At 37.5% G+C, this 288358-nt stretch overlaps 2 protein-coding genes across 2 annotated transcripts; both read right to left on the bottom strand.

Moving 5' to 3' along the window:
- Positions 1-104916: 104916 nt before the first annotated feature.
- LOC147829724 (heparan sulfate glucosamine 3-O-sulfotransferase 3A1) lies at positions 104917-207791 on the bottom strand. Its single transcript, XM_087204395.1, has 2 exons — positions 206928-207791; positions 104917-107644 (listed from the first exon to the last, which is right to left on the bottom strand). The coding sequence occupies exons 1-2, from the start codon at positions 207524-207526 to the stop codon at positions 107023-107025; spliced, it is 1221 nt and encodes a 406-aa protein (XP_087060521.1). The 5' UTR covers positions 207527-207791; the 3' UTR covers positions 104917-107022.
- Positions 207792-224221: 16430 nt separating this feature from the next.
- On the bottom strand, positions 224222-224642 carry LOC101724902 (protein phosphatase inhibitor 2-like). The gene is given in 2 exon segments (XM_087204356.1): positions 224222-224554; positions 224556-224642. Coding segments are annotated over 2 exon segments (420 nt in total).
- Between the last annotated feature and the right edge of the window lie 63716 nt (positions 224643-288358).

Raw genomic sequence — 288358 nt, 5'->3', positions numbered from 1 at the left:
GCCAGGTCAATTCAGTATTCCTACCACTTAGGTATTTTTAAAACAGTCGTCCCTTTCAAGGATTTCATATAGTAGGCAAAAAAGTTAACAAAGTGGGCAATAAGAGTGAGAAGGGTAAAGTTTGAAAACTTCACCAGAAATAGAAGAATCACGAAAAGAAAGTATGAGTGACTGGGAGAAGCAGCCTTCACCAACAGAGAACAGGACACAGACTCAAAGTGCTGCAAGGTGAGAACAGTGGCAGCGCTGTAGGTAGCAGGGCAGGTTTGCAGCAGTTTGCAGTCATCAGAAGTCTTGAGGGATGTGGAGAGAGCAAGAGGAGAGCTCGGCTGGAGGAGAGAGCAGAGTGTTCTGCAGGTCCAGGCCACAAAGGGCAGTGGTCTGCAAATGATGGTCCTAGGGGAAAACCCACTGTGCTGCCTGCTTTGACACACCCTTCCAACTAAGAATGACTTTTACATTTCTTGGATAAAATGAAAAAAAAAAAAAGGACCATTTGCCCTTTTGAAAAGACAGACACTCATTTTGCTTTTTGGTTTACAAAGCCTAAAATATTTATTGTGGACTCCTCTCCAGAGAAAATCTGCCAAACCCTGGTGAGCAGTGTTTTGTTCAATGCTTAGAGACTATTAAATTCTATCATCGTGTGGGTGACCAGAGCCATTTAGCAGAGGATAAAAATGTTCTGTTTTACATCTTAAGTAAATCCTGGGGAGGGCAGAATAGAGGTAAACTTAAAGGGCGAAACAGGCTAGGAAAAATAATTCAAAATTTGTTTTTATGGTCCAGAAAAGGTACAAGAGTCAAAAGAGGGTTATCATTTTCATTTCATGTTTTAAAACACAGGTACTATTTCTCCAGTAAACAGCAAATGAAAAATTTTAGATTTGGAGAAAAACTCCCCCATTGTCAAAGTAGCACTTCTGTAGGAAGGGATTCTTAATTCTGACTCCTCAGTCTAAATACCACTACTCTTAAAACTGCACACTGCAGTGGCCAGACAGGATTCTAGACAATGAAGATGTCTCAAAGTCAAAGCTTCAAATTGTGTAAATGTCTACAAGTAGCTGACCAAAAATCCCTCGAAGGATATTGTCTGTGCACAGGAAAAATAATTTTGACTTTCTAATTGAGCAATGAATGGACTCTGCCTCCCCCTCAGTAGATTCCTTCCAGGGCCCCTCAAATTGCAGCATATAGAAAACAACCCACACTTCCTGTGTGCAGATTTGATCCTATCCCTACTTTCCTGGTTAATTCAGATGAAAAAGGAAGAGAATGGCCTTCTAACAAACCAAATGATAGGGCTGTGGAAATTGGGGTTAAACTGCAAGGAAAACAGCTGTTTTCTCTTTCTGGAAAGAAAGAGAAGAATGTGGTCTGCATCCTTTTGGAATGACAGAGTCTAGACTCTTTCCTTGTGCTAACTGCATTACTATGAAATAGAATGACTTTAACCCAATGGGTGCTAATTTATGGATCCTTCCTCTGGCTGCCTTTGAGTCTTTCTGATCAGCAAAACTGATTACAAGTTGAGTATCACTTGTGCAAAATGCCCGAGTCCAGAAGTATTTCTGATTTTAGATTTTTGGGTAGGGGTAGTTTGGAATATTTGCACATACAAAGGTGATACCTTGGTAATAGGATCCATATGTAAGCATAAAATTCACTTATGTCTCATATACACCTTATACATACTATCTGAAGGTAATTTTATATACTATTTATGTAGCATCTGTGTTTTGACTCCTATCTGTCCCACGAGGTTAGGTGTGGATTTTTCTACTTGTGTTATGTTTGTGCTCCAAAGTTTTTGGATTTTAGGACATTTCAGATTTCATATTTTCAGATTAGGGATGCTTTAATTTGTATTTAATCTCCAAAGCAGCAAAATACCAGTGCTGGTGCAGATGCCCTAGCTTTGCACCAATTCATGAGGAGTCTAAATCCAGGTTAGAGTTCAGTGTGACCACCAGCACCAGCTGGTTCAATTCAGGTTTTATGGGGCTTGTGGAATTTCAGCAAGTGTCTCCTCCCATCAACAGGAGCTGGAAAGCTGGCTTTCCTTTTAGGAAGGCTCATAGAAGAGGAAGACTGCAACCTCCCTTACACAGCATCACATCCACTGAGGCTTTGTTCTGGTCTGGTCCTCATTTCTGTATCAGTGGCTGCTGGCAGGTGTTAGGCAGCTGTCCAGTAGCCAATCCATCTAACAGCCATCTTCCTGCATCCTGTTGGGGTGTGGGCACTCTCATCATTCCCTTGCCTTATCTTGACTTTGTTGAGGAATTTCCTGAGCCTTTAATGGCAACATCTCTCACATCTCTCTTCACTGAGCTAAATCCTGGGCACTGCTTGATTTTTTTTTAATGATACTCATTGTTACTGGGGTAAGATGGAATCAGAGTATTGTTTTAATTTGCATTTCTTTAATGGCCAGTTGTGTTTATTTCTTCATATACTTACTGGCCATTTGTACTTCACAGAAGTTTTTTTTTTCCATTAAGTTTACTGGTACATTTTAGGTATACAATATGATGACATTCATCATTGGGCATTTGTACCTTTACATGATATATCTTGGTTCTTATTTTTTCCCCATTCCTAGCCCTCCTTTCAACCCCTCCACCCCTCCCTATTTACAAAGACGTTGTTTCCATTTTTTCCTTATCTCATATTTTTTCCTTTCCCTTCTTTCCTTTCCCCTACCCCTCTTATTTCCCCTTCCCCTTTGTACCTTTTCTTCCTATTTCACATTATCTATTGGGTATTTTATTTTGGAAGGTCTACTTTTTTAGTTCTTTATATACTCCAGATATTATTAGTCCCTGATTTCCCTTTCTTTACAATATTTACTTTTAAAAACTTGCAAGTAAAAGTCTTCTTTGTTTCTTTGATATATTTTCCCCTACCCAGAAATATCTTTCTTAACAATCTGGGAAGGATCCATTTGAAATGTGATCATTCAGAAGGTAGGAGCTAAACTGTGGTAACCACTAGTTAGCAGACATAGTTGCCATCCTCTCATGGCAACTCTACTCACTCCCTCTACTCACATTTTGTAACTTCCCACTTTTGTGACTCTGCCTTAGCACCCATTTTCTCCTTCTCCCTCATTCTGCATTTAAAATGCTCAGTAATTTCTGCAAAGATCAGAATTGGACTCATTCTCTCTCCCTTACTGCAGTGGCCTGAGCAAAATATGTGCTATGGGTTTCAACAAGTGTCCAGTCAATAAATTTTCTTTGATAGTATTCTTGGTGAAAGACAATTTCTTTGTGAAAAAAAATTTTTTTTTACCTGGATTAGAGTAATAATGAGGCTGTAAAGAGGTAAACAGAGCTGAGATGTATTCAGAAAGTGGATCAAAAGTTGTTCAAGGTGAAAGGAAATAGAAAAAATCAGGAGTCAAAGATGAACTTTAAGATCTAGGCCCGGGCACCTGCAGGGATGGTGGTAATGGTCACTGAGTCTAGGCAAACAAGGAAAAAGTAAGTTTGAGTTTAGTTCATACATCACAATTTGAAACTCTTCCATGGAGCTATCTTATGGTTCTTTGGAAATATGGAATTCAAGCTCTGAAACGAAATGAGATAGAGAGGTCCATCTGAAAACCCTAAACATTTCAGGAGCTAATTAAAGCAATGGAAGTAGTCAAGAAAAACAAGAGGAAGAGTTTAGAATGAAAATAAAAGAAGTCATCAGACTTGTGAGAATGAGAAAGTAAAATATTGACCTTAAACAAAACTGCAAAGGAACAGCCAAAGACAAGGCAGGATGGAAGGGTTCCAGGGGATGGGTAGAAAGAGTGTTGCCATCTATGTCATTGCACGTGACAGCACTGATGAAGGCTAGAGCAAGGTTGACTTTCCCATAGCTTCCAATGTCTCTTTGAAATAAGAAATTTAGACTAATGACAATAAGAACAGGAGAGATGAAGTAGAGGAAAATGGTAAAGGACTGACATATCCATTACAGAAAATGAGAGCAAACACTGAACAGTTTCAAGGTTATATTAGGAGACCTCATCATATGCTGTAGTAGCAATGGATATAGCATTGGCTACACAGTACTCAGGATGTGCAGTATTTGAAAGAAAAAGAATTAACCACAGCACCAAAAAATGAAGTCTTCCAGCACATTTTACCAATGTTATGTTGCTATTTTGAATGTTTGTCCTCCAAAACTCAAATGTTGGAAACTCAATCCCCAAATTCATGTTAATGGCTGTGGAGTCTTTGGGACATGCTTTGGTCTTGGCAGTTCTGCCCTTATGAATGGATTAATCCTGTAATGGGTCATTGGATTATCAAGGTAGTGGGTTAGTTATAACAAGAGTGAGTCTGAGCTGGGCATGGTGGCCTATGCCTAAATTTCCAGCACTCTGGAAGGCCGAGGGAGGAGGATTACATATTTCAGCTTAGGCTGTGCTAAGTTTGTAGCTCAAAGCAAAGGCCCTGTGTTCAATTCTAGTACTGAAACAAACAAACAAAAAGGAGTAGCTGTCTTATGAGTCAGTTTGGTTGTGTGTGTGTGTGTGTGTGTGTGTGGTGTCTGCCTCTCTCTCTCATCATATGACATCCAGAGCTTCATGGGGACTCTCCAAAGGATCCCATCAATAAGAAGTCCCTCACCAGACACAAACTCTCAATCTTGTACCTCTCATCCTCCAGAACGGTGAGCTGAACAAATGTTTATTCTTTACAAATGACCTAGTCTCTGGTATTCAGCTATAGTAACAGAACACATACTAAAAGATATATGAATGAAGTTTTTATTCTTAGAGGGAAATTATCTGTCTAGAGGTTGGAACAAAGTTTGAGAATTGACAAATCCTGAAAATTTTTTTCTGTTGCTGTATTAAAAATTTTCAAATCATGTACTTTTCTCTGCCATGATAAGTCTTAAGTGAAACAGTGAGTGGGAAGTCTGTCCATTTTCTGATATTCATCTGTATGATGCTAATACAATCAATTCTATGTAAAAACTGTCCTGTGCTCTCCCAGCTGCTGGTAGTGTTTGTGTATGTGGCGAATGCTCTTGAGTTCAACTTCTATAACTTGCTCTTGCAGAGTGTAGTATAGATGCCTTAAATCAAAAGCAAAGATTGCTACATACCTGCTACATGCCAACACTCTACCTCCTTGCCTGGTTGTCTAGGATCCTCAAATTGAGGGTACTGGAAAATAAATGTGAAGAACTGTTTAGGTGGGATTTACTTTAGCTGCCAATTAATTCCAGACATAAGACAAGACAAATTCTAGTTTGAAGTTCACATCTGATCAACTTGAATTTATGTGTTCTTAGAAGATAGATAGAAACTGAAAGAGTGAGATATTTCTAGAAATGTGAAAACTTCAAGAAAGGCTAACTTCACCACAAGCTATGAAGAGTGAGGGGGATGTTCTGTGTGGAAAGTTTTTCCCTTGTTCCTTTGTGACACTCTCTTTCTTCAAACCTGACTGGCAATAAATATACACAAATGGACATTGTTTTAGTTTTTGATGACTAGAATTACAGTTACACATCTCTTAACAATAAGAATGTTCTGAAAAATGCATCCTTAAGTGATTTTGTTGTTGTGTGAAGATCATAGCATCTACTTACGCAAACCAGGATGGTACAACCTGTTGCATACCCAAGCCACCTAGTGTCAACACGTGGTACAAAGATTTCAGCTTCATTAAAATGTCATGGGACCACTGTCATAGATGTGGTCAGTTATTAAGATAAACATCATTATGTGATGCAAGACTATATGTACCCTCTACAACAAAGGTGGCCTTTGTTGTAAGTTGTTCTTCAATATCTCTTACTGATTTTTTCTATATTTTTCTACAGCTCATGAAATGTCTCATCTCCATATCAGGCAACTGGATTCAGATAAAGCTTGTTAAATAATTCAGTTTTTAAAAGAAAAAGTGACATGGGTCAGATATATTCAAAACATTGCCTTTTCTTTTGTTTTTCAGCTTAACATCATGCAGTCTTTTTGAGACTACATAGAGCATAAAAATAATTTTAGATGATGTCAATTGGTAGACAAATTCATTTTCCTTCATTCACTATTATTTTTACATATCAAGACTTAGATAAATGTAACTTTGTCCATGAGATATAAAAACAAGCACTGTGACTTTTAATTCAGCTTTTCATAGAATGTGTAGCATGATTCTGTGCTCTTGAAGAGTTTCATTGGATAAGTTAGGATTATAATCTTCCATCCTTATAAAAAGACATTTTGTTTTATTAGGACAACTTACAGGTGTCACCAGCTCTATGGATTGGGTAACTTTCTGACCAAAAAATAGTAAGTTCTCTTTTCTTAGTATAAAGCTTGTGAAATAGTTTTAATTATATTTCTTTCTTTCTGACTTTGTTTTGTCCTGGAATAGTGGGCAAAAAAGATAATGTTGTATTTTTTTTTTAAATAACACTTCTTCCGTGACGATTATGTGGCAGACATTGCTATAAATTACTTGTATTCATGAATTTACTTACTCCTTCCAACACTGGTGTCAGATAGGTACATAATAGTGTCTCTGTCTTTCATTTAAAGGAAGAGGGATACAGAGGAGGTTACAGTTATCACCAAGGAGCTGACTTGTGTAGCTAACTATGCTGCCTGTACAGTAGGGTCATGATTCCCTAAACAGTGTAGTATAACTACTACTTACATAGCAGTTACATTGTGTGAGTTATTACAAATAGTCTAGAGATATGGTTTAAAATATACAGAAGGAAGTGGGCAGGTTATAAGTGGCTATTACACCATTTTATATGAGAGACTTGAACATTTGCAGTTTTGGTGTCCACAGTGGGTCCTGGGACCAATCAACCCCCTACAGATACCAAGGGATGACTACTAAGGAGTATGACACAGTTACTTCCTTGAAGAGAGTATTCTGGTGGGCAAGGTAGCTCCCTATCCAAATATTTACAGAAAAATCTGGACATATGACAGTAAAGATATATGCCCAATATTATGGGAACACAGAGAAGAAAATACGGAACCAGACGTGGGGGAGACCGCAATATTGATTATGCCTAAAGCAGGCTGTAAGCAGTGCAGGCTATAAAGAGTTAACCTCACAATTAGCTTGTTTTAGAAAACGAGTCTGTCCAAAACCTAAGTGCCAAAGTCAAAATAACTCACACCCAAATTCCATTCCCACAACTAAAATCTTCTTAACTAAAAAGACAATATTCTAATTACAGCCATATATTTTGTTTATTCTCCTACTAGTTCAAGAATGCTTTGTCTTGTGTTTTACAAGCCTTGCTTACATTAATTTCCATAAAAAACACACAACTGCACACCTTCTCACATAGTCCTGCTCTTACATATAACTTACCTTTACTCTAATTGATTACCAATGAAAATCAGTGGTTTAGACTGGCCAGTGCCTTTGTCAGTTGCACTGGCATTACTTGTCCTGGTGCCCTGCTTTCTGTCTCTCTTAATTCTGTCTTTCAGTTTTTTAGTTTCTTAGGCCTGGGTCATACACTGAGTAAAAGACTGGTGCCTACTACATAGGCTTCCAATAATGTTTCAAGAGTCCTCAATAAGATGGGAGAGAGTACAATCTAGAGATCTTGGTGGATAGGAAAATTCCTGTGTTGAAACTTACAAGACCAAAGAAGCCTTTCCAGACAAGATGTCATGCAACACACAAAGGTAAGGAACAGTGTACTCTGACAGGCACATGTGAACAAAAGCGGCATGGTGGGAACATACACACAGTACATGCATGGGGCCATCACATTTCATCAGATTTAAGATGCTTCAATTGTATGATTTCCTTCTCACTTCAAAACATTGGCACAGAAAAATTGTACATATTTATGGGGGACAGTGTGGTAATTTGTTACATGTATACAATGTATAAATCAAATCAAGATAATTAGCATTTCCATCTCTTCAAATATTTATTATTTATGTTGGTAACCTTAAATTCCTCTCTTCACATTTTTATAAGATATTATTGTAGGTTATTTTCACCATACTGTGCTAGAAGTTATTCCTATATTTTCATATGTACGATAAGAAGGTTAAACACTGTTAAATTACTGTCAGATTTATCATTAACTAGCATATGCATCCTGACTTCAGAGATAATTAAATGTGAAAAAATGTGTACTGTTCAAATGAAATAAGGTACAAGTAGTTTGGTGTAGTGGGTGAGTTAAGTGAAAGGAAACCATTGCAAAATGTACCCCTTTGACAGTGGGGGATGGAATGAAGTTTAAGTTGCTTTTCAGTGTAAACCAAGATTCAGTGACCACCTGGACCTTGGGCATCCAAACAATCACTACTTATGGTAAGTAATATTGGGTTTTCTATTTATGATAAGTAATATTGGGTTTCCACTTCTAAAAAAGATGTTAAGGAGTCAACTTCAAGGAAAATATTAAGTGAAATATAATGCATATGGTATATAGCCATGATAAATTTTGTGAAGATAACTCTGATAAAATAAGTGAAGTATAGCAGAGTTTAAGCCTAGAAGTATATATATTAGAGTCTTCATCATGGAAGTGGTTGATAGAAATAAAGGAAATGATGCTCATGCTCAGAAAAAGTATGCACAACTCAGCTACCAAACAAGTCTGGCAATAAGAATCTTCAAAATACAAAGTGAAACATTTATATTTATCCCAATGTGGGAAAAATACCATTAGCACCAAGCCTAAGAAGAAGATGTCTTAGATGAATGCATCTTTCGTTTCCTCTATTGACATTATGAGCTCACGGCACAAGTTCTGCCAAATGGAGTGTGTCTGGCAGTAGAACACTCAGGCTCTTCATGAATGGTGGGCATTACAGGAGGTGGTGGAAACAGGGAGCCAGATTTTTAGTCACCAAGACAATAAAAGACCTATTTTTAGAATGAATGATGAATTCTGAAATTCATCTGATTGCCAAGGTCTTATACTGAGCACCTGTTCAGTATAAGGTGTACTCTGAGTTATCAAGGGAAGACCCTTGAGATTCCTGCACCACCAATCCAAGCAGTCCTAACCCAGAGTTCTCATCACATCTCATTCCATTTGACACCAGTAATAATGATATCACTTCTGGCTTCTTGCAGAAGTCTTTCAAAGTGCTTACACAGGATCTAACAGTTGTACTGCTTTCCAAACACGTGGGTGGCACGCCAGGGTCACTTACTCAGATCACACTCAGAAAGTTCAGAAATCCAAGCTGTCACTGACATTCAACTAATGAATGTTTCAATTCCACACTGGGCTTGTGTTCTTACTATGACGTCTCTTTCCATGCATGAGCAGTCCTCTGCTCAGGAAGCCAGTGTGACACCGTCTCCTGCAGAAAAGACATGCTAATGCATATTCAAGCCCTGAGTACTCCTGATGGAAGGATACCATGCTACCTTACAGCTGAAATACCTAAAACACTAAGTAGTAAATTAATTGTTTTACTTCTTTTAGTTTAGTCTCTGAAGTAGAATGAACATCACTGATACTACGTAAAATTATACTTCTGTGCATGTCCGAGAAACAGCCTCTCTACTTCTTTTCCATTCCTCATTTCCTCATCTGTTAAGTGGGGATGAGAAGTAGCCCTTGCAGAGTTAGTAATAGCATCATGATTATTAATGATTACTAACATTCAACTGAGTATTATCAATGGGTAAGAATTTTATGTAGAGTACCTTATTTGGTTCCTAAGACAATACTATTTTGCTATTACCCCTTTAAAACAAAAAACAGAGAGGTTTCCCAAGTGGTCTGGAGTCTCATAGCCAGCTAGTGGAGAAGCTATGTCTGAACTCTATTCTTTTTAGGAGAGCCATATGTATTTTATCACTGTGCCTCAGACACTGGACATGAAATCATTTGGGAAATTGCCATGAGAAATACATAGCATATACTACTGAATTCATATAAAATGTACAAGTGTGTAAAATGCCACTGAAAATCAACTAATAAGAATATCTTCCTCATGACTTGACTTAAATCCCTGGCACATAGTTCTACATAAATAGTTAGGGTGGGGTCCCAGGAGGTGTTAGGAAAAGTGTGAGGTCTGGATGGTAGCTTATTCAGAGGAGTGACAGACATTCTTATTTTCAACCCTGCTACCCCAGGCATTAGGGCAGGACTCCACAAAAGCAAATGTCTGCATGGAATAGAGAAGTAAGTGGTGTGGGGGCATTAGCATTTCTGTATTTGGTACTCAAATGGCACTGTAAAACCCCTGGTCATAGCATGGAGAGCCTCAACACACCAAAATAGCATTACTACCTCCAAACAGGAATATTTGGGAAGGAAAAAGGGACAGCTCACTGCAAATTACAGAGCTGCCAGAACCAGGAGAGAGTGGTGAACAGAGAAGAAGAGCTCACTTTCCATATTCTCAGCCATACATGTCCTCAATTCCCCCTTTTTACTGATGGGTTGGAAGAAGAAACTGAAGGGACACACATACATATTTCGATAGCTCAGCTACCTGCACACTAGCCTGATAGCCAGGCAATTCAAATGTGCACAAATGAGTCACCTGGAGCTGTCTGCCTATACCACCCTCTTACCGGTCTCCCAGCCAGAGGTGTAGGTGAGGAGCGAAGCTGTGCAGGAGCCTGCAGCACCACCCCAGCACCCACCAGCCCTGCCTCTGGCCTCCTGGTTGTACCTGTACCTGGATCCACACCCCAGAGGTACAGGGGGTCATAAAGGCCATTTTCCTGAGCTCCAGAAGATAGAGCAGAAGTGAACAACACCCTCTCTCAGGCTACTTGATGAAAATTGAAGCCCACTGGAAAAGTGAAGAGAATCTCTGCATCAAAGGCACACCAGACCACCATAGTTGGTAAGTTGGAGGGATCATCACCTCCCATTGGAACCTGGACTATCTTCAAGGGAAGGGCGGCTGGAATCTGCAGTAGAACCTTGCAGAGTTCAACCTGGCAGGAGGTCAGGGAGCTCAACTTGGGCCTTGCAGTCAGAAATCAGCCTGAATCTCAGGGGTCTGCTGCTGGCTTGCTGAGACTGAATGACTTAGATCTGCATACTGCTGCCGATGTTGTCTATTGTGACAGCAGAGGCATGCCCTAAAGGAGACCCTTCATTTTTATTTTCAAAATTATTTTTTCTCTTATTTTTAATTTTTAGGGTTTTTTTTCTATTTTAAATTTTTTTCTTTCTTCTTTCTTCTTTTCCTTTTCTTTCTCTCTTTCACTCTCTCGCTCTCCTACATTGTTCTTTATCTCCCTTTTTGTTCCTGTTCCTGCCCTAATTCAGATTTCTTCTTTCTTTTTTCTTTTTTTCTCTCTTTTTCCTTCTCCCAATTGTCATTAGTTTCAAAGGAAAGTGAATACAGTTTCTAGCTTCACTATTGCCGATAGGTTGTTCTGTTCTTGTCTTTGTTCTTTCATTGTCTTTTCCTCTTGTCTTCAACAGTTTCCTAGAGTTTACATGATCTTCCTGGGTCCCCTGGCCTCTCCTCACTTCTAACCTTTCCCTATCCTTCTACTTATCTATCTCTCCCTCCCCAACTTCTTCTAAGTCGCCATCCTGAAGGGCAAAGTTGCTATATTGAAGAGTTTATTCACTATAAACATATTTTAGGCTGGTCCTTGATTTTGATTTAATTCACATGGTTAAAGGTGATAGATTAATAACTACCACAAATTGGCATTTTCTAAGCTGTACTTTGTACTATTGCTATTGCTGATTGTATCACTTGGGCTAAGGTGTTTGATCTAATCAGATATCCTTCTGGTATAATGAAAATGAGATTGCCCCAGAATCATTAGAGACCCAAAAGCTTAAGGCCAGCTATATCTGGAAGACATCTCTGAGAAGCAATCATTCCATAAGGGTTCTAAAAACAAGCAGCAAAGATACTTACAATAAGCAATATCAAAGTAGCAACCCAGGAACTAAACCAAAGACAGTACCAACAACAAAAATAGAAATGAGAAGACATTTAAATAAGGCAAGGCACAATCCCAGACTTCCAGCTCACCAAAGGTAAACTCCGGGTGAAACAAACTGGAAAATTGTGATAATCAACTGAACACCCTGGACACCTTAAACTGATAGCACAGGGAGTAACAAAACAGGTAAATGAGGCTCTAGAAAAATTTAAAACAGAAACACTTTCCCAGATTACTACAGAGATAGTAAGCAGAATGAAAGACATGCTTACAGACTCTAGAACAGAAACAGATGAAAAAATAGATGAGTTCAGGACCATGATGGAAGCCATGAATGCACAGAATAGGAAAAAAATGGAAATCATGAACATACAACATAGGAAAGAAATGGAATTCACGAAACAGATTCAAACAGATATCCAGGAGATTAAAAACTCTATTGAAAGTATGCACAGCAGACTAAGCCAATCTGAAGACAGAATAACAGATATAGAAGACAGGATGGCGGTCAGTGACCATGAAAAGAGAGATCTCTTGATCACCATACCCAGTGAAGAACAAGGGGCTTCTGGGCCACCATACCACTGTTCCCAGCACAGAAGACTGGGCTTCCAGGCCTCCATACACTGCTCCCAGCCCATAGGAGGTGAGCTGTATGGGCACCAAGAGCACACACCCCACCTGCACCCCCTACCCCCATTGAAATGAGAAGACACATAAACAAGTCTCAAAACCAGACTTCAAGATAACCTACAGCAACCCCAAAGGGAAATGAGATGGAACAATTTGATACTCAACCACCAGGACTCGTGGAAATAGCAACAAAAGAGGATCTGGAAAAAAAGAAATCAGAAAAAATTTCTCAGATAACAGCAGAGATTGTGCTCATAGTGCAAGACATGATTAATAATTCCAGAAAGGAGCTGAGGAATATGATGGAATCCCAACATAGGAAACAAATAGAATCCATAAAACAGATGCAAACAGATTTCCAGGAGATTAAAAATGCCATTGAAAGTCTATGCAGCAATGTGAGGACAGAATTTCAAATATAGAAGATAAGATTGCAATTAGTGACCAGAAAAAGAAAAATTGCTTTAAAATTGTAAGAGACCATGAGAAATCAATCCAGCAGGTGCTAGACAGTGCAAAAAAAGAATACCATAAGATAGGTGAGTGTCAAGAAACAGGACAAACTGCAGATGACATAAAAAAACTGTTCACAGAAGTAATGGCAGAAAACTTCCCAAGCAGAGGAAAAGAACTTGACATACAGACAAGTGAGGCATATAGAACTCCAACTAGCCTTGAGCAAAAAAAAATCTACACAAAGACATATAATTGTTAAGACTCCAGAAACCGAACAGAAGAACAAAATTCTACAAGCAGTTAGAGAAAAGAAAAAAATCACAAACAAAGGAAAGCCCATCAGAATCACAGCAGACTTCTCAAAGCAACCCTCAAGGCAAGAAGAGCTTGGAGTGACATATTTCAAGCCCTAAAAGAAAACAGCCTCCAACCCAGAGTGATGTACCCTGCAAAACTATCTTTCAAAATTGATAGAGAAATAAGATACTTTCATGACAAAGAGCACCTTAGGAACTTTGTGAATACCAAACCAGCACTACAAAAAATTTTATACAATAGGAAAAGACAACAAGGATCACAACCCCAGGAAGCCCAGCAGAATGAACCCATCTGGCATGACAAAAAATTAAATGTAAAGGGGGAGAACCCAACAAAAAGAAAAAAGTCATGCCAATGACAAGTCAATAAGTTTCAGTTATAACCATCACTGTTAATGGTCTCAATTCACCAATCAAAAGAAATAGACTGGCAGAATGGGTCAAGAAGCAAAATCCAACAATATGCTGCATACAAGAAACACACTTAATTCAAAAGGAAACTCATAGACTGAAAGTTAAGGGTGGAAAACAATACTCCATGTGACGGGAATCTGAAAAAAAGCAGGAGTGGCTATCCTCTGCAGATCAAGTAGTTTTCAAACCAACACTGATTAAGAGAGATGAAGAAGGACACTACATACTTGTAAAGGAAAGAATCCAAGAGGAAGAGATGACAATCATAAATATCTATGCACCAAACACTAGTGTGCCCAACTATATAAAACAAATACTAAAGGACATGAAAAGTCATATATGCACTAATACAATTGTAGTGGGGGACCTCAACACCCCACTGTCACAAATAGATAGATCAACTAGACAAAAAATAAGTAACGAAATACTAGAACTCAATCGAACTCTTGAACAAATGAACTTAACAGATGTTTACAGAGTCTTCCACCCCACAAAATCAGAATACACATTCTTCTCAGCTGCACATGGGCCATTCTCAAAAATAGAACACATACTCACATATAGAACATGTTTAAGTAAGTGTAAAGGAATTGAAGTTATCCCCTGTATATTATCAGACCATAGTGTGATGAAATTGGAGATCCATAGCAAAAGAAACTCAAAAAGTTTCATAAATAAGTGGAAATTGAACAACACACTTCTGAATAACCAATGGGTCACAGAGGAAATTAAAGAAGAAATCATAAAGTTCCTTCAATTAAATGACAATGACAATACAACATATGGGAATCTATGGGACACAGTGAAAGCAGTCTTACGAGGGAAATTCATAGCAGTGAATATGCATATTAGGAAAACAGAACGAGCCCAATTAAACAAACTGATGCTGCACCTCAAGCTTCTAGAAAAAGAAGAGCAGGGCAACCCTGGAGCTCATTCAAGGGAGGAAATTATAAAGATCAGAGGACAAATCAATGCAATGGAGACTAAGAGAATGATACAAAAAAATCAATGAAACCATGAGTTGGTTCTTCAAAAGAATCAACAAAATTGATAATCCCTTAGCCAACCTTATGAGAAAAAGGAAAGAAAAAGCCCAAATCCATGCAATTAGGAATGAAAAGGATGAAATTACAACAGATCCAACAGAAATCCAGAGGATCATCAATACCTACTTCCAGAACCTATATGCCAATAAGATGGACAACACAGAAGAAATGGACAGATTCCTAGATATGTATGAATTATCAAAGTTGAACGAAGAAGACCTAAAAATTCTGAACAACCCCATATCAACCAATAAAATTGAAAACATAATTAAAAAACTTATCAACTAAGAAAAGTCTGGGCCCTGATAGGTTCACTGCTGAATTCTACAAGACATTTAGAGAAGAACTGCTGCCACTACTCTTTAAACCCTTCAAAGAAATTGAAAGGGAAGCAATATTCCCAAATTCATTCCTGGAACCAAGCATCACCTTGATCTCCAAAGCAGAGAAAGACCCAACTGAAAAAGAGAACTATAGGCCAATCTCACTAATGAACATAGATGCAAAAATCCTTAATAAGATAATGGCAAACAGAATGCAGAAGATCATCAAGAAGATCATACACCCTGATCAAGTGGGATTCATCCCAGGGATTGCAGGGATGGTTCAAGATATGCAAATCAATCAATGTAATACACTATATCAATAGAGCCAAGGACAAAAACCATATGATTATCTCCATAGATGCAGAAAAAGCATTTGACAAAATCCAACATGCGTTTAAGATAAAAACCCTACAAAAATTGGGATAGTCTCTACCTCAAACTTATAGAAGCCATCTATGAAAAACCAACAGCCAATATCATAGTAAAGGGTCAAAAACTGATATCCTTCACACTCAAATCAGGAACAAGACAAGGATGTCCACTATCACCACTCTTGTTCAATATAGTTCTGGAAACATTAGCTATGGCAATTAGACAAGAGAAAGAAATAAAAGGAATATAGCTAGGAAATGAAGAAGTCAAATTGTCATTATTTGCAGATGACATGATACTCTATATAGAAGACCCCATGAACTCCACCAAAAGTCTTCTAGACTTAATAACCAAATTCAGTCAAGTAGCTGGTTACAAGGTCAACACACAAAAATCAATAGCTTTCCTCTACACCAATGACAGACTCACTGAGAGAGAAATAGGGCAAATAATTCCTTTCACAATAGCATCCAAAAAACTGAAATACCTAGGAATCATCCTAACGAAAGAAATCAAAGATCTCTTCTCTGAAAACTATGGCTCTCTGAAAACTATGGCCCTCTGAAAAGAGAGATTGAATATGATATCAGAAAATGGACAGACATCCCATGCTTCTGGATAGGAAGGATTAATATAGTGAAAATGACCATACTTCCAAAACTGCTATATAGATTTAATGCAATTCCAATTGAGATCCCAGCAGCATACTTCATGGACCTTGAGAAAGCAATCCAAAACTTCATTTGGAACAAGAAGAGACCCAGAATAGCAAAAGCAATTCTAGGTAACAGAGACATGGCAGGGGGTATCACAATCCCCAACCTGCAACTATACAACAAAGCTACTGTGATAAAGCATCATGGTACCAGCAAAGAAACAGGCTTCAGGACCAGTGGAACAGATTAGAAGATGCAGAAACAATGCCAGACACACTCAGCCATCTCATCTTCGATAAAGGAGCCAAACACCCTCACTGGAGGAAAGATAGCCTCTTTCATAAATGGTGCTGGAAAAATTGGGCTTCAACTTGCCAACGATTCAAAGTAGACCTATATCTCTCACCATGGAGTAAACTAAAATCAAAATGGATTAAAGATGTAAATATTAAAATAGAAACTCTGAACCAGTTGGAACAGAGGTTAAGTAGAACTCTTGAAGACATCTGTGTAGGAAAAGATTTTATGAACAAATCCTCAGTTGCTCATGAACTAACACAAACAATCAACAAGTGGGATCTCTTCTTATTAAAAGGCTTCTGCACAGCAAGAGAAACCATCAGCAGTGTGAAGAGACAACCCACAATGTGGGAAAAAATCTTCACCTGCTCTTCCTCAGACAAAGGTCTACTATCTCGAATCTATAAAGAACTTAAAAAGATCAGATCTCCCAAATTTAAAGACCCAATCCAAAAATGGGCATCTGAAATGAACAGACATTTCTCAGACAAAGAAGTAGAAATAGCAAATAAATACATGAAAAAATATTCAACATCACTGGACATTCGAGAGATGCAAATGAAAACAATGCTGATATTCCACCTCACTCCAGAAAGAATGGCTACTATCATGAAATCAACCAATAACAAATGCTGGTGGGGCTGTGTGGAAAGAGGAACTGCTGGTGGGAGTGCAGACTGGTGCAAGCACTGTGGAAATCAGTATGGAGATACCTCAAAGAACTAGGACTGGAAGTCCCATTTGATCCCGCTATTCCACTGCTGGTGATCTTCCCCAAAGAATTAAAAGAATCATACCACAGTGATATATGTGTGCCCATATTCATAGCAGCACAGCTTGTGATAGCTACAACTTGGAAACAGCCCAAATGCCCATCAACTGGAGACTGGATAAAGAAAATGTGGTTTTTTTCTAAAATGGAGTACTACTCAGCCATAAAAAATGAGAAATTAGAGACATTTATAGCTAAATGGATCCATATTGAGGTGATACTCTTAAGTGAAATAAATAGGACACACATGTATAAATACTGAATAGCTTCTCTGGTGTGAGAAGCTGAAAGTGTAAATAAGGACTAAAAGGTATAATAGGTAATGTGAAACAGGAAGAAAAGGGGCAAAGGGGAAGGGAGTGGGAGGGCTAGGGGAAAGGATAGAAGGGAATGGGATTAATATGAGAAAATGGAAAACTAGGAACCAAATCTTTGTAAATAGGGAGGACTGGAGGGGTTGAAGGGAGGGCTGGGCAAGGGTGAATAATAAGAACCAAGAGAGAGTATGTAAAGGTGCAAATTTCCAATGATGTATGTCATTATATTGTATACCTAAAATGTACCAATTATTAGAATGAACAATCAATAATGCAAAATAGGAAGAAAAGGTCCAAAGGGGTAGGAGTAGTTGGAGGGTCAGAGGAAAGGAAAGAAGGGAAAGGAAAAATGCTGAGAAATGGAAAAAATGGAAATAAAGTCTTTGTAAATAGGGAAGGGTGGAGGGTGTGAAGGGAGGTCTAGGAATGGAGAAAAAATAAGAACCAAGATGCATTATGTAAAGGTACAATTCCCAATGAGAAATGTAATTGTGTTGTATACCTAAAATGTACCAATAAAAGAATTTAACAACAACAACAAAGAAATAGACTGGCAGAATGGATTAAGAAGGAAAATGGAACAATATGCTGTATACAAGAAATACACCTAGTTCCAAAAGGAACTCATAGATTGAAATTAAAACGATCGGAAACAGTTCCCACTGCAACAGTAACCCAGAAAAAACAAGTGGTAGCCATCTTATTTATAGGCAAAATAAATTTCAAACCAAAACCATTTAAGAGAGCCAAAAAGGTCACTATATCCTTGTAAAGGGAACAATCCAAGAGGGAGAGATGGCAGTCATAAATATATATGCACCAAATACTAATACCCCCAGCTATGCAAAAAAAATATTAATGGACATGAAAAACCAAATAAGCACTAATACGTTTGTAGTGGAGGACCTCAATACACCACTGTTACAAATAGACAGATCATCTACACAAAAAATCAACAATGAAATACTAGAGCTGAACCAAGCTTTTGAACAAATGGACTTAATAAATGTCTACAGAGTGTTCCACCCCACAACATCAGAATATACATTCTTTTCAGCTGCACGTGGGTCATTCTCTAAAATAGACCACATAGTAATTCATAGAACATGTTTAAGTAAGTGCAAAGGAATTGAAGTTAGCCCCAGTATATTATCAGATCATAATGCAATTAAACCGGAGATCAATAGCATAAGAAACCATAAGAACTTCACAAATACAAGGAAATTGAATGATACTCTCCTGACCAACCAATGAGTCACAGAGGAAATTAAAGAAGAAATCAGACAGTTTTTGCAATTAAATGATAATGCCAGTACAACATACTGGCATATTGGGATACAATGAAAGCAGCTCTATCAGGGAAATTCATAGCAGTGAATGCCCACAATAGGAAAATAGAGCAAGTTCAAATAAACAACCTAATGCTGAATCTTAAGCTCCTAGAAAAAGAAAAGCAAGACAAACCTAAAGCTCATACAAGGGAGGAAATTATAAAGATCAGAGGAGAAATCAATACAACGGAGACTAAGAGAATGGTACAAAAAATCAATGAATTGAAGAGTTGGTTCTTCAAAAGAATCAACAAAATTGACAAACTCTTAGCCAACCTTATCAGAAAACGGAAAGAAAAGTCCCAAATCCATGCAATTAGGATTGAAAAGGATGAAATTACAACAGACCCAGCAGGAATCCAGAGGATCTTCAATACCTACTTCCAGAACCTATATGCCAATAAGATGGACAACACAGAAGAAATGGACAGATTCCTAGATACCTATGAATTATCAAAGTTGAACGAAGAAGACCTAAAAATTCTGAACAACCCAATATCAATCAATGAAATTGAAAATGTAATTAAAAACTTATCAACTAAGAAACACCTGGGCCCTGATAGGTTCACTGCTGAATTCTACAAGACATTTAGAGAGGAAATGCTGCCACTACTCTTTAAACTCTTCAAAGAAATTGAAAGAGAAGCAATACTTACAAATTCATTCCTGGAAGGAAGTGTTACTTTGATTCTAAAACCAGGGAAAGACCCAACCAAAAAAGATAACTGTAGGCCTATCTCCCTAATAAACATAGACGCAAAAATCCTCAATAAGATACTGGCAAACAGAATACGGACGGTCATCAAGAAGATCATACACCTTGACCAAGTCGGATTTATCCCAGGGATACAAGGATGGTTCAATATACATAAATCAATAAATGTAATATACTATATTAACAGAGTTAAGGACAAAAACCATCTGGTCATCTCAATGCATAAAAAGCATTAAATAAAATTCAACACCCATTCATGATAAAAACCCTGCAGAAAATTGGAATAGAGGGTCTTTATCTCAACTTGATAAAGTCTATCTATGAAAAATCAACAACCAACATCATACTAAATGGTCAATAACTGAAAGCCTTCACACTAAAATCAGGAACAAGACAAGGATGTCCACTATAGCCACTCCTGTTCAATATAGTTTTGGAAACATTAGCCACAGCAATTATACAAGAGAAAAAAATGAAAAGAATAAAGCTAGGAAAGGAAGAAATTAAACTGTTGTTATTTGCTGATGATATAATACTCTACAGTGAAGACCCAAAAAACTCCACCAAAAGACCTCTACACTTAATTGACAGATACAGTAGAGTAGCTGGATACAAGGTAAACACTCAAAAATCAATAGCCTTCTTCTACACAAATAGCAGTCTTACTGTGAGAGAAATTAGAGAAACAGTCCTTTTCACAATACCATCCAAAAAAATGAAATATCTAGGAATCAATCTAATGAAGGAAGTAAAAGATCTCTACATTGAGAACTATAACACTCTGAAAAAAGATATTGAAAAGGATACAAGAAAATGGAAAGACATCCCTTGTTCCTGGGTAGGAAGAACCAATATAGTGAAAATGACCATACCTCCAAAACTGGTATATAGATTTAATGCAGTGCCAATTGAAATCCCAACAATGTATTTCACAGAGCTAGAGAAAACAATCCAAAAGTTCATTTGGAAGCAGAAGAGACCTAGAATAGCAATAGCAATTCTAGGTTACATAGACATGCCAGGGGGTATCACAATCCCCAACTTGAAACTATACTAGAAAGCCACTGTGATAAAAGAAGCAAGGTACTGGCAAAGAAACAGACCTGAGGATGAGTGGAATAGACTAGAAGATACAGAAACTACTCCAGACATACTCAGCTACCTCATCTTTGACAAAGGAGCCAACCATCCTCACTGGAAGAAAGATAGCCTCTTTAATAAATGGTGTTGGAAAAACTGGATTTCAACTTGCCAAAGATTAAAACTAGACCCCTGTCTTTCACCATGCACTAAACTAAAATTGAAGTGGATTATAGATCTACATACGAAAACAGAAACACTAGACTTTCTGGAAGATAAGTTAGGTAGAACTCTTGCAGACATTGGCATAGGAAAAATTAATGAACAAATCCTTAGTAGCATGGGAACTAGCACAAAGAATCAGCAATTGGTGTCTCATCTTATTAAAAAGCTTTTGTACTGCAAGAGAAACCACAAACAGAGCTCAGAGACAGCCTACAATGTGGGAAAAAAATTTTACCAGCTGTTCCTCAGACAAAGGTCTACTATCTAGAATATATAAAGAACTAAAAAAAGAAAAACAGACCTCCCACATATAACGACGCAATTCAAAACTGGGAAGCTGAAATGAACAGACATTTCTCAGACAAAGAAGTAAAAGCATCAAATAAACATATGATAAAATGTTCAACATCACTGGTCATTCAAGAGATGCAGATGAAAACAACACTGAGATTTCCCCTCACTCCAGTAAGAATGGCTGCTATGAAGAAATCAACAAACAACAAATTCCGGTGGGGTTTTGGGGAGAAAGGAGTCTTTCTTCATTGTTGGTGGGAGTGGAAACTGGTGCAACCACTGTGGAAATCAATATGGAGATACCTGAAACAACTAGGATTAGAAGTCCCATTTGAACCAGCGATTCCCCTGCTGGGTATCTTCCCCAAAGAATTAAAAGAATCATACCACAGTGATATATGTGCACCCATGTTCATAGCAACACAATTTGTAATAGCTAAAACTTAGAAACAGCCCAAATGCCCATCATCTGGAGATTGAATAAAGAAGATGTGGTTTTTCTATAAAATGGAGTACTACTCAGCCATAAAGAATGAACAACTAGAGAACATTTATAGCTAAATGGATGCATATTGAGGCCATACTCTTAAGTGAAGGAAATAGGACACACATGTGTAAATACCAAATAGTTTCTCTGGTGCAAAAACCAAAAAGTGTAAATATGGATCAAAATGTATAATTGATATTTTGAAATAGGAAGAAGCAGTTTAAAGGAGTAGGGGAAGTGGGAAGGGTAGGGGAAAGGAAAGAAGGGAAAAGTAAAAATATGAGAAAAGAAAAAAATGGAAACAAATTTTTTGTAAATAGGGAAGGGAGGAGGGGGTGAAGGGAGGGCAGAGGAATGAGGAAAAAATAAGAACCAAGATACATCATGTAAAGGTACAAGATCCCAATGATGAATGTAACTTTATTGTATACCTAAAATGTACCAATAAACTTAATGAAAAAGAATGTGCACAAATGTGCGCTAGGAACACAGCTCCTTTATTACTCCTCACCACATTATGTAGTATATACATAATGTTACTATTTTCATTGGACTTTATTACATGTTATAGGCCTTTGTTATCACACATGAATAACAAATACATAGCAAATTATATACATGGTTGTGACATATATAATATTACAAAATACATATACCTTCACATAAGTATGTAATATTACATAGATTTAACATTCATGTAACACATTTATGGTCATACATTTCTTAATGACAAGGATACATTCTGAGGAATGTCATTAAGTGAGTATGTTGTGTGAACATGTTGTATGTTCAGTCTGTTGTTGATTGAAACACTATTATGCTGCACATGAACATTTACACACATTCACATACCACTGCATAAGGTACCTGATCATTTGAATGCATTCAAATTAGAGTTGGAAAGGACAGTGGAGCCAGGAGTGCTGGTGGACGCCTGTCACCCCAGCACTCTGGGAGCCTGCGGCAGGAGATTGAAAGACTAAGCCCAGCCTGGAGCAATTTAGGGATTTAGTGAGACCACGTCTCAAAATGAAAAATAAACAAAGCGCTGATGTAGCTCAGTTAGAAGGCCTGGGGTCCAATTTCTACTACTGAAACAACCAAAAAATATACTGGGAAACTCTAGTTTACACAGTTAAGCCAGCACACAGCCTCTTGGAGAGACTTAGGTCCCTGCTCCCAGTTCTCCAGAGCATATCTGCCCCATGTCTACCTCTGTTCTAAGTTATCCATAGAAATGGAGGCTTCTAAGTTGACCATTGCTCTGCTGCTTATCACGCCCACACTGTTCTCCTCTTTCTCTGACACTTCTCACCTGCATTTCATTCACTCAGGGTCTCCCATTCCAGAGAGACGCTTCACATTGGACTCACCCCAGAACTTCTGCTCCTTCTCTGTGCTTGGTGAAATGAGCCCTTCCCTCACCTTCTCTGAGTGGCCCATGGTTTATTCACATCCTGAGCATCTCAGGGTGGGAGGTGGACTTGCCTTTCTTCCTCCTCAGAGCTGCTTCCAGAGTTGAATAAATTCTCCTACTTCAAGTAAAACCCTCTATTGCCTTTGGACTCATCAAAAACTATGTTTTCTTCTGCTTGTCCTCATTCCTATCGGTTAATAATATAGTGTAATTTTATGTTGAACATACAACTCACAAACGTTTAAAACAACTTTACAACACATTGTCCTTGTGTGTTTTATTTGGCCTGGAAGTTCTTTGTCATCCTCTAAAAGTAAACCCACATTATCCTAATACCATGAGTTTTCTGATCATTCCAAAGCAATGAGAGATATTCATCACATTAAACTATCAAGCATGGCCTCAATTCAGAAACCAGAATATTCCATGTGGTACAATGTATGGAGTTTCCATTTATACTCAGAGTCACAATGCCATCCCTATCCTCATTGCCTAACAAGCCTGTCTGCAGTGGGGTTCCTCTTAACCCACTGCTGTGCATACGTGACTGTGGCCTGCTCCTTCTGCAGCCTCTAGGGATCTGGCTTTCCTTCCAGCTTTGACTGTCCAGGCACCATGTCCCACCTGTCATTCCAATTGGACAGGACATAGCATAACCACTCAGCAGCTCTTTGGTGTGACCACATGTGGTCCTTGGGAAATTACATCCCACCTCTTGTTCTGACCCACTCCAGCAGTACAGAGTAAACCTCATACTGTTCAGACATTTCTCCTTTGGCCAACTGGTCAGCAAGACAGCCTTCTGGATTCTCAGTGGGAAGCGAAGCCCTACCACATTCTCTCATCTCATTTGCACCTGTAGGCAGTTTCTCAAATCCCTCAGTAGAAGTCACCTCATCTCTCTCCTTTATAAATAGCGGTCAAGGGAGGACTTTGGGCATCATTTTCTCTAGGGAAAAATCCTTTTAAAAATACTTCTTAACAACAACTGATACTTTGATTTTATTCTCTCCATGTGGCTATGAGGTGTACTAGCCACAAACCAATTATTATTTTTGCATTTGGATTCTATCTTATTTCTAATACTTTCTCTGCTAATTTGCCCTAATTTGGGTTTTTCACTTTGGAATCTGATATCGACTGTCTTAAAGTCAATCTCGAGAACCAGTAGTTTAAAGTTTGTGCCTTTATTCTCACGTAAGTGTCCCATAATTTTAGGATTCAGGTACATTATGATTATTTCCCAGTCACACAGGAAGATAATATAGTTTATAGAGGAATAAGGTTAATTGTCCAAGGTCATGAAGAAAGTGACAGACTTGGATGTAAAACCATGTTTCTCAAACTTTGGTTCCCAGGCTATCACTATCCTGCTCTCTATTGCTTCTTGAATGTATTGACTGACCCAGGTCTCTCTTCCTCAATTACTGAAATCTTTAGCACTAGATTCACTGACTTCCCCCACCCCCAGATCTGCAGTAATCCCAAACAGCTTCAGCTTCTCTGATGATAGCTATCCATGGCCATATGATTGCTCCAGTTACAGTGACCCCTTCTCCTCTTTGTCACTTATGCTAAGGCCACCACCTCTTTCTTTTCCCCTTTGACTCTCTCCTTCAGTTGTCACAACACTTTCTTGGATAACAGCCATATCACCATTTCCTTGAGGCCTCTAATTATTTTGCTCCCTCCTATGCTTGACCGGCCCCCACCCCAGCCCTAATTCTTCCTAATCATGGGTGGTCACATTTCTTTTCTTTTTTTTTTATCCTTTTATTGGTACATTTTAGGTGTACAATATAATGACATTCATCACTGGAGATATGCACCTTTACATACTCTCTTGGTTCTTATTTTTTCCCCCTTCCCCTGCCCTCCCTTCAACCCCTCCATCCCTCCCTATTTACAAAGACTTTGTTTCCATTTTTTCATTTTCTTATATTAATTCCATTCCCTTCTTTCCTTTCCCCTACCTGGTCACATTTCTTAAGACAGTTAGCCCTGTACTTTTCCTACTTTCTTATCATGCCATGAACTGAAAAATGCTTCCAATAGCTACTATGGTGGGATAATATTTATAATCATTTTTTCCTTTTATCTAAGCTAATATATCATACTCTTAAGGAAGTCTTCTCAAAGCCAATATAAAAAGGGTGCGCTTATTCAGTTAAATACATCCACGGTACCTGTGATTCACTCACCTCCATCAGAGTATTAATTTCTACCAAAGAGTAAACTACTTTAGCAAAGAATTTGACACCCAATAGAGGCTCATCAAATGTTTGTTTAGATAAAGAAATAGGCAGTGGGGGAATCCAACAAGACTGGTGGCAGAAAAGTCTGTCAAGAGCCAGGTAGGGTAAAGTTTCTGAGTGTGCAGCTTTGTGGAATGTTCTAAATGGGGTGAAGTATGTGCATCTTGGCCCTGAGTCCTAATCAGGAGTCCTGCAGGAGGGAATTGGGGGTGAAGCACCAGTAAGCAGTCGTCAGGACAATTTTTACTTTCCAGAGGGAGAAGGAAAACTCAAAGAAATGCCTCATGTTATTATTCATGAACAGAGACTAATGGCCAAGTGGGAACATTTGTTAGGGGAAACATTGAAAGGAAGAGTTTAAAAGCTAAGACAGCCTGGTGACTATTTTAGAATAGCTTGCAAAAAGTCCAGGATAAATGCATGCCAAGCTACTAAAAGACCTGGGACTTTAAGAAAAACAACAAAAGCACACATACAACTCTTCATGGTCAACTGGAAAAATAAAATAGGTTTTTCTCCTGCCATTTTTCAAAAATGGAAAGACAGGCTAAGTGAGGAAAACAGGAAGGCATACACTAGAAATTAGACATGCCCAAATAAAGAATTTAAGAGAGCATTGGTAAGGGATTCCAAGGCTAAAAATAATAGACTCTTTATATCCACAGAAAGGGCGAGGTCAGCTAGAGGCTTGGGGAGCTGGTTAAATGGGTGTCATCCAATCACAGGACTCAGATAAGCTGCAAACAACAGCAGTGACATAACTGAATGCTTGTAGTGAATACTGGCCCTTCACCAGGCAGTGTGTTAAGTATTTTATATACATCGCCTCATTTAATCCCCACAACTTCCTGCTATTGATCTTATTTAACAGATGAGGAGATTGAGGCCCAGAGAGGTGTGGGACAAAATCACACACTTGGCAAGTGACAGATTTGAAATATGAATGCAAATCTGAATCCAGAGTCCGCATACTCTGTGTCTTAGACTTTGTTAGCAATCACCAAACAGATCAGGGTTACTGGACCAACTAATGAGAAATATACAGCTGAAATTATCCAGGCAGATAGAGGTACAGCAGGTTAATATCAGATGGCATCTGCTTGAGCGTTCATTGAAATTGACACACAGCTTCTGAACTAAAGAGATGAATAGTGTGACCCACCTTGACCCTATTCCTCATCCCCAAAATGAGCCCAGATGGAACTGCAGAGCACTGAGTTTTGATTTCATACCAGATAAGTTAACCTTACCTGTAACAAAAGTTAGAATTGTTGAGTATTTAAAAAAGTGTCACCTAGGAAAAGCTGCATAATGTGTAAAAAAGAATGCATGCCTCTCTTGTCTATTAAAACAAACACCATGCTTTCATCCACCTCTTCAAAGGGTTAAGGAAAACTAATGATCTTGATAGATTTTGACATTATTTATTTTGATATTATTTGAGACTCTGCCTTATTTCAAAAGAAGCTTAAATAAAAGACAAGGTAAATTAAAATAGAAAGCTAGAAAAGAAAGGCAAGATGAGGGACAAAAAAAAATGGCAGAAAATTATACTAAACACTTGTTTCATTTGTCCACAAATTTAGTTTGTTTTCCAGCTCATAACATGCACATAGGCAAAAAGAAATATTGTTAATGCTACAATTTACAGTTTAAAAAGATGAAAGCATATCAATTGTTCAGGAGAATCTATTTCTTGTTGATAGTAACATCTGACAAGAATTTATTCCAGGGGTTATCATGGATAGAATCCTGCATGATGTAGGAAACACATATTCTTAAATTAAAAACAAGGATGAGGTTCAAAAAGATATTTCTCATTTACTCTCAATAAAGACAGAAAACATAAAAATAAACCAAAAAATAAAAATAAAAATAAATAAACCATTGTAAAATAAAAGAAGGCACAAACTTTGATCCCTTTGGAACTTTTTTGTGCCAAAAACTTTTATTTATTTATTTATTTGGGTTCCTACAGGATTTACTTTATAAAATTATACAATTTGTTTATTATGTGACAGGCAAGATTATACGTAGATTGTTGGTTCCTTGGATAAACAAGTATTATTATCTTTATCAGGAGAGAACAATGTTATAAATAATCTGGAGGGAAAAGTTTGGGAGTGAAATCTTAGGAACTAGGATAGGTGATAAGTTATCTCAGGTAGTGTACAGGCAGCTTTCCATATGTGTGGGTTCTACATCTGTAGATTCAATCAACTACAGATTAAAATTATTTGAAAAAAAAAGAAGAGCACAAGGAGATTGATCTCTTACAACAGGGAAATGGTCCTGGGGGAAAATTGTGAGAGGTGAGGAGGAGGGGAAGGGGAAACAAGTAGAATAAAGATATGCCAAGTACAGGAACATAATAACCTCAATCAATGTAAACATTATATGCCATAACATGAGCTAACACAAATAATATCAACAAGTATGAAAAATGGGATGGGGGAATTAGAGGAGGAGAGAGGTAGGAGGGAAGAGGAAGGGGATTAAAAATTAAACAAGGTGCAATATGTATATGTAACCACTCCTCAAGATGACTATAAGCTGCATGAACTGCAAACGTGCACTAATAAAATAAAATATTTGAAAGGCAAAAAAAAAATGTATTTGAAAAAAATTGTATCTCTCTCTTTTTTTTTAATTGTTTTATTGGTACATTGTAGGTATACAACACACTTACATTTCTCATTGGGAATTGTACCTTTACATAATGCATCTTGGTTCTTATTTTTTCCCTATTCCTAGCCCTCCCTTCAAGCCCTCCACCCTTCCTTATTTACAAAGACTTTACTTCCATTTTTCCCATTTCTCATCATTTTTCCTTTCCCTTCTTTCCTTTCCCCTGCCCCTCCCACTATCCCTAACTATTTGGACCTTTTCTTCCTATTTTACATTTTCGATTATTCATTCTAATCATTGGTACATTTTAGGTATACAATATAATGACATTCATCATTGGAAATTTGTGCCTTTACATAGTCTCTCTTGGTTCTTATTTTTCACCCTTGCCCAGCCTCCCTTCAACCCCTCCATTCCTCCCTATTTACAAAGATTTGGTTCCTAGTTTTCCATTTTCTCATATTAATCCCATTCCCTTCTATCCTTTCCTCTAGCCCTCCTACTTTCTTCCCCTTTGCCCCTTTTCTTCCTATTACACATTACCTATTATACATTTAGTCCTTCTTTACACTTTCAGTTTCTCATACCAGAGAAACTATTCAGTATTTACACATGTGTGTCCTATTTATTTCACTTAAGAGTATGGCCTCAATGTGCATGCACTTAGCTATAAACGTCTCTAATTTCTCATTTTTTATGGCTGAGTAGTACTCCATTCCAGAAAAAACCCCACATTTTCTTTATCCAGTCTCCAGTTGATGGGAATTTGGGCTGTTTCCAAGTTGTAGCTATCACAAACTGTGCTGCTATGAACATGGGCACACATATATCACTGTGGTATGATTCTTTTAATTCTTTGGGGAAGATCCCCAGCAGTGGAATAGCAGGGTCAAATGGGACTTCCAGTCCTAGTTCTTTGAGGTATCTCCATACTGATTTCCACAGTGCTTGCACCAGTCTACACTCCCACCAACAGTGGAGAAGGGTTCCTCTTTCCCCACAGCCCCACCAGCATTTGTTATTGGTTGATTTCATGATAGCAGCCATTCTTTCTTGAGTGAAGTGGAATCTCAGAGTTGTTTTCATTTGCATCTCTCGAATGACCAGTGATGTTGAACATTTTTTCATGTATTTATTTGCTATTTCTACTTCTTTGTGTGAGAAATGTCTGTTCATTTCAGATGCCCATTTTCGGATTGGGTCTTTAAATTCGGGAGGTCTGATCTTTTTAAGTTCTTTATAGATTTGAGATAGTAGACCTTTGTCTGAGGAAGAGCAGGTGAAGATTTTTTCCCACCTGTGGGATTGTGGGTTATCTCTTCACACTGCTGGTGGTTTCTCTTGCTGTGCAGAAGCCTTTTAATAAGAAGAGATCCCACCTGTTGATTGTTTCTGCTAGTTCACGGGTAACTGAGGTTTTGTTCATAAAATCTTTTCCTGCACTGATGACATCAAGGGTTCTACCTAACCTCTGTTCCAACTGGTTCAGAGTTTCTATTTTAATATTTACATCTCTAATCCATTTTGATTTTAGTTTACTCCATGGTGAGAGATATAGGTCTACTTTTAATCTTTGGCAAGTTGAAGCCCAATTTTTCCAGCACCTTTTATTAAAGAGGCTATCTTTCCTCCAGTGAGGGTGTTTGGCTCCTTTGTCCAAGATGAGGTGGCTGAGTGTGTCTGGCGTTGTTTCTGCATCTTCTAATCTGTTCCACTGGTCCTCAGGTCTGTTTCTTTGCCAGTACCATGCTGTTTTTATCACAGTAGCTTTGTAGTATAGTTGCAGGTTGGGGATTGTGATACCCCCTGCCATGTCTCTGTTACCTAGAATTGCTTTTGCTATTCTGGGTCTCTTCTTGTTCCAAATGAATTTTTGGATTGTTTTCTCAAGGTCTATGAAGTATGCTGCTGGGATCTCAATTGGGATTGCATTAAATCTATATAGTGGTTTTGGAAGTATGGCCATTTTCACTATATTATCCCTTCCTACCCAGGAGCAGGGGATGTCTGTCCATTTTCTGATATCATCTTCAATCTCTCTTTTCAGAGTGCCATAGTTTTCAGAGAAGAGGTCTTCGATTTCTTTCATTAGGTTAATTCCTAGGTATTTCAGTTTTTTGGATGCTATTGTGAAAGGAATTATTTGCCCTATTTCTCTCTCAGTGAGTCTGTCATTGGTGTAGAGGAAAGCTATTGATTTTTGTGTGTTGACCTTGTAACCAGCTACTTGACTGAATTTGGTCATTAAGTCTAGAAAACTTTTGGTGGAGTTCTTGGGGTCTTCTATATAGAGTATCATGTCATCTGCAAATAATGACAATTTGACTTCTTCATTACCTATCTTTATTCCTTTTATTTCTTTCCCTTGTTTAATTGTCGTGGCTAATGTTTCCAGAACTCTATTGAAAAAGAGTGGTGATAGTGGACATCCTTGTCTTGTTCCTGAGTTTAGTGTGAAGGATTTCAGTTTTTGACCATTTAGTATGATATTGGCTGTTGGTTTTTCATAGATGGCTTCTATCAGTTTGAGGTAGAGACCATCTATTCCCCCCAAAATTGTATCTCTACTAAACATTACAAACTTTTTTCTTCTTCACCATTTCTTAAATATATCATAACTATTTATGTACATACATATAGATTATATTAGGTATTATAAGTAATCTAGAAATAATTCAAAGTATAGGAAAAATATGTCTAGATCATAGGCAAATACTATATTAATTTAAATGAAGGACATGAGCATCCTGATTTTGGTATCCATGGAGGGTCGTGGAGCCCATTCCCTGTGGATATCAAGGAAAGACTAAATGTATTCATTGAATATTTACTAGATACTTATATGCTCCAGGTAAGAACAGCATGAAGTTCTAAGATTAGGTGAGTCTTTATCCTCATGGAAATTCCATTTTAGTTGTTAAACCACAGGACTCTTAAACAACTGGGCAAGAAGACAAATACTTAGTACTTAAGTCAGATACTTAATGGAAAAATGCAGGGTGGTTGCTTTCTGGGCAAGACATGCTTTCCAGAAAGTCTGGCATAATTCAAAACTAACTGTCCCTCAGTAACAAATTGAAAAGTACAGTGAAAGAGCATATCAAATTTGAGGAGCATAGACTCTTATAACTTCTGTTACATACTTTTGCTTTAAGACTGCTTTTCAGTTTCTCAGCAATGTCCTCATGTTTCCCTTAGTGTGCTCTGCAAAATTACCAGCAGAGGACTTTTTTTGGTAGTTTGACCCACTTTTGAGTATTTAATCACAACTTGCATGTTTCTAAAAGTCAGTGAATTCCAGGTAACATTATCAGCAGTAGACATAGAGAAGATTCACATTACCTTATTAAAGTAGATATATTTTCAGCATTATCATAATAATAACAATATTTATTAAATAATTACATATGCATGTATACATATGTTAAGACCTCAACATAATGATTACTAAAATTTCTCAGGAATACTGATGAATATTAGTTGCAACATGCTTTTTGGGATTTGACAAAATGATATATAAAATATATATATATATATATATATACATAAATATATGTGTGTGTGTTTTATATGTGTGTGTGCTAATGGCATAAAAACTTGTTACAAATTAGCCTGCCAGTCAGTTTTGAAAATTTGCGATTCTTAACATTTTATTTTTTAAAAATATGAGATCTGTACACTTTTTTTTGGCATAAAGTAAGATCTAAATATTTTGTACTGTACTCTTTTAAATTTGCCTGATTCAAATTCACAAAAATATATGATTGCCTTGGAAGAGATCATCGTTTTATATAATCAATGCAGAGTGAAGAGCTGGAATTTACATCCAGGCAGGTTTGGATTTGAGTCCTAGTTTTACCACTTACAACTTTGGTCAAGGCTCATACTTTAGAGTCAGGAGCCAAGGGTTAGAAAATTGGAAAATAAATGATCTACTGAAGAGCTATGCTTCAGCCCAATAGAAGTCTTTTTGTGTTCTTGGCTTTGAGTATACTGCTGAAGTGCTACAGAATGTCTTTATTGGAATCTCCTTGACTTTTGCCTCAATCATCATTACTTCCAGCCTAGTAAGATTCCAATGAAGTTTTCTTACTCCTACAAAGGCATATTTCTTATTTATTACTGAGTAATATTCACTACCAATATTCCCATCTGTTCTACATGTGCAAAGAAAAAAGCCACCTAACTAAATAATATGTGAACATGTCTTGGGGTGTAGGGATAGGAAAACTAATCTAGGACTATCACTAGATGCTTAAAGCTATACTTAAACAGACATTTCATTTGGAAAGGGATTTGATATCTCTAGCCATAAATTTCAAAGATTTCTCCACATTTAAGTACAAACTGGTCCATATTCTTCTTCTAACTGCTGCTGTCTAGGCCTACCTTCCAGGTAAATGTCTGGATATGGCACTCACCCTGTGGGAGGACCTGGCCAGAAGGGAATACTGCCCTGGCTGCTTGTCTTGTGGGCAGACCGCCTGTCCTGTTACTGTGGTTCCAGCTTGTAGAGCTATGTGGCAGCTGTCCAGAAAGAAATGTCACATTATAACCTCCATCCTTTTTCTTGGTCAAGTCTGTAACACAGCCATTCAGGTTTCATATTTAAAGCCAGAAGATTTGTATCCATTTGTTCTTCCCTATAAAGGAACTGAAATATACATGGAACCTCCTTGAACTCTAATCAAATTTGGATTATATTGAAACATAAATGTGCAAATAGTGAAATTGCTAATTTCCCAATATGATATGTTAAACCATGGCTATATGATTACTGTTACAGAGAATTTTACAAATTCAAATTAAATATTGCTTATGTAAAATGATTGAAACCAGAAGTCTTTTGGATTTCTGATTTTTTTTCAAATTTTGAAATATTTGCATACACATAATGAGATATCTTGGGGATGGAACCCAGGTATAAATATGAAATTTATTTACATTTCATATATACTTTACACCAGTAGCCTGTGGTTTTATGTAATATACTTAATGTATCTGGGTTTTAACTGGAACCTGTCACTTGAGGTCAGGGCTGGAATTTTCCATTTGTACTGTCATGTTGGAACTTAAAAGATTTCAGATTTTGAGTGTTTCAGACCTTCAATTTAGGGATGCTCAACTTACAATTGTGATTAAATTTATTTTTTTTAATTTAAACAAAAGGAACATAACAATTGAGACCAGAGACTGTAATGATGTGTTGTCAATGCTAGAAGTTAGAGAATTGCCTTTTGTTCTCTCATAGGATATAATAATGGCATACCTAAATAACTTTATTTTATTATTTTTAGGATAATCAGGCAGGTAATCTTTCCCTTAGAATTTAACTTGCCTCAATTTATGAGATTACTATAAAGACAAATTAGATTTCAAATACACTTACAACATTAGTAAATTGAAGTGTGACTAGAAATAATTTTAAGATATAAACTACTTCTGATTTTTTATTCACCCTAAAACTCCTTAATTTTATTTGCTAATATAAATAGAGATGGTCAATAAATTCCCAAGAGTAGTGTATCACTGGAAGAAATATAGACTTCATGAAGAGTTTATTCTAAACTTTTATAGGCTAAACACCTATAAAATCCATATTTGCTGTTTTGTCATAACCACTTTTTCCTACCCAAATGGACAAGACATTCTTGGTTTCTTTCTTATTGGCGTCTAAAATTGAAGTACAAATGCCCAACCCTAAAAGTAAAATTGTTAGATATAGCAACAACAAAAAATGTAGTGTACTCAATTAAATTTTAATTGGAAATATTGAAAAAATGTTTTTGGTAAATATATCCCATACAATATTTAATAAATCCTTATTCTAGAAAATTATTCATTGTTTTCCTGAAATTTAAATTTGCTTGGACATCCTATAATTTAGTTAGGAAACCTCCTTGTTTGCCAAAGATTTAAAGTAGAAGAAATTCCCTAATGGTCCTGAACATAGTGAATTTAAATTAAGACAGGATCTGGCTCAAATCTTCTTCCACGTGGAGTCACACGAAACAAGCCATGACCATAAGCCTCCATCTGCACTTCCTAAGATGTTATCACTCCCTTCACCTTGTGTGAAAAATGGACAAGAAGAGAGGAGATCACATCCAGCAAAGCATGAATGAGTTCAGTGCAGGAATTATTTTAACAGACTTACTCAGCATATATAAAGCAGATGGGAAAAGGTTGTTTCCTGAGCATTAACTAAAATCCAGAATATTCCAAGCTATGGGAGCACTTTATTTTCTTCACATTCTTTCTCACTCCTATACTATAAATATGCATACAAATATCTTAAGCACATCAAAGCTTTGTTTTTGTATTTTCAATTAAGGTTAGAAAATTTCTGTGCATCACATATTTCTCTAGGAACTATGAGATTTTTGTCTTCTATATACCTCCTATTATCTTGATTCACTTACCACCTTCAAAAGATAAATTGTACCATGTTTGATTTATATTGTCCCAAGATCAAGGGACCTATTAATGACACAAAGACTTTCAAATAAAATCAGTGCAATACAGTTAAAAGAGCATTCCAAATTTCCAGTTCAAATTGGTAAGTGAACTGCCACCCTCATTTCTCAACTTCTTAAAGACTCATGAAGACAGAAAAAAAGAATAATTTCAAAAGCAGTTAGGACTACCAGAAACCTAAGGGCAGGAACTAAGGGGGAGATGGTCAGTAAATAAGAAACAAAAGATTTGATTTTTAAAAATATTTTCTGGTTTTATATCAATGCATCTCTTAAAACCCAAGAAGTTTGTGTTTTTCTCAGTCAGCCACATTGGTCAGGTTGAGCCAGGGACTATAGAATTAAGTGGCCAATTTTTATTTTTCATGCTGTGCCATGAAGAATGCAGAACACTGTGTACTTTTTAATATGTCAGGGTCCTACAAGCATCTTTATATATATAGACAATCCCATGAGGCAACAGGACACAGGTGTGTTAGGTGAGTGTATACCAGCAGTGCATTCTGGGGTTTGCTCTTGAATGGCCTTTGCTGGGCATGTTCTCCAGAATGTTGTAGACAGAATGTTGTTGTAACTAATATTTGCAAATGGAACTTGGAAAAAAAATTTAAATAGCCTACAAAAATATGCAATGTGTAAAAGTCCATGAAACTATCAAAATCTATATTATTGATAAAACTGACTCCAAATGCCCTGTATTTAGCTTGATTGTTTCCTCTTCCAGTTTACATCTATAGCCCATATCTAGAACTCTTTCTAGATACAAACAAGACACTTCAAACTTAGAGCTGATGATTTCATTTTGCTTATTTGGCCTGTAAGTAACTTCAATGTTATCTGACGTTTTTTCCTATTGATGAAACTTTCCATTGTCAAAGCTCAGTTAAACTCTTGACCTCAGAATCAGAGCATGAGGGCTGATGGTAACCAGCTCAGTCCCCAGTAGCTTATGAAAACCAGCTTCTTAGGAGAATTTTTGGGAGGTAGGGCATCAAAGAGGAAGTTAACTGGACTCCCGTACAAATGAGTGCACTATGAAGGGGACCTCAAGAGGCATTTGGTGTTCATTAGTGAGCATTCGGTAGCTGCTTTATCATTTTTCTTGTTTGTCATAAAAAATAAATAGAGTTTAATAGATGATCTAACCTAGCAGGCTTTGGCAACAAAGTAGACTGTGTCCCATTATGATCTTGATGTGTATAATTTAAAGTAAGATGGAATATGAAACCGTTTCCAGCACACATAGGGAAGTGAGTGACATAGATGTAGTCCCTGATTGTGCAGAAATGAAAACCAGTGCTGTCTTGGTTGGTACATTAAATCATGTATTCTGTTTTATGGAGTTTGGGCTGTAAACAGCATATTTCAGAATAATTAGCCCTGTCATTTTTGACTTAAAAGTTTGTTTTTAAAAATAGGAGTGTTTTATGTAGAATGCAGAAGTTTAAGTGCCTTAATAGATTGCATGAAGGCCAAAAGAAATTTGAAGGGCAGTTCCTGTTAGCTCACAGGTCAAAATTACCATCAGTTAGCAAGAATTAAGACATGCTCAGGAAACCCAGGGGAAATTCTCTTTTTGATGGGAAAGATCTGGGATTCTGACCAGGGCCTCTTGCCTGCCTGGCTAGGGCTATGAGGTGACCAGTGAGGCTTATACAAGTTATGCCTTCAGCGTGACATATTGGATAATCATCTCCTTTTCTACAGAGCAGCATCAGGAATGGATTAACCTCTGCAGCAATTTGGGGACTCTTATCAGGGGACTGCTCAGATTTTCTGCCTGGTGGGTGATGCATCTTGATCTTCATCACTCCTGGGAGATTTTCTTTAAGATAGGTTTCTTGATTTGTTCTTAGATTTGTAGCTTACACTTGGTTTTCTTTTTTCTGCAAATATGGGAATTTCTTCCTGTGCAAGTGTGAGAAGACAGTTCCATTTCTAAAGTCCCTACATTTTCAAAGAAATTCTCATCAAAGTCAGGACCCAGGAAAGCTTTCTGTTCTGACTCTTCCCCTTCTCTTATGTTCATGCATCTTCTTTCTCATGTGTCTTTGAAAAAATCCAGAGCAGTAAGTACCTGGTGAATAAGACAGCTTGATAATATTTCTAAATGTACTGTATTTCCTAATATCTCCAATATCTTGCAAAAAGAGTTGTGTTTGGTTAGTTCCAGTTTATCTGTCAAATCAAAAGACTAGGCAACATACTGAAAGGTCACTAGGTGGAAGACATGAAAATGGGCCACCAATATCTCTTGCTTGGGGACTTGTTGTCAAACTTCTGAAGCGACTTTTCCCCCCATGATTCTATCTTGATTACTTTTCCACATCATAGTTGTTATGGTTTGTGCATAGATGTCCCCCCAAAGCCTTATGCAGTCATAGGCTTTTTAAAAGAGGTTGCATCTAGAGTGAGTGATGCTGGGTTTAAGTGTGTGACACCACGATTAAGTGTGTGATGCTGGGATCAAGGGCATATGATTACCAAATTAGTTTATGATTGTTTTGGCATAATGCTGGGCATGAAGAATGGAAAGACCAACCCTGAGTGAGTGCTACTTTCCTTAAGGGTGTATTTCCTTGATAGAACATAAGGGACAGAAAGAGGACTGCTCTCATTGCTTGATGCTTTGCTATTTCATTCCTTGCTCCCTTCTGCCTGGCATGATCTGTTTCTCCTCTGCCATGCTATCCTGCCTTGGACCCAGACGATTGTGAATTGAAACCTATACAAACTGCGAGCTACAATAAAACTTTCCTCCTTTAACTATGGGTGTCAAGTATTTTGTTTCAGCAATGAGAAAAATAACCAAGACAACAGCATTAGTTATTTCATCCCTCAGGATCAAGCATGCATAAAATGTATTTGATCTGGTATTTATGAATATGACTAATATTTACCGTCTTACAAGAGGTCTCATATGAATTGGATGGCTTTTTTTCCTTGGGAGTTCAGTGGTGCAGCAAGAAAAATAAATATTAACTCAGAAAAAGGCAAACATACAAACACTGACCAAACAGGTATGTACTGTTTACCAAAAGACAACTTGAATGTAAATACCGAATAGTTTCTCTAGTGTGAGAAACTGAAAGTGTAAATAAGGATTAAAATGATTAAAATGAATAATTGATAATTTGAAATAGGAAAAGGTCCAAAGGTGTAGGGGTGGTGGGAGGGGAAGGTGAAAGGAAAGAAGGGAAAGGAAAAATTTTGAGAAAAGAAAAAAAAATGGAAACAAAACCTATGTAAATAGGGAAGGGTGGAGAGGGTGAAGGGCGCACAGGTAATGGGGGAAAAATAAGAACTAAGATTCATCATGTACAGGTACAAGCACCCAATGATAAATGTAAACTTATTGTATACCTAAAATGTACCAATAAAAGAATTTTTATAAAAAGACAACTTGAAGAGAAAAATATAGAAAAGTTCATCCATGGCCATTATCCTAATTCACCCACACAACCAGAAACTTCTCTCATCAGACGTACTGATTGAAGATAATTTGGTTGAAAGTCTCAATACTCCTCCTTTGATCCAGCAGTGAGAATCCTGTCAGTGAAGGGGGGCTTCAGTTCAGTTAGCCAACACTTACAAAATCTCAACTAAAATTTCTTTGGCAAAAAAAAAAAATGAATTGGTCCTACATTTCATATACTAGGTAGGTTTTGTCATCCCTATAAAATCTTGTGGCATAAAGATGATAGTTTCCTTGTTATAGGTAAGGAAACTGTAATTTAAGAGGTAATAATTTGCCCAAGGTCTCATGGACTCCAAGGAGAAGGGATGATACTTCTGTCCCGGCCAACAGCTATGCACCATTTTTCCAATATGTTGGGGGAAGGAGCTAGAGTCAAACATGCATAAGGATGGCATCCTAAGGTTAGGACCTCAAAATAATGACCCCCACATCAACCAAGCTCAGGAACCATTTCACATATTATCAGATATTTTAATTTTATAACTATCAAGAATGACAGGTTTCAACTCCACTACATGAAGTTGGTAATGAATTGCCTCATGTTACAGTATTCAGCTTCATTAGTTTTTCATAGTAGTAATGGAAACAGGTTTTTAAGAAAGTTTTAAAAATTTGAAAACATACATAGGATTATGAAGCTTATCATTCTCCAGAGTTAACTACTTTCCTGAAGATTTTTATGCATAAAGCCATATGGGTTGTGGATGTGTGTGTGAATATGTGAAAATATGTGAAAAATTTTTAAGTTTTCACAAATTGAATCAATTATACATAAAATAGTGATTTAGACATAAATAGTAAACTTCTCTACCTTTTCTATGATAACATGTGTGCATCAATATTTTTCTTTTGCAACTTGTGTGGTACTAATTAATATGCAGAACATTCCACCTGCTGATTAACATACAGACTTTTCATTTGACTATTTGATTTTTCTTGTAATAAACATTTTTATACTTTGCATGTATTTTTCATTACACACTATATATATAACCAATTTCTACAGATAATTGAGCTTATGATTTATGCATTCTTAATTTTAATAGATACAACCTTAATCATAGTTCAGATACTGTTTTGATCACCAACTCAAATAGTGCACAAGAGGATGTTTTACCTTAAGCTTGACCCAACCTGGGTAAAATACATGTGTGGTGTTTTATCTGCTGTCTAATTTGTATCTAAGTATAAGTAAGAATAGGTATTTTTTCACTGACTCTTAAAATTTTGTTTGAGAACTATTTTCTTCTGACAATCTTTAAGCTTCTTGGAGATATTACTAATATGATTTCTAAGATCTTTGAAAATCATACAATACAGTGTATAGTTTACCACATATGTTGTTAAAATTTTCCTTGTTTTGTCTTTTGTGTTTGGATTTATTTTCAGTGTATTGAATAATACTGATTGACATGTGGTAGACAGCACATGTAGTTTGCTAGCTTTTCATGTATGCACCCACTGAAACATCACCACGCTCAAGACAGTGAACATCTATCCATCATGTTTTTTATGCTCCTGTGTAATCCTCCCTCCTACCCTCTCCCCCGCCTATTCATGTGTTTTCTGTTACTGTACGTGAACGTGCATTTTCCAAAATTTATATTTATCGGATTATTTAAAATGCAGTTTATCAACTAGCTTCCTCATTCAGCATACTTATGGATATATGTTTATCTATTCAACTGTTGAGGAACAGTTAGATGGCTTCCTTTTTATTTGGTGAAAGTTGTTGGCTACCTGCTTTCTTTTCATTAGATAAGAGGATCAAGAGCAGAATGATTGGTTTATGGTAGGAGTATCTTTAACTTTCTAAGAGGCCTCAAACAGATTTCCAAGGTTGTTGTATGATCTTACCTTACCCACAGCAGTGTATGAGAGCTGTGGCTCCTGAACATCCTTGCTAACACTTGGAGTCAGTCTTGTTAATTTTACCCGTCTTTGAAGATGTTCATCTCACTGTGCTTCATTGTTGCATCTTACTAATGGCCAATGATTCTGAGCACCATTCACATCATTGTTGTTACTCATTCATCTCTATTTGCTGTTTGTTCAGCTATTTTGCCTATTTTCTTATCGTCGAGTTTTGAGCATTATCTATATATTCTGGGTACTCATCCTTTATTAGATGGTGTATGCTTTTAAAATATTTTCTTCAAGTCTGTAACATGTCTCTTCATTCCCTGAGCAATGCTCACAAGAAAAGATTTTGGTTTTTGTAATGCTCAATTTTTTTGTAAGTCATTACTTTCTTTTATAAGTAAGAAATCTTTGCACATACCAAGGTCACAAATTTTTTGTTCGGTTTTATTTTGTAAATTTTATAATTTCAGATTTTACATTTAGGTATATGTCCCATTTGTAGCTAATTTTTCTATATGACAGATAGTATGGATTAGAGTTCATGTGCACTCATTTTCTGTATGTCTGTCTAACTGAGGTAGTGCCACTGTTTTGAAAAGACAACAATTTCTCTAGTGAAATGCCTTGTACCATGATCAAAATTCAGTTGCTCATATGTGTATGGAACAAGTTTTGTATTCTCTGTCTGTTAGTTAATTGACCTATTTGTCTATCTTGATAACAATACTATAGTGCATTGATCACTTAATTTTATACTAAATCTTGAAATCAAGTACTGTTAGTTCTCCAATTTGTTCTTTTTGCAAAAAGTCTCATCTATTATCTTACTCACTTTTCTAGTTGCTCAGACAAAATACCTGACACCCCAAATTAAACAGTAAAGGTTTATTTTGCCTCACAGTTTGTAGAAGTTTCCATCTGTAGGTGGCTGGCTCCAAGGTAGAGTGGCATCACAGAAGAGAAACAGTCCTTGGTAGACAGAAGGCAGCAAAACAGCAAAGCCCTAAAGAAGCAGCAGAAGTCTTCTTTCTGTTCCTTTATAGTTCATCCAGGCTGTAAGTCTATTGATTGATGCCACCCGCACCCAGGGTGGGGGCATCCTTAATCCCAGTATTCCACACCTAATCACAGCATTACATAGCCTAAATCCAGTCACCTCCTAAAAGCCCCACTTATGACTGCATGAGGCTTTGCGGGGACATCTAGATAAAAATAATATTTACTGTAGGTCTTCTGTTTTTCCATAAAAATTTTAGAAGAAGTTTGTTAATATCTAGGAAAAAATTCTATGGGGACTTTCCTTTGAATTGCATTGAACTTATCTCTCAATGCATGAAAAATCAACATCTTAAAATAGTGTCTTTTGAAGCCTAAACAAATTATAACTTTTCATTTATTTGGGTGTATTTTATTTTTGTCACATTTCTTTTGCAGTTTTTCCATATACAAGTCTTTTACACCTTTTCTCAGATTTATTAATAAGTATTGCAAATTTTTATGTTATTGTAAATGGAATTTTAAAAATGTTAATGTTCTATTGGTGATTATTAGATTTTAAAAATGCAATTGATTTTGTATATAATTTCATATTATCCTGAAACCAGTCTAGCCTACTAGATCTATTAGACTTTTTGTAAATTTCATTGAATTTTCTTCATAGATGATCATGTTCCCTACAAATATAGATTTTATCTACATGCCTTTTCTTTTTCTTGCTTTACTGCATTGGCTAGAACATTCATTACATTAAATAGTAATAATAAAAATAGATATCCTTGTCTTCTTTTTGACTCTAAGGGAAAACATTCAATTTTCACTATTATGATATTAGCTGTAGGCTTTCCATAGATGCTGTGCAATTCCTAGGTTTTTTTTACAGTTATTGCTAAAAATCAATGTTAGATTTTCTCATATGTTTTTACTGGGTCTATTAAGGTGATTATACATTTTCTTTTATACAGTATTGATATAATGAATTATATTGATTGATTTTTGAATATTAAACTGACATATTTTGAGGATAAACCCACTACTCGTGATGTACCATACATTTTATCTATTGGTGGATTAGATTTGCTAGAATAATGTTTGTGATTTTTCATGTACACTTATGCACGATATTCATCTGTAGTTTTCTAGTACTGTCTCTAAGAGGATCTGGATCTCTCAGCCACAGGAATGTGTGCGTGTGTGTTGGTGGGGACAGGGAGAGCTTTCTTCCTTGAACAATGAACCTGAGTTACACGGTAGTGGTTTTTCCTTACACCTGCTATGCTTATGTTCTCCACATTTCTCTTTACAGTCATGACTGGCATAATGGGTGACATTGGAGTTAATGACAGACAATATATACAACAATGGTCCCCTAAGATTATATTGCCTTGTGACATTTCTGATCATCTTAGTTTGTGCACTCTGATGCTAGCACAATAATGAAATTACCTAATCATGCACTACTCAGAAATGTGTCCCTGTCATTAAGTGGCATGTGACTATACTTCTTATTGGCCAATCCTTTGTCACTCCATTGCCCAGTCATAGTTAACAATTCTTTAAAGTATTGATTTCCAATTATATTGCACAATGATCAGAGAAAGTATCTTTACTATATCATCTTTAAAAATGTGTTGGTTTTTTGGAGGTTATCTGAAATAATCTTGTGTTCCTTTATAATTGGAAACCATTAGAGTCTTTCCTTGTATTTTGAGCTACAAGACAGATTATTATGTTTGGAATTTGTTTTGTAAAGTGCATGAAAGTAAACATTTTAGACTGTGGGCCTTATAGTCTATTACAACTACACGACTCTGGTATTGTAGCATGAAAACCCAGAAACAAATGACTGGGCCCTTGTTCCCATAAAACCCTATTTACAAAAAACAAGCCAGTGACTTCTGGTTTAACGACAATTGTGAATATTTTAGGACCTAATGGAGACAGAGGAGAAAGGCCAAGTGTCTTCCTTTCTTTTATGTTTGCTTTATTTACTGGATTAAAATAGTTTTCTGTCTCTCTTGAAAGGACAGAGAATCTGATAAGGGACAGATGGATAGAAAAAGAGCAAATAAAACAGTTCCGAGTAGTCAGAAATCATCTCTCACAGATGGAGATGCCCAGTTCCATGACAGGCTCCACTCTGCTCCTGTGTTCCTCTCAGTGGAGTGGGTGTCAAGTGCCACTTGAGGGACTGAAGTGTGAGGCCTTTATATAATATTATTTGATGTTGAGTACATTGGCAAAAGCACAAAACTGGCTTTGAATCTTAGCTCTGGAATTTTACCTTAGCTGTAGAGTGTTAAATAAGTTGTACAATCTTTCTGAACTTAAGTTGCAAATATGTAAGTTGAGCATAAGAATGCCTACTTTGCAGGGTTTTTTAAGGATAAAATAAGTAAATAAGATAGTTCTCACTATATAATAGTAACTTTAACAAACATTGCATTGTTTCACTCATCCTTCATACACATATGTAGTCATTCTTTGTAACTTCAAGGGATTGATTCTAGAACTCCTCATGGACACCAAAATCCAATGATGCCTTTGTGTAAAATAGTGTGTAGTTTTCACATGTAACACACACATATCTTTCTGTATACTTTGAATTGGTCTTGAATTGCTTAGAATATCTAATATAATGTAATTAGTTGTTATACTCTATTGTACAGGGATTAATGGCAAGATGTCCATAAGGTTCAGTACAGACACAGTAGTTTTTAGTATTTTTAATCCAAGGTTGGTTGAATCTGTAGATGCTGAACCCTCTGGTGCGGAGGGCAGACTATACATACATGCATAGAGCTTGGCCTTCATTTTTCTTGCCTGGCTTTCTTGGGAATGATCTGCTTGCCCTGTAACCAAATGGTTCTGACAAATTTCTCTCTCCCATCTCACAGCACAGCAGAAATTCTCCCAAGACTGTTTCCTGAGCTCCTTTGCCTGCAGCAAGTATCCAGAAATCCCATTACAGTTTTATTTTCAAGATGTTTACTGCTGGCCCAAGAGTAGGATGTGATTGAAGACAAAAGGAAGAAAACTGTAAATCTCCGTAAATCTCAAGTGAGAGAATAAATTGTCTTTTGTGTACATTCAAACATAAGTGGGATAAAACCTTACATTCTTCTTTTAGTTTGAACAGTATTGTGTTCACTCACATAAGCCTCCCTTCAATATTTTATGTACATTTTAATCCTCTCAAGGAAGCTTTGGGTTTTCCCGGATTAGTTCTCTCTGTAGTGTGACTGTGTGATTGAATATATAAATATTCAACATTATAATGGTGTGATAGCCACATGCACTGAGTAGAAACCTTACTCTTTTGAATTTTGATCTTTTAGAAATCTAGTAATATTTCATGTCTAGTAGGATATTCTCTTGAAGTGCTGGTGATAGCAGTAAGCTGCAGCTCCCAGTCGGAAATTGATAATCCTGACACCTGCGGAGCCCAGGGATTCATTTTAGTCCAGTGTTTCAAACCTTTGGGCCCAGTGTGTTTTCATCTGGGTGTGATAGTGGTGAGCACCAATACAATCATGCTACTTTTCACTTCCAGGACAATGTTCAATAATTTACATGTGATATTTAGTATCATTTTATTTTGCCCAACTATATGCTAATACTTGAGGGAGGCTAGACTAAGTTATTTGATGACTCATATGAATTAAATGAACTTTTATTTATAATATTTTCTACTTATGGTAGGTTTATTGGGATATAGCTCTAGTGTAAATTGAGCAGAATTTATATAGGATTTATTTCTGACCTTCTATGAGTAAATTATAAACAGCACTTTTTTCCTAAACACTTTGGCATGTATCTGTCAAAAAAAATTTATATTCCCTAAGATTAAACTATACATAAAATGTTAAAGGAAGGCTCATATAATGAAAATCATACTGTTAAAAGGAAAAAAGAAATAAACACTATAGAAACAATTCTTAATTTAAAAATCCAACATGTTTTAAGCCATGAAGTTAACCAGATTTCCACTATTGTCCCCAAAATATCCTCTACTACATTTCTTTTTTCATTTGGAAAGGGATTCTTTGTACTATTGTATATAGTTCATATTTTTTGAGGCATCCTGGTCACAGAGATGACATATTTTCCTCTTGCTTGGCTCCTGGCTTGAGCCTGAGTGGTTAGACTAATGTAATCCTAGTTCTTTATAACAAAAGGTAACTTAATTTGATAGAGTATATATCTGCTTTTGGCTTCCACTGACTTCCCTCTGCCAAATTTTGTATTTTATTTATTTATTTTTATAGTGACATTTACCTTTTTCCAAGTACTTCAGCACTTCCCTGGGCTTGTATTTTATTAATGAGCCATCAGATTGTTTTTGTAAAAACCTCAAGGTGTGTTTTTAAGGGATAATAGACCCAAGAGAGCACCCTTAGGGACCAGCCTTGGCTCGGTTCATAGAAGTCTTGATTTGTTGCTTTTTTACAAACTCTACAAAAGGACACTGGGAACACACTCTTGTGAGCAAAATGTTGACAAGGATTTCTTTGCATTTCTGTTTTGTGACAAGCAAACAGGAGTAATCACTTAAATTGGTAAGGCTCAAAAAGGCAATTGAGCTGCCCCAGAGTCTGATTTCCTCAGGGAGGCTTCTGGAGAGCAAAGGTCACCTGCAGAAACAATAACTGAAGGCTGCCCAGCTCCACAGCCCCTGGCGATTTTCCATCCTATGTGGGTAATTTGCCAAAGTAAACTCTTCTGGATGAATGAGGGTCTCTCCGCAGTCACTTTCCCTCCAGCCTTAGCTGGAAAAGTAATCGCAGTGCAGAAAATGGAGGTCTTGCAAGAAATACCTACAAATTTAATCCAGGAATTATAAGATATTGTGAAATCTCACAAGTATAGCTCAGAATGTAGAGCTGTCTCTTCAATGTTTTCCAACTGGGACAAGACAGTTCACACAGCTGCCATGGTTCTTGGGAAGCAATTTTAATTTTACTTTAACTTTGCTGAGATTTACAGGGTTGCAAGGAGATCTTACTGTAGGGACCTCTAGTTTTGCTCACTCTGTCTTCTCTGCATCTTTACCCCTGAATTTCTCACTATCTCCCTCCACAAAGATGAAAATCCTAGCATGCCATTATTCAAAACAACTCAGCTTGACTATCTTCTGCATTTTAAATTTGTATATTGTGACAGAGGAGAAACAAGAGACAAATTTTATTTAGGAATGGTTGCAATAGAGAAAAAGAGATTTCAGTGGCTAAGCTCAATTTCAAATACAAAAACTCAAAATAGGGACTGATAACCAAGGAGCAGGTTGTGTGCATGGAAAATAACTAGGAAGAAACATGAAGAGGGATTCTAGTTAAAGAAGCTTCAGAGTCTTGCTGAAGGCAACAAAAGGTAATCAGATTATCACTTGAGGATTCTCTGGAAGAGATTTTGTAGAATTCCTGCTTAAACTGGGAGGTGGAGAAGGATGAACATTGAAGCCCAAAGTCAAAGCCTTGACAAAAAGGCTTAAATTGCAGTGGTGGCAAACCTTCAGCATGAGTGCCACAGTAGTCTATTCATTAACATCAAAAGCTCTGAAAAGTTCATCACTGGCTTAGAGGAACCTTGTTTGGTGAGAGAGTCCCTGTTGAAGTTCACCAATGAAAGACCTAACAAACAAGATCCTTTCATTTGCTCTACTAGCAGGTGTGCCACATGAGGAAACAAGAGCAGGCTTGGCTCTGTCCTCCGGGAGCTTATTTTCCAGCAGGAGAATGTGATTTCCATTGCACAACTGAGAATAATGCAGAAAAGAAAGCAGTGTGTTCTACAGCTTCTGCAGCCTTGTTTCTCTTGCCTGGGTTACAGGCTAGCCCTGAAGGTAGAAGAGTTGTCAATGAGTGGAGAGAAATATGACATGGTTTTTCCAGAAATAAATAGACATAAGACAGCATGTACAGATACTGGGTGGTAAATCAGCAGAAATCTACTCTAGTAAGTAAAAAGGAATCACCATTATTACCCCTTACCCACTGTCACTTTCTATGGTTTGATGATTCTTTCTGAGTAACTGTCAGAAATTCAGTATTAACCTAATGCTATATCACAATCCTACACTACTTGCCTCATTTCATCCCATCAGATGAGCATTGTACCCCCTCACCTCATCACCAGAAGGGCGAATACAGTATAGTCAGATATTTTGAGAAAGAGCACATTTTGAATAAATTTTATTATAGTACCTTATTATAATTGTTTTATTTTATTATGGTTGTTGTTAATTTATTACTGTACCTAATTTATAAATGAAACATTATCATTGCTATATATGTAAAGGAAAATACATAGTATATATAGGATTTGGTACTAAAAATGGTTTTAGGCATCCATCTGGAGTGAATTACTTACCCAGATTCTGATGATACCTGAAAAAGTACATGACTAGAACTTTTGTCATTTGATTTTGTTTCTAAAAATTGATTAAGCTGGGGATGTAGCTCAGCAGCACCGCACCTGCCTGTTAAACACAAGGTCCTGAGTTCAATCTCCGGTACCCCCCCCCAATAAATAAATAAATAAATAAATAAATAAATTGATTAAGTGTTGCATCTTCTGCCTGTGTTGGTATCCTGGTTTCCAAGAAGTTCTTTAGTATTTGATTGTGAGTTCCTTGATTTTTATAATGGCTTTCACCTAAAATATTTTGTGAACAAAACACTGGGTTTTAAATCTAGAGAAAGGGGGTCTTACCAGGCTGGTATCTCCCCAAGCAATCTAATAAAGAATTTTCCTTCTAACTCAGATTTTCTATATGATTGGCTCTATTATTCAAATTTTGTGTGGGTTTTGATGTATAAGGAAGGGATCTCTAAGAAATGTAAAGTTATCATTATTATCATTATTAGTATCACATTTGAAAATCTTTGTTCTAATGCTGGTTATTTTTCATCTATTTCCATAACTGTATTTAAAAGGCATTAACTGTTGTGATTGTGTGATAATTTTTGCTTGGATCTCATAATCAATTTGATACATAATATAATACATTTTAGAGATATATTTTATGGTGTTGCATTTGGGAATAAGAAAGTTGTTGTTTTATAGAAGACTCATTGTAAAAATGATGCTGTATTAATGATAATGGCCATTAGAAATATTCCACATTCAAGAATATTCCCATCTAAAATTATGCTCTTCAAATCATCCTCTTTGCCCATGCCATCACTTCAGGAAAATAATGTATTAACCTCTATGACTATGATTTTCCCTAGTGTCATTTCATCAGGGTTTTTATCAGCACCAACACAGCCCAGAATGTGGAATAGTATGATAGCTCTACCTCCTTCTATGAGCCAGCTTAAAGGGTTTCCATTCTTTGCTATGTTCAAACTCCTGTTAGCTACCAACTCTGCAGTAGAAATGTCTGCTAGGTCAATCCCTAAGACCTGGTGCTGGTGACAGAAGCAAAAATTACAGCTTGAAGACAAGATTTTTCACTGTGGGGCAGAAAATTTTAAGGAAATGAAGAAAAGACCCAGGATATTTGTTTTCACTAAGGAAAAGGAAATGCAAGTACAAAGCCTCTCCCAAACTCAAAAGACCCACAAAAATGGAAACCTGACAACAGAACCCAAGAGACACAGAGATTAAGAGAGCCAGTGGATACTTTATATTGGAAAAAAGGAAGACACATAATAACAAAGATGTGGGAGTTGATGCAAATGAGAGTGCAGGCTTAGAGTGACAGTTGGTTTCATGGAGCGTTGGGAAGGACACTCTCTCCCAGCACAAGAGAGGGAGCTTCTACTGCCACAGCCATGACGGTTGTCAGCAGCCACTGTAGCCAGATATTTTGAGTTTTAAAGAAAAACTCAAATCTTACTTTTCATAAGAAATCTGACTTTAATGTCTGATTTTGTGTACATGCCCTGTATGTATAAATACTAATCAATACAACTGGAGGTCTGTAGTTGTATTAGAAAGAACTGAGGCACAAGTTTGGGAAATTAGTTCTTTGATACAAGTTTTAAGAGAAATAAAGACACCTGTAATGCATGAGACTTATCTCTATGTAAGACAAGTGACTTTATTTTTGGGTATTTAAGAAAAACTGTTCTGGTCTGAATATATGTGTTAAAGTTTTTCATGTGTTGAAATCCTACCCCTTGAGGTGATGGCATTAGGAAGTAGGGCCTTTGGGGTGGTGAGTAGGTCACAAAGGAGAAGCCATCATGATGGGATTGATGCTTCTTGTAGAAGAGACCTGAGGGAGCTCCACAATCCCTTCCCCTATGTGAAGATGCAGTGAAAAAATGGTCCTCTGTGAACACAGATGTGGGGCCCTTGAAAGGCACAGAATCTGCTAGTATCTTGATCTTGAACTTCAAAAATTGTGGGCAATAAATTTCTGTTGTTTATAAGCCACGAAGTTTATGGCATTTTGTTACAGCAGCCCGAATAGACTAAGACATTCACACTTCACATTTTAATTGTATACACATTTTAAGTTTTTATAATTAATATTTTAAGGGTGGCATTTGCTAAACCACTTTATTGATGTATGACTGACATAGAGAATGCCATAGTGTATACAGCTTAATGAGTATGGAGTTAGATTTAAAACTGTGAAGTCATTATTGCAACCTATGCCATAAACACATCCATCACCTGGTTTATATCTTTCTTTTCCCTTGTTTCCAGCTCCCATTTTAGGTTAACTTGAACATTTTTCATATAAGCAGCATATATTGTGCTTTTCTTCTGTCTTGCTTTTATCCACTCTGGACATCTCTGTATTTTGTCAGAAATTTAATCTCCTTACAAAGATTAGTTTTAGCTTTGTTGAAGTATAACCAACATTCAAAAAATTCAAAAGTCTTAACTACACACTTAATTAATTTTCAAAAATTGAACACCAATGTGAAATCATCACCAAAAAGTCAAAACAATATGATATTCGCAAAGTTCTCTTGTAACCCCTTCCCCAGGCATCTCCACTTAGTATTTCTTAGTATTTCTAGTATATTGACTTCTGACATCATAGATTCACTTAGTCTGCATGTTTGAAATTTATATTTGAGGTGTGATTAACAATATAATGAATGTTTAAATTTAAGAAATTATAATAAAGACACATTGACACAAATTCTCCTCAAAATAACCTTGGTTCAAATTCAGTTATCTCATCTTTCTTGCCACTTTTTTATCTTTTGAAAAAATGAAACAAAATTTCATAAGAAAATAACAAAAGACTAACAATAACAGCACAATTTATAATAGCTATATGTTGAAAACAGCATATATGTCTATCAACAGATGAGTGGACAAGGGAGATATGATATTTATACACAATGGAGTACTACTGTGACATAAAGAAATATAAACATGAGGCATTTGTAGACAAATGGATACAACTTGAAAACGTAACATTAGGTTAAATAAGCCAGATGCACAAGCTTAAATATCTCATCACGTTCTGACACAGTTCTCCGAAGTCCTCTTTCATGAGTGTTTTGTTATATAGTTGTGGCTGCCTTGACGTCGTGAATTAACTCAAAATGTTTACCCTTACAGGGCCGTTTTGACTTTGGGAAAGAGCCCATAGATGCATCATTCAAGATCCAGTGAATAAGGTAGCTAAAGGCATCCCACAGTGGCTTACCAGGATACTTTTCTATTGGTTGGTACTCTGCAGCAGCATTCACCATATTTTTTATAACACCTTATAAAGACACTCACAAAATAGGACTTGCAGAATTGCTTCAGAAAGTGGCAAGGACAGAGGAATAAGTGTATTTGAAGCAAGAGAGAATATTTTGAGGGAGATTAACACAATATATCTTTTACTGTCATTATTTTTAAAAATTAAACATGTACCATTTATTTTGATCACCCCTTGCAGTGTTACATTGCATATGCTATTCTTTTTTGTCTGATTTGCTCAATATTATGCTTTTAAACTTAATATGCATGAAAGGATATATTATTCATAATTATTGCTGCATAATGATTCATTGTATAAGTAAATGTCTATATATGTCTATATTCATACATCCTTTAATTTAAAAAATTTTAAATGTACACCTAACAACTATGCACATTAGTAGGGCTATCATGTGATATTTTAATACTTGTATGCATTGTGTAATGTTAAAATCAGGGTAAACATTCTCTCTCCTGAAGCACTAATCATTTTTTATGAAGAAAATTTCTTCATATTGAAAACCTTCTCTATAAGCTTTTTTGAAATACAGTGGTATCTCAGTTTATGAACTTAATTTGTTTAATGATTTGGGGGAAGATGGGTGTGTTTGTGTTTGTGTGGGGAAGATGGCAGTGCTCGTGTTACTCAGTGCAGAGTTTGAGAACAGAGCAAAATTCGCTGAATGCTTTTGTTTGTGAACCAAATTGTTTGAAAACAGAAGTGTCTGTGAAATGAGGTATTACTGTATACAATAAATTATCATTATTTATAGTCACTTTTATGTGCAATAGAATAATGGAATTATTTCTCTTACCTAACTGTAACTTAGTAACTGGTGACCAACCTCTCCCCATATCTTATCCATCTTCTTCCTTAGCTCCTGGTAACCATAATCCACTATCAATTACAGTGAAATGTGATCAACTTTTTTATATTCCATATAAAACTGAAGTCTTGCAGTACTTTCTGTGTCTGGCTTATTACATTTAGCATAATGATTTCCAGTTCCATCCATGCTGCCCCAAAATAAACAGGATTTGATTCTTTTTGTGACTAAATATTGTCCATGATGTATATATATCACATTTTCTTTGTCCATTCATCAGTTGATAGACACTTAGATTTCTTGGCTATTACAAATAGTGATGCAGTAAACATGAGAGTACAGATACCCCTTTAACATACTGATTTCATTTCCTTTGAATACATACTCATTTGTAGGATTACAAAGTCATATAATAGTTCTATTTTTTAATTATTTGAGGAATCTTCATACTGTTTTCTATACTGATTACATCGATTTATATTCAAATTAACAATGTACATAGGTTATTTTTCCCCGTATCTTTGCTAACACTTGTTATCTTAAGTCTTTTTAATAATAGTCATTATTACTCTGTCAAAATAATATCTTATTATTTGTGGTTTTGATTTAGATTTCCCCAGTTATTAGTAACCATTTTTTTCTATCCCTTCTGGAAATGCCTTTTTTTCAGAAATGTTCATTGAGGTTTATTTCCCTTTTGATCTCAATATAAGTTTTTTAGTGTTCCTTATATATTCTGGATATTAACCCTGTGTTAGATGCATAGTTTGCAAATTCTTTCTCCTATCAGGATGCTGTTTCTTTACTCTCTTGTTATTTCCTTTGCTGTACAAAAGCAATTTTGTTTAATGTAATATCCATTGTCTATTATACATTGTTCCTGTGGGTTTTTTGTATTAAATTCTTTTATTGGTACAAGTTATCCCCTGTATATTATCACACAATAGTGTGATGAAATTGGAGATCCACAGCAAAAGAAACTTAAAAATTTTCATAAACACATGGAAAGTGAACAACACACTTCTGAATAACCAATGGTCACAGAGGAAATTAAAGAAGAAATCAGACAGTTCCTTCAACTAAATGACAATGACAATACAACATATCAGAATCTATGGGACACAATGAAAGCAGTCTTACGAGGGATATTCATAGCAGTGAATACGCATATTAGGAAAACAGAAGGAGCCCAATTAAACAACCTGATGCCGAACCTCAAGCTTCTAGAAAAAGAAGAGCAGGACAACCCCAAACCTCATACAAGGGAGGAAATTATAAAGATCAGAGGAGAAATCAATGCAATGGAGACTAAGAGAATGATACAAAAAATCAATGAAGCCAAGAGTTGGTTCTTTGAAAGAATCAACAAAATTGACAAACCTTTAGCCAACCTTGTCAGAAAAAGGAAAGAAAAGGCCCAAATCCATGCAATTAGGATTGAAAAGGATGAAATTACAACAGACCCAGCAGAAATCCAGAGGATCATCAATACCTACTTCCAGAACCTATATGCCAATAAGATGGACAACACAGAAGAAATGGACAGATTCCTAGATACATATGAATTACCAAAGTTGAACAAAGAAGATCGAAAAATTCTGAACAACCCAATATCAACCAATGAAATTAAAAATGTAATTAAAAACTTATCACCTAAGAAAAGCCCGGGCCCTGATGGCTTCACTGCTGAATTCTACAAGACATTTAGAGAGGAACTGCTGCCACTACTGTTTAAACTCTTCAATGAAATTGAAAGGGAAGCAATACTGCCAAATTCATTCCTGGAAGCAAGCATCACCTTGATCCCCAAAGCAGAGAAAGACCCAACTGAAAAAGAGAACTATAGGCCAATCTCACTAATGAACACAGATGCACAAATCCTTAATAAGATACTGGCAAACAGAATGCAGAAGATCATCAAGAAGATCATACACCCTGATCAAGTGGGATTCATTCCAGGGATGAAGGGATGGTTCCATATACAAAAATCAATCAATGTAATACACTATATCAATAGAGCCAAGGACAAAAACCATATGATTATCTCCATAGATGCAGAAAAAGCATTTGACAAAGTCCAACATGCATTTATGATAAAAACCCTACAAAAAATTGGAATAGATGGTCTCTACCTCAAACTGATAGAAGCCATCTATGAAAAACCAACAGCCAATATCATACTAAATGGTCAAAAACTAAAATCCTTCACACTAAAATCAGGAACAAGACAAGGATGTCCACTATCACCACTCTTGTTCAATATAGTTCTGGAAACATTAGCCACAGCAATTAGACAAGAGAAAGAAATAAAAGGAATAAAGATAGGTAACGAAGAAGTCAAATTGTCATTATTTGCAGATGACATTATATAGAAGACCCCAAGAACTCCACCAAAAGTCTTTTAGACTTAATAACCAAATTCAGTCAAGTAGCTGGTTACAAGGTCAGCACACAAAAATCAATAGCTTTCCTCTGCACCAATGACAGACTCACCGAGAGAGAAATAGCGCAAATAATTCCTTTCACAATAGCATCCAAAAAACTGAAATCCCTAGGAATTAACTTAATGAAAGAAATCAAAGACCTCTTCTCTGAAAACTATGGCACTCTGAAAAGAGAGATTGAAGATGATATCAGAAAATGGACAGACATCCTCTGCTCCTGGGTAGGAAGGATTAATATAGTGAAAATGGCCATACTTCCAAAACTGCTATATAGATTTAATGCAATTCCAATTGAGATCCCAACAGCATACTTCATAGACCTTGAGAAAACAATCCAAAAATTCATTTGGAACAAGAAGAGACCCAGAATAGCAAAAGCAATTCTAGGTAACAGAGACATGGCAGGGGGTATCACAATCCCCAACCTGCAACTCTACTACAAAGCTACTGTGATAAAAACAGCATCGTACTGGCAAAGAAACAGACTTGAGGACCAGTGGAACAGATTAGAAGATGCAGAAACAATGCCAGACACACTCAGCCACCTCATCTTGGACAAAGGAGCCAAACACCCTCACTGGAGGAAAGATAGCCTCTTTAATAAAAGGTGCTGCAAAAATTGGGCTTCAACTTGCCAAAGATTAAAACTAGACCTGTATCTCTCACCATGGAGTAAACTAAAATCAAAATGGATTAGAGATGTAAATATTAAAATAGAAACTCTGAACCAGTTGGAACAGAGGTTAGGTAGAACCCTTGAAGACATCGGTTTAGGAAAAGATTTTATGAACAAAACCTCAGTTGCCCTGTGAACTAGCACAAACAATCAACAGGTGGGATCTCTTCTTATTAAAAGGCTTCTGCACAGCAAGAGAAACCACCAGCAGTGTGAAGAGACAACCCACAATGTGGGAAAAAATCTTCACCTGCTCTTCCTCAGACAAAGGTCTACTATCTCGAATCTATAAAGAACTTAAAAAGATCAGACCTCCCAAATTTAATGACCCAATCCAAAACTGGGCATCTGAAATGAACAGACATTTCTTGACAAAGAAATAGAAATAGCAAATAAATACATGAAAAATGTTCAACATCACTGGTCATTCGAGAGATGCAAATGAAAACTCTGAGATTCCACTTCACTCCAGAAAGAAAGGCTGCTATCATGAAATCAACCAATAACAAATGCTGGCGGGGCTGTGGGGAAAGAGGAACCCTGCTCCACTGCTGGTGGGAGTGTAGACTGGTGCAAGCACTGTGGAAATCAGTATGGAGATACCTCAAAGAACTAGGACTGGAAATCCCATTTGACCCTGCTATTCCACTGCTGGGGATCTTCCCCAAAGAATTAAAAGAATCATACCACAGTGATATATGTGGGCCCATGTTCATAGCAGCGCAGTTTGTAATAGCTAAAACTTGGAAACAGCCCAAATGCCCATCAACTGGAGACTGGATAAAGAAAATGTGTTTTTTTTATAAAATGGAGTACTATTCAGCCATAAAAAATGAGAAATTAGAGACATTTATAGCTAAGTGGATGCACATTGAGGCAACACTCTTAAGTGAAATAAATAGGACACACATGTGTAAATACTGAATAGTTTCTCTGGTGTGAGAAACTGAAAGTGTAAATAAGGACTAAATGTATAATAGGTCATGTGAAATAGGAAGAAAAGGGGCAAAGGGGAAGGAAGTGGGAGGGCTAAGGGAAAGGATAGAAGGAATGGGATTAATATGAGAAAATGGAAAACTAGGAACCAAATCTTTGTAAATAGGGAGGGCTGGAGGGGTTGAAGGGAGGGCTGGGCAAAGGTGAAAAACAAGAACCAAGAGAGACGATGTAAAGGCACAAATTTCCAATGATGAATGTCATTATATTGTATACCTAAAATGTACCAATTATTACAATGAATAATCGATTATGTAAAATAGGAAGAAAAGGTCCAAAGGGGTAGTGGTAGTGGGAGGCACAGGGGAAAGGCAAGAAGGGAAAGGAAAAAATGATGAGAAATGGAAAAAATGGAAATAAAGTCTTTGTAAATAGGGAAGGGTGGAGGGCGTGAAGGGAGGGCTAGGAATGGGGAAAAAATAAGAACCAAGATGCATTATATAAGGGTACAATTCCCAATGAGAAATGTAATTGCGTTGTATACCTACAATGTACCAATAAAAGAATTTAATACCAAAAAAAAGTAAAAAATTTGAACTATGTGGTATCTGCTAGCTAATTAGAATTTTTTTCAGACCACCATTTGTTCAATTTTAGTTTTGAAAATCTTTCTAAAACAAATCACATCCTTCGCTGTCTTGTTAATGGTCCAGATTTTTTTTTAAATTATCTCGAAAAATGTTTAAGTATTTTTCAGTTTTGCTTTGGTTGAGTTCTATTATATTTGAATATTATTATAGTTTTTTCCCTTGCATTGGTTTTCTTTGAATAACTTTAAGTTTTGTATATGTGTGTGTTTAGTGAATGATAATAAAGTTATACATTTAAAAAAAAGAAATCCTTTCCCATTCCAAAGTTCTAAAGCATTCCCTAATATTTTCTTCTACCATTTTCATAGTTTCAGACAGGGCATTGAAATTTTTAATCCATTTTTAGTTTTTTTAAAAAAAATTTTATGGTACTGGGATTTGAACCCATGGCCTTCACACTGAGCTACATCCTTAGTCTTTTCTTTACTTTTTTACTTTAAGACATGGTCTCACTAAATTGTCCAGACTGGGCTTAAACTTGCAATCCACCTGCTTCAGCCTCCCAGAATAGTAGGATTACAGACATGCACCTCCACATTCTACCTTTGTTTGTTTGTAGCTGGTAAGACAGAGGGGTCTAGTTTCATTATTCTATAGGTGAATATTCAGCTTCCTCAACACTTTTAATTGAAAAGATTAACTTTTTCTTGAGGATTTTTTTGCATCTATGTTCATTAAGGATATTGGCCTATAGTTTTCTTTTTTGTTGTCTGGTTTTAGTATCAAAACAACATTGGCTTCTTAGAATATGTTTTGAAGAATTTTCCTCTCTTCAATATTTTTAGAATAATTTAACAAGAATTTATAATAAGTATTCCTTAACTTTTTGGTAAATCTCAATAGTGGAGTCATGTCTCTGGTCCTGGAGTTTTCTCTGAGGGGAGACTTTTACTATTGGTTCAATATCATTATTCACGTTTGGTCTGCTTGGCTTTTTTATTTTTCCACAATTAAATCTTGATAAGGAATATGTTTCCAGGAGTCTGTCCATTTCTTTCAGGTCATCAATTTTGTTGCCAACAAGTTGTTCATGTTAATCTCTAATGATCGTTTGCACATCTGTGGAGTCAGTTGTAATGTCTCCCTTTCATTTCTGATTCTATTTATGTGAGTCTTGTCTTTCTTTTAACCTAGATCAGTGTTTGTCTATTTTGTTTTTCAAAAACGTGCTGTCTCATTGGTCTTTTGTATTTTTGTTTAATCTATCACTTATTTCTACACTTTTTTTTATATCTTTCCTTCTACTAATTTTGGGTTTCATTTTTTTCTTGTTTTTCTAACTTTGAGATGCATTGATAAGTTGTTTAAGATCATTCTGTTTTGTTTTTTTTGGGGTACTGGAGATCGAACTTGGGTCCTTGCGCTTGCTCAGCAGGCGGCGAAACCACTGAGCTAAATCCCCAGCCCCATTCTGCTTTTTGATGTAGATATTATTGGTTATAAAATTCCCTCTTAGTAATGCTTTTGCTGTATCCTAAGGTTTTAGTATGTTTTGTTTCCATTTTCATCTGTTTCATGAATTTAAAAATTTTTCTTTATTGTTTCTTGATCTATAGGTTGTTCAAGTATAAGTTGTTTAATTTCCACGTATTTATATAGTCTCCACATGTTTTCCCTTTGATAATTTCTAGTTTTATTGCATTGTGGTCAAATAAGATACTAATATGATTTTAATTCTTTAAAATTTTTTGAGACGAAGGTAGTCTTTGTGATATTGAAACTAATTGTCTTCTGCAATTGTTGGGTAGAATGCTCTGTGAATGTGTTATGTCCATTTGGTCTACAATCTAACTTTGCAATTTCCTTCTCAATTTTCTATTTGAATGACCTCTCTTGGCTGTAAGTGGTATGTTAACATCTCCTTCTATTATTTTATTGGACATTATCTCTCCTTTTAGTTCTACTGATATTAGTTTTATATATTTGTTTGCTCCAGTATTGGGGACATGTATAGAATTGTTATTTCCTCTTATTGAGTTAACTTCATAATCATTATATAATAACCTTCCTTATAACTCTTTATTTCTTGTGACTTGAATTCTATTTTATAAGTATTGCTACCCCTGCTTTCTAAAAATTCCATTTGCATGAAGTAAGTGAACCTGAAAATTTATTTTAAGAGGGAGGGAAGATACCTTATTTTAGGCTCAGGGACCTAACAGACCCAGCCCAGTGACATGTTGGCTACCAATGTTGATGCTGAGCTGGGTCACACCTGAGTCTCACAGCCTCAAGGACCTGCAGAGTCACAGGCTAATGCCACAATGGGCAGTGATGCAGGCTGAATCACAAGTCCATCACATCAGGGGCACAGACCTCTCACTGGTGCCAGGGAAGGTCTAGAGCTCTGTCTGTGAGCACTGGGATGGGGATATATGTGCTGCCCAAGGTTGGGGCAGGAGAGATGGAGACAGTCCCTTGGCTACCAGTGCTGACACTCAAATGGATTACACCTAATTTCACAGCTGTGGAGAGCTCCTCAGCTCTGTGTGTGGTGGGAGGAGTACTCTAGACTCACAATCAAGGCTGATAGTGGTGCACAACAGGACTCCAGTCTGTTCACTGGTACACAAGTCTCTGATGTTGCAGATCTTCAGGCTCCATCTTTGAGCTTTGGCATGGGCTCTGGGCCTTTCTTTTTCATTACTACTAGAATGTACAACAGCAGGCCTTACACTGAATTCTATGCCAAAACTCCATGCTAGGTTTTATTCTGTGTCCCTCAGCAGTTGGATTCCATCCCCACATCTCTATCACAACCCTGCCAGAGATTGAAGGAGTGGTAATGTCAATGATTCTTCCTCCACCTTTCTAATGAAGTTCCAGGGGCATAATATGCAGATATAGGCCAGGGAGGCAGGGGTTGTGGGGGCTCTGCTGCTCCTGCATTTCTCCTAGATGTGCTGACATTGGGTCCCAAGTCTAATGACCTGGCTTGATTCTTGCTCTCTCCCCCAAGCAGGAGGCATCTCTCTTCATGATATTTGGAGCTTGGGGAGAGATGAGGCAAGCAACTCCTTCCTTCTTGTCATTTTCAAAGGATCTTTTCTTATTGTATTAATATCAGACTTTATGGTATCTCTTTTGGCTTCCTTAGCTCAGTGAATGTTGTTTGGTGTATTAGAAGCTGTTTAAATTGGTGAATTTGTGGAAGGGATTTTACTCATCTACCGTCTTCCTCTACTTCTTACTCTTAGAGGGTCACATTGAGCTATTGCTATTGCAATAATGTTAAAGAAAGCCCCAGCTGAGCCAAATTCAAAACTGCATCTTTTGGCACATGCAGATGTTCAAAAGGGCTTTTGTTTTTTTTAAAGGAAAGAGGCTGGTTCTTGGACACTTTGGGAGATCTGGGAGGCACAGAGGGGCCCAATTTTATGCTCAATAAATGGGAGGTGAAGGCCAAAGATATTCTTTTCTGTCTCCTTAAGTGTGAATCACCCTTGGCACTTCGCAACACTTTTTTTGCTTAGTCTTCATAGGATTATAGGATTATATCATAACCTTCACAACACCAGTGATTCTCCAAGGGATTGATTCTCCTCCCCACATAAGTCTTCATGGAACTGGAATCCTGTCAGATGGCTCTTTCCTCCAGCCTATCTTGTTGCTTCCAGAACAAAGACATTTAAGAGATCATTGTACCTCAAGTAGGTGAGACTTTAGATACAGACATTAAGAAATTTTAGTCACCATATTTTGAAAGGAAGAGTAAAAGTCAGTAGGATCTTGAGGGGAGAGAATTCAAGAGACTCAAAACAGCCTTTTGTAGATTGACTCAGGTGCATGGAGACTTAACCCAAGAATAGAAAATCTTTTTTTTTTTTAAGAATAGAAAATCTTAAGATAGGACAAAGTGAAAACTTTCTTCAAGTACTTACAAAGAGATTCAAGGCCAATGTGATTATAGTAAGCATGAGTGGTATGAGAAATGATTCTAATATCCTAAAATATATTCTAAAATATAAATGTGTTCAATTAATGGCTATTCAGGAATATTTAAGAATAATTTTTCAGACTGTTGTCCCTAGAACAGCAGCATCACCATTATTTGAGATCTAAGCAGGAATACAGGTTCTCAGACCCTTCCCCAGATCCATTGAATCAGAAACTTAGGATGGCACCCAGCAATCTGTGTTTTCATGGGCCTTCCTGGTGAACTTGAATTTATAAAACTACAATTTAGTAGAATATTTGCATGTCCTTCTTGCTTCCTTGACATTAATCTCACTTCATCGTGTATCATGCTTGGACCATGATAGCTACAATTTTACTAGATTTTTGATGAGTAACTGAATGACTCATGAGGAAGCACTCACTTAGAGATATATTTTTCAAATGTGGTTCTCATACACATGCATTACATTAACATAGTATATTTGTTAAAACTCACATTTCTGGTCTTACCACCAGTACCACACATACACCTGTAGGACTCAAATGTCCAGAGAATGGTCCAGAAATGTTTATTTTACATAACTACATGTGTTACATCCTTTTCTTCAAAAAATATACATATTCAGAGAATTGATGATAGATTAATTCACAAAGTACAACATTGAAAATGCATGGATAGAGATTCAAGAAAAAATAAGACTTTCTACTGCAATATACCATCCATTCAGATCTACTATGGTGCAATTGCAATAAGCTACATTTATTTGTTTGTTTGTTGCATATCCTTTCAGAGATTTTATCCTTGGATAAGCAGACTTAAACCCACGACCACTCTCCCATACACACAATAAAAAGATCATACTATACTCTTCTTCAATTCCATGCTCTTTTCTCCCAACCATATATCTGGAGACTATATTTTTATTTATTTATTTATTTATTTATTTATTTATTTATTTATTTTGGTACTGGGGATCGAACTTGGGATCTTGCACTTGTGAGGCAGGCGCCAGAACCACTGAGCTAAATCCACATCCCTGGAGACTATATTTTAAACAAATATCTCAAGGATTCATTTGCAAAGACATGCATGAGAATTACTTTTCTTAGGATTCCATGATGGAATTTTGAAAAGCTATTCCTCTAAGTTATATATTACTCAGTTAGTTCTAAGTCAAATTTGAGTTCCTTCCATAGCCAAGACCTTAGAAGCTGAGAATCAATAAGACCCGATTTAATGAGAAAGGTTTTAAATTACCCTTATGGTTAGAGTATTATTTGGGGAATGTCATGTGTGTCCCCTAAGTGTAATAAAACCACTAAGGAGAAGAGATCAGGTCTTTTCTTTCTGTTCATACTCAATACTCAATGGTACATTGTTGGCACTCATGAAATGGCTGACAAGTGAAAGAGCATGCACTGAATCTGGTAACTGGCTGACAATCAAAGAGATTGACTGAGTTGTATGAGCTTATCAGCCAAGCAGTCATAGGTATGAAAGCTATGACCTGCAAGGGTCACAGGGAATTCTTAAACCTCCCTGCCATACATCACGCCATTCTCTATGCATGTAGACTCGATGCAATGTAGCCTCATCAACAACAGAGGCCAGTAAGTAAGCAAATATGGTTATGCAGACTGAACGGGCTTATTAGTACAAAGGCAGGCTACTTGCAATAAAATAGATGCCACACCCAGATAAAACAAAACAAACAAAATCCATAAAATAAATTAACAAACCACTCTCCATCCAGTCACTACCTCTGCAGATGGCAAGTCCAACTCTAATAGGACTTGATGGATTCACAGTTCCTTTTGCCTCAGACTAAAGATTAAAAATAAGGAAGCATCAAATATTTCTTAATGGATATAGGTTATTATTTCTATGAGTTTGACAAAGCAAAGCAAATAGAACTTATGAAAGACACTTTTCCCACAACCTGGCAATTTACTCTCCCTAAAATGCAGAGATTGAACTTAAAAGACCCTTTGGTGAGCTTGAGACTATCAATCACCTCTAGCCTCTTAAAGATACAAAACAAATTGAGATCATTGAAGGATAAAATTTCAAGCTGAAGGCTAAGGAGAAGGTAGTGTTATGAATAGAATTAAATGATCATGGAACTGTTGGAGTCTAGAGGACAAAGGGGTATAAGTAGCTGAATCAAAGGGTACCTATTACAAGTTTGCCTTCTTTGCAAGAAATTCTGGGGTGGATCTGTGCCTGGGACAGCCCTCTAGGCAAGAGAGGACCAAGCAGATGCTACATTTTTTCAAAATAATTTGGTTTGCTTGCCTGCCGGCAAAAGCCCACCCCTGTCAGGGCCTCTAGGAACTTTCTAGAGGTTAAATATAGAAAGAACAGACCAATCTCTGTGGATAGAATGATTAGGAGGCTTAATGGCAATGTAGACATAAAAGGACTCAAAAGGGTAAGACCAACCAAAGCATAATAGAAATCAAATTCATCAGAATAAGATTTGAAATTGTATTGTGTTAAAATGTTTTCTTGTAAAAAAATAAATAAATCTCCAAAAACGTTCCACAGATGATTTTTAGGTCTCCACATTCCCATTGTTATGGAAGACAAAAGCTTCAGCTTTCATTCATGATGAATTCTCAGAGTTTAGTCTGTGGACCTGGAATTACTCTCTAATATTCAATTGAATTCAATTTAATTCCATCCAGTTCAGTTTAAATTCAATTCTATTCAGGAGACAATCATCACTTGATATAGCCAGAGACACTATAGTAACCACCTTGAGTTTGTATAAAGGAACTAGTTGAGAGAAATAAAATATGAAAGAGAGATGTGGGGCTTTCAAAATCAGTAATTAATTCTTTCAAATGAACATTGAGTCTGTACTATGTACAAAGCCTTGTATTCCCCTAAAAACCAAGAGGGGACCTGTGGATGGATTTGCTGAAATCTCTAAATTTTTCAAGACTCAAGACTTAGTGCAATAATTTAGAGAAGATCTAAATGGATTATATAGACCTTTCAAACCCAAGGTGCCATGGGAACAAGAGGTGGCAGTATTGACTCCTGGAGTTATTGAACCAAATGGGTCACTCTCCTTCTGCCCCCAAATGTTAGATGGGAGTTTTTCCTGTGGTAATCTGTTGCTCATTTTCATTATAAGTTTCTCAACCAGTTGGCTGAAAGACCCAAGTTCTTTTTTCTTGGGCCCCCAAAGAAAGCTTTGTACATAGTACTGAGCATATGTATTATCTGCTGCAGCAACTGGAATGTGAACTACAGGAAGGCAGAGGCTGTTTATTCACTCTATTTTCTGTAGTTACAGTAGTATTGAGCATAAAATCATGGCTCAATATCTGGCAATTGACTGAAACAAAAAAATGAGTAAATAGTACAAAAGAAATGGTTATGGCATGCTATGAGAAAAAATGTAGTTAATAATTCGAATTTAAAAGCTAAGGAAATGCTGGATTTCTGCCTCCAAAATTTTTAACTCTTCCCCACAATGAAAATAAAGGGTAAAGATTAAAGCTGAATTGGTTTGGCAAACACAATTAAGTAATGTAAAAAAATGAGGGAATACCCAGGACATTTTAGTACATCAAATATTCTAAGATTTTTACTGTAGTTGTAGAAAATTCAATAATAAAGTACTGAAAACTACATTTGTTTTGATGCAGGAATAACTTGAACAACATTCAGTTGCGATCATCTGTCTAAAAACTTTAGGTATATGTTGATGTGCATCAGGTAGGTCCAGCCAAGAAAAAGAGTCCACACCAGGTATTAGAAGTGTTGAAAGAACCAGTGGGAAGGGGTTGCAAAAGGCAACCTGAGATTAGCAATTGCTGGAAGCTGGCCCTCACAACCACAGAAAGAAGATGGTGTTGCCAAATGTTAGGAGTCAGGTCTGCCAAGTGGGAAATAGAATCATGGATGTGAGAGGCTTTAGGAACTAGAAAACCCAAGGAGTTGGGGCACTGTGGAAGGGGGCTGCCTGACAGCAGCTGGAGCCAGAAATGTAGCACCTGCCAAAGATGCCTCAGGAAGTGGGGAGGACCTGGATTTCCTCCTTTTCCTGCACACCAGTCTTCCACTAGTATTTCCCACTGGGACTGTGAAACATGTGCTATAAAACTCAGGGCATAGTTTGGGAAGGATAAGAAATGAATATGAGAAAAATAGATCAAATAACCTGTAAAACTCTTGTTATACTACCAAATGTAAGCCTTGACTGTGTTAGCATATGAAGTTGTAGTTTTTTATTCCAAAAAGAATACAAAAGATACACACAAAAGTGCATATACATACACATTGATTTTGCTTATCTGTATTTTCAAAACATTCTGTAACTGGTGTATAATAAGAAAACATGCCAGTAATTTAAGCAGAGTACAATTAACTTAGCAACAGGAATAGAAGCAATTTGTTCAGTACAGGAATCCTTCCCCGAAGGACTTAAATAGTCAGAAAACATATTTATGCATATTTTGAAAAAATTTTTTAGTTTTCTGGGATGCATACTGAGTCTTTTAGAATAATTTCAGCTACTAAACAGAGATTTTCTAACTAACGTTTATACATGGTTGTTATGAAACCGTGTTTTAAATATGATTAAGGCATTTGATTTTTAAAATTTAGACAAAACTCAAGTAACACAAAATGAGCCATTTTAAAGTAAACAATTCAGTGGTATCCACGCATTTATAGTGTTATGTAACCATCACTTCTGTCTAGCTCTGAATCATTTTCATCACTCCCAAAAGAGATCACTATATTCCTTAAGTAGTTATGCCACTTACCCCATATTTCATACTGTTGGAATCCACTAATATGCTTTCTGTTTCTGGGGGCTCTCTTATACTAGATATTTCATAGAAATGAAATCATGCAGTGTGTGAGCCTTTGTGTCTTAGTTCTTTCGTGTAGGATAATGTTTTCTGAAGAACCTCCTCATTGTAGTATGTATTTGGGAAGCAGTACTTTTTACAGCTTTTTATAGCCAAATAACATTCCACTGCTTGGGTTTACTGCACTTTTAAAACCCTTCATCTCTTAATGGATATTTGGGTTGTTTCTATTATTTATTTAATGTTGATAGGAGCATTCATGTACAAGAATGTATTTGAATACTTGCTTTTGGCTCTTTGGAGTACATAACTAAGAATAGAATTTCTAGGTCATGTAGTAATTCTTTTTTTTTTTTCCACTGGGGATCAAACTCAAGTCCTTGCACTTGCACAGCAGGAGGTGAAACCACTGAGCTAAATCCCTGGCCCCAATTCCTTTTTTTTTAGGAACTTCTGAGTTTTTCACAGCCGCAGCAGCATTTTACATCCCCAATGACAATGTAAGTAGATTACACATTTCTCCACCTTTTAAAAATCAATATTTATTATATTCATTTAAAAAATTATAGCCATGGTAGTGGATATGGGAAGGTATTTTATTGTGATTTTGTTTTCCATTTCCCTAACAAGTAAAGACATTGAGCTTCTCACATGCTATTGGCCATTTGTATAGCTTCTTTGAAGAAATACCTTTTCAAGTCCTTCACTTCTTTTTAATTTTTTATGTATTTTTGTTAAGTTTATATATTTTATACATTGGAATATAATCTAGTCCAATTTCAAAATATTTTCTCCCATATTGTAGGTTATCTTCTTACTTTCTTCATAGTGTCCTCTAATGTAAAACCTTTTTAATTTTGGTGAAGTACAATTTATCTATTTTTTTCTTTTGTGGCTTGTGCTTTTAGTGTGATCTATAAGAATCTACTACCAAATCCAAAGTAATGAAGATTTCCACCAGTGTTTTCTCCAAAAGTTGTGTAGTTTTAGTTCTTAGATTTAAAGCTTTGATTCATTTTCAATTAATTTTTGTATATGGTGTGGTAGGAGAGTAGCTTCATTCTTTTTTTGCATGTAGCTATCCATCTATACCAATATCACTTATTAAAGAAAACTTTTTTTTCTCTATTGAATGATTTCTTCCCTTCTTGAATACTTCCTGTAGAGATCTTTTGGTTTATTTCTTACTTTCAATTATATTCCATTGACCTATGTGTCTAACCTTGTGCCAATACCACACTTTTGCTTGCTATAAAATTAGAGTATGTAATTTTTTTTTCTTTTGAGACACATTCTTATTTTGTAATCTGGATTGGCCTATGCTACAATATATAGCTCAATTGGGCCTCAAATTCACAATCTTCCTTCCTTAACTGCTATAGTGCTAGAATTAGAGGCATGTACCTTTATGCCTGCCTTATAATAATTTTTTAAGTAAGTAAATGTGAGTCCTTCAACTTTATTCTTTTTAAATAGCATTTTGGATACTCAGGGTACCTTAAATTCCATAACATTAGGGTTTTTTTTCATTTCTGAAAAAAAATGCCAATAGAATTTTTGCAGAAATTTAATTGAATCTACAATCTGATTTGAAATGTATTGGCATCTTAACAATAGTAAGCTTTGCAATCCATGAAAAAGAAAGATTTTCCAACTATTTTCTTTAATTTTTTTCAGCAATATTTTGTCATTTTCAATATACAATTTTTGTACCTCCTTGGTTAAATTTACTCGTAAGTATCTTATTGTTTCTATGTTATTATAAATGAGATTATTTTCTTAATTTTCTCTTTGGATTGTTCATTGATGGAGTATAGAAATACAGCTGGGTCTGTGTATTAATATTCTATCCCAAAGTTTGTGAATTAATTTACTGGCTCTAATAGATTTTTAAAATAGATTTTCCAGGATTTTCTTCATGTAAGACCCTGTCATCTGTGAAGAGATAGTTTTGTTTCTTCTTTCCAATTTGGATGACTTTAATTTCATTTTCATGCCTAATTTCCCTGGCTAGAATTTCCAGTGGATTATTGAATAATAATGATGACATTGGAAATCCATCTGTTGCTCTTGGGCTTAGAGAGCTGTTTCAGTCTTTCACCATTGATTAAAATGCTAAATGTGGATTTTTCATATAAATGTCCTTTAGTAGGAGAAAAAGCTTTTTTCTAATCCCTATTTTAGTGTATTTTTGTCATGAAAAGATACTGAATTTTGTCAAATGTTTTTATGCCTTCAATTGAGATGATAATTTTTCCTGCACCCTATTAATGTGGTATATTATATTGATCAATTTTCCTATGTTGAAGCATTGTCAAATTTCTGGTATAAATTTCACTTGGTCATCCTGTACAATTATTTTTAATATGCCACTTAATTCAAATAAATTTATTCTTAAGTAATTAAATTAATTCAGCATATAACATAGCTACACGTTAGACTCCTTGTGGAAGCGGCACACAACGTAAGGATAAAGTGGTAACTTCTACCTCTCTTACAGAAATGAGAGATATTAAGAAGGGAAATACAGATTTCCTTCTTAAGGAATTTCAACACTTTGTGAAATCTTGAGTTTCCAAAACAGAAAAGATGCTGCTGAAATCTCTGGCATATGGTGAAGCTTCAAAAGTCCAATAGAACCTCATGCTTTGTACATCCAGTGCAATGGAGCCTCATAGTTGACACACCCATGACCTGAAAATCCAGAACAAGAGTTGGGAAGCAGATTACAGTTAAGTTAAAATAAATTAATCAGTGATGTCTATGACCATAATTATCTACACTATTATGATTAATTTGGGTTTCTATCATCTACCGTGGACTAACAAAAACTGCCATTACAAAACTAACAGTTCTGGAATCTGGAGAGGGTTCAGCTAGGCCATCCTAGCTCAGGGTCTCTCATGCACTTTCATTCAATCAGTGGCTGGAGGTGAGCCCTTAATTAGCTTCAGGCTGGTCATTTATCTCTTTCTCTTTAGTCTCAGATCTTCTCTATATACTTTTCACACATTGGCTAACTTGAACTCCCTCACAGCAGGATGTTCTCACAGTGGTAGGAGTTTGTGCATGGTGGCATAGTCACCCTGATATTATAAGGGTTCCAGGCAGAAACTGTACTGCTTTTATGACCTACTCTCCAAAGTCATTCCCTGTCATTCTACCCTACCAATTGCTAACATTAGCCAGCTTCACAAAGAGGGCAAAATTCGCAGAGATGTTTTCAAACTGCCACAGTCTCTAATTATTATTATTTTAGTGACATTATATTTAATTATTTTAGTGACATTATATTTAATTGACTAGCAAATTTAATTCCCTGATACTGAAGCACGAGTTTTGTCATTTAGTTCAGAGAGCTCATAGCAAGGCTAAACAGTTCAGACAGTGGAAAGCAAACTGCCTTAGAGGAAATGAGTAATTTCTTTAGCCCTGAATTTGCATTAAGTAAATAATGAACATTTTTATAAAACATCATTACTCCAAATATAGATCTATAAAGCCTATCTTCTAGGAAACAATATTCCATTTTATGGAATAAATCTTATGCAGGTTTTAAGAAAATATCATAAAATATAAAACCAAGTCCCTCGCCATACCTGTAGCTGGCACTTATTTGCTATTTGCATTTGCATGAACCATTTCTCCTGTTCCCACAGAGCACAGAAAAAACAGTTGGTTAGCCTTTAAATGAACACAATGGTACAAGGATGATGTTCTATGGGTGTACTAAAGGAGTCTCACTGGATAAATAAAAGCTTACTTATTTATTTATGATGCAAAAATCCATTGTGCATTTGGCTGAAAGAATCATAAATTATTTATTCAGAACTCCATGTCTCCAAGTGAAGCTTTTTGTGTGCATGAGGGCATGTCTGCTTTTATTACTTTAAAACATGTAATTTTCTTTTTGATTGTGGTGGATGTTCTGTCTCAAAGCGTGTGGCATCCCAGTAACCTATACATTTGCTTATTATAATATTTTCATCTGAAACCTCTGTTGCCCTGTGGTTAAATGCCCAGGGATCATGACAGATAAATACTGAGGAGCTCATTCATTCACTAGCACACTCATTCCCTTTCCCAGGTACCAAATAGAATGACTAAATTACAAAACCACTGATAATGTTCTGGGAACAAATATCTTCTTAGACAACAGTGACTTATCCTAACCCTAGTGAGGCCACTACAGTCAGAGTGCTATCATTTCTTAAATGCATTTCATAGCCCTGAATCTCTGACTTTCATTCGCATTAACCTTGGCTCTGTCACATCACATTGCCAGATCAGAAATCTGGCTTCCCTGGTTTGTGTGAAAAATGTAAATAGTTTAAATATAGAAGTTCACAGCCTAATTTGTAAATTCTTGAGGGGCTCTTTTATCACCTAATGTAAATATAGCAGCCCCATTGCACTCTGATAGTTACTAAGGAAGGTACATGCATGAGTCAGGAAATATACCCCTTCTAGCCAGGTGCAAAAGGGTTTCTTGACACAGAGTGAAGTATTCCTTCATCTAAGGTTTGGGTGATTGGCTGACAAAGACTCTAACCAACACAGCTCTTGGACACTGGAGCAGTGCAACTAGAAAAGGTGAGCCCTTAGACTCCTTACCCAGTACCTCCAGGTGGTTGGGCCACCCCAGGCCCCACTCCTGGTTTGAGGCAATGCAGATGTGATACCTGTACAAGTATGGCTCAGATTTCCTTTTTAGTGAGCCTCCAGAAGACAGCATGGTTGACCAGCAGCCTCCAGCTGCCTTACCTGGGGATCTTGTGCTATTCATGCTGAAATCGCACACTTCCCAGACAGCTTCCTGCTCATGACTGTGACAGTGGGAGGGATGAGAGGCAGATATTTTTGCTCCAGATGAGCCTCCTGTAATTGGAAGGCTGCTCTCCGGGGACTCCCAGCAGAGAGACTTCCTCCAGGCTGCATGTAGTTTGAAGCTCTTCCCACCAAATCTATCTTCTCTGTTGCCTTTCATAGATATTGTGTTCTGAAGTCTCTTCTCACCTTCTTTTCCACCCTGTTTCCTCTTGTGAAAGATAAGCAGTCCTTTGCCCAAATGACCCTCTCCCACTTCTGATTCAATCTCAGCATGCTTTCTGGAGAACTTGAATTGATATCTTTGTTTATGCTTTCTACTTTTCTCACTCTTTCAGTTGAAAACTTCCAGGAACCTTCCAGGTTCCTACACACATATCTCTTATCCACCCACATGGTAGTCTTCTTTTCTTCTTTTTCTTTTTGGTGACAGAGAGAAAGAGGTAAAGAACCCACCCAATATGAGCCTAATGCATTAGCAGCCCCCAAACTAATCTGTGTGACCAGTCTTTACTCCTGCAGAGAAGGTGTTGCTAACTCATCATAAAGCTGGCTTATTCTTGCCTCTGTCCCCACCCGTAAGATAGATATGTCCTTATAATGAAAACAACAAAAAGCAAGGTTGCAGTTTACATAAAACATGAATATTTTATGTTCAAATGTTGCTGTGTTTCACTTTTACATGATCATCTTTCTTTAATGTGTAATTACTTTTTAATTATTATTTTTCCATTAAGTTTATTGATACATTTTAAGTATACATTATGATCACATGCATCATTGGGAATTTGTACCTGTACGTGATATATTTAGGTTCTTGTTTTTTCTCCATTCCCCATCCCTCCCTTCACTCCTCCACCCCTCCCTATTTACAAACACTTTGTCTCTGTTTTTTCCTTCTCTTCTTATATTTTTTCCTTCCCTTCTTTCCTTTCTTCCACCCACCTCCCTAGTTCCCCTTCCCTTTTGGACCTTTGCTTTCTGTTTTACATTATCTGTTATACATTTTGGTCATCGTTTACTCTTGCTGTTTATTATACCAGAGAAACTATTCAATATTTACACGTGTGTCTTATTTATTTCACTTAAGGGTATGGCCTTAATGTGCATCCATTTAGCTATAAATGTCTCTAGTTTATCATTCTTTATGGCAGAGTAGTACTCCATTTTATGGAAAAAAAACACCCCACATCTTCTTTATTCAGTCACCAGTTGATGAGCATTTGGGCTGTTTCAAAGATTTAGCTAATATAAACTGTGCCGCTATAAACATGAATGTGCATATATTGCTGCAGTGTGATGTTTTTAAATCTTTTGGGAAGGTACTCAGCAGGGGAATGGCTGGATCAAATGAGACCTCTAATCCTAATTCTTTGTAGAACCTCCACAGTGATTTTCATAGTAGTTGCACCAGTGTACACTCCCACCAACAGTGGAAAAGGGTTCCTTTCTCTCAACACCCCTGCCAGAATTTGTTATTGGTTGATTTCTTGATAGCAGTCATTCTTTCTAGAGTGAGATAGAATCTCAGCGTTGTTTTCATCTGTATCTCCTGAGCTCCTCTTTTTTTTTTTTAAAATCTGTGTCTGCTCTAGAGTTATTAATTATGTCTTTCACTCTGGTCACTATCTCTGTTGATAACTGGGAAATTATTCCTGATTTCATTTTTTCTAGACTTTCTTTCATTGCCAGCTCAGGGAGTCCAGGTGGTTGAGTTTCAGGTTGTTACATCTCATTGCCCCCTAGATTTCCCTTTGGTGATCTGGAAATCTGGGTTTGCATCTTGTTTAGGTGTCTTGTCATTTCTATTTTTTTGTTGTTGTTGATGTTTTTGGTTTAATTCCTGGGTTGTTGCCTGTAAAATACTTATTGCAAGTATCTTTCTTGCTACTATTTAGAACCCGTAGGGAATGGCTACTTCCTGAATTGTTCTCCAGGTATAGTAGGCCCTTGGGCCTTGAGTCTGTAATGGCCCTTATACAATCTCAGTCCTGGCACACCAGGAAAAACACTTGACCAGAACATTCCACCTTGACCAAAATAATACAATCAGCATTAACAACAGCATCAAACACAGACCAGAAAATGACAAACTGTTGTAGCCACTATTCTGACACTTTTAACCATATGAACTAGACCTGTGGCCACATATCAAAATTAAGGACCAACCAGAAATACATTTACAGTAAGCAAGCTTTTCAATATTAGTGGTCTCACCCTCTGGGAAGAAGACTTAGAAGGAGTTGGGGGAAGGAGGGATAGAGAGATAAAAGGAGAGGGAGAGGTTAGAAATGGGGCTAGAGGACACAGAAAAATCATGCAAACTTTGGGAAACTGGTGAAGATGGGAGAAAAAGAGAGATGGAAGGAACAAATACAAAGCAGAACACACTAACAGTACCAGGGAAATTAGAAACTGTATTTACTCTCCTATAAGAATGAGAACAATCAAGAGAAAAAGTAGAAAAGAAAAAAGAAGAGAAAAATAGGACAATAACAGGAACAAGAGAGGAGAGAAATGAAGAAGAGAGGAGAAGGCAAGAGGGAAAAAATGGGGGGGTTCCCTTCAAAGCGTGTCTCTGCTGTCACTGGTAGACAACATGGGCACCATCCTGAAGATCCAAGTCAAATAATGTCAGCAAGTCCATTGTAGTCCACTGAGATTTAAGCTGGTTTCTGGCTGCAAGGCTGGAATTGAGCTCCCTGATCTCCTGTGATTTGAACTCTGCACAGTTCTACTCCAAGTTCCAGGCACCCTTCCCATGCAGCAAGTCTGGGTTCCAGTAGGAGGTGCTGATCCCATCAACTCACCAACCACTGTAGTCTGCTGGGTCTTCACTACAGTATTTCTCTTAGTTTTCCCTGCAGGCTTCAACTTTCTGACTTCTGGGGTTAAGATCTGGGGCCTTTCCTCCATCAGCAATCTTCCCTGTATCTCTTGCCCAAGTCTCCCCTCTGTGATCCTGTCCGCACAGCTCTCTCAGCCACTGTGACACCTTTTGTGAGTATCTGCTGTTCCGGTGTGGGAGTGGGGTGGGGGGCATGGGGGAGGCGGGAGGCGGGAGGGTGTTCCCTTCATTTAGCCAGCCAAGTCCCCTTGTCTGACCCCTGAGTCTGATCTTGGGGGAGAGTGGGTGTCTCCAGCCCTTTGTAGTCAAGGCCCTGGGTGGACCTGGGAGCAGAGCTTGGCTGGACCCATTCTCTACTTCACAACACAGATCCCCTCGATCTGTTGACCAGCTGCCAGCAGTCCACTGTGGCTGTTGAACTGTTCCCTCCTTTCTCTCAGGGCAGCAAGCGGCTTCTGCACAAATGGCAGGCACGACCTGTCTGCTGTTCACTTTGGGTGAATTGGGTTTCTAGTTTTCCACTTAAATTTCCCCGGTCTGCTGATAATTTGCCAACAACCCCAGTCTTCCATATCTGGGTAGCTTTTCCCTTCTGTCTCTCTGGGTCTTAGAGCGGTTCTGGAGGTACGCAGTACCTTTGGGCTATGGAAATTCAAGTTTGCCCCTCTGCCCCAAGTGGTGACCACATTCTGGTTGCTGATGGCGGGTGCTTCACTTACCAATTTTCTTTATCTCTGGGGTGGACCTTTGGGGGAATGTTGTCTGGTGTTTTCGCCACTGCCTCCAGTTGTACAGGCCTCTCCCATTTCAGGCCAGAGACTCTGTTTCTCAGTGAATGGCTGAATTGGATATACTGCCAATTCACTAGGTCAAGTGTTTTTGTTCTGCATGATTAATCTAATTCTCCTATGGTAATGGATCCTATTGTCTTCTTTTCCTCTGTCCATTCCTTTGATGTTCTTATGTCCCCTCTGCATCCTTTTTTTTTTTGGCAGGGGGTTGGGGACTTCAGGTTGATGATTTCCAGTTATCAGGCACTTTATCCTGGGAAAACTGTGCTGGTGGCACTCATTATTCTGCCATTTTTTTTCCTCCATGATTATCTTTTAAAAAAAATTTTATATTGTCATCAACAGTGTTGAGGATAGAACTAGGACATTATCAAAATTGTTAAATAAATAACCCACAAAATATCTCTCCATTATCTTCTTACCTATATTCCTCTTTACATATTCAATTGGACACCTCCTGGTCTCCAGTGGTTTTAAGCTGATCTTACCCATCATGTGCAAGTCAGAACTCTCACTACCCAACTTGTTCTTGCTCCTTATCCAAAATTGTTAAATTTCCATTAGTGGCATCATTCTGTTAGCAGAAATATTACTAAATTCATAAGACTTCTATGTAAGTCAGGATGCTGCCACTGCCTTTAACTACCTATAGATTTTGGATGAGTAACTCTTTTTCCTTTGGCTTCAGATTTCTCTGTCATGTCATTTAGTTTATAGTCTCTGAGAGCATTTTCTGCAAAATGAATTCATATAACAAATGTGAATAGTGTACATCATGTTTACATTCTCTCGGTTGTATAGTTTTTTTAAATGATACTTGCTAAAAGAATTCAGTGTACTCAGACTTTCTGCTGATGAAAATGAAGAATGTCAAGCAGTGTGGAAGGCATTCTGGAAGGGTCAGAAAGAGTGATTTTCCTGACGTCAAAATATATGCATCCATACCCACCATGCACTATCATTCTTACATATGCACATATACACACAGATGCATCCCCACATTTCTCAAGAGTCACCACCTTCATCTGCTTGGGAATGAAAGGGTACTAGTCTTTGTTAAATTCTTTTATCAGTACATTTTAGGTATACAATACATTTACATTTATCATTGGGAACTTCTACCTGTACATGATGTACCTTAGTTCTTATTTTTCCCCCATTCCCCTGCCCTCCCTTCAACCCCTTCACCCCTCCCTATTTGCAAAGACTTTGTTTCCATTTTTTTCTTTTCTCACATTTTTACCTTTCCCTTCATTCCTTTCCCCTACCCCTCCCACTTCCTCTACCCCTTTGGACCTTTTCTTCCTATTTCACATTACCCATTATTCATTTTTATCCTTAATTACACTTTCAGTTTCTCATACCAAAGAAACTATTTGGTATTTACATGTGTGTCCTATTTATTTCACTTAAGAGTATGTCCTCAATGGGCATCCATTTAGCTATAAATGTGTCCAATAAAAGGGTACTAGTCTTGAAGACTCCATTAAGCATCTTTGCTAATCCCAAGATTAGACTGTAAGTCATTTAGTTGTTTATCGAGGCACATAATGGATGTCCTGATAAAGAAAGATAACACTGAGAAATTATAGAGTAATGGGTTTGAAATAAAGGACAAAACCTGAGTTTTTATGTTAACCACTCCAAAGTTTTGAGAGTAAAGATATCTGGCATAAATCTCCACATTTTCTTTCTCTGTCAGTTGGAAGAGGCCCTGAAATCCACAAAATAGGGGATAATGAAAGATATCTCTTGTGTCTAACTTCCCTTCCCATCAGTTTTGACTACTGCCTTATACTAAGAAGATAGACATCCTGGAGACTCTTCATGAATGTTCCTGAGTGAAATTTCCTGTGGTGGAATGTTTCTCCCATCTAAGAGATTGGAGGAGAAATGAAAAGCCTATTTTATTCTTGTCCAAAGTTTGAGGCAGGATCTGAAGTTTTCAAGTACTCTTTATTTCAGAATTTGTCTGCTCTATACTGATCCCTTCTCACAAATATTCCTAAGATACCCTTGGAGTCACAGTCTCAGGACAAATAGCAAATGTGGGATGCTTGTTGTATCCATCTGACCAAAAGCAACACCTGAGCAGGATAATATTTTGAAGTGTTAAGCAAAGGTCTTCCTTTACTTTTCTTTTACCCTATGACACTTTTCCTTAACCTAGACAGGAAGAACATTCCACTTTCATCTTAGGAAAGGAAAATATTTTAGCAGCTATGTATGCCAAAAAGAATAATTGAGTCAACTTGGAGTTATAATTGATTTTCACAACTCCTGGCAGGAGTAATGGTTTTCAAGAATAAGATTTTGAAGTCACATGGACCTCGACCTTACAGCTTTAAGTACATACATGGCTCATCAAATGCTTTCATAAATAGCAAAATGAGAAAGTAAATGAAGTCACCCTGCCCACACACTACATTTCATAGGTTAGGAGAAGAGAAGAGATTTGGAGGAAGGAAGACTTGGAAGAAAAAGAAGAAATTAGAGACAAGTATTACCTGTTTTCTTCCCTCCTGGCTCTCTGAGATCCAGACAATATAACTAACCCCGTAGGTTGGAGAACTGAGGCAGTGACAACTAGGTGGAGCTTGGGAAGGTGGAAAGCCTTTTCTAGGTGTCCAGCACAGCCACAGAGCTGCAGGGTAGAAATGGTCACAATGCTTAGCTCAAAGATTCAGAGTCCTTATGGCTTAGGAATAGCACATGACAATGCCTGAATGTTTACATTCCCCTGAAAACTACAGGAAATTTAGAAGGCAAGCTAGATTTGGAGAGGTCTTTTGGGTGGGAAAAGAAGGGTGAACCAATCATCTGGACAGTCAAGTAACTGAAGAAATGATAGCAACAATAGTAGCTCAATTAATGCCAGTACTGGTAGACACACCTGAGACCCCTGCCCAATGGACATATTCACATACACACATATACACACAGGCTGCACACACACCTGCAAAGGCACGTGTTCAGAAAGTTAGACACACTGCTTCAAGAACTGAGAGAACCTTGTCATTCACACATTCAAGACTTGAGTGTTAAGTTCTATACATCATTATTTTAGGCTTCTGGTAACACAGAAGTGTGCTAGAAACCTTCTTCTACTACTTCTACATAGAACATTAACAGAGATAATAAGATCGATCATAAACAATAAAGTCACATTTCCTGCAAAAGTGAGTTTGTGGCCTGAGATTATTATTTGTTCATGGGGATCTAAAAGATGTGGCAAGAATGTGGAGGAGCAGAGAGGAATTTTCACATTTTGGCTCTGTGCTCCCAGGCTGGTGGTCTTCATCTGTCCAGCCTGCTGTACTGTAGGTTTTACTTTTTTTGTTGAGTTATCTGCAGTCAGATTTCTGATACTTTAACCTCAGAGCAAGAAGGAAAACCATAGCAATCTTTATAGATGATTCAACATAGGGACAGAATTAGATTTTTCTTAGTCTTGTATTCCTCTCTTGCCATTTTCCAATCCTCATCCTAGTGTAGTTTATGTTGGCTGTTCCAGAGGGCACATGTTCCATACTTGGGTGCTTTTTTCAAATGACCGTCCATCATCTAGCTACTAAGCTACTGGCTACCTTAATTACTACCCCCTAACACCCGAGGCTAGTAGAATACCTCCAACTCTGTTTTGAGGGAAACCATATGTTTGTGACTTCATTTCAGTGTCAGATGGCAAGAAAGGGAGTAGAAGCTATAACTTTTTGTTCCACGGTAGAGGATTTTTTGCCTTGAGCTCATGACAATCAGTCCTACAGGCTGCCTGGATTGCCTATTCCCAAACTCTGTACAAATGTACCTTTTCTTAAAGCCAGCAGCTGCTCTTGGTTCTTCCAGACAAAGAGTCAGAGTAGTCATCTCCAAACTGAAGCAGCTCATGCATCATGTTGCCCACCCCAGCATTGTGGCCCAAAGGGAAATGGTTCGCCCAGAAGGCACTGAGGATAAATCTGAGCTTTGTTCATTATAGTTGTGGAAAATACTAGTTATGAAACCTCAGAGTCACCCCAGTGGCTGACTATAAATAAAGAGGAGGACCTGAGATGGACAGAATCTAAGCCAGGACCACCATCTCGGGCTTGAGCAGAGGAAGGGCATAAAGACCCCCATTGTTTACAGTGAGTCTCTTTGATGCCCAGTCAGGAAGCCCCCTTTGCAAACAAAGTCACCTCTGCCAGCCCTTAGGGACTTGGGGAATACATTCACCCTGGCCTTTGGTCTGTGTGTTTAGACTCATGCCACACCGAATTTCATCTGGGAGGAAAAGCTGTTTCAGATGACCATGAATAGCAGCTTTCATCAGCTGTCACTTCCCATTAAGGCCAGCATGATATGGAAATGTGCTAGAGGCCACTCGAGCTCTGGAATGGAATCAGCTCTTTCTATTCTCAACATTTATTGACTTCATTTGTCCTTTTTAAGAAGTTCAGCAGGCCATTGCCCACCCCTCATGCTCTTGTGTAGGTTCACTTGGCTCTTGGAGTCAGAGAAATATTATACCTTAGGTCAGCAATGAGTGGAAAGAAGAAGCTTACCTAGGTAATTTCTGCACCTTTATTTCAAATTTTTCTTTCGCAGCAAGCAATGGAATACCTTAGCTTCTTCCTATGGACCTGGCCTCAAAGAAACAGGGTATACTTTTTTGTAGTCAGAAAAATGTTACGATATCTTTGTGGGCAGATATTTGGTATTACAGTCATCATTAGGAGTAGCAATGGGGTCATTTTGGTAGCATTTGCTAAACATACTCTCTAAAAGATACAAAGAAAATCTCCCAAACCAGGCCATTTTAGTAGTGTCAGTCAATTTCAAAGGTGTGAACATGCTTACTGAGGTATATTTTGGGTTACCTGCAAGTCATCACTGAATGTAGAGTCTATGAAGTCAAGAAGAGATGCAAACAATTGGCTGTACTGAGCCAGTAGGATCAGCTCCAATGCACTGCTGACCACAAGCCGTTTGGATGCTTATATAAAGCTGTTTGATGGATGCCATATAGGAACTTCTTATTGAGATGTATTCTTGGAGTTAACATGGTGGTAAAAGGGGACCTGATCCTGGAAGGGGGTCAAGAATAAGAGAGGGGCATGACAGGCTGTGGCCCAATCCAAGTAGAGTAACACACATTAAGCTCCAGGGTAAGACCAAACAAGTAAGAAAAGCTATTCATTGGTTACTGAAGATGTTGAAGCAGCCAATAGGGAACACACCAATCTGTCCTGTCCAGATCTTCAAAGCATTGCTTCAGTACAACCATGAGATGAAGGAAGGCAGAGTTCAAGAGTTATTCATCCAGCTCTGTTAGAAATCATCAAATTCTATTGTGGTGGGAAACCAAGGCAAGTGAAGGAATCCAAATACTTTTGAAGACAAATTATCTTTGCCAGTTACTTTCTATATAAGTTGCTGTGGCTAAAGTCAATTTGTACGAAGTCAACTCTGCTCTCCTGATTGCTACTATGCAAAGTTTGAGGATTTTTTAGGGGTTTGTTTAATAATTGCTGTCAGCGGTCAGGGAATTGTGGAGATGAATGGCCTTTGAAGTGACCTGGGATAAACACTTTCCAATAGGAACACTCATAATATGGTAACAAAATGACACAATTGGGATCATTTTAAGAAAAACAAAAATGCAAGGTAAACAACAACAACAACAAAAACATTGAGTCATTGCCTCCAGTCAGTTCTCAGTGAAGTGTGAGAATGTGAGTGAGCACTGTTACAGCGGGGGCCCACTCTTGTTCCCTGATATCCTTCATCACAGTGCTCTAAGGACTCCATTTCTAACCTAGGTGGAAACCAGTCCTACATTCAAAGAAATTACAATCTAGGAAAGTAAAATTTGTCTGTAAATAATAACAGAATTTGAAGGGTCACAAAAGGTCGCAGATGGAGAGCTATAGGAAGAAGTGGAAACAGCTCAAAATTATGGAGCAAATGGAGAGGGGACAATGACAGAAACAGCACTGCAGTAGGTTTTGAAAAACTCACAGTGTGAGGATGTGTGGAGAAGTGTGGAGGTGGGCATCATGGGAGGACTTCCCAAAACGCACACCCAGTGCACTGGAGTCAGGGAGATGTGGACCCCATGAGAGAGTAGAAGAGGGAGGAAGGCATCACGGAAAGTAACATAAAAAGAGTTCACATCACAGCATAGGAAGATTTCAAATGATAGATGGTGTGGCTGGACTTTAGTATACAAATAATGAGCTAAGAAAAACTTTTGACCAAGACCTTCCAGAATTGTTTGAAGATTATTGTGGTGATAGTGTGAAGCCAGGAACACAAAACTGATAAAATCCTACTTCAATGGTCCATTAGATAAACAATCCAACCCTGGGATGTTTTCTGATCAAGATGCCATTTGTATTAAAAAATGACAATAGATATGACACATGACATTGATGAAGAGGGTACATGAGAGCTATAATGCCAACTCTTGAAGTAAGTTATTCTACCTAGATGTTCTGCCAGGGCTTGGGTAACTGTGAGATGGGAAAGGCTATTTCTACTTGGGCCAGCTGCTTACAACATTATGAATGAGGTATAAATAACCAAAGGAAGTAGAGATAATAAGATTCGTTCATTAAATTTTTCTTTTGGAAAGATAAACGAGTCATTTGTAGAAAAATAGATGCACCCTAAGACCTAATGTTAAGTGACGTAAATCAGACACATAAGCTTAAATGTCACATGGTTTCTCTAATATGAGAAACCCAGTATATAAATACTGCACTGTAAATTGCAGAATAAAGAATAGACATTAGGAAATAGGGAGAAGGATCTTTGGCATAACAGAAGGGAACTGAAAGATGGAGGGGAGAAGAAGGGGAGGGAAAGGACATTAAAAAGAAAGTGGAGGATTATGAAGTGCTGTGTACATTCACAAGGTCTCATGTACTGCAAATATGTATATCTATCTATCTATCTATATATATATATATATATATAGATAGATATATATATCTCCAAGAAATGCAGAGAGGTGAAGGGAGGGGAGGGATTAAAAAAGAATTGAAAAATGTCATTTACATATACCAATTACTCATGATGAATGTAATCATCATATATTACAAATGTGTCAATAAAAATAATTAACTTTTTTCTTTGGGGTTATTCTCTGTAAAATTAGTCTCTATAGAAATGCTATCACTTCTGTTCCAAATTTACTCTCCAAAGAATAAAGCTTGAGTACAGTGGGATAGATTCATCAGAATTATTGCAAAATATAAGTATAAAGCCATCTAGCACCATGGTTAATATGGAATAACTGCTCAGAAACTCTTTGCTAATATGACTCACTTGACTTTGAAACTCTCAAGTACAAAGTCCCCCGTGGTTATGTGTCTTATGCATACCACAGGAGGTAGAGCAGTGGTTAAGAGTGAAGGCTCTGGAGCCAGTCTATCTAGTTTCTACTCATGCTCCATCCCTTGTTTCCTTTGTAAACTTGTACAAGCACATGGCTTCCCTGTTCCTCAGTTTCTTCTTATATAACTGATGCTCATAAGGGACTGACCACAAAATTTTTTAAGGAATGCTAATTAAATCAACACAAAAGCTTAGTGCCTAACACATAAGAAATGCTTAATAAATATTAGCTGGGTATACCTATCAACTTATCTTTACCAAACATTTACCTTCACCTGTACTAGATGAAAGGTTAGTGTCCTTAGTTATCCAGAATGTAGCCAGGACATTTTCTGGCTTCTGAAATCTACCCATAGCAGTGCAGGTCTGAGGCTGCTTGTCACTGATACTGTCTGCATTAAGCTCATTTTAGCCTGTGAACTCTCTATTAGAATCAACCTTGTGTGGCTTTGGGCATTTGAAAGCTTTTCTTAATTCCTGGACACCTCCCCTGTTCTGTCCATTTTTCTTTCATTCCTGACCAAGCCAAACTATCTCCCCCAGGGGATATGAGGATGGAGTGGGAAAGCATTTGGCAGTGCTTATTAATGGGAGCATAAAGAATTCTTTCCTACTGGAACACATTTACTTCATTGTCTTGTTTCATTTTTGCTGCTGTAACAGAACACTGGATAGTTCCTCTCACCTCAATCCTCTGCTCATGCAGTGTCCCAGAACAGTCATCAGCCCAGACAAGAGAGAGCCCAGGACACTGAGGAGGAGGCAGGGAAGCCGCTCACAGGTGGGAAAAGGCATCGGAGTGAAGCATTGCACCAGAGCCAGGAAATTAATTAATGCCACCTTTAATTTCACCAATATTATAAGGGAAGGGTTCATTTTCTTTCTTCACATCTACTATATATGATTGATTTAATTGAAGTAAAATTTCTAGTTTAACGTTGAGCAGGAAAGGGGAAGGAGAGGGAAGAGAAGTTAATGGATCAAAAATGATCAAGAATTATATATCCACCAGTTCCCCAAAGTGAATTTAACTAGTATGTTTTGTAAAAATGCACTAGTAAAAAAGAATGCAAGCTCTTGTTACCAAAACTATTAATAATAAAATTTTTAAAAAATCAAGAATAGGGATAAATCTTTACTCTAAGAGAACAATATGAGTGCAGATCAAGTTGTCCTATGGAGTGCAAATATAATATGTGGAAAAGCAAACGCAGAAATTTTAATACTGTGTGGTTTCTTAAAGACTTGCTGGTTATTGGTACTGAGCAATTCCCTACATTCTAGGTTGGTATTAAATGTTTATAGGAAGCAATTTAGGTGAGATATTCAAGGTGTATTTTCTGGGATTGGAGAACAGCCTCCTGGGGCTCTGCCTGAAATTATAACTGCTGTTGACAAGAGCAATATTCTTCAAGATAAGCAACCTGACGCTGTCACCAGACATGGTCTGAGGAGGCTTCTGAAGCTGACATGAGGAACTTAACCCATCCTAAACACAGAATATTTTGAGATTTACTGACTCCCATGAGTAAGAGGCACAGGAAAAATTTACTAGGCAGAGATCTTAGTATGCACTCAAGAGTTGAGTGTGGGCCTTCAAAAGAAAGGTGTATTATGAGCTGAAGGTGGGTACATTCATGGGATCTGGGGATGTCTTCAGGATGGGTGATCTAGTCTGTATTCCTATTATCTGTCAGGTTACCTACCATGCAGGCTATGTCAGGATACAAGCCATTTACACATGTTTGAAGTTGAGATATGCTGCTCACTAATGTTACAGTTTCCTCAAAGATGGAGGAAGCACAATTCATAGGTGAAAAGGGCAGGTCCAGAGTCCAGTTCATGGTCATATTTTTTTTCAGTTACCTGGAAAGGAAAAAGGCTTGAGTAACTCGTGTGCAGAAGCTGCAGAGTTTTTGTTTCTTTCATTTTATTTCTTTGCCAGTACAATTCTAGAATCCCAATTTCTTTGTCTCCTTTTGTTGTCTATTATTATTATTATTATTATTATTTTACTTTTTTCTATCCTACCTTAATTTGAGCACAAAGGATACAGTAGAGACAGGACATTAACTATGAAAGGCTCACAGGGAAAATCAACACACATCTGCCAGGACCAATATGTAGGATATTAACAATAGAGTTTGGTAGAAACACTATTTTTGTCAAAGTCTGCTATCCACCATGGATTGATTACTACTCTTCACAGTATTTCTATGCATAGAAAAAGGAAAAATGAAATTCTATTATTTATTCTATTATACCCATGGATGAATCTTTGAAAAGTGATGTAAGACATACCACACACTCAGAACTTCCAGAATTGAGTAATATCCTTTGGATCATGAGGACGTCCTTCTGAAATAAAGCAGGAGTTAAGGTGTAGTCTCGCTCATCAAGTCTGCTCACTGGCCATCTTTTGTCAAGCCACTTTGGGGAGCATTCTTTCCAAAATTTCTAATCACCAATTCTTCTTTGCTTTCTCTTACCTGGTCCATCCCATTCCCCTATTAGAATGAGTTTGACACACATTAAATTCCTTTCATTTTAATCATTCTAACTGTTATGACCATGATTTTATTTGTAGTTGGCTCCGTGGACTGGATCAAACATCTCTCCACACCACTTGCAACTTGAAATACTGTAATCCTCCTTTATCCTTTTTTCGTGATCTGTACCCAATCTCACTCAGAAAATATTAATGGAAAATTCCAGAAATAAAAACAATTCTTAAGTTTTAAATTGCCATCCTGAGTAGTGTGATTTGGTGGTTTCCTGCTTTATCTCACCCAGGAAGTAACTCATTCTTTTGTCTAGCATGTCCAAGCTGCATACCCTACTAATCCATGGGGAGTTGAGAGAAAAGAACATATCCACATTTATATAATTCTTATTTAGTTTTATTGTTGTACTTGCTCTATTTTATTATTGGCTGTTAATCTTACTGTCCAATTAGAAATTAAACTTTATTTTATATATACATATATATATGTATATATATATATATGAAAACAACATTATGTGTATAGGGTTTCGAACTATCTGTGGCTTCAGGCACCCACTGGGGACCTTGGAATATATTCCCTGAGAATATGGCAGGACTGCTACAATATTGGAAAGAATGTTTTATACCAACCTTTGAGCTGAGACCAATATTCTATGGAATACAACTGTTTTTATTTCTTATTCCCAATCCTAAAGCCCCAGTAATTGTGCCTGATATCCTGATACCTTTATATTGGATCCATAGATAAGTCAGAAAGAATCAAACATAGAACTGAGCAGACAGCTTGACCATCATGAGGTTGAAGCTTGGAATTTAGTGGGGCATGGGGGTGAAGGCAAGATCAGTCAGACTATCAGACCAAAAGATACTATGTGGGCACACTGTAGGCTTCCAAAAGTAAGTCTGGAATGGTCACATCCCAGTGTCAAAGGCAGGGCTACATGGAATGTGGAATTTATAGTCATGTCCAGAAACATCTTGTGGAAGTACTAGATTCTATCTTCTCCTCTTCTCTGTTATCGGAAGGAAACACTGTCAGTGTGCTACAGAGTTTGCAGCTACAGAATAAATCTAGCACTGTTTGATTTCTTATAGGTAGCCTACCTAGGTTCTCTCTTTATTTCCAAACAGTTGATAGAATAAAAAGTGCTCACTAGCTCTCTTCTCCCATACACTTAGAAGGTCAAGGAAACTACCAGAATAAAGGACTAAGGTTACCGCTTGGGGCTTCTGGGTTTTAAGGAAGCTGGAACAATCAAATCCAAAAATCATTTTGAATTCCCAGATTAAATTAAATTGAAATGTTAACAAAAATTGACAAAGATTTTTCTGCATCGAATTGGACATTCCATTGACAGTTGTGAGCCTTTGTTTATGCCCCTGGCTAGTGCTATTGAATTCTTGAGCATTGGCTCAAGGGATAGGGAGGGATTGAATTGCTTGGCTGTCTTTAAAACTCTAAGTTGTTATAAAACTTAAAAAATTAACGCACCTATTTTTTAAAAAAATGTAGTATAGGTTGTATACATAGTCAGGATTGAAACAAGACATGGTGACAATAAATAGACTCACTGATTTAACTGAGGTATTTTTTCCCATTATTTTAAATATTTTCTTCTTGGAGCATAGGCTAAAAAATACCCAGTGATTTGCCAAACCCCTTAATATCATCCTATTTTCTTTGTACAGTCCTTTGGAGTGTAGCAATCCATGCCTGAAGGCAAAAAAAAGAAGGAAATGGTGTGTCTGCCAGGTCTAAAATGGAAGTTGAAATCTCAGAGCACTTCAGCAGTCTGGGAGGGCTCTGCAGGCCTGTTGGCAACCCCTGGCCTCTGATCCACAGGTCATACTGAATACTACCTTTCCTCTGAGGATCTCAGACAGAAAACATGCCCCATTGTACAACAAGATGGTCCCTGTAGGCCCTCTGGCTCCAACTTTCACTGTTCTGTTGAAGGGAGGTCAGTGTGCCCATCCATTCCTTTTATTTTTAGATTGTAAAATTGAGCTGCAAATAAAAAGGTTGTGATAATGACCATCGTGAGCTTTAGCTTGAAAATGTGATAGAAACCTATGACCCTTTCTTGCTTTGAGGCTACAGCTCAGCTCACTGAAACTGCATTTATTACCAAGAGCATGAGGAGAGAAACCACTTTTCTTAATTGCTTTTAAATGTAATGAAGCAAAAAAAGAAGGCTGGTCCTTCTTTTTCAATTCCTATCCTCATCAAGAATGAGTGAATGAATCAAGTATCTCATTCCTCGATACCATTGGTTTTATCTAGAAATAGGTGCAGAATTTATTGAGGCAGATGGTTGTGACATAGGACACTGGTGAATGAAAGCTTCCCTGGGGCTGGAGAACTTTGTACCCACTGGGGCAGCCCAGTGCTATGTAACAGATGTATTTCCTGCCCTGCTTACTTCACTTGGGTTCTGTAACCAAAGAGGTCCCTAATGGCACATTCCTCCAACACTTTTAAAACCACATTTCCCATGAAGGTCTTTCTGAGGTGAAGTAAAAGTTAACATGAAGTATAGTGAGAGGCCTGGGTCAGGTTGCACCATGAAGTTTATTATGATTCACACAATGCTGCAGACCCTGCAGACAGATCCACTCTGCCGCGACATGGTAAGTATAGAGCTAAGCGAGTTTGCCAGTTCCTTCACAAGATTTGTCCCTGGAGCAGAGGCGGAATGAAGCCCAGGCCCCACAAGAAAGGCTGTGTTGGTGGTTAAAGATGTTTCTCAAACCTCACTGAGGTTAGCTACTTAGAAGTCCTAACAAATATTATCAGTGATGGCTAAGACTTACCAAGTAACCTGTGCTATATTGAGTACTACTTTAAGAAACTGAAGCACAGAATTTTACTGAAGTTTTACAATTCTGTAAATCTGATGCTTTTATTACCTCATGTTACAAATGAAAAAATTAAAAGTGTTATAATTCAAATTTTTAATCTTTAGAGGACTCAGGTTACTTCTGGGTTTCTGTGTGTCTATTATAGTACTGGGAAGCTGAAATGGAATAAAGTTAGCCACACAGTTAAAAGAGAACACTGTTACTTGAGATCCCCATGGTCTTGTTCATATTTCTTCCTAGACTCTTTTCTTGTTTTGTCCTTTTATAAATCTCTGGACTTTACCACAGTGATGGTGAACGTATTTCATGGCCTGTGCCAGCTTCAATCCATTGGCAGTAGCTTCTCGAAGGAGGAAGCTCAGGGGAAATTGGGGCCCAATATGTTGGAGACTTCTGGTTGATAAATGATGTCTTCTGTGGGTGTGGGACAAAGCATAAAAGGCAGGTGAGCCGGGTGATGTCCATCCTTGCAGTGGCAGATGTAGCTCGGTTGGTAGACTTCCTATGATTTACTTGTGTATTATCCCCACTTAAAGCTCCTGCTGAAGCTTGATCCCAGTGTGATGGTACTGGGAATCAATGCTTTTAATCAGTCATTAAGGAGGCTTAATACTTTTACTGCAGGAATGAATTCTTGCTCTCATAATACTGAACTGGTTACTGCAAGGGCAGTTTGTTATAAAGAGAGAGCTTCCTCAGCTCTCTCTCTCTTGTTTCTTCTCTTGTCATGAGATCTTTTCCACACATGCCACTTGCCACTCTGCTAAGTGATGCCATTGTCATGGTGTGATGTAGACAGAAGGCCTTCACCACATGTCAAACAACTGAGGCTGCAGGTCTTGGACTTTCAGCCTCTAAAACTGTGAAGTAAATAATCTTCTTTTTTTGAAAGTAGAAAGTATTCAGCTGCAAGTATTTTGTTATAAGACAGTGCTTCAAAAATGACCCCAAAATAATTCATTAATGTGTTTATTGTACAAACTTTCTCTTCAGTAGGATGGTGCCATCTCCCATCCTTATATCACTGAACACCAATAATCCTGTCTACTTATATTATGAAGCTACTGTCCAGTAATATTGCCTTGGAGTTATTAGGGCTAGAGATTCAAAGAAGAATTTCAACAGGGATGAGCTCCAATCAGAATTGCCTTGCTTGTTCTAGCTCTGTATTATTCTATCCCAGGTTTGAGAATGGTTTTCTTTCACCCATGAGCCAAAAGTGGTGTGGAGTGAGGAACAGTCTATTGTTCCAACTAAGAAGGGGAGAGGAAGATGTTTACTCGCATACTGACATATTATTAAGAACTGCTCTGGAAGTCTAGCCCAGGAGTTAGAGAAACTAATACCATGGGAGGGTGGAAGGATAGGGGGTTGGAGTTCGCACATATCCATGGAGAAGAACCAATGTGGTAACCCAGAAGGAAACTGATGGGGTTATCTAAGTTCTGAGCTCCTCTGTACTGGCATACATCAGCTTTTAATCATAAATGAAATCTGTAGGAAATGGTGAGTTTATGTTTAGAAGCATTAGTATTGGGACAGGATATAAAGGGATGTAACAGGAGGGATGTGAGAAAAGACAAAAATGACAGCAAGATTCTTGAAAATGTGTGTGCATGTGTGTGTGTGTGTGTGTGTGTGTGTGTGTGTGTGTGTATGTGTGTGACTTTGCTTCTGTTTTCATTTAAATGGTTCAAGTATGTCAGGGCTGTGTTTGGTTGTAGCCTGAGCAGGCTGGAGAAAAGAGAAGAAAGGATGAACAAATGAAGGTGGGTGGAATAAGCAAAGGCAATGTGTGCTACATGAGAAAAGGATTATGAAAGAAAGTTTTCCAGGGAAGAATAACATGAAAATTGGATCTCATTAGAGCAGCCCACAGAAAAACAAAATGATGGTGAAGTGATCTTCTTTAGAAATTAGTAAGTTAAATTAAAAAGTCAGAGTTCTGTATAATTCACCTTTTCAAAAGCATAGACTTTAATGATGATTATAGAAATTATTTTCATTTTTTAAGAGAACACATAAGAGAGGATACAAGAGAAACCAGACAAAAAGCATTGCAAATTCAAGCCATTCTACCCAGTAAGAAAAAAGTGAAGGGGCCAGTCCCAGCACTCGGCAGGAAGCTCCCCACCTCCATCCCAGGCTCCTAGGGCAGAGAAGCTCAGCCAGCCCCAGCATCTGGAAGGAAGATCCCCCGCTGCCATCCCAAGCTCCTAGGGCAGAGAAGGTGAGCCACATGGGCACCAGAAGCAACCCCCCACACACCGTGAAAATGAGAAAACACATAAACAAGCCTCAAAAACAGCCTTCCAGATCACCTACAGCAACCCCAAAGGGAAAAGAGATGGAACACTCTGATACTCAACCACCTGGACTCTCTGAACTCGCAACAAAAGAGGATCTAGGAAAAATGAAATCAGAAATAATTACTCAGATAACAGCAAAGATTTTGCTCATGGTGCAAGACATGAGTAATAAATCTAGAGAGGACACAGATAAAAAAATAGAGGATCTGAGGAACATGATGGAATCCCAACATAGGAAACAAATGGAATCCATAAAACAGATACAAACAGATTTCCAAGAGATTAAAAACCCCATCAAAAGTCTGCACAGCAGAATGAACCAATGTGAGGATAGGATTTCACATATAGAAGATAAGATTGCAATTAGTGAGGAGGAAAAGAAAAATTTCTTTAAAATTGTAAGGGAACATGAGAAATCAATCCAGCAGCTGCCAGACGAGGCAAAGAAGAATAACAAAAGATTGATTGGAGTCAATGAAGAAAGAGGAGAGAGTGCAGATGACATAAAAATCTGTTCATAGAAGTGATGGCAGAAACCTTCCCAAGGAGGGGAAAAGAACTTGACATACAGATAGGTGAGGCATATAGGACTCCAGCTAGCCTTAATCAAAAAAAATCTACACATAGGCATATAATAGTTAGGATTCCAGAAATCCAACAGAAGAACAAAATTCTACAAGCAGTGAGAGAAAAGAAACAAATCACATACAAAGGAAAGCCCATCAGAATCACAGCAGACTTCTCAATGCAAACCCTCAAGGCAAGAAGAGCTTGGAGTGATGTATTTCAAGCCCTAAAGGAAAACAGCTTCCAACCCAGATTGATGTACCCTGCAAAACTATTTTTCAAAATTGATGGAGAAATAAGATACTTTCATGATAAAGAGCACTTCAGGAACTACATGAATACCAAACTGGCACTCCAGAAAATTTTAGACAATACCCTAGGAAAAGACAATGAAGATCACAACCCCAGGAAACCCAGCAGAATGAATCCATTGGGCATGACAAATTAAAGGCAAAGGGAGAGAATCCAACAAAAAGAAAAAGTCATGACAAGGCTTTTAAAACTTTTGACTTCATCTCCCTAATGAGTGTATAATTCAATCTTATTATTATACTGATTAGTATTTTTCTGATTCTAGAGTTGTACACCGTTCCTTGTGCTATACTGGCTATTTATCATCTTATATCTACATTTTAATTGGGTTGTCTATTAATGAGCTATAAGAATTCTTTATATATTCTGCTCATAGGTTATATGCATTGTAAATATGGTCTGTTTAAGGACTACTTTTCATTTCAGTGATGTCATTTAAAGTTCTAAATTTTGATGGAATCTCATTTATCAATTTTTTTCTTTTATACATCATGTTTTTTGTATCCTAGGTAGTTCTTGCCTACCCTGAATTCATAAATATTTTCCCTTATAATTTTTTCTTAAAGTTTTATACATTTAGGCTTTCTTATTTAGGTTCATAGATCCCTTCAAGTTATTTTCATGTATGGAAAAAAAGGGTTGAGGTTAATTTTTTATATATGGATACCAGGTGTTCTAGTGCCATTTGCTGAAAACACTATCTCTTCCTCGGCTCTTGAATTGAGTTTATATTTTATAAAATGCTAATGTTAAATAATCTTTCAAAACTCAGTGGGCCATATATGTGTGATTCTGTTTCTAGATTCTCTGTTTTATTCCAATGATCTATATGTCTTTCCTTACACCAACACTGCCTTGATTACTGTAGCTTTAGAAGAAGTCTTAAAATTAGGTACTAAACATCTTCCAACACTGCTTTTGTTTCTGTTTTTGTTTTTAACTTTTCTAGGTCCTTTGTACTCCTACATAACTTTTAAATTTCAATATCCAATTCTTCATTTATAGCAAGTATACACAGACCTGAATTTTTATATATACCTTGTGTTTTCTAATCCTGCTAAATTCAAGTACAAGTTCGAGGGGCTCCTAGAGATTTCTTAGTATTTTCTTTGTAGATGATCATTTCATCTACATATAAAGATTTTGCTTCTGCCATGCCAATCCCATCCTAGTTGTGTCATTTTATTGCCAGACTATTTTGGTGAGGTCCAGGTTTCAAAGTTTAATGGACAGATAAAGAGTAAGCATATCTGCCCTTGTTCCCCACCTTAAGGAGAAAGCATTGTGTCTTCTCCATTCATATAAGCCGTTCTCACTGGAAGTATGGAGGACATGTCTTTAATCTGTTGAGAAGGTTCTATTCTACTTCTAGTCTTCTGATAGCTTTTACCATGAACAACTGTAGAATTTAGTCCAATACTTCTTCTCCAACTAGTGACAGGATCATATGGCTTTTTCCTTTCCTCTGTTAAAATGATGACTTTTAGGGGTGGATCTTCCAATGCTTAACAAACACTGCCATCCCTATAACAAAACCACTTTCTACATCCTGCCAGATCTGACTTTTAATAGTTTGTTTTGTTAAACAAATTTCTATCTATGTTCATACTTTTTTCTTCTATTATCTTTATCCAGTTTTAGGATTAGCACAATGTTGATTTCCTAAAATGAGGGGAGAAGTGTTCCTTCTTTTTTCTGCTTTAAATGTTTGATATAATTTATCAGTTAAAATGTTTATGAGCCTGCTGTTGTCATACAGGTAGGTTTTCAAGCTAGGAATATACTTTCTTTAATAGGTGCTATTCAAATTTTATATTTCCTCCAGAGTTAGTTTCATTAATTTGTCTTCCAAGTTACTTCTTAGAAGTTGTCAAATTTATTTCAAAAAAGATTTTTGTAATATGCTTTCTTTTTTTATTATTGATTTCTTTTATTGGTACATTGTAGGTATACAACACAATTACATTTCTCATTGGGAATTGTACCTTTACATAATGCATCTTGGTTCTTATTTTTTCCCCATTCCTAGCCCTGCCTTCACGCCCTCCACCCTTCCCTATTTACAAAGACTTTATTTCCATTTTTTCCATTTCTCATCATTCTTCCTTTCCCTTCTTTCCTTTCCCCTGCCCCTCCAACTACCCCTACCCTTTTGGACCTTTTCTTCCTATTCTACATTATCGATTATTCATTCTATTCATTGGTACATTTTAGGTATACAGTGTAATGACATTCATCATTGGAAATTTGCACCTTTACATAGTCTCTCTTGGTTCTTGTTTTTCACCCTTTCCCAGCCCTCCCTTCAACCCCTCCATTCCTCCCTATTTACAAAGATTTGGCTCCTATTTTTCCACTTTCTCATATTAATCCCATTCCCTTCTATCCTTTCCTCTAGCCCTCCCACTTCCTTCCCCTTTGTCCCTTTTTCTTCCTATTTCACATGTAATATGCCTTCTATATCCTTTTAAATTATATAAAATCTGTGGTAATGTCTCCTAGATCTTAATATTGTAATTTAAAAAATGTATAACTGATATTGTGTAACAGGAACAAAAGGTCTAAAAGAGCAGGGGAATTGGGAGGGGTAGGGGAAGGGAAAAAATGGAAAGGAAAAAATATGCGATGAGGAAAAAAATGGAAACAAGGTCTTTGCAAATAGGGCAGGGTGCAGGGGGTGAAGGGAGGGCAAGGGAAGGGGAAAAAAGATAAGAACCAAGAGACTCATGTAATGGTACAAGATCCCAATGATGAGTGTAACTGTATTTTATACCTAAAATATACCAATAAAGTTAATGGGGGAAAAAAAAGAAAAAAGTGAACGCCTTGTTCTAGGCAGGAAGTACAAGTCACTTTGCATTGGACAAAGAAACCTTTCTGTGAATGGTTACCAACCTCAGCAAAGGCAGCTGACAATCTGGGTTTTTATGGCAAAAAGATAAATAATGTTACTGAATGGCTCTGTACTTGCATTTTAGAAGTGGGACATGATGGGATGAGGTTGCCAGAAACTTTGGGGAGCGGATTCCCTTAGACATGTAGATACTAGAGCTGAAGGGACCACCTACACTCTAGTGCACCTGAGCTAAGTGGGTGAGAAACATGGCAGACAGACATTAAGGTGGCTCTCACTGACCCCCACCTCTGAGTCTACATGTCTCTGTGTAATCTCCTGCTCTCTCTTGAGTGTGGACAAGACTTTCTTCTAGCCAATAGAATATGACAAAGGTCATATTACATAATGACCGAGAATGTGTTACTAATAGAAGATTTCACTTTGCTGACCCAATGAAGCAAGCAGGTACTTTAAGGAAATCCACATGGTAAAGAACCGTAAGTGGCTTCTAGGAATGCAGGAAGTATCTAGTTGCTAAGAGCAGCTTCTACAAGCTGAGGCAGGCTCCAGCTGACAGGCAGAAAGAACTGGGTTCTCAGTCCTGAAATCTCAAAGAGATGAATTCTGTCATGAATTTGAGTGAACTTTAAAATAGTAATAGTAAATCTTCTCCAGACAAACCTCTTGATAAGAATTCAGCCTGATTAGTTATAGCTTTGTGAGACCTCAATCAGAAGACTCAGCTAAACTGTGTCTGGACTTCTGATCCATAGAAATTGTTAAAAAAATTTGTAGGAATTTGTTCCATAGTAATAGCACAAACATAAAACCCAGGTAAGAAAAATAATCTATGGTTAGTTCAGTATAACTCAATACATACTTATTTCATGTCCTCTGGTACTACTATGGATTGAATGGTACCCTTTGTGAAGACATGTTGAAATCCTATAACTAGGTATGTGTTCATGTGAATTTTTTTTGAAAGTATGATCCTTGCAGATGAAATCAAGTTAAAATAAGGTTATATTAGATTAGTATATGCCCTAAACCAAGGACTGTTTTCTTCAGCCTACTTAGGCCTTAAAGCAATGAAACAGATGAGAGGACAGAGACACACAGAGGGAAGACACCTATATAAGGGCAGAGTCAGAAATTGGAGTGAGGAAGCTGTAAGGCAAGTAAGGCCAAGGATTCTGGTGACCACCGGAAACTACCACAGAGATATTAGACAGAGTCTGTCTCAGAGCTACCAGAGAGAATCATCTCGCTTTCTTTGTTTTTTGTTTTTTGTTTTGGTACCAGGGATCAAACTCAGGACCTTGCGCTTTCGAGGCAGGCAATGAGCTAAACCCTCGTCCCCACATCTTGCTTTCTGATCTCTGGTCTTCAGAACTACCTGACAGTAAATTTCTGTAATAAGTGACGCCATTTATGGCAATTTGTTAGGATAGTCTTAAAAATTAGATACCCAAGTTCTCAAGACTCCTACATTTCATTTCCACCAAGATAATAGGAAATAGGGATATAGATCTCTTGCAAATGGGAAGGGGACCAACAGATGAAGGGAAGGAGAACAGGGAGTAGGGAAGCAAATGAAAGGAGATGTGTTGTGTACATGCACCAACTCCTCCTGAGGATTGTATACATTGTGTACTACGAACATGCAGTGACAAAAAATAAAAATTGAAAAAAATAGAATTACTCCAAGATGTTAAAAAAAGATTCCTAAATCTATGTTATTTAAAGTGAGAAGGAACTACCACAGAGTCAGAGTTGTGCAGAAACAAGTAAGAGGAGTGGAACAATAAAGAAATAAACTCTTTGTGAACACATCAGATCAACCACAATAAGCAGGTAGTAAGTAGGGTTTACTGTTAATTGTTAAGTGGAACACTTATTTTTGTCATGCAACTAGGACCCAGGCACCTCACAATCTTATTTTTCTCAGAATATCTCTCACTACTGCACAAGAACAAAATTTAATAACCTCAAAATACCCTCTTCCATACATTACCAAAGGAGATAAAACTGAATTATAAAACATAGCCAATTAATCCAAAGTAAAGAGAAAATAGAGAAAGAAGGGGAAAATGACAGATGCATCAAATAGGTAACAAAGGTCAAGATAAAAAATTTAATCCTGACTGTATCAATAATCACATTAAATGTAAATGACCTGGATACTTTAATCAAAATGCAGAGATTGTAATAAAAGGGAAAAAACTAGACACAACAATATGATATCTACAAAAAGTATGTTGACTATGACATAAATGGATTAAAAGCAAAAAGACAAAAACTTAACCATGCGAACATCAAAAAAAGACTTAACCATGCTAATCAAAATAAACCCAAATGCCTATATTAATACCTAAATAGATTTTTGAGAAAATATTATTAGGGATAAAGATTACAATGACAAAAAGATTAATTCATCAAAGAAACATAACAATCCTAAATGTACCTAATGTGCTTAACAGAATTTCAAAATATATAAAAGAAAATGATATGACCAGAAGAAAAAATAGGAAACTTTTTGCAGTTAGATATATATTTATTATCTTAATTATAGTGATGGTTTCATGCATATTTACACCTCTTAAAGCTTATTAAACTATGTGTCTTTGGAATGTAACATATATAAGATGTTCAATTATGCATCCAGAAAGCTGTTATAAAAGGAGAGCTGAAATCTGAAAGAATAAGATGAGCAAACTATTTAGTAAAAAACTAATGTCTATTTTTGCTTCATCAGAAAAATTGCTTTCCTTATTTATTTTTGGACCAAAACAAATTTATTTCTTCAGGAAATAAAAAAAATATGCAAATCTAAATTTTGATTATTTTCATTTTAAAGAATAAAAAAATTAACCTTAAAAATAATGTTCACCTCATCAGTAATACTATTATCCTTGGGCATTATATTCTATAAACAAGTATCAGTGAATAAGTATCAGTGAGTAAGTGTCCATGAATTGTATGAAATTAGTGCAATTTATTAAAGAAAATATAAAACCAAGTAAAGTTCATTTTTAAACAGAAATAATACTTCCCCCAAAATGTCCAACATAAAATATTATGAGAAGATAAAAGTTTTATACTCTTTCAATTTTTAGCATTGAAAACATACGCACTGATGTCATATAAAAAAAGATGGAAAACCTGGTGTAGTGATTTAATAAATACATTTTCAATGAGAGTTTCCCACTTTAAGCTTAAAAATGTAATGTATTTTATTGTGTATAATTTTTCTTGTCTTATTAGAGTAAGTCTGCATTTAATACATTTAACAATTCCAACTTAAATTACCAGAGTACAAAAAAGTGCTGCAGAATTGAGAAAATGCTCAGAGAAGTGTTTTGAATGAAAGGCCTTAGCAGCTTCTGTAAGAAATAATCAAGAACTCAGGGTATAAAACTGAAGACAAAATGTTTTCACTGAGAAAGAAACTGATGAATTCTTTCAGGTGAGGAAAACTTAGGATGCTAAAAATGTTTCAAAGACTTGAAGCACATAAATGCTTCCTTTTTGATGACTCAGATATAGAAGAATATTTTTAGAGAATTTGAGAGGATTGTTTTAAATATTAATGATCATCCAATAGGGCCCCAGAACTTGGAGCTTCAAATAGAGTTCCTCTTTAGTATAGCACACATAAAATACAATTTCAACTTGAACAGATATGAGGGCACAGGTATCAGATTAACAGCCACGACCACAAGTTGTCCTCTTTTGGCTTCATTTCTATTAAGAGTGGGAAGAAAATAAATACAAATGCACAATTGGATTAACTGAACCAAATCATCAAGGGAAACTATTAATTTACTTATTTATTATGAATCTTAATATATTTACAAAAAGCTCGAGGAAACCCAGATTTATCCATGAAAAATTAAAGCTTTGAATTTAAGAAAAAAACAGGGAAGCTAAAACTGTTTAAACAGCTTGACTGCTATATAAAATGCTAATAGTCCTAGTCTATAAAGCCAGAGGCTTTGTCAAGTTTTATTTCATGGCATATAATTCCTATTTCATGGTAAAGATCTTTATCTTATGGTATTACTGCTAAAGGCTAACTTCTTCATGTTAAGATTTTACAACTATAAATATAAATTAAATCCATGGCCTCAAAACATTCTGATAAACAAAGCATCTCAGCTTGTTTAACCCAGTTTTCATAGTTGGTAAGGTTAAACAACATTCTATGAATTAGCTGTTCTTAGGCTTTTCCCCTAAAAAAAAAACAACAACAAAAAAAACACCTTATCCATTGAAACGGTATTTGCTATTGCCATTTCATCATCCATCTTCCTCCTTAAACAATAACATAAGATGTGAAGGAAGTCCTGAGTGAGAGCTTTCTGCTGGATGACATGAAACAAAAAAACTAAGTGATCCCCATCCTACCCATGACTTGTTTCTGCAAAATAGGACATAAACTATGTCCCAAACAAAATTGGAGTGGTAAGAATGGGAAGCTTTCATTGTGCATTTGAGTAATCTTCTAATTTCAAAGTACAATAATCTTAAATTGTAATGCAGTTATCCCAAATTACATAATCTGTATGCTAACTGGCCTGAGAAGACATAGGAAAATAGAAATGCACATGTACATTAACACATTTATTTTCTAGCAACAAGAAGAGGAGCTAATGTATATATACATATATATATTAAATAGCTATTATGAAAACTGAACCATATCCTACTTACCCTGGGTCAGATATTGATATAAGCACTTCACATTATAATTTAATGCTGATTACAACTCTTATTATGAGTGCAATTGTCATCCCCTCTTTATACTTCAGAAACTGAGGACTGGGTCACGCATCTAGAAATGGATAAATGCAGAATTCAACCCAAAATTCCCACATGCTTTAATAACAATCTACACTGAATATCAGTAATAAAAATGTATGTTAAATATAGGGTTGGAATGGCTTAAGAGACACGTCAGGTGATTTGTGAGTTTTACTAACGTGTCTGGCTTCCATAGTCACCAGGGGTTTAAGCCTATGTTGATCCATTTTATCTGGCAATACAAGCTAAATTTAAAGTGCATCATTACCATTCCTTCCAAATGAAGCAGGAAGAATGGTGTCCCATTGCAATGGTTCATCATTTACTTCTCACACAGATCCATATATCTTTCTTTGTCCTATTACAGTGACCAGTCAGGTGCAAATGATAAAAATGAGAAAAAGGAAGTGGGGACTACAACTGTGGAGTTACAGGAGGATAGAATTTGGGTTGTACTTATCAAGAAGTGGGTGAAGAGAGAAGAAATTGAATCTCGCTTCTGTGACAAATACAACTTCTCCAAGACACATGGAGCCTGAGGCTCAGACTATCTTTGTAATTCCTTTCATAAAAGAGTTCAAAATACAAATGTCTAGGGAAAAGAGCCCTAGAAGGGACTTGTACCAATGGAGAACTGTTATACTGAGCTCTGTGCTTGCCAGTGAGTAGTGAACCCACTGTACAATACAATGGAAGAAGACAAGAGGACTCCCTGCACATTCATAGAACCCTTATCACTGTGTACTGTTATAATTGTTCTGCTGTATTGCTGTATCCCATATAGAAAGAAGAATTCTTCAGGAGAACCCTAAGAGGCAACAACAGCCACCCAGGACTATCAATTACATTGAGAGGATCTAAAGATGAAAAAGTTACCCTTCTAATTCCTGCAACCAATATGTTTAAATTCAAAGAAAAAATGAATTAGTCAAAAAATATATAAAAGAAAAAAGATGACCCACTCTTTGGAACAATTTCTTTATACTAAGCTTTCCTTGCTTGTAAAAGGGACCAGAGAGAACCCCACAAAAACAAGAAGATCATTAGAGCTACAGGGACAGTTCAGTGTAAGGGTGGATGGAAAAAGAAGCCTACTCTCCCATCTTCTGACCTGTCTTGATATATCAGAGCGAGGGAGAGGTTTGGATGTAGATATCACAGATCTGGTCAAAGAATGGGTTTGGCCATGCCTCCTGATTCTTCAGTAAGGCAGTGGATAGGTCGGAAAAGCTAAAATCTGACCTTATAGAGAACAGACATCACTTAGTTATATTTCACAATTGTACAGGAAAGAAAAATGAGCTGAATGACAATACTCTTATTTCCTTATTTGCAGTTTCGCTTTCTGAGATTTTTATTACCTGTGGCCAGCTATAAACTGATAATATAAATGAGAGGTTTCATAAATAAATGCTTTATAAGTTTTAAATTGTGTGCCATTTTTAGTAGTGAAATCCCCCACTACCTCACTCTAACCTGGCCAGAATGCAAATCATCCAGTGTATCCATGCTGTATACACTACCCACCCATTTAACCACATAGTAGTCCTCTAGGTTATTAGGTAAATTATCATGGTATCCAGGTACATATGTTCACATCACCCTTATTTCAGTTAATATTGACTCCAAAGAGCAAGAGTAATGATCCTGTCAATTTGAATATACCAGAGAGAAACTACAAAATCCTCCCCTAAAGTGAAAATGTGAGAGTACTGTTATAATTATTCTATGGTATTGCTAGCTATTGTTGTTAATGTCTTATTGTGATTTATATATAAATTAAATGTTATTACAATATGTATATAGGAAAAAACTAATATATATGGGGTTTGTTACTATTCACGATTTCAGGTATCCATTGGGGGTCTTGGAACATATCTTCCATGGATAAGGGGAGACCACTGTTTCAGAATTTGTGCAGAATGTCAAGATTCATGCATCCCCAATGTGTGTGGCTGCCTATTGAAGGTTTAAGCTTTCATGTCCCCATTAAAGACCAGGATTGGTTTCTAACCACTGATGTGGTCCTGAGTTTGTTCCTGGTAGCATTTGTCTAACCTTCACAGCAGCAAGAATTCAGGAAGATCTTATTGTTCACTGTGACACTTTTATGAAGTTAAAATGATGACTGGATTCGTGACTGTATTCACAGTGGTCTTCCTAAGTAGACTCAATTCTAATACTACCTATCTCTTTAGGATAAGAGAGAAATCATAGCTGAGTAAAGAGATACTGGGCTGTGATTATGAAGATGGTGAGTTTGGAAAACTATCCTGGAGTTTATGTTGATAGCTATATTGTGTAAAAGGGATGTAGCTTGAAGAATATAGTGTATGTTTTGAAATTTTGTGTGGTTCTGGTTGGTAGTCAATGACCTAGACCATTCATTCAAGGCCTGGAGTAGGTTGGAGGGACATTTGAATAGTCCATGGTCTCAGGAAATATAACAAACATGCCAAACAGAGATCTGGCAATATCTCTAATCAAGAAAAGATTGAATGTGGTCCCTCTGGAAGGCTGGAAAAGAGTGTCCAGGGCTTAGTGAATGTGGGCACTTTGGACCCATGCTTTCTGTGATGAGAAGGAAAATGGTACAAGTTAGTCAGCATCAATAGTCCAGATGGAAAGCTGAGAAAATCAGGATCCATCTAGGTGAAACCACCTTAAGTTTTCAGGGGAAGTGAACTGGAGGATTTCCAAAACATGGGAAGTTTGAAAGAAGGAAGCAATAAAGGTAGAAGGGTAGCTGGTTCCTGGGGAAAGAAAAGGGGAAAACTGAGTTAATCCAAAGGACAGAGAGGAGTGAGGACAGCAAAGGACAGGCAGAATGAGAAGCATGTCCATCAAAAGGGAATTATAGAGGAAAAAGGGAAGACAGAAGCAAAACCTTCAAGTTAAGAACTATGAACAGAGCAAAAGGATTATTTTCCTTCATAATCCACTAGGATAGCTAGTACAAAATCAAAATAAAAAACAGAAAATAAGAAATACTGATAATGATGCATAAAATTGCAACTCTTATGTTGCTGAGGGAAGTGAAAAACAACTTGGCAGTTACTCAAAAAGTTGAAAATATAATTACCATATGATCCAGCAAATTCCTCTCCTAGGTATGGAGCCAGAAGAATTAAAAGCAGAGACTCAGCAGTTAAATGTGTGCGCATGTTCCTAGCAGCATTATTCACCATTATTCTACCAAAAAGTGGAAATGACTGAAGTGTGATGGATGGGTAAAATTGTGTGTGTGTGTGTGTGTGTGTGTGTGTGTGTATTTTAATGTAGATGAACCTTAGGGGAAAATATCATGCTAAATGAAATAAGCCAGTTACAAAAGGACAAATATTACACAAATCTGCTGATGGGAGGTACCTAGAGTAATCAAATTAATAGAAACATGAAATAGGATGGTCGTTTCCAGGGGCTGGTAGAGAAGAGTATGAGGAGTTAGTATTTGCTGGGTACAGGGCTTCTGATTGGATGATAACATTATTCTGGAAATAGACATGATGATATATATATATAGCTTTAAACAGGATCTTTAACAACAACAAAAAAGGAGTACAGAAGAGACACTGCCAGACTCTAAGTAAATTCCACAAATCAAAGTGGACTGGGTTTAACATCAGGGCCACAGAGGCAAGGTCACAAAGTGGCAGATACCAGCTTTTCTGGTACCTCAACGATCACCTTCAGGCAGATTCTAGACTCAGAAGGCATTTTTAATGTCACTGCTCCCATTTCCTAATGGCTCTAAATGGTGAGCTCTTATTAGAAAGGAAACAAGGTAGAGTTCCTCCCTCTTTCTTTTATAAAAGCAGGGAATAGTACAGGAGGCAGAAAAGCCAGACTATAAAAATTCACAGAAAATAGCATATGTCAAAGGAAAAACCTAGTCTGTCTGGACCAGATCAAAGTGAGACAGCAACTAATGGTTAACACAAGAACGAAAGTTTATTTGTAGCTGTATTTTACTATTCAAAATGGGGGCTAGTCTGTAAATTAAAGGGTCAAAAATGAATGGAGTAAGATGGCCCCAATTTACCAACTGTTATTAAGGGCATACTTTTTAAAAACAACTATTTCAGAAACCAGAAAGATATGGCCTTTGAGTTTAGAAAGGGGGGTCATGTCAGGACTTCAGGGAAAGTAGGAAGAAGCAAGAAGTGTAAGGGCAGTAGCCATTCCTCCAACACTGACAAATGGAATTGCCTCATAGAGAAAGGAAAGGTTTGGTGGCCAGCTAGCAATCATCCTTATTGAATAAAGCAAACTTTGGTCACGGTTTCCTGTAGGCTATGAGAAATAGTGATTGACTTAATGATAATCATTTTAAGGAGGCAGAAGAAAAATAATTATTACTGACAGTCCCACTCATAAATGTTTCCAGACTTGTCACAGTTGAAAAGAGCTGACAGCACAGTTGATCTTCATTGTTATTTTATAAAAAATGAAAAAATTGAGGTTCAGTGGTACTGAGCTATTGAGACAAGACTTCACCATTTGTGGCTAAATCAAAACTACTCACCAGCATTATGTACACACCATGGCATTTCATCATCAGGACACAGAAAAAGCTGGTTCATCTACAGAACATCATAAAAAAAGGAGGCAGAGTAGGACATGATATGTTAGATGAGCCATGGTTTCCTCTTTCAAAGTAGATATAAGTGTGAAGTGCCATGTAAGCCTAATAAATACGTAATCCTGTTACTCACTAGTGTATCTATATCACTTGACTCATTGAATCATTCTATATAAAAATCAGGTATTACTATTATAAAATATTTAGTTGGACTTTTATAACAGAACAACTGATTTAAGAGTAAGATTTAAGAGTAAGATCAACCAGTATGAAATAAGAATTAGGTTTGACTATAAAGGTATCAGTTGATGGTGCTTAATCAAGAGCCTTGTTCCTTGTGAGAAATTGCAGTGAAATGACTATAAAGTTTCCTTACTGCCTATTTCTTTCTGGTTGATCAGCTGTTTCGGGCTTGAAATGAAGAAACCTGAGCTTAGATAAGGCTTTCTGGGAAAAACAGGTGGGAGAACAATGCTACCGCCTAGACCAGAGGCAGACAACTTTTCAGAATCATAATGCCAAGATTTTTGCCATTGGCCCCTGGGTCAGTGATACAAAGATAGGTACTGCAAACTGGATGAGTGCCTTTCTGTAGCATCCCCATCTTCTGCCTGAAATTTGTCTCCTAGTTTCACATTCTGATTTATCCATCGTCCCCTTTGGGATCTTTTTTTGTAGTGAAAATACTCTTGGGGAACATACATCCATTTGACCTTTGTCTCTCTAGGTATTGACATCATCCAGACTGCTGTTCCTACAGCTGAAGCTAACAGCAGTTGCCCAAGGTGGACTGCAGAGGTTTTTCCTCAGGAATCTTTAAAGGAAGTGAACATCTTTGGGCATAGGGCATCTGAAGAGAGGGAAGGACATACATCAATAGAGACTGGTATAAGGTGTATCAATGGACATCAGCAGAATGTGATGAAAGAGGACACCAGAAAGTAAGGGTAGCATAAAATAGGAGATAAGAGGCAAAACACATCACTTCATCTGCAATGAAAGTAAGACTCCAGGGATGGCAAACAATCTAAGTTTACTGTAAAGTGCCTTTGAGAGAGACCTAGAGTACATGGACCACAGTTTTCCAATGTGAAGACCTTAGGAGTAACCAAAGTTAGCCCCAGGCTGGAGATCTAGACTCATCATATACCATCCACCAGAGGTTAGGAGCATATGTTAACATATCTGACCCTTCAGATGCACTTAAAATATCATGCCCAGACATTTTGGGGTGAAAAGGACTCACAACAGATTGTGTGCTTTCCATTTATTGTGGCCTTTTATTTTGACAGTGAAACAAGAGAATAAGTTATTGAGAATATAGCTATTAAAAGAATACCATAGACAGTTGGAAACAGAACAGAAAAAATCCAAGTTACAGCCTGAAACATACTAACATTTCCTAATATCCCACAATGGATCCATATATTAGAAGCAATTTCTATTTTCAGTTTTATTTCCTCCTGGCATAACTAAACTCCATTATTTTATTACTTTGTGTATAATGCTGTGCCGCCTCATAATTTCCCAAGTTCATCCTTTTTCAAGCCTTAAAGGGAAGATCTTTCATTCCAGCATTCCATTATGCAACAAACAGGTTTATAATTCTATTTTCAAACTCTTCTTCTATATAATTGGGACTTTGAATGGAAATCTGTTTGCACTTGATGATATTTCAGGAGCCACAAACTACAAATAACATTAATGCTTTTCCAATAGGGCCTGGGGTTTGGGATCTCAAAGTCCCACTCTTCTTCAACAATTACAGGATTCAATTTTACTTCTCCATTTAGGTACATTGGACAGAATTTCAGAAACAATTTCCCTATATTTGGGAGCCGTAATCTCTTATCTTCCCTGATTCTACAGAAATTCTGCACAAAATTGTGGGTTTCTGGGATATGTGACAATAGAAATTTGCTTTCCTTTGTATTACTTCACAATCTAAAGACATCTGGAATCATAGCATATCCATCTGAATTTAGTCATTTAACACAATGGAGATATTTACTTCTCTCTCAGATCTTTGGTTTTGTTGGGTGACAAAAATACTGTCATAGGACTGTCCTAGAAGAAAACAGAAACTGACTTGAACTTGAATGAGCCTGTAATAATGTTTTATTGGAATGTTATTTTTCCACCTGAGGATAATTGGTTCAACTTCTCGGAAATGTAGTCATCCCTTTGTCACAAGCTGCCCCTGTAATCTTCTCTGTAAAAACCCAGTTCAATTTCTTTTAGCACTCCATATGGCAAAGTACAACATTAAATGTTGCTCTCTTTACAATGATTTCCCAGAGAAAAACTAGAATGGCGGCCGAAAAAATTTACTAGTCAAGTATTAATTAGAATCTGGCTTTTAGATCTGGTTCACACACACAAACACACACACACACAAACACACACACACACTCAGCTGTTTGACTGATTTATTTGATGTTAAACTAGGAATCTTAGACTGACATTTCGGTTAACATAATTCTTATTCATAGGTATTTGTGTGCATATTATAGGTTGTCCCCCAGAATCCTAAACTCTCCCCAGGAGATACCAGTAGCACTCTACTTTCAGTCCTTGATACAAAAAGAATGTCCCCAGGCATTTGCTCTGGCATGCAAAACCTTTTTTAAAATCCATAATCTTCAACCTTAGTTTCCACATCAGCAAAGTATCATTAATGAGAGTGGAGAGATGCTGTTGGTTTGTGCAGATGCATTTGAAAGAGTAATCTGCTATGAGAATACAGAGTATTATTTTAATGATACAACTATTTATTCATGTACTGCACTTAAGGTATCTTCATGGGCGACAGGGATTTGGTAGGTCTCTGCTGGCAGAGCATGATGAATGTCTAAAGGATCCCTAAAGGAAAAATGTATCCCATTTCCAACTGCAAAATCAAGAGTTAAGAATTTACAGGCACATCTGTGTTTTAAAACCTGAGTTTTGAATGTCAACTGGAGATTTGATCCAAATTACCATGGAGGTTTATTCTAGATTTGAAGGTCCTGTGAAAATGAGAAAATTAGGGTGGGATTAATCCTTCTAGGATACTAAATACCCTTTATCTAGAAGCTTATTAATATCATCACTAGAATAAAATTAGTTTGCCTTAAAAGTGACTAAGTTCTGTGCGGATTAAATTCTGTGTATGTACTGTAGATGTGGCCCTGGAAGCAAACTGCTCGGCATGAAGCTATAGATCATTTCTAGATATTCTCTTGCAAAGGCAATCTTCTACTCCTAGGAAAAGTGAAGGAGATTGGTAGGCATGGCTTTGGAGAAGAGAGGTGAGAGGAAGGATGGCTCAGATGTTCCATTCAAAGTCAAAGCCTATTATTTGCTGTAGTTAAATGGACAAATAAATGTGAAGTCAACTTCATGAACAGCAGAAGTAAATACCACAGTGTAGGCAGAAACCAAGTATTCATGTTCTGGGAGAAATTTAGAGAATTCTGACTAAAGTTCTTCATACATTTTGTTGGTCTCTAACTTCAAACACTCTTAGAAAATCTTAGAACATTGAAAGTTTTTCTGGAATGTTCTGTGATCATTCAATTTTTAAAATAAGATACACAAAATTATCTATGTGAAATAAAGAGACTCTTTGCACTTAATTTTGTTCTTTTATTATTTCTTCCACACAAAAAAGGAAGGTTATTGAAATTGTTAGATGCAATTGTTTCTTTGTGGAAGTCAATTTTGCATAATGCCAAGCAAACAAATGCTTACAATAGATTCAGAAACACAAACAAAATGAGTTAGGAGAAAAGGTGAGAAGAGTTTAAAATGAATATCATGTTGCTGCTATTAACAATTCAAGTACAACAGAAACAAGCTGTAGTATTGGAAAATTGAGGGCACAAAAGTGGAGATTGACTGGAAAAAGGTGACTTAGTTTTGAGGTCGACTTAACTCCCATAAATGGGATATTAACAAACCCAAACATTTGGAGCTATGACAAAAATATCTAAAAACTTGGAAAATATTTTTTTCTTCACTTTAATCCTGTGCTAGGCTTCTCAGGAAATATTTACATACCTGGTATGGTGACTAAGATAAATAAATGCATAATTACAATGTATATTTTAAAACAATTTTAGTTTCTTTTCATTGACAACATTGCAGAAAAAACAGAATATTACTTTAGTATACTGGAGTGTCTGGTCCTTTAAATTTTGGCAGATAAAGAAAATTTCCATGGAATAAGCGACATTTTGTTCTTGTGTTTAAACCTGTAATAAAATGTTGGAGACAGACTAATTACAAACATTTTATATATTTCGTGCATATGTGCTCCTCTCTAAACCAATTTAATTCCCATTAATGCTAATCTTGTTAATATCCACTCAGAGAGCAAAGGAATACTCATAATAAACTGCTGATTTATTTACTTGATTTAAATGGGGGATGGGCAGGAGCAGACAGGAGAAAAGGAAAAGTAACCATTTTACCCACAACTGCATTTTTAAAAATAGTTCCCAAATATTAATAAGCATTAAGTTATAAATGGTGTGAATAGGAAATTGGAAAAATAAAGTGACAAAGTGACAATCCTCCATCCATGAAAAAATAAGGGTGTTGCAAATGAGTTGTCAATTGGTAGTTTTTTAGTACTAGTTACCAGGTTAGACCTGAACTATTACAAAGAAAAGCAGATTTTCTTTCTTCAAAACAAGACAAAGAAAAATGAATCTCATACTGATAAGATCTAATTGAAGTGGGCTTTTTCTTTAAAAAATATGGAAGTCAAATCAACAAACAAGTCACACTCCTAGCACATCTTATCCTGTTCCTAGTGTGGCTGTCCATCTTGCCCTGGATCATGGATTCAGCAGTGTCTCTCAAACTCAATCAAACACCAATCAATCAAATCTCCATATCTCTGGGCACTTTAATCATCCAAGAGCTTTTGTCCAGATCTTAGTGGTTTCCATAAACACAATTATGTAATGAAACTGGATGCCACAAGGCTAGTTTGGAACTCAGAAGGCAATTAAAAGAAAAAAAAATCTTCTGTCCCAATTCAGATCATCCTGAAACTAGCTAGTGAAGATGAAATTGTTTTACTTCCCATTGTACCTTAGAAAAAGACATGAGATAGAAACAAGGGAAGGATGGGGTCTTGTCAGGATGCACCACCTAGCCTTACAATGAGTCATTTAATCTCCCTGAGTCTATTTTCCTTATCTGTAAAATGGGCATAACAGTCTCTACGTGTAGTATTATACTTTTACACCACATGTAGTATAAGAATCAAAAAATGTATTTGAACGAAGTATGAAAACTATGAAGAGGCGTGCACACATACAGCCTCATTAGTTGGGAAATGATTTATGAAAAAGTGGAATGGGGAAAAAGGAGAAAAAGATAAAGGACAGAATCGATTTTGTCAGGGTCTTTTTTTTTTTAAGAAATGTTTACCCTCAGGATTTTCTTAAAAATGTTAATGGCAACTGATGTTGATACTTTATGCCTGGGCATACAGAACATAAAATAAAACTGAAAATTGAAATTAATTAGATGAGAGAAGTTTTCCTTTTCTGTTTACCCAAGTGCTTGGCATCAGTTATACATCAAGATGAGGTGGAGGCGAGAACATTCATTGAAAAATACTGAAACGAGTATTTTCAGAACAAATATTAAATTGCCTTTTCTCTACCGATTGGTAAAAAAATATATTATATTTTGATATTTTTTCTTTTTAAATTATATTTTGTCATCCATCCCAGCCAAAGTCGTGCCCGGTCATCTGGTAGAACTTGAGGTTGAAGGGCCGGTAGAACTCGCGCAGTCTCTGCACCACCTCGCGGTCAATCTCGGGGTGGGTCCGGCCCTTGGTTTTGCCCAGGCAGTGGGGCTTGCTGCTGCCCTCGGCCTTCTTCAGGCAGGGGAAGCCCTTGGTCTTGTTGAAGTAGAAGTGCTTGTCGGTGATGATGCGCTTGAGGCCCAGGAAGTCCTGCACGCGGCCCAGCTCGCCCGCCGGGTCGCTGATGAGCCGCTCACCGCTCACGAACAGCATCTGGCCCACGGGGAAGTGGCGCAGCCAGTGCTCCAGGTGCTTGGCGTAGATGCCGATCTGGATGGCGCTCCACGACGTGTCGATCAGGCCCGTGCTCCTGTTTTTGAACGTCAAGCTCTCGAAGGTGGGGATGTCGGGCCGCTTGGAGAGCGTCTGCGTGTAGTCCGAGATGGCCCTGGTCACCGGGTCCCGCACCACCACTATCAGCTTGGTGTCTTTGGACATGGCTGAGATGCGGGCAGGCGCCTCCCGCGTGACGAAGTAGCTGGGGGTCTTCTCCATGGTGATCTGCCCCTCCAGGGTCCTCGGCATCAGGTCCCTGAGAAAGAAGAAAGGCACGTTAAAATCCGAAGAGTGAGTGGTTGCCCCTGATGTCTTTAGAGAACTCGCTTCCAGCTCCAAGGAGAGGCAGTGCACTGCGCCCTCTGGAGCCAGACTTCTGGTTGCAGTTCCAGCTTTCCTACTTCCTACAAGACGAATCGCCACTCTGCACTGTGGGTTCCTCCTTACAGAACAGTAACAGGGCCTTTTTCATAGGTGTGGCCGTGGTTAGTCGAAATACCATGCACAGAATAAATGCTATGTAAATTTATTATTATCATTATCAATAATCTATAATGCTATAAGAATATAACGGTCAAATACTTTCATTGACTCAGAATATTATAATAAATACGGTTATATTGGCATGAAATGGTAATAAATATCCAGAGCCTCTCCTGTTCACATCTTGTCCTAAAGAAAAGAATCCAATCAGACCCCCCAAATTCAAAGACCCAATTCAAAAATGGGCATCTGAAATGAACAGACATTTCTCAGACAAGGAAGTAAAAGCAGCAAAAAAAATATGAAAAAATGTTCAACATCACTTGTCATTTGAGAGATGCAGATGAAAACAACACTGAGATTCCACCTCACCCCAGAAAGAATGGCTGCTATCATGAAATCAACCAATAACAAATGCTGGCGGGGCTGTGGGGAAAGAGGAACCCTGCTCCACTGCTGGTGGGAGTGTAGACTGGTGCAACCACTATGGAAATCAGTATGGAGATACCTCAAAGAACTAGGCTTAGAGGTCCCATTTGACCCAGCTATTCCCCTGCTGAGTATCTTCCCCAAAGAATTAAAAGAGTCATACCACAGTGATATATATGCACCCATGTTCATAGCGGCACAGCTTGTAATTGCTAAAGATTGGAAGCAGCTCAAGTGCCCATCAACTGGAAACTGGATAAAGAAAATGTGTTTTTATAAAATGGAGTACTACTCAGCCATAAAGAACAAAAAACTAGAGTCATTTATAGCTAAATGGATGCATATCGAGGCCATACTCTTAAGTGAAATAAATAGGACACACATGTGTAAATACTGAATAGTTTCTCTAGTGTGAGAAACTGATAGTGTAGACAAGGGTTAAAATGATTAAAATGAATAACTGATAATTTGAAATAGGAAAAAAAGTCCAAAGACGAAGGAGTGAAGGGAGGGGAAGGGGAAAGGAAAAGAGGGAAAGGAAAAACTATGAGAAAAGAAAAGAAAATGGAAATGAAATCTATGTAAATAGGGAAGGGTGGAGGGGGGAAGGGTGCACAGGTAATGGGGAAAAATATAAGAACCAAGATATATTATGTACAGGTACAAACACCCAATGATAAATGTAAATGAATTGTATACCTAAAATGTACCAATAAAAGAACTAAAAAAAAAAGAATCCAATAACTTCTCTCAAAAATGGTTTCTTAAACATAAAGCAATTACATTTAGCATAAAATCATAAGTACAGTTGTCCTTCTTATCCACGATTTCACTTTCCCCAGTTTCAGTTGCTTGCTTTCAACTATGATCCAAAAATACTACATAGAAAATTTCAGAAAAGGTTTAAAAGTTTTAAGTCTTGTACCAGTTTGAGTAGTGTGATGAAATTTTGTGCCATCCTACTCTATCCTGCCTAGGATATGAATTATCCTTTGTCCAGTGTATTCACCCTGTATCTACAACTCATCTATTGATTTTTCATTTAGTAACTAATGTAGTTATTAGACCTGCTGTCACAGCATCACAGTGCTTATGTTCAAGTAGCTCCTATTTTATTTAAAATGGCCTCTAAATGCAAAAGCAGTGGGGCAAAGAAGACAACAAGGTATAAAATGTGGAAGGACCTATGAACTGTGCATAGGTGGCAAAGCTACAGGGCATATGAGAAACACACACACACACATAATGTATAGAATTCAGTATTATCTTTAGATTCAGGCATCTACTGGAGGTATTGTTGTATATTCCCTCTGGATAACAAGGTGGAGGTGGGGACTACTACATTATCTGCATAACCCTAGAGGAGTATTGTTTGTGACTAACAAGACATTAAATAACTCATCTTTTATCTAATGATTTGAAATGTTATCATTACCACATATAAAACATCTTGCCCCCTTTCCACATAGGCTCAATTGTAAGTCATTATCATGTTGTAAAATGCATGCCAAAGTAAACTCCAGTTCTCTATTGCTAAACATGTTCTTGATTGTTCTTGTCTGTTTATGCCTACTAATGAATGATAGAATCACTTTGTCTTGTTAAAAAACTAAAATCCCACTGAAGTCTTGATAAAGCAGATATTGCTGACTGGTTCAAAGACACTTTCCAGCTGAGAACTGATAGACTTCTGAACCATCAAAAGTATGAGCAAGGGAGATAAAATCAATCTGAGTATGATACCATTAAAACCACTATTTATTTGAAATATGAACACACACATATATACATTTCCATATTAAAGCATTGCCTTTCTAATTCCAAGTTTTATAAGAATTAGATTGTTGATCCAATCAGTGCCAGCTTAAATAAATATTTGTAATTTATTGCAGTGACTAAATATTTTGTCCCCAAATTTTGTCCTTTGATATATTGATAAGAAGAATCAAACTTATAAACATCCTTATATAGGATTTACTTTTATCCCTGGAATAAATTCCATTTCAGGATGGTATACTGTTCTTTTGATATAATTCTACATTGATTTATCATTATTTTGTCTTAGAGTTTTAATCCATTCATTAATGAGATTTCCCTGTACTTTTCTTCTGTTCAATATCTTAATTATTTGTTTAGTATGTTTATTTCACAAATAAAATGTGTTGAGACATCTCATATTTTACTGTATCCTACATAATTTTAAGTGACAAAAATTTTCTTTTCTTTGATGGAAATTACCTATAAAGCCATTTAGTCCTGATATTTTTGAATGAGGGTAGGGAGGAAAGTATGATTGTAAATATCTTTTCTCTTTCTTATGTAGGTATTGATCTATTGCTACCCCCTGCTTTGGCTGTGTCAACTCTGGCAATTAATATTTTTCTTAAAATTATCCCATGATTAAGCAGAATTATATCCTTAATCACAATTTTGTGTTTTGTGGCTTCTTGGTTGGCTTAAATTTCTAACCCACTGATTTGCAGTTTAGCATTTTTAATACCTCCCTTTATTTATTGTTTTAAGTTGTGCTTGATTTTCTCCCTCAGATTTATTTAATTCAATGCTTACTTCATTTATTTACATCTTTCTTTGTAAGTAAAGAAATCTTGAAGTTATTATTTTCCCTGTAAAGACAGATTTGTTCAAATTTCATTAAGTTTAAACCTGGACTCTTGTCATTATCATAACTTTGTCAATATTTAGTAATTGCATTTTAATGTTTTATCTTTTGACTCAGGCATTATTGAGGGATATGCTTATTTTTAAACTCTGATTGTTAATTAGTTGTTTTGATAACTTTATAATTAATTTTTCTTACATTTATAATAAAAGTATACATTTTAGTTGTCTGAGTTTGCTTCTTTAGATGCCTTACAATTTTGTCCCACTTACACTACTTTCTAACTATACACTGTAGAAACATAAAAGTACAGAAAATTGTAAAATTAATATTATATATTTTATATTCAACTTCAAAAATTTCAAACTGATGGTCAATTTTATTTATAGATACCCTCATTTATATTCCTCATCTTATTAACTGGTTTATTTTAATGGCAATCACAGACATCATGTCAATGGATTATAAATATTCTCATTCCCATTTGTATTATAGCTGGATAAATTCCTCAAATTTTGTGGCAGTCTTTTACTAACATTCCCTTAGTTTTAGTGATCTAGATTTTCTTTTATCTTCACTTTCTTTGATAGTCATTGCAATCAAGTTATCTATCATTTTTTGTTGAAGGTGGAGTAATAATTAGATATTTGACATGTTACTTTTTAAAAAAATAAAGAGAAATTTACAATTTCTTTTTCAAAATAACTGTTAATATCCTTTATTACCCACTCATTGACCACACATTGATTCACACTGGGTATGAATAAGCAATGCTTAGAGTTCAGGTGGAGACACATATTATCCTTTATAGCCTATGCAAGGCCAATTCCTCCCTGTAACTACCTTTGTAGAACTGAGAATTTGGCCAGAACAAACTTTCTGGAAGCTTAGGTTATCCTTCCTTATATAAAATAAACCATGAGATGCTTGGAATTTCCCAGTGAAATAAATTTGACCAAATATGTGGAAAAGTTTCAGGCTTTAAAAAGCAAACATCAAATACACTTATGTGATAAGATAAGAAAGATTATTTGTTGATTAAAAAACAACAGCATTCCTGTCTCCTTTCTTATAATCTTTGACTTTTAACTATTTTACTTTGAATTTTGGCCAAAATCTAAACTAGAGATAAAAGACTTCATCCAGGAGCTCCTGATTGTTGTTTCTGGTAGGGGAGGAAAGACCTACAAAAGCTTTTCACAGAGATTGAAGTTATAGGTTGTGATGGCCCAGAGGAACACTAATAAGACCTCTGGTGGAGGGCATATTCCAAATTATCCCAATAGAGTGGAGAGAAGAGCTTTATAAAATAGGATTTTGAAGATGAAACAGCAAAAAATAGGATTTTAATAGGAAAGTATATTAATTATGTACTGTCATAGGCAGGACAGGGAAAAGTGACTGGTTAGCATGGGGTGTAAGCTGTCTGCATGCTACTTTTTTGCACATAGGAAGAAAAAATAGTCTAAATAAATGTTACATAAAGCTTAAATGTAAAGAATAGTTACTTCATAAAAGGAATAATACCATAATTCTTTAAATTGCAGCACCCTTTCAATTTTTTATTTCATTTTCTTACTGCAGTTTTAATTTTTAAAGTTCAAAAACAAGCTCTTATCTTTCACAAAAAATAAAATGCACATGTAAATTGGCACACATTTCAAGTATCCAGGAGGACTTGCAAATTGCCTTTATGTAGCTGGATAATGTGAACATGCTGTTATTCTATTCTGTATAAGGATGTGGGCCTGGGAAGGGCAGGAAAAGATCTATTCCATTAATAAGAAAGGCTGAAGAAGTACCGGTGAGGCTATGTGAGCACAAAGGTGTACTCGATGAGAAGACACATGAGGTTTCCCGAAAGACAAAGCATTAGGACTCTGGCTATTCACTTGGATAGTGGGAGACATAGGTTCTTGGAGAGTGCAATTTCCAGGATAGATAATACAAACCACTCCAACTTGACCTCTAAACTATGAACATATTTTGGACAGTGTATAGTAGGTATGGCTGTGGAGGGTGGTGCAGACACCCAAATTATGAGGAGAAATGAGAATAGTTTAGTTAGTTGTCCTGAGGAAAACAATGATTAGAAGCAATTTTCATGAAAAATAAGGATTACTACCAAGTGGGTTATGCACATTTCTTCTTCTTTCTCCAAAGAACTCAACAAAAATTCACAATACAGTAGTCAAAAGATAGAAGTAACCCAAGTGCCTATCAATGGATGAACAAATGAATTGCCAATGAAATATTATTCAGTTATCACAAAGAAAGGAATTTTGTAATATGCCCCAGTATGGATAAACCTTGGGGACATTACATAAAGAGAAATAAGCCAATCACAAAAGAACCAAAGCTTCCTAGCTTCACTTGTATGAAGTACTCAGAGCAGCCAAATTCATAGAGACAGAAAGTACAATGGTGGTGGCTAGTATTGTAGACAGCTGAGTTAATTAGGCAAGTTGTAGGCAGTTATACAGGGCAGAGCCCTGGAGGGAGCCAATACAGAAGACAATTGAGGCCTATCTACTCAAGGCCAAGACTCAAAAAGAAAAAGTACTCCAGATGAATTTCTGGATTGTTTTCACAAGTTCTGTGAAGTATGCTGTAAGAATTTCAATTGGGATTGCATGAATCTAGGCAGCAGATTTGGAAGTATGGCCATTTTCACTATACTCCTACCCAGGAGCAAGGGATGTCTTTTCATTTTTCTGATATCCTCTTTGATATCTTTTTCAGAGTGCTGTAGTTTTCAGAGTAGAGGTCTTTGATTTCTTTCATTAGGTTGATTCCTAGTTATTTCATTTTTTTAGGATGCTACTGTGAAAAGAGTTGTTTCTCCAGTTCCTCTCTTAGTGAGTCTGTTGTTCATGTACAGGAAGGCTACTGATTTTTGTGTGTTGACCTTGTATGTAGCTACCCTACTGAATTTGATTATTAAGTCTAGAAGACTTTTGGTGGAGTTCTTGGGGTCTTCTATATAGAGTATCATGCCATCTGAAAATAATGACAATTTAACTTCATTGTTTCCTGTCTTTATTCCTTTATTTCTTTCTCTTGTCTAATTGTTGCGGCTAATGTTTCCAAGACTATATTGAACAGGAGTGGTGATAGTGAACATCCTTGTCTTGTTCCTAATTTTAGCATGAAGGATTTCAGTTTTCGACCATTTACTATGGTGTTGGCTGTTGGTTTTCATAGAAGGCTTTTATCAGGTTGAGATAAAGGCTGACTATTCCAATTTTCTATAGGGTTTTTATCATGAATAGGTGTTGGATTTTGTCAAATGCTTTTTCTGCATCTATTGAGATGATCATATGGTTTTTGTCCTTGACTCTTTTAATATAGTGTATTACATTTATTGAATTGCATATGTTGAACCATCCTTGCATCACTGGGATGAATCCCACTTGGTCAGGGTGTATGATCTTCATGATGATCTTCTGCATTCTATTGCCAGTATAGAATAATGGGATCTCAGCTTATTAAAAAGCTTCTGCACAGCAAGAGAAACCACCAACTGTGAAGAGACAGCCCAAAACATGGGAAAATATTTTTACCAGCCATTCCTCAGACACAGGTCTACTACCTAGAATATATAAAGAATTTAAAAATAATAAGATCTCCCAAATTTAAAGACCCAATCCAAAAATGGGCATCTGAAATGAACAGACATTTCTCAAAGAAGTAGAAGCAGAAAATAAACATGAAAAAATGTTCAACATCACTGGTCATTCAAGAGATTCAAATAAAAACAAGGCTGAAATTCCACCTCATCCCAGAAAGAATAGCTGCTATCAAGAAATCAACCAATAGCAAACGCTGGCAGGGTTGTGGGAAACAAAGAACTTTTTTCTTGTTGGGGAGTGTAAACTGGAGCAACCACTGTGGAAATCAGTATGGAGATACCTCAAAAGACTAGGATTAAAAATCCCATTTGACCCAGCTATTCTCCTGCTGAGTATCTTCCCAAAAGAATTAAAAGAATCATACTACAGCAATATATGTACATCCGTGTTTATAGTGGCACAGTTTGTAGCAGCTAAAACTTGGAAACAGCCCAATTGCCCATCAACTGGAGACTGGATAAAGAAGATTTTTTTTATATATACTACTCATCCATAAAGAATGAGAAGGAAATAGCCCAAGTGCCCATCAACTGGAAACAGGATAAAGAAGATGTGTTTTTTTTTTATGAAATAGAGTACTACTCAGCAGTAAAGAATGAGAAACTAGAGACATTTATAGCGAAATGGATGTACATTGAGGCCATACCCAAGTGAAATAAATAGGATACACATGTGTAAATACTGAATAGTTTCTCTGGTGTGAGAAATTTAAAGTGTAAATAAGGATCAAAGTGATTAAAATGAATAATTGATAATTTGAAATATTATAAGTTCCAGAGGTGTAAGGGTGGTGGGAGGGGAAGGGGAAAGGAAAGAAGGGAAAGGAAAAATTATGAGAAAAGAAAAAAATGGAAATGAAATCTATGTAAATAGGGAAGAGTGGAGGGGGTGAAGGGTGCACAGGTAATGGGGAGAAAAATAAGAAACAAGATTCATCATGTACAGGTCCAAGCACCCAATGATAAATGTAAACGTATAGCATACCTAAAATGTACCAATAAAAGAATTTTAAAAGAAAAAAAAAAGAATGAGAAACTAGAGACATTTATAGCTAAATGGATGTATATTGAGGTGATACTCTTAAGTGAAATAAATAACACACACGTATAAATACTGAATAGTTTCTCTGGTGTGAGAAATTTAAAGTGTAAATAAGGATCAAAATGTATAATAGATAATGTGAAATAGGAAGAAAAGGTCAAAGGGAAAGGGGGTGGGGAAGGGGTAGCGGAAACAAAAGAAGGGAAAGGAACAAATATGAGAGAAAGAAAAAATGGAAACAAAGTCTTTGTAAATATAGAGGGGTGGAGGGGTAGAAGGGAGGGCAAGGGAATGGGGAAAAAAAATAAGAACCAAGATACATCATGTAAAGGTACAAGATCCCAATGATGAATGTCATCACATTGTATACCTAAAATGTGCCAATAAACTTAATGAATTTAAAAAAAGAAAAAGTACTACACTCACATACTTCCCCTAGAGATATGAATAGCAGTGACCGATATTCTAAATAGTTAAATGGAGACCAAAATTTCCCTGGCCCATTTCCTTTCCAGAAACTCCTTGTTAATTCTATGTACACTTGCTATGTAACTTGTTTCCCCATTTAATCAATATTACCTGGGAAACTACTTGTAATCTTATCAGTTGATCATGGTTTTGTCCCACCTCATGCCCACCTCATGATTTTCTGTTGGATTTCATTATTTGACTGCAATATTGTCCCACTTCTGTACCTCACTTTGTGGCTCTGCTCCATAAAAATCCCTTAAGAAATGGGGTCCCTCACAACCCACTTTCCAGGTGTCCCTTCTTCTCCCTCTCAGACAGGAGCTGTCTTTCCCTCAATAAATTCTTCCTACTCTTAACCTCCATTGTTCCTACAATTCATGCTTTGATTTTAGAGAACATAAACTTGGTGTTTTGGATATTTAGCATGTTAGGGGTTATAATATTTCCCTCATTTGGATTATTTTTGTTATTTGGATTGGGGTGGGGTGGAATGTTGCTGTTCAATGGGTATAGAATTTGAGTTTTCCAAGCTTAAGAGTTATGGAAGTTGATTGCACAGCCATGTATATGTACTTAAACTACTAAACCAAATTTTATGTTATGTATACTTCATTACAATTCTATTTAAAAAGACAAACTCAAGAAAAGACAAAAGTTTCAAGAGAACCCAAATAATTCAATTAAATCAAAGTATCTTCTGGTTTTACTGCTAATTAAACATTAGAACAAGATACTGAAGAAGTATTTTGATTTTGATTTCCTTTTGGTAGACCAAATGAGAATAAAATAATTTATGGTATTTCATGGAGGTGATCTGAAATCAGAAAATTAGCATTGTGGCCTAATTCTTCCCATTGGTGGTCAGATAACCATGAGCTAGTAATTTTATACCTTTAGCCTCGGTTTATTCGTCTCACCAAAAATTCAAGTCAAACATCTCCAAACATCAGAAAATCTGGATTACAATAGTGTGCAAGATTTACCATTACAACAGAGAATATCCCACATAATTCTTAAGGGAATGAGACTCATTGTTTATGATTTCCCCACTGCTAAGAAAACACCATTCAGTTCAAATAAGAAGGATCTAGAAGAGGCCAGAAACAGACCTCTCTGTTATAATCCCAGGGGATCCCAACATCTCTCTACTTGATGTTCAGACAGTGAAGATGTCTGGTTTGCAAGCCATGAGCTGATCACTTTTTCTTTTCAAGAGTGGAGACTGACTTGTTATGGTCTTAAAGAGATGAACTCATTTTCTAAGGGGATTCTGTTTCCTTCCGTGCACTTCCATCTGATTCAGACATTGTGACCCCTCCCTGCTGTGATGGAGATTTCAGTTTTGATTTGATCAGTCACACTGGGTAATCTCCATGGCCTAGAGTTGTTTGTGTAGCTGTCCATCAGTGAAGTGGGAAATGTTATGTCCAAACAGGAACTGTGATAGACAAGCTAAATAGGTTCTTCTTTTCTAATAAAGCCTTAGCCCAAGTCAACAGTTTATGCTTGGAGTAGTAAAGTGACCCCAGGGGCTTTCCACTGCTGATAGGACAGACCTGCCTCCACAGTTATGCCTTGCTGACTGTTTGAGAGGCAAAACCCCACTGCGGATAAAACAGCCAGTATTCTAGCACTGTCTGCACCGCAACCACCCGCTAGGAGAGCCTTCTGTATCACTGAACAATTGGACTGTATTACAAATAAAGACTTTTTTTAACCAAGTGATATCATTGAGTTAAAAAACAAACCTCAGAAGGGAAAAAATATTTAAAATGCTTATATTTGACAAGAGTCATATTCATGATATATGTAAAGAGCCCCTATAAGTCAATAAATTAAAGAAAAGCTAAACAATATAAAAGAAATATGAACAACTTGAATAACCATTTCATACAAAAGACAGTATTCAAATGTTAAATAAATTTGTTAAGAGATGGTGAATTCATTAGTGATCAGGGAAATGCACATTAAAACTAGATATAGATATAGCCATTTGAATGACTAGGATAAAATCTACTGAGAATTCTGAATGTTGGAAAAGATGTGAAGTAACTGGCACTTTGTTGGCTGGATAGTAAATGTGCCCAATGACTATAGAGAACTACTTGACAGTATGATCCAAAGAAGAGCATGTGCCTACATTATGGCCCAGGAATTTCACTCCCAGGACTGTAATCAGTAGATATTGTACATCTGTTCACCAAAGAACACATTCACCAGCTTTCACAGATAAACATAATGCAAAATTCAAGGTACCCAAATGCACAGCAAAAACAGGGTATGGAATACACACAGAGAAATACCATATAGCAATTGGAATGAATGACTTCGAACCTGTCATTCACACCTGTTTGGATGGATAAGCCTGAACAAAATTTTAACAAATATAGTCAATCACAAAAATATATGCACTGTATGATATCCTGTATAAAAAGTTCACTAACAGGTAAAACTTGTTTCCCAATAAATGTTGAATTAGTAGTTACCTTCTGGGGGTTAGTGCCTGGGCAAGTACATGAGAGTTGGAGTGATGGAAACATACAAATGTTGGGTGCTGGTTATATAAGTGCATCCAGTTTGTGAAAATTCATTAGCAATATCTTATTAGTTACGTCTTTTGATTCTTTAAAATTTAAGTTATACTTGAACAACGATATTACTATAATTATAAAAAATGGTCAATTTCTCATAAGATGCCAAGAAAATATGCATTTTGTAAAAGTGCAACAAACCAAAAAGGTATATGGTAAACCAAATATATTTTCAACTTGTGGAAGTCCAGATCACACAGGACAAGGAATGGAGCTCACATCTTTAGAATCAGGGCTCCTTTTTATGACCTCTCTACTCTCACCCCACACAAATTATAAGAATGATAGCTGCCTGACCTTCACACCTGGGCCACTAATTCCCATGACTATGTGCATAGTTGTGTGATACTAGTGTATACCACAAAGGACATGTCTCAAGAGTGTGGTAAGTAGAGAGATAACTGAACAGTGATCAAAGCAAACATATAAAACATTCCATCAATGACTTTCTCACTTAACTCTTATACAGCTATAACACTGATAAATGTCATGATTCCCCCAATTTTTGTGACCAGAAAAGTTTTTCTGAACAGAAATTTTTCTGACCAAGAAGCTGAGATTCAGAGGCTAAGTAGCATGCTAAAATTTTTAGTCAGAACATGATGGGTGATTCCTTTCATCTCCATACTTAGTGCAGGGTTATTTCTATTGTATCTGGTAAGAGGAAATCAATAGTTAAAGGAGCTTAGAAAAAGAATATACAATGTCTTGGATGGAGTAAATTCAACAGATAGAGAACATGAGAACCTGAGAGAATTACTCAAAAAGTATCTGGCAAGATTCTGAAAGACCTAAAGTCTGAACTGAATAATAGACATTATTGCCTAAAATATTGCTCAGCTATATCATATATTCCTGTGAAGCCAATCTGGTTTTATAGGAAACTCAAAGCTGAGAAAAGGAATGTGGATCTCAGTGTTTTTCTGCTACAAGTGAGCGGTGTGATCTTGAGCGAGTCACTTCAGTTTTCTAGGTCTCAGTTTCTTCATAAGCAAAACAAATCTATTGTACTTAGAGACTCCATGTATGGCTTGAGACTGTAATTCATTATTAATTTTAAAATGTAAAGCTCTGCACAGGTTCCTACCGCTCTGTTCTGAAATGTGGCTCTGCCTATCAAACCAACTATTCGTATAAATAATTAGACAGGGCAATTATACATCAACCGAATTGATTTTGAAATCAATAAATTTTGAAAGAATGAATTTGAAATAATTGATGTCAAGAGAAAGTGATGAAGTTAGTCCAAAGAAGAGGCTAAATTGGCATTCCCCTAGTGCTTCAGGGCAGCCTAAAGACCAGGAAGTCTGTAAGCCAGTGGTCTCTTTGCAGTTGAAAAGGTGAGTTTGTAACAAAGTCTGTCCTGTGTTTCCTCCATTCCTGTAACATGAAAATAAGACAACAGAGCTAGAAGATGAAGTTCATAGATTGGGCAACATCAAAAATAAAAGATCCAGGGCAGTCAGGAGTTCAAGGTCAGAGGACTTAGGAAGAAGGCATCAATGATAGAATCAAATTCACACTTATGATCATTTACCATAGACCAAGACCTAATGAATTATTTCTGGAGTCTTATGACAACAGTGAAAAGCTGGAATTAACATCCTACTTTTATAGATAAAGACCTAGGCTCAGAGAGATAACAGTGCATGTCCAGAGACAGGTGGGATAAAGTGAAAATCTAGGTCTTCCTAGTTTTAAAGTACATGTTCTTTCACCCTTACCAAACAGCCAGGCACATCAACAAGACTCCTTCCTTTGATGTTACCCACCATCTTTGACATTTTGACAAGATATGTGAGCACTAAATGCATTCCTTTCCTACTCATATCAGAGTGTAAATCACACTTCCTTGAATCCTGCAAACATGTAATAGACATCTATGTTTTTCAAAAGCTGTCTTCTGTAAGAGAAGAAAATCCTGCAAGAGGAAGCCCCTGTTGTAATGCAAAGGTAATTTACCTTGAGGAATAAATAAATCTGGCCTATCCACGCATACTTTTTTTTTCTGTCTGAAACTCAAACAGGACCTTATGTCTACTTTTTTCTCCAGCAGCTGAAAATGCCAGGAAGAACATGCTCTTTTCATGGCCACAGCACAAAGGTAGTTCCTGTGTGTCCCTTATGGCCTTGTCTGGGAGTGGAGGAAACTGCTGTAAACTTGGGGCTGTCAGGCTGCTGTCCCTTGGGCTGAGCCCCAAGCACATTAATATTTCTTTTCATGTTGCTGTTATGTGAGAACCCACTCAAAACGTGACTTGTAGGTTTGGAAAGAACACTGTTTAGATGATATTTGAGTTGAATTCTGGGAAAAAGGAAGATGTATGTTTCCAAAGTGGCTCCCACACTGACTGAATCTGGGTGTGCAATCCTAAGAATCAAAGTATCAAGTTCAACATCAGATTTAGAGGCTGGGATATTTTTGCTGTGTTCTGCATTGTAGGCTGCTTCTAAAACTCTGAATGATAGCAAAAAAGAAAAAGAAGTTCTGACTCCAACTAAGATTTATGATACAGAATGTACCAAAGCTCTTTCAGCAAAATAATACAACTTTCCTTGGACTCAGGGAGGAGAGAAAAATCTAGAATTCTTGATTGCTAATTTTGGAAGATTTCACAAAAGGACAGAAAAGATATCTGTTTTCAGGTCAGAGAGAAGAATTTTCCTGACCAGGAAGGGGCAGGAGTTATCGTAGATCACAAATTCAAGAAATTATCATTGATGTCCATGTCGGTCCTTGGAGTTTTCCAAGTGATTCCCACACCTTATCTCATTCATGGACTCTGAGAGGTGCTAAAAATAGACCAGTATGTTTCAAGACTCATTGCTTCACTCCTAATCCCATCTAAATTTATGTATTCATAAGATTTAAAATATGATTTCTAATTCTGAATACATTACCCCAAACTCTTTCTCATGGGAATAAGTGTGCCTCCCTTGGGCAAAGAAGATATCTGGAAAAGATAAGGACATGTCGCACCTCTCTATAGAGGGCCTGTCTCTGGATTGAGGACATTCTTTGTGAACCAACAAAAAGTGGCAGTTATTTTTCCACCCACTTACACTATTCTGACACTAAGCAACTTCTTCCTTTTTCATTTTTGTGGTAGTGCTAAGGATCAAACCCAGGGCAAGTGCTCTGCCTCTAGCCCACCCTCCTTTTTAATCTTAGGTGCTGCTGTTGCCTGACCCTAGTTCTGCCCGGATAGAAGACCTATTTTGAAAAATAGTAGCAAATTTTTAGAGTTTGAGAATAAAGATTTTATAGGCAGTCATACAATAAGGAAACAATTCAACACAGTGAGGCTACTGACAAATGAAGGAAGTGATTGGAAGTTGGCTTTAGACTTAAGTGTTAAATGCCAAAGATAGCAAAAGTTTAAAGGAAAAAGACTTTTATTCTCAGCTAAGTTTTATTTCATTTGAAATAGTATCAAAATGATGTTTTCAGATATGTAAAGCTCCAGAATGAAGAAGTATGTGTATTATTTTAAAAAAACAATAAGGGGATATCCAAAAATCCATTTAAAGAGAAGTAATTATTTTAATCAGTATATGTTCATGATACAGAAATTATACTCATTTGAGGGAATATATATGAGAGACAACTTTCATTTGGATTCCCTCCTTTCCTTCCCTCTCCTCCCTCCCCTGATCCCCTTCTTTATCTCCAAAAAGTCTACTTCCCCATTTCCTATATATCTTCTTTATTTTACTGTTTAGTTTACCCCAAATAAATTAGAAAAAAGTCATAAGGAGTTATTCTTAATGTAGCTAGAAAATAACTTACAAATAAAAGAAAATATAACTATATTAATAAGAATCTAGAATATAAAGCCTGACATTTATAAATTCTTAAATGTGTATGCATGAGAGAGAGAGAGAGAGAGAGAGAGAGAGAGAGAGAGAGAGAGAGAGAGAGAGAGAGAGAGACTGAATGAATTGGATGGATAGAGGTGAAATGAGGAAGGCAGGAGAAAAAAATCAGAACAGAGACAGGAAAATTCAAGGGCTATACATAGTCTCTTACACAGCTCCACTGACCTTAAGAACTGGGAAGAACTTTATTTCATAGATGTGGAAAGGCCTGACAACTAACTGGCTTGTCCTAGACCCTTCAGCCCATTGAACATAAAGCTGGGCTCAGATTCTGTGTCTCTTGACCCTTAGTTTACTGTTTTTTTTTTATTATTATTTTTATGAGTACATGTTTGTAGTACATAATGTTTACATTCCTTGTGTTGAGTTTGTACATGTACATAACATATTTTAATTTGTTTTCATCCCTTTTCCCTCCATCTCTTGACCCAGAAATGTAATATGCCCGGGGTTTTACCACTCGTTTCAAGTTCCTGAAAAAGAAAATTCCTCTGTGGAGGGAAATTTCCCATTGTGCTTCAGAATCAGGAAAGTTATACTAAATGTGGGTCCTCATAAAAAGAAAAATTGGTTTTCTCCACCTTATCAGTACTCTTAACTACATCCCATTATAAGGTCAACAATGCAGAAGAGGAAAACAGAATTCTTAATCAAAGCACGGAGACCATGGCCAAGGGTAAGCACTTGCTTGGGTCCATGGCAGCTGCCACAGAAAAGCTCATCCAGGCTCATCTTGGATCCTGACAAGGGTTTTATAAATGATTAGTTTGAGAGCTGTGCTATCAGCTTTTGTGCTACCGCTGGACAGCTGCTTCAGAACAGAGCTCTCTCATCAGCCTGGAATTATCAGGTCTTTGCATATGTGTGGCTGGAGATAAGGGAGGAAAACGTGCTCTCTGCTTGAAATCGACAATCTAAGGATAAGGAGGAAACTGAGAGAGGAATGTGATGAAGACATAAGGGGGAAAAAAATCTAAATTTTAGAAAGGTTCTTGTTACATTTTAGCAATGGTGGAGTTTTGTTTGTTTATTCCATTTTTTTTTTCTGTTTGTTTTATCCTGTTAGTTCTGGACACAGGTTAGGCGCAAGATCAATAGGTCTTTTAAATTTGAAACAGGGAAAGTGGCTTGAAGCTATGATTTCAGCAGAAGTCTGGGGGTTGCACTACCTGGATATCCTTTCTAAAATTTGCCATCTACACCTCTGTGAGATTATCGCACCTTCCTTGATGTTGAGCAACAGAAAATAATGCATATTTTGTCTCAATGAGATCAAAGCAGTACTTACAGATAATCTCACCCTCACTATGTAAAACAAACCTCCAAAATAATGACTTCAACATGAAATGAGGCTTGCAAACAAAGCAAACTTCAGGAAAGAAATCAGTGAGTATACACTTTACATAGCCCATCACCAAGGATGTACTGTGTGCCACGATGAAAGAGTAAAACCATCTATCCACAGGCACACAGACAGAAGGGCTGACATTAAACTCCACAGTTTAGAAGGACGTACAAATCACATGCTCACCTGCACAAATTCATTACCAAAACTGCCCCTCAAGCATTTGCACAGTGCAATTTGTAGCCTTAAACACCAACGCTGTGACTAACACTGTTCAGGTCCCAGAGAAATGCTTCTCCAAAACTCTTAACCTGTGTCTTCAAACCAAAACTTCTGAGTTTAGAGAACATGTGTGCCTTTCAATGTGCAGCAGGATTCGAAGAAGGGAAGTAGTTAGATCACAGAAGAAGAAATAAGTAAACTTGCCACGCCGTGCTTCATATCAGATAGCATGAGATAGTGTTTTAATATGAGAATTTTTTCTTAGTATTACTGAGTAATCTTTTCTTTTTATTCCTATACCAGCTCATGGGGCTGCAGGAACTCACGTGTTGTGATACTCATGTTTGCACACAGGGGCCAAAGGACATTTTATATGATGAGGCCAGAGTTGCTGTCCTGAAACTTGTAAATAGATAGGTCTAGGGGACTCAGGAAAAGCCAGATGCTGATTCTATGAGGCACTAGATGAACACTGAAAGCTGGAATAGAGAATAGCTTTCATTCTGTAAAATACTCAATAAGATTTTGCCACAATTGGAAGCTCTCCACCACCATCCCAAGCTCCTAGGGCAGAGAAGGTGAGCCGTGTGGGTGCCAGAAGCACCCTCCCACCCCCATGGAAATGAGAAAACACATAAACATGCCTCAAATACAGACTTCCAGATCACCTACAGAAACCCCAAAGGGAAACAAGATGGAACACTCTGATACTCAACCACCAGGACTCTCTGACTGGCAACAAAAGAGGATCTGGGAAAAATGAAATCAGAAATAATTACTCAGATAACAGCAAAGATTTTGCTCATGGTGCAAGACATGATTAATAAATCTACAGAGGACACAGATAAAAAAATAGAGGATCTGAGGAACATGATGGAATCCCAACATAGGAAACAAATGGAATCCATAAAACAGATACAAACAGATTTCCAAGAGATTAAAAACTCCATTGAAAGTCTGCACAGCAGAATGAACCAATGTGAGGATAGAATTTCAGATATAGAAGATAAGATTGCAATTAGTGAGGAGGAAAAGAAAAATTGCTTTAAAATTGTGAGGGAACATGAGAAATCAATCCAGCAGCTGCCAGACGATGCAAAGAAGAATAACATAAGACTCATTGGAGTCAATGAAGAAAGAGGAGAGAGTGCAGATGACATAAAAATCTGTTCATAGAAGTGATGGCAGAAACCTTCCCAAGGAGGGGAAAAGAACTTGACATACAGATAGGTGAGGCATATAGGACTCCAGCTAGCCTTAATCAAAAAAAATCTACACATAGGCATATAATAGTTAGGATTCCAGAAATCCAACAGAAGAACAAAATTCTACAAGCAGTGAGAGAAAAGAAACAAATCACATACAAAGGAAAGCCCATCAGAATCACAGCAGACTTCTCAATGCAAACCCTCAAGGCAAGAAGAGCTTGGAGTGATGTATTTCAAGCCCTAAAGGAAAACAGCCTCCAACCCAGGTTGATGTATCCTGCAAAACTATCTTTCAAAACTGATGGAGAAATAAGATACTTTCATGACAAAGAGCACCTCAGGAACTTCATGAATACCAAATTGGCACTCCGAACAATTTTAGACAATACCCTAGGAAAAGACAATGAGGATCACAACCCCAAGGAACCCAGAAGAATGAATCCATTGGGTGTGACAAGTTAAATGCAAAGGGGGAGAATCGAACAAAAAGAAAAAGTCATGACAAGGCTTTTAAAACTTTTGACTTCATCTCCCTAATGAGTGTATAATTCAATCTTATTATTGTACTGATTAGTATTTTTCTGATTATAGAATTGCACACCATTCCTTGTGCTATACTGGCTATTTATCATCTTCTTATGTCTACATTTTAATTGGGTTGTCTATTAATGAGCTCTAAGAATTCTTTATATATTCTGCTCATAGGTTATATGCATTGTAAATATGGTCTGCTTAAGGACTACTTTTCATTTCAATGATGTCATTTAAAGTTCTAAATTTTGATGGAATCTCATTTATCAATTTTTTTTCTTTTATACATCATGTTTTTTGTATCCTAGGTAGTTCTTGCCTACCCTGAATTCATAAATATTTTCCCTTATAATTTTTTCTTAAAGTTTTATACTTTTAGGCTTTCTTATTTAGGTTCATAGATCCCTTCAAGTTATTTTCATGTATGGAAAAAAAGGGTTGAGGTTAATTTTTTATATATGGATACCAGGTGTTCTAGTGCCATTTGCTGAAAACACTGTCTCTTCCTCGGCTCTTGAATTGAGTTTATATTCTATAAAATGCTAATGTTAAATAATCTTTCAAAACTCAGTGGACCATATATGTGTGGTTCTATTTCTAGATTCTCTGTTTTATTCCAATGATCTATATGTCTTTCCTTACACCAACATTGCCTTCATTACTGTAGCTTTAGAAGAAGTCTTAAAATAGGGTGTTAAACATCTTCCAACACTGTTTTTTATTTTGTTTTTGGCTTTTCTAGGTCCTTTGTACTCCTACATAGCTTTTAAATTTCAATATCCAGTTCTTCATTTATAGCAAGTATACACAGACCTGAAGTTTTGTATATACCTTGTGTTTTCTAATCCTGCTAAACTCAAGTACAAGTTCTAGGGGCTCCTAGAGATTTCTTGGTATTTTCTCTGTAGATGATCATTTCATCTACATATAAAGATTTTGCTTCTGCTGCCAATCCTAGCCTAGTTGTCTCATTTTATTGCCAGACTATTTTGGTTTAGACCTATGTTTCAAAGTCTAATGGACAGATGAAGAGTAGGCATATATGCCCTTGTTCCCCACTTTAGGGAGAAAGCATTGTATTGTCTCCATTCATAGAAGGAGTTTTTGTTGGAAGTATGGAGTACATGTCTTTGATCTGTTGAGAAGTTTCTGTTCTACTTCTAGTCTCCTGATAGCTTTTACCATGAACAGCTGTGGAATTTAGTCTAATACTCTTTCTCCAACTAGTGACAGGATCATATGGCTTTCTTGTTTCCTCTGTTAAAATGATGACTTTTGGGGGTGGATCTTCCAATGCTGAACCAACACTGCCATCCCTATAACAAAACCACTTTCTACATACTGCCAGATCTGACTTCTAAGAGTTTGTTTTGTTAAACAAATTTCTATCTATGTTCATACTTTTTTTTCTATTATCTTTATCCAGTTTTAGGATTAGCACAATGTTGATTTCCTAAAATGAAGGGAGAAGTGTTCCTTCCTTTTACTGCTTTAAATGTTTGATATAATTTATCAGTTAAAATGTGTATGAGCCTGATGTTGTCATACAGGTAGGTTTTCAAGCTAGGAATATACTTTCTTTAATAGGTGCTATTCAAATTCTATATTTCCTCCAGAGCAAGTTTCATTAATTTGTCTTCCAAGTTACTTCTTAGAAGTTGTCAAATTTATTTCAAAAATGATTTTTGTAATATGCTTTCTATATCCTTTTAAATTCTGTAAAATCTGTGGTAATGTCTCCTAGATCTTAATATTGTAATTTAAAAAAATATATAACTGATATTGTATAACAGGAAGAAAAGGTCTAAAAGAGCAGGGGGATTGGGAGGGGTAGGGGAAAGGAAAAAAGGGAAAGGAAAAAATATGAGAAGAGGAAAAAAATGGAAACAAGGTCTTTGCAAATAGGGAAGGGTGGAGGGTGTGAAGGGAGGGCAAGGGAAGGGGGAAAAAATAAGAACCAAGAGACTCATGTAATGGTACAAGATCTCAATGATGAATGTAACTGTATTTTATACCTAAAATGTACCAATAAAGTTAATGGGGGAAAAAAAAGATTTTGTCACAATTTTTTTAAAAATGAAATTTAAATAATTTTATTCCAAAGTTTATATAGATTAATTATAATTTGCATTTTGTCTTTGGATTTTATAAATACTTGGAAATGCTTTAGAAGAAAAGCTAATGTTTAAAGACATGAAAATAATTTCTGAAGTCTTATGCTTATTTTAGTTACATTTTTGTTCAGAAGATATTCCAATTCGTACACTTGTACTTCAGAAATTCTTCAGATCAAGGGTCACCAAACTACGACTTATAAATTCAATCTAAATATTTTTGGTTTTATTTTATGATAACATTTATGTGAAACATCCAGAATAAGCAAATCTATAGTGACAGAAAGCAGGCTAGTTGTTGCCAGGAACTAAAGACAGGAGGGAATGGGGAGTAGCTGCTTGATAGGTACATATGGGGTTTCTTTTTGGGGTGATGAAAATATTGTGAAATTAGGTAGCATTGACAGTCAAGTATTTTTATAAGTAAGGTTTTATTGAAACAAAGCCATGCCTATTTGTTTACGTATTACCTGTGTATCTTTTGAACTATAATACTGGGATTAAGAAGTTGTGACAGAGAACATATGCCCTGGAGAGCTGAAAATTTTTATTGTCTGAAACTTTTCAGAAAACATTTCTCAAGTCCTGATCTAGACCATTACTTTCAATAGAATAAAATTAATATAAAAGTTTGATAGTACCATAATTAATATTTTTCTGAAATTGAAGGATTTAAAAGTTATACTGTGTAAGTGTAGCATAGGTCATGATTTATGTATATCTTTATGTTATTACTCACCCAAACATTGCTGACCATCAGTGGAATACCCAAATGAGCAATAATAATTAAATTGAGTCATCTTTGGTGCTTTGCCAACTCTCCAATGTACAAAAACAATAGATTTAAGTCTACTTTTGTTTCATTGTTCCGAAAGATTATTTGTCAAAATAGGAAAACAATATATTTCATTTAATAGTTTATTGAGTTGATTTATAACTTTTTAAATGTTTAGACACATGGTATGTGAGCCTTCATTTGTAATCTTGTCCAGGGACTTGAAAATGTTAAAGTGGGACAGAAGAAAAAGCACCAGGACTCAGAGAAGTCATTATAAAGAAAAACAAGGCAGACAGACAAGGCTCTTGACTCCAAATAAGCCCGAGGGCTGTCAGGCACCGAGCTTTCCAATGAAGCAATTCACATGTACAGTGTGGTTCCACCACAGCGGAGATGTCACAGAAGGCTCACATCTGTGTGACTGAGCAGGGATCCTCCTTCTCTCAGCATGGGCAAATCAAACCTCATAGGCTCTGGGGTGAGACCACGGAGAACATAACTAGTTTCCAAATGGGCTTTCTTTTCAATGTTGAAAAGTTAATTACATAAGTTTAAAAGGCCCATGATAGAAAACTTAGAAAAGTCAGAGAAGCATGAGATTCTAAAATGTCACTGACCCACCCCTCTGATGTATCATTTAAAAATATGTCCATCCAAACCTCATTCTATGCAGATCTTTATAATTTATTTACAAGATGAAAACATATTATCCAGGCATTATTCTATGCTCCTTTTGCACTTAAGAATAAGCAGGAAGGATCATTCCTGCTATTAAATACATCTATTTCATTCCAAATGACTGTTCAGTATCCTATACACTAAATACCAATAAAGTGTTCAGTACATCTCATATTAATGAATACTATGTTGTTTCCAAAGTCAAATATTTTTATTCATATGTTTAATTATTTTCTTGGCATGGAAATTAAAATACATGTATTTTAAGAGCTCCTGAATCATATTGCAAAGTTAACTTTTATGAAGATGTTTATATTTTATGAACTTTAACATATTACTTTAAGTATTTTTGTTTTGTTTCAGTATATAATGCACTTAATAGTACTGCTTGATGTTGCACACTTGAAGCCAATAAACATAGGCAAATTATTTTTCAAAATATTATAATGCTTATGTTTTAAACTGGCAAACATTTTCCCAGTTGAATAGATCAAATGTGTGATTTTAAAAATATGCGATTTTTAAAAAGACATTTTCTACATATGTAAATTTTTGTCTGTTATTTTGTACTGTGATGATTTTTTATAGATTTTAAATATTTATTTATATTAGTGATAGTTATCCCTTCTCTTTCATGTAATAAACTTTCTGGTTTGTCATTTCAACCTTTTTTTATTAATGGTGTTTTCAATTTTTTGTTTTAAAATCTATCAGTGTTTTTCCCTATGAGCTCTGCATTTCCTTTGTGATGTTTTCTAAGAAAATATTAAACAAGTAGCTATATTTTATTTTAACTTTGTTCATTTTGAGATTCACATTAAATTGTGGTTGAGGTTGAATTCTAAGTGCTTTTGAAATAATAAACAGGTAGCTATCCTATTAACCAATATTGATATGTCATTTACATCATATACTACATTCCTAGGTAGCTCTTATTTTGGTATGACATTTTACATTGTGTTCAATGTTTATTTTGACACTAATAGAGCACTCTGAAACACTGTAATTTTGTGTGTCTTAAATCTAACATGAATTTCCTATCTATTCTACGCTTGCATACAACTTAATGAATGTGTTATTTTCCAAACAAACTGAATTATAAAATTCTTTTGTTAAATCTCTGTTCTCTCTTTACTTCCCTTAAAATTGGAATTTCACAAAATATACAGATTAGAATTTAGAATGGATGACAGTTTTAATACATTAATTCTATCAATTTAGGAAAATGATATAGCTTTCATTTTATGTTCATCAGTAGATTTTTTATTTTATAATTACATTAACATATAGTAAAATTGATTTTATTGGAGTAAAATGCAGTATGTATATACATTTGTGTAATCACTACTACAATTAGAATAAAAAGAGTTCCATCACTTCAATACCATCTAATTGTTTCTCACAACTCTGACACATATTTATCTGTTCTCAGTAACTATATTTTTGTTATTTTGAGAATGCCATATAAATGGAATTATGTAATATAAAACCTTATGAGACTGGCTTCTTTCGCTCCACAAAATGCCTTGCAGATCCACTCAAGCTGCTACATGTATCATTGGCTTGTTCCTTTTTACGTCTGAGTAATACTTCTGTTGAGCAGATGCACTGCTATTCATCTATTTACTTGTTAGTGGACATTTGGGTTGGTTCGATTTTTCAATTATTATAATGGTTATAAACTTCTGGTACATGTATTTTATGAATAAAAGTTTTTCTCTAAGGCTACATTGCCAGGAACAGGATTGGTTGGGTCATGTGATAACTACATGTTTAAGTTTATAAGAAACTACCAAATGTTTTAAAGAATGGTTGCATCATTTTGAATTTTGTAAAGCAAGTCTGAGGATTTTATTTGCTCCATACCCTTGTCAGCACATAATACTGTCAGGTGCTTTCTATTTTAATTTAAAAGGTTTTAGCTATTGTATACTTCTGTAGTGGTATCACATAGTGGCTTTAATGTAGATTTTTCTAATGATGTTTGACATTTTTTCAAGTGCTTAATTGCATCTGCTGAAATGTTTATTAAAGTTGTTTTCCCATTTTCAAATTCAGATGTTTATTTCCACATTGTTGAGTTTTTAAAGTTTTACATATATAGGGCCAGGGATTTAGCTCAGTGGCACCATCCCTGCCTCACAAGTGCAAGGTCCTGAGTTCGATCCCTGGTACCACAATAAATAAATAAATAAATAAATAAATAAAGTTTTACATATAAAAATGTATATTGTATATTTGTAAAAGATAATATATAAAATAAGATCTATATACACCATATATAATTATTTTATATGTTATATATATAAATATTCATATATATATGTATGAAGATGTAAATATGACAAAATCAGTATTCTGGTCGTATATATGCCTGTTATAAGGTAAAAGCGAAGGATTATAATGGGTATGTCCTGACAGATGGTCTAACCTCAAATTCCCCAAATCTGTCCTTACTGTAGTTACATCTCACAATGGGACATACTATTAGCTTAAGGTAGAATTTCTTGAGTTCCAATAATTAGTATCAGGAAGCAGTGAACTTCCAATAAGTATATGAAAAAATGTGAAAATGACCATATATGGATTTTTCCAATTTCCAGATTATATTTAATCTGATAGTTTTAAAAGTCCCATTTCTATAAGGCATATTTACAGTCTCTCCACCTTCTCATTTCAAATGAAGATGTTCCTTGACTTATATTAAGACTATATCATGAGAATCCCACTGTAAGTTGAAATTATCATAAGTGAAAATTGCATTTAATACACTTAACCTACTGGCCAACATAGCTCAGCAACAGAGTACAGAATAGAGTATTGGCCATTCATCCTCTTGTTCTTGTGGCTGTCTGGGAGCTGTGGCTTGCACAAAGTCCAGTGTCACTAGAGAGTGTCACACTGGGAAAGCATCAGATTTCAAAATTCAAAGTATAGTTTCTACTGAATACGTACTGATTTCCCCCATCATAATGACAGAAATTGAGAAGTAAAAATTAAGTTTGGAATTGTATGAATATGTAATTAATTGTACATATCCAATAAATGTTTATTGAATGAATGATAAATGCTCATTGAATGGTTATCATATAGTTAACAACAGATTTCACCACCAGTGCAAGATTTTCACTTAGCAAACACTTACTGAGTAACTACTTTGGCCAAGGATCCTATTAGAAAATGGAGCTACAAGGATAATAAGACAATGTCTTTGCCTTCAAAGAGCATATACTCCAGTAAGGAAATAGATATAATAGTAAATGGTTTCAGTGGGAGAATTATTATAATGGGAATAGTTATTACAGTCACAAAAGGAGTACTGAATCTGTATAATGAATTTAGAGAAGGTCACAAATAAAACACTGCTTGAGTGGAGATGAGTGTGATAATGATGGTGGAGGTATAGTAACCTTCACACGGTTTGACTGCAAAGAATGTGACCTTGAGATTACACATAGTGAGTTAGATAGGGAGGAAAGGAGCTAATCACCAAGTGTGTTGTACTAAGTTCATCACAGTCAACTAGAGGAGGCAGGATTTTAAAAGAAACAGTGTTTGAAAACATGGAGATGGGAGAGATTGTGGCATATCAGGAAAGTACAAGTGCCTCTGTCTTGATTGAGGGTAAATAATAAATATTTACATAAAAGACTGTCCATTATTAGTAAAGTTCCCAACACAGAGCACATCTTAATCATTATGAACTTAATCCATCACTAAAAAAATGGTAAAAATTTTTTCAATGTTAGAGAATCTGTTTTTCCATTTCTGGATACAGTACTTAGTTTATCAGTGTGACTTGCCTTGGTCAAGAGGACCTCAGCAATTGTGATACAAGAAGAGGATTGGAGAGCCTCCTATTAACTCATGGCCTTGTGCCTTGCCACCACTGTAGGACATGTCTGGACTACTAGTCTTTTGGAAGATGAAACACACGTGGAACAAAGTTGAGTCAGCTTGTTATCAAGGCTGCAAGGAAAGCCTCCTTAGATCAGTCTTCAGCAGCTGATTCCAAGACATGCAAGCAGGCCCAGCCAACATCAGCAGAACCACTAGCTGATCCATAGCTGACTAGAGAAATTTGAACAAGACCAGTTGAGACATTGACTAACCCAGCCAGGCTCAACTAACCCTGTAGACTTGTAAAATAGCTCTCATATGTTGCTATGGTTTTGTGGTATTGTTGCAAAGCATTATTTTAACAATAGATAACTGATATATTTATATACACTATAAGCTTATAAAAATATGGACAGGTGCATATCAAACTATTAAAAGAGTTACCTCTAAGGAATGGCAGTATTGATCCCTATTGTACTTCCATAAAATGAAAGTCCTTCATTGTACACTAAGAAAGAGAATAGCTGCTTTGATCCATTTTCTGTCCTTAACTTGTTCTTAAAATGCCAAAAATAGATTAGATTAGGTAAAAAAAATAAATCTTAATCTTGGTAGCTGTCTAGGGCCTTAAGTTATAGTACTGACATTGTTTGTCAAAAGTTTTAGAATAGTCAGCTTTTGTTTTTGCCTATAAGTATGATAAACTAAACATCAGCGAATGAGCCCCTTAATCTACACTTTATTTAGCCTAATTTTTCTTTATAAAGATGCTAGGGGCTCCTGCTAGGGGTAGAATCACTGAGTTAATGATTGTGTCTCTTATAAATAGGGAAAGCCATAATAAGAAACTTATAAAAGTACCCAAAATGCTATGTAATTGCATTATAAACTGAAAGTGTTTAGGATAGGGATGATGATGGTGATAGCGGTGATGGCAGTGATGATGTTGAGAAGGAAGAGGAAGATGATACTTATTTTTAGCCACAGTAACAACAGGTTGCCATAGGATCTATTACACTCCAGGAGACTGACATGGTTTGACCTTTCAGATGACAAAGATAGTTATTTTACAAATAACTAGATGCTGAAATGTGTAGTGATTTCATTCTTGCATTCCAACTTTCTAAGAGAAGATAAGGCTATTATTTAACCTTTGAAAAGTCTAGGAAAAACAAATTATGGGTTTAGTTAGGTTGTTTATATTAAATTTTCAAAAAAGACTTCTAACTGCATGCAAGACATTTAAAATATTGGTAGACATCCAAATATCAGAGGATCATCTGGTATGAAGCACAGAATTTGTTAGAGAGAGTAAATTGAAAAATAATAGGAAAATAGGTCAGGTTTGAGGGCCTGTATTGTCTGGTTCCATCTCTTAATAACTGTGTGATGTCTAATCTCTTTTAACCAGAATTTTAAACTCACTATTAACTTTCTTTTCCCTTGTATGCTTTTACTTTTCTGCTTCAGTAATAATGTAAAATAAGATCTGATGTACTATATTTTGGGCAGTTCTATTATTAGCCAATTCTCTTGAAGCTATATTTTGTTTTAGGAGAAGCAAATCTTTAGAAATTGTATCAGTCCTATTCCACATATATATTATTAGATCCTAGCCAGGAGAGATGAAATAACATCCAATGTTAGACCAACCAAACAAGAACAAAATTCTACAGCTTAACCTACTAGGTGGGAGCAACCTCTAAAATTTTTCCCAACTAGTGTATGTTTATAGAACCCATTCAAAATGCTTATAGCTCACAATTATAAAGAATATGCAAATATTTCCATTTAGATTAAAAAGAAAACATTGCTTATTCATAGGAAAACAAAAACAACACTCCTATATGTCAAGTTTGATTAGTGCTTCGTGTGACACCTCAAACCTTCCAACCAAAAGCAAGTTCATGTGGATTGTTCCAAATTCTTTATCATTTATGAGGATTCTACTAGACTTTCCCAGTCTCATTGTCACCCTTCCTTTCTCCATGGCAGAAGCTGTCTGTGGTTGCAGACCTCCCACACCCCTGCTTCTCAGTCTTAGTTACAACTTGTCTCTTGGTCGAGTTGATCTGCAGACTACATTAGAAGTCTCTCCATTTTGTATTCTGCTTTTAGATTCTTTGATAATAGCCTATTTATTTTAAGGGGCACAAAAGCTGCCTGGGTTTCCCTGCCCCAGTAAGCAGGATGTTCTCTGCTTTCAGATGTCTCAGCCCTTCCCAATATACTCTTGATCTTGGGAAAAGAAGTAATTAGCCTGATGGGGAAATAAATGGCCATTTCAGCAGTTTTCTCACTACTGGGTTTTGAACTAATAGAAGCCTAAGCAGGTCAGAAAGAAGTTGAGTGCTCTCAAGCCTTAATGCCCCACTAAGCTCAAATACCAACTACTGGCACTCAAAGCTCATTAGTTCTAACCCAACATAGCTAATCACCCTGAGTGATGAATCAGCTTTCATGGATACTTAGAGAGGCATTCATTAATGTTTTAATCTCAGAGTGCCCTGCATGGCCTTGAAGACCTGAGTCTTCCAAGTTTATATAAACTTGAAGAAAGAGTACATCAAGCACTATAATTACAGAAAACGGGCTTACTTTGTGAGGTCCTCATAAAGACAAAAAGTGTTCCTATTGTTCTTCTTGGAAGAACCTTAGCATATGTCTGTAGGTGATACTCCTCACTTCTCCATAACCCTAATATTGAGAGAAGGGCTTAAGACCCATGCACACCACCACTGAAGCTGGGTTTCTTAACCTCAACACCTCTGACATCATAGGGTGGACCATTCTTTGTTTCAAGGCTGTCCCGTGCATTACAGGATGTGAACAGCATCCCTGGTTTACTCAACCAACTCCAGCAGCATCCTCTCTTCCTCCCACCCACCCCCAAGTGTGGCAAGAACCAGAAATATCTCTGAACATGCCCAAATGTCTTGTGGGGGTAAAACTGTCCCCTGATTGAGAATCACTGCTTGAGGTTAATATAACCAGTATTTTTAAAAGGCTAAGGTAGTGTAAAATATATGATATAAAATATCAAAAAGTATAAGACAGAAAATATCAGGGAGCACAGCACAAGATAAGAGAAAGTATTATTTCATAAATATGTATTTAATAGTAATGTGAATCATAATGAAACAGTTCAAACACTGGGAAGAGGAGCTTGGCTCTCCATTATTTATCTATATATTGCAAATAAATAGATTTTATAGTCTCTTAGTAATTTATATTTGTCCTCAGTTTAGTTGTATTGAATTGAATGTGGTTTTCTTTGAACTACTAATGACTATTTTGTTCTTTATCTTACTAAGTAAAGAGTTTGGTGATTTATTTTGACCACTGATAATATAAAATGATCAAAACTGGACATCACGGGTCATTGAGGAGATTGGTGAATGTACCACACACTGAAGGAAAGAGCAAAGATTTGTGAATCCACCAAATGCTGCTATCTTTGGTCTTAGTATCTATTTCAGGAGATGGCTATTACACAGTGTCTATTTAAGTTCCACTTTCTAGACAGGGGACACTGGATTAGTTGATGAATATTAAGGCATACAAGAAATGACATCTGTTATCAGTTGGGGACATTTAACATGAACACATAAAAACTAAAACAAATACACAATGGTAAAATAAGGCATGTCAGTAAGCTTTTCATCACTGTGACAAAATAACTGACACACTCAACTTACTAAGAGGAAAGATTTCTTTTGGATCACACATTTGGAGATTTCTGTCCATGTTAGTTGGCAGGTTGTTGACAGTACACCATGAGAGAGCAAAGCTATTTGCCTCATGGTGGCCAGCAAGTGAAAGAAAGAGGTATAAAGGGGCTGTGATCCCAATATCCTCCTTTAAGGATTTGCCTCAGGGAACTAACTTCCTCTTCCCATTTGCCCAACCTCTTAAATGTTCCACTACGTCCAAATAGCACCATGGGCTGGCAACCAAGTCTTCACCACAGGGGCCTTTGAGGAACACTTATCCAAAATATAGCACAATGTTTAACAATATCAAAGCTATTTCAAGTCAAGCTTCACACACACACACACACACACACACACACACAAAGAAGCAACCACAGAAGATAAGATGAGGCTATCAGTTTTGGCCATAAATTTGCTGCATTGCATTGGCTGTTACCATTCAATAGAAACTTGGTTTTATAGGCACTGGTAGAGAAGGTACTCAAGCTAAAGAAGGTACTCAAGCTAGAGAGCTGTGGTGAGTTCAAAATGCTGAATACTTGGAAACAAAACAGAAATGGGTCAAGATTAGAATCAGAGGCAGAAGGTATAGGCCAATGTGAGAAAATGTCACATAAGCAAGGCACAGTTCATAAAAGAGAGAGAAGGAACTAGATAGCAAAGTCTAGTATCTGAGGCTCAAGACTCCATCAAAACACCAAGTAAAGTTTTGTTCGTTTTCTTCTTACATATTTCCTTGCTGGAAATAGCAATTTGACAATTTGGCCATTTTGTTGAATAGAAAAGTGGGTGAAATAATAAGAAAATAAGGCTGGTCTGGTTTATTTCTTGAAAGGAAACTGCTTCAGTTAACTAACACAAAGCTTGGATCTCTTGGCTCTTCATATGTGGAGTAAACTTAGGAAGCAAAGTCCATGAAGAAACAGAGGTATTATATGGACAATAAACTAAAGGGATGCAGGAAATCATTAAGAAGTACTTATGATCAACATCATCAAATATCAAATGCTGCAAAGACAAGAGTAAGGATGCTGAGGGATGGTAGATCTGGCAACACAGTGGATTGCTGGGGCTCTCCAAAAGAATAGTTTCCCTACATCCACAGTAACGCGGGTATTCTTAATGCTGCGCATAATACGTAAGAGTTAGTTTTACATAGAGAAGTTGCTCATACGTTTCTCATAGTAAAATTTGACTTGTTTTTGTATGATTGTTTCTAACTTAAATTGTCTTTCAGTAACTGATATTCTCCTTTGTTTCCTCCAGCTGGGGATTTGTATCCTTCCATAGAGAATTTATTTCAGATTTATTTTAAATTCGTTATTATAGTTACACAGTATATGTTTTCTAATTTTGTTTGCATTTTGGCTATATCTAGTCTGTTTTATTCTTTTTTGCTCATTTACTAGGTTTTTACATTTGAATGCTCATTTTACCCATTTTCAGTAATTCTAGCTTAATATTAAAATACATAAGGCTATGAATTAATTCTATTAGTATTGGTGACTATACAAATATGACAGGTATACAGTGTTAGCTTTTAGTTCTCATGAACAGTTTTTAGCTACACATTTGGTTTTAAGTCAAGGATTTTAAAGAAAATAGTTTCAAAGATTATATTGATTTCTTTACTTTGGTTTTCCCTTCATTATTACATTTACTTACAATAACTTCTACTCAGAGTGTGAATTTAATGTTATTTAAACTTTCATGAAAGCTGTTATGCTTTTTGTGCACAAATATATGCACTTTTTATAAATGTTCACAGATGTTTGAAAACATTGTATATTTTGTTTGTAGAATAGGTGGCCTTCTGATAGCTACTTACTAATTCAAACATTAGCATATTTTTGAAAGTTCTATATGTTTATTCACATTTTTCCAATTACTCAGAAAAACTTAAATGGGTACATGAAAACATTCCACCAAATATTGTGATTTTTAAAAAAAATCTCTGCTGTTCTGTAGATTGTACCCATATCAATTTCTTGGTTTTGATATTGAATCATAGTTATTCAAAGTGGTGACACTATGACAGGCTGGGTAAAGAGAATACAGGAATTTTCTTTACATTTATTTGAAATCCTGCAAATCTAAATTGTTTCAAAGCAAAAAATTTAAAAAATAACTCTGCTTGTATTTACTTCTCATAGCTTTTACTTCATATATTTTGATGTTAAATGGTACGTCTAGTACATACACATTACTGATTAAGCTATAAATTGTGTCCTTTATTGGTAAAAATGGATCTTTCTGTTTCATTTAAAGTCTTTTACCTTAAATTTCAAATTGTTTGATGTAATTATGTTACCTCATCTTGCTTAATTTTATTTTCTTTCTTTTGTCTATTTGAGTGTATATGTGCACACCCATGAATCTGGTAAGCCATTGATGACCACACTTATTATTTATTATTTAAAATCTTATTTCATATTATTTTCATATGTCTCTTCTAGAAACTGTCACAGATTTTATTATTTCATTTTTACCATATAATTTTAGTCATTCATTTTTATTTCAGTTATTTAACTTTCTTTACCTTACCTTGACCATTTGAGATCATTTGAATGATTAAAATTCTTAAGTCATACATATTTGTCCTTAAAATTGTAACATTAGGCTAATGTTTCCTGGTATAATATTTTGGGGGAGATAGCTAACATCCACATCATTTTTCTTCCTTTGAGGTAGCCTGTTTTTGTCTTTTAATTGATTGTAGGTTTTTTGTTTATTTGTTTCCCCTTTATTCTTTGATTATTACATTTTTTTTCCCTTGGGAATTGCAATGCTTTCAGACTACTGTCATTGTTTTTGCAAGGAATTCAGTTAACCTTTTAATACTGTAGGCTGAAATCTTGAGAAAACAAATTGGCTATTTTCTCAAATTTTCTCATTCTATACTGAAACTCTATCACAAAGAGACAGAGAAGAAAGACATTTCCCTCTGCTTCCTCCAATTGGTGTTGTTCTTCTAAAGGACTGAGGCCTATATTTGATCATGTTTCTCCCTGCTGACCACACAGGACCCAGAGATAAACCTACATTTGCCCATATTTGGGCCTGAAAAAGATTCTGTTTTTTGAAATTTCTGTGAAAGTTCATCAGGGACAGAATAGGATTCCCTTTATCAAAGTAAAATTTAAATTTATATTCTATGAGGAGTAGGTAAGGAGTGAGTACAGGGCCAACTATACCAAAATGCAGTCTTGAGAGGGCTGTGCTGAGCCACTGTGGCCTTAAGTACTTCCTTACAGGGTCTGAGCTCAGTGCTACAGGACCCCAACCTTGCCATCTCCAAGACTGAATGATGCTTATTCAACTCTGCCCTGGGTACCTCCTCAGGGCAGTCTTAGATCTGCCTTTGGTCACTTTGTTGCAGCCTTCCTTCCCTCAGGCCCTACTGTCTGAGCTTCACAGTTTCCTGATGGCCCTTCACCTGATGCCTTCCCAGGGCAAGCTTTTCCCTCCTGGCTTCTGACTTAGCTGACCAAGTCCTCAATCTAGACCTCCTTGGATCACATCTTAGAGAAGTACATGAAATTTTTGGTATGTGGATGGAGATTATCCTTGTTCCATTGCTGAAAGTGTCTTTTCCTTGTTGGTACCACTTCTTTGGTCATGACCCTGGGGACTTAGGAAAAGGTGAGGTTTACACACTGAAGTTCCTATTACCACACACAAAAAAACTAGGATGAATCTTTAATTGTCATATTTTTCATATGATCTGATTGGCCTGTGCTTTACTTTGAAAATGGTTTGTCCCCAAGGGTCTCTGTGCTGGAGGCTTAGTGCTCAGTGAAGTAGAACCCTTAAGAGGTGGGGCATAGTAGGACATAATTAGATGGCAGGGGCTCCAGCCTCATGAATGGATGAATGCTGGTCTCATGAAGTAGTCTGGGTCTTGCAAGAGTGAGTTAGTTCTCATGAAAGGAGTTGTTATAGCACAAGGCCACCCTGCCTGCCTGGCTCCTTTCTGCATGCAGCTTTTCCCCTTTCTGCTTCTTTGCCATGTTGTGAAGCAGCCAGGGAGCCCTCACTATGATGATATCTGTGCTGTTCAAACTCTCTAGTCCCCAAAACTGTGAGCCAAATAAGTCCCTTTGCTGAAACCCACCCTTCGGTATTTAGTTATTGCTATAACTAAATTTAGTTTTTGCTATACCCCACTGACTAAGACAGCCCATGCTTGATTTTAATTTCCTTCCAGTAGAAAAGAAAACCAGATTCTCCCCACTTGAGGGTACTAGACAGATGAGTAAGCAAGGTGATAGGGACTAGTAGAGTTCACCTCTTATGGTGACCCATCAGGGCTGTACACACTGTGCTGCTGCCTAGCATTATTCTAGGGACAGAAGCCCTGTGCCAGAGATTTCTTGCACCAGTGCAGATGCCAGCTCCAAGAGTAGAGGCTGTCTGTATTTCAGAAACAGGGAGCCTCAGGACTAAAACCAGACATGCTAGGTCTGTGCTTACCTTCCATTCTTCACGTTCATCCTTTAAATTGATTTTTTTTCCCTCTTCCACCAGAGCTTTAAAGACATAGAACAGAGGCCTGCTGTATCCACAAAATGATCCTTTAGGGAAAGGCGAGGGAGGGCACAGAGCATAAAGAAGAAAAAGAGATAGACTGCTCAAGGGACACAGAGTTGATTCTGTCTAATTATACTTTTTAAATTACCCTAATTGCTTTGTTTAATTATTAATGTGGAACGTGTTTCCTTTTAGGGAGGGAGTTGAGTAATCAAGAGCCCTCAGGACCAAGCAGACAGACATCACCTGCTTTGGATTTGGTAATTACAGCATTATCAGTCACCACTGAAGTGAGGCAGACCCCTGTGGGGGAGTGGAGGCCCCTGGCCACCAGTAGGGAGGTGGCTTAGTACACAGTGCAAAGGTCCAGGGAGGCAGAATCTTTGGCAATGCAGCTAAGATAACCTCACACCCCAGCACCTTCAATGAAGAGTGACTGATCAACAGAAAGGAAAACACATTCTGCTGATGTTTATTTCCATTCTGCTCCATGTTTTTCTTTCTTTTATAAACAAAAATTTGTGCTGTAACTGATCTGGCTTTGTGGGTTTCAGCTCTCTTTCATTACCTGTACTTGTTTGGGGACTTTACAAAGGCCTAATATTTAGTGTCAATAAATACTGTTGGGTTTTTTAAAATATATAACTGAACAACAATGACCTAGTGTGGATATCACTACTAATTTTCTCATTTTCTTATGATGCTTTTCGATCAACACTTATTCATCATGGTCCCTTGGAAAAGACAAGGCACTCTGAACTGGCCAATAATTGAATACTGACACATACTACTGGAATAAAGGAGTAGAAGTGGGAATGGTTGAACTGAGCTCCTAGATTCTGATTTGGGATTCAGTTTTTAGTAAGAATCATATAATCAAGAAAACCATAATCCAGCATGAACAAAAAAATGTCTCTGCTTCCTCATCTGTAAAATGTGGAGGCTGGACTGTAGGATACGTAAAGACCCTTCTATTTACAACACACTGGATCTATGTGTCAACAAATAACACTAATAGGCAATAAAAAGAATGGGAATGTGGCAGACACAGAGATGCACTAACTACTCAGATCTCTTTCAAGAAAGTATTCTAGCCGTGTGACATGGCATTGGCCAACAGGTTCCACCTGTTAGAGCCTTAGGTCCATCTCAGCACATACTTGAGGTAGACCTTGATCAATGACAGAAGAAAGCAGGGGCACCAAGGCTTAGTGCAGCACTGGGACAACTGAGATGAGCCATCTTCATTCCAGGGCTCTTTGGCTGGTAGAGACTGTCAGGTCTGCAAGGACCTTGCTCAGTCAAGCTTCCTTCCAATCTCCTCTATAGATGTCCCTCCAATATGCCTTTTGTACTTCAAACTCTGTCTCAGGATCTGCTTCCTAGAGAATCCAAACAATGAATCAATGAGTTGCAAGCAAATGGACATACAGCCCAGAAGATGATGTGATGAATCCAACCATTGAGGAGACTGAAGAAGACAAAGTCAGCAAGAAAGTGACATTAGTGCAAGCTAGGCTGACCATCACCCTAGAGGTGCCTTCGAAATGTTGGGGGCCTACTTCATGAGGTCAGAGGCTGGCTGAGCAGTTTGGTGTTAGAACCCCCCTCTCAATCAGTCAGCCTGGATTATATTATATATTAAGAGTTGGCTCTCAGAACACTGGATAGCTGAGGCAGGAGAATTGCAAGTTCAAGCCCAGCCTGTTCAATGTAGCAATTTAGCAAAACCCTGTCTCAAAATAAAATTTTAAAAGGTAGGGATGTAGCTCAGACAAAGCAAAGGTCCTGGGTTCAATACCAATGAGAGAGAGAGAGAGAGAGAATTGGCAACAGATATTTTTGGTACCAGGGATTGAACTCAGGACCTTGCGCTTGAGAGGCAGGCAGCGGCACCACTGAGCTAAATCCCTGACCCAGGCAACAGAATTTTTTAAATAAGGAAGAATAGTTCCAGAGATGCAAATATTTGAAGCTACAACTCCCCACTCCTCCAACACATGAGGAGGGGGTGAAGTTTAGCCATCAGAGAAAAAAGGACTAAACTAGGGGGGAGGGACTTGATCTCAGAAAACAAATGCTTTCTTTATCACTGATGTGAATAGATACAACACAAAATTCTTAAATGACTCTTTTCTTTTGACATACACAATCTTATCTGAAATCTAGTTCTTATTTTCAGCTTCAAATGGAATTGATAAGAAATTTCAAGTTTCAAAGTCTCTAGTCATCTTTAATTATAAAGAATCTCCACAAATGATAGATAACCCTCTAAGAGATGGCTTCAGGAGGTCATGAGTTGAATGATAAAAATCACAATGATAAAACAAGCCCCCTTCCCTCATCCTGACAAAAGCCAAACCAAGCAGACATTGGGATCACTATTTTCCAACTTGCCCATAGTTATCCAGATATTAAGTGAGGAGGAATGTTGGAACTTGAACCCAAGACAAGTGAATTTCAATGCAGTACTGTAATAAAACTTGAAACCAACTCAGTAGATTTTAAAGCAGTACTTTGATAAAGGCAGCGGGTCACCCTCACTTTAAAAAAAAAATATATATATACATATACATATATACATGTATGTATACATGTATACATATATGTATATATACATGTATGTATACATGTATATGTGTGTGTGTGTGTATATATATATATATATGGTTATCTCTTTTTGCAGGAGAACTGCTTTCATCTTAAATTTTAGTTAAATTATATCCTTGAATCATGGCCTTTCTCTGCTTAATCCTTCCCGTGGCCAGTCAATACAATGCAGTCAATATTCAATGTCTTCATTTGTGTATGTAGCTTTTAATTTTGTGAGTGTGACAAATGAACAGAAGGCAGGCATTTTCCCCCTTCTACCAGTGGTTTTATAGCATTGATTTACCTTCCCATTCTAATAAACAGAATCAAGGTGCTATTGAGTGTTTCCATTTGATCAACTCAGGCAACTTTTCCTGAAGTCAACTTACTGTCCCTAATCTAAGAGAATCCATCTTAGTCCATGTGCCTGGATTTCCCAATTAATTCACTCCAACACTTAAGGAGTAAAGCAAAAAAGGATGGCTTTGAAAATGTATCATGACTTCTCTCATAAGTGAATTCAAAACAAAAGATGAATTAAGTCTGTTCAAAGAGTGTCCAACTCTTTATACATGCTCATTCATAAAGAGCTCCCTCTTCAATATCAAGAACCCTGGGCAAGATTTTCATCAGTTTCTTACAGATACATTTCCTCAGTGACTAGCCACCCTTGTATATTACCTCCTTCTAGTCAGAACAGGAATTTGCAAACAGTAGCTTTATTCGTGGGGTTGTGTGGGGTGCTGATCCAACCACATCCCAATATCTGAGATAGGAAAAACTAAATCGGTTTTGTGTCCTTTAAAGTGGTTCAGACAGGAAAGACCTCCTTGAATGTTATAAATTTGAATAGGAAATACATCCATTCTCCTTCTCCACCCCCACCTCGTTCCCAGCATCTTTGTTTGAACCTAGTCTCAAAAAACATGTAAATCTTGGCCCAGACTAAGCAAATCACCTTAAAAAGGAAGGTTAGAGAACTGTTTATTATTTGAAATGTCTTTCTCCAGACCTTATTTTTGATAAATTGGCTTCAGCTTCATTACTTCATGATATATCTCCCTTGACATTTAATTATACTTACTCCAAACACATTAAGCAAATCAGTCTGAACAGCTTCTTATTAATATGCAAATTTCTCCTTTGAAAACCCATGAATCTGTGAAAAATCTCTTTAGGCTTCCATTAAGCCCACTCAGGAAGTTGTATACCTCACACAGACACTTGCTTCATTCACTAACTCAATGATTCAGCATTTACTAATTGTCCGAGTTAACTATTCTGGCCACATCAAGAGGAGGTGGTAGGAAAGAGAGGGAGGACAGGGAACCAAATGGGATTCAGAAGCTGAACACTTAAAAGATGAATGATCAGAAGACCAGGCTTGAATTAACAGCTGGTAATTAGAGTTGAGAATCAAGCCTCTTTGCAAACACAGTCAGCCAGACGAGTTGAAGCAGCCCATTTTAGGTGGAAAAGCCATGGACATAGATTGCCAGTGACTTCTCTGGCAAGTGCTATTAAGGCTGAAGGAGCTACTAACCTCCAACATAGGATCCTCTGCACACAGAGAGATCTCTCATGGCCTCCCAAGTGCTGGCTATAGACAGGTTCATTTACAATGGCATTTGCAAACTGATTATTACCATGTAACAGGAGGGAACACAGAGTCATCCTGGTTAGCAGAAAAGCAGGAGTAAGGGTTCACATGGGACAAGAGCAATCCTAAAGTTGACAAGAGCAATAGACAAGTTCTAAAGAAGCCAAGCTCCAGAAATCAGAAAGAAAAGTCCAGCACTTCAGGAGCAAGCTGAAAACCTGGTAAGGAGATCCAGACAATAGAGTCATAAAATGAGTTTTTCTAAAGAATCAAAGGACTGAAGGGGCTCTGAATGGAAATGGAAAAAAGAATAGATCAACACAGAAGAGGAATTTGGATTTAGGAGTTCCCAAGAAAGTAATGCAGTTCTTTCATATCTGTTGACAGAATAGCAATACGGGGAAAGATAACCATTCTCCATTGTGCACACTTCAGATGAAAGTCTGGAATAGATTCAACTAAACGCAGCATACAGAAGTCAGGGTCTGGTGTTTTGTTTTGTTTTGTTTTTAATCACCTCTGTCGAGTATTTCCAAACAATATTTGCAACTAGTAAGCAATTCAGTGTTTCAAATATATATAAACCATATATGTATGTGTGTACTATAATATAAATCATATATCACTATATTGCTGAAAATAACCAGTTTTATTTCCCCAATTTCATCATTAGCCAAAGCATGCATATGTAATATATATAAAACATAATGCATGCATTCTATGACAGCATATATATATATGTGCACACACACCCAGAACTGAAAAGAATACATCTAGTGAATGTGCCTAACTTCTTGATTAATTACTGAATCATCTTATTTTCTCTAGAACTCAGTCTCACCATCTTAGCCAAAAAAAAAGACAGCAGTGTCTGCTCCATACTTTAAAATTGAATAAAATAGATTGCAGGGCTGTATAAACTGTAAAGAATTCCACAGTCATATGATTATTATATACAGTAATGTCTAAACAAGCTAGGCTTTCTCATCATTTACACAGTGCCTTTATAAATGGCCTCAAGTACTAAACAAAAATTAAACTACTTTATAAGGAGAATTGAAAAGGAACTAATATTTAATGAGTATCTGCTATATTCCAGATATTGCTTAGGGTGGTTTTTATAAATGATCTCACTTTATTCTTACAGCAAACCCAAAGGAACAGAAAAAATAATTATTGTCTTAAGTCCTGCCTAGAAGAAAGAGGGCTGCAGCACAGACACTGGCTTAGACTATTCAGATCTTTAAAGTGAAAACAAGAAAAAACTACACAAAAAATTCTCATGAACTGAAAAGTTACTTTCATGACAACATTGTATGTACTGTATCTATCATTTAACACAGGCTACATCCCTTCCAAACAGTTTAAATCAGAATAATAAAAAAAATTAGAGAAATCTGAGTGTACTAGGATACAGAGATATTACTTTAATGGAAACAATATCCTAAAGCTCTGGATAGGGTCTATAATTGCTAAAACAAGGTAACAACTACCAAACAAGAAAAAACGAAACAAAACAAAAAATCACAAAGTGGTATTTATTGTATTACGGGATCATAGGATATAAAGTCCTTTTCTTGCTTGTTTAAAATTCTTGCCTTATATTTAAAGCAACAAAATAGAAGAGAGAAAACTGAGCACATTAAGCACTGTAAATTCCAGAACAGCTTGTCTAAGAGCATTTTGACAGATATCTTGAATCAAGCTAAAAAAGGAAATTTGAGTGAGCTTGAGAAAACTATCTATTTTAGTACCTTTTCCTCCTCTATTCATTAGACCCTGATATGGTCACAGGTATTAGTTTTATGAATGCCAGCACACATTTTTTCTTGACTGTGCACAAGGATGGATGGGTGATGTGCACCCAACAAAGTGTGTTTGAATCCTGGTTGTGGCACTTAGTAATTGTACTAACTTAGGTCTTTATTTCTATAAACAGAGTTAACATCTAACTTACAGTATTACTGAGAGAATCAGAACATGCCCAACCAATGTGGAATAAACACTCAACATGTGTTACTAAAAACACTTTTTGAGCAGAGGATACATTCTATCATACTTTATTTTTTTTAATTCATTAAGTTTATTGGTACATTTTAAGTATACATTATGATCACATTCATTGTTGGGAATTTGTACCTGCACATGATACATCTTGGTTCTTGCTTTTTCCCCATTCCCCTCCTCCCCCACCCCTCCATCTATCCCTATTATCAAAAACACTTTGTTGGGGCCTGGGATTTAGCTCAGTGGTTCTGCCCTCTACCTCGCAAATACAAGGAACCCAGTTCAATCCCCAGTCCAAAAAAAAAAACCCCTTTGTTTCCATTTCCATTTTTTCCTTTCTTTTCTCATATTTTTTTCTTTCTCTTCTTTTCTTTCCCTCCCCTCCCCTCCCTATTTTCCCTTCCCCTCTGGTCCTTTTCTTCCTATTTCACAATATATATATATATATATATATATATATATATATATATATATATATATGCTGAATAGTTTTATATATATTGATTAGTTTCTCTGGTGTGAGAATCTATTATACTTTAGATGCCTCAGGGGTTTGAAGAGATTGGACTACCACCACATACAGCTTGTTCTAAGTAGTCAGGTTCTATAAACTCAAAGCAACCTTTAACTATGGAATATTGAACCACTGCTCCTATAGGAAATATAGGATAAGGTTCCTCAGAGTTTCTGGTTGCATTTTGTCATCTACTCACATCATAGTTTTGTTGACTTACTGACATTGAACTCAGCCGGTAGCACTATAAACCCATGCCTGTAGGAGGCACATCACAGCCTGCTTCTATAGAGATCCTGGGGGTGAGAGGAGATTTAAAACACTGGTATCACCAACAAAGAGGTCGAAAACATTACACTAAACAGATTTCAAAAAAGACATTTTGCTGTATAAGAGTTGAAGTGTGAAGCTACAGTGTCACTTTGATCGATCTCAGCTGTGAACCTTAAGCAATTCTGTATCTTCACAAATAGCTAAGGAACTTCAGCAAGTATTGATTCTTCAATTGCACATATATTTTAGTGAGTAGAAAACTTTTCAAATAAGAATCTCAATAAGGAGGATAGATGGTACTGTATTTGTTAAATGGAAGAATTTTTTAAATGAAATTTAAAACATAAAAATTGGCAAAATGTATTGTGATATGTCTGTCCTCCAAATCAGCTTTCCTCCTCTTAGAAAAAAAAAATCTGTGGTGTCTTAGTTACTTTGCTCATTGCTGAGACAAAATACTCAATACCTAAAGTTAAAGGGGAAAATTCTATTGTAGCTCATAGTTTGTAGAAGCTTCAGTTCACAGTCAGCTGGCTCCAAGGCAAGGTGGCATGGTAGAGGGCCTCACAGAAAAGAAATAGTCTATGGCAGGCAGAAGGCAGCAAAGCAGTGAGGTAGTGAAGTAATGATGAAGCAACAAGGAATCACAACAGTTCTCTTTCTGTCCCTTATATTATATCCAGGCTATCCACCCTTAGGGTGGGTAGTACTCATACCCAGGTTGGGCCTTCCCATCATCCACACTCAGAACTATGCCAAATCAATCGGTGGACTGATTTAGTAACCACACACCTTAATCCCAGCGTCACATGCTCTAGATCCAGCCACCTCTAAAAAACCCCCACCTATGACCACACGAAGCTTTGAGGGGACAGCAAAACACAAGCCATAACAGTAGGTCAATGAAAAATGGCTAGTTTGATATATTGCTTTCTCTGTGTTAATGAATGGCTTGAGTTTTCCTGATGCACTGGCTGCACCTTAGGCCAGAAAAAGAGGTAAAGAGCAAATTCACAGAATTATACTAGATTATTTCCTTAAGAAAGAATAATATCAGGAAAATATAATACTAGAAAGTACAATACCAGAAAGTTTCTCTGGGGATTGAGAATCTTTACTGAATGATAGAGAGAACCAGAGTTATACATTTTTGAGCTGCTCGATGGAGAGTAATAATTTTTCAGAACTCATGAGTCCAAGTGATATGCTTGGGATTTGTGATATTTCTTTAGTTCAAGTAAGAAAACTTGCACACTCATTTGTTCTCCTAGAAGTTCCACTTCAGAGTCCAAACTTTAAAGAAAGCATTTAGGAGAGAAGGTGTCTTTTTAAATAGATAAACCTGCCAACTTTACTTACAATGCTAGTTCCAACATAAACAAGATTATGCTATTTTAAAAAGTTTTTACTTGGGGACAAAAAGAGGTATACATTGTTTTAGAACATAAGCAATGAGTAATCCTTAATGCACTGGAAGCTCTTGATTTTCTATTGTAGATAGGGGACAATACATTCTTTCTTTTTAAAATAACTTTTCTTTTGGTCCATGAAGGAACAGCTAGATTTCTGCTCCCCACCTCCTGATACTAAAGAAGGAACATGGTCCTATCCACACAGATTCATTGTTCTAAAAATAGGAATGGGAGAACTTCTCTGGAATTAAGACCCAAATTCCATAGTACAGAAAAGATTTACCAATCGCATTGTTGACTGGCCCCACTAATATTTACTCCCCTAGAGCAAAAGCAGCTGGTCACTTGCACGTGGCTTATTTTAACGCACATGAAGCTTCTTACATAAAATCAGGAAGTCAGGATGAGTTTTAAGGGCATTGCAGTGCATCCTGCATATTATTACCCTGGTCTGGATGGAGCTCATTAGTGTCTGAGGGTGGATTACACAGATTCCCCATCCAAAGTTTCTCTCATCTGCACTAATTGACCTGACACTGTGTCAGTGAGGGACAGGACCTCCCTTGAAACTATGATAGCTCATGTACACAGACTTCTGTATGGGGTCAACTTTCTGCCTCCAGTTCATCCATCTGCCCAGGTGGGCTGGGAGCCAATCATTCTTGCACTACTAGAATCAAGGATGCTGGAATTATTGTGTCAGCTCTAAGAAGCACAGGCTCAGTTTATCTTTACTTAAGGAATGAGCTAACATACAGACAGGAATAACCCTTTCCTGGATAAACAGAGTAGCCTTGACTCATTCTAGATGCATCATGTGGCATATTTTATGCACATGTATTTGTATAAAACAGAAAAATAAAGTGATCTTATATCATCTAAGAACAACAATCTAACTTTGCCTTGGCAGGATGCCCCGCAATTCATCCCTCCACAGCTCCTCGATCTTTCTTCTAGCCGTCTGAGGTATTCTTCTTCTGCCTGTCCTCATGGCTTAGCACAAAGGTGAATAAATCAACATGAAGCTCTTATTATCTCATTTTCTCTCTGCTGGCTCCTACTCTGTCCTCCCAATCTTGAATGGTTTTAGTGAAATTAATGCCCATGTCTCTGGCAAATGTATTGCTCCTATAATTCAGTTTAAAAACAAGGATACGAACAGTGGCTAAACCTTGGGTAGAAGGTTCATTTTTCACATGAGTAATTGAATCCTTCCATTCAATTTTCTTTCAAGTATTAAAGACAACTGATATCTCTTTGAGAATTTTTATAAAATTTCTACCAGACACTTGTCAATGACGTTTAGAGTTACCTCTGAAATGGGGTAGGGGACAGGGGAGGACAGAGGATGGTCGCAGCAAAGCATTTTCCTGTAGTTCACAGGTAGAAGGCTACTTTAAAGCATTGAAATTAGTAAAAATTCTTTATTTCATCAGCCTCAGCTCTATGCTTTCAATATTTCTGTAAACTTAGAATCTCGGATTAGGTGACAATGTCACTGAATTTAACTTAGTTTTCAATTAATACAATAAATAATCTTTAAAGAATGTTTTGCTCTTCCAAGGCTTTAAAAGGTGCTTTTATCCAGAAATATCTATTTAGTCTATCAGCAGTACATTTGTGTATTTTAACTGACCTGTGACTTTTACAGTGTTTCTCCCTCCAACAGAAGTAGATCTTAGTACTTACTGGTCACTGCGACATCCAGTAACTATGTTTCAGGGAATGAAGTTCACTGTGGTACTGGATGGTAAAACACTCCTTGTGTTTTACACATAGTGATTCAATTTTTTATTTTTCTAGACAAATTTATTTTACAATTGACAGAAATGGCTTCATTACTGAATCTAAGCCACTCAAATTTGCCACAGAAGTGCACTCAATATTTTGCAAGTCATTGAAGTTTTTTCTTGCTGTTTTTCACAATAATTCATTCTGTTTACCTTGCTTGGCCTATAACTGTCTCATTTCCCACTTCTGATTCTTATCACTGGCCCTTTCCTCCTGTGGTTTTGAATCCTTTAGAAAGCAGTTACATGTCACCTACCACTGTCTTCCTTTACAATGGGACTTGAAAACCAAACACTAGCAAAATATTATGAAATGTAAAACTTAAGAAACTATGAGCTGCATTAGTGACCACTCCTACAAATCAAGAACCACATCTAGGAACTTAGGCCAGATCCTGGAGCTTCATTATCCATTTGGGCAGGGAACTACATTCAGGTTCCAACCCTGAGGAAGTCTCTGGTGTTTCTGTTTTTTATTTTCTTCATCAAGATTCTGGGTAATACCAGGGGAGACCAAGCAGAAGAGTCTATTTGGAAGAAGGAAAAGGATCAGAGAAGAATCTGCAAAAGAAAATCTCTTCTACTTAACTGTATATAGCAAAGCACTCCAAAACTTAATGCTTAATAAAAGTACAAAGCATTTACTAGTTCATAATTTGGAAATGTAAAAAGGATTCACTCAAGTGTTCTGTTCCCTGTGATGTTAGCTGGAGTTACTCATTCAACTTTGTTTGGATGGGAGCTCAGCCTTTGGCTGGAATGACCAGAGTAGCTTCACTCACACACCTGGCTACTCAGCTGTAGTGGCAGAAGAGCTGGGGACTGTGCAAGCTTCTTGTTTCAACAATGTTGTTAGACTCCTTATATCATGGCTCAGGGACCCTAAGGGAACCAAAGCAGAAGCTGCCAGGCTTCTAAAAGGCTAAATCTGGAACAGGCACAGTATCAGTTCTGCTGAATGCTACTGGCCAATACAAGTCACAGGGTACCTCAGATCTAAGGGGAGGGGAAATAATTAGCTCTTGTGTCTTGATGAAAGGAGTGCACAGATATGGATGGGAGGTGTTGTTAATAAATCTTTAGGGGAAAATCAATCAATAACCTCAATATTTCGCTAGACTCAAATTTTAGCATGGGTGAGAGTACTAAAATTTAGTTGCAAGGGTTAATAGTTCCCCTGCGTAACTTCACAGGTTAGAGCCGTTGACAAAGAACATCTTTTTCCTGTAAGCATCACTACATACTTGTTACTATATCCTCACCGCAAATTTACTTGAGTTTCCAGTGCATGGTACCACCATGAGTCATTTGCAGATAAAACAGTTAACTTATGTAAGAATCCAATCACAGGTAATTCCTCAATAGAGCAAATCAGTCACTCAAAGAAGACAAGAATTCTCACTTATTTATATTGTTCAATTCAAAAGATCACTGGCTTCCAATATCACAGAAAGAGAAATGCATCAGACAAATTTCTATAGACAAAATATTATGTGATTTTTTTCAGCAAGCTACTAAGAGTTTGAAGGATTCTCAGGGGGTAATTCTGATTTTGTATGATCTTTTCCTACTCTCTGTTTCTATCTTACTATTTTATCCATTAATAAATTATTATCATTGTTATTATTTTTTGTGGCACTGGGGATCAAATCCAGGGTGCCCTGTCACTTTACCACTGAGCTACACCCTCAGCCTCTTTTATTTTGAGACAGTGTCTTACTATATAGCTCGGGCAGGGCTTGAATGTGTGATCCCCCTACCTTCAACTCACAAAGTCCTGGGCTTACAGACATATGCCACCATGCCAGACTCTCCTAATTTTAAAAGTTACCCACTAACCGTATAAGATGAGATTCCACTCTGCAATATTCCAAAGCTACCAATGTAAGGCTATAAAGAGAGTACTCCTCTGCTTCTCAGTTTGGGCTTACTTAGTAAATAAAGCTAAATTCTCTCCATAAAACATCTTTTAGGCTTGCAGGTGCAGCCTGATTGATGTGTTCTTTAAATTGCATCAAAAAGTTCCTTGGAATCCAACTTAGGTATAAATGAAACATGTTTTTATACAAGAAAAAGTGAAGCATTTCTTTTTCATTTTTAATTGACCTCTGATTACCAGGCTTTTATACTGATCACAGGGCCTTCAGGCAACATCCTATAATGTTCTATTGTTAAACTTGTCACTCACTAATGGCTTGACATAGAGAAAGATAGTTTTTCCTTTTCAGAGTTACTATTAAAGGGTTCAGGGTCGAAAATTAAAGGCACATTATGGGCTCTTGTTAAAAGAAAGTTACACATCATCATCATCAACGTTTAATCCTGTAAAATATTTAACAGGTCATAAGGAACCTTTTTATTTCAATTTCTAAGGTCCCTTCTATGTTCAACATTACATGGGGTGATGGCTTAAAAATGAAGACTAAATTGATAAAATACACTTTTTTGACAGTTTGCTTTAAACAAAGAGTTTTAAATGCTCCTGCTGTCAAGAAAAATCTGCATTCTTTAGTCTGATTTGTACTGGAAGACAACGAATCATTTTCAAAATATTTTCCAAACCTTAAAGAGCTGAGTGACTTCATATTTAACCATCAGCTTTCAGGACTAGGGATTTAGCTCAGTGGTTTTGCCACCCACTGCACAAGTGCAAGGATCAGAGTTCGATCCCCAGTACCAAAAAAACCCAAAAAAAACAAATTACAACCATCAGCTTTCAGTTAAACATTTCTTCAGTTCACTGAGAGAAATTCACTGTAGAAGGAGATCAGACTCCTAGGAAAAAAAAGCGTTCAATATATCTTCTTGGAAAATCTCGCATTCATTCTCCTTAAGGCCTACTCCAGTGAGTGAAATGAAAAGGCAGGGAATCACAGGGACCCCACATTCTGATTTAAACACAGCCAACCCCTTTCATCAGTTTTGCTCATTTTCACTTCAGTGTAAAACTTCATTTGAACTAAGAGTTCAAAGGTCATCAAATGTTTGAAAACTACTGCTGAAGGGGACACATGTGGATTTGTAAATCCTGCTAAATCTGTTTTTATATTGATATAATTTTCCCTACTGATGCTGTAAAAGATTTTTTTTAAACTGAAAGCTATGATATAAGCTATTCAGACTGACCCTGTCTAAACCCAAAGACCTCCTTTAAGGTCCTAACCTGTGGTTTGAATGAGTTTTGAATGGATGCCAAAGATTCCCTATCTTCTAGGCTAAAGAAAAGAAAGCAAGCCAGGGGGAGAAATTCCCAGCAATAAAGTTTCAAAGAATTTTCAGATTTAATTCTGACCCAAGTGCCAGAGTGATTCACTGGCGGGCAATGCTGAGTAATCTTACTTTGGACTTCTTAATTCATGTTCTATTAATGGATTTTAGCCACAGCTCCAAAGGTTAGGAATTAAAAGACCCCATTTCCACCTCTTTTTATTAAATTATTCTAACCTCATCCTGGGTAATTCATCACTGTCTTGTTTGCTCTTGGTATACACATTTGGAATGCAAGGGCTAGTTTATATAATCACTGTCTCCACCTTCCAACCATATTCTAAAAAACAAGCCCTGAGACCAGTTTCTCTAAGATTTGAAAGGGAATTTATTCCAATTTTACATCCTGTGCTGCAGAATAGTCAGTCCAAGAGATTTGTGCCCCTGGAGAACTCTTTCTTTAATGGAATCGGATACCTGGCCTTTGTCTTTGCAACTTTCAGTGTTGTTTGAGGTTATGTCTTTAACCATCTTGGCCAAAGGGACATCTGTTGGCTGTTTACATAGACTTTATTCCGTGGACCCATATCCTGACCAGCCACTTGAACAAAGGAAATGGAGTCAGAGTTCACAGTCCCGCTCACCCCCACCCCCTAACTTGAATGTCTCCCTCCTGTGAATGGTGCTGACTTTCTCCAACTTTCTTTCTCTGCCACATTTAATAAAGCATGCTGAAAGAATGGAGTCCTTAATTTCATGGGTACCTATCACAGACAAAATTGTGTCCTCCCCAAATTAACATGTTTAAGCCCTCTCTCCCAATGTGACTGTATTTAACATAAGATCTTAAAGGACATCCATTAAATTAAGTCATAAGAGTGGATACTAATCCAATAAAATGGAAGCCCTTCTCAGAGGAAGAGACCCCAGGGGCATGCCTACACAGAGCTTGGGCCATGAGGTAACACAGTAGGAAGATGGCCATCTGTGAAACAAGGAGAGAGGATGCAACAAAGACCAACTGCCAGCACCTTGATCATGGACTTCTTGCCTTCAAAATTGTAACAAAATTAATTTCTGTGGCTTAAACTACCCACTTTATACCATTTTGTTGTTGCAACACACTCTTAGTTTTAGACCACAGTTCCCCAAACACTTGGAATCTCTAAAGTGATGTGTCTCTTTGTATAATAATGAGATGACTGTTGGCTGGAGCCCCCGGATGGCCTCAGGATGTGGAGACTGTTTGCCCAATCATATGATCTCAGGGTCTACTCTTTCATTCCCCTGCCCCACAACACACACACCTTACCAAGAAAAGGAGAGAAGCTCAGAGTTGAGCTGTTTGGCAATGGCTGATGATGTAATCAATCACTTACATAATGAAGCCTCGACAAAAAGGCAAAGGAACTAGGTTCAAAGAGCTGGGGATGCTGGAGTGTGGCACACCCAGCAAGGGCACAGAAGCTTCATGTGCCTTCCATATATGCCCTAGGCATCTCTTCCATCTGGCTATTCATCTATGTCTTTTGGAACAGTGGGTTAAAAAGAAATAGTATTTGAGAGTTCCATGAGAAAATTAATTGAACCAATAAAGGGAGCAGTGGGAAACCTCTATTTATAGCCTTTTGGTCAGAAGTGTATGTGAAAATGCATACTACTACTTACGCCTGGCATCTGAAGTGTTAGTGATGGGGAGTCTTGAGGTACTGTATTCTGATGCTATGTCCTGGTAGAGTGTCAGAATTGAATTAAGTAAGAAAACATTCAGCAGGTGTTTGCTGGAGTATTTAGTGTCCAAAGCATTGTGTTGAGTGTAGTGTGAGAGTATAGAGATAAAAACAAGTTGTTTTCCCTCTAACAGTGTCTGAGAAGACTAATGCATTATTATAACTGGTACAAAAATGTACCAGTTATTGTACATAAAATGGAGCCATAAAATTTAGATTTTTTTTTTCTTTAAAGACAAGCGGCTTCTCAGTCCTCTTCAGGTCTAGGGTATAAACTGCCACCTTCACCTCTCCTCAGCCCAGATGAATGGACAGAATATGCAGATGCTGACACCGCAAGGTCAAAGTCTAGTTTCATTTCCACAGAGAAGGAGTAGAGATCAGGGTCCACAAAGGGATGAAACCAGCCTGAACATGTTTCTTGCCTCACTGTTTTCCTCCCCTCACTGTTCCTTACTATAAAAGACCCTAACACACCTGTGTAAGGTGAGATGATAATTTGGATGAAGAGACACCCTCTCACCTTTTCAGAGCTAGCTTTGTATAAATCACTTTTCCTTTTTACTAAAATAATACTTTGATTTGGTCAGCAGCGAGCAAATAAACTTGGGTGTATGGACCTAAGTGCTTGATATTATCATCACATAGCTCATGTACCTGAAATTGGCCTGAAAAGAAGTTTCCAGGTGATATTATGCCTGTCTTTCACTCTCTGAAAGCAAAGGCTGCTACATGGAGAATCAGATTTGTTCTCTGTGTACCTAGAACAGGTTAGGAATCATAAACATAATTATCTTGGCTCCATTATAAGACTCTCTGTTCGAAATTTCCACAGAAGAATGAGAATGAATTATACACCAAAGACAGATCCTCTCAAATACATAACCATTTTGTCAGGATTTTAAGACATCAAATAAAATTTGGGGCTACTTTGAATCTGATGATTATAAGGTGATAAAAGTGAGATTAAGAAGACATTTCATCTTGAGTTGTGATTAACCAGCTCCTGATCTTTGACAAATCACATAAAATCTCTGAATCTCAGTTTCCAAAATCCTTTTGTAAAGCATCCTTCATTATTGTGAAAATCAAAAAATTATGTATTATCAAAGTAGTATATGAAAGCATCATCATCACTGTCATTATCTTTTCCATCATCACCATCATCTTTATCACCATCACCATGTTCACAATCACGCTGTATTTGGCGCCAGATGAAAACATTCCAAGGATTAAAATATATGAAAATTTCACATATATGACAATTTCCATTCATAAAATAAAAATATGTAAGTAGGATTTCTTCTTAGCTTGGGTTTGATTAAAAAATATCAATATAAATTTGTGTCAATTGAAAAGGCAATCCCATAGAATCATTAAAAACCCAAACTCTGGAAGTTTGCACCACATCAAAACAGCAACAAATAGCCTGAAAGATGTTGGACAAGGGGTTCTCCTTTTCAAAATGGGTTAGATCAAAACAAGTCAAGAAGCACAAACTATGCCTTGCATCTAAAGGGTTGGGATGCCAATTCTAGCTCAGGCAAAACTGCCTTTTCTGTGAGTTGCCCTTTGAAGAAAGGGCTCTCTGCCAGGGAGCAGTCTTGCAGCCTCCATTTCTTTCATTCCTCACTTTTTAGGCCTGTGATGTCTGGTCCAGCCCAGCCTCTTTGTGTGCTCAGTGTGGCTCCCATTACTGTGGAGAAATGATGTCAGGAGGCCATGACTCAGGTGAGCAATAAGGAGCAGATGGTGCCTCCACAAATCCACAGGCTCTCACACACTCTGCTCCTCCTTGAAACATGAGTAATTATTATAAATGGAATGGGTGACAGGCTGAGCAAAGATGCAGGTTTTCCAAGGGGATCTACAAAGCAGCATCCTATGGCAAGAAATGCAGACACAGCCACAGACAACACAAACAAATCCTGAGCAGTTATTGTTTATGGACATGGTGCTCATTGGATGGGTGATTGTCCTAATCTGATTAATGAAATGATGATGCTAACAGGGCTGTTCAGCTTGCTGCATCCTGTGGCTGACCCAAGTTGGGCAATTCCCCCAAGAACATCAATTCTCAGTACCCTTGTCAGATAATTGTTTATGAAAAGATGAATGCATGCGGCCATCTCGTGTGAAGGAGGCTGATGTATGCATTGTTAATGATTGAAATAATCAGTTTGGTAATAACTGGCATGTGTGTTTGTCAAGTGGAAAGCAGGGGAGCATTAGCATTCCTCAGGCACTATGCCTTTATCTCCAGGCTGGTGTCTGACAACTACCAAAGATCCCCCATGAATAAATACTGAGAGCTTTACCCAGACATAATTAAACTGCCAATGGAGATATACCTAAATAAAATTGATATCTTAATGACACCAGATAGTGTTCAAGTAATGAAAGCTATGTGAGAGGGATGTGCACAATGAATGGAGATATCAACATGGGTTCTACAAAGGAGCACTTCCCCAAACAACTTGCTGCAGAATTTGCTTATCATCATGGTAGAGCTTTTTCTGTTCCACTGGCTTGCTTTCACCATCTAAGAAGCCTTTTCTTCCCTTCCCCTAGCTATACTTGGGAGCTTACTATCTATCTGTAAGGAAGAAGTTTTTTTAATATTTTTTGCCACATTCCACTGGGTTCCCAAGGTTTTGGTAATGTGGTCTCTGAAACAATGCAACTGACCTTGGGACATGAATAATTGTGGTCCTGGAGCTGAGATTACATCATCTCTTCCAATGATGGAAGAAATCTTGGTTGCTCATATCTGCAGCACCAGAGCACCCAGCACAATACTCAAACAGTAGCTGGTGAATCTTTATCTCTAGCCTCTTTCTAGATTTAGGTGCTGTTTGAGTATGAGGATATGTATGTGCATTTCTCTGTTTCATTTCCATCATTTCTGCCTCTCCAACTTCATAAAATTATTAGGTAGATCTTCTCTTCACCACTAAGGTATAGGCACATTCATCTTGTCTAATCCTTCATCCTATATCCATTCCCAGAAGAAATGGATCTATCTCCCAAATTTCATTATCACCATCTCATTCGCACTCTTCTCTATTTACCTGTGTACTGGATTTTCCCCACTGATCTTCCTATGAAGATGATACTTTCTGTCTTGGTTACTTTTCTTGTTGCTGAGACAAAATATCTGACACCCAGAGTTAAAGGGGGAAAGATTTATTTGACTCACAGTTTGTAGAGATTTCAGTGCACAGCTGGCTGGCTCCAAGGTAGGGTGGCATGGCAGAGGGACATCACAGAGGAGAAATCGTTCATGGCAGGTACAAGGCAGAAGACAGCAAGGCAGGAAGCAACAAGTGACAAATGACCAGCAGAGACCCTCTTTCTGTTCCTTATATCCTATTCAGGGTACCCAGCTTCAGGGGAGGGAGCACTCACACCCAAGTTGGGGCAGGCTTAATCTTTGCATCACACCATGAATCAGTTCCAGGTCTAGATCTAGCCACCTCTAAAAAACCCCACCTAGAACCATATGAGGCTTTGAGGATATCTAGATACAAGGCATAACACCCTCTTTTCAGGCTCTCTCTTTGATCTCCTCTTATTTCCTGAAATCTGTTGATTTGTAACCTTAATTTCCTCACATGGAAAGAGAAGAGTGTTGGGCAAGGTCATCATTTCTCAAATTGCATGTTCTCTTGAATAATAACCTTTCCAGTGCCAGGTAGTGGCTGTTCAAAAATTATTTGTTGTGTGTGTGAAAATATATAGACCATGAAAAAATGAATTCTTTAGACCACTTTTTGGAAAGGAACTAAATGTGATTAATATTTACTGTGAGACTCTTCACATGCTCTAATGTGCTAATAAGCAGTATGAAACTCCAAGATTATATGGTATGTGACATTGAGTAGACTTATTTAGCCATGGAATTCATATTTTGTGGGTTAACTAGGAATCTCATACAGAACATACATTAGACTTAATGATTACTAAGTTGCTTTCTGGTTATTAAATTCTATGACTATGTCTCTTACACAGAGACCCACCCCTCACTCCCATATATCTCAGGGGAAGAAACAGTGTCCTCAACTTGATCTCTTCTTCTAGCATCTAATATAGTACTGTCTTGTCTTTTGAAGTCCTATTATCATTAAAAAAGTAAATATTTGGTCTTTGTCTCCTCTTCTTGGCATACAGCTCCTAAATTCCTTGGAATCTCTGGAACGATGAGAGTGTCTTTTGCATGCTCATGGGATGACTGTTGGTTAAGGGCTCCTGGACAGTTTGAGAATGGAGCTGGTTACCAGAAAGACTGAGGTGTGACGAGAGTGTTGGAACTTTCAGCCTCACCCTCCAACCTCTGGAGAAGGGAGAGGAGCTGGAGATTGATGTAAATACCAAAGGCCAACAAGTTACTAAATGATGATTACATAATGAAACCCCCATTAAAAAGAAAAGAAACCCTAAGCTAGGGTTCAGAGAGCATTCTGGTGATATGGTGAAGATGTGGAAGTGCTGGGAGTGATATCCACCCTTCTTCCCCCAGACCTTGTTTTGAGCATCTATACCATTTGGGGTGCTTCTGAACTGTACTCTTTATGATAAACCAGTATTAATAAGTAAAGATTTTTCCTGAATTCTGTAAGTTGTTCTAGCATATTATTGAACATAAGAAGAGAGTTTCAGAACCCATAATTCAAGACCAGTCAGTAAGAAATACAGACTTGGGACTTGGAATTAATATCTGCAGTGAGAGCATTCTTGTGGAACTGAGTCCTCAATCCCTGGGATCTAATATTAACTTTAGGTAGAAAATATTAGTATTGGATTAAGTTGTAGGACATTCAATTGGTGTTGAAAAAGTTGGAGAAAAATGACACATTAGTGTCATAGGTGACATTGATAAACACATCACTGAAGTTATGCTTTGCAGTAACCACTTTTATTCTCCTTAGTGACTTTGTAGCTATATTGTTTTTATACATTTTAATACATTTTATATTGTTATAGTCAGTTTAAGTAGTTGTAACAAAATACCATAGATTGGGTGATTTAGACAATATTTATTTCTCACAGTTCTGGAGTGTGGGAGGCCCAAGATCAAGGTGTAGCTAAATTCTCTGTCTCTCTGTGGTTTGCAGATGGGTATCTCTTTGTGTTATTCTCACATGGAGGAGATAGAGAAGACTCTGGTCACTTCTTCTTTTTATGAGGGCATTAATCTCATTGTAAGAGCGCTAGGCGTCTGTCCTCACTTACATCTAATTATTTCCCAAAGGCTCCACCTCTAAGTATGATTACACGGGAGATCAGGGTTTGAACATAATAATGGGGGGCATTTAGTCCACAGTGTATATTCATTGTGCTTCTTAATATCCTGGATAACATTAGGTTAACAAATAAGTTAGACCTTCAGTCTATCTTTTCCTAGACTCCATTGATGGTCTCCACTCTATTTTATGTAACTGAACTATTAATGTTACTCACAGGACCATTTATTCATTTGTTATTGAGCTCAAAGTTTCTCTTTCCTTTAGACCCATCATTTCTATAATACCCACAAAATATTACTTGACGGTCTATAAAAAGAAGATTCTGTGGTCATACATACATGATGTGATCAAAACATATGATAAATGTTTACATTTTTAAAAATTATTGCAGTAAGACACAATGCTGTGAATCCTCTCAAAATATCCCCTCTCAATTGTAACATGCTTATCCCATCATTGTTGCTACTTTCTCAAGCAATTCTGGAAGTCCTCTTTCATGACGTGAATGTTGCTGCAGAGTGTCATCAAATAGAGAGGAAGGCTTGTAAAAACATTATGGTGTGTCCTCATCCACCTATTCATTAGATTTGCTACCATGCAGTTTCTGGCTCTTTACCAAAGTTGAAATGACCAAAAAAGGTATGAAATACTTTTAAAATCCAAATAAATGCAGAAAAAAGTCCATCATGAGCAAACAACCAGTAACTTAAATACATATCTGATGAGCATTTATTTGCTACAATAGCCATATCCAAACTGGCAGAGGTTTGTGCTATGCACATAGCAATCAATTGACTTTCTTGCCATTATTGTGTTATGCCCTTTTCTACTCAAAAGGCCTATTTAGTGACTAAGCTGTTTAGCCAGAACCCCTTATTTCCAGGATGCAAACTATTTTCCTCTTAAAAATAATTTCATTCTATAGAAAAAAGGGGATTTTAAAAAATGTCCTTTAGAATAAATTGTTTAAGAATCTGGTGAAGTCCTCTTTGCTACATCATGTGGCAGAGGATATCAAATAGTGAGACAGAAAAGTAATGCTAGAGAGCTACACAGCTAAGCCTCTCTTTTTCTTATAAAGCCACCAATGTCATGATAGAGCCCTATACTCACGACCTCATATAATTTAAGTTTATTTGACCATAGAAAAAAATAGGACCCAATGGCCCAGAAATCCACATGACACTAACAGGCTACTTTTCTGGAAAGACATTTTACTCTGTTCCTTCTCTTTGCTGAAGGGAAAGAACTATAGCTTATTTTCAAGAAAAGGATGGCCTCTGGCTTGGTTTTCTCAAGGCAGAAATTCTTTGCAGGCAAAAGTAAGTGTAAAGAACTGGAAGCCCTTCACCCCCATCTATTGCATCCATCCCTCCTTCTCAAACACAATAGCTGCTAATGACACTTGGTTAGGAAAACTGTGAGTTATAGCTTTCTCTGTATTCATTTATACTTTAAAAAGCTCCCCAGACTTCCCCGATATAGTCATTTGGGTTTAGCACTATCTCTTTGGACAGCAGGCAGAGTTCTAGACAAACAATGCATTTCAATATACTACAGGTTGGGACTCTCTTTATAAATTTTCTAGTGAGGTAACAACATCAAAACTAGCCACCTAGAATGAGGTAGATAGTGTCTCCCTAAACTCACCTTTGACATTTGTTGCCTTGAGAAAGCTTTCATATTAAGAAGCCATGTTGATCGTTCTGCAACAGTATTTTGCCCTTTCATGCATGGTACTTAGTTTATAAGTGCTGTGGTCAGCCAAGGGAAAATTAAAATGATTAAGAACCAAATACAGCAGTTGTCAATGAAACAGCAATAAAACCAAGTATAAATCAATCAATAAGCGCCCATCAACTAGTTCCTCTGGGCATAGGGATAAAAAGATTAAGACAGAATTTCTACTTTGACAAAACATGCAGCTTGATTGGATAGACGACTCTGATACCTGAAATGTTGCATAGGAATTCATGAAATAAATAATATGTTTTTCTTATATAAAGAAAAGGAACTTTCACAGGAGATACTAAAATATGAGGAGGATAGATCATAATGGTAAAGTTGCATGAAGGAGATCTTTGGATCTTGTTATAACTTGTATCTAGATGTTCCATCAAAGCCTCATGCAGTCATTAGTGGGGCTTTTTGGAGGTGGCTAAATCTAAGGTGTGTGATGCTGGGATCAAGGATGTGATGCTGGGATTAATTCATGGTGTATACTAGGATTAAACCTGTTCCATCTTGGGTATGAGTGCTGCCCTGAGGCTGAGTAGTCTGGATAGGATATAAGGGACAGAAAGAGGGTCTCTGCTGGTTATTTGTCACTTGCTTCTTGCCGCCTTGGTGTCTTTCGCCTTCTGCCTGCCATGAACTATTTCTCCTCTGTGATGCCCCTCTGCCATGCCACTCTGCCTTGGAGCTAGCCAGCCTCTACAAACTGTGAGCCAAATAAATATTTTTTCCTTTAACTTTGGGTGTCAGATATTTTGTCTCAGCAATGAGAAAAAGTAACTAAGACAGACCTTAACTCACAAGGGTATGGCAAAGAATGAAAGCCCTAGGCATGAGAAGCAGATTTTGCTCACACTTCCTTTGACTCAAAGGCATATTTGAAATATAGAACCATGTTGATGATAGATTCTATTTTGTCTTTAAGACTGAGCTTGGAACTGGAGCAAGTCCCCCTTTAAGGAGGACTTTCTTGTTCCTCCTTTCATGTTTCTTTCAGGAGTAAGGAACATGTTGATCCCATGATAGGTGTGGCACTAGGATGGCTAAGGGTATCACTTTGACAGACCCTGTGGATGTGAAGCAGCTGGCAGAAAAGCATGTATTTCCTACTACCAGCAGTTTCACAATGGCATCATAAGCATGGCTTCAGTGATGCTATTTTGCTTTCTCTCTTGATTGAAACAAAACTAAACCTTTGGCTCTTTCAGTGTCCTCAAGTCCTGTTCAGGTCAGATTACATTCTAAATTTTAAAAATCCATATCTTAAAATTCAAAATGAAAGTTCAAATTCCCCTAATACTTTTGCACGTAACTCTTTGCTTTACAGACTTTTCTTCTGCGATACACCTGACCAGCTAATTCACTTCTTTATCACTACTTCTAGAGTTTTTCCTAGACACATGATATAATAGTAAGGTCTCAAAAATCTTTTGAAATTCTTCAATCTTAACTCTCCTTCTTTTACACATCCCCCTCTTGGATATATCCTTTTGAAACTGTTAGTAGTCTTTTGGCTTAACTCTCTACATTTTTATCAAAATTTCTCTAAAATGATATTTAGAAAAAATTTTATTCCTTTGTTACCCCTTATAGGAGTTTCAGAGCAATGGATGATCTAATAATATTCCTATAAAAGCTCCAGAGTGGAGCCTACAAAAAAATTAGGCACCAAACTAAGGGAACAGAGCCACTGATATCATCATCTGGATATATGTAGGCACAAAGAAAAATCACAGATTCAAAAGAAAATGAATATTCTTGGGGACTTCTTGCCTCATAAACAGGATATCATGACCATTTGACTGCAAGATTGTTTTTCTTTCCTGAGAGTTTTACTGAGTGGCCATCCTATGTGCCAGAAAGGACAAAGGCTCAGCAATCTATTAGTCCAGTTGAAAGTTCAAAGTCAAAGTCTGGTTTGTTTGAGCAGCTCTGAGACTTCCACCGATTCCAGAAAAGTAGCAAGGAAATTCACAGCACTCAGGGGGTAATTGCCAGTTATTGCTCTACTGGTTCCAATTTTAGTAGCAAATGAGCAATGTATAATGTATCAAGCTTATTAAAAAATAAAAAATGAGAAAATAGAAGTGCTCACAAGGGGAATGGAAAATTTGCAAAGTTTTACAAGATACAGTCATTACCGAAGTTGACATCTGACAGCCGCCAGGCCCTGCATGGTGCTGATATCTCTGCAACGCTGTCACAGGACGGTTGCTCACTGTGGATCTGTGCAAACCCCCAAGCGGCACGGAGCTGATTACTGCCTTCCTTGCTGAGGGGGACCGACTTAGAAACTGTCAAATTTCCAAACCTTCCAAGGCAATCTACTTAGAACCACGCTCGGCCTTTCCTCCAAAGGGAGATAAGGCAATGGTTTTGTTTTTAAGTAGGAAAAAAAAAATGCTTATTCAGATTTTCAAAACTTGCTGGGATGAACAAAAATCACCTCCTGCCACTATCCTCTCCACTTGCATCTCCTCTGTATTTTATTATCATGAAACTAAACTGTGGCAATATTCTCATAAATTATCTTCCCCTGCTTTGCGCCATCCTGCATCTGAGTGTGCCAAATTCCTCTTCCTCAAAGCCCATGAAGCAGTGCTACTTAAAGCCATTTAGTGGCACCCAGCTGCTTTGCAAATAATGTACAAATATCTCAATCTGGAATTTCCAGTTCTCTCCAATTGGTCCCGCAATACCTACCTCTCCATCATCATCACCTACATCTCCCCAGCTCATGACCTGCCCTTCTGGTGATCCAAAACACCCACAGCTCCCTAAGCACAGAAAGAATCTCTGTGTTTCCTTACTGGGCCCTTTGTCTGCCTGAGGTTCTCTCCACTCCACTTCAGGAAGACAGACCCAAACACTGTGCTTGTATAAACCCACCATGTGGTTCACACAGCAAGGGAATGAGAACAGTCAGAGGGAAAAATATAACCTACCCTGTTTAGAGGGGTGTCACATTAAACTCTAAATCCATTTCACTTACACAGAGTCTGCTTGACAACTGAGAGAGACAGTGCAATAGGAACAGCGTAGGCTATTCAGTCTGGTGTTTCATTGACAGCACCTTCCCTGAGATTGGCTTGTCTCCTCTCTGGGATCCCATTTCACACAGGAAACATCTTATCTCAAAGCACTCTAGTTCTGATTAAAAGATTTCTCAGGATGATGACTGACTATACGAGAACTTACATGTGGACTGCAACAGTTTTAATGTTTCCTCCCAAAGTTCCTATGCTAGAAAGTTAATCCCCAAATTTATACGTGAATGGTATTTCAAGGTGAGGCCTGTGGGAGGTAATTAGGATTAAATGAGGTCATGAGTATGCGTTCCCGTGATGACAATGGGGGCTTTATAAGAGGAGAGGCCTGAGCTAGTGAGGTTGCTCTGTCTCACTATATGATGGCCTCTGCCACGTTGTGATACACTGAGGGCTTTATCAGATTCTAAGCAGATGCTGGTGTCATGCTTTCGGACTTCCAGCTCCAGAACTATGAGCTAAATAATTCTCTATTCTTTATAAATTACTCAGTCAGATGTTTCGTTATTGTAACAGAACATGGACTGAGACATGGAATTTCTGACCTACCATCCACACAAGACATGATTCCCCTACAAAATAAATATGGTAACTTTACAGAAAAAAGATGAAAACTAGAAAGAAACTTACATTAAACAGAAGGTGCTGGAACCAACATTTAACTGAGATAAACAGTGTAGTGCCATTGGCACCTGAAACCACACACAGAAGTAGATTCCAGATGTATAAAGTGTTAAATGTGCTTAAGAACTTGAAAACAGAGACAGATATGGAGTAATCACTCCTAGAGAAGTATTTTCTAAGCATAAAAGTCAGGGCTCAAATTATGAAATGAAAAATACCTTTGGCTTTGTTAGATTTTCTCCTTGTCATGTCCATTTTGCAATCTCATGCAAAATGAGCCAAAGAAGGAAGAAACTTGGGAAGCCCTCCTTCAGCCATGAACATGAGTGAGAGTGACACTCACATTCAGCTTCCAGATACTACTGTGGACGTAGAACAGGTGGACTCTTATTAAGGGATGGTACTGAGGGCCATAGTCCTTTCCTAAAATAGGCAACTTTGCTAAAATAGTGTGGTGTGATAAATAAGGGCTACATTAGAACTTAAATCTGCCTAAATTTAGGGAAAATAAAAATAGTATAACAAATGGATAAACACTGAGAAACTCAATCACAGCAATGTTTGCATCCAGCAGAAAATCCTTAGGTCTATGCTAATTCTTCCTGAAAGATAGGTGGCAATGTAAGTGGTAAGCCCAACACAATCAAATGCCATATCCAAAGGGAGGACTCTGCTAACCCAAACTACAACAAGCAAAAACAATAAATTCCCAACAGACACAAGCACATATAGGAAGCAGTCACCTAGTCTAGCACATTTACAAAAGTGAGTAGGGGTCAGAGGCTGCCCAAAAATGTTTCCCTGGTGGGTGTGCTCAAACTCGACCTCTCTCCTCTCTGGCAGTTGCTGAATCACTTAATTAGAATTGATTTTTCATTAGCTGGACCTTCTGTTTATCCGAGGTGAGTCAGACACTACTTTTTCAGCATATTAAAAGCCTGAGTAAAACCTCGAACATTCAAGGATGAGTCAACAGAAAACAACCAACATCATTTCTAAAAAGACAGCCAAAAATTAAAGAAAAGGGAGAGGCCCTAAATAGGAAGAGATGACAAAGGTGTATTTTGTAGGAAAAGTATAACAAACAAAATCTCAGGTACATTTTAAGTAATACTTGTCTGATACTCTCATAAAACCAAAATATGTACTTTCTAAAATCAGAGATGAAATTGCAAATAATACTAAGAGTAAGGACAGACTGAGAGGCAGATTCTTGAGAGGTGGGCAGAGATGAAGAGAGGACAGGTCACATTGTGAAAAGGAACTAAAAATACAGAGGAGAAAGGTTAATTACCACTGTGGAAGCCAAACTTAAAGTCATTACCTCATAGGCTTCAGAGAAAGCTATGAAGAGATGAGGACAAGAAGGAATAAAGGACAGAGACCAGAGAGGGAGCTACATGATGCAGGTGACTGGGCATTGTGGAAAAAGATTTTAAGACCCTGAATCTGCAGACAGAAAATGTTCACAGCTACTGAAAAGGAAAGAAGGTGCTGCATGTCCTGGTAGATTTTGCAATTTTAATAATAAAGACAGGATCCTACCAATTACCTAAAAACAAGACCTAAGAAATTGCCAAAGATCTTTACTTGACACTATTAAACACCATAAGATGAGGAATTAGACAACCAGATACCACAGAATTCTGAGGGAAAGTATCTATGATTGGGAAAAGTATATTTTATAGTATTTCCTTTGCAAAAGTTTAAAGAACATTGAGTGTACAAAGAATTTTTGTTGTTTTGTGTGTATATGTGTGTGTGTGGGGGGTGTGTTTTCAATCCTGGGAATGGAACCCAGGTCCTTGAGCATGCTAGGCAAATGCTCTACCACTGAGCAAAACTTTCAGCCCCTAGTGACCCTTGATTAAGTATTAAAAATATTACCTAAAGTAGCACGTGTACCTATATAAATTAAAATAAAAATTTCAAACTTTTAATTTAAAATTTAAAAACAAAAGCAATAATTACTAATAAAAATCAAAGCATGCAATTAAACAATTAAAACAAAAACAGATTTGGGTAGTGGTCACCATAAGGGGAGGAGAGAAGAGAGGAGAATGTCAGAGGGCCCCAGGGAGGCTTTCCTGTAATGGCACAAATTTCTTCATTTAGAAATTATCTCTAACTGCAGTTGTGCCTGAAGCCAATATGGTAGAATATCAAATCTAGTACAGGAGAAGTTATCTACTTCATTGTGTGCTTGTACATATATATAGAAATGCAAGGGGAAAGAAGTTAAAAATAAATAACAACAAAGCCACAAAATATGATGGCTGATTAATCATATCTCTTATGGGGACAGTGATGAAAGAAAGTAGAGTGGACCCATCAGACTGGTACATATAAATCCAGCATTATGCTCCTTGCAGAGACATGACCAATGATGAACATATCCTTGAAAAGTTTTAAAAAATAATGAAGAGCAAAAGTTGGACAAACAAAAAGTATTAGTATAGTAGAATGTTGAAAGAATGCCACCAAAAAACAAAGAAAATTTAAAGATAAATTACTAAATAAGAGTGAGAATCAAAACTTCTTACTTCTCCTTTAAGCAAAACTAAAAAATCTCCCAGCCTCTGGGTAATGCAGCAGCTCTCAGGACTTGTCCCAGGGCAAGTCAGGGCCAGGTCACTTCATAAAAAAGACTGCAGCTTCCAAATCTTATAGAAATTCAAACATACATGTGTCCAAACTTTATAGAGTATACTTACAACTAAAAGAAAAATATATAAGTACAAAAATAATTATATATTTGACACATGTTACTATGTAACATAAACTTAATAACACTTTATATGTACTTTTACATTTATTATATATTTTTAAAACTTTTATTGTACATTTAAAATTATTTATTATTAAAATCTGAAGCAGTGTATTGTCTTTAAGGTATCCGCCTCTATAAAATTCTAGAAATGGTCCATTAACAGTTTCAATAAACAGCTGACAGCCACTAATGTTTTCCTCTCCAAATTCTGACAATAGAAGTCTAAGGCAAGTTTGAGCCCAGTTTGGATAACTTAACGAGACCCTGTTTGAAATTAAAAATGGACTGGGGATGTATCTCAGTGTTGAAAGGCATGTGTTCAATCCCCAGAACTGCAAAAACAAACAAAAAATAAAAACCAAAAGAAACAAACAAAAAAACCAGGGAACTGGGGGAAATGAACAACAATGTGGAAATATACATTTTTATTCATGTATTTATTTATTTATTTTGGTTTGGGTTGTGCAACTGCTACCAACCCATGGGCTCTGATGCTGCCTATCACAAGCACCACGGCACAGGCCACAAGGCTTCGAATAAAATATTATTAGAATAAGAATATTATTCTGGAGCATGATGGTTAAATCTGTAGGGGACAGGAATCCCAGGCCGACCCAAGGAAAGGATAAAGGGGCACAGCTTTCATGGCACTTGCTGGGGAGACAGGGACTCTGTCTCTTGGTGTTGTCACACATAGAGATGGTTTTAGCTGCACCTACTCTCTTCTTTAGCAGGCCTTTTCACGCACCATCTGAAGTCTCCACTTCAGGGTGTGATTTTTACTATGCTAACAAGGCCAACTATATGCTATTTTACTGACTATTCTACACTTACATTTCTCTCACACCACCTAGAATTTCCCTTTTATCATCTGAGAAAATTGCTAATTGAGTTTTGGAGCAGGGCAGATCACTCTCTGGGTTTGATTTTAAAGATCTTGATTGTTATTACTATTATTTGCATATCCACTGACCACATAGTCTTTGATGGCTGAGCTGACTTCTCATCTTCCTATTTGCAGGTGTGTTCCCTTCATTCCATAGCCTTGAAGACTGGTCCTTTAATTTCCTGGTAGGCTCCCCATACAACTGAAGGCTAGTGTAGCTCTTTTACAATTAGTATTATCCAAACAGTTTAGTGCAGGGCTTCTTGTTTGTTCAGTCCTGGGGACTGACCCCAGAGGGGCTCTACCATCACATTATATCCCGAGCCCTTTTTATTTAGTTACTTATTTTTTTTATTTATTTTGATGCAGGGTCTTGCAGGCTTGGCTCAAACTTAGGATCCTCCTGCTCAGGCTCCTGAGTAGCTAGCACTACAGGTACATACCCCTGTGCTCAGCTGTTTGTTGGTTTCTTACAGCTGGGCTGCCAACTTTTTTCTTTGTAATTCTCTGAGTCTACTAATTCTTATTTTAAAAAACTTCAAAGTGACAGTAAAGTCACACTAGTAATAGTGTGGTCTTCACCTAGAATCCTCCCTTTTTGCTGCCTTTGCTTGTATGCGTGTGCAGTCTTCTTGCTGAACTACAGAGGGAGATATCATGATCTCTCATCTCTAAATACTACCATGGGTATTTCCTAAGAGCAAACTTCCTCTCAAGTAATCATAATACAATTATCACACTCAAGACACAACACTGAAAGAAAAAAATCTTTTTTATTGCAACACGTGGATGCATTTTGAGTTTAGCATATCCATTAATCTGAATACACTTGCTGATTATACCCATTATAAAGTGAGCTGACTTTGTTCTGGAAGAAACAGTATAGCTGCATTACTAGATATCCTGGAAAGATACCACCAAATAATTAAATATTATAATTCTATTTTACTCAAAGTAAAACTGCAATATAGATGCCTAATATAAAATATGACTTTAAGCTAAACCAACTTAGTACTTCAGGAACATTTTTTTAAAAATACTTTCTTCTCTTACAAAAATAGAGAAACCAAATGTGGCAAAGCAAAGCAACAGTCCTCACATTTATACCCTGAGGAAAGGCTAGTGAAATTCAAAATTCAATTCCAGCCATATTGTCCAGCAAAAAACAAAACCTTAAAATGTTTAGACCATGGGAGAAAGGGAGTATAAAAGATCCTCTCAGAGACCAGAACCAAATTGCTTCCATGTTCCTCATTCCTGCTTATAATAAATACATCTCAAGCAGGGTCCCTGTTCCTCTGTGTGCAACAGAATCATCTTGGGAGCTTTTAAATGATGCACAGATGCCTTGGATCCCACTTTAGGTCAATAAAATACAAGTCTCAGGGGACCAAACAGGGACACTGGTATTTACAAGATCCCCAGGTAATTCTAATGAGCAGCCAGCATGAGGACCTATTGCCCTCATGCATGGGAAGCTTGAACTTTGGGTGCAGCTGTGCATTTCTGTCCACCACCATCAAGCAGCCTCTTATCTTGGGAGGTAAAGCTAGACTACAGTTTTCTTTCCCTCTGCTGTTGATTTTCTTTCCAAGTTTCCCCTTGAGATTCAGCCAGGCCAGAATCATTCCTCAATGCATTGGCTACATTGTATCAGACATCCCACCAGGCTGGAGGCACTGGGCGATTCCAACAGGAGAGGGAAACTACATCAAATAGGCATTTCACTCACACAAGCAGCAGAAAGACAAAGCTGTGCATCTTGCCAGTCCCAGAGTCCCAAAGGTAGGGTTGGGGGGATGATGCACACAGAGGATGTGGTTACCCTGTCTGGGGAGCATTGAAGGCAGCTACCTCTGAAGAGCAGAGCTCAGTGGCATGAGCTCTCACTGGGCAACAGAGCTCAGCTGCAAGAGAAACCCACAGCTGACAACGTTATGCTGCACATGTCCTTATCAACAGTAAATCCTCAAGCAAAACCAGTGCTGGTACCTACTCAAAATACCTGAAAATTCAAACTAATGATTGATTTGACTTTCTTCTTCCTTCATTCTTTCCCTTTTCTCCACCACCATTCCCACCCTTTCTTTTTTGGAAATGTGCAAGTAGTAACTTTGGCTCTGTCTCTAGTAACAAAAGAGCTCCTGCAGCCTGCAAGTTTACTGAGTTCCTATTATGCTCAAGAAGACATGTCAGACAGAGCCTCAGCTGGGACAAGCCAAAAGAGGCAAGGACAAAGGTGTCTGCCATAGACAGACAACCTGGTCTATTCTGCAAACATTTCATATCCTGTCACTAGCTTGGGAGCCAGGGCACACATGAGGGACAGTGGGTGGAGGGGGACAGTAACCCTATCCAATCCCTGACATGGCAACCCTCTCCCTCCCAGCTCTGTTCTCCATTACATCCTGGGATTGAATGCCCCTATAAAAATGTCCAGTGTGAAAGACAGATTCAAAAACTGAAGAAACACTATCCTGATGGAAATCCTTTAGCATCCTCCACCCTCTGTCTTCTGGCCCTTCCCCCAGGTCCTACCATATCCACCCCCACTCCCAAGCTTGGCCATGGAGAGAATTTATGGGCTCTAATTCCTATTTTTCTACACTGATGGAAATCACTGACAAACATTTCCACTGGGCCAAACTCCATCCAAAGAGTCAAATATCAAGGCACCCAGCTGAGCTCCAAGAGTCTGCATTTATGAAGCCAATCCATGTGCCCTGTGACCATAAACCACCTTATATTTACTATGACAACACAGTATTTGAGTTCATAAAAAGATGATTTTTGCCTCTTGAGTTGCCTGAAAGTCCTAGCTTCTTTTTACAAGGGGATTGTGTATCTGATGCAGATGCAAAGCACAAAAAGCTAAGTCAGCCAGCTGCTGTTCATTCACTTTGTTGGAGCAAAAGCACCCAGCCATACCTACAGGGTCTCCAAACAAGATCCCATAGATTCTTAGGGGTACACAGTAAGGTGGAAAAAATATGTACCTGCTATCTTGTATGGAAAAGAAGCACTTTCTCTGTTCTCCTCAGATCCTGCTTTCTACAAGGATAGGAAATACCACTTGGAAAGGAGGAAAGCAGTGGGCCTATCAAATATTCTATCAGAAACCTGGAAGGACAAAACCTTTTCAGGTTGAAGGAAACTGAAGTAGGCATGCGAGAGAGTAGAGGAATTTAGCAGACAGCTTCCTGCTGCTGAGAGGCAGGAGGGCAGTGAGGATGAATTCTCTGCTTCCAGTTACCCCAAGGGTCCTTGTGTGCATTAGTGCCAATGTTTCATTTCACTTACATCCTGCACATGGACCTTAAGTCAGCTGGGACCAGGAGAAATGGAATAGGATTTTTGTAGGTAATCTAGGATTAGAAATATAGGCAAACTAAGAAATTGTTAGTGATGTCTGGCAACTCTGCAATGCCGACCCCCAGGTGTGTGTGTGTGGAGGGGGGCATTTAGTTACTGTCATCTCTACAGCAGTTTCATGGGTTGAAAATCCAGTCAGTTCCTTCAGCTCTGACATTATACCTCTAAGAATCACTGTGTGAAAGGACTTCACAGGATAAAGAAGTCCATCAAATTATCAAAGGCTGCCAGAGGGACTCAAATCCTGAATACAGGACTAAGGGCTCCTGTTCTTGATGTTTCTGGCTACGAAATTTGTTTGTGGAGCAGAATGTGGCCACAGCTCTTTCTTTTCCCATTGTATGACTCTGTACTTTGTTCCATTTTGTTTTTTGAGATGGAGTTTCACAATGTTACCCATGCTGGCCTTGAATCCCTGGGTTCAGCTGATCCTCTTGAATGGCCCTAGCCTCAGTCTCCAAGTAGCAGGGACTACAGGCATGTGCTCTTTTTAAATGCTGTTAAGTATCTGTGAGAGTGCAACATAAAAAATCACAAAATTGCAGCTATGACTGGTGCCAGGCATAAATTTTTTCTTAATAATTGTTGAATGAATTGATGGATCAACAATTACACAAAAGAACATTTGGGTTAATCCCATGGACACAAAAGCTGAATTGCCAATGCGTTTTAGGGGGAATCTAAAGTGCTTAGTTAGATTACTTTTAGGAAGTCTTTCCTCTTAATCCAAGAAAAGTTTCCCTTCCATCAGCAGTCCCCCAGGACATGGATTAATGATATTTTTTATACACACAACTTTCTTCTGTCTGGTCACAGCAACATTCTACTGCTTAGTATAGAAGCAGAACTGATGTGTCTTGAAGAAGTTTGAAGGCAGGTTCTCAAAAGGTTCTGAATCTTTTGGACAGATTTTTTTTTTTCCTTAAGATGAGAATAATTTAATATTAGATTTTAATCCATTTACTTTATTTTGATTTTTTATAACTATGCATCTTGGACCTGGTCAGGGTATTCTCTATCTCCAAATCATCATTTTATAGTTCCCATGTCTTTATCTCTTTGGTAAGTTTCTCAAATTTTTCCACCATTAATTTTCAGCTGTTTTGTTCTGCTTTTTGGTTAGACTTTTCTTGTTGCCAGAACAAAATGCCCTACACCCACAACTTAAAGAAGGTGAGAGAGGTTTATTTTGGCTCTAAGTTTGTGGAGGTATCAGTTCATAGTACACTGGCTCCATAACAGGACAGCATGGCAGAGGGTCAAAGCAGAAGGCATATCATAGGAAAAGCATCTTCAGGGCAAGAATACAAGCAAGTAGAGAAAAGATTAAGGGAATAGGGAAGGAGTTACACCCTTCTAGGCCACACCCCTAGTGATCCATCTCCTCTAACCAAATTCCACCTCTCAACATCACATTTAGCCCCCATAACCCAATTTCTTCCTAAAGCCCCACCCATGAGCACATGAGGCTTTAGGAGGCCGTCTAGATATAAACCATAACAATCATTTACCTCTCATGTCTTGCTAGGTTTTTCTGCTATTTTAATCTGAAGTTTATCCTTTGAGTTTCTAATTTTAGCATTCTATATTTTTATTTCACAGTCTACTTTGTTCTTTTTCAAATCTTTGTAATGCACCCCTGCTTCTTCATTGTGACTTTCAGATTTTATTTGTTGAGTAATTTAAACAAGCATTTGAGTGTCTTTCAAAGTGTTCTATTTCTGAGGTCTGCCCTGGGGTTTGCTGGGCCTGCTGATTCTTCCTTATGGTTGGTTTCTTTCCTCACATGATTGAAATTTCTAATTGTGAGTTTGTCCTCAATTGTGGTGGATCATTCTGGGGAAGTCTCCTTAAAACCAAGTTGGGAAAATTCATCCAGAGGATTTTCAGTTTTCCTTCTGCCAAAGATACCAAGGGTTTTGAGGGCTGATCTCTTAGCTTGTGGTTCTCACACTTCACAGGAAGCATGAACTCAGGCCACATGTAAACACACAGCTCAGACCTGCGGTTTTCATTCCTTGTGGGTGAATTTTTGTTTTGTTTTGTACGAAAGTCTGCAGAGAAGGCGAGCTCCCTTGAAACTTTTTCTTAATCTGAGAAGCAGAGTTTTCTAATCTATGAGGTTAAGGAACATGGGATTCGTCAAAGCATTTGCCTTTATGTGTGGGTATTGGGAGGGGGATTGTTTTGTCATGCAGGACAAAAGTAGGCTGTTCCCAAACCCTAGACCCCAGCCTCCGGCCTCAATTGGGCCGTTTGTCCCATTCATCCTCTGTGGACTGTGCTGCCTCGGTCTCCATTTACTCACCTAATGATTTCTTTTCTTTTTAGTTGGCTGAGTATATTTATTTTTGTTGTGCATTTTACATAACATTCCCATATGCTTGTTGTCAGTGAGCAGAGGGAGAGGGGAAGCAGATCACTACTTTCCTTAGCCTCAGTTCATCTCATTGCTGGAAATACTTCTGAAATAAAGGTTTTAATATGAGGCTACACTGGTACCACTGGTATCACATGTACAGAGAAGGTAAGCATCCAACATGCACTTGCATTGCTGTTAAGAGACAGTAGAGATGCAAAGGACCATGGGATGGCAGTGGAAAGCCATCAAGTGCACAGAACTGGATGAAGCAGGTGACTCATATTAGGGTCTTCAAGCCAGGCTCTGCCAGCTCCTTCCATTTCTATCACTTGGTCCCAATAGGATTTTTAAGATGTTCATTTTTCATAACTATAAACATCTGAAACTTTCATGCAGGAGAACTAGCTTAGAAATAAAATTTTGACGTAATTCAATCCTTGGGAAAAGTAAAGGGGGGAGAAAGGTAAAATAGAATCACATAGCACAGCCAAAGAAGTACCTAAAAGCTATGCCTTTTTGGAGTCAGCTTATCATCAGTGCTGGCTATGACCTCCATGTTTTGATATTCTCTGCTCATCTAAAATGGGTCTCTAGCCATTCCACACTCCACCCACCTTCCTGCTCACATAAGCTATGTCCTAGATGTGTAGGCTGAAAATTCTATTCTGAGAGTCACCATTAATCCTGCTCAGAGAGCAGCACTGTGCCGATGATAGGCCTTAGCAGGTTAACAAACAGTTACTCTAACCTCCCGAAATCCTCTTATAGCTTGAAAGTGATAAGATCATCCAGAATTATTGACATTCAAATATTCTCACTACATCTGAGAAACTCCAGCTGTTACCCAGAGATGCAAAGTAAATGAATGATGTTAGGATACGGAAGGTATAAATCAGCAGTCAGCATTACTATTAGAAATGACACCTCATCTCTACGATATTTCAATTTCTCTCCCAAATGGCTGGTTGTTTCTTGCTTCAACCAAGTACTTCAAAAACCATTTCTTGCTTTTTGTCCTAAAATAATAAAACATCAAGTGCTCCGTTCTAATATACTCTTTCATAATAAAGATAATATTACCTTATAAAAGACTTTGAAAACAAGAAAAAGAAATTATACATTTATAATTCTAGCAGGCTAGCACTTTAATTAATTATTTCTTTCCAGTCCTTTTCCTCCTTTTATTTAAACATAGTCAAAATTATAATGCCCATGTATTTCATAAACAGCATTTATAAGGGCTTCAAATTCCTAAATATCCGCCATTTCTCTTCTCTTTTCTCTTCTCTCCTCTCCTCCCCTTCCCCCCTCCCTTCCTCTTCTCTTTCCTGTCTTCTCTTCTTTTCCCTCTCCCTCTCTCTGTCTCTATCTCCTCACCTCTTCCTCCCCTCTTATTCCTCCTCCTCTTCCCCCCCCCCTCTCTTTCCCTCTCTCTCCTTTTCACTTTAATCATAAAACTTTACAGCAAGGTAAAATTCTTCGCCATATTTTTCAGAAGACGAAACTGAGGTAAAGTGTCTGACAGTGAGATGCTCAGCATCACAGAGAGAGACGGAAGACCACTGTTGTCACTGAGTCTCTTCTTAGACATCTGTAATCCCAGAGAATCCACATCTGCTACTGCAGCCCACACAAACTCACGGGTGGTGAAAATAGAGCCATAGTTGGAATTAAAGGGAGAAAGGTAGAACGAAGCATGACTCGGAGAAGTAGTGATTATGATCCAATCAGTGTGACCCATCCAGGAGCAATATAGCCAGTTTTCTTGTGAGATATGGTTCCAAGGGAAATTCCAGAAGAAAATATCCCCCAAATACTACTGTGACACCAGAATAAGGGTAAACCTCTGCTGGAGACTACTGTGTTGGACACCATTTATTTGAATCCAAAAGTCTGTTTTTTAACTCAATCTTCCTCTTTTAATATTTTATATTGTTTAATTGATGTGTGCTTTTAGTAAATACTCTATTTCAATATTGTAGGAAGACAATCTCACTCAGAAGTCACCCCCAAACAGCATAGGTTTCCAATTTGCTAACTCTATTTGTCTCAATGGCTAAGTGGCAATATTCTCTAACTTCCTTATGGACTTACAGAGTCTGAGGACAATAATAATGCTCAGAGAGATCAGAAGAAGAAAAGAGAATCCACATCAGGTAGAAGATGAATACATAGGAAGGTACAGGATTAAAAAAAAAGAAAAGCAAGATGTTAAGAATAGAGTCTAGGCCTGTATCTCTCACCATGCACTAAACTAAAATCAAAATGGATTAAAGATCTAAATATTAAAATAGAAACTCTGAAGCAGTTGGAACAGAGGTTAGGTAGAACACTTGAAGACATCGGTGTAGGAAAAGATTTTATGAACAAAACCTCAGTTGCCCGTGAACTAGCACAATCAACAAATGGGATCTCTTCTTATTAAAAGGCTTCTGCACAGCAAGAGAAACCATCAGCAGTGTGAAGAGACAACCCACAATCCCACAGGTGGGAAAAAATCTTCACCTGCTCTTCCTCAGACAAAGGTCTACTATCTCGAATCTATAAAGAACTTAAAAAGATCAGACCTCCCAAATTTAAAGACCCAATCCAAAAATGGGCATCTGAAATGAACAGACATTTCTCACACGAAGTAGAAATAGCAAATAAATACATGAAAAAATGTTCAACATCACTGGTCATTTGAGAGATGCAAATGAAAACAATGCTGAGATTCCACTTCATTCCAGAAAGAATGGCTGCTATCACAAAATCAACCAATAACAAATGCTGGCGGGGCTGTGGGGAAAGAAGAACCCTGCTCCACTGCTGGTGGGAGTGTACACTGGGGCAAGCACTGTGGAAATCAGTATGGAGATACCTCAAAGAACTAGGACTGGAAGTCTCATTTGACCCTGCTATTCCAGTGCTGGGGATCTTCCCCAAAGAATTAAAAGAATCATACCACAGTGATATATGTGCGCCCATGTTCATAGCAGCACAGTTTGTTATAGCTAAAACTTGGAAACAGCCCAAATGCCCATCAACTGGAGACTGGATCAAGAAAATGTGGGTTTTTTTAAATAAAATGGAGTACTACTCAGCCATAAAAAATGAGAAATTAGAGACATTTATAGCTAAGTGGATGCACATTGAGGCAATACTCTTAAGTGAAATAAATAGGACACACATGTGTAAATACCGAATAGTTCCTCTAGTGTGAGAAACTGAAAGTGTAAATAAGGACTAAATGTATAATAGGTACTGTGAAATAGGAAGAAAAGGGGCAAAGGGGAAGGAAGTGGGAGGGCTAGGGGAAAGGATAGAAGGGAATGGGATTAATGAGAAAATGGAAAAATAGGAGCCAAATCTTTGTAAATAGGGAGGAATGGAGGGGTTGAAGGGAGGGCTGGGCAAGGGTGAAAAATAAAAACCAAGAGAGACTATGTAAAGGTGCAAATTTCCAATGATGAATGTCATTATATTGTATACGTAAAATGTACCAATGATTTGAATGAATAATTGATAATGTAAAATAGGAAGAAAAGGTCCAAAGGGGTAGGGGTAGTGGGAGGGGCAGGGGAAAGGAAAGAAGGGAAAGGAAAAATGATGAGAAATGGAAAAAATGGAAATAAAGTCTTTGTAAATAGGGAAGGGTGGAGGGCATGAAGGGAGGGCTAGGAATGGGGAAAAAATAAGTACCAAGATGCATTATGTAAAGGTACAATTCCCAATGAGAAATGTAAGTGTGTTTTATACCTACAATGTACCAATAAAAGAATTTAATACAAAAAAATAAAAAAGAATAGAGTCTAGGGCCAGGGATTTAGCTCAATGGTTCCACCACCTGCCTCGCAAGTTCAAGGTTCTGAGTTTGATCCCCAGTACCAAAAAAAAAAAAGAATAGAGTCTAGGCAAAGGGTGCATGGGTGTTCATATAAAATTATGTCAACTTTGCTATAAATGAAATTTTTTGTAGTAATGTTTTTAAAGAAATAATATAGAGAAAGAGACTCTACAAGAGAATGGTTTTCTGAGCAACAAAATACTGCTAGATAGATTTTTTTCCTCTCATTTCACTTCTCTTATGTGCTTTGTGTATCTCAACTTTTGCTACATGCTTTGTACCTCTGTGAATTGCTTAGGGATATTTTTCTAAACATGTCCAAATGTGATCGGAAAATGTAGAGTCAACCCCATTTTTGAGAGGGCAAAACTAATTCCTAAAGAAGGCAGCTGACTTGTTTTAAATTGAGTCCTCATATGGCAGGTTCAGAGAAGAAGTTAGGCTTCCTGCCTTCTAGCTGGAAATGTTCCAGACATCTTCCTTCTTAGGGTCTACCCACTTGAACCCCTTTCTTCTATGACCTTACCTGAAAAGCCTAGGAAATCAATGCATTTGGAAATTTGAAATGGAAGTTCTGAAATAGTTTGGGGGTTAAAGATTCCCCATGAAGAATGGCCTTGAGGTGACCAGCACAGAAGCTGTAGAGCTGCTACGGGGTTGGAACCTGAGGTTGATACAGAGCTCACCTCTGAATTGGCTGTTATTGAATCTCTGGCTTCTTTTCAGAGGCTGCACTCCCCAGATGAGGGGTCCTGGCTGGATTTTAATTTGCTAAGGTCATTTTCCCTGCCTGATCTTCAGACTCAAACTTTTTTTTTTTTTTTTACATGATTAAGGATATGGGGAATTCAACAGTTATTTTCTGAGTTTCTGTCATGTGGAAGGGACTATGCCAGAAACCACAGGAAAAGAAAAAATTGTACAAAGCCCAGACTGAAAGAGCTAAGCATCCCATTAGGGATATGGGAGACATGAAAATAATAAGGTAAACTTGTGTACACTGAATTGGAGAAAAGAGATGACCTTTTTCTACCATAAGATTCTGTTAACAGCTTGATCCCAATGGCTAGAAAGGAATTTTTTTTTTTGGTATAGTTGTGAAGTTCAAGAGCTCCTGGAAAAATATTGCAACCAAATCCACTGAAGTGTTTTATCCTTATATTTGGATTTCAGTCAAATCATTGAACATCCATGAGATTGTTCACCCTGACTTCCTAACTGCCAAGTCCATCCTTATTTTCAGTGTTCTTGGTTCTCCCAGGTTCCTTCCTGTCCATATTTAGGATGACCACTGTTCTCACCATCTCATTCAATTTAGCTGAATTCATTTAAAAAATATAAGGTTTCTTCCAAGGCCCCTTGCTCTTTATCTTATGAAACTCAGTTCTTCCATGGTTTCTCCTCTCCCTTCCAAGCAGCTCACTCCAAGTCTACATTTCCAGTGCTCTGCCTGTTTGATGGAAGGTTCTACCTGGACCTCGTCATCATCCACACCATCCTCTCCCCATTTAGAATCACCACCTCCCCATAATCCTTCAGTCTCACTCATTTCCACACTTTCACATCAGAAACTCAGACGGACTCATTGTTTATATTCCTTTTATTTTCCCAAACCAACCAGACACGCAAATCTGATTATTTTTCCTCTCTAATCTTTCCTCTCTAATCTTTCCTGGTCCAGGTCTTCATTACTTGTAGCCAAAAGGTTTGTTGTTGTGTCCTTGGTGGAGTGCCTGCCATTGGAACCCTCCATCTTCACACCCAATGCCTACTCAGTTCCTATTCAATATTTGTATTCCCCCAAATTCATATGTGAAAATTACTAAGCCCCAATGTGACAGTGTTAGGGGGCCCGGCTTTTGGAAGGTACTGTAGTTAGATAAAGTCATGGAATGGGAAAATGATGACTGGAGCTTTTTTAAGTGCTGCTTTCTTCTCTCTGCCATGAGAGAACACATCAAGAAGATAGAAATCAGAAAACAAGAGGCACAAGCTTATCAGACCAGATCTTTTGGGACTTCTCAGATTTCTCAAACCCTAAAACTAAATGTTTATTGTTTAAGCCACTCAGCCTATGGTATTTTTGTTATAGCAGCCTAAATGAACTAAGAACTTCCATCTCCTGCATTCTCTACTTTCACATGTAATATCACATCTCTCTAATTAATTCAGTCTATACCCACTGTTATATCATCTTCCTAAAACATTTAAGGGTATATTTCATTACCTTGCTTAAAAATTTTCCATTTCCATAGAAAAAAATCTAAAAATTCTAAACTAACTTCATTTTATCTTGAAAATTCCTCATAGACAAAATATCCTTTATCATCCCCTGACCCTATCTTACAGTTGTGCCACCTAGAATTTCTTCTCAATGTCTATCTAATTCTTGTCCATTTTTAATGATCTTATCTCCTTAGGAAGGCTTTTCTCCAATCCTTCAGTACTTTCCCAACTATCTCACTTCTGAAATCTCCTGATCTGATCTGCACCTTTTATCTGACATTGCACATTACTCTATATGGAATTCTTCTAATTCCTCTATTAATTCCAAATGCCCACACTATGTAAAAAGAAAATATGCCCTTTATTGGCTCTAAAAATTATTTTTGAGGTTAAAAAGGAATGAAATTACCAGATTTTATTTTGAGTTCATAATTTTCCAAATTTATAAGACATTGTAAATGAGATTTCACTAGTTAGATAAAAACAGAAACATTGTCTGAAGAACCTAGTCAGGCTCTGGACTCACAAGTCTTTATGCTGTTGAGTTCTATTTCCAACTAGAGATTTTTGCTCTTTCTATCTCTTCTAACTGTTATTATGTGTATCAGGAAAAAAATGGAAAAACCATTTCAGCTTGCAGCTCTTATGCCTCTCTTATAAAGTCTTATACCTCTCTTATTACTCAGGGATACTAGCTTCTTTGTGTTTGTCTAAGAGATTCCCAGACATCACAAGATCATGCAAAAGGTTAACAAGAAGTTAGCCAACAGATGCTGAGGAGGTAGAGAGGAGAATTGTATTGGTAAAGACTGAGGCAAAAATGAACCAATTGATGGAATGCTATCAAAAGCCCAGCGAGTTTAAATGTCACAGAAGTAGCCATTGTCACCATTATACTACACTCCCTTTGATCCTGGGCACCAAACAAAAGCTCCAAATTGGATTGGGAAAGCTAGAAAAATTTCCCAGGAAAGTACCATGCAAAAGCTCTACCCTTTATGGGGAGCATATTCATAGCAAGGTTCTCCAGGAAGCAGATAAAGGCCTTACCACTCACAAGATGGTCCCCAAACTACCAGCACCAGGGTCACTTGGGAGTCTGTTAGAGATGCAAACACCCAGACCTGACCTTAAGCTTCTGAATTGGGATCTCTGGGGAGGAAAGAAATCTGTATCTTAGCACTACAGGTTACCATGGTACACACTAAGGGTTTTTTTTGTTTGTTTGTTTTTTGGGGTTTTTTGGTACCGGGGATCGAACCTGGGTCCTTGAGCTTGCGCAGCAGGGTGCGAAACCACTGAGCTAAATCCCCAGCCCCACACTAAGTTTTGATAAATAAGCACAGAGTTAGTAAGTGATAGTGGTGGATATATCAAAAGATATAGCAAATGACTCTACATGTTAATAACATAAATAACTCAGCAAACATTGATTATCTCCCACCATTGTGGAGTATGAGGAATTCCAGCTCAGCATACGTCTTGAGATTCCAGTAGTTATCAGCTGGGTCTCAATCACATGAACGCTAGACTGGACCAGAAGTTCCATCCTAGCTTATGCACAGGATCTTTGGAGGGGGCTTCAGTTGGGCCTTCCCATAGAGCTGCTCACAAAACATGGCATCTTATTTCCCCCACTTTGTGTGTTTTAAAGATAGAAGTATACCCAAGACCCCAACCATAGTATTTTGTAAGTCAACCCTGGAAATAAATATTCCATCACTTCTGCTATATTTGATTTGTAATTATATCACTAGGTTCAGCACGCTTGTAAGAGAAGGAAGATTATGTTTTATCTCTTGAAGAAAGGAGTATCAAATAATCTATAGACATGTCACACATTCTTGCAAGCACCACAGCAGTGTCTGTGGTATCCCAGAACCTTTAATATCACACATAATCTGAAGTATTCCATTTTAATGAACATCTCCCCACCACAGGAGAGCAGGAGGCATCCTCAAAGTTAGTTCTTTGTTCCTTGTGCAAGTAACTACTTTAAAGGATTTTTCCTTTTTGTCAGTAAATTGATTGATGCATTAATTATGATGTTTATTTCTAGCACTAATGGCAGAATGGGTATTTGTTTTGCAGGATGACTTATCCAGTACGATGTTAATTCATGGAACTAAGGTTTCCATAAAGTTTGATCCTGCCTGGCCTAACCCAAATGAGATCCTCAGTCCTGTAGGCTACTGTCACTTCTCATTTTTCAATGTGTGCATGGAGTTTCTTCCTAGCTGCCTTACTGGAGAAGGCCTGCCTGCCCCACTTTTCCAGTCTGTGGAGCCATTAGACCTGGAGAAGAAACCAGCAAAGCTAACTCTTTCTGCTGGGTTAGAGAAAGAATGAGAGATTGAGAGTTCCCAATACCCATACACTTCCTTTAATCCATATTCATTCGGCCCAATATAGAACACATATAAAACAGTACAATCTCAGGCTTGTAGAGAACCAACAGAAATCACCATATTTGGCATTCTTATTTGGAGATCAAAAACAAAAACAAAAATACAGAAAAGAAAACTAAAAAAAAAAAAATTTCAACCACAGAATGATCTAGTGCCTTGTCTCAGTAACTTATGACAAAGTCAGGCTTAGATCCTTATTAGAAAGTACTTTATTGCCATAATCAAGATGTATGCCATTTGCATCCAGTTCTGGCATGCTCCAAATTTTATGTCTAATGAGCAGTCTAAAGAAGCCAACACTTTTGATAACAGCTTTTGTTATAGATTTATAGCCAAATATATAACATAGATTCTCCTCCACTTATGATAGAATTATGTCCTCATAGACCCATCGTAAATTAAAACTTTGGTAAATAAAAAATGCATTTAATATAACTAACCTACAAAGAATCACAGCTTAGCCCAAACTACGTTAAATACTCAAAAGACTTAATAAGCAAAATCATCACCAAGACTATTTTATAGTAAAGTGCTGAATATCTCTTATACACATTTTGTAGATATGATAGGATGTGAAAACATAAAACAAAACATCTAAGCCACTGGATAATCGCCTTCATTTTTCCCACATCGATTCAAAGCTGCACAGCGTAACAGGAGAGAATCAGACCATATATCTCAAGCTCAGAAAAAGATACAAATTCACAGTTGAAAGTATGGCTTCTCCTAAGTGTCTATTGCTTTTGCACTATTGTAAAGTCCAAAAATTACCAGTCAAAACATTGTAAGTAGGGTACTGCCTGCGCAAATACAGACATTCTGAGAAAGCAGATGTTTGTGATACATACATGGCTGTGGTCTCCAAATGGCTGTTAATCTAGAACTCAATCAAATTCCCTTTCTCTGGGCTGGGGATTTAGCTCAGTGGCACCGTGCCTCCCTAGCAAGGTCCTGAGTTCAATTCCCAGTACCAAAGGAAAAAAAAATTTTAAATGCTCTTTCTCACAATACCAGTGAGAATCTGATACAACCTTTCCAAAAAGCAATTTTGCAATATCTGTCAAAAGTCTTAAAAATGTACATACAATTTTAATCAACTATTTTTCTTCTGAGAGGTTATCCTAAGAAAGTAATACTGAGTGACCACTAATAAATGGCTTAGTTACAGGGTCCACTACAGTTTTATCTGTCATGATGAAATACTGGAACACAGTCAATCAAACGTTGAGCTATAAGGATTGCTGAAGTGACTCTACGGTACATCCAGACGTTAGAATCCATGTGATATTTAAATTTTTTAAAAAATAAATCTTTAAATCTATTTAAAAGCCAGGGCTTCCACAGTGGTATTTGGAGATTTATTTAATGCAATCTGTAGCCTGGACCCTTGTGTCTCCTCCTAAGCACATCCTAGTATTCCAAACAAGAAATGGAGTTGATCATGTCTAATGAAAGAAAAAAATAAACAAATGATAAAGTCTTAGCATGATATCAGATGTACTCTAATAACTGTTTTATCTGAGTAAAAGAAATTGCAGAGGCCAGGTCAATCTAAACAATTATTTGCATGAATGGAAATTTGAATTTGAATTACCTCATGTACTGAGAATAGATATTGAATTTCCATTATTAGTGATATCCAAATTTGTCATTTATATGACATATACAAGATATGCAAGCAATTGGTAACTGACTGATGTCCAGATACCCAGAAAAATATTTTTATTAATTGATAAACTGAACTTTTTTTTTTGTACCAGGGACTGAACTCAGGACCTTGAACTTTTGAGGCAGGCACGGTGCCACTGAGCTAAATCCTGACCTTACACTGAACATTTTTGACACAGCTATATATTTTAAGTATCCAGATACCTAGTGCTCTATATCTCCTTTTTTAAGAAAATCAAAACATTCATATAATTGGACACATTTTTCCATCCAAGTGAAATTTTTCATCTTTGCTCTTCTCACATCATAAAAACATCCAAACTCTCACCTGTACAACACTGATGGGAATGAAAATTTATAAAATCAATTTGGAAATCAATTTAGCAGTGTGTAGCAAATGTTCTCAGCCTTTGACCTCATGATTCTATTTCTAGAAATACATTCTAAACAACTCTTAAGGTTAGAAATAGCATCACAAACAAAGATTTCCGTTAAAAGTAGTATTTATAATAACCCCAAGTTAGAAAGTATCCTAAAGGTAAAATAAGTAAGTTGCGATATATTCCAAAAAGAGTATTTAAAAGTCATTAAAATATTTAGAAAGACGTAGTTAGAAATGTTTATATTACACTCCTAAATGACAAAATCTTTGTAAGAAATTGTACCTATGTTATTTATATCCTAGTTAGGTTAAAAACCATACACACACACACACACACACACACACACACACACACATGCATGCACACATAATGTTATATATAGTAAAATGCCTGAGGAGGAACTACGTTGAAGTAGTTGCAAAGGTTGTCAGTTTTTGAATTTGCTACAGTAACAGGCAAGCAAAAACAATCAGTTTTGTGATAATGTCAACACACTCATTCTTAAAATCACTGATTCATAAAATTGTCCCCCCCAAAACAGCTGATGGGGGAAATGGGGCTAGGGTACAATACTCAAAAAATTTCTTCATTGGTGCACTAAAAACAAAACAAAATAATCTAATAGTAATGGCAGCAAATTTTACATGTTAAATGGTTAAAAATCTATAAATAACTGTGAGGCTGTACTTTTGAAAAGGCCATAACGTTTTCTTGTGAAAGTAGACACTGGAAGCTTGTGAGTTATTGTGAAGTGATAGAAAGAAACAAGGTAGCTGAAGACAGCTGAGGCACGTAGGTGTATGTCTGTGTATCCTGTGTGGCCAGGTTCAGCTGGTTGCAGTTTTCTGCATTCATCTAGTCTTTTCTTGAAGCTAACATGTGCGTAAACAAATGCAAAATTAACATTGTGCTCCAACAGTTTCCTAATAATCTCATTGGTGCAAATTCAGAATATCAAAATAACCTTAAGCAGAACGACATTATCTTCCTAAATAAACTTTTTTTTTTTTCAGTATTGGAGATGGAACAGAGGGCCTTTGCACTGAGCTATATTCCTGGTTCTTTTTATGTTGTATTTTGAAACAGGGTCTCACTAAGTCACTAATTTACACAAGTTGGGCTTTGATCAAGCTTTTGATTCTCCAGCCTCAGCCTCCCAACTGCTGAGATTAAAGGCATGTGCCACAATGCCAGCAATAAATTAGCTTTAGTATGAGCTAATGAAATAATACTTCTAAATTTGTCCTCAAGCACAACAGCATAGTTGTATACTACACCAGCTTGAAACGGCCAGTCACATAGATAAAGAATCTGTTTGGCAAGGTGCAGGCAAAACAGGCAGTGGACCAACTAAATATTCTACCATCCGAGTTAGTTACATTATATCAGTATTTTGACAACTGATCTTAAAAACATTGTTTGATGACTGGATAGCTATGGAACTGTTTTAATAAACTTTGGTCTATCAGATAAGTATTGGACTAAATGACCCTGAGGTCATTTCAAATGCTAATCAAGAGTTCAGTTCCCAGAGGAATTGGGAAATTTAGTACAGACCCTGTGATTTTCAAATAGGAATTAAATATAATAAGATTAAATTCAGTCACCCTATTCTGAACTTAAATATTTCTAATTTACAGAAAGAAGTTTAAAACGCACTTTATAGTTTGATGTTGTCTCTAAAACTCTGCAAATATGTAAATCATCTCCCATTTCTACCATTATCTTTTACTGCTGTTAAATAGAATATTTTTTTTCTGACTATAGAGGACATTTATTTTCCTGAACTACTGTCTTGACTTTTTTGTGCCAATAAAACACAGTCCATGGACTCATCATATCTTTTTGTGACCGAAATACTACCTGAGAACATAGTGTGAAGTTTTCCTCTCATTTTAAAACTACCTTGACTTAAATAAACAAATACAAAAAGACCCCCAAACAGTTTGTCCCACTAAACACTTCCTTTTTTCCTGATGAATGTTATAAAAGGGGAAACAACTCGTTTGGCAAAGTATAGTACATCATTACTCAAATCTGAGTTCAATAGTTCAAATTTCTGGAGGCCTTGGGGAGGAAGAAAAAGTACTTTCTGTTTTCAAGAAAAATAATTTTGCCTGTACTTTCAAAACTGAGCTAGCATATTCTACAAAAATTCTGTTAACAGATAAAAGTCAGATATCCAAATTAATATATTGAAGTTCCTTAAATATCCAATTGTTAATTTAGTTTTGGAATTGCCTATTTTAAAGACCAATGATTTTGCTCAATCCTTTAAAACTATTCTAGTATACTATGATAATAAGTGTATATACATAAGATGTCTAAATCAACATATGCATAATGCTGTTTAAATGAACTATTATTTGCTTTTTATAAATGAAAAGGAAACATGCTTGCAAAAATAGATCCAAATACAAGGTATTCATTGATGTACACTGCTAAACCACTAAAGAATTACAAATAGAGAAAAATTTCATATCCAATGCTTTTATAAGCACTTCATAATACCTGTTCACATTCCCATAACACTGCTTTCTCATTCATTATATTGTTTGGTTCATGATTTCCATGCTTTCTCTCCATGACAGACCAATAATCCATTAAAACCATATTGGAAGTACTGTCATGTCTTTCCAAATACCTTATTTTTAAACTAACACTGTCACACAGGGTAACCCTCAGCACAGAGATTAGCATTTTCACTTTAGTGATGTGTAATTTATGAGATTCATCCATTTGTTAATTTTATACAGGTAGAGCATTTGAATTCCTGTGAAGGTGCTACAGCCATTCATTCTTTAGAGATGGGAGGAATGCCTGTTTGTAAACAAAATTATGGAGGAAATTGAAAAGGTAATAAAAAGTATGAGGCCATTCACTAAAACCCATGATTACAGAGAGGCATAAGACTGGAAAGACCAGGAGGAGCAAGTATACATATCTTAACAACTGCAAACCTCAGGACTCATAAAAGTCTCTATAGTAGGGCTGGGGATTTAGCTCAGTGGTGCCACTGCCTGCCTTGCAAGCACAAGGTCCCGAGTTCAATCCCCAGTACCAAAAAAAAAAAAAAAAAAAGTCTAAACAAAAAGTCTCTGTAGTTGTTCCTTGAAAATATCCAGGTTGGCCACTAAGAACATCTGAGACTGCTTTTAAGTCACATTTCCCTTCATGTTGACCTCTTTCCCCTTTCATTGGTTGGCTCTGAAGCACTTGATCAGAGGTACTTTCTCTCTTGCTCTTCTAGTTTTCTACATTCTCCTCTAATGCAACTATAACTTTCATGCAATGAAACCTTTAAAGTCCTGTCACATATACACAGAGGGTCACACAGAGGCTGGCTTTATTTTCATTGTGATATTAGAGATGTACAGATGCACTCATTTTAAATTTTAGCACCAGGTTTTTATTTCTTCTATTCTCTGCTCCTCCCTTATGCTGTCCTCTTTCCTACTCCCTTATCCCTTCCTAGTAAACTCTGTTTAGTCTGTCACTGAGTTGCTAAAGCCTCCCCCATAGATTTCTGAGAAGACTAGAAGGGTACTCTGGAAATAAATTAGTATTGATTTGCAATATTCCAATATTAAATCTAAAGGGATAATGAGGAACAAATTGCTGAACTTTATGCATAGCAATTCCAGTTGGTTTAAACAATGTTCAGCCTGAAATATCTTTCCAGTTTTTTCTCTGTTCCTTTAGGAATTAGGAAGAAATAATCACTATCAATTAAGTAGGACATTAAACACTACAATAATGTATTTTTTCTTTATAGGCAACACATTTGTGAGTCATCAGATGACAAAGAAATAAATTGGCTTGGTTTTCTTACTCTCAATTTTTTTTGTTTTCTTTTTGTTTTAAATGCCTTCCCATCATCGCCAACATTTCCAGAGAAGAGGAAAAAAAATATCAGAGGGGTTCTGAATGTTATCTGATATTTGGTATTCATAGTGAAGAAATAAGAATTTATCACTTATGGAAAAATAGTCAATGGCTGAAAGTTGAAAAAAGTATTTTTCAAGTAAGTATTGATGAGAGAAAACATAAAATATTTAAACTTCATTTTTTCATGGAACTTGAAAGCAAACATTCAAAAGATGGAGATTCTTAAAGAAAGCATTTTTTTCTTTCCATACTTGGCAATGAAGTTTAGAATAGGCTCAGGCATCGGTGCTCGGAAAAGAAGCCACTATCATTCTACCAATATACTTAAGAAAATTATACAGATCCTTCATGTGTTCAATAATTAATGCTGAAAACCCCATCCATTCAAAGAGGAAAATCCACAATTTTAGAAAGAACTAGCTAAAAACTTCTGATAAACTGTTGATTAAATCACCATGCATTAGAAACCACATTCGTGAAGCAACCAGGACAGAAACACCAAATGCATTTTAAACCCTCTTTCAACTAGGAGAGTTTTATTTCCATGGATGAATAGCCATCATGGTCACGAAAACAGATAAAAAGACCCCATCGGTCAACTCAAGTCCAAGAAGGAACGGGGCGGCCCTGGATGTTAGACAGATGCATGGGTGAAGGTCACTACACCCCTTGTCTCTTCTGATGAACTTCCATTTGCTCAACAACTCACTGCTGTATGGCTTCTGCCACACCACAAGAGCCTACCTGGTCTGACTTCCTCACTGACGAGGTAAACCCTCCTCAAACATCTATTCAACCTTTTTAATATTTAATATCATCGAATCTGAAATTACTCCTTATTCCACCATCAACATTTAACTATAAAATTTTAAATATAGTAAAAATTTGAGATAATTGGACAGCACATACCATCTACCTACAATCTCAATTCTAAATATACATTTTGCCTTTTTATTGACATGTAACTATCCATTCCTCTATCAAACATTTTCAAAAATCCATCCATCCATCAATCTTCTTAAAAATGATGTGTTTCAAACCAAATTAGAGTCAACAGTACAGTTCCTTCTAAACAAGTCTGCATACATGACATGGACTCCAGAAAATAACCCTGAGTCCAGAATTTGAAGTCTTTCTTCCTCTCCTGCGATGTGTTCACATCCCAGCTGTGCTGCTGACTAGCATAAATTCAAGGACTGTGCCCTGAGAATGACTCCTAAGTCTGACCTTACTTATGAGCTCCAAAGTACTCAGAGCATTTTCCATTTCACATGTCTCCATAAGGTTGATTTCTTTCTTTCTGATATGTTTTTCTTCTATGTTCACAATCACAGTTGTATTTACTAATAAATATGTTCAAGCTAAAAATCATCAAATATGCTCCAGTTTTGTTCCCTTCCCTCATTGGTACTGCCATCCCACATAAAAGTGTAGAATCACCACTAATAAAACATGTAGCAAATAGTTCCCCACTTCCCATGATCACTGAACTGCTATATAGTCCATGCCTCTGTCATATGTACTCTAGATTTCTCAACAGCCCCCTACCTGACTTATGCCACTGTATGAAGACTAAGTTTCCAAAGATGAACCAGAGAACATCTGTGAAATCAATCTACCATTGAAAGACTTCAATTCCCTCTCCTCTGATCCTGCCTCCAAAGCTACAGTAGGCAATATGGTAGGTAGCAGTTGACCTCATGGGACCACAGAGGTCTTGAAAAGTAGCTAATCTAGCCAGGTGTGGTGGAGCATGCCTGTAATCCCAGCACTCAGGAGGCTGAGGCAAGGCCAGTCTGGGCTACATAATGAGTTTAAGTACACCCTGAACTACAAACCAAGACCCTGTCTCAAAAAAAAAAAAGAAAAAAGTAGCTAATCTGAACTGAGATGTGCTGCAAGTGTAAAGCATAATTGATTCTGAAGGCTTAGTATGAAAAATTCAAGCTATCTCGTCAATCATGTTTTATTTTTATTGCATATTGAATTCTATTTTAGACATACTGGCTTAAATGATAATATTGCTAAAATTAATTTCACCTCTTTATTCCTGCCATTTTATGGTGACTATTACAAAGTTTCCATTATATTTTTTGAAACCTTTTTATTGACGTAGTAATTGTGATATTTGTGGAATACTGAGTGATAATCTGAAACATTATTCCATGTGTAATGATACAAATCAGGATAATTAATCTTCCCATTTCCTTAAATGTGTCATTTCTTTGTGTTAGGAATCTTCAAATTACATTTATGTATTTCCTTATAATAGCCAATCTAGAATAAAGTCCAAACTCCTTAAATATGTCATTTAATAATCTTCAAAAAATTTCCCCAACTTTTGTTCCCAACTTGACATTTCTTTACCCAGAGAGACAGAGTGTTGAATTAAATCACTTTGTGGGATTGTTTCTCAGTACAGAGGTCAGTGACAATGAGTAGGACCTCACTATACTCCTTATTTCTCTTTCCAAATGTTGCCATGTTGCCCGGGCACTCAAAACTAAATTAATGAATTCATTCATTCATTCATTTTAAAATGGACAAAGGAAAAAGAGTAGAGAAAGATTTATACACCCCAAACACTCAAGTATAAAGTCAAAGAAAGATCAAAATGGGGTTACTAAGCGTTAGAAATAAATGAGCAACTACTATTTTGGTGTTTACATGTCCCTTCCAAAATAGAATGTTTGTAGCTGAGTCAGTATTTACATTTCTAGAAAACAGCATCATCTCGAACAATTCTGTTGTTCAAGAGGTTCCCCTGGTCTATTCTCATGTGGTTCCAGGATAGAGGACTCCAGACCAACTCACACAGAAGCGGGGAGTTCTGCTATTACTGCACTGGATCTTGAACTAGAAGGTAATCATCTGTCACACTTCCCCTGCATGGGACTTGTGGGTGCTCAAGCTTAGCCCAGAGCTCTGTAAACTACAGCCAGTGGTTTTATCACTGTAGATTTTTATTGTTAATACAGCCACATAATTCATTTATATATTACCTATGGCTGCTTCTGTGCTTGAATGGTTATGTCAGAGACTGGACAGCAACACCCACAAAGCTCGAAGTGTTGACTACCCGATCCTTTTCAGAAAAAAATATTGCTGACTCCTGGTCTAAGGGGTTATTTTAAAATTTTTCTTTTCATTAAAAAAGTACTAAATCTGTTAATTACATAACAGACAGTATAGTTCCAGGTTCTGGGCATGTAAGTGAGAAAAAAGAACTTAGAATTCATACCACCGAATCCTCATGCTTGGACACTCAAGGGATTTTGGAGTACATTCATCCTAGTCCCTTCAAACAGGAGTTTTGTTTACAATAGCCAGTGATTTTCAAAGTTTTAAAAATTAAGATCCACTGTAACAAATACATTTTACACTTCTTTGGACACTTATCTAAGCAACTAAACAGAACTAAGTTGCTAAAATAGTATTTGTCCTTCTTACTATATGGGTTCTACTCTCTTATTCTGTTCTAGCCCATTTTATCTGTACAGTAGTTTCATCTGAAAAATTAGCATGATTTTATTAAATATTAATGTCCTGTTATTCACAGTTGAAAATCTGTTGGTAGATGGCAGCTGTTTACTGTCTAGCCCTGGTTTTCCCCATAAGTCACAGGTTGTAAAATGAGCAACCATTCAGCCTCAGTTGAGATGGATTTTCCCCCTCCATGTTGAATTTGGTTTGCTGAAGTTTAGGTTTTGGTTTTTAATATGTACATTATTTTCCAAAATGTTTTTAAAAATCAGAGGGCATAGAAATACTGAGTTCACTTTTCTACATGGTAATAATCAGGTGGAGCGGAGAAGTAATTTCCCCAGCACTTGCTATATAACTTGCCACCCTTCACCACAGGGCAAAGGCACCTGAAAGTCCCAAAATTTTTTCACAAACATTAGTTCCCTATGATCTCCTCTCATCCATACAAATATAAAACAGATCCACTCATTTTCTTTCCATCATTAAGCCTTTGCAGGGCATTTGGGTAGAGCCTCTGGCTTCAGAAAAAGCCTGTTTAATAGATACTACTGTAATTCCAAGGTTTCTTACACCAAGGAGAAAGAGTAAGACCCCATTAGAAAAGAATGGTCTTTATTTCTTGAAAAAGGAAAAGAAAAAGAAAAAGGAAACGAAAGAAAAAGCAAACCCACAACATTTGATGAAAGAAACTACAAGGATAATTAGAGTCCATTGGGAAATTAGAAAAAAAAAAAAGAAGAAAAAAACAGATGCAAGTTTTTTGTTTACTAAAAAGCTTTGTTTGTGACATAAAATCACTGCAGACAGACCTTTTCAAAACATGAAGTTAATGCAAACATGTCTTCAACTAGGAAAGGTGATGAGGGGAGTAGTTAGCTCTGAAATGTAACTTTAGTTGCAGCTTAATCCAGTTCCCTTTGCTAAATACCTGAACTTAATGAGAATCTGCAAAGATTTATGACCGTAACAAACACATCATTTTTGACTTAGTCATTCAAACCAGCCAGGCAACTTTGATATTTCCTAGTGAAAGAGATCTAATCCAAGTAAGAACTCTGAAAAGGGGAAGAAAAAAAGAGAATTTTATTCCCACAATTTGATTGATTACTTCCTACTCTGAACACTCAAGAGAGAAAAAGCAAACTTTTTCCTGTCTGTACTCAGATTTCTCCCACTAATCTTTTACAAGCAGGCAACAACCATAAAACACAAATTACTTACAAGAATCCAAAGGCCAATCAAACTAGCTGGGTCCCAAAATCTATAAGCATCAAAATATCTAGGAAAACATCTGAGATGAAAAGCAGAAATTTAACCATACTCCTGATTCAATTCAACTCAATGTTTTAATTCACCAGTTCTGAGAGGAGAAAAGATAATGCTTTAACTGGTTCCATTCAAGGAATATTTTTATGATTGTTGCAAATCCTCCAAGACTAAATGTATATAATTTAGGGCCTGTAATTTTTTCCCAAATTACATTCTCAAGACTCAGTCTTTTTAACTTTGGGCAAGACACTCCTTTTTTCATATGCGAAAGTCAGTTTATCTCTCAGAGACTTACTACTTCCAACATCCTACCTGTTTATACTTTTATCTCACTAAAGGAAGTTGACATCAGTAGCCACATCGTGTGTGGCTAATGTTCTGGTCAGTACAGTATGAGTTTGTTGCTAATGATGACCAGCTGGCAGGAAATCACTTAGGTGAACATTATTAATAGCAGTCTTAATGAAGGCAGAAGAGTTTTTGAGGTAACAACTGAGCTGTGCTGTGAGTGAGGATATTAACATACCTAAAGAATAAAAATTAAAATGTCAATCCAAAGGTGAAAATGTACACAAGAGTGAGAAAGACAGGCTTTGGCAGTGACTCTGCAACTTCCTGGGAGAATGCCTGGTTGGGGTATCCCTACAGTGCCAAGGGGACCAAATGATTGCTTGGTGATGGAGCCACTGGACACAGACCACCAACTCACATTGCCCCAATTCCAGGAGCAGCAAGCAACCTTCTATTTCTGATAACACTTGGCTTCCTCATTTGAAGCTCAATAAAGTTGCTCATTTGGTTCATGGAAGAAGCTTTTCGGTGCTTTACTCTGCGTGTGTGTGTGTGTGTGTGTGTGTGTGTGTGTGTGTGTGTGTGTGTGTGTAGGGGAAAAAAATCAATGGCCTAACATTCCTGATATGCCCAATAAGATGGGTTCTATGATCAGATGGGGGTAGGTGGTGGGATAGGGAGTGGACTATAAATAGAGGTGGCTTCACTTATTCCACAATAAGCCAAGAGATTAAAATAGATATTTAAATAGCTTTTTCAAATTGGCTTTTTCAACAGGATTTTGTTGCGCAGCTCAGTTTGCTAACTGAAAGTGCAAAATCAGAAACACATATGTCCACATCATTCTCCAGCCTAAGAAAGCCTGTCGGTAGCTACCAAATGGCTTGCTGTTTGGCAGAAGCTATGGGTGGACAAATCTGTCAGAGAACCTCATTACCTTAGTGGTGAAGCAGTGGCATGCTACAGGTGGGGGACCCTGGCTTCAGCACCAGTCCTACTTACTTACCTCTGTGGGTAAACTACTTTGAGCAAGCTACTTCACCTTTCAGAACTTCTGTTTCTGAAATGAAATGCAGAAAATAATTGAATCTGCTGAAAATATTAATACTATCACTAGTATCATTCTTATTATGCCCAGAAGTACATTCAGCAGCTTTCAGTACATTGTGATGGGTCAACACATTTACTTATTATCACTTTACATCTAAAATGATGGATTTTATCAAGTGTATATTACAGGGTTGAAACATTTTTCTGTTTTAAAAATGGTTCAAAAGACACAAACAAAAGTATATATCCACCAAAATGGAAACAACTGTGAACAATGTGAGGAATGATATTAAATCACAGAAATTATTTTAGCTACATAAGCCATCACAGCCCATGCCTTACACGAAAGAGGTTTATAAAACAGATTCAATAAAGATAAGCAAATTAACTAATGAAATAAAATATTGTTCTCTTCCTGGAGTCTCTAGATGGAGTGGGTATTGTTTTTGGTTTTCTTCAGTAAAAATGTAATATGGATAAAACTATTTTTACACTCATAAATATCAAAGGGGAAGTTTTGAGGGAGATTTTCATTATTCCATTAAACTAGAAATCCAGATATACAAGTGTGTATTTAAAAACAGTAGCAAGGGCCAGAGATTTAGCTCAGTGGTTCAGGTGCCTGCCTCGCAAATGCAAGGTCCCAAGTTCGAACCCCGGTACCAAAAAAAAAAAAATTTTTTTAAATAAATAAATTAATTAATTAAATTAAATAAAAATAAAAACAGAAGCAGAAAATGCCAGCATACCAGGCCACCTACACAGGAACTTGAGTCTGAAAATGCTGGCAGTCAGGATAGCAGATCCAGCAGGATGAACCACTTATAGTTTTAGGACACTCCAGTTCCCCCTCCACCCAGTGTCTTCTGGTTCTAAAAAGCTGGAACTTTCTCTCTTCCTCCCTTTCTTTCCTCCTTCCTCTGTACATAGTAATTACTCCAGGTCTGTTTTGCTCCCGCATCTGGTCTTGTAAGGCACAATGTATACACCAAAGATAAACACCAGGACTAGTAATGGAACAGTATATTGAAGCTGACCTAGAAAATCTAGGCCATGTTGTCAAATTAGCCATAAGAAGTATCCACAGTCATGGCCCTATGTCTTCACCCCACAAGCAGCCCCTTTCCTCTGACCCCTATCCCAGCTCTTTCTGTCCTCCACGACCTTCCGTTTACATTATGATTTTTTTGCTCTCTATCACAGGACAGATTGAGTCAGGGATGGAGACCTTCCACACCTTCATTTTACCACCCACAGAAAGTAGAAGGAAGAACAACAAAATTCTCTCTGCTTGATTCAGGAGCAAGAGCATAGGAGGGAAGCCAAGATCCAGTTTCATTATGAAATGAGCTGAGAACAGAATCAGCAAGTCTATGAGCCACAAGTACTGCAAGGAAGGGAAGCTGCAGGCCATCCCAGGGCCTTCAGAGAAGGAGAAGAAACTTGGAATAAAAGATGAGGCATTTCAATAGGGGCCCTCCTTTTCTGGGGCCAATTGGGCTCTTCCTATCTTATGTCATGTTTTCACTTTTAGTTTTTGAAGAATTTTAGATATTAAAAATGCAAAAAGTAGCACAGGAAATTCCAATACCTCCTTTACCCAGAATCCTCTTACATAGCCTTAGTACAACATAATGATCAAAAGCAAGAAATCAAAACTTAGATAATAGTCTCCCCTTGTCCACGAGGGATTTGTTCCAACCCCCAGTGGATACCTGAAACTCCAGATAGCATGATACCCTTACATATATATTTTTACAACACACATACACACAAATTTAAAGCTTTTTCCATCTTAGCTAAGTGTTTACACGAACTATGATCATAACTTCAAGTTTGAGGTATAACAGCAAAACTAGTATGAAAGTCATTTTTCCTCCTTCTTTACAGTTTCACAGATAGAAGATTTGTTCTAACCTCAGATCTTAGCAACCTCAGATATACGATTTTTTAAAAATTAAGTTGAGACCTTTGAAATTTTCATTTAAAGAATTACTTTATGGCTACCTTTTGGCATATCCAAACTGTCACCATCACTCTTCATGGTGTATTTTGGGGTCATTTTTTAAGTTAGTAAGGGCTATTCAAACACAAGAACTGTAGCACTGTGACAGTTGAAATGAAAAGTGAGTGACTGATGGATGGGTAGCATATATAACATGGACACTCTGGTCAAGGGGATGAGTCACATTCTAGGCAGAATACCATGATATTTCATTATACTTCTCAAAATCATATGCAATTTAAAACTTATGAATTGTTTATTGGTGCAATTTTCCATTTAATATTTTCAGATTGTGGCTTACAATAGGTAAATGAAACCTTGGGAACAAAACCTCAGATAAGAGGGGACTACTGTATAATGTTATTAACAAAAATACACACATTATTCACATTTCCCCAGGGTTTTCACAAATTCCTTTTTTTCTCTCTTCCAAACTGCAGACAAAAAAAGTACTCCCTACAGTACTTCCTATTTACTGAATAGTAATGAATTACTTTTGTCTCCTCCCATCTGTAGGAATTTATCGATCTAACTTTCTTTTTCTTTTTTTTCTTTTTTTCTTTTTTTTGTACCAGGGATTGAACTCTGGACCTTGTGCTTGTGAGGTAGGCGCTGGAACCACTGAGCTAAATCCCCAACCCCTATCAATCTAACTTTCATTTTGCATAATCTTGGTATTTTTGAAGACTACTGCTCACAAATGTTGTAGAATGCCTCTCAACTTGAGTTTTCTAATATTTCTAATGATTGGATTTGGGTTATAGATTTGAGTGAAGACTACCTGACAAAGGAAGTGTCATTGTCACTGCACTAAGTGAGGGACCATGATCTCAGCATAACATGGGGTCATTGACCTTGGTCACTTGGTTAAGGCGATGCCTCAGAGGTTTCCCGAAAGGAAAGTGTCCCTTTCCTCCTGCCTTTCTTTGAAACTGCCCCAAACCCTGCTCCCCAGCCTATCATCTGTCTGTCCTGTCTATTGGCACAGACACTGACCCAACTAAGAGACCTCCCTGAAGCAGTTCCGTGTGTAGTGGACAGGATATACCAAGGGTATCTCAGGAGCATTAAGGGTTAAACAGCCTTCTGTGTGCTGCCTGGTAAGAATCCCAGGACCCTCTTTCAGAGCCTGTGCCACACAGGGGAAAGAATAAGGCTGCATTACTGATGTTGAAATAAAATCATCTGGAAGTATTTTCACTGAAGCCGGCTTTCAGAAACAGAGGCAAAACACACTAACAAAAGTAATCTGAGGCATATGGCATTCCTTTCAGTCATACACATTTCTAATATAAATCCTCTAATCATTTATATCTTGGTTTTCAGGTTTATTGTCAAGTCGTCTCTTTTATTTCTCTCCAAAGAGTAAACTCTGCCTAAAAGAAATGAAGTATTTTTCTACAAGAGACAAAGTGCAGCTCAGCTATGCTAGGCAGATCACACTTGCTATAAGTGCTACCTAAGCATAATTTGTTGTTATTTTCTTTGTTTTTGTTTTTGTTATTGTTGTTTTTTAATGACACTGCAAGTATAATCATGATTAGGTTTTCAGTTATGTGAGGGAGGTCGTTACTGCTCCTCCTACCACTAGGTGGTGCTACACATCACACTGGAAGTAGGTTGTGTTCAATAGTGAAAGGGACTGTGTTTTATAACTTTGCAAAAATCTCGAATTCCTAATGACAAATACTTAAGTGCATTCTTAGTAAACATTTGCCCTTTCTTTTTTTTCACGTTTTCTGTCATTATACAACTTCTGAAACAGGCCAAATCTGAACTCTGGAATACAACAGTACTGAAGTGACCTTAGGTCTAATTGTAAATTTTCAGATTACCTGAATAATAATGAGAAATACAAATATTCAAGGATGGGATCATTAGAGGTGAGAATTAGGAGAGATTCTTTGAAGCACTGAACTCAGCATTGGCTCAGTTTCTAAATTTTGGCTCCACATAAGTTTATTTATTAACTATATTAATATTCCCCATAGAGATATTCAAACTATCAAATTAACAAAGGTTTTTAAGCATTGGCAAATATTTTTAAGACATTCTTATCAAGCAAGGACTAGAGAATTTTGTTTCAATTACCTATTACTTTGGTACAGTTTCCTCTGATTCCATATGAAAGGCATATATTTAATAAGAACCTTTATGTTTTAAATCACAATTTATCACAAAAGCAGAAACAAATTTTCTAAAACCTTGGCATCTAATATCATTGGGAAACACTGATGAAGAAAAATACTTTTTTAAAAAAAATCAGCCAAGTTACTATTACTTGGTGGGAGAAGATCTCCCCAGAAGGAAAAAAGCTAAGTATATCAAGTTCTCAACTGGGTCGAGCAATTTGACTGATAGTAATTGCAATTTGAAATTGTTCAAATGCGTCCCATAGAGATATGAAGCCCTTTCTGTTGTTTATATCAAGGAGGTTTGTTTGCTCTGCGACTGATGATCTTCCCCTCATGATGTGAGCATCTGGTCTATGTAAGGTTAGACTCTGTTGTCATTAATTGCACAGCTTATTTTATTCCCATGACCTCTCCAAAATACAAATTTGGCACTTATTCTTTCCTAGCCAATCAACAGATTTATTTTATGTGAGACAAATATTTTCTCCATTTTGAGAGGCAGGCAGATCACAATGTCTTAGTGAATTGCCACCCATGGACATCTATGCATTTTCATATAAAACATATCAGTATATTACAAAACTCACCATTATAAGGAATATATGCTCACACAAGGTATTCCAATTCCAGGATTCACCGAAACTGTTGCATAAAGCCTGTTCCTTATGCATCATGTCCGGAATTGCTCAGAAGTTTCCCAGCCACTTAATAACTTTCCTCTTGTTACTGTAATTTCATCATCCCCCGCCCCACCTACTGGTCATCTCCTCTTCCACATGGGTGCATGTGTGTTAGGGCGTCCACATGCACACAGAGGAACTAGGCCAACTGACTTGCATTGCTGGTGCCAGCTGTTCAGAATAAGTCGAGTTTAGACATTCAGCAAACAAAATGACAACACTTTGGGCTCCTAAACTTCTCACTGGGTGAGAAGTGTCCAGTCTCTCAGCTCCTGGGAACTATATACATGAACAAAATTATCCCCTTTCTCTATAGACAAGGACTGTAGATTCAGGGCCCAACACAACTTCTTCCCACTCTACTCTCAGTCCTCATTGCTTCCAATGTTCTTCACTCGCCTTAAGGACAGAGCCTTTGGACTTGAGTCCATGTGACCTTGCATGGGTGGCCAGCCTCTGCAGCTCCCTTGGCTCAGATTTCATTTCAAACTACTCACGCAGAAGGGGTTCACAGCAGAGGAGGGTGGGAAACTGCTCTGCTCATGGAGGTACTCTGCAGCTGCTCCCAGCTGCTACCAAATGCCGATTTCTCCTCATAGGAACTGAAAGCCCTTCTATTCAATTTGCCTTACCAGTGGCCCAGAGAAAAAAGGCCACGATCATTAAAGGTCAGAAAATGACAAATTTTGATGAAGTCAGGGCAGCACTAACTCCAAGACTCCGAGCTGTGTAACTTTTATCTTCCTGTACACTATAAAGTGACCTAGTACTAGCCTTCGCTGAAATTGTCCAGATTTATTAAAGAAAAGGAATGCAAACATAGGAAATAGATACACTAATATGAGATTGGAGAATGAGTACTTCCTATCTTGTACCAAAATAAGAAAGTGAAGTACAGAAGCCATTTATATATCTATATGTGTCTATATACATAGATATATACATATATATTAGGGTCTCAGGTATTCCCAGGTTTTGCATCTGCAGGTTCAACCAACTGTAGATTAAAAATATTCAGAAAAAAATGTCTGTAGGAAAGGTGCACAGACTTTTTTCTTGTTATTAGTTCCTAAACCACACAGCAAAATAATTATTTATATTGTATTTACATTGCATTAGGTATATTAAAAAAAATATATATATATATATATATGTATATAGTACTACTGAGGACTGAACCCAGGGTCTTCACACTAAGCTACATCCTCAGGCTTTTTTAAATTGTTTTTTTTAATTTTGAGACAAGGTCTTAGTAAATCGATAAGTTGTCCAGATTGGACTCAAACTTACAATCTTCCTGCCTCAGCCTCCCAGAGTACTGGGATTATATTTATAAAACAGCATAATATTTGCATATAACCTATGTATACCCTCCTGGAAAATATATTACACCATTTTCTAGAAGAGATTTCAGTGTCTAAGGAATTTGATCTAAAAGAAATCCTGGGATCAGTCCTTCACAGATATCAAGGGATAACCAATATATGTGTGTGTGCGTGTGTGTGTGTGTGTGTGTGTGTGTGTACTTTTATTTATTTTATTATTTTGATTTAAATACTATACTTTAGAAATAGAGGTGTCTTTCATCTTAGGAGAAAAATGACATACCTTTTACTTGGTCGAGGTATAAACAAGCAGAAAGAGGGGTCTTCTTATTAAATTTTAAGCACATTTGCTCTTGATCTATAGTACAGTCAATTGAGCTGGACTTCCAATAATGATTCCAACATTTTGAAGCTAATGAAACTATTTTCACTTTTATGAACCCAGCATACATGCATTGGAAATAGAGACGATTCATTGCAAAGGATTGTCTCCTGTGACACGAGAGCTGCAGACATTTGTTGTCCTGATACCATGTCTGCTAAATTAAGTAATGAGGAATGTTTTTTAAACCCCATCAGAGTAGAGCTGCATATCCGGTGAACTCCACTGCCTGAATTATTATGAACAAATCACAACACATATAAAAATTTTCCAGGTTTGTTAAAAATATTGAAACATTTTAAATCAATAAGAAAAATTTCCTTTTTAGAGATAGTGAATGGCAAATTCATTTTATCTTTGCTCCAAATTTGTTTAGATGAAGGGTTCATTACTCTACTCTTGAGATATAGTTTGTAAAATATTTTATTTCATTTTAATGAGGTAAAAAATTTATTGAAATATCTTACCAACAGACGTTTCTAATTCTCAGACTCATTCTCCAAGAGATTTTCTTCAAACTTATAATAGCAACAGATTTCTCCCTTTGTGAATACAGTAGGGGGCACTGCCACAGCAAACTATTATGGCAAAATAAGAGAGTCCATTGAGAAAAAAAAAAAGAAGAAGAAGAAGAAAGAAAGAAAAGAAAGAAAGAAAGAGGCAAAACCCTACAAGGCTAGACATAAGATTCTCCCACATTAAAGAGCATCTAAAAATATTTTACAGATTTTTCTCTTCCATAATTCACTTCAGTGTACAAATACTGGGCTGTGTGTGTGTGTGTGTGTGTGTGTGTGTGTGTGTGTGTATGATCTTAAGTGTGTGGCAGAAACGCTATATTGCAAATTTCAGGTCACAGAGGAAGACCAAAGAGAATCCCCTTTTCTAGAATATTAGCTAATATAGGTAACTAAAATGGACTCAATAGGAAAGAGGCAGTCTGTGTGGGATTTAAAATACGTATATATTTAAATCTTCAGTCTCTCTAACAAACATCAAATTCCAAGTTTAGGAGTCAAGATAAAAGAGAACTGTGGAGAAATTTCATTAAATAATCACATAATCCAGGCTCCACAGGCTGGATTTTTTTAAATAAGAGTTTTCTATGTAATTGAGTTAAGCTTAAATTTATGCATTCAATAAAAAAAACACATTGCAAATGGTAAAACAAAGACATTGCTCCAACACTTGGAAAATTAAATTCACCAAACCATGAAGTCTACTGTGCAGTTATTTTTGTAACCACCATAAATTGCTTTATAGAACTCCTCTGCTGGAGTAAACAATCCATAGAGAGATTTACTTTACAGCATGCATCCAGCTTCCAAAAGAGAGAGTGGCCTCAAAGTTTATGGCTCTTTTTCTTTTTCTCTTCATTTTTAAAAAGATACTTGTGTTTCTAGTTACCTTGAAACCTATTCTGTTCTTGCGTGAGTTCAGAAAGTTCCACAGAAAATAAGATCCAGGTCTGCAGATAGTATGCCCTCAGATAGTCATTGCTGGAACAAGAAGAAACAATCCTACTTTGTGGAAATAAAGTTTATATGGAAAAACAAAAATAAATCGTTTTAGTACTAAATATTTCACCATATTTAATGGCACTTCAGAGCCCAGTGTTTCCTTAGATGGTTCAGACAGTTGGCTTGAAATGTGTTCCCTTCTAGCACTGTAAGTGGCAGAATTCAATGCAAGCTGCTATAGATAAGAGTTTTAGGGGGTCTTTAATCACTTCTTTCTTGTGTCCTTGATGAAAAAAACAGAACTGCCTTTGTACTAAAAAGAAGGACCTGTTGTTTCCAGATTCAACAGATCATTTTTATAAGAACTTCCCAGAGGACATAACATAAATGACAGAAACAAAAGGGGGTATTCTGAGTGGCTGATGATTTTAAATGGTATATATTTTATATTAAGGGAGGGTTGTTTGTTTTTCTTTCCAACAAATGGAGAATTACTGTTTTAAAAGTTTTTAATGTTTGGATTAAAGTTTTAAGACCGAAACTTTCCTTTTGAGTTGAGTTACTATAAATTTGGGTCCTGAAATCAATCCATGGGTGTGCTTGACCACTCAAGTAAATAAACTTGTCAAATTGCATCTATTTCTGTTTTGGAAATGAATGGTTGATTTACTGGGCCTTGTGGTATATTTAAATTATGTTGCAATTTTTATAATATTGTTTCACTTAAAATAATAGAAAGAATTAATATTTTATAAACATGACAAACTATAAAATGGGAAGTTGTAGTTACATGATTTTTTCCTTGTACTTGGAGGAAAGAAAAAAGTCAATATTTTATGTCAAACAGCAAACAATATAATTTATTAAAGGTTAGCCTATTCTGTTATTAAAGGTGGCTTGAATTTTAGAGATTGACAAATTTCAGATTAACATCTAAATGAGTCTTAATTTCCTAAACTGTATTTGCAAGATTTTCCCACTATGTATTCTTTCTAGTTTTCTTCTTTTTTTAAAAAAGCTACCTTCTTTTGTAAAGAAGATTGTACAAATCTGTAGAAAAGTTTCTGCCAGTTCAGAGACAAAAGTTTCTTCTCCTTATACATATCCAAAGCACTTTACCAAACTCATTCCCCCACCCAGTCACAAGTTTTTACCAAGAAAGCATTCTTTAAAGCATGGTGACTGTTGGCAGTTGCTGGGACATAGATTATCCAAACTACCTACACTCTCTGGCATTTGACACTTTTACTAAGTCTCTACATTATCACCTAGGACAATTATCTGGCAAAACGTCAACGTAAATAAATACCTGATGGCAAAGACTACCTTAACCAGGGAACTGCTCAAAAGATACAGAAGAAATAAAAACAAGCTTCTTTGGAAGAAGTAACCTAGTAATGATGAACAGATTGGAACAGAGGAGGAACTTTTGGTGCCCCCGCCCCTTAGCTGGATACATAGGTACCTTCCCAGGGCAGGAGAAAGGGATGAGACTGGTTGATGCTGAGAAAAGGAATCCCAAGGACTAAAATCTTTAAAACAAAAAATTTCCTCCCACTCTCTCCCTTCCCAAACATAACCCCCTCCCGCCTAAGAAAAGGCACAGTGGGAAGCAAAACTTCCCAAGTTAGGGACTGGGCTGCTGGAGACCCTTGGCCTTCTACAGGAAGTGGGGAAGGAGGAGACTAGGTAGGGGTCATCACCTAGGGCTCTGCCAAGTCTTCCCCCGGCCCAGCACCGCACCGGAGTGCTGTGGCTGTCCCCATCTGGACCCGCGCCCGCTCACCGGTACCAGGCGAGGCCCTTGTCGTAGCTGCGGTCGAAGAAGTGGGGCTCTGCGCCCACGGCGCGCACGTCGGGGTGCACGCGCAGGAACTCCAGCAGCGCCCGCGTGCCGCCCTTCTTCACTCCGATGATGATGGCCTGCGGCAGCTGCTTGCTGCCTTCGTCCAAGACCAGGGCCAGGGTCCCCGGCGGGGCCTCGGCCACGCTGCTGCCGGCCCCAGAGCCGCCGAGTCCCGCGGCCAGGCCCGGGGTCTCCTCTTCCCAGGCCGCCTGGTCGCCGTCGTCGCGCGGGGCGGGCGGCTGGCGCCTCCGCCACTGCTGCAGCTGCAGAAGCCGCTTTCTCCGCGCCACCGCGGGCCACACCGCCGGCTCCCTCGGGACTCCGGCTAGGACGCCGCGACTCGGGGCCCCCGCCTCCTCTCCTCCGCCTGACAGCCCCACGAGGGGGCCGGACAGGGTCTGGCAGCGCTCGGCCAGGCAGTAGAAGATGTAAAGGGACGTGAGCAGGGAGCAGAGCATCAGCAGGAACTTCCGGAAGATGCTGCGAGACAGCGGTTCGGCCGAGGTGGGGTGGGCGCCGGCCGGGCCCACAGGGGCCATCCTAGCCGGACGCGACGTCGGGCCGCGCGTGGGCCATGCTAGGCCAGGAATCCGCCAGGTGCCGTCATGTCCCCTGGGCGGACCCGCGCGACGGTCGGAGGCCACATCGCCCGTGCACCCCTGCAGCGTGCGGTGCGAGCTTCCTCCGGAGGTGGCGGCCGGGACTCCTCCGGGAACGGAGCCCCGGGACCCCTGCGTCGAATCTCTGCCTCCAATCAAGGGGGCGGGAGAGGGGGCTCGCGCAGTGCTTAAGAAACCATCCTCTTAGGTCTCAGACAAGCCCGAGACTTCAGCCTGTGGGCAGCGCTGGGGGCCTGTTCCCTGAGTCGCCGGAGTGGGACTCGGGGCGGGGTGGCGGAGGCGTGCGGCCGCTGGGCGCTGCAGTCCGCTCCGCGATCTTGCGTCCGGCTCTCCCCGGTGAGGGACGAGCGGCTCGGGGCCGCTCAGTTGCGTGCGCTCCAGGCAGAGGGAGAGAAAGTGCCCTCCCGGGGGCGCCCTCCAGGTCAGGACTCAGATCCTCTCTGCCGCGGTACGAGCTGCCTCCCGGCTCCTCTGTCCAAGTGGGACCCAGAAAGCCCGCACCCCGAGCCGCCACCCTCTTCGCGCCGGCCGGGTGGTCCCAAACTGTTCTTGGGCCCCACCTGTGAGCGCAGTGGCGGCGCCGGGCTCTCGAGACCTGTCACGGCCGTGGAGCTCCCAGGCGCTCCCCCGCCGCCTCCCGGGCAGCCCCGCCACACGCGGGCCGCGGAGGGCAGCAAACTTGGCGGTGACGTCAACGGCCCGGGCCAGACCAGCCCCGGGACCAGCTCGGCGGGGCGCAGACCCGCGGCAGCGCACGGGCCGGGCCAGCGGGCGGGCGGGCAGGGATGGAGAAAAGGTGGCGCGGGCTCTGCGGCGGCTGCCCAATGGCACTGGAGAGGGCGGAGGGGTGGCAGGGACGACGCCCCTTCCCCCACTCTTCCCCCTCCCACCGGGTCGCCTCGCCCCGGCCAGCAGATCGCGGAGCTGCTGCGCCTCCCGTGTTGTCTGACGGGGGCTGCCGGATCCCGGGGAGCTTATTTCCATCTAGGGAACCCCTTGCTCGGCTAGGGGCTCCCAGACCTCTCCAGTTCAGCTCACACCTTGGCCGCCTTGACCTCTTCCACGTCCCCCGCGTTCTACTTATCTTTTGCCTCTGTCTCCACATTGTTCCCCACTCCACCTTTTGCCTGGCACCTCCTTCCCTTCCCCGAATCTTTGGAAGTTTAGTTTGCAGCACTTCCCCGCAACACGTTGCCCGCCACGCCCCCGTTTGTCTGCGGCGACTGAATTCCTCAAGCGACTCTCACTTCTACCTACTCCAGACCTTGCAGGTCCTTGAACGAAGCTCTTCCCTTGGAGATTTTTCTTTCTTCTTACTGTTTTCCCTTAAATTTGTTTAGAATGATCAAGGCACCCCCCGCCCTCCCCCGGGTCCTAGAAACAACTTCTTAGAAAATGAGCCAATAAAAAAGACAAATAAAAATGAAAAAAAATTCAGCTCCTATTCCAAACCCACATGCCCAGTTTCTGATGAAGTGTTTTTAATGTTTGTACTCGTGTGTACGTGTTCGCGCATGCACGTGTGCCCTGCCCATGCGTGCGCATATGCTGCTCCAAGCGGTTAAATGTTCCTTTATAAACAGAGGTTTCCTCTTTCTCTGGCTTCCCCTGACCCTATATCCTCTTCAGGCGCTCCCTGGAGAGCAGGTCAGGAAGGGATACAAACCGCCTTGCTGTTTAATGGTGGGAGGTGGCCCGTGGATCCTTCAGGAGGCGGGTTTTTTTGTTCCTGTCCTATTTGTTTCTTGTGTCTGGGCTTCCTCTTATCCACAGGACGTCTGGCAATGTGGGAGGTGACCTGACAGCTCCATCCCTCCACTGTGGGTGCTAAGGCCGGCCCACACCAGGCGCAGTGCTTATGTGCCTGGAAACTCACTAGGAATTGCTAATGCCCAGTGTCTGGATTTGAAGCTTTCTTTGGTCTTTCTCCCCTGTGCCCATGGGAGTCGAAGTCAGGGAAACCCGTTTTTTGGCTTCCAAAGGGGACAGAGTGATTCTAACTCTGCGTTTGGATGGAACTGGTGTATTTGAGCCCTATTGGATAAGTACACACTGCTGGATATGGTTTTATGTTTATAAATTACCAATCCTAGCTGATTCTATAACCGTTGAAAAGCTGTTTACATTCTGATGCCATAAAGTTTCGGATTTTTGCAAAGATGAACTGCAAGAGCAGACAGGCTTTAATGTCCCTCTATGTCCAAAATTGAATATTGACAAACTAGTTGAGTTTTAATACCAAATTAGAAGTTTAATATATTTCAAAACTTTCTCTAGGTGTTTCAATGTAATTTGCAGGGGGAAAACAACACAAAGACCATTTTCAAGTTCTTATGAAACATGTAACCCCATAAATGCTTACAAACATACCTCAGTTTCTTCGTCTGGAAAATGATGGGCTTCGAGTTCCCTTCTAACTCCACTAAGAGTATATTCCACTTTTGTGCTTTCACCTCAGAAACATAAGCATTTCTTTTATGTGGGCATTGAAGACACTCGAAGTAGAAAAAGAGATCTCACAATCACCCCACTCTAAATTGTAATTAAAATGTGAGTCACAAAAGCAAGTAAAAAGGAACAGGTAAGATTGTTTTGATAACATACCCAATATATCTAAAACTGATTTTAACATGTAGCCAGTCTAAAATTTATCGAGGTCATTTATGTTCTACCGTGTTTTGACCATCCCCGCCAAACCTCATGTTAAAATTTAATTGCTATTGGGACAGCATTAAGAGGTAAAACCTTTAAGAGGTGACTAGGTCATGGGAGCTCTGCCTTTGTGAATGAATTAAGACTGTTATTTCCAGAATGTATTAATTATAAAGGGGAGATTCAGTCCTTTTCCATCTCTCCATCTTGAGCACTCATCCTTCCATCTTCCCGAGTGAGGTGATGTAGCAATAAGGCCCTCACTGGAAGCCACCCTCAATGCACTTGGACTTCCCAGCCTCCAGAACTGTGAGCCAAATGAATTTTTACTTTTTATAATTTACTCAGACTATGATGTCCTGTGGACAGTAGAGGACAATGGACAAGGCACATTCTTTCTTTTCAACCAAAGTCTTTGAATTCCAGTGTGCATTTTCACAGTTCCATCTCAAATGCTCAATACCTACTTGTGGGCAGTGGTATCATGACTGCCAGCATATATGAGGATGTTGTTTTGGTGGGAAGCATGTATCTGTTGGGGCCTCTAGGAGTCACGCTGCACATTCAAATCAGGGTAACTGTTGGCCAGTTTGTTTACAAAAGAGTAACAGACAAAGGCTGAGCATACTGCAATAATCCTGGGCTAGTAGTATCAGAGCAGTTACCACTCATATCTAATAGAATGAAAGAAAAGAAAGGTTATCAGAACTAGAAAAAAAGAGAAGCAGTACACTTTACTGGTAAGACACAGACTGCTTGCTATGGATCAGATATAAAATATCCCCAAAGCCTCATGTATTTGCAAAGTAATTGGATTATAGGGGTGCTGAGGTCATAGTTGAATGTGCTTTGAGGAGGTGGGGCCTGGTTTGAAGAGGTGAATTACTGGGTGTATTCTTCTCCCTAGCTTCTCCCTTCTCTCTTTGCTTTGTGGCCACCACGTGTGAACAGCTTTGCTCCACCATATCGTTCTGCCATGTTGTTTCTGCCCTGTAGAAAATGGACTAAAGACATGAGCCAAAAATAAACATTTCCTCCTTTCAGTTTTGGGTGTTTGGTATTTTGTCCCAATGATGGGAAAACAACTAAAACACTGCCCAAGTCAACCTCTGAGGGGAAGAGTCAGGGAAATAAATGTTATTGACAAGATAATAGGGGATAAGTGTGTGGCATCGCATATAAGCCTGGCAAAAGCCAAAAACCGTGATTAAAGTCTCATGATAGCACTAGGTACTGACTTATTAAACAACTCTCTAGAAAAATGCTTTCTTCCATGCATTGGTTAGAATAGAACCCAGCAGAATTATTATTAGGGCACTATGAAAAGGAAAAATGCTTACTATAACACTAGAAAGTAAAATATACTTTGTTGCAGATTCTTTCTCTCTCTCCTTTTCTCTGTCATCCCATGATAAAACAAAAATCCACGCTTGGAAGGTATAAGGCACTGACTAGGAAAAGCTCCAGGTTTCTTTTGCTGTTATAGAATCAGGTTGTATACTCCTTGGTAAGACAGGTTGGGTCTGTGTTCAGTGAATTGCAGATTTGCTCTCTGTACCTTCTCTTTTAATATGATGCTGACTCTTGAGACGCCACTGTGTGTTCTCCAAGACATCTGAAAGTCAATTGCTTCTCAGGCCTAGATCTTATAAATCATTGCATTAGTTCTTATCTTCTGTTATATCATACCACATGAGGTTTACATTGTAAAAGTATTTTTTAAATGACTTCCTCCCACCTAAGTGTGTTCCCCAGCTTTCTATTACTTTGACCCTATACCTAAGAAAAACAATTTAAAAGAGGAATATTTATTTTGGCTCAAGGTTTCAGAGTATTCAGTCCATGATCACTTGATTCTGTTGTTTCTAAGTTTGTCATGAGGCAGAATCATCATGGTGGGAAGCATGTACTTGTGTGAAGTTGCTCACCTTATGACAGTCAAAAGCAGAGAGAATGACAGGAAGTAGCTGGCAACAAGGTATGGTTCCCAAGGGTGTACCCCCAGGACCCACTCCCATAAACTGGGACCCACATCCTAAATTTTCATGACCTCCAAATAGCCCATAAAATTTGAACCCATCAATGGATTAACCTATTGATGAAGTCAGAGTCCTTGTGATTCAATCATTTCCCCATAGTCCCCAAACAGTGCTGCATCTTCAATACAAGAGCCAAACTATAACACCAAACATCAATAATTCATGTTCATTAAACCAACAATGACAATATATTATAGCATATAAAGAATAAAACAGATTACAACATAAATTTCATAGCCCAGAGAAAACCATGATTAATATACTGATTAGTTACCTTTAAATTAAATGTACTTGTGTGTGTATGTGTGTGTGTATGTCCATGTGCATGGATGAATGTGTGAGAGAGAAAGTGAGGAAGATATAGATATATGAGAAGTTAAACACACACATAGAAAGATAGTTAGAAAGGTAGTTAGATGATTTTGTTGAAAGAATTTACAATGCTTCCCTGGAGACATTTTACTTCCTCTCCTTGCAGGAGACCAGCATACCCGAGAAACAAATCTCATGGTCCTCCACAGCCCCATTCCTCTTCTACTTGTCCTTCAGTTTCGCCACTGCCTTAGTCTCCTACCAGGGAATCCCACTGGCTAGGCCAACATGGAAGCCAGAGAGCATAGAAATCCACTGACATTGTACATCAAGATTAACCACTTGCAAGAGGAGTAGGGAGAAAATAGATCTGGGCATGCAAACAGTATGTCCTACCTGAGGGGAAACATAAGTTTTAGGAGTTTGTAGTTTTAATGAGCCAAAGTATGAGCACACTATTTAAGAATGCAAATTCATATTATAGTCAACAAACTAGTAGACTTTGTGACCCACATTCCATGGCCGGATATGCCCTATTCTTTCCTGTGTCAAGACACATTGTTCTCTACATAGAATGCACCCTTCTCAGCCTGTCCTGCAAATAACTCAGAACTCATCTTCCATAGTAACTTTCCTGTTCATCTCCTGCCTGAATTTGATGAAATCTCCTAATACATATCCTCAGAGAGGGTTCATAATTACAGAATTGTGTAGTTATGACTATGCTTCCCCCTTAGACTACAGCACCCCAAAGAGCCACAGTTGTCACTCACTGGTGGACTTAGAAGATCTAACATATTACTTGATTCAACCAGATGCTCAATGGAGATGTGATAAATGAATAATGGATCAAGAAAAGAGCTGAGGGATTTCAGTGGGAGAGAAAAACATAGAAAGGCTAAGAGACAAGAAAGGGCATGGTATGTTGTAAACAGGTTATGTTTCAGCGGGAATGAAGTGTGAGTAGCCTGAGAAAGGTATTATAGGAAGATAGAGATAGCAGAAAATGGGAACAGAAAAGAAACCAGATTCTGAGGACCTTACCTGATTTTCTTGAAAGCCTTTACTTTGGTTAGATGTCTGTAGATGTGGAGATTCTACATTTGCTTTTGAAAGTGGCTTTCTCTTATGACAGTGTCCAGATAGTAGAGTAGGATTCCAGCTGGCTGGCTAATTTCCATTAGAAGAAAGAAAAGGTGACAGTCATGTATCAGCTGAAAATTAGGAGGATGGCTTGGCAGAGGTGGTGGTTTTTTAAATGAGACCTCAGGGAATTGGGGGATTGGTACTATATTTTGAGTCACAAATGATAAACACCAATGTAACATCCCAAGGAACAGTAAATAGGCATTTGTTGAAAAATTAACTATAACCAAATCTTCAAATTTTTCTTAGTTTAGCTTTAAGAAAGAATTTTTACTATCTATTAACTTAGGAAAGTTTCACAACCAGAAATTGGATTTCAGCATATCACATTGTGGTCTCTGTTTCTTACCTACATATTCCTCATATTTTCTCCACTTTACACCCCACTCCTGATAATGAAGTTATCAGACAAGAAGTCATGCTTCTTTTTTCTTAGCATTCTCAGCCAACATTTCTGCTTGTATTAGTTCTCTTTCAAGAACTGCACCAGGGTATAATGTCAGAAACCATCCTGAAGAACCAAAAGAAAGACTGGTCAAAAAATGACTAAGGAGGGCAGGGATTTAGCTCAGTGGTGCCGTACCCACCTTGCAAGTGCAAGGTCCTGATACCTAGGGAAAAAAATGTCTAAGGAGCCATATAAAACTTCCCTGCTCATTTGAAATGCAGGAAACAAGAGAATACTAGACTTTGGGCCACAGTTAGGTGGGTTGTGCCCACCTTCATGTCCAAGGTCACTATTCATGTGATATTGTCTTAAATGCTATAACTGAATACCTGAGACTATAACTTATGATGAAAAGAAGTTCATTTCTTCCATTTCTGGAGGCCAAAAGGTCTAGAAGGAAGAGCAGTCATCTGGTGTGGGCCTTCCTGCTGGTAAGGACTCTCTGTAGAGTCTCAAGGCAGCACAGAGCAAGGTATCACACGGTGAGGGGTCTCATCACAGGGGCAAACTACTTTTAATAATAGACCCACTTTTGCAATAACCAGTCCATTCCCTTGATAACCACTTGATCTGTGAATGTGTTACTCCATTGTTAATCCATTTATGTTGGAAAAGCCCTTCTGACCCAATGAGCTCCCCAAAATTTCACCTTAAATAATATTAACATGTAAATTTGGGGGTTGTGTCCAACATACAGGTTCTGGAGGACAAATTTCCAAACCATACCAGTAGCCATTGCACATTTCTAATGTGCAGAATTATGTTGAGAATTTTGTCAAATAATAGCAAAATGTTTTGAAGAGGCAGTACCTTGATCTAATTTTCACAGTGGTGCAGGGCGGACTCACATGATAGCTAATGCTCTCTGGGATGAGGTTTACCCCTGACATGTTTGAAAGCCTAGGGAAAGGGTCCTCTCTGCTATGTGTTGAGAGGAAGAATAGAGACAAAGAGCTGTTACAGTGAAAATCTTTAGTCTTTGTCTTCTCTCTTTCTAATGTCAACATCCAGATTTTCTTCTAGGCATACACTTTGCCCCGCACTCTGGACTAGTCTTACTTTTTTGGCATTAGGTGTCAAAACAATCTATCTTCCTGGTTTACAATATATCAAGCCAAGCCCAGACATTCAATTCTAGGGCTTTTCTGGTACTACTGGAAAAGATGTGTCCTTCTCCTTAGTCTTGCCATGTTGGCAGGATATAAGCTTGAGCTGCTGAAAGACATACTTTCCTCTGTGATGAAGTCAACGCAGGAATACGGAGATGAGCAAGGGAGAGAGAGAAACTCCCAGAAATTTGATCTGAGACCCTGGATTTATTTCTACCTGGAAGCTTACATACACTGATGAATTCTGTTGTTATTATGTTGGCTGTGTTCAACTTTCACTGGGATGTTAGAGCATCATATCCCTCCCAATTTCATCAGGTTTAGTTTTCTATTCTACACTTGGGCCTCCTTGCCTGCCTGGATAGACATTTCTATTGTGATCTTATTAATGATCCCACCCTGTACTGTTTTATACTCATCAGCTGAAATTTCCCAGAAACTACCTGCTCCTACCTGTCTGTTCCTGCTCTCCTTCCTCCAGCACATCAGTGAGACCTGGACTGTAGTCATCTAGCCTGACTACAGAGAACCGAGCTCAGATGGAGGCACCTAACTCTGACACTCTAAACTGTCTTTGTATTTATCCTATGAGGGGTTTAACACATAACTGAATTATCTATTATAATGAGAGCCTTTGCCTTCACAATCCAATTGATTAATCTTATACAGCAAATACACTTTGGATTCTATGTGGACAGCACTCCAGTATAGTCTTTAAATGCTGTATTATTCATGAATGGAAAACATTTACTTTTCTGAATTTATTTCAGTCACAACAGAATTAAGAGATCAGAATTCTGATTCCTTTCTGCTTGGGATTGAAAACAATTTTCTATCAAAACTTCAGATGTATTTATAGTTAAGATAAACAAAAACAATGAGACAAAACAATTGGGGCCCAGGATCTTCAAGTGTCTGATTTCTTATTCTCAGTCTTAGAAATAGCAAATGAGCATTTTATAAAATTATTTTGAGAACTGTATGCTACATAAATTAGAGAAGCTTAAAGTGGGCCACTCAATGGTGAAATTATAGCTAGATGCCAGCTACAAAATTATATAATGCCAAGTGATAATGTTAGCAAAGGGTAAAAATAGAAAGGGAAAAATCAAAGATATGTTATAAAGAAGTAATGTAAAACATTGTGATTAGGTAGCTATAGCAGGTAAAGAAAAAGGAAAAGTCAAATGGTTCTTCCACAGGTGGTCTGCTGTGTGCTTGCTAGCTGGTTTTGACATCTACCTTTGCAAGCAGGAATGATGGTGCCTTGCTCTAAATTGTCTTGTAGACATTCCAGAGGACTGGACAAAGAAGCTGAGAAGAGGGCAGATAAATAGCCAAGCAAGGACAGAGTCTGGGCCAAGTCAATGTCAGACTTGAAGCTACAGTCTTGGTTACAAGTTACTTCTCACCACAGGACAAAGCAGGTCTTTAAAAAAGCCTCAGTGACTGTTTTAATTATTTCACTGTGTAAACCATATACAAGTCCTGCTAATTTCATGTTAGGAGCAAAACTGTTTTCTCATCTCAGATGAGATGATGGTTGAAAATGTATTCACTGCTAAACCATGAGTTATAAAGAGTGTCTCGGTTACTTTCCTCACTGCTGAGACAAAATACCTCAAACCCACAAGTTAAAAGAGGAAAGGCTTATTTAGTTCACAGTTTGTGGAGGTTTAGAGAGGCATCGTAAAGGAGAAACAATTCATATTGGGCAGAAGGTAGAAGGCAGCAAGGCAGCAAAATAGCAAGGAAGCAAGCAGCAAGTGGCCATAGCAGCCCTCTTTCTATCCCTTATATTCTATCCAGGCTACATGCCTTTAGGGCAGGTATCACTCACACCCAGGATGGACTCTCTTATTATCCACACTCAGAACAATGCCAAACCAATCAGTGGACTAATTTAGTAATCACACATCCTTAATTCCAGCATCACATACTTTATATCCAGCCACCTCTGAAAAAGCCCCACCAATGACCATATGAGGTTTTGGGGGAACATCTAGACACAAACCACAACAAAGAGTGAGTTCAAAACAATAGAGAGATCATCAAGAATCTCCAAAGTAAAGGGGATTTAGGGAACTTGTAGAAGTAAAATTTTGACAGATAGAAGTTAGTAGGTGGGGTTTCCAGATTGAGAAATAAAATAAACTGAAAATTTTTGTCAGACAATTATAAGTGTTCTTAGCAATATTCATGAGAAAAGCTCTTTGTAGTTGGAGAAGAAAGGAAGAGGAGGGAGAGAGAAGAAGCAAAGGGCTGATGTTCACTGAAGGCTGTGTGTTATTTTGAGCACCATGGATTGTTCCCAGCAATTCTGACTCTGAGTGAATGCTCAGAGCTTTCATTGCCATTTCCCATATTTGAAGAGACCACAGTGCCCCCAAATGTAACTCTCATCTTGGGAAACAGTCTATAAAGAATATTCTGCACTAAAATAAGTTTGGGAAATCACGTCCCCTCTTAAATATTTCTGATAAAGATCAACATATTATACTTTCTGAGATGACACTGCAGTAAAGAAATCAATTAATTTTTGCTTGATACTAATGTTTTCCAAGTCTTTTGGACTACAGATTCCCTTCACTGATGGCTTATCTAGTAAGGCCCATTGTTCTGAGGAACATGCACCAAGAAACACATCCCTAAGCAGTAGAGGACTGATTATTGTCAGGACCTCGGAGCATAAATGTTTCTAAACATATTGGAGCCTCAGCTGCGTATAAGTGAGGGCTTGGTTTAGTTTGAGACCAGGTGGGGAATATTTCAGCAAGTATGTAGGATTTTCTTTGTTCTATTATTTCTCTGGGGGCCCACTCCCCTCAAGGGATTGGGCCTTAACTAAGGGCTTGACAAATAGTAATTTTCATGAATTATTGATTCAGCCAAAAATAATTGGAAAGGTTGATAATTACAGAGAGATTTCCTCATGCTTCTTTCTTCTCTTCTGATTCAATTCTTTTATATTCTGTGACAGTGAAAGGCCTGTAGGTTTTTCTAAAGACATCTTATCAAGAAATGTATGAGCAAACAATTGAGTCAGGATACATTTTTAGTAGACCATTCTAGGCTTTCAAAATTGACTGTGATAAAAATTAGACATCAGAAGAAATGAGAACTCTTGGATGGAACATAAGACATGATTAAATAAGTCACATAACGCTAAAAGTTGATCAAATTACAGTGAGTGGTTATATTTGTTTTCTTCTTACTTTATTTTCTGAAAGTAGAGAACATTGAGTCCATAATTGTCTTTTTTTAACTATAATAGTAGTACTTTCTTTAATTTTAAAGATATTGTATACTTTTGATGGTAAATCAAAAGGTAATCTTTTAAGTGAAGTGTAGAAGGATGTGAGCCATAAATAATAAACCTACAAAGTAAGCGACTCTGAGTGAGTTTCATGAGTTCCCCACCTCTTTGGGAGACTGGAAAACAATCCTTGTGCTGCAAAAGAGGAAGACAAGTCAGAAGAAAAGTAAGAGTGAAATGCTGCTGGTTCTCGAGCAGGAAATGCTCCTAAACCAGAAGTCTGGCAGGAGCCAGGGAGACATGGATCTCTCATAGTCCTGGAGGAATCTGACAGTGAAAGAGGCCTGTGCCTGCACCCTCAGACAGGGCCAAAGGAGGGGTAATCCTGAAAGAGATCCTCAGCAGGAAGCACCTGGAACAAGTCTCCAGGGGTCCTTTAAAGTTCCAGAAGCATGAAGACAGGGCCAGGAAAGACTAAGAAATCAGGGCATCTGGAGAGCCCAAGGCGTCTGCAGTGGGCCTGGCAGGCAGAGATACAGACTGATGACCAAGCACCAGAAAAGACAGAGTTCCCCTCATCAGGTACCATGGATAGATGTCAAGGACCAAAACTCTGACTCTCTACTTGATCCACTCTTAGACCACTTAAGAGATCTAGGGGCAGAAATGGAGGAATTGATACAGTATTGGGAGTAAAATGGAGAAGAACATGTATGCTTAGATGATTCAAAATGGACCAAGAAAAATGAGCCCTTGCTATGTTTTGAATGTGGTTTGTTTCCACAAAGTCTCATGTTGAGACTTAATCCCTCAGCATAACAGTATGGAGGTGATAGGATTTGTTAAAACACATGATCAGGTCTTTAAGAGGGATTGATACTTTTCTCAAAGGAGTGGGGATTGGATTAGTTACTGTGAGAGGAGGTTGTTATAAAACAAATTTGGCTAGCTCAGCTTTTTCTTTTGCTTTCTCTCTCTCTTTTACCATGTGCAACCCCTTTTGCTCTCTCCCTCTCTCTCTCTGTCTCTCTCTCTCTCCCACACACACACACACTGGGACTCTGCCCCCAAAATGGGCTTTGCTAGATGTTGCTCTTAACCCTGGACTGAAAACATGAGACAAAGTAAACCTCTTTATTAAAAAACTTGGCAGCCGGGGATTTAGCTCAGTGATTTCACCGCCAGCTGCACAAGCGCAAGGACCAGAGTTCGATCCCCGGTACCAAAAAAAAAAAGTAATTTACTTAGCAATAGAAAATGGACTACACCGTCCCCCAAAGTGGAAATTTAGTACTCCTGGTAAAAGCCAGCTAATACTCATCAAGTCCAACAACCATGAGTTCTCCATGACTAAGGAAATCCATGGTGGCAATGGAGACATTGTGTAGAGGAGGAGGTAACCAGCTAGCCCCAACTGTTTCATCCACTCCCACTGAGGGGTCAGAGATGAGCAGAAAGTCTATCTTGGACACCCTGCCCAAAAGATCATTCAGAAAACTTGATTTCCCATTGCAATTTTATTGGAACCAAATGAGATACCACTCCGTGAATTTAGTAAAGAAAGAATAACACATACACACACAAACAAAACAAAAACTAGGAGAGGAAATAAGTTATTACTTTAAGACCAAAAAATAGAAATTCATTTCAGTCTTCAAAAAACTCAAGGAAGTTGTTTTTACATACCTCATTGTCCAGCCCAAGATTTGATCTGTAACACTGAAGTTGAATACTAAATGAATTTGCTAATGAGAATATATAAAACTTTTCTTAAAAAACTTATCATCACTGTTAGTCAGCTTTCTGTCACTGTGGCAAAATACTCAAGAAAATCAACTTAAAGGAGAAAAGATTTGTTTTGGCTTCTGAGCAGGAGCCACTAAGGAAACCGCTGCTATTACTTGGAGATGTTTTAGTTCATGGTCATTTGGCTCAGTTGCTTTCGGCCCTGTGGTGAGGCAGAATCATCATATCAGGGAGCATGCAGTGGTGCAAAAAAGCTCACCTCATGGCAAAAGGGAGAGAAGGAGGGAGAGAGAGACAGCGACAGAGAGCAAGGGCAAGAGTCAAGAATATATAAACACATTCCCTTCAACTAATGTCTACCTCCTAATATTTCATTTAGGTGTGAGGTGTGAACTTATCAATAGATTAATCCCTCAGTGAGGTTCATATCCTTATGATCCGATCACTTCCCAAGAGCACATCAGCTGGCCTTTGCGAATATTTTAGATCCAAACCATAACAAATACCTAATGATTTTAATTTTTTACTTCTGATTATTATTTTCTGCACACCAGTATAGATTTTTAGTCATATTATTAATCACTAAAAATAAAGAGTTACTGGTGAGTTTGTTTTTATAGATATTGGCTTGGTTAAAGTTATATAGTTTTAAGTTTGAATGGTTTGATCTACAGTCTAAAACGCTCTTATTTGATAAAGTTATTAAATATCATAGGCTTTTCAGAATTGAGTTACTTGCAAGACAAAAGATCTCTTTTATTCTGTTTGCTAAAATAATCTCTTTTTCGTTGTTCTCTGAAGCACCTAGGAAAGGCAGATCACATCATACATAAGGATTCAGACACACATAAACACAAATAGCTTCATATTTACTGCAAGAGATTTGAATTGATTGTCCTCTAAGGACTCATCTCATTCTTCCTTCTGGTGATTGATTTTTTCGTAGAAAAAAATAATGAATGCAGCTGAGCATTAATATGAACTGGAATTAGAGTAATCAGGTGCTCCTTGGGTTATTCAGTATTCCATGTAAACAAATTTCGAATTGTGTAAGTCAGCTTTTCATTCCTGTTATAAAATAGCTGACATGATCAATTGAAAAAGAGAAAAGGTTTATTTGGGCTCCTAGTTTCAAGGGTTACTTGGCCCAGTTGTTTCTGGCCTGTACGTCATGGCAGGAGTGTGTAGTGGAGGATTGTTCACCTTGAAGCACCTGAGAAGCAAAGAGAGAAAGACAGGAAGGGGCTGGTGCCTCAATATCCCTTCTAGGCACAACCCTAATAGCCCAAACTTCCTCCAGCCTTTAAAGGCTTCACCACCTCCCAACAGTGCCTCGGGTTGAAGAATAAGCCTTTAACACATGGGGCTTTGGGAGACATTCTAGATCCAAACTCTAATACACATTCAGCAAGTTAGTTCATAAAGCATGGAAAAAACATGGAGATGATGGAAACTATTGCTGTCACCTGAAAAAAAAAATCACAAATAAACATACAGTGTGGTGCACAGTTGGGTAACTGCAAAGGAAGAATGTAGAGTCTACCAAGAGGAAGAATTTTATGTTCTGTCCCTACCCGGGTTATAATTCCAGCTCAGATATAGACTCACTTATGTGCACTTATAGCATTATTTACCAAACTCCTTCCTTCCTTGTTTCCTTCTCCATTGCATTTTTGTCATCAAAGATCAAGAGGAATATGCTGTCCACTTCAAAGGACTGATAGTTATTTTCTCTCTTTTCTAACTGATAGTTCTTTGCAAATTGTTCTGGGTCTTCTGAACCAAAATGATTGCATCAATTTGTTATTTTTTTTAAAGTATATAACAGGTAGTACATAGAAAAATAAAAACACATTTGCAGATATAATTTTTATTTTCTTCATAATAACTTAATTGTCATGCATATTATGCAGCAATTAAAAGTGCAAGATTAAACAGTCTTCATTTTATTCATTTCTTAGGCTTCCATAACAAATTACAAAGTACTGGACGACTTAAAAGAAATTTATCTTCTCATAGTTCTGGAGGTTTAAAGCCCCAAATCAAGGCATTGTTAGGCCACACTTTCTTTTTTTCTTTTTTTTTTTTTAGGCCACACTTTCTCCAAAGGCCTAAGAGAAGAATATTTCCTTGGCTTTTACAAGCTTCTTGTGACTGCTGACATTCCTTATGGTTCCTTCACCTGCAGATCCAACACACCAATTCCTACCTCCTTTCCTGTTCAACACTCCAAAAGCCATTGTCACTTGGTGCATATCTGGGTCTCCTCTTACAAGGTCACAGCGATTGGATTTAGGGCTCTTCCTAATCCAGTATAACCTCATTTTTAATTTATATCTTAGTTTACAAAGACAACATTTCCAAGTCAGTCTGTACTCACACGTAGTAAGGGTTATGATTTGAATGTATCTCTTGAGAGGACATAACTGAAACCATAACACACATGTATCAATGTAGTTAGTTTAACAATAATAGCTAGTATTTTTTAGTTCTTACTATATCCCAAATCCCTTGTAACAATTGTCTCATTTAGTATTCACCTTGACCTTCTAAGAGTAGGTTTTATAATCTCATTTGACAAATGGAGAAACTGAGGCTCAAAGAAGATGGTAATCATGCCCAAAATTCCACACCTAGTAAGTGGTAGGACCAGGCTCTTATGTATCTCTTTCTGTTTCCAAAGCTGAGGACCTTAACTATTATGCTGAGCATCTCCTTAAACAACCTACTCTTTAAATGTGCTCTTATTTTTATCAGACTTTAGTAAAATACATTTTTGCAACTCAATCTTCAGTTATTCTCTGTATCTTGCAATTGCAGAGCAAATACAAATGTCCTCTGATATTAAAACTTTTGTGATCTTTGTGCTTACTTTTGTCATTTCTTTTTTTTTTAAACATTTTAAAAAAATTTTATTGGTACGTTTTAGGTATACTATATGACATTCATTGGAAATTTGCACCCTTACATAATCTTTCTTGGTTCTTATTTCTCCCCCTTCCTCTGCCCTCCCTATTTACAAAGACTTTGTTTCCATTTTTTCATTTTCTCATATTAATTCCATTCCCTTCTTTCCTTTCCCCTACCCCTCCCACTTCCCCTTCCCTTTTGCCCCTTTTTCTTCCTATTTCACATTATCTTTATACCTTTTAGTCCTTTCTTACACTTTCAGTTTCTTAAATTGAGAAACTATTCAGTATTTACACATGTGTGTCCTATTTATTTCACTTAAGAATATTGCTTCAATGTGCATCCATTTAGCTATAAATGACTCTAATTTCTCACTTTCTATGGCTGAGTAGTACTCCGTTTTATTAAAAAACCACATTTTCTTTATCCAGTCTCCAGTTGATGGGCATTTGGGCTGCTTCCAAGTTTTAGCTATTACAAATTGTGACACTATGAACATGGGCACACATATATCACTGTGGTATGATTCTTTTAATTCTTTGGGGAGGATCCCCAGCAGGGGAATAGCAGGGTCAAATGGGACTTCCAGTCTTAGTTCTTTGAGGTATCCCCAGACTGCTTTCCACAGTGGGTGTGCCAGTCTATGCTCCCACCAGCAGTGGAGCAGGGTTCTTCTTTCCCCACAGCCCCGCCAGCATTTGTTATTGGTTGATTTCATGATAGCAGCCATTCTTTCTGGGGTGAGGTGGAATCTCAGTGTTGTTTTCATTTGCATCTCTCAAATAACCAGTGATGTTGAACATTTTTTCATATGTTTATTTGCTATTTCTTCTTCTTTGTCTGAGAAATGTCTGTTCATTTCAGATGCCCATTTTTGGATTGGGTCTTTAAATTTGGGAGGTCTGATTTTTCTAAGCTCTTTACAGATTCTAGATGGTAGACCTCTGTCTGAGGAACACCAGTTGAAGATATTTCCCCACATTGTGGGTTGTCTCTTCACACTGATACACCTTGCTCTTCTGGTGAGAGATCATTATCCTCCTCTCCACTGCTTTCTTGTTCCTGAATGCGATACTTTGGCTCTGAGCCTTCAGCAGCAGCTAATTTCTTAGCTAAAACATCTGGAGTTAGGGCTTCAGTGGGTTCTGAATCACTACCTGCATCTTCATCATCACCTATCATACTATGGAAAGGAGTGCTTGGTTCATCTATTTTCATTAAACCGTAGTCTTTGTCAGCTGGATGACAGGTTGCCAGGATGTTCATTTCATCCCACTTCTGGGTCTTTTTACTCAGCTCCTCCTCGACGCTCTGGCAGGGCTCTTCGGCCGGCCGACGCCACTACCTAGGAAGTCACGTTGGTCTTGTTCTTCAAGATCCCCTTGATGGGCCGGTGCGACGCCGTCGAGGCCGCCATTGCCCGTGGTGCCGGCTGTTGGCTCAGGGTCGCTGCTGGGGAAGGGTCCAGGAAGAGAAAGGTCGGGCGCTCGCAGCGACCAGCCAGGTAGCCGCAGAGCCAGCTCCGGGCTAAAACTCGCTGTGGGCTAAAACTCGCTGTCGCGGGAACAACTCCCGGCTTCACTGTCAGGACACAATGACCGGGACGCCTCAGTAGACGCTTCGCGGCGAGAGCCTCCTGGCCGACGGCACTCGACCAGCGCCCCGCCGGCCTAGTCACTTTTGCCATTTCTTAGGAAAAACTTGTAGTTGATTTTTTTTTTTACAGAGTTGCCCATCTCTCATAGTTTTTGGGAGGAACAGCAAGAGGAAGAGAAGTGGGGGCGAGGGAGGAGAGGGAGAGAAGAAGGGAGAGCGAAGAGGAAGAGGAAGAGGGAGGAGGAAGTTTGACCAGTTCCTTCTCTGAAGATATCTTTTTAATTCCAGTAAAAAAGTGCATTTTCATGATCTGATTACCTCTGCTCTCTAGCATCCTGTCTTTTAACTGTTGAAATACTATTAGTTGAGGCTGCAAAGATAATGCTTAACTTTACTAATTAAGTACTAAAAGCCCAAGTTCACCTTTAAACCTCTTACATCTTGACTTCTGGCACAAGCTCCACACTTTAAATGACTCAGGACAACTCAAATCCAGAGACTATTTACAAAAGTTAAAAAACCATTTAACAGGATAAAATAACACTTTATGACAAGGCTATATTCTGACTTTAAAAAAGTCTCCATTTTGTGTATAATTAGGCATTTTTGTTCTTAAACAGGAAAAATTCAAGTTTTAGTACTAGATATTCCAAGAAAGAGAGGAACATGGGATAGTTACTGAGAAAGAAATTTTGAGTAAAATCTGACTTTGTTTTCTGTTGCTAAAACAGAATATCTGGAACTGGGTACTTTCTACAGGAAAAAGGTTTGTTTGGGCTCACTTTTTTGGAAGACAAAGAGCATCTGCTCAGATTTTGGTGCTGGCATCTGCTCAAATTTGGATGAGGGTCTCATCTAACATCAATTCAATCAGAAAGCAGAAGGGCAAGCAGGCTTGACCAAAACACAGGAGGGGTCAGTTCCTTTACAACAGCCTGCTCTTACTGCCTGACCCCAACCCTAGTGGCCCCTTGACATTGGACTTCCAAGCTCTGGAAGTGTGAGAAGTAAATGTTCATTGTGTAAATCTGAACTAAGACACTGTCATTTCAAAAAGACTTAACTTTTTTTTCACATATTTATTTTCCCAGAAATTTTTGGCATATTAAATCAATCACTGTAAAATAAGCTATTTACATTTTTATTGTAATTTCATTATATTTATTGACTGATGGGGAGAGGTTCATGTAATTATAATATATCCTTTCTAAGAACATGGTATGCTTTTTTCTCCTTGTTCAATTATTCATCATCACACAGGAATTCTTTTCTGTCCTCATAAGATTCCTGGATCATTTATTAAGATATTCCTAAGTGATTTAGATGTATGATTGATTTGTGAATGAATCTCTTCACCATAATATTTTTCATGATTTCCCCAGACAGGTAAGCAAGCTCTTAACTTTTCCATAATATGTGCAATAACTGCCACCCTTACCAGGGATTTATATTAGTTTTATTGTTTTACAGAGACAATTACCTAGCCTATAGATGATCAAAATTTAAACTCTCTACCAAAAAAGTAAAAACCATTCATTTTTCTTGTCATGCTGCATTAGGTAGAATTATGAGGATAATGTAACAGTAAAATAAGTTTCCAATGTCCTAACAATTCCAGCATTAAAGAAAAATCTGAGTCCAAAATCTCCTTTGAGACTTAAGACAAACTCTTAGCTGTGAGCCACTGTAAAAATCAAAAGGACACTTCAACATTGCTGATATACAATGGCAGAAGGTTCCCATTTTAAGATGGAGAAATAAGGGGAAAGAAATCAATGGGATCAAAGCAAAATGAAAATCCAGGAGGGCAAAATCTGTGTAGCTCTGAGTCTAGCATCTAGGGCAAGCTATCAAAAGATTGGAATTCTAAAGTGCTTGGGTGGGTCCACCCCTGTGGCATTGGTGGTGCTTGCAGTTCTCATGGTTTAACACTTGGGTTGACTTTAGTCACTTCCTGCAGTTTTCCTAACACATTACATGTTCCTGGCTTCTTCGACTTTCTGGGGTCTCCACTGGACTTTTGGTTTCATTCTCTCAGATTCACACACTGACTCTCACAGGAACACTGCCTGGCCTCCCATCCAATCTTCTGAAATCTGGGTGAAGATCGCCATGGCCCAATCATTCTGTATGCCTGTAAAACCAGCACTATGTGGATGATGTTAATGTCTGCCACCAGCTCTTACAGTAGCCAGACCACCTTGAATTGTGGCTGTAGAGGCCCTTGAGTGCTTGGATGGGCAAGCACTGTAAACTAAGTACCGGAGAACCAATTCCTATTGTGGCCCTTCTGTAGCATGGGATCCAGGGCTCTCTTCTCAAATGAAAGCTTTACAGTCCTACAACTTTGAGCCTTGGAAAAGTGGGGCCCTGGAGGGTCCTAGCATGATTGTAAGCCATTTTCTCCTATTTTTCTTATCCAAAGTACTTGACTGCATTTTGTTTTTAAATTTTTGAATGAACAAAATTTTTTAAAATTAATTTTATTGGTATATTTTAGGTATACAATATAACAACATTCATCATTAGAAATTTGCACCTTTACATAATCTCTCTTGGTTCTTATTTTTCCCCCTTCCCCTGGCCTCCCTTCAACCCCTCCATCCCTCCCTATTTACAAAGACTGTTTCCATTTTTTCACATTAATTCCTTTCCCTTCTTTCCTTTCCCCTACCCCTCTCACTTCCCCCTCCCCTTTGCCCCTTTTCTTCCTATTTCACATTATCTATTATACCTTTTAGTCCTTATTTACACATTCAGTTTGTGACACAAGAGAAACTATTCTGTATTTACACGTGCCCTATGTATTTCAATTAAGAGTATCGCCTCAATGTGCATCCATTTAGCTATAAATGTCTCTAATTTCTCATTTTTATGGCTGAGTAGTACTCCATTTTATAAGAAAACCACATTTTCTTTATCCAGTCTCCAGATGATGGGAATTTGTGCTGCTTCCAAGTTTTAGCTATTACAAACTGTGCTGCTATGAACATGGATGCACATATATCACTGTGATATGATTCTTTTAATTCTTTGGGGAAGATAACCAGAAGGGGAATAGCTGGGTCAAATGGGACTTCCAGCTCTAGTTCTTTGAGGTATCTCCATACTGATTTCCATATTGCTTGCACCAGTCTGCCCCCCACGAACAATGGAGAAGGGTTCCCCTTTCCCCACAGCCCCACCAGCATCTGTTATTGGTTGATTTCATGATAGCCGCCATTGAGAACTCAGCATGGTTTTCATTTGCATCTCTCAAATGACCAGTGATGTTGAACATTTTTTCATATGTTTATTTGCTACTTCTACTTCTTTGTCTGAGAAATATCTGTTCATTTCAGATGCCCATTTTTGGATTGGGTCTTTACATTTGAGAGGTATGATTTTTTTAAAAATCTGTATATATTCTAGATAGTAGACTTTTGTCTGAGGAACAGCAGGTGAAAATTTTTTCCCACATTGTGGGATGTCTCTTCATACTGTTGGTGGTTTCTCTTGCTGTGCAGAAGCTTTTTAATATGAAGAGACCTCACTTTTGATTGTTTGTGCTAGTTCATGGGCAACTGTGGTTTTGTTCATAAAATCTTTTCATATACCAATGTGTTCAAGAGTTCTACCTAACCTCTGTTCCAGCTGGCTCAGCATTTCCTTTATAATATTTCAATCTTTAATCCATTTTGATTTTAGTTTAGTGCATGATAACAGATACAGGTCTAGTTTTAATCTTTGGCAAGTTGAAACCCAGTTTTACCAACACCATTTATTAAAGAGACTATCTTTCCTCCAGTGAGGGTGTTTGGCTCCTTTGTCAAAGATGAAGTGGCTGAGTGTGTGCGGAGTTGTTTCTGCATCTTCTAATCTGTTCCACTGGTCCTCAGGTCTGTTTCTTTGCCAGTCCCATGCTATTTTTATCAGAGTAGCTTTGTAGTATCATTTCAAGTTGGGGGTTGTGATACCCCCTGCCATGTCTTTGATGGCTAGGCTTGCTTTTGCTATTCTAAGTCTCTTTTTGTTTCAAATGAATTTTTGGATTGTTTTCTCAAGGTCCATGAAGTATGCTGCTGGAATTTCAGTTGGGAGTGCATTGAATCTATATAGCAGTTTTGGAAGTATGGCCATTTTCACTGTTGATTTTCCTACGCAGGAGCAAGGGATGGCTTTCCATTTTCTGGTATCATCTTCAATCTCTTGTTTCAGAGTGCTATAGTTTTCAGAGAAGAGGTCTTTGATTTCTTTTGTTAGGTTGATTCCTAGATATTTCAGTTTTTTGGATGCTATTGTGAAAGAAATTGTTTGCCCTATTTCTCTTTCAGTGAGTCTGTTGTTCATGTAGAGGAAAACTGTTGATTTTTCTGTGTTGACCTTGTATCCAGCTACTTGACTGAATTTGGTTATTAAGTCTAGAAGACTTTTGGTGGAGTTCTTGGAGTCTTCTCTATATAGAGTATCATGTCAACTGCAAATAATGACAATTTGACTTCTTCAATTCCTATCTTTATTCCTTTTATTTCTTTCTCTTGCTAAGTGCTGTGGCTAATGTTTCCAAGACTATATTGAACAGGAGTGTTGAAAGTGGGCATCCTTGTCTTGTTCCTGATTTTAGTGTGAAGAATTTCAGTTTTTGACCATTTAGAAAGATATTGCCTGTTGGTATTTCATAGACAGCTTTTATCAGTTTGAGGTAGAGACCATCTATTCCAATTTTTTGTAGGATTTTTATTGTGAATTCATGTTGGATTTTATCAAATGCTTTTTCTGAATCTATTGAGTTGATCATATGGTTTTTGTCCTTGGCTTTATTGATATAGTGTATTACATTTATTGATTTGTGTATGTTGAACCATCCCTGCATCCCTGGCATGGATCCCACAGGATCAGGGTGTATGATCTTCTTGATGATCTTCTGCATTCTATTTGCCAGTATCTTATTTAAAGATTTTTGTCTCTATGTTCATTAGTGAGATTAGCCCATAGTTCTCTTTTTTGGTTGGGTCTTTCTCTGCTTTGCGGATCAAGGTGATGCTTGCTTCCAGGAATGCATTGGGAATAATTACTTCCCTTTCAATTTCATTGAAGACTTTAAACAGTAGTGGTAGCAGTTCCTGTATAAATGTCCTATAGAATTCAGCAGTGAAGCCATCAGGACCCAGGATTTTCTTAGCTGGTAAATTTTTAATTATGTTTTCAATTTCATTGATTGATATTGGGTTGTTTAGAATGTTTAGGTCTTCTTCATTCAACTTTGATAATTCATATGTATCTAGGAATCTGTTGTTTTCTTCTGTGTTTTCCATCTTATTGGCGTATAGGTTCTTGAAGTAGGTTTTTATGATCCTCTGGATTTCTGCTGGGTCCATTGTAATTTCATCCTTTTCATTCCTAATTGCATGGATTTGAACCTTTTCTTTCCTTTTTCTGATAATGTTAGCAAAGGGTTTGTCAATTTTGTTTATCCTTTTGAAAAGCCAACTCTTGGCTTCATTGATTTTTTTGTATCATTCTGTTAGTCTCCATTGAATTGATTTCTGCTCTGCTCTTTATAATTTCCTCCCTTGTATGAGCTTCAGGTTTGTCCTACTGTTCTTTTTCTAGAAGCTTGAGGTTCAGCATCAGGTTGCCTAATTGAGCTCACTCTGTTTTCCTAATATGAGTATTCACTGCTATCAATTTCCTTCATAAGACTACTTTCATTGTGTCCCATAGATTCCAATACATTGTATTGGCATTGCCATTTAATTGTAGGAACTGTCTGATTTCTTCTTTAACTTGCTCTGTGACCCATTGTTTATTCAGAAGTGTGTTGTTCAATTTCTATGGGTTTATGAAATTCTTGCTGTTTCTTTTGGTATCGATCTCCAATTTCATCATGCTATAGTCTGATAATGTACAGGGGATAACTTAAATTCTTTTGCACTTACTTAAACATGTTCTATGAGTTAGTATGCATCTATTTTGGAGAATGACCCTTGTGCAGCTGAAAAGAATGTGTATTCTGATTTTGTGCGGTGGAACACTCTGTAAGCATCTGTTAAATTCCTTTGTTCAAAAGTTTGATTGAGTTCTACTATTTTGTTGCTTGTTTTTTGTCTAGTTGATCTATTTGTGATAGTGGGGTATTGAGGTCCCCTTTACTATTGTATTAGTACTTATTTGATCTTTCACATCCATTAGTATTTTTTTTTGTAATTGGGCACAGTAGTATTTGGTCCATATATGTTTATGATTATCATTTTTTCCTCTTGGATTATTCCCTTTACAAGGATGTAGTGTCCTTCTTTGTCTCTCTTAACCAGTGTTAGTTTGAAATCCACTTGATGTGCAAAGAGGATAGCTGCTCCTACTTTTATTGGGTTTCTATTGCATGGAGTATTATTTTCCACCCTTTAACTTTCAGTCTATGAGTTTCTTTTTGAATTTGGTGTGTTTCTTTTATGCAGAATATTGATGGATCTTGCTTCTTGACCCACTCTGCTGGTCTATTTCTTTTGATTGGTGAATTGAGACCATTAACATTGATGGTTATAACTGTTATGTATTGACTTATCATTCTCATGACTTTTTCTTTTTGTTTGATTCTCCCCATTTGCATTTGATTTCTTGTCATGTCTAATGGAGTCATTGTGCTGGGCTTCCTGGAGTTGTGATCCTTTGTTGTCTTTTCCTAGGGTATTGTCTAAAATTTTTTGGAGTGCTGGTTTTGTATTCATGAAGTTCCTGTTGTGCTCTTTGTCATGAAAGAGTCTTATTTCTCCATCAATTTTGGAAGATAGTTTTGCAGGGTACATCATTCTGGGTTGAAGGCTGTTTCCCATTAGGAATTGAAATATGTCACTCCAAGCTCTTCTTGCCTTGAGGGTTTGCACTGAGAAGTCTGCTGTGATTCTGAAGGGCTTTCCTTTGTATGTGATTTCTGTCTTTTCTCTAACTGCTTGTAGAATTTTGTTCTTCTGTTGGGTTTCTGTAATCTTAACTATTATATGCCTACGTGTAGATTTTTTTGATTAAGGCTAGTTGGAATCCTATATGCCTCACTTATCTGTATGTCAAGTTCTTTTCCCCTGCTTGGGAAGTTTTCTGCCATTACTTCTGTGAACAGATTTTTCATGTCATCTGCACTCTCTCCTATTTCTTCATTGACTCTGATCAGTCTTATGTTATTCTTTGCATTGTGTAGTAGCTGCTGGATAGATTTCTTGTGGTCCCTTACTATTTTAAAGAAATTTTTGTTTTACTGGTCACTAATTGCAATCTTATCTTCTATATCTGAAATTCTGTCCTCACATTGGCTCATTCTGTTGTGTAGACTTTCAGTGGAGTTTTTAATCTCCTGGAAATCTGTTTGCCTCTGTTTTATGGATTCCATTTGTTTCCTATGTTGGGATTCCATCATGTTCTTCAGCTCCTCTATTTTTTATATATGTCCTCTCTAGATTTATTAATCATGTCTTGCACTATGGGCACAATCTCTGCTGTTATCTGAGAAATTATTTCTGATTTCATTTTTTCCAGATCCTTTTTCGTTGCCTATTCAGGGAGTCCAGGTGGTTGAGTGTCAGATTGTTCCATCTCATTTCCTTTTGGGTTGCTTTAGGTGATCTGGAAGTCTGGTTTTGAGAGTTGTTTACATGTTTTCTCATTTCAGTGTGGGAGAGGGGGAAGGATGTGTGTTGATTGCACCTGTGTGTCTCACCTCTTCAGTGCTGGGGGCAGCTGTGCTGCTTGGCTGCTTTTTAAAGATAGTCTTTTGAGCAACCAAGTTCTCTCCTGCACCAGCTTTGTGGGCACTTTCTTGCTGCAAAACTGAAAACTTTTAAAATGGGCTCTTTGCTCCTATTTTTCACAGTAGATCTCAATAAAAGCAGTAAGCAGTAACCATGCTATATCCTGAAGATTGAGCCTCACTGACATTTTCTCCACCAGATTAATTAGTCTACTGCCCTTAATCTCAGCCTCCACAAAATCTTTAGATAGGAGCAAAATATAGAAACGTTTTTTGCCAGAGTGTAACACATGTGGCCTGGAGTCCAAATGCCAACAGAGTCCTTGTTCTCAGCTGGACTCTCCTGATCCTGGACTTCACTGTCTGCCTTTTTATCATCATTCTGATCTTCTGAGCTCCAACCAGAATCTCCCAACAAGCTCAAGTTTCAGCATTCTTGGATTGCTTCTCTAGCTGCCATCTTTAAACCTTTCCAAACTCTTCTCATGTACCAGTTAAAAAAAGCTTCTGAACAATATGGTCAGGTAGTAACACAGCAACAGCTTCACTTCTCTGAAATAAATATCTGTCTTAGTTACTTTCCTTGTTGCTGAGACAAAATACCTAATGCCCACAATTTAATAGGAGGAGATGTTTACTTTTGCTAACATTTTAGCTCAAGGTAGGATGGTATGGCACACAAACATGGTGGAGAAGAACTGCTCATGGCATGGTAGACAGGAAGGAGAAAGAGTGAATGGAGGACCTAGGAAGGGACAGAAACCCTTCTAGGCCACTCCCCCAATGACCCGCCTCTTCCAACCAGACCTTGTATCATAACAGTGAGTCGGCTACAAGCCCTCATAATCAAATCACCTTTCATAATACTCACCTATGAAGCATGAAGTTTGGGAGACATTTTAGATTCAAACCATAATGAGTGTGTTTAGGTTATATCTTGTTCTCACTTCTCTTGAATTGTTTTAAAGAAATAATTATTCATTTGAGAATTAGTAGAACATCTGAATACAAAACAACCATAAAAAATTTCAATTACCAATAAGTATCTTTTCCAATTAAATTTCCAGATGTGAATTTTTAATGTATAATTTTATGTTATTTTCAAGAAGTGAATAATCTGTATGTGAGTTGTACACATTTTTCATCTTAAAGTCTTTTATTGGTACATATTAGGTATACAACACATTTACATTTCTCATTGGGAACTTGGACCTTTACATAATGCATCTTGGTTCTTATTTTTTCCCCATTCCTAGCCCTCCCTTCACCCCCTCCACCCTTCCCTATTTATCAAGACTTTATTTCCATTTTTCCTATTTCTCATAATTTTTCCCTTCCCTTCTTTCCTTTCCCCTGCCCCTCCTACTACTCCTACCCCTTTGGACCTTTTCTTTCTATTTTGCATTATCGATTATCCATTCTAATCATTGGTACATTTTAACTATACAATATAATGACATTCATCATTGGAAGTTTGCAGCTTTACATAATCTCTCTTGGTTCTTATTTTTCACCCTTGCCCAGCCTTCCCTTCAACCCCTCCATGTCTCCCTATTTACAAAGATTTTGTTCCTATTTTTCCATTTTCTCATATTAATTCCATTCCCTTCTTTCCTTTCCCCTACACCTCCCGCTTTGTTCCCCTTAGCCCCTTTTCTTCCTATTTTACATTACCTATTATAGTTTTAGTCTTTATTTACACTTTCAGTTTCTCACACCAGAGAAACTATTCAGTATTTATGCATGCATGTCCTATTTATTTCACTTAAGAGTATCACCTCAATGTGCATCCATTTAGCTATAAATGTCTCTAATTTCTCATTTTTTATGGCTGAGTAGTGCTCCATTTTATTAAAAAACACATTTTCTTTATCCAGTCTCCAGTTGATGGGCATTTGGGCTGTTTCCAAGTTTTAGCTATCACAAACTGTGCTACTATGAACATGGGTGCACATATATCACTGTGGTATGATTCTTTTAATTCTTTGGGGAAGATACCCAGCAGGGGAATAGCGGGGTCAAATGGGACTTCCAGTCCTAGTTCTTTGAGGTATCTCCATACTGATTTCCATAGTGCTTGCACCAGTCTACACTCCCACCAGCAGTGGAGCAGGGTTCCTCTTTCCCCACAGCCCCTCCAGCATTTGTTATTGGTTGATTCCATGATAGCAGCCATTCTTTGTGGAGTAAGGTGGAATCTCAGCATTGTTTTCATTTGCATTTCTTGAATGACCAGTGATGTTGAGCATTTTTTTAATGTATTTATTTGCTATTTCAACTTCTTTGTGTGAGAAATGTCTGTTCATTTCAGATGCCCATTTTCAGATTGGATCTTTAAATCTGAGAGGTCTGCTCTTTTTAAGTTCTTTACATATTTGAGACAGTAGACCTTTGTCTGAGGAAAAGCAAGTGAAGATTTTTTCCCACATTGTGGGTTATCTCTTCACAGTGATGGTGGTTTCTCTTGCTGTGCAGAAGCTTTTTAATAAGAAGAGACTCCAATTGTTGATTGATTCTGCTAGTTCACAGGCAACTGAGGTTTTGTTCAGAAAATCTTTTCCTACACCGATGTCTTCAAGGGTTCTACCTAACCTCTGTTCCAACTGGTTCAGAGTTTCCATTTTAATATTTAGATCTTTAATCCATTTTTATTTTAGTTGAGTGCATGGTGAGTCAAATAGGTCTAGTTTTAATCTTTGACATGGTGAAACCCAATTTTTCCAGCACCGTATATTAAAGAGGCTATCTTTCCTCCAGTGAGGGTATTTGGTGCCTTTATTGAACATGAGATGGCTGAGTGTGTGTGGAGTTGTTTCTGCATCTTCTAATCTGTTCCACTGGTCCTCGGGTCTGTTTCTTTGCCAGTACCATGCTGTTTTTATCACAGTAGCTTCACAGTATAGTTTCAAGTAGGGGATTGTGATACCCCCTGCCATATCTCTGTTACCTAGAATTGCTTTTGCTATTCTGGGTCCCTTCTTCTTCCAAATGAATTTTTGGATTATTTGCTCAAGGTCCGTGAAGTATGCTGGTGGGATCTCAATTGGAATTACATTGAATTTGTATAGCAGTTTTAGAATTTTGGCCATTTTCACTATGTTAATCCTTCCTACCCAGGAGCAGGGGATGTCTGTCCATTTTCTGATATCATCTTCAATCTCTCTTTTCAGAGTGCCATAGTTTTCAGAGAAGAGGTCATTGATTTCTTTCGTTAGGTTGATTCCTAGGGATTTCAGTTTTTTGGATGCTATTGTGAAAGGAATTATTTGCCCCATTTCTCTCTCAGTGAGTCTGTCATTCATGTAAAGGAAAGCTATTGATTTTTGTGTGTTGACCTTGTAACCAGCTACTTGACTGAATTTGGTTATTAAGTCTAGAAAACTCTTGGTGGAGTTATTGGGGTCTTCTATATAGAGTATCATGTCATCTGCAGATAATGAAGATTTGTCTTCTTCATTTCCTATCTTTATCTTTCTTTCTTTCTCTTGTCTAATTGCTGTGGCTAATGTTTCCAAAACTATATTGAACAAGAGTGGTGATAGTGGACATCCTTGTCTTGTTCCTGATTTTAGTGTGAAGGATTTCAGTTTTTGACCATTTAGTATGATACTGGCTGTTGGTTTTTCATAAATGGCTTTTGTCATTTTGAGGTAGAGACCATCTATTCCAATTTTTTGTAGGATTTTTATCATAAATGCATGTTGGATTATGTCAAATGCTTTTTCTGTGTCTTTGGAGATAATCATATGATTTTTGTCCTTGGCTCTATTGATACACTGTATTACATTGATTGATTTGCATATGTTGAACCATCCCTGCATCCCTGGAATGAATTTCACTTGATCAGGGTGTATGCTCTTCTTGATGATCTTCTGCATTCTATTTGCCATTATCTTATTAAAGATTTTTGCACCTGTGTTCATTAGGGAGATTGGTCTATAGTTCTCCTTTTCCATTGGGTCTTTCTCTGCTTTGGGGATCAAGGTGATGCTTGCTTCCGGGAATGAATTTGGCAGTATTGCTTCCCTTTCAATTTCTTGAAGAGTTTAAGCAATAGTGGCAGTAGTTCCTCTATAAATGTCTTGTAGAATTCAGCAGTGAAGCCATCAAGGCCTGGGATTTTCTTAGTTGATAAGTTTTTTATAATGTTTTCAATTTCATTGGTTGATGTTTGGGTTGTTTAGAATTTTTAGGTCTTCTTCATTCAGCTTTGGTAATTCTTATGTATCTAGGAATCTGTTCATTTCGTCTGTGTTTTCTATCTTACTGGTGTATAGGTTCTAGAAGTAGGTATTGATGATCCTTTGGATTTCTGCTGGGTCTGTTGTAATTTCACCCCTTTTATTCCTAATTGCATGGATTTGGGCCTTTTCTTTCCTTTTTCTGATAAGGTTGGCCAAGGGTTGGTCAATTTTGTTGATTCTTTCGAAGAACCAACTCTTGGCTTCATTGATTTTTTGTATCATTCTCTTAGTCTCCATTACATTGATTTCTGCTCTGACCTTTATAATTAACTCCCTTGTATGAGCTTTGAGTTTGTGCTGCTCTTCTTTTTCTAGAAGCTTGGTGTTCAGTATCAGGTTGTTTATAATTGGGGTTGCTCTGTTTTCCTAATATGCGTATTCAGTGCTATGAATTTCCCTCATAAGACTGCTTTCATTGTGTCCCACGGATTCTGATATGTTGTATTGTCATTGTCATTTAATTGAAAGAACTGTCTGATTTCTTCTTTAATTTCCTCTATGACCCATTGGTTATTCAGAAGTAAGTTATTCAATTTCCATGTGTTTATGAAATTTTTTGAGTTTCTTTTGCTATGGATCTCCAATTTCATCACACTATGGTCTAATAATATACAGGGGATAACTTCCATTCCTTTGCACTTACTTAAACATGTTCTATGTGCGAGTATGTGGTCTATTTTGGATAATGACCCATGTCTAGCTGAGAAGAATGTGTATTGTGATTTTGTGGGGTGGAAGACTCTAAACATCTCTTAAGTTCATTTGCTCAAGAGTTTGATTGAGTACTAATATTTCATTACTTATTTTTTGTCTAATTGATCTATTTGTCACAGTGGGGTGTTGAGGTCCCCCACTACATTTGTATTAGTGCATATATGACTTTTTATTTCTGTTAGCATTTGTTTTATATAGCTGGGCGCACTAGTGTTTGGTCCATAGATATTTATGATTCTCATCTCTTCCTCTTGGATGTTCCATTTACAAGGATGTAGTGACATTCTTTGTCTCTCTTAATCAGTGTTTGTTTGAAATCTACTTGATCTGCAAAGAGGATAGCTACTCTTGATTTTTTTCAGGTTCCCATCGCATGGAGTATCGTTTTCCACCCTTTAACTTTCAGTCTATGAGTTTCTTTTTGAATTAAGTGTGTATCTTGTATGCAGCATATTGTTGGATCTTACTTCTTGACCCATTCTGCCAGTGTATTTCTTTTCATTGGTGAACTGAGACAATTAACCTTGATGGTTATAACTGAAACGTATTGACTTGTCATTGCCATGACTTTTTCTTTTTGTTGGGTTCTCTCCCTTTACATTTAATTTCTTGTTGTCCCAGATGGGTTCATTCTACTTTGCTTCCTGGGGTTGTGATCCTCAATGTCTGTTCCTAGGATATTGTGTAAAATTCTTTGGAATGCTGGTTTGGTATTCACGAAGTTCCTAAGGTGCTCTTTGTCATGAAAGTGTCTTATTTCTCCATCCATTTTGAAAGATAGTTTTGCAGGGTACATCAATCTGGGTTGGAGGCTGTTTTCTTTTAGGGCTTGGAATATGTCACTCCAAGCTCTTCTTTCCTTGATGGTTTGTGTTGAGAATTCTGCTGTGATTCTGATGGGCTTTCCTTTGTATGTGATTTGTTTCTTTTCTCTCACTGCTTCTAGAACTTTGTTCTTCTGTTGAATTTCTGAAATCTTAACTATTATATGCCTATGTGTAGATTGTTTTTGATCAAGGCTATTTGGAGTCCTATATGCCTCACTTATCTATATGTCAAGCTCTTTTTCCCTGCTTGGGAAGTTTTCTGCCATTATTTCTGTGAAGAGATCTTTTATGTCATCTGCACTCTCTCCTTTTTCTTCATTGACTCCATTCAGTCTTATGTTATTCTTCTTTGCATCATCTAGCAGCTGCTGGATTGATTTCTCATGTTCCTTTATAATTTTGAAGCAATTTTTCTTTTCCTGGTCACTAATTGCAATCTTATCTTCTATATCTGAAATTCTGTCCTCACATTGGTTCATTCTGCTGTGTAGACTTTCAGTGGAGTTTTTCATGTCCTGGAAATCTATTTGTATATGTTTTATGGATTCCATTTGTTTCCTATGTTGGGATTCCATCATGCTCCTTAGCTCCTCTCTAGATTCATTAATCATGTCTTGCACTAGGAGCACAATCTCTGCTGTTGTCTGAGAAATTATTTCTGATTTCATTTTTTCCAGATCCCCTTTTGTTGCCAGTTTAGTGGGTCCAGGTGGTTGAGTATCAGCATGTTCCATCTCATTTCCCTTTAGGGTTGCTGTAGGTGATTTGGAAGTCTGGTGTTGAGACTTATTTATGTGTCTTCTCATTTTGAAGGGGGTTGGGGGGGCTGCTGTTGACACCCATGCAGCTTACCTCCTCTGAGCTGGTAGAGGTGGGACAGGGGCTGGGACTGGTAAGAGGGATGATGGCCAGGAAGCCCCTTCCTCTGGACCAGGAGCAGTGGAATGGCAGCTCAGAAGCCCCTACCTCTTGGCTGGGAGTGGTGGGATGATTGCTGTCCCAGCAGCCCCTTCCTCTGGACCAGAAGCAGTGGGACGGCACCTCAGAAGCCCCTACCTCTGGGCCAGGAGTGGCAGGATGGACGACAGCCTGTGAGTTGTACTCTTATCAGAACAGAAAAAAAACATAACCAACAAAAAAGCACAAAATTGAATGTTTTCATGTAATTTCAGAAACTTGGCTTTATCATAATAACAAACCTGAAAGTATTGAATACATGGAAAGGTCCTTTTTACTGGCCATAGATGAAAGAAACTCAAATAAAATATTAATAAAATATATATAATAACAAAATAAAATAATAATAGTACCAGAGAACCAAGTAGGTAAGTTAAAGACACTTCAACATTTAAAAAAATTGATGTAGCATGAAATATTAGAAAACAGAAAGCAAACAGTAATAAGAAGAAGCAGTTTAGCATTTGTAAAAACTATTAAAATCCAACTATAATTTACAATAAACACGTGTTTTTAATATTATAAATAAAGTTAGCTGATACCTTATTAAGATGATGACTCTACAGTGGAAAGAAGAACAAATGTTCCACTTAAAGATAAAGCTGCACAAGTATTAATTAGTAAGATATATAGATGCACATAAAGAGATACAGATGTCTTTGAGGGGCTAGGAGTGGAATGGTATGGTTTATATCTAGATATCTCCCCAAAATCTCATGCATTCAAACGTGAGGCTTTTAAAAAGTGATTGGATCATGGGTGGTATAGCTGACTTTCTTTTAGAAGGTGGGTTTTGTTCAGAGAAGGCAGGTCACTGTGGCCATGAGCTGGAAGGGTATATCTCTCCTTCCAGTCTCCTCCATGACTTTCTCTGCTCTTCCATTGTCTGCCATGCTGTGAGGGGCTCTCTTCTACCATGCCCTTCTGCCATGCTTTCCTACCTTGAATCTAGTTGGCTATGGATTGAAACATGAGCCAAAATAAACCTCTCTCCTTCCTTAAGATGTGGGTGTCTGGTATTTTATCCCAGCAATGAGAGAAATACTTAATACACTAATCTGTAATCATATCCATTATGCATGATTACATTAAGCTATGAAGAAAAAAAAGTAAACATAGGAACAAAGACTAGAAATGTTACAGAATCCATGGAAGGGTAGATTAGATGTATGGAGTAAACTTCAACCTTGAATAGTAGAAGAAAACCATGGCAGACATGAGAGTAGTCCCAAGTTTTTCCAATGCCATAGTCAATAGGTGAAACCTGTTGAAAAAGCAGAGAGGAAGTTCCACCAGATGATGAGTTGGAAATGATGCTCAATTCTCTTCCTTGCCCCTTCCATCTGCCCTGGTTAATTTTTGTGATAAAGTCACAAAGCATCTCAGAATTCCTAGTACACAGAGTCCAGCCTGAAAAAAACTCCTGCCTGCATCACAGTGACCAAACTCCACAAAAAATCAGAGGCAGGGAAATGGGGATTCTTACCAGAGTTGCCAAATACTAGGGTGAACCATATGAAATTGTTATTTTTGCCCACTGCAAGATAAACACCAGTCATAACATTTTGTTCCATTTAATTTTTTAAAAATTTTAGTTTATTAGTACATATGAGAGGTACATAATATTTACATTCCTTGTGGGAAGTTGTTACATCCACACAACACATAGTAATTCCACCAAAAATGGGTAATACTTATTTGAATTAAAAGGAAAAGGAGCATTGGTAGGTAAAATAGTTAACAGAGGACACATCACCAGAAAATGCCTTCAATAAGTAAAATTGGTTTGTGGTTCAGATCTAAAATGACCTCCAAAAGTTTTATGTTCCAAGGTGGAACCTAGTAGTAAGGTACGTGTTACTGGGTGCGTGACTTAAAAGCATATATTCTTATCCCTGGCTCCTCCCTTCTCCATCTGCCTCCTGGCCACCATGCAGTGAAATCTTTTGTCTGCCATGAATTCTGCTGTGGCATTTCTGCTGGAGCCAACAGACCATGGACTACATCCACTGAAATTGTGAACCAAAATAAACCTCACCTCCTTTAAATGGCAGGTGTTGGGGATTTTGGCCTAACAATGGAAAAGCTGACTAATGAGTCCACTGGTGTGACTATACCTGACTGAGTAGTTTAGAAGTCTTTGGAATATCTTTATGAGAGGAGCTTAGAAAGTTTGGAGAAGTAGGCTAAAGAAGATCTAGCTTCCAGTAAGCAGAAATTGATGAAAAATTCTGATTGGATGCCAGAATGCTGATAACCATATGAAGAGTAAATCAAGAGATTTCAGATGGGGACAAAAACTCATTTGCAGTTGGATTAGAGTTCATATGTGTTATATTCTGGCAGAAAATTTGCCTTTACTTGCCCAGGTCATGAGACTTTGCAGGAGACTGAGATTAAGGGCCAAGGACTAAATAACCTTGTGGAGGAAATTTCAAGCCTGTTCAATGTTCAGGTTGTGGCATGGATACTGTGGCTCTTTTCACAAGTTCTACAGTTATAATCAGGTAAACTAACATAGTTGAAGGATTTGAAACATTTTCAATTTTCCAGCAGAGCAATTTTGCTGAAAAGATAAGCATGCAAAAAGAGCCAAGTATTTTGCATCAGAACCATTGGAAAGATGACTTGAGCAGATATCAGGAATTGGCCAGAGCCCATCATTCAATAACTGAAGAATAGAAAAGGGTAAATGAAATTCAAAAACTCTGCTGTAAGAAGAGATCCTCAGGACACCCTGCTTATTCAGGGTTGCAGAGGAAAATGTTTCCACAAGTTAAGTCATCCAGGCATTCCAAAGTCATAGAAGCCAAGATCCAATGTGCCCAGACTACTGCTCCAGCTGATAGCAGTCCTTGGTGTCAACCATGTGATGCTGGTTTTAGTGGAATGCAGAATGTTAGAGTTGAAGGTTCATTCTTTGATTTCACCAGATTTCAAAGGGTATCCTGGGAGGCCAGCAAATATGCCCCTTAGAAGGGACATGAAGCTATGAGAATGAAGCCAAAGGTACAGTGGAGAACCCAGGAAGTTAGAATTGGCAGGAACATGGAATGTAGTCTGAAGAAAGCCACAATCAATGATTGAGTCAGCCCAAGAGAGAGGCCATGTGTGCTACAAGCAGCAATGCCACAGATATGGAGCTCCTCAAATACTTTGGAGTTCATATTTTGCCACAAAGTGTCTCAGAGTGCTTGATACAGAGCTGCAGGATTTCATGTTTACCCCGCTAGGTTTGAGTCTTGTATTGGTCCCATTTCTTCCTACCCCTTTTAGAATAGGAATGTTTATCCTATGCCAATGTATGTTGGAAGTAAACTTTCTTTCTGATTTTTACAAGGGCTTACAGTTAAGAGTTTTCCTAGAGTCACAGGAGACTTTCACCACTGCTAGAGTTTTAAGACTTTGCTGACTGTTAAAGATGGGCTAAATGTATTTTTCATAGTGAAATGGACATGAGCCTTCTGGAGGTCAGAGGTAGAATATTATGATTTAGATCTAAAAAGTCCCCTCATATTCAGAGGAAGAAACACTGGGGGCAAGACTTGGGATGGTGCATTCTCATCCCTGGCTACTCCTTTCTCTCTCTCTGCTTCCTGGCTGTCACAGGATAAGTGGCTTTCCTCTGTCAGGCCCTTCCACTACAACCTTTCTGCTTGGAGCTAGCCAACCACAGACAGAATCCACTGAAAACATGAGCCACAACAAACCTCACCTCTATAAGTTGCAGGTGTTGATTATTTTGTCTTAGCAATCAGAAAGTTGACTAATATAATTATACCAGTGAAGGTAAACAGAATATTACATTCCTAAAAACAATCAAATAGACATGTGCCATAAGATTGCAATTTCTTCATTGAAAATCTTTCCCAAAAGGATGCAATGAGAAAAAAATGAACAATTTAACCTACTCCCATAACAAAGTCCATCAATTTAAAAAAGAAAAAGAGAAACATGATTCAATTAGAGCAGAGTAGAATTATACAGTCACCAAAAGCCATTCTGGATGTCCACCAGTGACCAGCTTAGCCGCATGGGCTAAAAGGTCCCTGGCCATCTGGAGCCCCACTCTGTCTGGCTTGCCAAGCCCACCAGTGACAAGTGAGATGCTGATAACCCCTCAACATGCCTAGCGGTGACCAGCTTAGCTACATGGGTGAGTATAACCCCCTCTCCACCCCCCAACACCTCTGGCCTCCTAGCTGTGCCACTACCTGGTTCCACACTACAGAGGCACAGGGGTGTAAAGGCCATTGTCCTGAGCTGCAGAAGTGAAAAACAGATAGAGGGCCTCTCTCAGGCTCTTTGATAAAAACTGAAGCCCACTGGAAAAGGGAAGAGAATCTCTGCAATAAAGGCACACCAGACTACCATACTTGGTAAGTTGGAGGGATTATCACTTCCCCTTGGAACCTGGACTATCTTCAGGGGAAGGGCAGTGGAACCTGCAGTAGAGTCTTGCCGAGTTCAACCCTGCAGGAGGACAGGGAGCTCAACTTGGGACTTGCAGCCAGAAATCTGCCTGAATTTCATGGGTTTGTGAATGGCTTGTTGAGACTGATTGACTTATATCTGCACACTGCTGCCCACATTGTCTATTGTGCAAGCAGAGACATGCCCTGAAGGAGGCCCTTCATTTTTATTTTTTATTTGTTATTTTCAAAATTATTATCATTTTCTTCTCTTATTTTTAAGTTTTATTTTTTTCTACTCTTTTCAAATTTTTCTTTTTTTTTCTTTCTTTTCTCTTTTCTGTCTCTCTATCTCGCTTGCTCCCTTGCTGTCCCTCATAGTTCTTCATCTCCATTTGTGTTCCTGTTCTGGCCACAATTCATATTTCTTCTTTATTTTTCTTTTCTTCTCTTTCCCTCTCTCACCTGTGTCCTCTGGCCTCAGTGCTAAACTTCCCCTATCCTTCTACTTACCTAGCCCTCCCTCCCCAACTCCTTCTAATTCACAATCCCAAAGGGTAAAGTTGCTATATTGAAGAGTTTCATCACTATAAACATGTGTCGGGTTGGTCCTCGATTTTGATTTAATTCACGCAGTTAAAAGTCATAGATAAATAACTACCACAAATTCTCATTTGCTAAGATGTACTTGATGCTATGGTGTCACTGATTGTATCACTTGGGCTAAGGTGTTGTGATTGATCTAATCAGTTGTCCTTCCTGGTATAGTGAAAATGGGATACTCTCAGAGCCATTAGAGACTCAAAACCTAAAGACCAACTATATCTGGAAGACACCCCTGAAAAGCAATTATTCCATAAGGGTTCTACCTATAAACAACAAAGATACTTACAATAAGGAACTTTGGAGTATCAACCCAGGAATTAAACCAAGGACAATACCAAAAACAAAAATGAGAAGACATTTAAGCAAGGCACAAACTCAGACTTCCACCCCACAAAAGGCAAATTCCGGGGGAAATGAGGTAGAAAATTCTGATAATAAATGACCTGCACAACCTGAACTGATAACACAGGAAGTAACAAAACAGATGAATGAGGCTCTACAAAAATTCAAAGCAGAAATAATCTCCCAGATAACTACAGAGATGGTGAGAAGAGTGAAAGACATGTTTAGAGGCCCTAGAACAGACACAGATAAAAAAAAATACATGAGCTTAGTAACATGCTGGAAGCCATGAATGCCCAGTATAAGAAAGGAATGGAAACCATGAAACAAATTCAAACAGATATCAAGGAGATTAAAAACTCCATTGAAAGTATGCACAGAAGATTAAGGGAATGTGAAGATAGAATATCAGATATAGAAGACAGGATTGAGGTTAGTGACCAAGAAAATAGAGATTTCTTAAAAATAGTAAGGGACCATGAGAAATCAATCCTGCAGCTGTGAGATGATGCAAAGAAGAGCAACATAAGACTGATAAGAGTCCAGGAAAAAACAGGAGAAAGTACAATTGACATGAAAAAACTGTTCACAGAAGTAATAGTAGAAAACTTCCCAGACAGAGGTAGAGAACTGGACATACAGATAAGTGAGGCATATAGAACTCCAACTAGCCATGATCAAAAAATATCTACACCTAGACATATAATAGTCAAGATCCCAGAAACCAAACAGAAGAATGAAATCCTACAAGCAGTTAGAGAAAAGAAACAAATCACCTACAAAGGAAAGCCCATCAGAGACATGGCAGACTTCTCAACACAAACTCTCAAGTCAAGGAGAGTCTGAAGTATTTAAAGCCCTAAAAGAAAATAACTTTCAACCTAAACAGTTGTATCCTGCAAAATTATTGTTCAAAATCAATGGGGAAATTATATACTTCCACGACAAAGAATACCTGAGAAATTTCATGAACACCAAACCAGCACACCAAACAATTCTAAGCAATATCCTAGAAAAAGACAATGAAGGTCACAATTCCATGAGGCCCAACAGAGGTAAGCCACCAAGGTAAGAAACTAAAGGGAAAGGGGAAAATACAAGAAATAAAAGAGCCAACAACAGTAAAACATCATGACAAGGATAAGTCAATATCTATTAATTATAACCATCAATGTTAATGGCTTCAATTCACCAATCAAAAGAAATATACTGAGAGAATGGATTAAGAAGCAAAATCCAGCAATATGTTGTATACAAGAAACACACCTAACTCAAAAAGAAATTCATAGACTGAAAGTAAAAGGATGGAAAACAGTTTTCCATGTGACAGGAACCCATAAAAAAGCAGGGGTAGCAATCTCATTTGCAGACAAAGTAGATTTCAAACCAAAACTAATTAAGAGAGACAAAGATGGTCACTACATCCTTGTGAAGGGAACAATCCAAGAGGAAGAGATGACAGTCTTAAATATATATCCACCAAATATGAATGCCCTTAACTATAAAAAACAAATATTAATGGACAGGAAAAACCAAATAAGCACTAATACAATTGTAGTGGGGGATGGAGTTAATATGAGAAAATGAATAAATGGAAACAAAGTCTTTGTAAATAGGGAGTGATGGAGGGGTTGAAGGGAGGGCAGGGGAAGGGGGGAAAATAAGAACAAAGAGAGATTATGCAAAGGTGCAAATTTCCAATGATGAATGTAATTACATTGTATACCTAAAGTGTACCAATAAAATAAAAATTAAAAAAAAACAATTGCAGTGGGGGACGTCAATACCCCACTATCACAAATAGACAGATCATCTAGACAAAAAATTAACAATGAAACTCTAGAACTGAACCAAGCTATTGAACAAATGGACTTAATAGATGTTTACAGAGTGTTCCACCCCACAAAATCAGAATACACATACTTTTTGGCTGCACATGGGTCATTCTCCAAAATAGACCACATGCTAGCTCATAGAACATGTCTAAGTAAATGTAAAGGAATTGAAGTTACCCCCTGTATATTATCAGACTGTGGTGGAATAAAATTGAAGATCAATAACATAAGAAACCACAAACCCTCACATACATATGGAAATTGAATAACACCCTGCTAAACAAGCAATGGGTCACAGAGGAAATTAAAGAAGAAATTAGACAGTTTCTACAAGCAAATGATAATGCCAATACAACATATAGGAATCTATGGGACACAATGAAACCAGTTTTATGTGGGAAATTCATAGCAGTTAATGCTCATATTAGGAAAACAGAGAGAACTCAAATAAATAACCTAATGCAGACCTCAAGCTCCTAGAAAAAGAACAGCATAACAAACCCAAAGCTCATACAAGAGAGGAAATTATAAAGATCAGAGCAGAAATCAATGCAATGGAGACTAAGAGAATGATACAAAAAATTGATGGATCACAGAGTTGGTTTTTCAAAAGAATAAATAAAATCGATAAACCTTTAGCCAACCTTATCAAAAAAAGGAAAGAAAAGGCTCAAATACATGCAATTAAGAATGAAAAAGGTAAAATCACAACAGATCCAGCAGAAATCCAGAGGATCATCAATACCTACTTTGAGAACCTGTACTCTAACGAAATGGAAAAAACAGAAGAAATGGACAGATTCCTAGATACATATGAATTGCCAAAGTTAAATGCAGAAGATATAGAAATTCTAAACACCCCAATTACAATGAGTGAAATTGAAAATGTAATAAAATTTTACCAACAAATAAAAGCCCAGGTCCTGATGGCTTCACTGCTGAATTCTACAAGACATTTAAAGAAGAACTAATGCCACTACCCTTTAAACTCATCAAGGAAATTGAAAGGGAAGGAATACTTCCAAATTCATTCCTGGAAGCAAGTGTTACTTTGATTCCAAAAAACAGGCTAAGACCCAACCCCAAAAGAAAACCACAGGCCAATCACCCTAGTGAACATAGATGCAAAAATTCTCAACAAGATACTGGGAAACAGAATACAGAGGGTCATCAAGAAGATCATACATGCTGACCAAGTCGGATTTATCCCAGGGATGCAAAGATGTTTCAACATACATAAATCAATAAATGTAATACAATATACTAACAGAGTCGAGGACAAAAAACATATGATCATCTCAATAGATGATGAAAAAGCATTCAACAAAATCCAACACCAATGCATGATAAAAACCCTGCAGAAAATTGGAATAGAGCATCTTTATCTCACTCTTATTAAGGCTATCTATGAAAAATCAACAGCCTATATTACACTAAATGGTCAAAAACTGAAAACTTTCATGCTAAAATCAGGAACAACACAAGGATGCCCACTATCACTACTCCTGTTCAATATAGTTCTGGAAACATTAGCCACAGCAATTAGAAAAAAGAAAGAAATAAAAGGGATAGAGCTAGGAAGGAAGAAGTTAAAATGTCATTATTCACTGACAATATGCTACTTTACATAGACAACCCAAAAAACTCCACCAAAAGACTTCTAGAGTTAATTGACAGATTCGCTAGAGTAGCTGGATACAAGGTTAACACTCAAAAAACAATAGTCTTCTTATACACAAATAACAGACTCACTGAGAGAAAAACTAGGGAAACAATTTCTTTTACAATAGCATCCAAAAAAAATGAAATGTCTAGGAATCAATCTAACAAAGGAAGCAAAAGACTTCTACACTGAAAATTACACCACTCTGAGAAAAGAAATAAAAGAGGATATCAGAAAATGGAAAGACATCCCTTGCTCCTGGGTAGGAAGAACCAATATAATGAAAATGGCCATACTTCCAAAACTACTATATAGATTTAATGCAATGCCTATTGAAATGCCATCAATATATTTCACAGAACTAGAGACAAAAATCCAAAAATTAATTTGGAACCAGAAGAGACCTAGAATAGCAGAAGCAATTCTATGCAACAGAGACATGGCAGGGGGTATCACAATTCCCAACTTGAAACTATACTACAAAGTTACTGTGATAAAAACAGCATGCTGCTGGCAAAGAAACAGATCCAAAGGTCAGTGGAATAGATTAGATGATGCAGAAACAACTCTAGATGTACTCAGCCACCTCATCTTTAACAAAGGAGACAATCACCCTCATTGGAGGAAAGATAGCCTGTTTAATGAATGGTTTTGGAAAAACTGGATTTCAATCTGCCAAAGATTAAAACCAGACCCATATCTATCACCATGCACTAAACTAAGATAGAAGTGGATTAAAGATCTAAATATTAAGACAGAAACACTTAACTTGCGGGAAGATGCGTTAGGTAGAAATCTTGAAGACATTGGCATAGGAAAAGACTTTATGAACAAAACCTCAGTAGCATGGGAACTTGTACAAAGAATCAACAACTGGGATCTCATCCCATTATAAAGCTTCTGCAATGCAAGAGAAACCACTAACAGAGCTAACAGACAACCTACAATGTGGGAAAAAAAAATTTAGCAGCTGTAACTCAGACAAAGGTCTACTATCTAGCACATATAAAGAATTGAAAAAAATCAGACCCCCAAACTTAAAGACCAAATTCAAAAATGAGCATCTGAAATGAACAGACATTTCTCAGACAAAGAAGTAAAAGCAGAAAATAAACATGAAAAAATGCTCAACATCACTGTCATTCGAGAGATGCATATGAAAACAACACTGAGATTCCACCTCACCCCACAAAGAATGGCTGCTACCAAGAAATCAACCAATAAGAAATGCTGGTGGGTGTGTGGAGAGAAAGGAACCCTTCTCCATTGTTGGTGGGAGTGCATACTGGTGCAACCACTGTGGAAATCAGTATGGAGATACCTCAGAGAACTAGGCTTAGAGGTCCCATTTGACCCAGATATCCTCCTGCTTGGTATCTTGCCAAAAGAATTAAAAGAGTCATACCACAGTGATATATGTGGACCCATATTCATAGCAGCACAATTTGTAATAGCTCAATCTTGGAAACAGCCCAAATGCCTGTCAATTGGAGACTGGATAAAGAAAATGTGTTTTTTAATAAAATGGAGTACTACTCAGCCATAAAGGATGAGAAACTAGAGACATTTATAGCTCAATGCTTGCACATTGAGGCCATACTCTTAAGTGAAATAAATAGGACACACATGTGTAAATATCAAATAGTTTCTCCGGTGTGAGAAACTGAATGTGTAAATAAGGATTAAAGTGATTAAAATGAAAAATTGATAATTTGAAATAGGAAGAATGTTCCAAAGGTGTAGGGGAAGTGGGAGGGGAAGGGGAAAGGAAAGAATGGATAGGGAAAATTATGAGAAAAGAAAAATAATGGAAACAAAGTCTTTGTAAATAAGGAAGGGTGGAGGGGTGAAGGGCGCACAGGTAATGGGGAAAAAATAAGAACCAAGATACAGCATGTACAGGTAGAAACAACCAATTATAAATGTAAATGTATTGTATACCTAAAATGTACCAATAAAAGAATTTAAGCAAAAAAAAAAAAAAAGAACAAGCAGAAAATAGATACTCTAAAAAAGTTACAAGACTTTTAGGAAGGCTAGTTGTCACTCTTTCAAAACATAAATGATTATTCCTTACAGGAACTTAACGCTAAATATATACTTGCATTTGTGCCCCCCAAAAGTATACAGAGATGGTTGATTTCCACGGTATTTACAAATACAAAATTGCTGACGTCCTAAATATCCATCAACAAAGAAGAGGTTAAATAATTTAAAAGATGGCTTTCCTGAAGAAATATTTGAGGTTGTAAAATTGGATGAGTTAGGTCCATATGCCTTCAAGTTCATCAATAACTTATTTGCTAAAGTGAAAAAATAAGTTACCCAGCAGCACATATAAAATGACCTCCCATGTAAGTCTTCCCCCTGTGACTGGGAAGACATAAATACATGAATATGTAATGCCTTAACAGAGAAAAAAGGTGAAGACCTAACCCTGAGTGATTGTGTTCATTGAGGAGTGTACAAGGGAAGAGATGTGGAAAAGTGAACATTCTTATTTTTCTGTAATCAATTGTTTGACTTCATTCTATGAATTAATGAACATTAAAAGCATGTTAAATCAATTGGCACATGGTATTCAAATATAATTTTTAAAACACTACATCCATCTAAATGATAATTCCAATTTTATTTAGTACATTGGTTTTTTACTTTTTTAAAAACGTTTCCAGAATTATGCCTATTTATTTATTCTGTTCAAAAGTGCAACTGAGAAATACAACTAACATTTCCTATTTTCCAATTCATTGATTTTTTTTGCTTCTGGTTTTATTATTTCCTTTCTTCTACTTTCATCAGATACATTGTATTGTGCAGTTCTAGAGTCCTGAGCAAGAATAGAAAGCACATTCATTCTTATTTTTCTTTATTTAGTGATGGGAGTAGGTAGGTATACAACTTTCTGTCTGGGTAGAACTTTATCCATCCCCATACTTTTCTTTGTGATGTTTGTATTAACTAATACTAATGGAAACTTGCTAAGTATGTGCAAAGCTCTGTGCTATGAGCCCCGTACACAAAATCTCATTTAATCATTATGACAACCCAAAGAACTAGGAACTCTTTTGTCTCTTTTTATGTACCTGAAGCAGCTCTTCATGGAATCATCATGCCTCTAATTTTAGTCAGTGCATCTTGGGAATCCAGGTTTCAGCCTGACTAGAAGGTTGAGTGGATACGTGAACCATTAGTAGCTTTCCTTGGCTAGAGTGATTAGTTCAAGACAAGTTAATTGACCCAAGTCCAATCAATTGAAGTATTCCATGATACTTATAGGAAACTTCCATGACAATTTTAGGAAAGATAAATAAATAAACTAAAAATATTTCCCATGGAAGCTCTAACCATAAAACAAAATGATAACAAAGGTCCTTGCACCATTGTAGATAGTGTTTGCCCAAGATGGAAAATAAACAGTAGAAACCGGGGGTGATTTATGGAGCAAATGAGACAAATCCCTAATAATATTATCCAAGCACCAATAGCAAAATGGTCATGAAACCAGAATCATTCCCTAAATTTCCTACTTATGTAAGCCAATACATTTTCTTGTTGGCTGAGGCAATTTGAGATGATTTCCTATTACTTAGAATCCAAACAGTCTTTAAAGAGTTGAATCCTGTAGATCACATAGCTATTAATTGGTAGATCTAAAATATTTTCCCAGGCAATCTAGTACCAGACCTTATGTTGTCATCATGGTCTATTACCTTTATTCATTTACTGTTCATTCATTCATTGAACACATATGACATTGGAGAGATATAGGCTAGGTCACCCAGAATCTCAAGACAGGGAAAAGAGTATAGGGATCATGTCACATCTGTGATAGGAAAACATTTAAGAAGTTGAATAAAAGTAATGTGATATAGTTTACTTAAAGTTTGTTGTAGTGTTGCATAGAGGATAAAGTCTATGGAGACTGCAGAAGGTACAGGGACACTGAGGAAGAGGATGTTGGAGGCATCCATGAGAGAAATCTTGGTCTTTTGATCTAGCATGTAAGTGATGATGGTACCAATAAAAAGAGATATTTGAGATGTATTTTGCAAATAGACTAATGAATCTGCTGATGGACCCAATGTGAGGAATAAAAGGAGAGGGATAATCAAGATGGCTCCAATGTTTGACCTAAGCAACTTATTAATGTCTTTGAGTAAAATAGTTCAGGAGAAGAAATCAAAAGTAGAATCTTTGCTCATACTAAATTTGAGGTGGTTAATAGATAGCTATATGGAAATAGGTTAGAGATGCAAATATGAAGCTATCAGCTTACTGAATGTATTTAAACTATGGAAATAAATTTAATATTGTCTTGAGGATACTAATAAATAGAGAAGTGAAGGTCAGGCTCAGAGATCTAGTAGCTTTTTATACTATGATTAGAAAAAGCAAGAAGAATATCTTAGACTGCTGTGCTGCTATAACAAAATACTTGAGTTTGAATAATTTATGAAAAACAGATTTGCTTTTCTTACAGTTCCAGAAGCCAGGAAGTCTGAGGCCAAGTCACTGATAGGTATTTTGTTTGGTGAGCATTCAGTCTCTGCTTCCAAGAGAGTGCTTCGCACACTTCATCTTTCAGAGAGGAGGAATACTCTGTTCTTATATTCTACAAAATAGAGTGAAAAGTCAGTCAAATGCTGTGTGAAGCCTTTTTCATAGGAGCTTAATCCCATTCGTGAAGGAGATGCCTCATAGCCTAATCACATTGGAAAATCTCTACCTCTTAATACCCTCACATTGGCAATGTCTGAATTTTTGAGGGAGGATATTGAATCCATAACACGGAGTTCGAAAGGAAAGACAAGAATAAGAAGCCAGTGGGCTTGGAGGAAAATAACTTTAGCATAATGAGGTGGAGGGAGAGCTTGTTTCAAAACAAATCCGCTATGTGAACTGGGTAAAATAATGTTGTTGATCAAATAGAATTAGGAGTGCAAATTGGCCAGAGTTTGGCAAGGGGTAATTTATTCTTGAACTTGACAAAAACAGTTTCATTACCTTGGTGAGATGTAAGGAAAGTTTCATCTTTTACATCTGTTTATTTCCTGATGGAAATGATGCCATAGAAAGGAAGATAAATGTAGGTAACCTTTAAGAAGGGTTTAGCAAGCAGGGGAGAGCAAAGAAATGGGCTGGGAACTGGAAGAGAATGTGGGGAATTTTTTTTAATGAGGGATATATTATTTTTTAAGTTTATGAGTGTGACTCAGTCTGTAGGGGAGAGAAATAGTTATAGGATCTAGGTGAGGGAATCTTGCACCTATATGGAAGAAACAGGCAGAAGCAGATCTTAAAGCAGCATGCCTGGATACAGGTACAAGAGAATCTCATTCAGGAAGGATGAGGTTTAGTGGCATTTTTTTCAAGTACATGACTCTCTGACCACTCACTATTTCTATTACTCAAACTCACTTTTTCAGGTAATCCCATTTTAATCTGTCATCAGGGGCTTCAATTCACTTTTTCTTTACTCATTTTTTACTGCTCATTTTTTATTTTCTCAAGGTAGAGTGGGAGACGTGGTGGAGGAGACAAAGTGGGGAGAGAATGTTTGACAGTGTTCTCTGATGATGGGAGAGTAAATTTACAGGCAATATAGCACACAGATGGCCCACTCCACATCTGTGGTCATGAACTCAAAGTAAAACCAATCAGCACAGATGTATTTTCTTGAGTCATGTTTAGGTGGCTGAGTGCAGGCTGACATAGATCAAAATTTGGGACCAATCAGGGAGGAATTTTTAAAACAAATACTGCAAAGTAAAAGAAGAAAAAGGAATTTAAAGAGGAGGCAAGAGAGAGATTTATGAAAGCCTATGGAATCTAAGCTGGGTGGGAGAAAACAGAAAGCACGCGTGGGTATCAACCAGCGAAAATAGAAAAAGTTTATAAAGAGAGTGACTATAAAAATAGGATGTGATGATGAGAGGACTTTGGAAATAATGCGGTTATGGGTAGTGAGATCTAAGAAAGTACATTTAAAACTCTTTTTTAACCCAGACCTACAGTTCAAAAAGTCTAATACTCACATATATGTGTGTATTTCTCTCTTGTGTGTGTGTATATGCTGCAGTGTTACTCACTGTGCTCATTCTGATTACTGAGATGCACGAAGATGATCCTAGAAATGGTGCTGTGGTCTTTTTTTTAGTGTATTACATTTTATTGAGAAGTATGTGTTGCAACCTACTGTGTTTGATTTAAGGCCTACTAATGCATTATGACTTGCTGTTTGTAAAGCAATCTTGTTGAGTATGGCTGTCGAAGTAGGTGGCAGCAATAGCATGAAGGAAAAAATTGTTGGAAATGAGAAGATCAAATACTAGGGAATCTAGAATTTGAGATGGGTGATCAATGTGAATCACTACAACTGATGGTAAATCCTCATGCTTTTTCTACCTAGGCTGCAATCACTATACACATGTAGCTATTTAAACGGAAATTTTTAATGCATTATTGAAATATATTGACAAATACTAACTGTACGTATTTAAAATGTATAATTTTATAGTTTTCACACATACACACACATCACAATTAGGTACTAAACATATATGTCAAGCTCTGCTTCATTTTTGACCTGATTCTGACTCCCAGGCAACCTACTCTTCCTTTGGTCTTTGTACATCACTTTGCACTTTATGTAAATAGGATGATATATAATGTGATCTCAGCAGTGTGAGTTCTTTAGCCAAATTACTTTGAGATTCATGCATGTTGTATCTATCGAAAGTTTGTTGCTTTTTATTGCTGAGCAGCATTTTACTGTATGGATGCACTACAGATTATTTTTTCCATTCACCTGCTATGGACATACAGAGAGTTCCCAGGTTGGGGCTATTACAAATAAGTTGCTATAAGCATTTGTATGTAAGACTTTGTATGCACACATGTTTTCTTACCTCATCATAAATACCGAAGAATCATTCTTATAGGTTTTGCTTAATTCATGTATTTTCTATTTCAAACAGAAATTGACACGCCCTGCTCTCCAAACAAGAATCAATATACAAATTACCTGGTCTTCTGCCTAGATTGTGTATTAAAATTGGGAATCTTTATAATTGAATCTTTGGCTATTTGCACACATAAATGTAGGTTTGATGTCACTCTTTTCAATGTCACAGCTAAATATTTGTGTGACATCTGCAATTTAAAATCATATAATTTCAACTCCAGGGTTCAAGGCACCAGGAAGTTCAGTGTTGGTGAAATCTTTTCTTCCTGGTTCATGAATAGCACCTTCTTGACTGGTCTTCATGTGGCAGAAAGGGGAAAGGAGCTTGTTTTATAAAAATACTAGTCCCACTGCTTATGCCCTAATGACTTCCTAAATAACCAGTCTCCTTACCGAATAGTTTCTCTAGTGTGAGAAACTGAAAGTGTAAATAAGGACTAAAAGGTATAATAAATAATGTGAAATAGGAAGGAAAGGGGCAAAGGGGAAAGGGAAATGGAAGGGGCAGGGGAAAGGAAAGAAGGGAATGGAATTAATACGAGAAAATGGAAACAAAGCCTTTGTAAATAGGAAGGGATGGAGGGGTTGAAGGGAGGGCAGGGGAAGGGGAAAAAATAAGAACCAAGAGAGATTATGTAAAGGTGCAAATTTCCAATGATGAATGTCATTATATTGTATACCTAAAATGTACCAATAAATTTAAATTTAAAAAAACCAGTCTCCAAATACTATCAGAATATGAATTGGGTTTAATGAAGAAATTTTGAGGGACACAAATATTCAATCTCTGACAATATCTATCCTAAACTGAAAATTTTAACCTACATTAAACATTGTTTCTTCCCAAGCAGTTATACCACAATCTAGCATATCATTAGGAAGAGTAATTGTGTTTTATGTTAGGAAAAAGTTTCTTGTCAATTGTAACTAATTCCTTAAACACGCATATTATACATACCCATAAACTGATAATTGGATTCACTATCTTTTTCCTTCAGTTGTTTATCAGTGTTTTATATAATTTTGTTTTCTCCTAAACTATATTTATAACTGTGTATGTCTTATTTTTCTCACATTATTGTGGTTGTGAGCAAATAGTAAGCATTCAACAAATATATATGAAGTTTTAAAAAGATGGCTATTCAAGGATGGATCTTTTGTATTGAGAATTTACTATATTATGCATTCCACCAATCATACTACACATTTTATTACTAATTTCTTCCACCACAACCCCTTCAGGACTTGTTTTCAGTTTGCGGGAGAGAAAATTGCAAAATAGACATTAAACTTTCTTGCCCAAAATCACTCACCAAGAAAATGATAGAGCTGGAGCAACATATCTGAAGTTGTATGCATGATTCCTAACTTGTGTTATTATTCATTATTAGTCATTATTATATATTAATTACAATATATACCAATACTTATTGATCATGTAATATGCATTAGCTCAATGTGAGATGCTTTATTTATATTAATCTAAACCTTATTGTGTTCCTATAAGATCTTTGAAATGCTGAACTAAACTCAGAAAGTTGAACAGTAAATAGTAAGTTGGGTGCATCTTGAATTTGGGTGCATCTCTGGCTCTTTCCCCTCTTCTGCACTTGCATTCGTCTGAGTGCTAAAAGTGCCCTCAGAAAGACTCTTTAGCAAATGTTCTTAACAATTCAGCTAGCATGCACAAATTCACAGGGCTGCAGGCACTCACCAGAAGCCCCCAGCTTCTGCTGCAGAACTAACCTCACCAGGTGTCCCGTCATAATGCTTGGATCAAGTAACAATTATAATTGAAGTGCAATGTCATTACTCATACAATTTTGAGCTGCTGAAGTTTAACTCCATTAAATTTATATCACCAAACTGACATAATGAAGAATTACCAACAGAAGGAAAATAGGTATAAATTATACTTTTGTGTACATTTGAGTCATGGTTGAGTCATAATCTAATACTTAATCACTAAGTGTAGACACTCCTAATTCAATAGTTATTATTTTAAAATTTTTCTTGGAACTTTCACATAGATGAAACTCTGATCATCGCTCTCTTTAGAAATAAACTTAGCTATACAGATGCTCCCTGATTTACAACAATGGAGTTTCATCCCCACAAACCCATCATAAGTTAAAATGATCTCTGGTTGAAAATGCATATAATAAACCTAACCTAATGAACACCATAGCTTGACCACACAGTACATCACAGAGCATTGGCTGTTCCCTCTTGTGACTGTGTGGATGAAGGAGAACTGAGGCTAACTTCTGTTGTCCCACATCAACAGTTTTAGACTGGAGAAAAGATCAAAATTCAAAATTTGAAGTAAGGTTTCTACTAAACATCTGTTGACCTTGCACCATTGTCCAGTTAAAAAAAAAAAGTAAGTAAAACATTGTAAGTTAGGACCATCAATTTCAGAGTGAATTTAACATCTAATGTGTAACATCATTTTATAGGTGAGGGGCTGAAGGGCTGAGTAAAAAGCTGCCATTTATATAGTTTCTTTACAAGATCAACTCTCCTTGACCTTCACTGACTACCCTACAAAATAATTATTCCATTTTAAGATGGGAAAACTGAGGCAAAAATGTAAGTACTGTGAGGGAGTCAGGATTTGAGCCTCATAGCAAAGGTTCCCAGCACCAACACTACATGACTATGCTGCTACAGACAAGCCTGTCTAGGGGAAGTAACAATTAACATTGCACCGCTTCACTTACAGAATGGGGGAAAGTGCCAGGTATGCCTGAGACAGAGGATTAATGTCTAAAATATATAAATAGCTGAAAAAAATGCCCCCCCTAAATTCAAAGACTCAATAAAAAATAGGCATCTGAAATGAACAGACATTTCCCAGATAAAGAAGTATGGTCAATAAATCCATCAAATAATATTCAATATTATTCATTTGAGAAATGCAAATTAAAACAACACTGACATTCCATCTCACTACAGAAGACTGGCTATCATCAAGAAATCAATAACAACTTCTGGGGAGGCTGCAGTGCTAAAACTACCCTTCTTCATTGTTGGTGGGATTGTAAACTAGTACGAACACTATGGAAACAAGCACAAAGATACCTCAAAAAACTAAACTACAAAGCTACAGTGACAAAACAGCATGTACTGGCAAAGAAACAGATTCAAGGCCAGTAGAACAGATTAGAAGATGCAGAAACAACTCCAGACACACTCAGCCACCTCATTTCCGACAAAGGAGCCAAACACCCTCATTGGCGGAAAGAGAGACTCTTTAATAAATAGTGCTGGAAAAATCGTGTTTCAACTCACCAAAGATTAAAACTAGACTTAGATCTCTCACCACGAACTGAATTAAAATCAAATGGATCAAAGATCTAAACATTAAAAGAGCAACACTAAACTGGCTGTAACAGAGGTTAGATAGAATTCTTGAAGAAACTGGTGTAGGAAAAGATTTCATTAACAAAACCTCAGTTGCATGTGAGCTAGCACAAACAATCAACAAGTGGGATTTCTTCTTATTAAAAAGCACAGCAAGAGAAACCACCAACAGTATGAAGAGACAGCCCACAATGCGGGAAAAAATATTTACTAGCTGTTCTTCAGACAAAGGTCTAATATCTAGAATACATAAAGAACTTTAAAAAATCAGACCTGTCAAAATTAAAGACCCAATTCAAAAGAGGGCATCTAAAATGAACAGATATTTCTCAAAGAAGTAGAAATAGGAAAGCATCCTCGAGGAGGCAGTGGAACAGATGGTTGAACATGGTGGCTGTGGAGGCAGCAGTGACTGCAGGGAGCCGAGGAGGAGCACAGCCAAGCTGTGTTTGTCTAGGAAGCCAAGGAGACCTCTCTCAGAGTCAGAGATAAGCCAGTGCCCAGTTGTCACAGCACAGAGGAGGAGGCTTCTGGGCCACCATAGCATCACTCCCAGCTCAGAGGAGGAGGCTTCTGGGCTGCCTTACCACTGCTCCCAGTGCAGAGGAGGTGACCCCATGGGCACCAGCAGCACACAGACACCCTGCCACCACTGTCAAAATGAGAAGACACATAAACAAGTCGAAAGGCTTCCAGATCACCTACAGCAACCCCAAAGGGAAAAACGATGGAACACTCTGATACTCAACTACCTTGACTCCCTGAACTGGCAAAAAAAAGAGGATCTGGAAAAAAATGAAATCAGAAATAATTTCTCAGATAAGACCAGAGATTGTACTCATAGTGCAAGGCATGACTAATAAATCTAGAGAGGAGCTAAGGAACATGATGGAATCCCAACATAGGAAACAAATGGAATCCATAAAACAGATGCAAATAGATATCTAGGAGATTAAAAACTCCATCGAATGTCTACACCACAGAATAAGTCAATGTGAGGAGAGAATTTCAGATATAGAAGATAAGATTGCAATTGGTGACCAGGAAAAGAAAAATTGCTTTAAAATTGTAAGGGACCATGAGAAATCACTCCAGCAGCTGCTAGACAATACAAAGAAGAATAAAATAAGATTGATCAGAGTCAATGAAGAAACAGGAGAGAGTGTGGATGACATAAAAAAAATGTTCACAGAAGTACTGGCAGAAACCTTCCCAAGCAGGGGAAAAGAACTTGACATACAGATAAGTGAGGCATATAGGACTCCAATTAGCCTTGATAAAAAAAAATCCACATATAGGCATATAATTATTAAGATTCCAGAAATCCAAGAAAAGAACAAAGTTCTACAAGCAGTTAGAGAAAAGAAACAAATCACATACAAAGGAAAGCCCATCAGAATCACAGCAGACTTCTCAACACAAACCCTGAAGGCAATAAGAGATTGGAGTGATGTATTCCAAGCCATAAGGAAAAACAGCCTCCAACCCAGATTGATGTATGTTGCAAAACTATCTTTCAAAATTGATGGAGAAATAAGACAACTTCATGAAAAAGAGCACCTTAGAAACTGCATGAATACCAAACTAGCACTCCAAAAATTTTAGACAATACCCTAGGAAAAGACAATGAGGATCACAACCCCTGGAAGCCCAGCAGAATGAATCCATTGGGCACAACAAGAAATTAAATGTAAAGGGAGAGAATCCAACAAAGAGAAAAAGTCATGACAATGATGTCAATACGTATCAGTTATAACCATCAATGTTAATGGTCTCAATTCACCAATCAAAAGAATTAGAATGGCACAATGGGTCAAGAAGCAAGATCCAACAATAGGCTGCATACAAGAAACACATTTAATTAATAAAGAAACTCATAGACTGAAAGTTAAATGGTGGTAAACAATACTCCATGTGACAGGAAGCCCAAAAAAAGCAGGAGTAGCTATCCTCTTTGCACATCAACTGGATTTCAAACCAACACTGATTAAGAGAGACAAGGAAACTACATCCTTATAAAGGGAACAATCAAACAGGAAGAGATGACAATCATAAATATATATGCACCAAATGCTAGTGCACCCAAGTATATAAAACAAATACTAACAGACATGAAAAGTCATATATGGGGCTGGGGATTTAGCTCAGTGGCTTTGCTGCCTGCTACACAAGCACAAGGACCCAAGTTCCAACCCCGGTACCAAAAAAAAAAAAAAAAAAAGTCATATATGCACTAATACAATAGTAGTGGGGGACCTCAATACCCTACTGTCACAAATAGATAAATCAACTAGACAAAAAATAAGTAATGAAACATTAGAACTCAATCAAACTCTTGAACAAATGAACTTAACAGGTGTTTACAGAGTGTTCCACCCCCCAAAAACAGAATACACATTCTTTTCAGCTGCACAAGGCTCTTTCTCCAAAATAGACCATATACTAACTCATAGAACATGTTTAAGTAAGTGCTATCCCCTGTATATTATCAGAGCATAGTGTGATGAAATTGGAGATCAATAGCAAAAGAAACCAAAAAAAATTCATAAACACATGGAAATTGAACAACATACTTCTGAATAACCAGTGGGCCACAGAGGAAATTAAAGAAGAAATCAGATGGTTCCTACAATTAAATGACAATGACAATACAACATATCAGAATCTGTGGGACTCAATGAAAGCAATCTTATGAGGAAATTCATAGCAGTGAATACTCATATTAGGAAAACAGAGTGAGCCCAATTAAACAACCTGACACTGAACTTCAAGCTTCTAGAAAAAGAAGACCAGCACAAACCCAAAAGTCATACAAAGGAGGAAATTATAAAGATTAGAACAGAAATCAGTTCAATGGAGACTAAGAGAATGATACAAAAAATATCAATGAAACTAAGAGTTGGTTCTTCACAAGAATAAACAAAATTGAGAAACCCTTAGCCAATCTCAACATAAAAAGGAAAGAAAAGGCCCAAATCCATGCAATTAGGAATGAAAAGGGTGAAATTACTACAGACCCAACAGAAATCCAGAGAATCATCAATACCTACTTCCAGAACCTATATGCCAAGAAGACAGAAAACACAGAAGAAATGGACAGATTCCTAGATACATATGAATTACCAAAGTTGAACGAAGAAGACCTAAAAATTCTAAACAACCCAATATCAATCAATGAAATTGTAAACATAATAAAAACTTACCATCTAAGAAAAGCCCGGGTCCTGATGGCTTCACTGCTGAATTCTACAAGATATTTAGAGAGGAACTACTGCCACTAATGTTTAAACTCTTCAATGAAATTGAAAGGGAAGCAATACTGCCAAATTCATTCCTGGAAGCAAGCATCACCTTGATCCCCAAAGCAGAGAAAGATCCAACCAAAAACAAGAAATATACGTCAATCTCACTAATGAACAAAGATGTAAAAATCCTTAATAAGATACTGGCAAACATCAAGAAGATCATACACTCTGACCAAGTGGGATTCATCCCAGGGATGCAGGGATGGTTCAACATGCACAAATCAATCAAAGTAATACACTATATCAATAGAGCCAGGGACAAAAACCATATGATCATCTCAATAGATGCAGAAAAAGCATTTGACAAAATCCAACATGCATTTATGATAAAAACCCTACAAAAATTTGGAATAGACGGTCTCTACCTCAATCTCAAAAGCCATCTATGAAAAACCAACAGCCAATATCATACTAAATGGTCAAAACCTGAAATCTTTCACACTAAAATCAGGAACAAGACAAGGATGTCCACTATCACCACTCTTGTTCAATATAGTCTTGGAAACATTAGCCACAGCAATTAGACAAGAGAAAGAAATAAAAGGAAGAAAGATAGGAAATGAAGAAGTCAAAATGTCATTATTTGCACATGACATGATACTCTATATAGAAGACCCCAAGAACTCCACCAAAAGTCTTCTAGACTTAACAAAATTCAGTAGAGTAGGTGGTTACAAGGACAACACTCAAAAATAAATAGCTTTCCTCTACATGAACAACAGACTCACTGAGAGAGAAATAGGGCAAACAATTCCTTTCACAATAGCATCCAAAACATTGAAATACCTAGGAATCAACCTAAAGAAAGAAATTAAACACCTCTTCTCTGAAAACTATAGCACTCTGAAAAGAGAGGTTGAAGATGATATCAGAAAATCCACAGACATCCCCTGCTCCTGGGTAGGAAGGATCAACATAGTGAAAATGGCCATATTTCCAAAACTGCTATATAGATTCAATGCAATCCCAATTGAAATCCCAGCAGCATAGTTCATGTACCTTGAGAAAACAATCCAAAAATTCATTTGGAAGAAAAAGAGACCCAGAATAGCAAAAGTAATTCTAGGTAACAGAGACATGGCAGGAGGATCACAACCCCCAACTTGGAACTATACTGCAAAGCTACTGTGATAAAAACAGCATGGTACTGGCAAAGAAACAGACCTGAGGACCAGTGGAACAGATTAGAAGATGCAGAAACAACTCTAGACACACTCAGCCACCTCATCTTTGTCAAAAGAGTCAAACACCCTCAGTGGAGGAAAGATAGCCTCTTTAATAAATGGTGCAGGGAAATTTGGGTTTCAACTTGCCAAGGATTAAAACTCTTGAAGACATTGTTGTAGGAAAAGATTTTATGAAGAAAACCTTAGTTGCCTGTGAACTAGCACAAACAGTCAACAAGTGGGATCTCTTCTTATTAAAAAGCTTCTGCACAGCAAGAGAAACCACCAACATAGTGAAGAGACAACCTACAATATGGGAAAAAATTTTCACCTCCTGTACCTCATAGGTCTACCACTTAGAATCTATAAAGAACTTAAAAAGATCAGACCTCCCAAATGTAAAGACCCAATCCAAAAATGGGCATCTGAAATGAACAGACATTTCTCAGACAAAGAAGTACAAATAGCAAATAAACATTTAAAAAAATGTTTAACCTCTCTGGTCATTGGAGAGATGCAAATGAAAACAATGCTGAGATTCCACCTTACCCCAGAAATAATAGCTGCTAACATGAAATCAACCAATAACAAATGCTGGCAGGGCTGTGGGGAAAGAAGAACCCTGCTCCACTGCTGGTGGGAATGTAGACTGGTGCAACCACTGTAGAAATCAGTATGGAGATACCTCAAAGAACTAGGACTAGAAGTCCCATTTGACCCAACTATTCTCCTGCTGGGTATCTTCCCAAAGAAATAAAAGAATCATACCACAGTGATATATGTGCACCCATGATCATAGCAGCACAGTGTGTAATAGCTAAAACTTGGAAACAGCTCAAATGCCCATCAACCTGGAGACTGGATAAAGAAAATGTGTTTTTTTAAAAAATGGAGTACTATTCCACCATAGAAAATGAGAAATTAGAAACATTTATAGCTAAATGGGTGCACATTGAGGCCTTGCTCTTAAGTGAAATAAATAAGACACATCTAAATACTGAATAGTTTCTCTAGTGTGAGAAACTGTGAAAGTGTAAATGAAGAGTGAAAGTTATAATAGATAATGTGAAATCTGAAGAAAAGAGGCAAAGGGGAAGGGGAAGTGGGATGGGGATGGGAAAGAAAAGAAGGAAATGGAATTAATTCGAGAAAATGAAAAAATGGGAACAACGTCTTTGTAAATAGGGAGGGATGGAGGGGTTGAAGAGAGCACAGGGGAAGAGGGAAAAAATAAGAAACAAGAGAGGTTATGTAAAGTTGCAAATTTCCAATGATGAATGTCATTATATTCTATACCTAAAATATACCAATAAAATAAAATTAAAAAGAAAAGAAGTGGAAATAGCATATAAACATATGAAGAAATGTTCAACATCACTGGTCACTCAAGATATGCAAATGAAAACAATGCTGAGATTCCACCTCACTCCAGAAAGAATGGTGCTATCTAGAAATCAACCAGTAACAAATGCTGGCAGGGCTGTGGGGAAAGAGGAACACTGCTCCACTGCTGGTGGGAGTGTGGGTTGGTGTAACCACTGTGGAAATCAGTATCGAGATACCTCAGAAAACTAGGATTAGAGGTCCCTTTTGACCCAGCTATTCCCTTGCTGGATATCTTTTCCAAAGAATTAAAAGAATCATACAACAGCAATTAGTGTGCACCCATGTTCATATCAGCATAGTTTGTAACAGTTAAAACTTGGAAACAGCCCAATTGCTCATCAGCTGGAGACTGGATAAAGAAGATGTCTTTTTTAAATATATATATAAAAATAAAGTACTACTCAGCCATAAAGAATGAGAAAGTATAGATATTTATAGCTAAATGGATGCACATTGAGGCCATACTCTTAACTGATATAAATAGGACACATACGTGTAAATATCAAATAGTTTCTCTAGTGTGAGAAACTGAAAGTGTAAATAAGGATCAGAATGTATAATAGATAATATAAAATAGGAAGAAGTCATTCAAAGGGGAAGAGGAAGTGGGAGGGGTAGGGGAAAGGAAAGAAGGGAAAGAAATAAATTGAATTGGAAAAAATGGAAGCCAAGTCTGTAAATAGTGAGGGGTGGAGGGGTTGAAGGGAGGGCAGGGGAATGGGGAAAAATAAGAACCAAGATATGTTATGCAAAGGTACAAATTTCCAATAATAAATGTCAGTATATTGTACATGTAAAATGTACCAATAAAATTAATAACTGAAAAAAACCCTAAAAACTAAAAACAGAAATTCCCTCTGATGCAGATATTCCCTATCTACATATATTCCCAAAAGAATTAAAGACATCACACCACAGTGATGTATGCTTACCTATGTTTATAGCAGCACAATTCATAACAGCTAAATGTTGGAAGCAGCCTATATGTCTCAGCAAATGAATTGATAAAGAAAATGTGATATTTATACACAATGGAGTACTGCTCTGCCATAAAGAAAGATAAAGGAGTCATTTGTAAGAAAATGGATGTACCTCGAAACCATGATGTTAAGTGAAGTAAATCATACACACAAGATAAATACTGCACGGTTTCTCTTATGTGAGAAATTCAGTATATAAATAAAGTACAAAATAAAAGACGGACAACAGGGAAAAAGAGATAGAAAGGTTATTTTGATCCAGCATGGCCAATATGTCTAAGATTGTACCTTGATTTAATATAATTGCCTTATGTGTTTTATATATTTTTGGTAACTTTACAAGGACTTATAACAAATAAATAAATTTGATGCTGCCAACAAGAGGCAGAGTGGAAGGGGAAAAAAGGAATTGAGATGTGTTATGTACATGCACTAATTCCCCACAATGAATGTAATCATAATGTGCTGCACACATTTACTAATAAAAATTAAAAAGTTTAAAAATATTTAAAATTGTTGTGTGTATTTGCTTAAGATTTTCACTCTACCTTCTCTCTTTCTTCTTCCATTCATTCTCAGTTTCCTTGGATGGAGTTACCCCCTTCAAGTAAGGAAGGGAAAAAAATGGAAGAAATTTTAATTTTGCTGAACATTGGAAAGGTACTGTACAAAATACTATTGAAATGTGGACATTTTTCTGTATTTTGCAATCAAGATTTCTCTACTTATTAGAGTGAAAAGATACTTCTAAAGCAATATACAGTGTACTTAAAAAAGCAGAATCAGATCCTTATGATAAAAATAAAGAGTAAATTATATCTGAAATGTTATAAAAACATGAAATTCTGAAATATTACTTTAGAGAAAGAGAGAAGAGAAAAATAGTCACAGGCTTGTGTGTGAATGATTTCTGAATGCAAATTTAAAGTATATTTTTGAAATGTTAAAAAGTCAGAAAGAAAATAATGTAGTTTCTTCTTATCTGAGGGGATTACATACTATGACTTCCATTGAATGCCTGAAATAACAGTACCAAACACTATATACACAAATAAAATGCTTTTATATACCATATAGTACATACCATATGGTATATATTATATTCTGTATACTATATATACCAATAAAATGCTTTTTTGTATACATACATATACATGATAAGTTCTAATTTACAAATTAGGCATAATAAGAGATTAGCAATAATAATTACTATTAAAATAGAATGATTGTAATAATATACTTAATAAAAGTTATGTGAATGTAGTCTCTTTGTCTGAAAGTATCTTATCAAGTTATACTCACCCACCTTCTTGTGATGGTATGAGATGATATTTAAAGGACGCATGTTAAGGGTATTTGGATCTACAGCATCATTATTTTTGTGATCCTTATTTTTGAGATCATTATTCAGTAAAAGAGGAAGTATTTAGACACAAGAACTGAAGTACTGAATGAGTGGATTTGATAACCAAGATGGCTCCTGACTGACATGTGGGTAGTGTATACAGTGTGGATATGCTCGACTAGGATGATTCTTGTTCTGGGTTGGACTGACTGGGACAGCGCAAGATTTTATCATACTACTTAGAAAAATACCCAACTAAAAACTCATAAATAATTTATTTGTAGAGTTTTCTATTTAATATTTTTGGACCATGATTGACCATAGGTAACTGAGACCTTGGAAAGTAAAACGATGGCCAGGGGAGAGGGCTACTGTAGTTTTGACTAAGTAAAATATTTTGATATGGAAAAATACCTATACAAATGACAGGGTTCAGAGAGGACATGGTGAAAAATATCTGGTGAACCTGGCTTGATAAGGAAAAGACAGAGTTGCCCATCTGTTATCTTCAATGAACCAAACTGTTTTTCTTAGCCTAATTGTTATCATGGACTTACTAACATTCACCTAACTTTGGCTGAATCAACACAATCCCTGCTCTCTCTAGCAGCTTAAATGGAATGTTTAAAGGGAGGCAGGGAATTATTTCAAAGGAATTATTGGGAATTAAGTTGTTCCTATGCTTTTCAAGGTAAAAACTAAAACTGAGGGACTTGCTGGCTGTGTTCACAACTGGCAATGATATGGTAAGGAATGGCGTTCTATCCATGAATGGTATTTTTACATATACAAAATCTTGATAGTCAGACACTTTTGTCTATAATAGTGCGGCTATGAGCCAAGGGGGCCTGGCTACTTCCTGCACTGATGTTGTCCATGTCATGCTGGTTTTGCAGAAATGCAGAATGCAAGAGTTGTGGGTTTGTAGAGGTTTCCTTCCAGATTTCAAAGAAAGGGCCAGGAGGCTAGGTAATGTGTGACAGAGTTGTAGTCCCTGCCTGGAGCTCCTGAGAGTGTGATGTGTGAAGGTATAAGTATGAAACCAAAGTTTCAGTGGAAACCTCAGAAAGTTGGAGATTCAGGAACATGGAACATTTGCAGAGGAAAGCTGCAGACAGCCATATGTGCAGCAACTGGCAAGGCCATAGGGCTAGAGCCACCCAACCCTTTTGGAGCTAACATTCCACCACATGACCCTGCTCAGTCTCAGTCTTGCTTTGGCCCAATCTCTTTCTTATTTATCCTGTGCCATTATATCTTGGAAGTATACGATTTGCTTTTGATATTTATAGCAGCTCACAGCTAAGAATTTGCCTTGAATCTCAGACTTTTTAGCAATGTTGAAATTGTTGAGACTTTGGGGACTTGCAGAGATGGACTAAATATATTTTGCATTTATGAGATGGACATGAGCCTTTGGATACCAAGAACAGAATGTTATAGTTAAATCAAAAAAGTCCCTCAAAAGGCTCAAGGGTGGGGCTTTTGGAAGGTAATTAGATTATGTGCCACTAACCTCACCAATTGATAATGTATCTTTGAGTTCAGAGCTAAATGTGCTGTTAGGACAGGGGCCCTGGTTGGAAGAAATAGGACTCAGGTGGCAGCATAACCTAAAAGAACATAGTCTTGTCCCTGGATCACTCTCTCTCTCTCTCTCTCTCTCTCTCTCTCTCTCTCTCTCTCTCCCCTTCTGTCTGTTTCTTGGTCTCTCTAATTCCTGGATGCTATGAGATCAGCAGCTTTTCTTGGCCATGCCCTGCTACCATGTTTCTGCCTTGGAGCCAGTCAGACTGAAACCAGGAGCCAAAATAGACCCTTTCTCCTTCTTTATTGTGTGCAGTATTGAGGACTGAACTCAGGGACTTCTCACTGAGCTACATCCCCAGACCTTATTTACTTATTATTATTTTCATTTTGAGACAGTCTTGCTAAGTTATTAAGTTACCCAGGCTGATCTTGGACTTGTGATCCTCCTGTTTCAGCCTCCCGGAGTGCTAGGATTCCAGGCATGCACCACCATGCCTGATCTTTTTGTGTATGTCAGATACTTAATTGCAGCAACATAAAACTGACTAGCACAGTTAAGCTCAGCCCACCCTACAACTTTAAGTGTTCATAAAGGGTGGAGGAAGGTATGCACAGTTTTATAGAACAACTGCTGTAAATGACATAAACCTAGTCAAGTGCTTTTCTGTGTGGAAAATCACTTTTAAAGAGCATATATTAAGAAATCCAGACAATACTATATATTTATACTTATGGAGAAAAGCCTAAGTGAACTCCAAGTGAAAAATAAATGGAAAATTTTAAACTGACTGATGCTGTTAGCTTTTTTTAGAATTTCAAACTTTAATGTATGGTTAGAAAATGACATCCACGAAAAGACTGATAAAGATATAATAATTTGAAAATTTAAAAACAGGATTTGAAACGTGATATAATAATGTCACTAAATTCTGAAAGCAATCTTGACAACAGCTCTTATAAATCTTCCTATATATCACATTTACTGTTTTTTAATTGAAGAAAGATGGAATTCCCATATATAGCACTATCTTAAATAAAATGAAACAAGTATACTAAAGACAAAAATTTACTGAAACTGACCACTTTTAATAAGTTTTGAGAAAGATTTAAATTGACTGCATTAGCTCAGTCATATTTTCAGGAATATTGTCAAAAACCAGAGTAGAATTCTATACCAAGCCAACTCGCTATTCTCAAATAAAGATGGTGGACTATTTTTCACAAATATTAAAGACACAGAAACTACGTCACCCATGTATTCTTTCTGAAAAATTAAATGAAGACTTTTTTACCAACTGAAAGATTCAGAAATAAAGAACATAAATAGGATGTTAAATTCAATTTAAAATAGTGATTAAGTAATTAACTACAGAGGTATAACAAATAAATAATATTTTATAACTCCTGAAAGAAATATGAAAATGAAACATGGTAATATAATTTTTAGAAACTGGAAGTAATTTTCAAAATGTAACAGAAAATGAGAGGAGGAATAGCAAAATTCATGTTTCATTGAGGGGAAAACACAATTGCAGCTTCATGTTCATAGCTTCAAAATTAATAAATATAAGATTATAAATGCATCTCAGTTATGAAGGATATTATTGGTTGAACTACAAGCAGACGATATGCCTTCCACATTAACAGACACGTGTATAAATTTCTCAGATCTTATAATGGAATATGGAACAAAAAGAAAATATACAAGAAATTCATAAAAGAAGGAGAATGTTGATGCCTGGAATACTTAGAGGGAGAAATGGATAGCTCTATTTTTAATGCTTAGGGTTTGGACAAATAGAAGGAAAGGGAGAGACCATACAGGCAAGAGGATTAGTGCAAGGAGGAACATTGAGGCAGTAAGAAACATGAGTAGAGTGGATGAATGGGACTAGAAAGAGGTCAGCACTCTTCTAAAAGGCATGAATGACGTATCTTGGTTAAGTTGCCTACACCAACCTGTGAAGTGGACTACAACATTTTGTGAGGTCTTCCTTGAGTTCAGCCTATACAGAGCCCTTCTCATCTATATATAAATGCTCAGCCTCACCTAAACAAGTGCCTCATTACACCCTCTGATTCTGATGAGCCTAGTAGCCCCATGAGAAGAAGTGTGAACCTTGCCTACCGGTAGAGAGAGACATCAGACATACAAAATTGTCTGAGGATTTTGAAAGGCATGTGTCTATGTGCCTGTGGGTGCATGTATACATGAATGCACATATGTGTGTACATGTAGTTTACAAGAAGGGGACAACTGAGAGAAAATCACCATGAAAGATGGAATCCCTTGGGCTTAATTCAGGACAGGGTGATCATGGGGTGGTGGCTTCAGGAGCAGGATCACATTGTGATTGAAGCACTCTCTCAGGGTCTCTTTCAGTGGCAAAATTAAAAACAATGATTTTCTCAGGTTTCCAAATCACTTGTAGTACAGAAACAAGTGCTAGATATCTGACAGTAAATAGTACCAAGTAATGTAAGGAAAGGGAGAATAGACATCCCAGGTATAAAAGTCAAAATGGTCCCCTAAACACTCGACCTGCAAAAGTAGATAAGACAGTATGGTGAGATGAGAAGATATGGCCAGAGCAGAGAGCAAGCTCTTGTGTATGTTAGATCCTGCTCATCCCAAAGACTACTCATAAACATACTGTATCGGGCAATGTGACCCAGATTTTTGTTTATCAAACTCGCCTAGGATACCTGATAGAATGCTAAAATTCCTTCCCCATCATATCTACTGAACAAGACTCTCTATGAGAGTGTCCAGGAGCTCTGTTCTTAACAACAGGCCAGGGCATTCTTGTCCCCTGGGAAGTTGAGCCAGTACTAATTTAGGGGTTTTCTGAAAAGGTTGATTGGTTGAAGGTGGATATTTGACCGCTTAGCACACAGAGGCTATTGACAGCAGAACTGTTAAAGTGAGTTATGCTACCTGGTGAGGCCTAGAGGACATTTGGGTGAGAGTTGTAAACAATTCTGAATTGGCGTATTTTGCACATGTCAGCCTGTATCTGTGGCATGCTTTGTACAGACCACAAATCCTGGGCAAGAGGGATAGACTGCCATCAGCAAATGTACCATAAGTCTTTCTCCCTAAGAATTTTCCTGATGACAGTGTAGGAAACAAATCTAGATATTCTGCTGAATCAATATTGTCATTATCAGATTTACAGTTTCATCAATAATATAGGCACTTTGGTCAAATGAACCACCTAAGAATAACAGCATTAAATGTTTTACAGCTTTAGAAGTTATTTATATGTCCCTCTCTCTATAAATCTATATGAATATACATATTTCTCTATCAATAAGGAAAAGAAAATCCATACAGATGTATCCTTTAAATAACTACCAGCTTCCACTTAAACTGTTCTGTATTCTTGAATGACATTCTCAATATAATATAATTAAAGTAGTAATAAGTTTGTCAAGCAAATATTTAGTGTAAATAAAGCTTTCTTGCTCCTAAAGACAAATATTTTACACATGTCAAAGGGAAGAAATTCATAGAACTCACTGGGGACAACTTTTTCAATGTCTTTCTGTCTATGTATATATATATATATAATACCTAAGTACTATTACATTAATTTGCATTTCCTGCCTTATATTGGTTTTGCTGAAATTCTCATAAAGAACAGCACTTTGGCTCAACAAGGGAGAAAACCATTCAAGTAACTTATTTCTTCCTGGAATTCACCTCTTTCCCCTCCTTCCCCCTCCCCCCTTCACCTTCACCCCTCACTCAGCCCAACACTGCCCTTCCCTTTTAAAAAGTTGCATTAGTTCTTTACAAGTGAGCAAGAACAGAACCAAATGTTTCACATCTGCTCTCTAAGTTCACGGATTAGCATGAGAATGAGTAGCCAGTGTTTCAATGATGCACAGTCCAGTGGATGGGAATGGGGGCTCAAGCCCGGTATCAGAGAGCTTGCTGGCTCCTGCCAGATGTCCTAGACCCCGCACACAAAAGCATGAACCCAGGGTTTTAACAAATCACCTTTCTCCAAGGCTAATCACTCAAGAAAAGGTTTTGTTGTGGGCTGGAGAGGGTCAGGTTGGTATTTCTCCAGTGATCTGTAGCTTTGCCCAACCCCTCTAGCCTTCATCCTGAAAGGGACCTCTTATTTCTCTCCCCCAAATGTGGGGCTCTGAGGGCAAAAGCTGCATGCCAGAGTATCTTGAAGGCAGAAGGGCAGCAGGGGGCTCATTAATCAATGGTGGTCATGTTACTAGTCGATCATTCACTCTCTCTCCCTGAACAATAAAGACTTTAGGAAGAATAAAATGGCTCAATGGGCATGTACAAGGTCAGGCTTAGTGGCAAAATGGCTCTGGCGTCATTACAGTTGGGGAAATCCTGCACTTTCTGCAAAGGTCCATCAAAGGTTGAGTAGTGTTTTTAAAAGTGTGGTCTCTGGGCCAGTAGCATCAACATCATCTGGGAATTTATCAGGAAAGCAGATTCTCTGTGCTCCTTGACTTACGGAATCAGAACCCCTGGGGGAGGCTCAGCAATTTATGTTTTTCATACACTTTCCAGAGAATTGTGAACTATAGATGGTCTCTTTACTCCACAATAAAGAAACCCTAGGCAAATGCTAGCAGATATATCATGCTAATTCAGGCCTCAGTCATATCCTTTTTTATTCTCCTCCCACTAGAATGAGATGACCAAATATCTTGATTTGTTCAAGACGAGGGATATCCCAGGATTCTAAGTTCTAAAGCAAGAAGGTTCAGGACAAACATGTGAGCTGGTCACCCTAACTGTGGATCAAAACCAGTCTGGATATCCCTAAAAGCACCTGTAGGCTCTCTACCCAACTGTCAATGCCTTGGTGCTCTCCAACCTATTGAGTTTCTGGACCGAGAAAGCAAGACTGATAACAATCTACCAAGAGGAGTATTTTAATAATGTGAAAGCAAGTTCAAAAGAAAATTTCAAAATAGCTACAATAAAAACAACTCTGAAGAGGCCAGTGGATTTTGCATAGGAAAAAAAGGGTCCTGTAACAAGTGATCTCTACCTTTAGAGAAAAGGCCCAGAAACTTCTTCCTTGACTCATATGAGAAGGTTAATTCTTCATTGCCTTTTTGTAATCTCAGCAGAAAATCATTAGGCTGTTTCAGAGTGGATACACTACCATTATTTATGCTGTGTATTCCAACTGTGACACTACACTATTTTGTCCAGGTTTATCCGCTTTGCTTTTCTGTTGGAAGTTACAGTCAGCTCTCCTTATCCACAGCTTCTGGATCTACAGATTCAACCAATCAGAGACCAAAAATATTGGAAAAAAAATTCATCTGTGCTCAACATGTACAGACTTTTTTTCTTGTTATTATTTCCTGAACAATATGGTATAACAGCTATGTACATAACATTTATATTATATTAGGTATAATCTAGAGACAAAGTAAAATATATAGGATAATATGTTCAGATTATATGTAATTACTACTCCATTTTATATACACGACTTCAGCACCCATTGATTTTGCTACCTTGAGAGAGTCCTAGAATCAAGACACTGAGGAATGACAGTATGTATATGGAGCCTAAGGTAAAAAGAGATATTGGGGCCAGAGATATAGTTTAGTGTGGTCTCCGCATTTGAGGCAGTACAGAAAAGGGAAAAGCCAGTATTAATTAGCTAATGGGACCTAGGCTGCAGATAAAAGAAAGTTTAGTCTCACTCGGGTTTTCAGGAGTGCTTACAGGGAAGATGTGGAGAGGTCACAGCACAGCACACTACTTGCCCTAGAAGTCTTATGTAGTAGGAAGCGATTTGACAGATTTCATAGAGACTGTGAGGAATATGCTATTTATAAAATGAGAATGCATTATGAAATTCCTGATTAAATTTGGGAAAATTTTGTTACAAATTATAGACAAAGGAAAAAAGGAAAGGAAAACTTATGTAGAATGGGCTTAGATCTTGGAGCCAGACAAAGCTGAGCTTAAATCTTATTCTTTTACTTTAACAATGGCCAGGTTACTTAAGCCTCATTTTACTAGGAAATAGAACAAATAACATCTATTTCCAAAGGATTCTTTGAAGGTTAAACAAGTTAATACATGAAGTGTACACTGTGGAATAGCTAGTGCACAATAGGTATGCCATGACTGCTGAGGAAAAGAATGTGATATAGGAGAAAATATTTGTAATTTTTTTGCCTCAAAACATACTCAGGTTCCAATCTTAGCTTTGACTCCTTTGACTATATGATTTAACTTCCATCTCTGAAATTCACTGAACTCTGTTGTTTTGGAGTACCTTAAGAATTAGGTGAGATTTCATACTTGAAATGCTCGGCATTTTATTAGATGTTTTCTCCCCTTTCTCATACTTTATTAGCTACACCCTTCTTTCAATTTCCCTTTTATGGCATTGAATTTCCATCAGCCTTTGCTGTGAATAATCACTGAGTACACATTAGCACCCCATTTCTCTATAATCATCCTTTTTGTATCCCTAACATGTCATTTGGCAATAAACTCTGAGATGAACTAAGCCTTAGAGAAGGAACATCTGATAGTATTGAGAATGAAGACAAATTTAACCTGAGTCTAGAACCTGGGAAAGTCAAGTCCATGAAGACTTAAAATGTCCACTCAAGTCTCCAATCACAAAGCCCAGGCAGGGCTGGGGATTTAGCTCAGTGGTTCCGCCGCCTGCCTCGCATGCGCAAAGATTCGAGTTCTATCCCTGGTACAAAAAAACAAACAAAACAAAACAAAAACCCACAAAGCCCAGGCAGGGTAAGGGTAAAGAGATGAGAAGTCATCTCAGGACTCTGCCTCCCCACGAATGCTCTTCCTACGCTCCACCTTCCTCTTGCCGTTTCTCACCCTATGTATGGGATGGAGGGTGGAGCTCCATACATAAAACAGAATCTCTATTGGACTTCACCAGACCCCTGAAATGTATGTGTGTTTCTGCTCCTCTTCAGGCAGCAGACAGCAGTGGAATTAATCATACAGTTGTAGGTAGCCACTGAGACAGACCTTCATGCTCAGCCTTTTCACTTGCATTAGTTAAGTAAGCAAGACCAAAGACAGCCATCGCTATACCATGCAAGAAGCACTCACTGTGCCCAGGCATCATCCCAGGTGGTCCTCATCACAGACTTGAGGCAGCCATGACAAATGAGACCCTGGCATATGGCAACACACTAAGATGTGACTTAGAAAGGCAAAGAGAGATGCTAGGTGTCATTTAGCTAGGATGGCACAGTTAGGATCTTCAGAAAACTTACATGCTACACTTCCTCTTTCAAGCTACTTCATCCTTGGTTTCTTCCTCCTCAGAATGGAAAATGAAATTCCTGACAGGGAGCTCTAAAAAGTTCAGTTAACAGCAGACCATCTGTGTCTTCACAGTATGTTTTTCCATAGGTCTGAGAGACAGATAGTGAGTAGTGTAGTTAATAACACACTGTTAGCTTTCTGTTGCTGTGACAAAATACCTAAGATAATCAACTTATACAGAGGAAAGGCCTATTTTGGCTCATGGTTTCAGAGCTTTCAGCTCATGGTTGGTAGTGCAAAGCTAAGCATTTCGCAGCAGCTGGGAAGCAAAGAGAAAGAAATAAAGGACCAGGTTCCAATATGTTCTTTACAAGGACACCCACAATGCTTAACTTCCTCCCATGAGGCCCAGCCTCCTAAAGGTTCCACCCACTTCCCAATACCAACAAGCCTTTAACAAACATATGGGCCTTTGGGGGACATTTCAGATCCAAACTATAACACACACACACACGACATACACAGCCATATTTCACACCACACACACACACACACACACACACACACACACACACACACACACACATGGCCTGTAAGCCAGCATTAAAATACTGGTTCTTAGTTGAATGGCTTTGGGAGGTTATTTTATTTCTCTTTGCCTCAGTTTTTTCAGTTGTGAAATGGCAAAATAAAAAGTAGTAACAACCTCATGAAGTTGTTGTGACATATGTAACCAATGTGAAGCTATGCCCAGAACCTAGGGCTGTCAAGTGTTAGCTGTTGTCCTGGTCTTGCAGAATGGATCCATTGCATCCTCATTTCAACACTGGCCTGCAAAACAAGAGTCTCCAGAGTCACACCACAACTCAGGGCTATTCTCTGTGTTGGCTTCATTCCCCATTTCTAGCTTGACTCACTAATTGTGGAGTGAGTTGAAACAGAGAATGGTAAGGCTAATTCTCTCTGCTGAGATTTACTCTATGCCAGGTACTGCCTAATATCATAACATCATACTGCAACTGCCTATGTACAGAGAAGAAATAGAGGCACAGAGATGTTGAGATGTCCAGGGTATGTGTCTGAGCTTGCTGTAAGACCACAGAGGCAGAGGCAGTAGGAACTTTTTGAGCACCAAGTTTCTAGAAGGTACATGAAGCACAATGATCTAGACTGTTTCTTAGATAGCAACCTCAGCTGTTCCCAGAGGGCTGCCTGCAGCCACTGTTACCCTGTAATTGGTAAAAAAGGAAGAAACAGAATCTTAAGAACTGATCTCTTAGCAGTTGCTAACCACCATTTCCCCTTGTGTTTGTAAATCATAAATGGAAGATGATGTCTTCTTAATCCCAGCAACAATATCTGCGAGCCAGCTGCTGGCTTTGCCTGTAGTTTAGGATGATTCTAGCAAGCATGAAGCATCCTTGGCTCTCTGATTCCATTTCTAATCCAGCATATACCAATCAGCCTCAGGGAGGGAGACAAAGACAGTCTCGTTCTTTGAATGCTTTTATTGCAGCATCGCAAGCAGATGGCAGCATGAGTCCTGCTGTGGTTGGGACAAATTGAACAAGTATCAAGTACCAGCTTACCAGAGGCTCCCTTCATGCTGTAAATCAGGGCATAAAGCAGCCTGAGGCCCCCGTAAACTGAAGAAGGGACAGCCCCATCACTGATATAATTGCCCACAAGCACAGGGCCAAGAGGAAGTGGAACAAAAGGCAGGCCTTCTGCAGAATGAAGCTATGAAGAAGAGCAGCCTAGCCAACTTTCATAGGCTGTTTAGGCTCTAAATCTTGAATCAGACTTCAAGTGCTATTTAGCATTGGTGAACTGGGACTTGAAGCAGAATTAATTGCTTCCAAATTGTATCTTTCCTCCCAGCCATCCATTAGTTTGCTCTGGCAGAAGGATAATGACAGTTCATGAAATATAACTGCAAAATTGAGCCTTGTTCATCACAACCCTGGAAAGAACTCAAAAAAGTAAAAACTTTTGAACAATGTAGTTTCCCCCAAGGTGAGAATAAATATAAATGTTAGGTCACTATAGTTGTCTCTTGAAAGAAAAATACATTTGTGTGTTTTTAGATTGTGGAATTTCAGAACTCTCAAATAAAATCCTATACAAGAATGTGATTTGTTTTAAGTCATAGTAAGAAACAAAGGAGTCTGATCTTTGTTTTGGTTCAAGTTATTTTACCCAAGTTGTGGCACTTTTTTGGTGAAGGATACTGCTCTGAGAGAGGTAACTGGGTACAGCTGAACGTGAAACAGGGTTGTTACATAGCTCCCTATTTACTTTGGAAAAGTGGTAGAAAAATACATGGATCTAAATAAAAGCTGAGAAAGATGTACATGAAACCATAAGATCCATTAGAGAAATAGTTATACCAAGACCATTTTAAATCCATTGAGGGCATTTGATATTCAAACTGAGTAGCAGGAAGATGTAATAAGGTATTTAATACTTGTATTTCAAAAAGCAGTTACATAGAACAGAAATGGTAAGGATTGATTCTGCCAATCTGCAGTTCATAAAAGTGGTTTGCAAGACCTACCCAACAGTACACGTGCGTGTCTGCATTGGTCAGCTGGGGCTGCCCTAACAAAGTGCCACAGACTGAGTGGCTTTAACAACAGAAACTATTTTTCACAATTCTGGAGATCAGGAAGATCAAGATCAAAGTGCTAGCATGACTGTTTTCTGACCTGGGTTTTTTTCCTGACTTGCAGACACCTGCCTCCTCCTTTTGTACATGGCCTCTCATTAATGCATGCACGTGGAGAGAGCGTGAGCTCTCTAGTGCCTCTTCTTATAAAGACATGGATCCTACCAGATCAAGGGCATGAACTTATGGCATCATTTAAGGTCTCAACCACTTTCTTATAGGCTCTCTCTCCAAATGCAGTCACATTTATCGATTAAGGTTTCAACATATAAATCTGAGAGAGGCACATGGTTCAGTCCATAGTGTGTTTCTCTCTCTCTCTCTCTCAATGTAGAAATAAATATATATAATATATATATAATATATATATAATATATATATATTATATATAATATATATAATATATATATTATATAATATATATATATTATAATATATATATTATATTATATATATATATATACACAGAATCTTCCACAAAAATGTATACACATTTCAGGAAAATAATATGAGTTTTTTTTCAACAGATGGTGTTACCCTCATATGGGAGACCTTAGAGGATGTCATATATTCCAGAAAACCCACTTCACTGCTGGCCCTTAGAGAACAAATTGAAAATGCACATGCAGCAATCTCAATGACCAAACAGCAGTTTGCCTTACTAATAAATGTCTGGAAGCTAATGGCCACCACTTTGAGCACCTCTTGTAACTGCAGAGGCTAAAGGTAAGTTTTGTTAATCTGATAATGACTCAATAAATTTAGTATTAAAATATTTATACAAGTTTTTTATTTTTCTGTGTGTGTGTGTATATATATATGTATTATTTAGATTTTTTTAAAAAAATTTAAGTTCATGTTTTTGTTAAAAGCAGAAAATAATATCACCTACTTTATGCTTTTGTTTAAACTAAGGCTCTGAGTCAAATGTCCACAGAAGAATGATAGATGTTGTAAATGATTGAAGCAACGAATGAGAAAAGGCAAACTGATTCAATTACATCACAGTTGCTGCCACATCAAAAAATAAACCCAGTATTGTCATGCAGACTGATACTTCAAGAGAATCTAGAAGTTGTTTTATTTCCCCCATGGAAAGTTTTTTGAAAACAATTACTTGGATTGTTAAACACCATCAACATATGATCCCCTTGGCCCTTACCTACCCTACAGGCTCCCCACTTGAAATCTTTGGTTTAAATACTTGCTTTTTTTCTTAGGAAAATATAAAGCAAGTGCTTTAATTATCACTGAAACTTGTGAAATCTCAGTCACCTGTACATGGAATAAGTGCCAGTAAGCCATACAAGTGTGAGTTAACATGTTGCTCAGAAGGATTCTAAAGTCCTTTGAGAAAAAGCGTACATTCACAAGCCCTTAAATGTTACCTAAGGCCAACATTACTTTATTCCATTCCATTTTCCACATCTTCTCTCCACCTCCTTATTATGTTTTAACATCTTGCTGGTTGCCTCTTGGTAATTTAACAAGGAGAAATAATAGGAACTGCAGAACACTTTTATGTACACACTGAATCAACAATGAAGCAATCTAGCAGCTGACACTTACGTATGTTGAAAATCAGCCCGTGGGATTTCTGGGAGGCTTTGAGATTCAGGGAAGGCAGGAGGAGTCCTGTGATCAGATCTTGGCCCTGACACTAACTAGATGTGTGATCCAGGAAGTTTCATCTACTCCCTTTGTAGAGATGTGACTGGTCACTGTGGTCACTGGTGGGCAATGATGTCTAACGCTTTTCCGGCTCTTATCTTCTATGATATTACTCTTACACTTTAGGTCGATTGATCAATCTATGTACCTATCTAGCTATATCAATTAAGGTTCAGAAGAGGAACAGATACAAGATATATATGATATGTGATATGTAAAGGATTTACAAGGTAGGATTAGAATGGCCACCTGCAGATTCAGAGGTGGAAGAATGCAAAAGGGTTGTCTGTGTGACAGAGAGCTGGAGGATCCAACAGAAGTTAAAGGCCTGGAGCTCACTGCAGAGTGCTGTGAAGTCCACACTGGGAAGCTGATGAGTCTGCTCAGGAAAGCTAAAGAGTCTGCACTGGAAACCTGGAAATGGACATCCAAAGGCAACATCAAAAACTGGAGCTCCTTTTTAGAAGCAATAGTGAAACTTCCTTCTTCCCCTTTTTATTTCATCCAGGCTATGAGCCTGTTGGTTGGTGCCACCTATACTGAGGGTAGGTCTTCCCTCTTCAGTAAGTTGATCATCCAGACACACCTAGAACTGTGCCAAATCAATAAGGTTGGTGTTTCTTATGCAAATGAACACCACAATTAGCTATCACACTACCTTTCACTCTTTGGAAGAGAGCAGAGGGTGACTTTGAGTAGGGAGGTTTATCTCTCTCTCTCTCTCTACCACTGGTACATTCAGGGCACTGAGTTTGGTTTTGGACCTGATGCAAAAATGAGTAAGACATAGTTCTCATACTCAGCCTATAAACTGATGGGCAAGGTTATAGTGAGATACTTTTTGAGACATTATTTCATTTTTCCATATTTTCTCTTTTATGTTCTCTTTTTTCTTCTTCTGATTGAAGTATCTAGTTCTACCTTCACTAGTGCTACTAGAGAAAGAGTCACTGGAATGTTTTGCAAAAGCAATTTGAGGCAATATCTTCATAATCTTAGGAAATGCAATGATTTCTTAGATAGAAAACAAAAATATATTAACCATAAAAGAGAATATAGATAAATTGAACTTAATTAAATAACCACTTCTATTCATGAAAGTATGCTATAAAGTAAAGGTAAATCATAGACTGGGAGGAAATATTTGGAGTGCACAAGACTAAGTACTGTAAAGACATCCAGAACATATTAGCAACTCTTACAAATAAGTAGTTTGAAAAGCTAAAAATTCTAGTCAAAAAGTGAGCAGGAGAGGGCAGAGAAGGTGAGGCGGTCCCAGCATCTGGAAGGAAGCTCCCCCGCTGCCATCCCACACTCCTAGGACAGAGAAGCTGAACTGGTCCCAGCACCCAGAAGGAAGCTCCCCTGCCACCATCCCAAGCTCCTAGGGCAGAGAAGGTGAGCCAAGCAGGAACCAGAAGGACCCCCTCACACCCACTGTGGAAATGAGAATACATGTAAACAAGCCTCAAAAACAGACTTCTGGATCACCTACATCAACCCCAAAGGGAAATGAGATGGAACAATCTGATATTCAACCAACTGGACTCTCTGAACTCGCAACAAAAGAGGATCTGGGAAAAATGAAATCAAAAATAATTACTCAGATAAGAGCAAAGATTTTGCTCATGGTGCAAGACATGATTAATAAATCTAGAGAGGACACAGATGAAAAAATAGAAGATCTGAGGAACATGATGGAATCTCAACATAAGAAACAAATGGAATCCATAAAATAGATGCAAACAGATTTCCAGGAGATTAAAAACTCCATTAAAAGCCTGCACAGCAGAATGAACCAATGTGAGGATAGAATTTCACATATAGAAGAAAAGATTGCAATTAGTGACCAGGAAAAGAAAAATTGCTTTAAAATTGTAAAGGAGCACAAGTAATCAATCCAGCAGCTGCTAGACAATGCAAAGAAGAATAACATAAGACTGACTGGAGTCAATGAAGAAAGAGGTGCAGATGACATAAATGAAGTGCAGATGACATGAAAAAACTGTTCACAGAAGTGATGGCAGAAAACTTCCTACGGAGGGGAAAAGAACTTGACATACAGATAAGTGAGGCATATAGGACTCCAGCTAGCCTTGATAAAAAAAAAATCTACACTTAAGCATGTAATAGTTAGGATTCCAGAAATCCAACAGAAGAACAAAATTCTACAAGCAGTGAGAGAAAAGAAACAAGTCACATACAAAGGAAAGCCCGTCAGAATCACAGCAGTCACCCAGAAGGAAGCTCCCCGCCTCCATCCCAGGCTCCTAGGACAGTGAAGCTCAGCCAGTCCCAGAGCCTGGAAGGAAGCTCCCCTGCCTCTATCCCAGGCTCCTAGGGCCAAGAAGGTGAGCTGGTCTCAGCACCCAGAAGGAAGCTCCCCACCACCATCCCAAGCTTCTAGGGCAGAGAAGCTGAGGCAGTCCCAGCACCTGGAAGGAAGCTCTCCCGCTGCCATCCCAAGCTCCTAGGGCAGAGAAGGTGAGCTGCATGGGTGCCAGAAGCACCACCCCACCATGGAAATGAGAAGACACATAAACAAGCCTCAAAAACAGACTTCCAGATCACCTCCAGCAACCCCAAAGGGAAATGAGATGGAACACTCTGATACTCAAGCACCTGGACTCTCTGAACTTGCAACAAAAGAGAATCTAGGAAAAATGAAATCAGAAATAATTACTCAGATAACAGCAAAGATTTTGCTCATGGTGCAAGACATGATTAATAAATCTACAGAGGACACAGATAAAAAAATAGAGGATCTGAGGAACATGATGGAATCCCAACATAGGAAACAAATGGAATCCATAAAACAGATGCAAATAGATTTCCAAGAGATTAAAAACCCCATCAAAAGTCTGCACAGCAGAATGAACCAATGTGAGGATAGAATTTCAGATATAGAAGATAAGATTGCAATTAGTGACCAGGAAAAGAAAAATTGCTTTAAAATTGTGAGGGAACATGAGAAATCAATCCAGCAGCTGCTAGACGATACAAAGAAGAATAACATAAGACTGATTGGAGTCAGTGAGGAAAGAGGAGAGAGTGCAGATGACATAAAAAAAACTCTTCCAGAGGTGATGGCAGAAAACTTCCCAAGGAGGGGGAAAGAACTTGACATACAGATAAGTGAGGCATATAGGACTCCAGCTAACCTTAATCAAAAAAAATCTACACATAGGAATATAATAGTGAGGATTCCAGAAATCCAACAGAAGAATAAAATTCTACAAGCAGTGAGAGAAAAGAAACAAATCACATACAAAGGAAAGCCCATCAGAATCACAGCAGACTTCTCAATGCAAACCCTCAAGGCAAGAAGAGCTTGATGTATTTCAAGCCCTAAAGGAAAACAGCCTTCAAGCCAGATTAACGTACCCTGTAAAACTATCTCTCAAAATTGATGGAGAAATAAGATACTTTCATGATAGAGAGCACCTCAGGAACTTCATGAATATCAAAATGCCACTCCAAACAATTTTAGACAATACCCTAGGAAAAGACAATGAGGATCATAACCCCAGGAAACCCAGCAGAACGAATCCATTGGGTGTGACAAATTAAACACAAAGAGGGATAATCCAACAAAAAGAAAAAGTCATGACAAGGCTTTTAAAACTTTTGACTTCATCTCCCTAATGAGTATATAATTCAATCTTATTATTGTACTGATTAGTATTTTTCTGATTCTAGAATTGCACACCATTCCTTGTGCTATACTGGCTATTTATCATCTTCTTATGTCTGCTTTTTAATTGGGTTGTCTATTAGTGAGCTCTAAGAATTCTTTATATATACTGGTCATAGGTTATATGCATTGTAAATATGGTCTGTTTAAGGACTACTTTTCATTTCAATGATGTCATTTAAAGTTCTAAATTTTGATGGAATCTCATTTATCATTTTTTTTTCTTTTATACATCATGTTTTTTGTATCCTAGGTAGTTCTTGCCTACCCTGAATTCATAAATATTTTCCCTTATAATTTCTTCTTAAAGTTTTATACTTTTAGGCTTTCTTATTTGGGTTCATAGATCCCTTCAAGTTATTTTCATGTATGGAAAAAAAGGGTTGAGATTAATTTTTTATATACGGATACCAGGTGTTCTAGTGCCATTTGCTGAAAACACTATCTCTTCCTTGACTCTTGAATCAAGTTTATATTCTATAAAATGCTAATGTTAAATAATCTTTCAAAACTCAGTGGCCCATATATGTGTGGTTCTATTTCTAGATTCTCTGTTTTATTCCAATGATCTATATGTCTTTCCTTACACCAACACTGCCTTGATTACTGTAGCTTTAGAAGAAGTCTTAAAATTGGGTGCTAAATGTCTTCCAACACTGTTTTTGTTATTGTCTTTTCTGGGTCCTTTGTACTCCTACATAATTTTTAAATTTCAATATCCAGTTCTTCATTTATAGCAAGTATACACAGACCTGAATTTTTATATATACCTTGTGTTTTCTAATCCTGCTAAATTCAAGTACAAGTTCTAGGGCTCCTAGAGATTTCTTAGTATTTTCTCTGTAGATGATCATCTCATTTACATATAAAGATTTTGCTTCCATTATGCCAGTCCTAGCCTAGTTGTGTCATTTTATTGCCAGACTATTTTGGTTTAGACCTATGTTTCAAAGTCTAATGGACAGATGAAGAGTAGGCATATATGCCCTTGTTCCCCACTTTAGGGAGAAAGCATTGTATCTTCTCCATTCATAGAAGGAGCTTTTTTTGAAAGTATGGAGTACATGTCTTTGATCTGTTGAGAAGTTTCTGTTCTACTTCTAGTCTCCTGATAGCTTTTACCATGAATAACTGTAGAATTTAGTCCAATACTCTTTCTCCAACTAGTGACAGGATCATATGGCTTTTTCTTTCCTCTGTTAAAATGATGACTTTTGAGGGTGGATCTTCCAATGCTGAAACAACACTGCCATCCCTATAACAAAACTACTTTCTACATACTGTCAGATTTGACTTCTAAGAGTTTGTTTTGTTAAATAAATTTCTATTGATGTTCATACATTTTCCTTCTATTATCTTTATCCAGTTTTAGGATTAACACAATGTTGAGTTCCTAAAATGAGGGGAGAAGTGTTCCTTCTTTTTCCTGCTTTAAATATTTGATATAATTTATCAGTTAAAATGTTTATGAGCCTGTTGTTGTCATATAGGTAGGTTTTCAAGCTAGGAATATACTTTCTTTAATAGGTGCTATTCAAATTTTATATTTCCTCCAGAGTTAGTTTCATTAATTTGTCTTCTAAGTTACTTCTTAGAAGTTGTCAAATTTATTTCAAAAAAGATTTTTGTAATATGCTTTCTATATCCTTTTAAATTCTGTAAAATCTGTGGTAATGTCTCCTAGATCTTAATATTGTAATTTAAAAAATTTATAACTGATATTGTATAACAGGGAGAAAAGGTCTAAAAGAGCAGGGGAATTGGGAGGTGTAGGGGAAGGGAAAAAAGGGAAAGGAAAAAATATGAGAAGATGAAAAAAATGGAAACAAGGTCTTTGCAAATAGGGAAGGATGGAGGGGGTGAAGGGAGGGCAAGGGAAGGGGAAAAAAGATAAGAACCAAGATACTCATGTAATGGTACAAGATCCCAATGATGAATGTAACTGTATTTTATAGCTAAAATGTACCAATAAAGTTAATGGGGGGGGAAGAATCACAGCTGACTTCTCAGTGTAAACCCTCAAGGCAAGAAGAGTTTGGAGTGATGTATTTCAAGCCCTAAAGGAAAACAGCCTCCAACCCAGATTAATGTACCTTGAAAAACTGTCTTTCAAAATTGATGGAGAAATAAGATACTTTCATGATAAAGAGCACCTCAGGAACTTCATGAATACCAAACCGGCACTCCAAAATATTTTAGACAATACCCTAGGAAAAGACAATGATAATCACAACCCCAGGAAATCCAGCAGAATGAATCCATTGGGTGTGACAAACTAAATGCTATGGGGGAGAATCCAACAAAATGAAAGTCATGACAAGGCTTTTAAAACTTTTAACTTCATCTCCCTAATGAGTGTATAATTCAATCTTGTTATTGTATTGATTAGTATTTTTCTGATTCTAGAGTTGCACACCTTTCCTTGTGCTATACTGGCTATTTATCATCTTCTTATGTCTGCTTTTTATTTGGGTTGTCTATTAGCAAGCTCTAAGAATTCTTTATATATACTGGTCATAGGTTATATGCATTGTAAATATGGTCTGTTTAAGGACTACTTTTCATTTCAATGATGTCATTTAAAGTTCTAAATTTTGAGGGAATCTCATTTATCAATTTTTTTTTGTTTTATACATCATGTTTTTTGTATCCTAGGTAGTTGTTACCTCCCCTGAATTCATGAACATTTTCCCTTATAATTTCTTCTTAAAGTTTTATGCTTTTAGGCTTTCATATTTGGGTTCATAGAGCCCTTTGAGTTATTTTCATGTATGGAAATAAAGGGTTGAGATTAATTTTTTATATACCAGAATACCAGGTGTTCTAGTGCCATTTGCTGAAAACACTATCTCTTCCTTGACTCTTGAATCAAGTTTATATTCTATAAAATGCTAATGTTAAATAATCATTCAAAACTCAGTGGCCCATATATGTGTGGTTCTATTTCTAGATTCTCTGTTTTATTCCAATGATCTATATGTCTTTCCTTACGCCAACACTGCCTTGATTACTGTAGCTTTAGAAGAAGTCTTAAAATTGGGTGCTAAATGTCTTCCAACACTGTTTTTGTTATTGTCTTTTCTGGGTCCTTTGTACTCCTACATAACTTTTAAATTTCAAAATCCAATTCTTCATTTATAGCAAGTATACACAGACCTGAATTTTTATATATATCTTGTGTTTTCTAATCCTGCTAAATTCAAATACAAGTTCTAGGGGCTCCTAGAGATTTCTTAATATTTTCTCTGTAGATGATCATCTCATCCACATATAAAGATTTTGCTTCTACCTTGTCAATCCTATACTAATTGTGTCATTTTATTGCCAGACTATTTTGCTGGGGCCTCGGTTTCAAAGTTTAAAGGACAGATAAAGTGTAAGCAGCACCCCACTGCAGACAGGCAGGTCTGCGCATGCCCTACCAAGGTTCTGAGTCTCTCAGAAGACACCGAATCACCCCACTACAGACAGGCAAGTCTGCTCACACCCTACTGAGGTCCCCAGTCACATGAAACACGCTGAATCAGCCTGCGCCCCGGCAACAATCCACTGGACCCCCACCCCCGCTCCTCTGTACAGCCACCTCATTCCACACTACAAAGATGCAGAGGACACTGGCCCAACAGACCACAGTACTGAGTCCTGCTGCTCCCAGCCCAGGGGTAGGGGATTCTGAGCTGCCTTCCCACTGTTCCTGGTCCAGAGGAAGGGGCTTCCCGGTCATGATCCCTCCCACTGCTCCCAGCCCAGAGGAAAGGGCTTTTGGGCCACCTTCTGCCCAGGTGCTCCTGGCCCAGAGGAAGGGGTTTCCAGGTCACCATAGCTCCAACCGCTCCCAGCCCAGAGGTAGGGACTTTGGAGGCACTATCCCACTGCTCCTGGTCCAGAGAAAGGGGCTTCCCAGCCACCATCTGTCCCGCTCCTCCCAACGCACAGGAAAGGGCTTTTGGGCCACCATCCCTCCCGCTGCTCCCGGCCCCTGTCCCACCTCTCCCAGCTCAGAGGAGGTAATCTGGGCAGGAGCTAACAGCCCCCCGCCCAGGCAAAATAAGAAAAAATGTAAATAAGTCTCAAAACCAGACTTCCAGATCACCTACAGCAACCTGAAAGGGAAGTGAGATGGAACACTCTGATACTCAACCATCTGGACCCACTGAACTGGCAACAAAAGGAGATCTGGAAAAAAAGAAATCAGAAATAATTTCTCAGATAACAGGAGAAATTGTGCCCCTAGTGCAAGACATGATTAATGAATCTAGAGAGGAGGTCAGGAACTTGACGGAATCCCAACACAGGAAACAAATGGAATCCATAAAACAGATGCAAATGGATTTCCAGGACATGAAAAACTCCATTGAAAGTCTACACAGCAGAATGATCCAATGTGAGGACAGAATTTCAGATACACAAGATAAGATTGCAATTAGTGACCAGGAAAAGAAAAATTGCTTCAAAATTATAAGGGAACATGAGAAATCAATCCAGCAGCTGTATGATGATGCAAAGAAGAATAACATAAGACTGATTGGAGTCAATGAAGAAACAGGAGAGAGTGGAGATGACATAAAAAATCTCTTCAGAGAAATAATGGCAGAAAACTTCCCAAGCAGGGGAAAACAGCTTGACATACAGATAAGTGAGGCATATAGGACTCCAAATAGCCTTGCTCAAGAACAATCTACACATAGGCATATAATAGTTAAGATTCCAGAAACTCAACAGAAGAACAAAGTTCCACAAGCAGTTAGAGAAAAGAAACAAATCACATACAAAGGAAAGCCCATCAGAATCACAGCAGACTTCTCAACACAAACCATCAAGGCAAGAAGAGCTTGGAGTGATATATTCCAAGCCCTAAAAGAAAACAGCCTCCAAGCC

The sequence above is a fragment of the Heterocephalus glaber genome, unplaced genomic scaffold (assembly GCF_053883595.1).
Source record: "Heterocephalus glaber isolate CG9 unplaced genomic scaffold, H.glaber_assembly_v1.0 deba00000474, whole genome shotgun sequence".
Taxonomy (NCBI): Eukaryota; Metazoa; Chordata; class Mammalia; order Rodentia; family Bathyergidae; genus Heterocephalus; species Heterocephalus glaber.
This window is presented reverse-complemented; position numbering and strand designations above follow the sequence as displayed.

Coding starts and splice junctions, on each gene's coding strand:
- LOC147829724 (XM_087204395.1), bottom strand. CDS start 207,526: ATGGCCCCTGTGGGCCCGGCCGGCGCCCACCCCACCTCGGCCGAACCG. Junction 107,645..206,927: donor AAGGGCCTCGCCTGGTACCG/GTGAGCGGGCGC, acceptor CTTCTTTCTCAG/GGACCTGATGCCGAGGACCC.